This window comes from Stegostoma tigrinum, chromosome 9 (genome assembly GCF_030684315.1).
Source record: "Stegostoma tigrinum isolate sSteTig4 chromosome 9, sSteTig4.hap1, whole genome shotgun sequence".
In the NCBI taxonomy this organism is placed as follows: domain Eukaryota; kingdom Metazoa; phylum Chordata; class Chondrichthyes; order Orectolobiformes; family Stegostomatidae; genus Stegostoma; species Stegostoma tigrinum.
The window spans coordinates 84,563,439-84,773,828 of NC_081362.1; the positions used below are offsets into that span (position 1 = coordinate 84,563,439).

General features: G+C 43.3%; 2 protein-coding genes across 5 annotated transcripts; one reads left to right on the top strand and one right to left on the bottom strand.

The window, feature by feature from the left end:
- Window positions 1–56,246: 56,246 nt before the first annotated feature.
- On the bottom strand, window positions 56,247–128,562 carry adss2 (adenylosuccinate synthase 2). 2 transcript variants are annotated; one of them, XM_048536610.2, is made up of 13 exons: window positions 127,817–128,562; window positions 93,642–93,744; window positions 90,909–90,977; window positions 83,747–83,797; window positions 82,132–82,198; window positions 79,810–79,917; window positions 71,382–71,463; window positions 68,939–69,065; window positions 66,484–66,638; window positions 64,636–64,760; window positions 64,368–64,465; window positions 60,770–60,919; window positions 56,247–59,070 (listed from the first exon to the last, which is right to left on the bottom strand). In XM_048536610.2, exons 1-13 carry the CDS (start codon window positions 128,033–128,035, stop codon window positions 59,018–59,020), a joined length of 1,407 nt encoding a protein of 468 aa, XP_048392567.1. In that variant the 5' UTR covers window positions 128,036–128,562; the 3' UTR covers window positions 56,247–59,017. The 2 variants fall into 2 exon arrangements, with proteins under 2 accessions (XP_048392567.1, XP_048392568.1); XM_048536611.2 differs by lacking the exon at window positions 127,817–128,562 and adding an exon at window positions 106,376–106,437.
- On the top strand, window positions 128,151–191,684 carry srd5a2a (steroid-5-alpha-reductase, alpha polypeptide 2a). Of its 3 annotated transcripts, none has more exons than XM_059648722.1 (5): window positions 128,151–128,580; window positions 177,967–178,130; window positions 179,351–179,452; window positions 184,509–184,659; window positions 190,510–191,684. In XM_059648722.1, the coding sequence occupies exons 1-5, from the start codon at window positions 128,561–128,563 to the stop codon at window positions 190,574–190,576; spliced, it is 504 nt and encodes a 167-aa protein (XP_059504705.1). In that variant the 5' UTR covers window positions 128,151–128,560; the 3' UTR covers window positions 190,577–191,684. The 3 variants fall into 3 exon arrangements, with proteins under 3 accessions (XP_059504705.1, XP_048392570.1, XP_048392569.1); XM_048536613.2 differs by lacking the exon at window positions 128,151–128,580 and adding an exon at window positions 171,948–172,188; XM_048536612.2 differs by lacking the exon at window positions 128,151–128,580 and adding an exon at window positions 171,950–172,356 and having other exon boundaries at window positions 190,510–191,683.
- The last annotated feature ends 18,706 nt before the right edge of the window (window positions 191,685–210,390 follow it).

Consider the following 210,390-nt stretch of genomic DNA (forward strand, 5'->3'; position numbering starts at 1 on the left):
CAACTTTTTTAAAGCTACAAAGAGAGACAGGTCCTGAAAGGGTTAATTGGTTTATAACAAAAGCTGTTTGTGAATAGTTCTCACTTGCTGAAATACTGTAGGGATTACATTATCCTAGGCTGGAGGGGGATGAACCACCACCTCTGGTTTATAATTTTGCTAGAAGAATCCTGGATAGAGTTCTGAATGCCCAATGCCTCCGGCCCCCAAATCAGAGAGAACGGGGAAGAGTAAACAAAATAATTGAGTATTCACCTACCAGATTGCTAGTGGTGGTGCTTTTTAATGCATGCATTAGTTTTTTGGTTTAACGAAAGGATGACGATGTGGACATAGTTAAAAAACATCTTTATCATTTTGTTTTATTCAATATAATCAGGGTTGCTTTATATTCAAAGTAAAATTGTTTAAACATCTGTTCTGTTCATGCATTTTGCCCTGAAACCATGGCACATTTTCTTTCCCTCCTCTGTAAATTTAGGTCAGTAATTTGTATCTGTCCTTTGTTGGGAAAAGAGGAAAAAAAAACAGGCCAAAAGGGCAGCTGGTTAAACATTTGGCTGTGCCGAAGGGTAGTGGGCACAACATGTTGGAGCTCTGCACTTGACCAGTTTGAATTTGTATCTGCAGTTCCAACACAAACTTTTCCTTTTTCCCTTGGTGTTTTTTTTAATGAAAAATAGAGTTCACACAAAGCTTGTCGCTGGATTTTTATTTTTTTGCTGCTTTCAACAGCAAATTTTCTGCTTTCCTTGCCTAGTACATTAACAGACATGCAACAAAAATAAGCTACTGGAAAACATTATTCTTCAAGGAGGAATCAAGTTGTAATTTCGAGCAATGTTGCATCCTGTTGCACTATGGTATTGAGAAGTAAACCGAAACCTTTTGAAATAAAATATGTGACATTACCAAACGATTATAAAGTCAGTCCCATATATTTTTAACTGCCGTAAGTGTTCTAAATGTTAGAAATCAGTTTTTTATGATGAAACTTTGGAAGGACGAGTCTCTTACTATTACCATATTTTAATTCATTCTAAGATTCAGTAGCCGCTGCATTGTAATTTGGCACTTTGAAAAGAACTTTTCAATTTTGTTATGGTTATATTGAAATCTGATATTTTCTGAATATACATTTGTTTGCAAAAGAAATGACAACGAATTATTAAAAAGAAAATTATATTTTGTTTTCATTTTCCTCCCCTGATTCTTCTATTAGGCACTTGTGATTTGGAACAATTGAAACAGTGCGGGGCATTATATAAATGCTGTATATTACTCTGAATTGCAGCTCCCCACAAGAATCCCAAATCATAAAAGTTAAACATTATGAATGGTATGATATTATGCAAAGACTTTTTGTATTTTCTTCAGAGACAATCATACTAAATAAATTTGTATGTATTACTAATTTGGGAAATGAAAGCAAAAGTATCCAGGCCAGTGCATCTTTGAGTTGCTGGGAAGTGTATTTAAGGGGTGGATCTCCTTTCCGGTATTGCAATCATTGTAGAACTGTCCCCAAGTACCTCTCCTGGGAGGGACAGACAAACTAGGGTCACTGTAAAAACTTTGTACAATTTGTCATTATGAATATCTTTGAGCAAAGTTTCTTTGGCCGAGAGAATTTCTTACTCATCAATTTGAGTGGGAGTAATAATTCATAGAGTTCTGTATTAGAGATACACTTTAAGGTTTATTTATAGATAACTCTCCATTCAGTAAATGTGAGCATTTTGGGATTTCACAAGTTGGATTTCAGTGAAACCTTAGCAATGATGCAAATTGGTCAAGAAATGAAAAGTAAGGCATTGTAACAAGGAGAAGATGAAAGGATCAAATCTCTGCAGGTGGGCTATTGGAAAGAAAAATTCAAATTAAATACGCCAATTTTTTTTCCCGACTGCTGCTAATTGAGCTAAAGAAACAGCTAAAATGTGAAATTTGGTTTGGGGTATTCTTAGAGGTGGATGTTTCTCCCCTTTTCAGAATAGTGGAGTTGGTCTAATGTGGCAGGATATATAGTTCATGTAGAAGTAGCGGAAAACTTTCCGTGCTATTATGGAAGATAAATAGAAGAATTTACATTTCATGTCAGGATTTCTCTGAAAAGAAAGTGAAGACATAATGGCTCCAGTCTGCCAATGTTGCAGCTACAGTAATTTTTAACCACTTCACAGTGTTAGAATGGTTGAGTTAAAATATTCTATGCAAGACTGCTTTCCATCACCTTTCAACAATGACTCAAAGGGTCACCTAACTCCAGAAACCCATAGCATTTACCTTTTGATTTAGTGATAAATATTAATATATAAACATCTTTCTTATAACAATGCAGTATTTTCATCTAACCTCTTTAGCAGCTAATGTTTTGTGTATTCTTCTTGTGAGTTCCTTTCCAATAAAGAAAAAACATCTTGTCAAACATTAATTCATCATTCAGTACAATTGAGTGAATTATCTTTGTTTGCTAACCAATTTGTAGACACTTGCCCTAAAATTAAAGTTGTTTTTTTTAATGTTAGCTTTGTTATTGAATAACGCAATTCTTTAATTTTCTACTCTTATTGAGTTGTATTTCATTCATTAAGGAATAATTGTAAAGCAACCAATATTTTGTAAAGTTTATTTTGGAGAAAATGATGTGGACTTTATTTTAAAAATAAAGCGCTTCCCTAATTTCTGAACAGTGATCAGTGGCACTGAGAAATCTATTCCAACTAGTGGGGGGGAAGAAATCACTTGCACTTACACAGTTTGTATGATGAACTCAAGAAGTTCTGAAATACTTTAGAGCCAATGCATTGGTTTCAAATTGTGGTTAATGTTGTAATGAAAGGAACATCCAGGTACAACATTTATTTAATTAAAATTTATTATTACTTGTATTTATGAAAATACAATAAAGTGTATAAGTTGCCGTAATCCAGTGCCATCTTAATTATATAAACTATAAAAAGAAATAATTCACACAAAGTTAAGACAATTTTTATGTTGTTCCATCCATGGCTTCTTGATTTCAGTCCGCAGCCATCAAAGCTGTCCTTGAAGCTGCAACAGTAAGGAGGAAGTGCTCTAAAGCAGCTTCCACTGCCATGGACTGGACCCAGAACACCATTTCTGCCAAAGCTGCCTCATCACCATGGATACTCCAACCACTGCCACAGCCAGGTGATTGCCCCAACTTCCAAGGACTGGGGTCCATCTCAACTGCTGAGGACAGAGGGACTATTCACTCCACCACCAAAATACCAGAAGAAAAGAACCGACCCCAATTAATCGACACAGGAGCTGTTGCTCAAGACTCAATCACCATGGCTATGAGGAACGGACCAGATCCACCATTCAACAGCTTCCCTCCAACCTCTCTATACCACATTCCCCAACCAGGCCTTGATTGACATCATCGCTGTCCAACAGAAATGCACACTTGCAGAAATATTTGCCCATTTAACATCACCACCAGGTCTGCTGAACATGGCTGATGTGTAACCTATCTCCAGCTATCATCTTTGCCCAATTTCCTCTAGTACCCTTTCTAACAACAATTGACCAATCAAAATTTTAAACACAATAATTGATCTAGAATTGAATTCTAAAGTTCTATTATCCTTTGAGTGTAGAAATGTTTATCGTTGTGTGTACAATGTACACCCATTGTAACCAGACCAGACTAAAAATGGCAGCTTCTCGGCTTTAAGCAGTTGGTTTAGTATTGGCACTAAATCCTCTACAGGAATGGGGAACAATTTGTCAGAGTTATTCAGCTGTAAACCATAAACATTCTGACCAAACTGCCTGTCACTCAATCTAATTTGATTCCATTTCTTGAGCATTCTTTTGATTCTCCCAGGCAGTGTGCCAGATGGATTGCTGACATCTTTTGGTCTGTTGTGCTTGACTTTCACCTTCTGCCAGCCAATCACTGTATGGTTGCCTGGGTTGATGTCCGAAGCCTAGATCAGCCTGCTTATCCAGCTGGAAGAGGATGTGTGGGCACTGAAGTACATTATAAATAGAGACTGGAGGAGGAAAGAAGTCCAAATTGTGTTCCTAAAATGTAAAGCTGCGAAAGGAGCTCTTACAAAGAACTAGCATAGCTATGATGGGCCAAACGGCTTCCCTCTGTGCTGTAGCCATTTTATGACTCTGAGAAAAATAAGTGACTCTTTATAGATATCTGTTTATGATGTGATCAACCATGTTGGAATATTTCCAAAAGGAGATTTTATTACAAATTTACTCACCAGATGTTAACTACGGAAACTATGTGATAATGCGCAAGAGTGAAGAAATCATACAATTGGCACAATGCTAAAGTGTGATTTCGACCTGGTAAAATTAAGACTTAAAACTAAACTACATGAAAGATCAATGATATTGCATTGTATATGTGTGAAGAAAGTAATTGATACATTATGTTTTTAACCTGACCTGCTGAAGTAAGATCACTTGCCTATGATTCAGTAGATTCCTGGATTATAGAGTTATACTTCAGTGTGTGGCAAGACAATCACAAAAACTAAGAATTTTCTACTGAAGCAGCAATGTCAATGTGTCATTATTTCTAACCTATTAGCGAATTTACTAATAATTCAAAAAACTTAAAATATTGGATAATTTGAATGTAAATAACATTTGTTTCTATTTTAAGATTGGAAGTTTTAATTTTTTTCAGTTTGGTTAAAAATATAGTCTGCAAATGGATTGCTTCCAAATAGAAGTTCCCAGACTTGATTACTGGCTACTAAGAATTACATCTGAATGCAGCATCTTCAGGTTTGAGAGATCATAAAATCAATGTGTTCCTAATTATAATCTAGAAATTTTACGAGAAATATTGTGTCGCTATTAAATGAAGGTAAGATCAGCATAGATTGTGAATCTCAGCAGAGCTGAATAGCCACTCACTCCAGATTTACCAATGCAAGCACTCATTAAGAATTGCCTTCAAGAGGAGTGGGTAAGTAGTTTTCAGTAAATAATTAACAAACCTTGTCATTGCGCTTTTAAAATCTGGATTAGAACAGTCACAGAAAGTGCCCAAAACCAGACAGATGAGCATTTTAACTTTTGTTAAAATTTGTGAATACAAGACATTAATTGTTCCCAGACACACTGCTGTAGATTTTCTATTCTCTGTTTGGAATGCAAGTTGAAAAACTGAAATACGTGACCTATTCCTCACTTGGAGAAGATTTAAATTATTAGTAGTTCCACCTGGTCCTATTAACCAGTAATGAATCAGTATTGCGATGCCAGTGTGGAAAAGTCCATGCCTCACATATTCCATTCAATTGTATTGAATTGGCATGTAGCAGGGATATGCAAGGCATGATCAAAAATGGCAAGGAAAACGTGTAGCATTGTACAGCTGCAGGCACACAGACATGTATATATTTCATATAGAAATCTGGAACTTTAATCTCAAAATTAAATTTTCTCCCTGCAAGAAGCCCTTTCTAACTGTGTTCCTATGTTAGATGTGCTACTTTGCCAGCTGTGCTGTGTTTATATTGCCTGGTGGAATAATTGTGACACTTTGTCATATGCAGCTTCACTGCTTCATGAGAAAAATTAGTGCTACCATTTAAATCTGTTCTACTGGAATCTTTTGCAGTCAACTCTAAGAGTAACTTAGATAACAAGGTGTAGAGCTGGATGAACACAACAGGCCGAGCAGCATCTTAGGAGCAGGAAAGCTGATGTTTAGGGCCTAGACCCTTCATCAGAAATGGGGAGGGGAACTGAGTTCTCAAATAAATAGGGAGAGAGAGGGAGATGGATCGAAGTTGCAACTCCCTCTGCAACTTTGATCCACCTCCTCCTGTCTCCCTATTTATGATGAAGGGTCTAGGCCCAAAACGTCAGCTTTCCTGCTCCTAAGATGCTGCTTGGCCTGTTGTGTTCATCCAGCTTCACATCTTGTTATCTCAGATTCTCCAGCATCTACAATTCCTATTATCTCTAAGAGTAACTTGCACTTTTAGATCATCTTCAACATAAATAAATATTCCAAGACATTTCACTGGGGTATCATGTTTCTCAATGTCAATGGTTATATCAATGGTTATATTATAAAATTTTAAGGAGTATCTTAAAGATAGAGTGAGAACTCAAAAGCCAGCGATAATTTGGACAAACCAGAGATTAAGAGGAGTTGTGGGAGAGAAAATGGTTATAAAGTAAGGCGTGGCAAGGCATCAGAAATGTTTGAAAATCAGTAAGGAGAATTTTAAAATTAAAGCATTTATGGATCAGTAGCCAATTTTAAGCATCAAGTCCGTAGGTGATAGGTGAGTAGGAGTTGATGTGAGTTAGAATATCATAGAACGTTAGGATGGTAATAACTCAGGACACCATTCATCCTGTCTTGACTGTGCCTGTCCCCACAACAGCATTTCATTTCATGCCACTGCTTTTGCTTGTGTAGCAGGTATTTGGCTTGCCTTAAGTTTAACAGTGAAAGATGTAGCATCTTTATAATTGTACAAGTGTAGTTCTCAGCAAGAAAGACATTGTAAGAAGGTAGATAGTTGGGTTTAAAAATAGAAATTCCTGTTGGTCATAATGGATGTTTTTTTGCAAATTATGCTGTCACTTTGCACCTCAGAGAGAAGAAAGAAACACAAGGCAAGACACAATACTGATTCACCCTTATGTTGCTGTTGTGTTTTATCCTTCCCCAAACAGTATAAAATTCTGGTTTCACCTTGTGTATGCTTTCCTGTTGTGCATTTATATCTGGATGCTTGCTCAGTTCACCATTGCTGTGAGGCGTATTCTATCAATTTCCAATTACAGATGTTACAGAAGTTGAATTATACAATTGAAGAGAATTGCCCAACAGTTTTATTTTAAAAATAATAATCTTCTTTTCAGTGGTGCAAATGTTATATTTGTGGTTATAAATTGATCAATTGCCTTGCTATGTCACCACGTGTTATGTAGGGGATGACGCATGAGAAAAAGGTACCTTTTAGATTATATGTTGTCATCTCACATCTCATTTCCTTGTGCAGTAAACTAGGTGGCCATTCATACTGGGGTCACAAGATAACTATAAATAAGAGAGACCATAAAGGGAGATCCTCGAAATTGTAGCATCTAATTAGTCCTTGAAATTATTCCAAAAAAATGCTCCAACACTCTACCTGGAAATCTGTTTGAAAAAAACTGCACAGAGGCTGGTATCCTGTCACCAAGTAAACTTCTATTCACACATTCACAGTACATGGGCTCAGAACAGCTAGCCCAGGCATAGAGTGAGGAGACTCTCTGAATCTCCTGTTTATGTCAGTCAGCCATGGCTCCCTGGCCGGCCCTGGTTAACAGCCCCAATCAGAGATCTTATAGTCAATGAGCTCTACCTGGCCCTCATTCCAATCACTACATTAACCCCACAGCCCCCATACCCCTCCCCAAAGTCCTGGGATATAGATCTGTTCTTTTTCTTGTAGCTTCTCCTGGGATGTTTTCACCACGGGTTTGGTTCCTCCAATAAAAACTGCAAGATCTGTGGATGCTGTAAATCAGGAGCCAAAGCAAAAGTTGTTGGAAAAGCTCAACAGGTCTAGCAGCATCCGTGAAGAAAAAAGTCAGAGTTAGTGTTTCGGGTCTGGTGACCCTTCCTCGGAACTGACTGTCAGTTCTGAAGAAGGGTCCCCGCACCTGAAACGTTAACTCTGATATTTTCTTCACAGATGCTGCTGGACCTGTTGAGCTTTTCCAGCAACTTTTACTGTTGTTTTGGTTGCTCCGAACCTGACTCGGACATGGCTGGCATGTTCTGGCCTCTAATCCATCTCTTGTACCTAGGGCATCTCGGGAGAGTTTTCTCCTTGTCTTCAAGTGGTAATGGTGTCCAGACTGCATTCATTTTGCACTCAGGTGTATCCAGTGCTTGACAAAGGGGGAGAACTCATAGTTCCTGACAGCCTTCTTGGCTGTTCCAAGAGGCCAGGTACGTTTTGCTCCTGCCCCACTTGTGAGTTTTCATGTGATTGCAGAACCAGTCTTTAACAAGATTCATTATGAATCTTCTGTTTATATCTGTCAGCCAGGACTCCCTGATTGGCCCAGGTTGGCAACCCCAATCAAGGATCTCATAGCCAATGAGATCCATCTAGCCCTTGTTCTAATCACTATAGTATTCCACATGATAATCATTCACCATGTACAGAAGAATTGCCTGACATTAATTCTAAAGTTGTGGTCTAATAGTTTGAACGAGGCCCCTTGCTCTACTCCCAAGATTCTTTTGTAGTAACAGTCCAAAGCAGCCTTTAGGCCTGTGGTAGCACTCCGGTCACTCATTAACAAAATCCTCAGTTCAGGTCCTAGCTTATCATATGAATTGACAACACTGACAGGATGCTGTAGTGTCAGAAGTATTTTCTCTTAGATGAGAAATTAAACTGAGACCCCCACCACCTGTTTAATTGAAAGTAAAAGATGCTAGAACAGTATTTGAAGAGAAGTCCAGGCAGGTGTCCTGGTCTTGACTGACTTTAAGAACCAACAGATTTGCCAGCTTCTGTGAAGAGAAAAACTGAATTAACATTTCAGATCTGTGACCTATTGTGGGGTGGCGCAGTGGCTCAGTGGTTAGCATTGCAGCCTCACAGCACAGAGACCTGGATTCAATTCGAACCTCAGGCGACTGTCTGAGTGGAGTTTGCACATTCTCCCCGTGTCTGCATAGGTTTCCTCCGGGTGCTGCGGTTTCCTCCCACAGTCCAAAGATGTGCAGTCTAGGTGGATTGGCCATGCTAAATTGCCCGTAGTGTTCAGGGATGTGTAGATTAGGTGAGTTATGCAGAATGGGTCTGGGTGGGATACTCTGAAGGTCAGCGTGGACTTGTTAGGCCGAAAGACCTGTTTCCACATTGTGCGGGTCCTATGATGATGATCATAACAAGATAAAGACTCTGATGAAAGGTCAGAGACCTGAAATGTAAACATTGTTTCTATCTTTGCAGATGTTAAGTATATCTAGAATTTCCTGTTCTTATTTTGATTTCCAAACATACATATTTACTTTTAGATGAAAGCTGTTCAATTTATTGCAGTTTTTGGGAGATTACTAGGGATAAATTGGCTGATGGAAGTTCATAATGATTAAAATATTTGCCTGGGAATGTCTGAGGTAGTGAAAGGCTCTACACAAATGCAATTTTCCTCAGACCTTAGACACTAGGGTTCAGCTTCATTGTTCTTATCTCCAGTCTATGAATGCCTCTTGATTCAAGGTGCAGTCTATCTGAAGCACATACTTCCACACACTCCATTTTTTCAGCTGCCTATGTAGTTCAACATTATATTAGCTTTGCTGATTGGTTGGTTGGTTATGCTATTTCAAATCTTACACTTCTAGACTCTTCCAGCCTCAACACCATGCTCAAGATATTTTTCCTTCGTTTGTGCTGCATTTTGCATCTTTTTGACTTAGATTTAATCTACATTTATTTTGCCTGCTTACATTTTTGATCTAATTTACCCTTGTAATTCTTGAGTTGCGTTTTCCATTTCAACTAGATTGCTCCTAGTTTCTGAAACCAGGTCATTTCTATAACTTATGAAACAACTGTGGCTTTAATGAGACACCTATTCGACATCCCTATGCTGACATAACACCTCTAATGAGTATTCATTTCCTATGCTTCAGTCAGTTTCTCATTTATTCTCAGTGTTCACCCCGAATCCCACTATTTTTATGTTTAATCGGCTTTGTACGTCATCCCAGGAACAACAAAGTCAGCTTCACATTTGGTGTGACAAATGGGAGTTCAAGCATTTCTTGTCCATTCAGAGGTGCTCTGAATGAAAGTGTAGCAATGAGTGAGCATTACACTGGATAGGGAAAGATCAAATGAACATATCAACACAAGTGATTGGCATCATCCAGAGAAAGGCCTGAGGGGTCTTCTTTGTTCAAAAATAAACTCTATATGTATTGAAATTAATCCAATCTTTTTAACCCTGCCATGAACAAATGTATTTTTCTCAACATTTCCATTCCCTTCAATCTAGTTAATTCTGTCCAATGGAAACATTTTATTGTATGAAAATATTTTTGATATAAACATCATTTGAATGCAAAGTACTGGTTGTTTAAAAAATATATTTTGTATGTTTTCTTATTTAAAATTTTAAACTTTTTTTCTGCTTATTGTTGCCTTCCCCAGGTTTCCCAGGATCCAACTGTTGCAGGGATACAGATTCACAGGCATGCGAAGCACTCTAGCTTCTTATACAATTGACTATTATTTTAGTATGATGTTGGCAGGTCTCCTGGGTCTGATCTCAAATCTTTGTAAGAATTAACTCACATTTCTAGAGTACTTCTTATGTTGTCAGAACATATCAAGCTGCTTCATGGCCAATGAAATATTTTTGAAGAGTAGTCTCTGTTGTAGTCTAGGAAACACAATTTTCACACAACATTCCACGCACAACAAAATGATAAAGATCAACCTAGTTTGCGTGATGTTAGCTGAAGAATAAATATTGACCTGGACCTCAGGAGAATTCTGCAGTGTTTCTTTGAAAGAACATCATAAGATCTTTAACAGCATTCTGAGACAAACAGGACTTTGGCTTAACTGGATTTACCTTGAAAACAGCACCTCCTACCATGCAGCATTCTCTCATTATTGTACTGCAGAGGAAGCATATGTTATATACTCAAATGTCTTGAATGGGGTTTGAACCCATAACCTTCTGGCTTAGAGGCACAGTAAAACAGCTCTATTCTTTCAGATAAACGAAGATATATGAGTAGATTTTTAGAAAATCGAGATAGAATGCAATTCTCATGTATATTCTAATAATCCCACAACTCTTTCTTCCACAAAGTACATTCATGTTTAATACAATGAAAAACCTATTCATATCACTTATTTTCTATAATGTGTGCTTTGCTGCCACCTAGAGAAAATGCTTGGCTTAAATCATGGGTATAGAAACCTGCAAGGAAATCAGTAGATAGTGATAATGGGAACTGCAGATGCTGTAGAATCCAAGATAACAAAGTGTGGAGCTGGATGAACACAGCAGGCCAAGCAGCATCTCAGGAGCACAAAAGCTGACGTTTCGGGCCTAGAGCCTTCATCAGAGAGGGGAATGGGGAGAGGGAACTGTCTGCCTTCCGGAGAGACCACTCTCTCCGCGACTCCCTTGTCTGCTCCACACTCCCCTCCAACCCCACCACACCCGGCACCTTCCTCTGCAGCTGCAGGAAATGCTACACTTGCCCCCACACCTCCTCCCTCACACCTATCCCAGGCCCCAAGATGATTTTCCATATCAAGCAGAGGTTCACCTGCACATCTGCCAATGTGGTATATTGTATCCGTTGTACCCGGTGTGGCCGGGTACATTGGGGAAACCAAGCGGAGGCTTGGGGACCGCTTTGCAGAACACCTCCGCTCGGTTCGCAATAAACAACTGCACCTCCCAGTCGCGAACCATTTTAACTCCCCCTCCCATTCCTCAGACGACACGTCCATCAAGGGCCTCGTGCAGTGCCACAATGATGCCACCCGAAGGTTGCAAGAACAGCAACTCATATTCCGCTTGGGAACCCTGCAGCCCAATGGTATCAATGTGGACTTCACAAGCTTCAAAATCTCCCCTTCTCCTACAGCATCCCAAAACCAGCCCAGTTCTTCCCCTCCCCCCACTGCATCCCAAAACCAGCCCAGCCTGTCTCTGCCTCCCTAACCTGTTCTTCCTTTCACCCATCCCTTCCTCCCACCTCAAGCCGCACCTCCATTTCCTACCTCCCACCTCATCCCGTCTCCTTGACCTGTCTGTCTTCCCTGGACTGGCCTATCCCCTCCCTACCTCCCCACCTATACTCTCCTCTCCACCTATCTTCTTTTCTCTCCATCTTCAGTCCGCCTCCCCCTCTCCCCCTATTTATTCCAGTTCCCTCTCCCCATCCCCCTCTCTGATGAAGGGTCTAGGCCCGAAACGTCAGCTTTTGTGCTCCTGAGATGCTGCTTGGCCTGCTGTGTTCATCTAGCTCCACACTTTGTTATCTCAGAAAATCATAGAGTTTTAATTGAGATGATTATCCTACACGCAGACTGACAGGCAGTATTAGGTTGATAGCTCCTTATGTTTAGGTGTGAAATCAAGATTATTTTTCATGTCTTTGTCAAAGTTGATGTTTATTTTCGTTAAACTTGTCATCATGTTAGATTTCCACAATAGTAGCAATAATTTAAAAGTTCACTTTATTACATTGAAAAGACTCAACCGTTAATGGCACCAATTGTACTGCTGGAAGTCAATATTATCACCCTGATGCACAATGATTGGTCCATTTTGCAATGGTCACATTCCTGTGTGTGGAGACTGGACATAGCTTTTAGAAATATTCCTCCATGTTCAATTATTCTGGAACATATTGCCTTGCCAGCAATGTCCACATCCAATGAATGAGCTCATTGATGTTAATAGATAACCCTCAACTCTGCTTTCCTGCTTTTTCCCATAACCCTCGATTCCCTTACTGCTTAAAAACCTGTCTGTCTTAGCCTTGAATACACACATCACCCAGCCATGACAGCTCTCTGTGGTGAAGAATTCCATAGTTTCTTCACACTCTGAAAGATGAAGTTCCTCCACATCTCTGCTTTAAGAGTCTGATCCTGAGATTATTCCCTTTGGTCTTAGATACTGCCACATCTACTTTGATAATTCCCCTAAGAATCTTACACATTTCAATGAGATTGCCTTTCATTCTTTTAAAATCCAGTACGTACAGACCAAACCTACTCAACATTAAGAAAAATCCCTTCATATCCAGGATCAGCCAAATGAACCTTCTCTGGAACCTTCTCAGTTTTTAATCAGGAAGGGAAACAAGGGTTATGGAGAAAGGCAGGAAAGTGGAGTTGAGGGTTGTCTGTTGCCATCCGTAAGCTCATTGAAAGGTAGAGGAAATCTGATAGGCTGATGACCTACTTCTGCTTTCACATCTTGCATTCTTATGGTTATAAATTGCAGTTCACATAGCATTGCTTGTGAAAAATTCTAATCTGTATGAGCATTAGTTTAACAGTGCTGGGAAAATGTTCAAAGTGTAACAATTACCCACCATAAAATTATTAGGAAAATGTGTCATTCTACACAAGAACATAAGAACTAGGAGCTGGAGTAGGCCATTCAGCCCCTCAAGCCCATTCCACTACTTAATACAATCATGGCTGATTTCATCTCAGTCTCACCTCCAACTTCTGCCCATTCTCAATAACCCTTCAACCCATTACTAATTTAAAAAATCACCCACCTTCTCCTTAAACTTACTCAATGTCACAGCATTCGTCACACTGTGGGCCAGTGAATCCCACAGATTGACGACTCTTTGAGGGAATTAATTTCTCTTCATCTCTGTTTTAAATCTGTTATCCTTATCCTAAAACTATAATTTCTCATTCTAGAGTGTCCCACAATGAGGAAACATCCTGCATATGTCTAGAGACATCTTTTTGGTACAGTGGCCTTTTAAGACTTGTAGTTGCGCAATCTCTTATCGTGGCCCTCAGAAATATCTCAAAATGGTTGTCATTCTATGAATAATGTTGAAGTATGATGATTATAAGGTAAACAACATAACAGCTATATTACACACAGCAAGACCAGGAAGGTGGCTGTTCAATGTATCTGTTATTGATGATGTTAATTGAGGAGATTGACTTAAGCCAAAATCCTGGGTGAAACTCCTTTCCATTTGAATGGTAATATATACATGTAACTTAACCCTAAGGTGTACAGGGGACTATTGTTTCGCATCTTGGCTGCAGAAGAGCACTTCAAACCATAAAACACATCACTGCTGCATTGGCATTTGACTCTCACAACCTGTTGATTCTGAATTAACTATATTACCAACTGTATCAAGCTAACAGGAAAAATACATGGACCTCTAGGTTTTATTATCAGATAGAGGTGTAGTGGTAACATCACTGGATTAGTAATCCAGAACTCTCAGCTAATGATGGAGGGGCAGGGGTTCAAGTCACACCAGAACAGATGGTGAACTCAATAAAAATCTGGAACAAATAATGACCAAGTACAGCCAAACAGTCCAGTAGCAATTGTGTACTCACTGTTGATTATTGTAAAAAACGAATCTGGCTCACTTGTGCCCAGCAGGGAACAAAATCTGACATCCTCACCTTGCGAGTCTGCGTGTCACTGCAAACCCTCATCAAAGGTGGTTGACTCTTGGCTGCCCTCTGGCTGCCTAACCTGGGATAGTCTCATCCTATAAATCAATTTTTAAAATTTCAATACTCCCCTGGATGGTCTCCCATTCTCTACCACTCGGTAAATTTGATACCATCCAAAACCCTCCTGCCTATGTCTTTACTCACTCAAGCCCTGTTCATCTATGAATGCCTGAGCTCACAAACCTACCTTGCTCCTTTCCCTGAAGGCAAAAAATTACACTTACAAATGACTGACATTGGTTTGACTCATCAAAATGGAACTCCAGCATTAATTCCTAATTCCTAAGAATTGTTTATTTTACCCTTTGAGTAAAATCCCAATTCCCTTCACAAACTCTCTATTCTGTCCCTCTGTAAACTCAAAATCCACAAACCTCTCTCTTCCTCTGTTTCTGGCCTCTTGACCATCCCAGTTTTATTTGCTTTCCCATTGGTGAAGATGCCTTCAGCGACCTAGGATCTGACTTCTGGAATATGCCCTCCAATCTCTCCACCTCTCTACTTCCCTCTGGAATTTAACACCTACTACCCCTTTATGCTACCCAAATATTACAATATTTAGCTCAGTGTTTAATTTTGGTTCATAACACTTCTGTAAGTTACCATTGCTCTTCTCCTTATGCAAAAGATTTTTATAAATACAAATTGTTGATGTACTTTGGAACTTAAATTCACACAAAATACATACTATCAAGTCAATGAAAGTTTTCACAGAATCTCTGCAGTGTGAAAACAGGCCATTCAGCCCAACAGGTCCAAGTCACCCCTCTGAAGACCATCCCACCCGACCCATTCCCCTACATTTCCCATGTCCATCCTAACCTAAACATCCTGGCCACTATGGGTATTTAGCACAGCCAATCCACCTACCCTGCACATCTTTGGACTGTGGGAGGAAAGTGGAGCACCCAGTGGAAATAACTCCTTCGGGGTTATAACCAAATGCAGGGAGAGGATGCAAACTCGATGCAAACAGTTGCCTGTGGGTGGAATCAAACCCAGGTCCCTTGTGCTGTGAGGCAGCAGTGCTAACCACTGAGCCACCGTGCCGCCAAGTTTTCTTGAGCACAGCACACCATTTTGTTATCTAGAACATTCTATCTGAAGGGGTGGTCGAAGATTCCATAAATAATTATGAAAAGGAGTTGAACAGATAATTGATAATGAGAAATTTGCAGATAAAAAGCAGGAATGTTTGAAGAATTAACAGAGGTGTGATGGGTCAGACAGCTTCCTCCTCATTGTTAACTCTATTATTCACAGAAATAATATCTGTCATTCTCAGGGGCCATGGTGGCTCACAGCACCAAGGACCCAGGTTTGATTCCATTCTGTGTGGAGTTTGCATATTCGCCCTGTGTCTGCATCGGTTTCCACCGGGTGCTCCAGTTTCCCCCCACAGTCCAAAGATTTGCAGATTGGGTGGATTGGCCATGCTAAATTGCCCCTAGTGTTCAGGGATGTGCAGTGTAGATGAATTAACTGTGGGAAACACAGGGTTACAGAGATAGGGTGGGGGAGTCAGTCTGGATGTGATGTTCTTCAAAGGGTCAGCGTGGACTTGAATGGCTGAATGGCCTGCTTCCACGCTGTGGAGATTCTATGATAAATTACTCTATGTCATCAGACAGGTGACCATATAAAATGTGTTTAGGCAACTTTTAACTTAGGTGTAGGTCTGAGGCACAAAATTGGTACTTTAATTAAAGCAAATCTCAGTGAAACTGTGTGGATCATTTGTGAGGCAAGTGTCAATGTTGTTATTGACTCAACCTGAATGCATCTTTAAGTGTGAAGTTAACAGTATCATATTGACGCTCAATGCCTGGCTTACACTGTACTTGATTGAATGCCGAAAGAGCACAACATTGTTCCATCCCAATTCAACACAGTCATTGGGGCCACTGTACCACTCCCATTCCTCCCCACGTGATAACTTGTGTCACAAAGGCAGGTGATGCTAGTTGAGCTCAATGACAGGATTCAGCATAACGAAGTGTTAGACAAAGATGAAAATGTTTCTCTGCTTCCAGACCAAGGTAAATACACATCTACAACGATAGTCCACCTTAATGTAACCAGAAACAGAGCAAAGGTAGAAATCCAGCACAGTTAATCACAACAGTGTATCAGTTGATTTCAGCAAATCTTTGAAGTAGCTTTGAGGTAGCTCAGTTCTTATACAGAAATGAAAAGCAATAAAGAAAGGTGATGAGAAGGATGAGGAAATTACAGAAGTATTTCTTCTGAAGATCAAGTACCCAACACCATTTGATAGCCTGACTCTACCTGCCTTGCTCTGGTCAGCCAATGAACTAGTTGAAGCACAGCTGTGATGTAAGACGTGTGATTTATATATATTTCAATCCAATTTATTTTGGATTTTACATTTTGATTGGCATGTGGGTTGTTTGCATTTGAAAGATTTTAATTATCAACTTGTAGGTATTTCTGTGACCATGGTGATTTCTTTTTAAGACAGTCTGTGACAGAAAGTTCAGGAAACTAATAAGAATTTCTTTACATTAGGAAATCTTTTAAAGTGACCAAAGTAAACAGTTGTGTATTTGGTTTTCAGTTTGGAAGATCAGATATTGATTTTTTTTTTCTTTTGGTTAGGGGAAACACCAGTAGCTTGAAAAAAAAGCATTTGGGTTTCAGTTTAGCAGTTTTTCAGAAATCTTGGCTGAAGCTAGTTGCGTAAAACAGTTGCTTTTGACAAAAGGACATTGTTGAGAAGCATTTAAGAAACAACTTACCTCTGTATAAGCAGTTTAATCTGTAAGTTCCAGAACAAAAATGTTTAGTTATAACCCTGGAGTTATTTAAAGCTGAGAATGTCCATAAGGCTCCAGACAAAGGCTAATGGATTGTCAAAATGGGGAATTGATGTCACAGTTATGTTAAACCTTATGGATATCAAAAGATAAAGGAAATCTTTCTGGCATGACTTACAGCAAAGTAGAGTTTTGAAACTAATAGGATTGTATTTTGCAGTTCTTTATAAATCTTTAAAATGGTGTTACATGTAAACAGTTTGGTTTATGCTATTTTAGCTTCATTTACTTTGCATGATAAACTTCAGTTTCATTGTTAAACCAAATTCGCAGCTTTGCATGTCAGTGTTTCAGTGAAAGACCACCTCATTAAAACAAAAAAAAGTTTATTGAGCCATGTTTCAGTCTGGAATCTGACTTGTCCCATATTAACATTGTCATAGAATCATAGAGTCCCAACAGTGTGCAAATGGGCCCTTCAGCCCAACAAGTCCATACCGACCCTCCAAACAGCATCCCACCCAGACACATTCCCATCCCCCTACCCTATCCCTGTAGTCCTGTATCTTCCATGGCTAACCCACCTTAACTTAAACATCCCTGGACACTGTAGACAACTTAGCATGGCCAATCCACCACCCTGCACATCTTTGGACTGTGGGAGGAAACCGGAGCACCCGAAGGAAGCCCACGCAGACACGGGGAGAATGAGCAAACTCCACACAGACAGTTACCCGAGGCTGGAATTGAACTGGGTCCCTGGTGCCGTGAGGCAGCAGTGCTAACCACTGAGCCTGTAAAAAAAATTAAAATACTAAAAAGAAGATGCATCATACATTTTACTGAAAGAAATGCCTGTCATTTTAAACAACCAAATAGTACTAGTATATATTTCAGTGGCATGTGTACAATGGTTGTGCTGATTTCTGCGTTGTAAACATTCAGAATTCATTGTGGTTGGATAAATGTGTCACATTATTTGTCAGTGGCGCTATCCTAATGCACAATCTTCTCGGCTCTGTTGGGCGCCTAATGTACAGGTTAGAACCTGTTATGATAATATCTCAGAATTTCTAGCAGAGAGTGCACTGAATTCTGATAGTTTTGAAGGATTTAAAATGTCTACATTCAAGAATTCCTTTTTACATTCATCATCTCTTTGAAGTCAGGGTATACAGAATGCTGATGCCATGTTGCAATTCTCAAGGATCAAACCGTTAACTGCAACATTTTAAAAATGGGCACCATGGTCTTTATTATTTCTGACAGTAAATGTATTTGTTTTATGTGTAAAAGTAACAGTTTCACCAACTTAATCATTTTATCCACCAGCAAACCAAATTCGTAAAAATACAGATCGTTGTTCAATTTCATGCATGTTCATGGATGCTTGTTCATCCATGCATTGAGGATGGAAAACAATGTAACAAAACAATGTCTACAATAATTACAGAAGAAAATATAAGACTAGAATATTCTAGAAGTGCCTCACAGATTGGTCAACAGCTAAGGGAAAAATCGCGCTGAATGAGATTTCTTACGACAACTTCACTAGCTTTTCTCTTGAGTCATCTATAGGCACAAACAATGGAATGAAATGCACAAATCCACCTTTAAGAGGATATGAAGTTTAGGAGCTTTCAAGATCATCTCTGACATGTTCATTTAAGCCACATCTGTAGTTTGTGATGTCTGCTGTGTATTCCCTCTTTTAATTACTGCTTCTCTAACTTTTCCGTCCTGTGAAATATCATTATCATCAACAGCATTTATACTGACAACTCAACTTGATTTCAATTCAATTCTTGATCTAAAACAAGGCATTTGCCAGTAAGCTAAATATGTTAAAATATATCAGAAAACCAGGCGGGGCCAGAAAACTGTCATAGAAATGACTCGATTTGTGGCCTCTTGCTCCACCAAATGGTGAAAATTCACATTTCTCTGTACAATAGGATGACAAAGATAAATACTGTACTGATGAGGGAGTCCTGGCTCATTTCCTCTATAGGAATTGAAAGTTATCCCTTTGGGCATTTTTGACTGGTCCCAGAATTTCCGATATTCTACCCAGAAAACCATTTCATGTTTTGTTCAGTCTTTGTAAAGAAGTTATTTCTAACATCAAGTTGAGGTTATTTTAAATCATATATGCAGAACGAGGACGTTCCAGTTAATGTTTCAATGCCAAAACTGTGAAAGTATTATCCGAAGATTTCCCACTCTCCTTACTTGTTTCCATCTGCCCTGCTAAGTTCTTTTCTTTTCAAATATATGTCCAATTTTTTTTCGTCATTACCATTGTTTGCTTCCACCACACATTCCAACTTATTCCAACTGATCATGTAGAAAGTTCTCCTCATGTCGCTTGTTATTCTTTTGCCGATATTTTAAATAAATATAGAGATCTGCACCATCCTGGAACAGGATAGACTTGCTGAATATAATGAATACAGACATAAATCATTTTAAATTGACTTTGAAAAAAGGTATTATCATGCTTTGCATAAAATGATGAAATCCTCAAGCTGATGCTGGAATAAATTTTACCCACTGTTTTTGTCCACCAATCTGCAAGTGTTGACATTAAAAAAAAACTCCTCATTACTTTTCCAATCTAGGTTATTAGCATTAGCAGGTGTGATGGAGGCTACTGAATAAATATTTAAATTTGAACTTTTAAAGGAATAAATACCGAGCATTGTTTACAGGTAAATGTATATGAACTAAACCAGATTAATAGACAAACGTTTAAAAGTTTACTCGCAACAAATATATATACACACATAGGGAATAGGAGAAGGAGTTAGCCATTCAGCCCCTTCAGCCAGCTCCAACATTTAACTAGATCACAACCTCCTACCTCAACATCATTTTTCCACATTATCTTTCTCTCCCTTGAACATACTCAGTGACTGAGCTTCCATTACCCTTTGGGGTAGAGAATTCCAAACATTCACCACACACTTGAGTGTGGAACTTCCTCCTCATCTCAGTTCCAAATGGCTTGTCCCTTTTTCTAAGACTGTGTCCCCTCAGACCCCATAGCCAGGAAGGCCTTTGTTTTCTGCATCTGCTCTATTTATTCCTTTAAGAATTTGGTAAGTTTCAAAATATTACTTCTCATTCTTGTAAATTCTAGAGTATGCAGACCCATCCTCCTCAATCACTCCACATATGACCATCCTGTTGTCTCAGGAATCAATGTGATGAACATTTGTGTCCTATGTCAAATTTTGTTTTGAAAACTGTTCTGTGATGAACTTTGGGACCATGTTACAGGACCAGCGTAAATGCAAGTTGTTTTTAGTCATTGTTCATCTCCTTTGAATCTGATCTGTGACTCAGCAATATGCAACCATCATTTTTTTTAAATGAAAGAAGACATCATCCATATGTAGATGTGGAAAGTTTATGTCCCTCAGATACAGGCCTTGTAATTATGACCGAACATTAAGCTGCTGAATTGGAAAAACTTAATGTATTATCAATGTTGAAGGAATCATCGCCCATTACTTCTGGGTAATAGACTAGAGGGATGGGATGCAACACATTGTGTCATTGTTTTCTCATAGAATCACAGAATACTTACTGTGCAGAAAGAAGTCATTAGGCCATCAAGTCTGCATTGACCCTTCCCAAGAGCATCCACCCAGATCCAGCCACCCACCCTATCCCCATTTCCCTCTCTCTTTGGTTGAATGTTGTAGATTTTGATTGCATGCCAGGATGAGAAAAACAAGTGCCAAAATTCAGAAAGGCAGCGCAATTTCATTTTGCTTCCTGTAAACTCTATTAGAAATTTAAACAAAAGTAAACTGAATTGGTCATTTGATCCCCAACGTGAATGGTATGAACTCAAGTTCTATTGATTCCCCAGCATTCTAACTAATGGTGTGTACGTGTGGGTGTGTGGCGGCATGTGTGCATGAGATAAAGTATTATCAGAGGAAGGCGTTTGAGTTCAAAGGGTTTTTAAAGAAAGAGAAAGGTTACTTGTGATATTATTTGACTTCCCTAAGGCTCTTTGTAGGCTTGAGAAGTAGATCTCTCCTGGGTTCTGAATGATGCTGGGGGTCAAATTGACATCATTGTCAGGGAGAAGATGAATTAGAAATAAATGCATCAATAAATTTCCAAATAGATTGTGACTGTACTTTTAAATGCATGCATGCATTGTGCTTCATTTTGATAAATCAGACTTTATTCAGGAGCAAAATATTGTTTTCACTAAAAGAAACTTAGAATATCTGCTTTGAAAAGGCACTCATTTCCTTGATCCCAAATCAGGTCTACTAATTCAGGTGTGGAACAAACCAGGACAAAGAATTTACCCAAGGAAAGGGGGATGAAAGGCAATGTTGGCACAGATACATAGGAGCCACCAAGGCCAAGATGAGATTTTGAGCTGAAGCCCTTCTCAGGCCATTTTTGATGCAAGGTACCTTTGTAATTGATAATTTGAATCTTGCTCTAGGAATAACTAGTTGGAGGCTTGTTGAGTTACTAATTCCCATTTAAGTATTCCACTAACATTCATCAAGATGATTTCTGACTGTTCTTATTCTAACACACTTTCCTAAAAGTGATCAATTGTTTAGAAGTAAACATGGCATTGATATGGATGTCAAGTTCTACCTAAAAGAATGTTCACCATTTCATATTCATCTGCGGCTGCAGCTGTCAAGCAGACCTCTGATAAACATTGGGAAACCTTCTGGGAGACTCGAACAACATTTATTCTGCAAGTTCCCTCAGGGCTTCATCTAAGGAGAATGAGCACAGTGCTACTCCAATTTATTGGATACCTTACAGGAATCACCAGGAGAAATGCACCATGTTAGGGACTCCAGTGAATGGGATGTAGAATGGGAGGACTTGAGACAGTACCAACTATTGCAGGAGGGAGGGTATGAGGAACTCCTTTCCCTTGGGAAAACAAGGAATTCCTCTTCCTCTGGACCTCCTCCAGTAGGGTCTCCAACCCCATATCCCAGTATCCATGCACTTTGCCCCTGGGACCCTGAGTCATCTTGCCATGTGTTGCTGTGTGCCACTACCTGACTTCAGTTCAAGCTGGTAAGCAGACACCATTTATAATTTTCCATGGAAATTATATCTAACGGCACGTACAACTATCTAACTATTCACGTCCAGCCAAGTTCAAATTGTGGCGATCAGCAACTAGGACCAAAATTGTATTCTAAAACTAGATATTCAGAAAGGCTTGTCCTTTTGTCGTAGATTTTCTGACATCCTGTTTTCATTCGTTAACTAAAATAAACCCCAGGCAGTTTGCAAAATAGAGGAGACAAATGGCTAATTCTTAGTAGCTGCTTTGAGTAACATTGACAGAGGACAGTAAACATTTTATTTAGCTGTTACTGCAACTATACATGAGGTTATATAAGGCAATACCTAGTAAGGCATACTGGAATCATAAACCAAGATAATGAGCTTACACCTCATTCACACATGTCACTTTACCTAATGCCAAAGTTGTGACTTCTTTAAAATTTATGTTACTATATCCTGTAGTCATGTGTTACTTGATTAAGGGTGGTCAAAACAGATGGGACCAGAATCTGATCAAAGTTACAATGACACTGACTATGATGAATTCTGCTTTCTTGATAGAAGAGGAAAGAGGAAGTGTGGTAGAAATAAAGGTAAATATTCAATAGCATGGGAAAAGGTCGTTAAAGAACAAAACTTCCTCAAAGACACTACCAGAGTAGATAATGAATCTGCAACATTTTAATCCATGTTGACTGGCAACTGATGTCATGTGGAACTGCATTGATTTGTTGGCAAATGATACAAAAGCTGCTTGAAATGGAAGCAGTTACCCAGATCCTCTTCAAATGTTTCACTAGTCTAGTTCAATTAGCAATATGAAATGTTCATTGAACAATCTGAAAAAAACTTCAGGAAAGTTCCCTTGTCTATTGTATAAGTAAAGCAGGTATTTTTAAGAGCTGGACATTTTTAATCGATAATAATCTGAATCCACGGTGGGTTATGAAGTTTTTTAATGAAGATTGTACACTGGATAAAATTGAAGGATATGGTCATTTCTGCATAAAATACTACAATATCAATACTTTAAAGCACAAAGATTATAAAACAAACTAAGAAGCCACATTAAAAAAATACTCTACTTCTGCTAACAGAAGCAAAACTAAAACTTAGCACTTTCATTAATATTTATTCCAAATCATAAATTAAACTCTTCTCCTTCTTTAATCAATTACAGTTTTTAAAAAAGCACTGTGTCAGGCATATGGCTCAGCTGACAGTATGAGGTCATTTATCTCCATAATGCAATCCTTGATCCATTCATGAACCTGCAATAGTCAGGATCTGAGTGAGCCAGCATTCTCTTTCAACACAAATGTGGCACAAACTGTCTTGAAGTTGATCAGTCTTCCAACTCTGGGATGCCAAACTTCTGCCAGCACCATTTGGTATCAAGTGCCTTTGAAGTCCTTTGGAGTCATCCTTAAGGAAATGGAAGGCCTCTTGGGAACAGTTTCTCCTCCATCTGTCGCTAAATCCATGTTTATCTATCTGTCACATATCATCGGTAGAGTTTAGTCATTGACCTCAAGATGTGCCATTATCTTAATAGCAGTGTGATTGGCAAATGAAAACCCACCATAATCATAAAAAATCTTACTTTCCATTCAGTAATGCAACACTCAGATAATTATGTTCCAGGTAGAGATACTGATTTCCCTGACCTAGGATTAATTGACTCTCCTAATCAGTTGAAAGCAAACAACAAAGCAATAGTTGGCATATCTGGCCACTGATCTGCGTACAAGTGATCTTTTGTTGGACTTGGAAAGGAATGCTGAGTACAAAACTTCTCTTTTAGACCCAGCTGACTGGAATGATGTCAAACAGCAAATTCTGAGCGTAATTTGACCTTCAAATTATTTTTCAAGCAATCCATACTCCAGCTATGCTTACATAAAACAGATCGACTTAAATGCACACGTTGTAATTTTCCATTCAAGAGCTAATCCAATAAAAAACAATGTCCAAAATGCATAAATCCTTTGGTGTAGAAAATATCATGAAGGCAAAAGTAAAGTGCATAAAGATAATTTGGTTGAGAAAGGGTACTATTGTCAGTTATTGGGTTGTCCAACTCAAAACCTAACTCAAAATGCACGCTTCTCAAATAGTCTTAAAAATTGGTGGAAATTTGGCTTAATTCCATTATTTTCACTTTAAGGGCAGGTATTTTCACTCCTCTGTTCAGATGTTAAAGCTGCTGCAAGTCAACAATCTTCTAAGATCAGCACCAAAAATAGAATTAGGTGAATGAAGAATCATGCACAATGAAGTTAAACTTCAATAAGAGTTTGATGCCACATGTACTAGTGCTCCCAAAATATGAATGGTCTGTGTACAAACACATAATGTTTGTTTTTGTCAGCTGATTTTCCTTCCACTGTTTGGAAATTATTAACCACAGACCATTACCGTAACTAGTAAATTGCATCAAAACTCACTGAAACAACCCTGGATGAGAAATTAATTCCACATCTCGGTGACAGTTAGATAGGTTTGTCTCCCATTTTGGTGTCAGTGTAACTTGGTCCTAGGATGATCAGAATAGTACAAAGTTACCACTAAAGCAGCAGCAGAAGCTCTATTAAAAATTAAGTTGGTTTGCATCAGAAATGAAGGAGTTGATGCAGCTGTGCCTTGATCTTCAGATTGATTAACAATGATTTTACTAAATATCAGGTGTTACACTTTTTAGAATTGTAGACATTCATGGCACAGAAGGAGATTATCAGTCCACGTTATTGGAGTTATCTGACTAAAAGGGCCATTCTTTTGTTTCAAAACTCAGCTCGTCCCACTCTTCTTAATTTTTTAATAATATTTAATTCACTTCCCATTTAAAAACTGCAATGGGTTTTGCTTTCTCTGCAGTTTCTGGTAAGGAATGCCAATTCCCAATCATGACCATCTCAAAATGAAATTCCCCAACCTCTCACTTTGTTATTTTGTCAGTGGTCCTAAATTGAAGTAATTCTAATTACTGCTCATTTTTCTTTTCCTTCATGCTCCATTTAAATATGATTTATTGAAGTTATTTTTGTCCACTTTCATCTACAAAGGTGGTTCTGTATTTGGTACTCAATATAAAGTTGATCCTTTTTCTCAATGTTATCCCAATTAAAAATCTTCATCAAAAGTTTCATAGCTATCCTGGAATAGAATTGGCAGAAATAGTTTCACCCCAATTTATCAAAGATCCTTGTGATTTCGAATGTTCCCAGCAGGACTCCTTGATCATTATTTTAATGAACAGAGCTTCAGTTTCTCATCAAAATTGTTCTCTGTATTATTTTAATGAATCTCTTAAGTACCATGTCATACCTTTGACATTCTCCTCACAGTAGAGCACAAAATATTAACTAATTAATGATTTATATTAGGTTTAGCATTGCCTGTTTGTTTTTGTACATTATATCTATATTTATAAACTTTTGGTTCTTATTTTCTTAACAGCTGCATTGATCGATTCTCCTACTTTCAACTACAAAATTGTTTTTATTATTTAAAGTACCTTTCCTTGCATTCCTCTTCCTAAAGTATATAGATAATGTCAAAATTCTGTCACAGCTTACATCTACTGTCCTGACAGGGTAAGACAGTGAGGCAGGTTAGTATAGAATATGTTGGAACTTTGTGTACTTCATAGATAGGAAAAGAAAATTTCATGTATTCAGATTCTGGTCATGCTAAACATATTAAAACATGGGCTCCTATGTTCTTCTCCTAGACCCCCGTCTGCTAGTACATGTGGATGATAACCTTAAACGGACAAAGTAGACAATACAATTTTCAATTTACGACAGCTTATATCTGTCATTCTTCTTCATCTGTCTCTTGTTCTGAAATAATTGAATTTAAACCATTTTATGACCTGTTGCCTAGGTAAAAATGACTAGAGATGGTGCAGCTTCAAAATAAGTTATCTTGATAATGAAATAAACCACACAATATGTATAAATGTATATATAACACAATGTTGGAAGTAAGGGAATTCCAGATTTTTCATGATAAAGGAATAGCAATATAAGTCCATCTGATGATGTGTGACTTAGGATGGACAGTGTTTATTTTTAATTCACTTGTGGGATGTATGCATCACTGGCTCAGTAAGTACTTATGGCCCATTTGTCGTTCCCCTTGAGAAGATGGTGAGTTGCCTTCTTGAACCACAACAGTGCATGTGTTGTAGGTAGACTCACAATGCTATTAGTGAGGGAATTCCAGGATTTTGACCCAGCAACACTGAAAGAACAGTGATATCTTTTCAAGTCAGGGTGGTGAGTAGATTGGAGAGGAACTTGCAGACGGCGATGTTCCTATATATTTGCTGCCCTTGTCCTTCTAGGTGGACACGGTTGTGGATTTGGAAGGTGCTATCTCAGTATCTTTGGTGAATTTCTGCAATGCATCTTGTAGATGGTACACACTGCTATTACTAAGCATCGATGGTGGAGTGACTGAATATTTATGAATGTAGTGTCAATCAAACAGGTTGCTTTGTCTTGGATGGCATCAAGCTTCTTGAGTGTTGTTGGAGCGGCACACATCGAAGCAAGTATTGTATCACCTTCTTGACTTGTGCCTTGCAGATAGGGTGCAGGCTTTGGGGAATTACACAGGAAGTGACTTCTGTGCTGCAGGATTCCCAGCCTCTGACCTGCTCTCATAGCCATTGTTTTTAAATGGTGAGTCCAGTTGAGTTTCTGATCAATGGTAACTCCCAGGATGTTGAGAGTAGGGGATTCAGTGATGGTAACACTGTCAAGGTGCAAAGGTTAGATTATTGCAGAGTGAATGCTATCTACCACTTGTTAGCTCAAGCCTAGATATTGTCCTAGTCTTGCTACATTTGGACATGGAACAGCTACAGTATTTGGGGAGGCGTAAATGCTACTGAAAATTCTACCATCATCAATAAGCATCCCAGACCTTATGACTTTATGATGGAGGGAAGCTGACGCCAAGTAGGTTTTTCCATCTTGTTGGTTCCTTTGCCACCTGCTGAGTCCCAGTCTAGCAGCAATGTTTATTAGCACCTGACCTACTAAATGAGTGGTGCTGCTGTTCCCAAGCCACATTTGGTGGTGGATGCTAATATCCCGCACCTGGAGTGCATTCTGCACCTTTACTATCGTCAGTGCTTCTGCTGAGTGTTGTTCAACATGGAGGAGCACGCTGTCATCAGCCAAAGGAGGTTTCCATGCCATGTTTGACTCGATGCTATGAGGCTTCATGGTGTTTGGAATTAATATTAAGGACTCCCGGGGCAAGTCCCTCTGTACCTATTAACATTGTCCTTCTAGATTATTGAGATGGTAGGCTTGTAATACACTGTGAAGAAACCTTGGTAAGTGTGCAACATTAAGAATTATTGTTAGTGATACTAGTGGAGATAACACAATCCCCTCCCCACCCCTGCTCCCTCAGTACAGGTATTAATCAATCAAAATAAATAGCTTCCTCTGTTAAAATTGCTGCCGGAGGAACGTCAGCGCATTAACTCAACTGTAATATCTGTTCTTTAACCTTCTAACAAGGAAGTCTGTTATTGATGATTGTGACAGATGTGGATCAAATAATCATAGCATCAAATATCCATCCCAACACAACAAAGGAAACGGTTGAAGCAGTCGGTGTCCAGTTACTCAGTAAAGGAAGAATAGAAACAAAAGGGATCATCACTGGGAGGTTCTGCTGCAAGCTCCTGAATGTCACAGCTTTTTGTGCAGGTGCAGGCTGAGATCCTGGGCATGATCTTCTCTCCATATTTTCACTGGAGAAAGATGCCAGAGCCAGACACGAGAAGCAAGTTACAAAGAAACAAAGAACTGTGGGATGCTGGAAATCTGAAACCAAAATAGATTTTGATAGGGAAAACCGAGAGGTCCGGCAGCATCTGTGGACAGAAAGCAGAGTTAACATTTCAGGTCCAGTGACCTTTCTTCAGAAATTTAGTGACAGGCACGGTAAATGAATTTGAAGGTTGAGCATACTATTCTGCAAGCAACATATCCATTAGGTACAAAGAGATACTTTGCTCCACAAATGATAGTTTGTAACCAAAAGCTTGTAGGAGTAATGTGGATCAGTCTGATAACTTACTGCAATAGCCAGTATTGACCATGGGTGTCTCCTGTCTTATTGGCTGTATTTTAAATAATGGTCTTCTTAAAGATGATTGGCTCTTCTTGCTGGTTTAGATAAGAGATTTTATTGGCAGACAGGACTTATCAAGTCGTTGAAGTCTGGGCAATTTTGGGGTTAGTCTGCTGACTATTAAAGTCACATTTTATGACTTAGTTACCTGGAAATAAAGTGCAAGTGAAAAATGTTCTGTGATTTTAGAGAAAAAATGAGGAATTCTGAATATTTACAGATTCCAAGAATGATGCAGCATTTGGTTGCACTGTGTGAGGCAGGGGGAACAAGTTCACAAGGGCTGCAGGGTGCCCGGAGCTGTGGCACTCAATTTGCATTCAGCATCAAATTTTCTCTGTGAGTTTTGAGTGCGACAAATACCTGTCATTTCATGGTAACTGTGCAATAAATTTCATGTCACACACAAGAATGTGACAGATTCAATGAGATAAAAAAGGCTATAAAGGCCTCCTTTATAATATTAATTTATACTCTCTTGTAGTGATAGGGAAGCAGTTTGCTTAAGATTACTGTACTGTACTACATATTTAACTAAGGCTCTGCAACATGCAATAAATTTCATGTCACATACATGAATGTGACAGATTCAATGAGATAAAAAAGGCTATAAAGGAGTCCTTCATAATATTAATTTGTACTCTCCTATAGTGATTGGGGAGCAGTTTGCTTAAGATTACTGTACTACATATTCAACTAAGGTTCTGCAGCACACAGTCTGCAGGCCACATGTTACTTTCTGCAGCTTCATAACTTATATGTGTATATCAACAAGTGTTTTGTTTTCTCACCACCTCTAGATTTTTCCCACTCGGAGTTTATTTCCTGGCTAGTAGACAAGCAAACAGCTTCAAAGTCTCCAACTATAGGAGGCTTTTGATCACATTCAGGCTAACATACATGACACATTTTCCTTCTCGCCTCACAGGAAAAAAAAACATCTGGGACTCAAAATTTCCGACGGTGAATTTTAACAGGAAATTAATGCAAATAAGTAGAGGCAGAAAGTGCGAATTGATTCATCGCCTATGCGTAGTGTTGCTCTGAAGGATTCAAGGATATTGATGGAAAATTAGTCAAATGCATTTTTGCTTACCATGGATACGAGTTTTTAATTACTTTGGATCAAAGCTGACAATGGATGGGTTGTATCGCCACAGTAACCAATCTAGTATGGCAGGGAATTTTGGTTGTAACTCATTTATTCTGGAAGTGGCCGTGTGCGTACATTTGAAATGTGACTGAACATTTACTAATGGTGAGAAAAATGATTTTGTTTAAAAAACAGCAAAGGAAGTAAACTATGGAGTATCTTTGTTCAAAGTATTCTCCTATTTAAAGAAAGTATAAATAAATCATTTGAGCAGATATTTTTTCTCCTGGACAAATATGTTTTAGTGACATGACTGACGGGCAATACTCACATGTATCTTGAATCCATTGAGAGGAGCTGAATGCTACGAGTAGCAATGCAGGTTGGTAAGGCCATTCAAAAAATCAAAACTCAGGCGTTCATTTAGAAAGATATAATGTGAAAAGGAGATATAATGTTGAAAGACAGATAAGCCATGTTAAACATACACAGGATCTTTGTTCGAACATGCTTGGAGGATTGTGAACAGTTCCAGTGCATCACTTATTAAAAGGATAAAACATCACTAGGAAAAGTAAAACAGAAGTTTTTTTAGAATCATACAGGAACTGAAAGGTAATACCTTCCAGGGAAAAAATGAGCAGGCTGAGACTCCAGTTCTTTCTACAAAAAATAAAAAGAGGGATGAATTAATAGAGGTCTTTAAGATTATGAAAGAATGTGATAGAGTAGACATAGGGAAAGTGTTTCCATTTGCAGACAAGATCAGACCTAGAGCCTATTAATGTAAGAAAATCGCTTAAATCAAACATGTAATTCAGGAGAGATATCACTATCCAGAGAGTGATTAGAATATGTACCTCATTACCACAAGGAATGTGCTGAATGGCACAGATTAATTTAAAGGTAAATACAGGATGGTGAAGAATTAGAAGGAAAGATTAGTTAGGCTGGATGAGGTAGGGTGGGAGGAGAATAGGGTGCAGGTGAAGAGGTTTGCACAGAAAGCGGTCAGGATGCAGGCAATAGGGAAGTCATAGCGTTGTACAGCACGGAATGACCAACTTGTCCAACTCGTACATGTTGACGAGATATCCAAAACTGATCTAGTCCCATTTTTCAGCATTTGGCCCATATGTCTCTAAACCCTTCCTATTCATGTACCCATCCAAATGCCTTTTAAATGTTGTAATTGTACCAGCCTCCACTACTTCAACTGGCAGCTCGTTCCATACACGCAACACCCTCTGTACATAAAAATCGGCCCTCAGGTCTCTTTCAAATTTTCCCCCTCTCACCTTAAACCTATGTGCTCTAGCTTTGGACTCTCTCATCCTGGGAAAATGACTTTGGCTATTCGCCTAATCTATGCTCATGATTTTATAAACATCTAAAGTCACCCTTCAGCCTGAGATGCACCAGCGGGGAAAAAAATTCCAGTTTATTCAGCCTCTGCCTATAGCTCAAACTCTCCAACCTGGTAATGTCCTTGTAAATCTTTTCTAAACCTTAACAATATGTTTCCCACAGCAGAGAGACCAGAATTGTGCGCAGTATTCTAGAAGTGCCCTCACCAATGTAGGTAGTACAGCTATTACATGATATCCCGACTCCTGTACTCAATGTACTGACCAATGAAAGCAAGCATACCAAGTGCTTTCTTCACTATCTTGTCTACTTGCAACTCTACTTTCAATGTTTTATGCACCTACACTGCTAGGTCACTTTGTTTGGCAACAGTCCACAGAGCTCTACCATTAACTGTGTAAGTCCTGCCCTGATTTGCCCTACCAAGGTGCAGCACCTCACGTTCATCTAAATTAAACTCCACCTGCCACCCCTCAGCCCATTGACCCAGTTGATCAAAGTCCCATTGTACTCTGAGATAACTTTCTTCACTTGTCTACATTGGGGTCAGGATTCAAGTTGTGGGGCTCCAAAGTGTTGAAGTTTATGTATGTGAGTTTGCTCGCTGAGCTGGAAGGTTAGTTTTCAGACATTTCATCACCATTCTAGGTAACATCATCAGTGAGCCTCCGAAGCGCTGGTGTTATGTCCTGCTTTCTATTCATCTGTTTAGGTTTCCTTGGGTTGGTGATGTCATTTCCTGCGTTGGTGATGTCATTTCCTGTTCTTTTTCAAGAGAAAAATAACAGGAAATGACATCACCAACATAGGAAATGACATCACCAACCCAAGGAAACCGAAAAGATAAATAGAAAGCGGGACATAACACCAGCACTTTGACAGAGGCTCGCTGATGATGTTACCTAGAATGGTGACGAAACATCTGGGGACAAACCTTACAGCTCAGTGAACCAGCTTACATCTCAAACACAATAAAGACCCACTCTCTTGTGGACTGAGAGGACGAGAGTGCTGTCTTGGAGGTGAAAGGAGGACGTCGGGTTGGCTGTGCACCCTTGCGACCAGTGGATCTTAATGCTGGCTTTGGCCTAACGCTGGTTCAGGGGAGCAGCCAACCTGCAACGATGGCTGCGGCAAGTGCTCGTGCCCCAGGTCAGGGGGTCCGGAACACCATCCGTGTTTCTGTAAAGAGGGTGGATGAAGGTGCACCTGTGGACCGCACCTTCTTTGTGAAGAGGGTCCTGTTGGACTGTTGCGGGTTCGCTGCTGCGGACATTTACTGCCTGCAGGATTTCCCCGGAGGGGGTTTTTACGATGTGACCTTCCGGAATGCCAAGCTTTGCGAGCGCTTCCTGGAGGTTTTCAAGGAGAAAGGAGGTGAGGGCCCCCTCTCTGTATTGACCGCTGTCCCGCTGTTTGTGATGCCAGCGCAGAGGAGCCGTATGGTGACTGTACACATGTACAACCCACATGTGCCAGCAGTTGATGTCCTGACCTTCCTCGGAAGGTATGTGAAGGTGGAAGGGGACCTAACTGACATCATGGACCCCTTTGGCATCTGGACGAGTAAGAGGCAGGTCAGGGTGACGCTGAGGATGGGCGCGGACGGCAATGTCGTACACCCACCGTCCAGCTTCGCGATTGGCGGGAGCAGGGGCTACCTGACCTATGCAGGGCAACCTAAAGTCTGCCATGCCTGTGGTAGGTCAGGTCACATGGCGGCCGACTGCAAAGTCACCATCTGCAGGAACTGCAGGGAGGAGGGACACCTTGCAAAGGATTGCCCACAAGAGAGAAGCTGCAACCTTTGCGGGGAAGCGGGCCACTTCTATAGGGCATGCCCGCGGCGGGGTACCACCTACGCCCAGGTCGCCGGCAGGGGAAATGCGGGGCCAGCCCCCCCGGAGGAGAGGAAGGCACCAGGGCCCAGCAAGGACCCCACTAATGTGCAGGAGGGCCAGGCCGTGCAGGAGGGCCCAGCCCTGCAGGATGGGCCCGAGGCCAGCAAAGCACCCCTGCAGGCTCCGATCCCCCCCCGACAACCCGGAGCCAATGGAGGCAGTGGCAGGCAACCCAGGGGAGTGGACTACAGTCCGGAAAGCGAGGAGGAAGGTGCGTCGACGGGCCCAGGAACCGCAACAATCAGGAGGGAAGAGGCAGCTACAGGGGGGCGATAAGAGTTCCTCTGACGAGGAGGATTCGGAGAGGGCCCACCCGAAGCAGAAGTTAAAGGTCTCGAGGGGGAAGGAAAGCAGCACCCCGCTTCCAGGTGACGGGAGGTGTCCTGAGGCTCACTCCGACACCCAGTCAAGTGCCGCTGGAGCACTGGAGGGCCCCCCGGAACTTCCAGGCGGGAAGGAGGAAACAGCACGTCCCCAGCCTGATCCGGAGCCGGACCCTCCTGCCTCCGCACCCCTGGCAGGGGGATGCCACCCGGAAGGCAGCACAGACGGTTACCTGAGCCCAGAGAGCGTCCAGCAGTTAGCCCGGGCAATGGGCATGAAGGGACAGATGGAGGGGCTGGACCTTGGACCTGGGGAGGGTACTGCGGTCACTGCCCACAATGGGGGTACGAGTTGCAAGCATTAATGTGCGCAGCGTCAAGTCAACCGCGAGATGTGTGTCCACGTTGGCCTACCTGACCACCATCAAGGCGGACCTCCTGTTTCTGCAGGAGTGCGGGATACCGCACCTCGGCAGGTACGGGAAATGGTCCGGCGCCTGGACCTGTGGGCCTTCGATCTGGTCGGGGGGTAACGACCGTCGCTCCTCGGGCCTGGCTATTCTGCTGCGGGAGCACAACTTCACCATCTCTCAAGTTCAGGAGGTGGTGGGGGGGCGCCTCCTAGTGGCTGACATCACCTACAGGAATGCTCCCCTGAGGCTGATCAACGTGTACGCCCCAGTGGTACGGAGTGAGCGGTTGGACGTCCTGCAGCGGCTTCCACCCCTGCTGGCTACGTCCAGGCCGGTCATCCTAGGCGGAGACTTCAACTGCATCATTGATGCAGATGGAAGATCCAGCGTGGGGACAGCGGGTGGGGGGATTCAACTGGGCGTCACGTCCAGATTCCTGATGGGCACGGTGAAGGACGCCAAGCTGCTCGACGTCTTCAGCACCCCTGCAGACGGAGCGCAGCAGAGGTACACCTGGTCGCGGCCAGACGGGTCTATCCGCTCAAGGATAGACTTCCTGTTTGTGTCACGGACGTTCTCGGTCAGATCCACTGGTGTCGAGCCGGTGTTCTTCTCTGACCACTGCCTCCTGTTGGCCGACTGTCACTTACAGGACGACCAGCCGGCCGGCAAGGGGACGTGGAAGCTCAACACGACTCTGTTGACCCCAGAGAACGTCGAGGAGCTTAAGAGGGAGTACACCGGTTGGAGAACCGTGAAACCCCTCTTTGAGTCTCCAGGCGACTGGTGGGAGACGGTGAAGGAGAACATCAAGAGGTTCTTTGTCCTCAAGGGTGTTCAGAAGGCAAGAGAGAGGCGAGGAAAGCTGTCGCGACTCCAGAAAAGGGTGCAGAACCTGCTCCTTCTGCAGTTGATGGGGGTCGATGTCACGGAGGACCTCCGTGAGGTGAGGGGCCAGCAATCCTCGCTCTTCGCCGCGGAGGCCTCCAGGATAATCTTCCGGTCCAGGGTCCGCTCCGTGGAGCAGGACGAGACGTGCTCGCGTTTCTTCTTTCAGAAGGTGCACAAAGAGAGCTCTGTGCTTAGCCGGCTGAAGGAGGACGACGGCTCGGTGACGTCGTCTCGGCCCGACGTTTTGAGGATCAGCAGATCCTTCTATGCCGGACTGTACGACACGAAGCCCACGGACAGCACGGCCTCCGAGTCGTTCCTGTCGTCTATCACGGAGGTCTTAGACAACGGCACGAGGGAGTGGCTGGACCGGCCGATATCCCTGGACGAGCTGGCCAGAGCCCTCAAGTCCTTGCAGAGGAATAGGACTCCCGGAAGTGATGGCTTACCGGTCGAGCTGTATTCTGCTTTGTGGGGCCTGGTCGGCCAGGACCTGCTGGAGGTGTACGATAGTGCGCTTCGGGCAGGGGAAATGTGCAAGTCCATGAGGAAGGGCATCATCACCCTCTTTTACAAGAGGAAGGGGGAGAGGGAAGAAATTAAGAATTGGCGTCCCATTTCACTTTTGAACGTGGACTACAAAATCCTGGCCAAGGTCATTGCCAACCGGGTCAGGTCTGTCCTGGAGTCAGTGATTCACCCTGACCAAACCTGTGCTGTGCCGGGCAGGAAGATCGCTGAGAGCCTCGCGCTCATCAGGGATACGATCGCCTACGTACAGGACAGGCGGGTGGACACCTGCCTCGTCAGCCTGGACCAGGAGAAGGCCTTCGACAGGGTCTCTCATGCTTACATGAGGGACGTCCTCTCCAAATTGGGGTTCGGGGAGGGCATCCGCAATTGGATCCGGCTGCTCTACGCCAACATCGTTAGCGCAGTCTCGATCAACGGGTGGGAACCAGACAGTTTTCCTGTTAGATCTGGAGTCAGGCAGGGCTGCCCGCTCTCTCCTGCCTTGTTCGTGTGCTGTGTGGAGCCCTTCGCCGCCTCCATCAGGAAGGACGTGAGCCTGAGGGGCGTGACTATCCCAGGCAGCGGAGGCCTTCAGGTCAAGACCTCCCTGTACATGGATGATGTCGCCGTCTTCTGCACCGATCGTCGGTCGGTGAGTAGGCTGTTGGACATCTGCGGCCAGTTTGAACTGGCCTCGGGTGCCAAAGTCAATAGGGGTAAGAGCGAGGTCATGTTCTTCGGGAACTGGGACGACCGCTCCTTCATCCCCTTCACCGTCAGGACAGACTACCTGAAGGTGCTAGGTGTTTGGTTTGGTGGAGCTGGGGCATGCACTAAGACTTGGGAGGAGCGTATCTCCAAATTTAAGCAGAAGCTGGGCAGGTGGACGCTCCGGTCCCTCTCCATCGCGGGTAAGAACCTGGTTGTCAGGTGCGAGGGGCTTTCGGTACTGTTGTATGTGGCGCAGGCCTGGCCTATTACCTGGACCTGCGCCGCTGCGGTCACCCGGGCCATCTTACACTTCATTTGGGGGTCGAGGATGGACCGGGTCCGCAGAGATACCATGTACAAAGACCTGGGAAATGGGGGAAAGGGCGTACCGAACGCCACCCTCGCCCTGACGGCTACCTTTGTGTGTGGCTGCATCAAGCTGTGCGTAGATCCTCAGTACGCAAACACCAAGTGTCACTACTTACTGAGGTTCTACCTGTCCCCGGTGTTGCGAAGGATGGGCCTGGCCTCGTTGCCGCGGAACGCTCCGAGTAGTTGGACCGTTCCGTACCACCTGTCCTTCGTGGAGAAATTTTTGAAAGGAAACACCTTTGACCACAAGGCCGTCAGGCAGTGGTCAGCACGTAGTATCCTCGAGACCCTTCGGGAAAAGGAGAGGGTGGATCCTGTCGTGTGGTTCCCCACGCAGACTGCCAAAGTCGTTTGGCAGAATGCCTCATCGCCAGAACTTTCAAACATGCACAAGGACATTGCTTGGCTGGCGGTGAGAGGGGCTCTGCCAGTGAGATCCTTTATGCATGCCCGGAATCTCTGCACCACCGCACGCTGCCCTCGAGGTGGCTGCGGGGGGGACGAGACTGTTGATCACCTCCTTCTGGAGTGTGCCTGTGCGCAGGAGGTCTGGAGGGGGATGCAGTGGTATTTGTCGAGGTTTGTCCCGAGCAGCTCCGTGACGCGGGACTCCGTGCTCTACGGGCTGTTTCCGGGGACGCACACCGAGACCAACATCAACTGCGCCTGGAGGACCATCAATGCGGTGAAAGACGCTCTTTGGTCTGCCCGCGACTTGCTGGTCTGCCAGCTGAAAGAACTGACCCCGACCGAGTGTTGCAGACTGGCGCACTCCAAGGTCCAGGGCTACGTGCTGAGGGACGCGCTAAAGCTTGGGACAGCCGCCGCCAAGGCGCGGTGGGGAAAGACCACCGTACGAGCCCCCTCGTCCAGAAAAGGGAAAAGAATCCTATCTGGTAACTGGGCCCAGCTGGCGCCTTCCCCAACTGGTCAGGGGGCCAACTGGGACTGTGCGGGGTGACGACTGCCGGGGCGGCTTCTTTGCTTTGTTTTTTTTTCTCTTTTTTTTTCCCTTTAGTTGGTGTACGTACCCCTGGGTAACCTGGAGTGGCTTGCATGACTGGGTAGGTGTATAAATGTTTTTTTTTTGTACATTCTATGAATAAAGTATATTTTTTCAAATAAAAAAAAGGTGACAAAACATCTGGGAACGCACCTTCAAGCTCAGTGAACCAGCTTACATCCGGAACAAAATAAAGACCCACACTCTTGTGGACCGAGAGGGGGAGAGCGCTGTGTTGGAGGTGGAAGGAAGACGTCGGGTTGGCTGTGCACCCTTGCGACCAGTGGATCTTAATGCTGGCTTCGGCCTAACGCTGGCTCAGGGGAGCAGCCAACCTGCGACGATGGCTGCGGCACGTGATCGTGCCCTGGGTCAGGGGGTCCGGAACACCATCCGTGTTTCTGTAAAGAAGGTGGATGAAGGTGCACCTGTGGACTGCACCTTCTTTGTGAAGAGGCTCCTGTTGGACTGTTGTGGGTTTGCTGCTGCGGACATTTACTGCCTGCAGGGTTTCCCCGGAGGAGGTTTTTACGGTGACCTTCAGGAGTGCCAAGCTTTGCAAGCGCTTCCTGGAGGTTTTCAAGGACAAAGGAGGTGAGGGCCCCCTCTCTGTATTGACCGCTGTCCCGCTGTTCGTGATGCCGGCGCAGAGGAGCCGTATGGTGACTGTACACATGTACAACCCGCATGTGCCAGCAGTTGATGTCCTGACCTTCCTTGGAAGGTACGTGAAGGTGGAAGGGGACCTAACCGACATCATGGACCCCTTTGGCATCTGGACGAGTAAGAGGCAGGTCAAGGTGACGCTGAGGATGGGCGCGGACGGGAACGTTGTACACCCACCATCCAGCTACGCGATCGGTGGGAGCAAGGGCGACCTGACCTACGCAGGGCAACCTAAAGTCTGCCATGCCAGTGGTAGGTCAGGTCATGTGGCGGCCGACTGCAAAGCCACCATCTGCAGGAACTGCAGGGACGAGGGACACCTTGCAAAGGATTGCCCACAAGAGAAAAGCTGCAACCTTTGTGGGGAAGCGGGCCACCTCTATAGGGCATGCCCGCAGCGGGGGACCACCTACGTCCAGGTCGCCGGCAGGGGCAATGCGGGGCCAGCCCCCCCGGAGGAGAGGAAGGCACCAGGGCCCTGCAAGGACCCCATTAATGTGCAGGAGGGCCAGGTCGTGCAGGAGGGCCCAGCAAAGCGCCCCTGCAGGCTCTGCTCCCCGCCGAAAACCTGGAGTCGATAGAGGTGGTGACAGGCAACCCAGGGGAGTGGACGACGGTCCGGAAAGCGGAGGAAGGTGCGTCGGCGGGCCCAGGAACCGCAACCATCAGGCGGGAAGAGGCAGCTACAGGGGGGCTATAAGAGCTCCTCTGACAAGGGGGGATTCGGAGAGGGCCCGCCCGAAACAGAAGTTAAAGATCTCAAGGGAGAAGGAAAGCAGCACCATGCTTCCAGGTGACGGGAGGTGTCCTGAGGCTCCCTCCGACACCCAGTCACGTGCCGCTGGGGCACTGGAGGGCCCCCCAGAACTTCCAGGTGGGAAGGAGGAAACAGCGCGTACCCAGCCTGACCCAGAGCCAGACTCTCCTGCCTCCCTACCCCTGATGGGGGGATGCCACCCGGAAGGCAGCACGGACGGTTTCCTGAGCCCGGAGAGCGTCCAGCAGTTAGCCCGAGCAATGGGCATGAAGGGACAGATAGAGGGGCTGGACCTTGGAATTGGGCAGTGACCGCAGTACCCTCCCCACAATGGGAGTACGAGTTGCGAGCATTAATGTGCGCAGTGTCAAGTCCACCGCAAGATGTGTGTCCACGTTGGCCTACCTGACCACCATCAGGGCCGGCCTCCTGTTTCTCCAGGAGTGCGGGATACCGCACCTCAGCAGGTACGGGAAATGGTCCGGCGCCTGGACCTGTGGGCCTTCAATCTGGTCGGGGGGTAACGACTGTCAGTCCTCGGGCCTGGCTATTCTGCTGCAGGGGCGCAACTTCACCATCTCTCAAGTTCAGGAGGTGGTGGGGGGGGCGCCTCCTAGTGGCTGACGTCACCTACAGGAACGCTCCCCTGAAGCTGATCAACGTGTACGCCCCAGCGGTATGGAGTGAGCAGTTGGCCGTCCTGCAGCAGATTCCACCGCTGCTGGCTACGTCCAGGCTGGTCATCCTAGGCGGAGACTTCAACTGCATCATCGATGCAGATGGAAGATCCGGCGTGGGGACAGCGGGTGGGGGGAGTCAACTGGACGTCACGTCCAGATTCTTGATGGATACGGTGAAGGACGCCAAGCTGCTCGACGTCTTCAGCGCCCCTGCAGACGGAGTGCAGCGGAGGTACACCTGGTCACGGCCAGACAGGTCTATTTGCTCAAGGATAGACTTCCTGTTTGTGTCATGGGTGTTCTCGGTCAGGTCCACTGGCGTCGAGCCGGTATTCTTCTCTGACCACTGCCTCCTGCTGGCCGACTGTCACTTACAGGACGACCAGCAGGCCGGCAAGGGGACGTGGAAGCACAACACGACTCTGTTGACCCCAGAGAACGTCGAGGAGCTTAAGAGGGAGTACGCCGGTTGGAGAACTGTGAAACCCCTCTTTGAGTCTCCGGGCGACTGGTGGGAGACGGTGAAGGAGAACATCAAGAGTTTCTTTGTCCTCAAGGGTGTTCGGAAGGCGAGAGAGAGGCGGAGAAAGCTGTCGCGACTCCAGAAAAGAGTGCAGAACCTGCCCCTTCTGCAGTTGATGGCAGTTGATGTTATGGACAACCTCCGTGAGGTGAGGGGCCAGCAAGCCTCGCTTTTCGCCACGGAGGTCTCCAGGATAATCTTCCGGTCTAGGGTCCGCTCCGTGGAGCAGGATGAGACGTGCTCGTGTTTCTTCTTTCAGAAGGTGCACAAAGAGAGCTCTGTGCTTAGCCGGCTGAAGGAGGACGACGGCTCATTGACGTCGTCTCGGCCCGACATTTTGAGGATCAGCAGATCCTTCTATGCCGGACTGTACGACACGAAGCCCACGGACAGCACGGCCTCTGAATCGTTCCAGTCGTCTATCACGGAGGTCTTAGTCGACAGCAGGAGGGAGTGGCTGGACCGGCCGATATCCCTGGACGAGCTGACCAGAGCCCTCAAGTCCTTGGAGAGGAATAGGACTCCCGGGAGCAACGGCTTACTGGTTGAGCTGTATTCCGCTCTGTGGGACCTGGTCGGCCAGGACCTGCTGGAGGTGTACGATTGTGCGCTTTGGGCAGGGGAAATGTGCAAGTCGATGAGGAAGGGCATCATCACCCTCATTTACAAGAGGAAGGGGGAGAGGGAAGAAATTAAGAATTGGCGCCCCGTTTCACTATTGAACGTGGACTACAAAATCCTAGCCAAGTTCATAGCCAACCAGGTCAGGTCTGTCCTGGAGTCGGTGATTCACCCTGACCAAACCTGTGCTGTGCCAGGCAGGAAGATCGCTGAGAGCCTCGCGCTCATCAGGGATACGATCGCCTATGTACAGGACAGGCAGGTGGACACCTGCCACATCAGCCTGGGCCAGGAGAAGGCCTTCGACAGGGTCTCTCATGCTTACATGAGGGACGTCCTCTCCAAATTGGGGTTCAGGGAGGGCATCCGCAATTGGATCCGGCTGCTCTACACCAACATCGTTAGTGCAGTCTCAATCAACGGGTGGGAATCGGACAGTTTTCCCGTCAGATCTGGAGTCAGGCAGGGCTGCCCACTCTCTCCCACCTTGTTCGTGTGCTGTGTGGAGCCCTTCGCCGCATCCATCAGGAAGGACGTGAGCCTGAAGGGCGTGACAATCCCAGGCAGCAGAGGCCTTCAGGTCAAGACCTCCCTGTACATGGACGACGTCGCCGTCTTCTGCACCGATTGTCGGTCAGTGAGTAGACTGTTGGACATCTGCGGCCAGTTTGAACTGGCCTCGGGTGCCAAAGTCAATAGGGGTAAGAGCGAGGTCATGTTCTTCTGGAACTGGGATGACTGCTCCTTCATCCCCTTCACCGCCAGCACTGACTACCTGAAGGTGCTGGGTGTTTGGTTTGCTGGAGCTGGGGCGTGCAGTAAGACTTGGGAGGAGCGTATCACCAAATTGAAGCAGAAGCTGGGCAGGTGGACGCTCCGCTCCCTCTCCATCATGGGTAAGAACCCGGTTGTCAGTTGCGAGGGGCTTTCGGTACTGTTGTATGTGGTGCAGGCCTGGCCTATTCCCTGGACCTGCACCGCTGCGGTCACCCGGGCCATCTTCCACTTCATTTGGGGGTCGAGGATGGACCGGGTCCGCAGGGACACCATGTACAAAGACCTGGAAAATGGGGGAAAGGGCGTACTGAACGCCACCCTCGCCCTGATGGCTACCTTTGTGTGCGGCTGCATCAAGCTGTGCGTAGATCCTCAGTATGCAAACACCAAGTGTCACTACTTACTGAGGTTCTACCTGTCCCCGGTGTTGCAAAGGATGGGCCTGGCTTCGTTGTTGCAGAACGCTCCGAGTAGTTGGACCGTCCCGTACCACCTGTCCTTTGTGGAGAAAGTTTTGAAAGGAAACACCTTTGACCACAAGGCCATCAGGCAGTATCCTCGAGAACCTTCGAGAAAAGGAGAGAGTGGATCCCATCGTGTGGTTCCCCACGCAGACTGCCAAAGTCATTTGGCAGAATGCCTCATCGCCAGAACTTTCAAACAAGCACAAGGACATTGCTTGGCTGGCGGCGAGAGCGGCTCTGCCAGTGAGATCCTTTATGCATGCCGGGAATCTCTGCGCCACCGCACGCTACCCTCGAGGCGGCTGCGGGGGGGACGAGACTGTTGATCACCTCGTTCTGGAGTGTGCCTATGTGCAGGAGGTCTGGAGGGGGATGCAGTGGTATTTGTCGAGGTTCGTCCCAAGCAGCTCCGTGACGCGGGACTCCGTGCTCTACGGGCTGTTTCCCGGGACGCACACCGAGACCAATATCAACTGCGCCTGGAGGACCATCAATGCGGTGAAAGATGCTCTTTGGTCTGCCCGCAACTTGCTGGTCTGCCAGCTGAAAGAACTGACCACAACCGAGTGTTGCAGACTGGCGCACTCCAAGGTCCAGGACTACGTGCTGAGGGACGCGCTAAAGCTTGGGGCAGCCGCCGCCAAGGCGCGGTGGGGAAAGACCACGGTATGAAACCCCTCGTCCTGAATAGAAAAAAGGGCCCTATCTGGTAACTGGGCCCAGCTGGCGCCTTCCCCAACTGGTCAGGGGGCCAACGGGGACTGTGCGGGGAGACGACTGCTGGGGTATTTTCTTTGCTTTGTTTTTTTTTCTTCTTTTTTTTCCTTTAGTTGGTGTACGTACCCCCTGGGTAACCCAGAGTGGCTTGCATGACTGGGTAGGTGTATAAATGTTTTTTTGTGTACATCATATGAATAAAGTATATTTTTTCAAATAAAAAATAGTGATGAAATGTCTGAAAACTAACCTCCCAGCTCATGGAGCAAACTCACATCCAGAACCTCAACCTGAGCTACAAATCTTCTCAAAACTCGTTGAAGTTTATATTGCATGAACGTTGGGAGCTGATAAAGGGGTCTTGGAGAAAACAAACTTGCAGTTGGTAAATCTTTCAGAAACAAAGTGGGAATGCTACTAATATAACACATGACCTCCATGAGAAAGTATGATGCTGGTTCTTGTGGGAAACTGCTACTGACAGCAGTAAAAATAATACACTGTCACTGGACCGCAATTCATAGAGTTGTTCAATCACTGAAGAGTTATGGCTGGAAATGATAATATAATTTATCTTGGTTATTTCCTGGGCGCATATATTTCTTCCCTTTCCCTTGAGTATTTATGAGGAAATTCAACTAAATAAATAAATGTACTGATATGTGATAAAGCCACAGGCTAGACAGTGAGGCGATATCTAGTTATTTTTCACTTAATTATTTTATGGAGCTACTGTAAAGGTAGTCAGTAACAAATATGAACGTCCTCTCAACATCATATATTTTGAAGCTTGGATTGTCTTAACTGTTTACAATAAAATTGAATATTGTTGTTTAAAAAGTGGAAGAATCAATAATCTTGCATTCCTTATTCTCAAATCTCAACAGTGTGAGCTGGCATGAGTGACATATTTGGGTCTTGTATCCTGGTCAGATAAGGTGTGTACATATTGCTTATTCATAGGAGAATAGGTAAGACAACCAATACTTGTACATATAGTCTTGAGAAACTACAGAATTGTTTCTTTTAAGAATATGCAATTTAAATGTCTCCTGCTTATTCAAAATTGTTATTGCAATGTAATGTGTGTTTATCCAATTGCTGAAAAATTAAACAACAGTATGACACAGCAAACTGGCATAAAAAGGATGAGATTACCTACATTTAACAACTTTCAATTAAGAATACATTGTAAAGGCTGAACAGGGAATTGCATTGTCTATAACATTGATTTTCCTGAGACCTGCTTTTGAATTCAGTAAAATTATGAAAGTTAAGAACATGTAAAACAAGTTTCAAAACCACCCACAGCACAATCTACCTATAATTCGGCACTAATGGAGCAATTACCTCAATACCAGAAAAGAATGGAATCTAAAATTTATGCAATAGTGCTCCTGTCCCCCACTTTTTCAATGCAATTCAAGAAAAACGCAATATTTGCCCATTTATGCCCTCCCTTTCGCTGTCCAGTGTCCTACAAATTCCATGTGGTTGAGATGTATTTCTTGCCTACTTGTAATCGTTGCTTACAATGGGGTCTCCTTTACATTGGTGAGGCCAAGCAAAGTAACCACTTTGCAAAACTTTGGATCTTTGTGGATTTTTAAAAATTTGACTAATAGCCTGTGGTTACTAGTAAACCAAACAGAAGGCAAAGAAATCCAATAGGGAAGATACAAAATAAAGAAATGGAGTTGAAATATATGCTGGCACATTCACAACAATTAGAGCAGCATCGTGCCTGCTAGTATCCAGCTACCCCTTCTGCTCATTACTGGGAAATTTGCAGGGATCTAAGAGGCACCTATGCCATTAAGAGTTCACCTTTCCCATGCTGCCAATCTCTATCCTTAGTAATTGAAACCAAATGTTGTAAATTTTAGAGACCTGAAATACAAACAAAGTGTTGGAGAAATGCAGCAAGTCTGAATTAGAAATAGAATCCCTACAGTACAGAAACAGGCCCTTCAGCCCAACAAGCCCACACCGACCATTGGAACATCCCACCCAGACCCATCCCCCAATAACCCTGAACACTATGGGCAATTTAGCATTGCCAATCCACCTGGCCTGCACATCTTTGGACTGTGGGAGGAAACCAGAGCACCTGGAGGAAACCCACGCAGACACGGGGAGAATGTGCAAACTCCACACACAGGCTGGAATTGAAACTGGGTCCCTGGTGCTGTGAGGCTGCAGTGCTAACCACTGAGCCACCGTGCTGCCCTAATTGTGCAGCAATTGTGGAGACAGACAATGAAAATGGGCTTCAGAAGGACTCTCCTTTGGAATAGTTCCTAAGAAGACATATAGTCTAAAATTGTTAACTCTAATTTGCCTTTGTACCATATTTAAAAGACATTTGGACAAGTACATAAATAGGAAAGGTTTAGATGGGCCAAATGCAGGCATGTGGGGCTAGTTTAACTTGGGAAACTTGGTCAGCATGGACATGTTGGGCTGAAGGGTCTGTTTCCATGCTGTATAACTCTATGATTCCCCCATGGAAACTGTACTCCTTCATGTACCCTGTGAAAGTATAATGTAAAAAATTATTCCCATCGTTTTAAGGTTAAAGTAATGGTTACCATCAAACATGTCTTGGGTAGATTCATTGCCATCGATTCTTCTTGTTGGAACCCACTTGCATCCTTCAAGAAACTAGTGGGCCTTATCTGACATTGTGTACCAGCCTCCTGTTTTAGCTCAGGTTCCTATAGAGGAGGGATAGTAAAAACTCCCAGCATTCAGAGTATCGGTTCCAGCCCATTCTCCTCTGATTTGAGCCTTGCAAGATATTGGTGGGGGCACTGCGGCTTACAAGTTCAGCCAAGGTTTCTCAACAAATGTCAGAACTTTTTCTCCAAGATAGTTTGCAGGATTTCCATTGGACCTTTTGCAGCAAGAATTGAAGCTTTTGATATTTCAGAGTGAGTTCTTTATACTAGAAAAACCTGAATTCTCCAATGACCTGAAATAAGTAAGGTAACCCATAGTAAAATGTGGGTTCAGCACTGACAAGGTCAAATATTTAGAATCAGGCAAGTTTGAATTAAGTATCAACATAACTCATTAGTTAGTCTCTGTAATATTGAAGTTAGCTCGTACCATTAAATATTCCATTATTTATAAACAATAAGAAGAATTCAAAATTTTCAAAACTGTACCGTGCTTAAAAATGATCAGAATTTGCCTAAGTCAGATTTATGAAAGAGCGAATTAAATTCCAACACCAGTTGGGATTGCACCAATTTAAAACAGATTGTTCAGTAAACAAAGTAAATCAATTCATGAGGATTACTGTGAATCCATCTGGAGTGTACTGCAAATAGTAGCAAACAGCCAGTCAGCTCAAATATGAATACAGTTGGGACCTTTAACAAACTAATAGCTGTTCTATAATGATTCATTATGATAACAATTGTTTTGAAAGAATTTTGGGATTTTTTTGTTATAATTTCATTCCACTGTTTTCAAGGACTAAACCACCAAGTTCTGACATGCAGTTGAAGTTGACCAATGTAGTGAACACCCTTATAGCTTTGACCTTCAAAAGTTATACAATGTTCAAGTTTAGAAAGATACTTAAAGAACAAGCAGTAAGCCATGGTTTAAAACAATGTATGAAGAAGTTTTCAACTCCTATCTCAATGTTAGCAAATATGGTAAGAGAACATCACTTACCTTGTTAAGTCATTGTTAATTTTCAAATAAAGACTTCTTCATGGACTACAATAGTAAGCTTGAGTTGGCAACAAGGAAAAAGATTGCAGGATGGGTGTACCTACGCCATATGGCCAGTAGTTGTTCAAGAAGGCAACTCAACACGAGCGTATCAAGGGCGATTTGGGACAAGTAACATTTGCTGACCGTGTCAATGGTGATCACATCCCACAAGGGAACCAAGAAAGACATTATCCCCTTTGGGGAATGTTGATATGTCAATTTGGGCATGGTGCCTATAGAAATCTTAGCAATTGTGCGGCATAACAAATTTCTATTAGATTGCCTTCCACAAAAAAAAATTTGTTTCGCAATAAGCACAGAAACAATGCTGGAATAATTTACACAACAAAGAATAGAAGCACTCGTTGTGATGATCTTGGAAAACATACCAGTAGATGAACAGTTTTAAATAAGGGCAAAAGAAAGCTGAAAAAATCTCAGCAAGTCAGGCAACACCTGTCAGCACAACAGCTTAATGTTTGAGGTTGATGATCTTTCATCACAACTGAACAGTTAAAGAAATGCAAGGATTTTTTTTAAGCCAATAGAAACAGTGAGGGAAAAGGAGGACAAAAGGAGAAAGTATGATAGGGTAGAGCCCAGGGAGATCAAAGAACAGAAATATTTAATGACACTATAGCCAAAATTAGAACATAGAACATAGAACATAGAACAGTACAGCACAGAACAGGCCCTTCAGCCCACAATGTTGTGCTGACCATTGATCCTCATGTATGCACCCTCAAATTTCTGTGACCATATACATGTCCAGCAGTCTCTTAAATGACCCCAATGACCTTGCTTCCACAACTGCTGCTGGCAACGCATTCCATGCTCTCACAACTCTCTGCGTAAAGAACCTGCCTCTGACATCCCCTCTATACTTTCCACCAACCAGCTTAAAACTATGACCCCTTGTGCTAGCCATTTCTGCCCTGGGAAATAGTCTCTGGCTATCAACTCTATCTATGCCTCTCATTATCTTGTATACCTCAATTAGGTCCCCTCTCCTCCTCCTTTTCTCCAATGAAAAGAGACCGAGCTCAGTCAACCTCTCTTCATAAGATAAGCCCTCCAGTCCAGGCAGCATCCTGGTAAACCTCCTCTGAACCCTCTCCAAAGCATCCACATCTTTCCTATAATAGGGCGCCCAGAACTGGACGCAGTATTCCAAGTGCGGTCTAACCAAAGTTTTATAGAGCTGCAACAAGATCTCATGACTCTTAAACTCAATCCCCCTGTTAATGAAAGCCAAAACACCATATGCTTTCTTAACAACCCTGTCCACTTGGGTGGCCATTTTAAGGGATCTATGTATCTGCACACCAAGATCCCTCTGTTCCTCCACGCTGCCAAGAATCCTATCCTTAATCCTGTACTCAGCTTTCAAATTCGACCTTCCAAAATGCATCACCTCGCATTTATCCAGGTTGAACTCCATCTGCCACCTCTCAGCCCATCTCTGCATCCTGTCAATGTCCCGCTGCAGCCTACAACAGCCCTCTACACTGTCAACGACACCTCCGACCTTTGTGTCGTCTGCAAACTTGCTGACCCATCCTTCAATTCCCTCGTCCAAGTCATTAATAAAAATTACAAACAGTAGAGGCCCAAGGACAGAGCCCTGTGGAACTCCACTCACCACTGACTTCCAGGCAGAATATTTTCCTTCTACTACCACTCGCTGTCTTCTGTTGGCCAGCCAATCCTGTATCCAAGCAGCTAAGTTCCCCTGTATCCCATTCCTCCTGACCTTCTGAATGAGCCTACCATGGGGAACCTTATCAAATGCCTTACTGAAGTCCATGGATTAGTGGATATAATGAAAGAAACAAAGGTCATATCCAAACGAGAAATGGATTGCTATCTGCATGTACAAACCATCTGAATTCAGCATGAAGGGATCAAAAAGAACCCAGACAGCAACCCAGCAAAACAAAATACCTTGAAGCTGGCAGCAGAAGTTGCCAATCTAGAATTCCTACAGAGTGGAAGTAGGTCATTCAGTCCATTGAGTCAATACTGATCCTCGGAAGAACATACCACCCATACCACCTGCCCCTGATCCCACCCTATCCCTGCATTTCCCATGGCTTATCATCTTGCCGGGATACTATGGACAATTTAGCATGGTAAATCCTATCCTTGCTGAGATATTTTTTCAGCTTTCTTTTGCTCTTATTTAAAACTGTTCACCTCCTGGTATGTTTTCCAAAATCATCACAACCAGTGCTTCTATTCTTTGTTGGTTAAATTATTCCAGCATTGTTACTGTGTTAAGCTGCACATCTTTGGACTGTGGGAGGAAACCCACACAGACATGGAGAATGTGCAAACTGTACACAGGCAGTTGCCTGAGGCTGGGATGAACCTGCGTACATGGCACTGTGAGGCAACACTGTTAACCACCGAGACACCACACCACAATATACATTTGTTGAACTCAATGTTCGGTGCTGAAAGCTGTAGAATGCAAGAAGAAAGGTAATGCGTCATTCCTTGACTTGCATTGAGTTTCTCTGGAATATTGTAGCTGACTATGGACAAAAGGACAGCATGGGAGCAAGGTGGCGAATTAATGAGACAAGCTGCTGGAAGCTTGGGGCAGCTTGGATGGAGGTGTTCTGCAAAATGGTCATCTAGACTGTTTTGTATCCTCAACGTACAGGAGACCGCATTAGGTCAGTAAATGCTGTACAATAAACTGAAAATAGAAATAAGCTGTTGTTTTACTTGGAAGGAATGTTTAGAGCATTGGACAGCGAGAAGGGAGGTGGTAAAAGGTCAGGTATTACAACTCCTAAGCTTGCAGATGTAAAGCTTTTTCTGCTCAGTTTCTGAACTGAAATACCACCACCACAGCAATCCTATCAAATTGTAGGTCAATTTTGTCTGCTAAACCCAAATAATATTGAAGTGTCATGGAGAGAACTTCAAGTCTTAGCCTGAAAGAAAGCATTATACATGATTAATAGAATGTTAAGTCTTTTAATGGCCTATGCCCCCAATTATGGACAAATAGTGATGTATAATATACTCAGCTATCTATTTTGTCAATTATGGAATCAAATGGAAAAGGCAGACGCCAACGTTTCAATAAAACAGGCAATAATTTCATAGATAATGCAGTGTGAACCTGGATGAACACAGCGGGCCAAGCTGCATCAGAGGTGCAGGAAAGCTTGACGTTTTGGGTCGGGACCTTTCTTCAGAAATTTCTGAAGAAGGGTCCCGACCCGAAACGTCAAGCTTTCCTGCACCTCTGATGCTGCTTGGCCCGCTGTGTTCATCCAGCTTCATACCGTGTTATCTCAGATTCTCCAGCATCAGCAGTTCCTACTATCTCTGTGACAATAATTTCATAGTTTTGTTCCATCTGCTCTATTTTCCTACACATTTGTATAACACATGAACATACAAATTAGGAGCAGAACTCGTCCATTTAGCAACTTGAACCTGCTTTGCAATTCAATAAGATTGTGACTTATCTGACTGCAGTCTCAACTCCATGTTTTTGCCATCCTACAATAAGCTTGGATTCCCTTGTTAGTCAAGAATCTATCTACCACTGCAATTAAAATATTCAATGATTCAGCCTCCACTGTTTTCTGGGGAAGAGAGTTCCAAAGATACAACCATCTAAAGTAAACATTCCTCATATCTTAAATGGGAGACCTCTTATTTTTAGTGTGCCCTCTCGGTCTAGTGACAGTTTTGCATTAATCCAGTTTGCATAGACGGATGTTAAATGACAGCACACTAAATTCCTGTTGTAAAGTAAATTCATTGCACAAGTTTAATGTACAGCAAGAACTGACCCCAACTGACAACAGTAAATTTTTACTTACTGATAATGTAAGAAGCTGCAGTTATGTAAATATTATCAAAATAAAAAAAATTAAGTAAAATGATTTGAAGGAATTAGGCTACTTGGTCACATTATCATCGAGGTTAGTACAGTACATTCAAGAATCACTAATTTTATATCAAATTTCTTCAGTTAAAATTAAAATTAATCTTTCTTCTTTTGCTTTCCAGAACAAAGGACACTCCAACATGTTGACTTACTCCAGTTCTTAAAATCTGCAAAACTTCTACTAGCCATCAGCTATGCAAGGAAAATGTAATAGCTTTACAACTCAGAGTTAGAAAATTTTGTTTTACAGCTTAGCTCACCATTGCTGGTGCATCCATTTTTTTAAATGATTGCATTGAAAGCAGTTATCTTCTGGGCAATAATTTTCGGGATATGCTCAGGAATCCTACATTTTGCAAATTTGAAAATCATGGCCCAACATGAAGAACTTTTTGATGTCAAAATTCCCACAGTGCATCTTTCAATAGTGAAAGTGATGTAATATCATCTAGTTTCTGGGTGAAAGTTTTTTTCATTAATAATCAACAAAACATCTATTTACTCAGGAAAGACTGGTGTAAATTGTATAGTGCATTCTGGATTGAGAATCCTGATTTCATTTTTGCTAGGCAGACCACCTAAGCTGATATTTTCATCCAGCATCAGTAAATGCAACAGGCTTCATGATGCACAACATCTGCACGGATGTATTCTTGACAATTATTTTTTCAATCTGAGTGGATTGATCCAATTTATTGTTCCTTAAATTATCACATAACATTTGCAAAGGAGGGAAGAATATTTTAACCACATTAGTATTCCAGCAACCTTGAACATGTGAAAATATATTTTGAAACTAACACTTGAATGATTTCAACAACGCTTTTTAAGATTTTTAGTTCTTCATATTGGAGTATTTGTATCTTTTTGCTTTAGCTGATTTTTGTTACATTTCTTGGGATGATCCTGATACATTGTCATAACATATACTGGGGAAGGTTTCATGCATGGTTGTTTCTAGATACAGAATTGAAGTTAGGATTCCTTAGTATACATCCAGGGAAATAATTTGGGAAATAAGAAAGGGATGATCACTTTATTGGGATTGTACTGTAGACCCCACCCATAACCAGCAGAAAATTGAGACAAATTTGTTAGGAGACTCAGTTATCTGTAGGAAGAAAACATGGTAATGATAGGGGATTTTAACTTTCCAAACATAGGCCGAGACTGCCATGGTGTTAAGGGCTTGGATGGAGAGGTATTTGTTAAATGTGCACAAGAAGATTTTCCAAATCGGTATGTGGATGTATCTACTAAAGAAGGTGCAAAACTTGACCTACTCTTGGGAAAGATGGCAGGGTAGGTGACGGAGGTGTTAGTGGGGGAACACTCTGGGACTAGTGACCATAACTCCATTAGTTTTAAAATAGTGATGGAAAAGGACAGTCCGAATCTAAAAGTTAAAGTTCCAAACTGGAGGAAGGCCAATTTTGATAGTATTAGGCAAAAACTTTCAAAAGTTTAATGGGAGAAGATGTTTGTAGGTGAAGAGACAGCTGGAAAATGGGAAGCCTTAAAAAAATGAGAGAACAAGAATCCAGAGACAATATGTTCCCATTTGGGTGAAGGGAAAGACAAGTAGATGCAGGGAATGCTGGGAAGAATAGGGCTCCATCTATGTGTGGAACTGCAGGAGATGGGGCAAGATACTAAACAAGTATCTTGCATCAGTGTTTACTGTGGAGGAGATATGGAAAGTATAGAACATGGGCAAATAAATAGTGACGTCTTAAAAAAAGTCCATATTACTGAGGTGGTGGTGCTGGACGTCTTCAAGTGCATAAAGGTGGATAAATCCCTGGGACCTGATCAGGTGTACCCTAGAACTCTGTGGGAAGCTAGGGAAGTGATTGTTGGGCCCCTTGCTGAGATATTTGTAGTATTGATAGCCACGGGTGAGATAGTGGAAAAGTGAAGGTTGGCTAACGTGGTGCCACTATGTAAGAAAGGTGGTAAGGAAAAGCTAGGGAACCATAGACCAGCGAGCCTGACATCGGTGGTGAGCAAGTTGTTGAAGGGGATCCTGAGGGACAGGATATACATGTATTTGGAAAGGAAAGGACTGATAAGTGATAGTCAACATGGATTTGTGTTGGGAAATCATGTCTCATTAACTTGATCGATTTTTTTTTGAAGAAGTAACAAAGAAGATTGATGAGGACAGAGCAGCGAATGTGATTTTATATGGGCTTCAGAAAGACGTTCGACAGGTTTCCTCATGGTTGACCGGTTAGCAAGTTTAGAGCGCATGAGATACAGGGAGAGCTGGCCATTTGGATACAGAACTATCTGGACGGTGGAAGACAGAGGGTCATGGTGGAGGGTTACTTTTCAGACTGGAGGCCTGTGACTAGCGGTGTGCCATCAGGATTGGTGCTGGGTCCACTGCTTTTCATCATTTATATCAATGACTTGGAGGTGAACATAGGAGGTATGGTTGGTAAGTTGGCACATAACACTAAAATTGGAGTTGTAGGCAGCAAAGGTTTCCTCAGAGTACAACAGGACCGTGATCGGATGGGCCAATGGGCTGAGGAGTAGCAGATGGGATTTAATTTAGATTAAGTGTGAAGTGCTGCATTTTGAAAAGGCAAATCAGGGCAGGACTTATACACTTAATGGTAAGGGCCTGGAGAGTGTTGACGAACAAAGAGAACTTGAAGTGCAGATAGAAAGGATACTGAAGGTGGTGTTTGGTATGCTTGCCTTTATTGGTCAGTGCTTGGAGCATAGGAGTTGGGAGACTACATTGCAGTTGTACAGGACATTGGTTTGGCCATTTTTGGAATACTGCATGCAGTTCTGGTCTCCCTGTTACAGGAAGGTTGTTCCAAAGTTGGAAGGGTTCAGAAAAGATTTACGACAATGTTGCCTGGGTTGGAGGGTTTGAGCTATATGGAAGCAGAATAGAATGGGGCTATTTTCCTGGAGCATCAGAATGGAGGTGTGATCTTATAGATGTTTATAAAATCATGAAGAGCATGGATAGGGTAAGTAGACAAGGTCTTTCCCCACTGTGGGAGAGTTCAAAACTAGAGGGAATAGGTTTAAGGTGGGAAGGGAAAGATATAAAACAGATCTAAGGGGCAAGAGATAACAGGAACTGCAAAAGCTGGAGAATCCAAGAAAACAAAGTGTGCAGCTGGATGAACACAGCACGCCAAGCAGCCTCTCTGAATAAGGATCTAGGCCCGAAACGTCAGCTTTTGTGCTCCTGAGATGCTGCTTGGCCTGCTGTGTTCATCCAGCTACACACCTTGTTATCTAAGGGGCAACCTTTTCACACAGAGGGTGGTGTGTGTATGGAATGAGCTGCCACAGGAAGTGGTAGAGGCTAATACAATTACAACATTTAAAAGGCAGCTGAATGGGTATATGAATAGGATGGTTTAGAAGGACATGGGCTAAATGGGACTGGATTTGTATACGATATCTGGTCGGCATGGACGAGTTGGACCAAAGGGTGTGTTTCCCTGCTGGAGAACTCCATCATTCCCTTACTTGATTCTCCTGGAATGGTTCCTAAATCCCTGGATATATTTTGATCTTTACATTTTATGCTGCAGCACCACCACATGCTCTTCTTCCCACATTGTCTCTGTTTCTAATTGATCTGCCCCTCAACAAACAGCCTGGATCGGTGATGGTAGTAGGGAGGGCAGGAAGCAAGACTAAGAAATGACAAGCACAGAACTAGGATAGCAAGGGTTTGAGGGGATTGGTGGAAAACTGTGTGCCAGGGTAAATGAGGGAAATTATTATTTCTTGCTTATTACACCTTGCAGATTTATAAGTCCAAAGATTTTTGTTTTACAGGCATTAGGCATCCACTGTGTACAGTCAGGTGGATTGCTGAGGATCCTGCAACAAATCTTCAAATGCAAGTGTTATCTACAATATTATGAACCACATGATCCAGGTGACCAATTGCTTCCTGGGATCACTTTGACATTCCATTTGTGGTTACGGTGTGATGTGTGAATCCTATCGAGTGCAGCTACTGATTTTGCTGCGGGCAGGGGGTGGGAAAGAGAGATTTGAGCAATTCATTCCAAAAGGGAACTTCAAACAATTCTGTAATTTGTTACTTTAAGCATTAGATTATTCTTCCAGGTTACTCTAGCTGCCTAATAGTGCAGTTAGACTCTATCTGGATTCTGGAGTTTGAATTTTTTGACGAGCACATTTGGGGGGGAGATTTAGCAATGGTGCAAAGTGGATTTAAATCATCACTTCCAGCATCAAAAATCCCCTTCTGTCGGTGTGAAAAGTTTGAACCACTGTGGAATAAAGTTACATTGAGTGAAGTGGAATTAATATCAGCTGAAATTCACAAACTACTTCTCAAAATTAGTGGCTCAGTGGTTAGCACTGCAGCCTCACAGCACCAGGGACCCAGGTTTGATTCCAGCCTCTGTGTGGAGTTTGCACATTCTCCCCATGTCTGCGTGGGTTTCCTCCGGGTGCTCCAGTTTCCTCCCACAGTCCAAAGATGTGCAGGCTGGGTGGATTGGCCATGCTAAGATTGCCCGTAGTGTTCAGGGGTGTGGGTTATAGGGGGATGGGTCTGGGTGGAATGCTTCAAGGGGTGGTGTGGACTTGTTGGGCCAAAGGGCCTGTTTCCACACTGTATGGAATATAATCAGCTGAAATTCACAAACTACTTCTCAAAATTATTCAAAAATTCAACTATTCACTTCAAAATTGTTGCTCCTGCAGGGGGGGTGGGGGGGGGGGGGGAATTGCTGGAGTCTTAAACAGACAAACTTTTTCCAGACATTGCACAACAGGCAGACAATGTATGAAAAGCAATTGCACAGATTCCACTAAACACACTTGATAATAATTTGAAACTACCATGTGTATCAAGACAAAGAACATTTTAAATGTTTTATTCTTCCTAGATTACATTTGGTTCTGCATATCCACAGATGCAAAGTCCCTAAGCCACTGGTCATCATTGTGACTGAAACAAACTGATACAGTAACCTTTCAGTTGCTGCAAACTGATTTCAACGTGGTGAACCTCCGCACGTACCAGGGTAAATGGGATGATTCAAAATAATTATGAATATTGTTTTGCTCAGCCTACAAATGTTTAAAATATTTGTGCTGATAGCTTTCATTCAAAATGGTCCCCACCAATATAGCTTTGCTCAGCATGAGAAAGCAGCCAGGACTATGGGACTTTTGTACACCAGTTAATGTTCCTGTTTTCAGTCAGCAGGACATTTACATCTCTGTCCCTTTGGAGAATGGTTACAAGAAAGAGTTCCTGTCATCTTTTAAAAAAAAACCTCACTCATTTTTTTACCAAGACCACAAAGATCCGAAATATTTCTATGATCACTCTACTTTAAAGCCTAAGTTGACCTATCCAATTGCCCAGTTTGTCACTTTCCACCATTGATAACAGTCCTCAATCCTTCTCACTGGTTTCTCAATAAAGAATAGCAAACAAGCAGAGCTGCCAATCAACATCTGTTGAGCTGATATGGCAGTGATGGCTGCATTTTGAATCACAAGCTTCACCCAATGGTCATCCTGTGACTTGGTGCCAGAGGCAGAAGGTCACCAACATTATCTCACTTCATTCCAACAACAGCAGGATAGAATATTTTTGTAGAAACAGAACATGTCTTTCTTTTAAAAGCTGGAAACAGAACTTAAAATTGCTTATTAGCAGCAGTGGAATGTTTCATTAATTCCAGATTAGACTTTTAGAAAACAAACATTCTCCCATTTAATAAATTTGACCAAACTCTTAACTCCCTTTAAATGTAAAGCCAGATAGGTATCCTGACAAGTGAGTTTGATACTTCTGGACTGCCTTTTGTTTTAAAAGGTCAAAGACAAGAATTAGTAACAGTCAGTAACTCAATAATTTTTAGAAGACTCTGACCTTTCACGTTTCTAGCAAGTTGGTCTGATTATAGGTGCATTTGTATTAATTATTATCTTGTAAAGCATGTCTTAGATAATATATAAATAGGGTAGAATGTTTAAATGCCCTTTCTTTCTCAAACAGACAGTAAACTTCTGTGGGACTTTGCCTACTTAAGTGCTGTAACTCTGGCAGAAGAGCTGCTAAAACCTCAAAACATTACAGAAAACATCCCCTCCATCTACACTTACTTAAAATTTATTATATTTCTAACTTTTCTAAATTCTAATGACAAGTCACACATGTGAAGCATTAACAGTTTTGTCTGTCAGACATTTCTCTCCACAGATGCTGCCTACTTTTGAGTGTTTCCAGCACTTTTTCTTTTTTAATTCGGATTCTGAGCATCAACAGCATTTGCATCAGAAAGCAAAAACTGCAGATGAGTATTTCTGCATGAGATCCTTCATCAGACCTTAGCCACAAACCTAATCTGAAATGATCAGCTTTACTATGATTAAATCCAGCAAGCATTGTGTCATTTCAACAAAGTGACTGCAAGTTATAAAAGGAATTTCAATATTTAAATCTGTTTATATAGTACAATGATTACATCTTTGCCTTCAAGGACCACTAGTTAAAATAATCAGAGACAAAAAAAAGGGTGTTACATTGTAGAATTTATTTTCTGAAGATAAGTTTACCAGCCCACCTGGAACTTGAATAGTTACGTGTTTAAAAAGTCAAGAGTTGCATAATTTACAAAGTAAAACACTTACAGCCTGTACACAAACAAGTTAATCATCCATGCATAATATACATGAATCCTCTCTGTAACTGTGTCCTCTCCAACTCCATGAAAATATTTTGCACACCAGCCACATTACGAATTTACAGTACAAAGTGACTGACATTCTTTTAAAGAACAATTCAATAGGCAGAAACATAGGAAAACAAAATCTTTAGAGAGTAGTTGAAGAAGCGATGAAACTGTGCAAATCTGCATTGATCTCTGGTGTAAAAAATGTGATGAGAACAAACTTGCTGGACAAGTCAAATTGGAAGTCTCCAGATCATCGTCTCTGAAGAACACCAACAAGTGCTCGGTTTCAGTGGATAAAGTTTAAATTATTAAAAATGCTACAAAGGCTGGAGAAGTCAATGAACCATCACTTGCAGGTCCAATACTCTGACACTGAAGAATACCAGTTTGTTGAATGCTGCAAGATAAGGATGGTGGTATGTACTTAGTCTATTTTATGAACAAGTACTGAAGTGTTCTCCTGTGTGACTGCCAGTGCTTGGAGAGGTTAAAATTTTATGTAATTTTAAAAACTATACAAAACAAGCCTATTAAGACATGAAATATTCTACTTGATTTTGAACCTCAAATAACTTTTAAAAAAGGATGGGAAAAATATTTAATAAAAATATAAAAAGCTATGGGGAAAAGGCAGGAGAATTAGACTAAGGGGCCAACTCCTTCAAAGAGCTGGCACAGATACAATAGTTGTGAAATTCTACCAATTTTAACAATTCTAAGCCATTGTAGGGCAACAGTAAACCAGGAGCCAAAAGAGCTAATGATCCAAATTGGACAACCGCACAAGGCTGGAAAGCAAATCAGTTATAGACTGCAGGGGCAAAAAAAGGTCCACTTTAGTTTGGGGCTCTCCTGAAACATTCAAATATTCAACATTTATGAGGGATTTGTTCATTAAAAAAGGATCATACTTCAGAAATGGTAAATGATAAAACATTAAAAAGTGACCAACAACATTGAATTGTCAACTTTTTTTTTGTCTAGCTCTTGATTAAACTCTACATTGAATTTCAAATCATGCTTCCACCCTCCTCTTACTTCATTTTTCCATGTGAGTTTAAAAATGCTAAAATTTACAGCTCAGAAATTGGTCACTATGTCTGTGTATGGAGTTTCTCATCACCACCTAACAGGACTTAGACATCAGTGAAACTTCAACCAATATAGGGTGAAAGAAGCATGTGATTACTGTACAGGACACAGTAGATAGACCATCATTTGAGGTGATATCTCTCCATAAGACCATAAGACATAGGAATGGAAGTAAGGCCATTTGGCCCATCAAGTCTACTCCGCCATTTAAATCATGGCTGATGGGCATTTCAACACCACTTCCCTGCACTCTCCCCGTAACCCTTGATTTCTTCTGAGATCAGGAATTTGTCGATCTCTGCCTTGAAGGCATCCAACGTCCCGGCCTCCACTGCACACTGCGGCAATGAATTCCACAAGCCCACCACTCTCTGGCTGAAGGAATGTCGTCTCATTTCAGTTTTAAATTTACCCCCTCTAATTTTAAGGCTGTGCCCAGATACATCGCTATTGTATCTTTAGAAATTGCCCCACCACCCCGACCCTTTCTAAATCTTGGAGCTTCTCGTACATTGTTACTTAAAATTTTAATAATAAAAATTGTATTGTTCCTGGTAGTGAACTGTTAAAATAGTTTATGCTGCATCTATTAATCCCTTTTACATAAAATCATTCTTCACACTGTTTGAATCTGTCATAGCTGCTGGTGCCAGCAACACACAATAAACAAAATTCACTTGAACCTCCCATGCATGACACACCGGAGATTCCCAATTTAATATCTACCATGTAATTCCTTCTTGGTTAGTACTGTACAGTGGTGATGAAGAGGCTTAGTTACCCTCGTAGAGAAGCAAAATTTGGTGCAATAGATTTCATTTCTAAAAACTACTAGAATATGATCATCAGGAAGAATCAACTAAATAAACACCTGTGACAAACAAATGATCAACCCTCTGGTCACATGCATTGATGTTCTAATTCCCAATTACACGGGCTGCTTAGAATTCTAAAACTATTGCAATTTGTGTCATCTGTACCAAAATATTTGCACCATTACCCGCTGCAAAAAGTCAAAGCTCTGCCCTAACAATAGGGCAACTATAGCAGTTGGGATGGTAAAAGTCAGTCAGACTCACTGAGAAACCAGAATCGCATTCTTCCAAAGTATAAGGAATAATCTTTCATTTTGTTTTATTCACCTCTTATCAGTAAAATATAAATCAGCAATTTTGGCTAGATTTAAAAAACCAATGTACATCTAAAAATCAAAGAAGTGTCAGTAGGTTATATTGAAGCTCAACAATGTCAGAGCAATGAAATCTTAATACTTGTTGACAGCAGCATACTAAACCATCCCTGAACAAAATAAAGAGTGTACATTTTGTGAACGGAGTTTCAACACATCATTTTTTGAAATAACTCCTACATTCTTCCCCCACCCAAAAACAGAGCTTTTGCATCCCTACATTTCTGTCAGATAAAAAGAATACTAATTTTGGTATGTGGAGATGTAACATTTCCAAAGATCAACTTGCTGAAGTTAACTCTGGGGCTCTTCTTGGCAACACCAATTCTAAAAAAGCTGAATCATTGATTCTCTTGACTTGCCAATTCCAATCCATTTAACTGCAAACACAAAAACATTAGAGGTCTCATTAGCTCTGCTCAAATAACATGTTTTAACATGAATGAATCTGAAAGAAAAGAGGGGAAAAATGTTATTAGAACAGCATCTTTCACAAACTCATGACTTTATGATCAATGGAACACTTTGGAGGTGCATACGCTTTTGCAACGTAGCAAATACTACAACCAATCTGCACAAAGCAAGATTCCATAAACAGCTAACATAGACCAGAACATTGATGATATTCAATGCAGACGGAGAGACATACTGGCAAGGACTTAGGAGAAACAGCTCTTTGAAAGCTTCCAAGTACCTTTGATGATCATTTGAAGGTACATAGGTTTAACACCTTATTTGAAAGATGGCACTTTCTGATGTACTTCCTCCATACTTCACTGAACTACTAGTCCAGATTAAACACTCAAAATCTAGGAATTCAACCTCAAACTCATGACCTATCGACCCTGAAAAATGTGAATGTTATATCAGAGCCAAGGCTGACATGACCAGGAGATACATGAACAGATTTAGTAATGTCAGATCTGAAGCTGAGAGAAGGGAGGACAAATTAACGATGGGGATATATTGGTGTGATCAAGGGAAGTAGAAACAGTCAATTTCACAGCAGCAGTTCTCAGTGAACAGTATATATTCAAACATTCTGGAGGAGGAATGGAATGAAAAGAAACCTAAAATATTCAAATTTGTACAAGAACAAGAAAAGGAAAAGGGAATAACGGCACAACACTAGCAAGATTTAAGAAAGCCAATCATCCAAAATATATCATTACCAAATAACAAAAGGAAAAAAATAAGAATGGGCTAGAAGTGGCCCTTGTGCCTCCAGTAAATGTTGGTTTGTCACAGATCACTGTGAAGTATGTCAGTTACATAACTAATATAATGTCTCTAATGATTGAAATCTGCTTAGGATCGCACTAGGGAGAACTTCCAATAGTGCACATTAGTGTAGAGCCTGTAGGAGGGCATGGGACAGATATAAGGTCAGAGTGGTGGTCTAACCTCTCAGCAAGTCCACTCACTCAGTGTAGAACTGATGGCTGCAATGCTGAGTCCCCTTCCAGACTCAGAAACAGATAGTCCCTACTTAAGGCTCTTTTTCCCGTTGTCGTTTTTGTTGTGAACAGCTTACAAGGCAAAGAAGTTGTTCCTGAACAGACTGACCCAACCCAACTGGTGGTGTCTTGCTGGTCTCCTGCTGGAATTAACGTAGGAGATTGGAATAACACCCTCCCCACATTTCAGCCCAATATTAGATAAGCTCAAAACAGCTCAATATAATGGATGAATGCACACCAGCTATTACTATTGCTGAAAACCTCAATAAATGTTTAAATACATCTCGGGGCTCTTGTGGTGCAGCAGAGTGTTCCTACCTGTGGGCCAGAAGACCTGGGTTCAAGGCTCACCTGTTCCGGACATGTGTCAAAACATGCCAGAACAGATTTGTTAAAAATATCATCATTAAATACATCTCAACAGCCAGATATTAAATTGGCCAGAGGTCAAGGCTCAAGATCCATCTCAGATATGACAACCATGAGGTGTGCCAAAACATGCTCAAATAGTGTCATTAGAAGAAAAGGCATCGAGTTATAATTCTTGGAAGTAACTTGTGGTTACCTTGTGTTTTTCAGTAACTTGAGAGATGTGACACTTGGTGACTGTAATACTTACCTGGCACACCAAGATGTCCTTCGATGAACCGCACATAGTTCTGTGCATTTGCTGGCAGATCTTCAAACGTTCTTGATTTTGCTGTGCTGGTGTTCCAGCCAGGTAAAGACACATATTGAACTTCTACCTTGTTCAGAACCTCTTGGTTAGCTGCGAAACAATTGATACATTGCTATTTTAATGAAAACGAAACAAACTTGGAACTTATTATGATTTAAAAAGCCCTCTTAACATTTCAGTGATTTATGGTATATTCCAGCCTGCAAATTTGGACCTTGGTGATACTGAAAACTGCAGAGTCATTTTGATACTATGGTCAGTGCAATGCAGTCAAATTACTTCATGCTCCAGTATCCTTTAGGAAGATTCTTGCATTCACACAACATCCTGCAGGTGACTTGCTGGAGCTGGAGCCAATTATCAATTATGTTTTACGTTAATGCAGCAGAATTCCAAATCAGATTTAATGTCTCAGGCAATCCAGTGCTGAAAACCTTATCCATACTTTCGACTTCTCTAGGCATCACTGTTTCAACATACTCCTCACTGGCTAACAGTGAGCAAATCACTACTGCTTCACCCCTAAATAAGTGACCAAATCCTGGTCACCTATCATCTTGGATAATTAAGTTCGACACCCATTTTTTGGGGGTGGGGGAGGGGATACCACAATATTGCAGCACTCACTCAGTACTACAACAGTGTACCAATCTAAAATCTGCAGGAGTGTTATGATCACTGCCTGAAAGGACAGCGGAAGCAGATTTAATAGCAACTTGCAAATGGAGAGTGAATAACTACTTGGGAAGGGATAAAATGTTTGCAGAGCTAAAGTGAAAGAGAAAAGTGGGGCTAATTGTAGAGTTCAATCATAGCACAAAACAATCAGCCAAACGCCCACTGCTCCATTCCAGGAACTGGTGAGTCATAGCGTTTTGAGGGTAAATTTTGATCTAAAGTCTATTTATTTTCTTCAATAAAGAAACTAATCAACAATTATTCTAAGGGAAGTTTTCTCTTATTCTAGCCTTAAAACAGGGCTATACAAGTTGCCTGAGAGCAGCTGCAGCCAGCTTACGAGGGGAGTGGTTTAAACATGTTTTCAGAAGCTTGAATTAGTTTCTTTTCACACGAAGCTCAAAGGGAGGCGTTCTTCACTGCTGTCATGGTGTTTACAAGGTGCTGCTTTAAGTACATGATGTAAAATGAGCGCTTGAAAAGTTAGTTTGGCGAAAGGGGTGAGGGGTCACTCCTTTCTTTTTCAACCCTTTTCAGTTTCCCGTAATTAGCTCCTAATTTGGTACCAGGTGAAGAAGCAGATTATTGGGGAGTAACTGAAAAAATTTTCTACTTGTTCTGTATGTAATAAATAGGCTACAAGTTACAGTGACGGGTCAACTTGGCTAAGAGAAATGCATATTCTGCAGAACGTGTGCATCCACAGCTTTCCAATGTGTCTTGGATGAACAGGTTTGTATGAAGTAACACCAGCTACAGAAGCTTGAGTTCCAAGTTCCAGAACTCGTGTGTGACAAGAGTCACTGTGGGCATCCACAAGACAGAGAAACTCATGGATAGCATGTTTAGAGATGAGCTCACAGCACAGGTTTGGAACTTACAGGAGGGTGGGGGGGGTTGGTGGTTGGGAATGGATGACCCATGAGGCAATCCAGGAGAACTAGGCATGCAATGCAGGAGTCTGCACTGTCAATCATATTTGATCATTGATTTTCTATTTTGTACACTGGTGACATCAACTGTTCCTCCAAGCAGCACAGTCAGAGTCAAGTCTATGGCACTTCATAGAGGTTTACAAAATCATAAGGGGTATGAATAGGGTGAATAGCAAGGTCTTTTTCCTAGAGTGGGAAATCCAAAACTAGAGGGCATAGGTTTAAAGTGAGAGGGGAAAGATTTAAAAAGGACCTGAGAGGTAGCTTTCTCCAGAGGGTGGGGCGTGTGTGCAACGAGCTGCCAGAGGAAGAGGTGGAGGCTGGTACAATTACAATATTGAAAAAGCATCTGGATGGGCATATGAATAGGAAGGGTTTAGAGGGATATGGGCCAAGTGCTGGCAAATTGGGCTGGGTCAGATTGGGTTGTCTGGTTGGCACAGGTAAGTTGGACCAAACGGCCTGTTACCATGCTGTACAACTATGATACCATAAATGATTTATCTGTACTTAAGTGGAGGAAGAAATGTATAAGTGCCACAGTGATCAATAGTCAAGAGATGAGACAAGCGTTTCTGCAGCAGTAAATAGGACTCCAGGATGTTGTGTTGCCACCAGAGTAACGAGTTCAAGGATTTCCTGGAGCAGCTGCAGGAAATCATTTTGTGGGAGGTGAATAGTTAAAGATCATGGTCAACGTTGGCACCAATGTAATAGGTAGGAAGAGGAAAAAGGTCCTCTTAACAGATTTTGGAAATTAGCAAGAAATTAAACAGCAGGACCTCAACAGCATTAACCTCAGGATTATTCCTAATGCTATGTGTTAATGAGCATAGTAATAGAAATATTGATCAATTCAACATGTGACTGGAGAATTGGTGTGGGTGGGAAGTGATTTAGATTTCTGAATCATTGGGAGCATTTCATTATCATTCTTTGAAGCCTTGATATGTGGCAAGAGTGTGTTGGTAACTGAAATTTTGGGACATACACACGCACATTTGTATATAAACTAGTATCGCTCCAAACTGCTATAAGAATCAATGAAGCTACAGTAATGTAAAATACACGGCACAGACAGAATTTGCATAACGTTCAGCATCACTTGAAACTTGTCAGGTCCTGAAGCAGTTCATAGTGTACTTTAGCAAGACCCGAATGACATCCAGGCTTGGGCTGATAAGTGGCAAGTAATATTCATGCCATGTAGCTGCCAGGCAATAATACGCACCCAACATTCAATGGCATTACTAGTGCTGAATTCCTCACTATCGACATCGTGGGATTACCATTGTCCAGAAATCGAACTAGACTAACCATACAAGTACTATGCTTACAAGGACAAGTCAGAGACTGGGAATCCTGCAGCAAGCAGCTCAACTCTTGACTCGCCAAAGCTTGTAAATATCTACGAGGCACAAGTCAGGAGTGAGACAGAATACTCTCCACTTGCTTGGATGAGTGCAGATCCAACAATACAAGAAGCTTGATAACACTGAGAACAAAGTAGCCCACTTCATTGGCATAATATCCACAAACATTCAGTCCCTCTACCACCGGTGCTCAGTAACTGCAGTGTGTACCAAACATGAGATGCACTGCTGAAATTCATCACTACTCCCCAGATAGCACCATCCAAACCCCATGGCCACTTCCATGTAGAACAGTAAGGGAAGCTGATAGTTCGGAAGACCACCACCTGAAAGTTTCTCTCCAAGCACTCATCACCTGGACTTGGAAAGACATTACCATTCTTTCAGAGTTTCTGGGTCAAACTCCCGGTACTCATCCACTAGCAATACTGCTTGGCTACTTACACTCCATGAGCTACAATGGTTCAAGATGGCAGCTCACCACCATCTTCTCAAAGGCAGTGGCCCAGCCAGCAAAACCCACTTTCCCTGAATTTAACAAAATTCACTTACCCGGAAAATGAGGTATTATTTTATCATCGACCTTGTAGGCCACTCCGATTTTAATCTCTGCGAATACATCCAGGATGTCCAATTTGGTTAGTGCTAAACTACTCGGAGTAAATCAGAAAGCAGCGTTAAAATCTTACTTCAAATACATTTCAACTTTAAATTGTTCACAATCTTGATTACAAATATATTTCAACTTTAAATTGTTCACAATATTGATTATTAAAGCTTGTGTTTCCAAAGAAGGAAATCAATCTTTGAAATTACTTACGCAGTAAATCCATTGATCATGTGAGCATATTTCAGCAAGACTAGATCCAGCCAGCCACATCTCCTCTGTCGACCTGTGGTGACCCCTACTTCTGATCCTCGAGACTGTAGTAATTCACCGATATCCTATAAAATTACAACAAAGCACTTCTCAATCCCAGATCAGTTATTAGTGAGGCACGATGAATTTTTGAGTCAGCAACAATGAAACACAATCCTGACGCTTGCAGCTACTCCTCACTGATTCCAACCAAGCACTTCAATACAGCATCAAAAAAGAACAGGAAACAGAAAGCTCAATCTGATATTTTATAATATTATGGAGGCCATACAAAACATTGAATGAAGCATCACAGTGCGTTTACCTACCAGCAGAATCATCATAAAGACAGGCAAGTGAGTTGTGGACAACTTGCCTTCGTAGTGAAGACATTATCCTTGACACTAATATTAACGAGTCGATGGTGTGTGCGCGTGTGTCCGCGACGGTGTTAGAGTCTATGACCGTATATGCCAGTATTGCCGGAATTGAAGGAGATCTCATCTGTGACCACCGACTCCCACCAACCCTCAATCTGTTCTCCCTTATTGTCTACGCTTAAACACATTATGCCACTTCCAGAAATTGTATGGAATACAGAAAATGTAAAGTTTACTTTGATTATTTCACGGTTTTTTTTAAAGAAACACTAATGTATCAGGTTCATCTTGAATTTGAATTTTAAAAACTAGACTTTAAACAATGGTTCATTGTTAATTTGGTTATAATGTCAAAAAAATCTGCTTTGCAAAACCTGAAGAAAGCCAAGACGCCACTTAATGAATTGATGGGACATAAATTCCATAAATAAGTAACTAAGATGGTGGCAGGGTAGCAGCGCAGCATGCAGACTCCTGCCCAGAGCTCATCTGCTCTATCTACATTTATTATTTTTTTCTCTCAACTCATTTTCTTTTCCCCTTAAATCTACTTACTTTCTGTGGAGATTTTGGTGGCTCAGAAGTTGCCCAGCGTGTCTGATGCAAGCTTTCCACCTGGCAACGATGGTGTGAGCTGACTTTGAAACAGTGCAGGAGGGAGCAAGTCCAGCACAGGGGACAGCAAGCCCAACACGGCAGCGATAAAGGTAGCCCGGAATCTGTGGTGACGTTGAGTGTGGGGGATATCGATCGATTGAGAGGATTGAGAGCCTAGAATGGCTAAGCACTTTAGAAGGACTGCAATGTTGAATTTCTTAGATTATTTCGTTTTGTTTTAAACTTTGTACCTAGGTACTTTTATGCCTAAGATGGCACTGGGAATGGTGGTGTGGTACACTTTGCACTGTACTCCAGTATTGGAGTACACATGACAATAAAATCTAATTCAAAAATTTCTGAGTAATTCTTCTGATTTCTGTGGGTGGCAGGGTGAGGATGAGATCTCTTACGGTTCAGATTGGGGGACATGACGGTGGTACGAATGTTGAGTGAGGTTTGCACTCTTAACTCACTGCTGGCAACATACACGTGTAGATGTTCGGCAAAGACCAGAGCAAACTAGCCAGTCTCAGATCCTCACAACACTGCTCCAAGAATGGTAATTTGGCTGAGGTACTTTGGAATCGTCACCACCTTTCAAACTATTCCTCAGTGAGGAGAAGGTGAACAAAATTCAAGAATAGGGAGATAAAGTCAAAGAGGAAAGGAGTTAACTGCCCGCTTTCTTATGTTTTGCAAAAAGGTGCCAAATTCATAAGAGTGAGCTGTGGGATTGTCTACTCGAGGGAATCTGAACGAAGAGACAGTAAAATTACAAGAGTCTTGGGGAGAAGAGAGTTAGAGCACCCCAAATGACTTAAAGGCTTACGTTATCTTGCTCCGTTGGAAAGGCACCAATTCCAACCCTTGTTGTATAGGCTTTCACCACTCCGTATACTTCTCCTACATTCTGAGGAGGGATTCCCAGACCTGTGCACACACCACCCACTGTGCAATTTGATGAAGTCACAAAAGGATATGTACCTTTAAAAGGATTAAAAAAAAAGTACATTGCTGTATCTAGTATTCAATTCAAGTCTGCATACAAGCTTGGATATGACTTTTAAATATAATAGGGACACATACCTTCTTCACACCTCAATATAATTCATAGGCTGTGAAAAGCTCTGGGAGAGCGTGAAGATGTGAAAGACACTTATACAAACAAGTACTTTCTCGTAAATGGTCTTTTATAATTACAGCTGTTTTCCATAGCCCTCTGATGGAGAATTTGGATAACTATATTTGTTCATGCATTTGAGTTATAGGTCACCATTTGTTTCCCATTCCTAATTTCCCTTTAACTGTGTTGCTTGCTACTATTTCAAAGACCAGTTAAGCGTCAACCACATTGCTGTCGTCAGAAATCATACGTGGGCCAGATCAGGAAAAGACTGGAGACTTTGGGCGCTGCACGGTGGCTCAGTGATTAGCACTGCTGCTTCAAAGCGCCAGGGATTCGGGTTCAATTCCAGCCTTGGGTGGCAGTCTGTGTGTAGTTTGCACGCTTTCCCCTTGTCTGCGTAGGTTTCTTGCGGGTGCTCCGGATTCCTCCCAAAGTCCAAAAATGTGCAGGGTAGGTCGACTGGCCATGTTAAGTTGCCCATAGTGTTCAGCGAAATTAGGGGAATGGGTCTGGGTGGGATGAACTTGTTGCACCAAATGGCCTGTTTCCACAATGTGGGGATTCTATGAACATACTTGAATTCTACTTCCTTCCCAAAAGACTTTGGTCAAGCAAATGTGCTTTTATAATATTTGTTCATAGTTTATGAGACTAACTTTCAATTCCAGATTCCATTAATTCATGGAATTTTGATCTCAACAGTTGCTGTGGTTGGATTTGGACCAGAGTCCACAGCTGTAAATTACTAGTTCAGCAACATTACCACGATACCACTGTTACCCTGACCTAGGAGATACCTTCAGTGACTACTTTTTTGATCAATTATGTTGTGGAAGTGGAAGAATGTTAATGCTAATGGATGGAATTGTTTTCACTTCAGGAATCCAATACCAGTATCAAGTTCTGCAGTCAAACATTCCAATTAACAGTCCCTTCCCCTCTGCCTCCACCCAATGTTCCTTATCCCTCTGCTGTCTTTTTCTTCCATTTTGTGAAATCAGCAATCCCATAGCATTCAAACAAGATCACCAATTTAAAGGCAGCTTCCTGGTGTGGGATTATCTGCACTCAAATGGTTAGAACCTTTCCAAAACCTTCACTCAGGAGCCTTTACAACCCATGATCAGAGGAATACTTCAGCCTCTGCTGAACCGTAGGGTAAAGTTCACGAATAAAACACTTTGCATATATGCATTCCTTCTACTATTCTCCCAAGTTGTTAGATGACTGTCTGCCAATTAAAAATCAAAATACACAGGTGCCAAGCATAATGCTATTTCAAGTATAAAAGACCTATGCCAGAAAAATGTTAGCTAAAATACAGCTAGCATATTTCTAGGATAACAAATTTCATTGGCTGTTAACTACAAGAGGAAGAGTTTAATTTTAAAGCAATGCAAGTTTATCCTAAACTAAATTGAAGTACCTGAAGCATAGTTCTGCAGGTACTGGGATGAATTCAGAATAAACTGACAGATACTGAATCATAGAATCCCTACAGTGTGGAAACAGGGCCTTTGGCCCAACAAGTCCACACCGACCCTCGGAGCATGCCACCCAAACCAATCTGCATATAACGCACATAGTCTACACATCCCTGAACACTATGGGCAATTTACCTTGGCCAATCCACAGAGCCTGCACATTTTTGGATTGTGGGACGAAAGCGGATTCCCAGAGGAAATCCATGTAGACAGTCACTTGAGGCTGGAATTGAACCTGGGTCCCTGGTGCTGTAAGGCTGCAGTGCTAATCACTGTGCTGGCCATAGACGGGAACCAGTGTCATATTAGAGGATGGAAATAATCAGAAAATAAGCTTGAGAGGAGCAGAGAATAAACCAAGATGTATTTAACAAAACTACCTAAAGATCATAATGGTCTAAAAACTACCAAATATACTCGTACATTGCTGTACCCATATCTGGGTCTTTAAAACTTTTTAAACAAAATTTCCTACAATGCTGTGCCTTGTGATATCACTGAAGTGCAATTTTTTATCTTTCTAAGGTAGATGGAGGTATCTGTTCCAGTAATGATGTAGAGATACTTCACACAACGCCAGAGCTTAGAAACGAAATCCTGTACCAAAGGTAGTACTTGCAGTTATGCAGCTCTTAACTGCTCAGAATATTTTCCAGGGATTTGAGGCATCTTACCAAAATCAATATCCAACAATGCTGCATTGGCTCCTTCGACTAGGATCTTCTTTTCTGGGCCATGTAAAGCTTCATACATGAAGTAGACTCCATCTCTTACCATAGGCTTGATTCTCTCCACATATCCCTGAAAATGACATCAAATTCCAGTGAATGCTGAGAAATGAACCACTACTGGTGTCCAACACTCTTATTTGTGTATTACTGAGGCCAGAGAGAGAAGGCACAAAGCTTATAATTCTAAGCCTATCTGTTTTACTCAACTCGGAATGACTCATTCTTCTCAAAAGCAACTCTAGTGCGCAGTTGTCTTTTGTCTGGGATCTGCTAAATGATTTGAGCATCTCAGCGCTTCCTTCCAGTTAGCATCAGAGCATGAAAGCTATTGGTCTTTCCGTACTCATGTTTCTATACTACCACACCCAAGTGCCGCACATCCTCACCCCATTTCAAATACTTTTACCTTTTCCCACCACTGTCCACTCCAACGGACCCAGAAACATTATACTACTATTGTCACTTCTGTGACCCTTGGAACTGGATCTGAATTCTTCTAAGTGTCTACAAGGCTTTGAAGCGGTGAGAACATAGTAGGTTCTTTAAGGAACTAGAAGCTCGTTTCCAGATTGCAGCAAGACATGCACATAACTGCAACCCATCCCAGAATGAGACTGCAGAACACTCAGAAATGGCACTGAGATCAGATGAGAATGAGATGTGATATTTCTGAAACAAAAGATCTTGATATGACTAAAGAGAGTATATTTTCACTTGTGTGGGAGAACAACCATGAGGGGACTTTTTTTTTAAAAACCAAGGTCTCCCTTCTACGACAGAGATGAAGAGTGTTTTTCCCCCTCACTAGGACATTAACAGAGTGAAATTCTCTTCTCCAGAAGATACTGCATGCTGGGTCTTTGAATTTAAGACTGAATGAGGTGAATTTTTAATAGACAAGACAGCCAAAGATTATGGCCGCACAGCGTTAACTTGAGACCACAACCAGATCAATCACGTTCTTATTGAGTGGTGGGGCACACTCAAAGGATCAAATAACCTACTCCTGTTCCTGAGGTCTTGTGTTAGGAGCAGCAATACCAATTATTTAACACACATCTAAGTTAATTGCTGACTGTTCAGTTCACCAAGCATTAAGCTTGATTTCTTCACATGTGAAACTGCAATATGTTTGAAACTAAAATACAGAAACTTTCTTTTGTCTCCATAAGCAGGGTAAGCCTTTGAATATATTTTTGGATTGGGCCTGAAATCTAATTTTAGAAGTTATCTTTATTCATTCAGATTTTTGCTGTCCTACGTTTAGGTTTTTGTTGGTTGAGGTCTGACCTTGGGTGCAACAGATAAGGAGGAACAATTAAAACCACATAGCAGGGCAACAGCCAGTCCATATTAGTCCCCTATCCTGAGGGAAAGTCACACCAGACTTGAAACTTTAACCCTGTTTCTCTCTCCATAGATGCTAGCAGACCTCCTGTGTTTGCTATGCTTGTTCCATACATGTTCTGAGGAAGCTTAGACTTTGTGGGATCAATGGTTTTTTTACTCATTGCACATTTGAGCCTCGAGTCCCCACCTCAACAGGAAAAAAGCTTCCCTGCTGGTTCAAGTATTACAGGGAAACCAGAAAAGACTTTTAGGTCATTTTCAATGAAGACACTGATAAATAAAACATTCAATTCAGAGTTCAATAACAACTGGATTCTATCAACTTGAACGTGAAATCTGAAATCATCAGTACTAGACGAAAGTAATGAAAAATTGATGGGGTATCAGTGTGGATAGTTGAGTGGCAGTCTCCTTTCAGTTAATCCCTTATCATTATTCATTGTTATGGCAAACATCAAGTACCACGTAATTGTACTGACAATAATTTAAAATGTCAAGAAAATAATCTGCTTATCTCTTCTGATTTGAACTCCATTGTTTCGTTTGCAGAATTCTTTGAAAGACACTTTCAACCTAAACCACGTTCTAAAAATTATTAATTGGCATCTCCCTGCAGTAAGGGGAAACCAGTGAGACTAAGTCTTACGCCAATCCAATTTGAGTGTTTCCCAGTGTCTTCAAACAACTCAGCACAAGTGCGTTATCTAAGTCAAGAGGGAGTTTTTACACAACGCCACTTGACCACACAAAGCTGCCATTTATTAACTGAGGACAGAGTAACACACACAACCCAACAACCATGCGGATGAAGATCTGTTCAGAGTGTTTTGGGCATGGATCTGGAATGACAACTCGGCAACTTTATAATTACTCTTCAGCTGTACTGAACTTTTAGAGCAGATCTAGATAAGCATTTGGTCTCTTTCATTTGTTCTAAAAATCTTCTTTGACTACAATCAATAATTAGCCATTGCAATTGGTTACTGATATAATCATAAGTACAATGTACAGTAAAACTAAGTTCTGATCAGCTTACCCGAAGCTTTTCCAGTTCTCCTTCCACATCAACTTCCAGATTAGGATACATTGACATATGCTGATTTGCCAAGACTTTAAACCTGAGGAAAAAAATTGAAACTCAATTAATGAAATGCAGAAACCTTCTGAATGCAAATTTGCAAAAAGAGAATTTTAGGGCCATTCTTACTTTCAATTGAGATAGGAATTAAATGCAAAGAGGACCAATTTCCATGAAAATTACATTCATTCTGGAGAAACATATATGTTTTGCAACTGTTAATCTGCATTGGTCAAGTGAGCTGATGATTTTTTTTGACACAATATATGGGCATCTACATTACCACCTCACTTGGACATAGATGGATTTGAAGGGATGCCAGAGAAGCACATGATGGTGAGGACCAAAAAAGATGAACAAGGATGGAGCACAAATACTGGTAAGGATTGGTGAGGCCAAATGGCTTGTTCACGTGCTGTAAGTTCTAAATGTGTCTGTTATGCAATCAAAGAGTTGGCAAGCTTCTTCACAGTATGATCTAAACTTGTGGGTAATTGTTTAAACTGACAGAAGCAATTCACAAGAATGGACTGTTACATGGCAACAGCACTGCTGCCTCACAGCATCAGGGGCCCAGGTCCGACTTCACCCTCGGCTAACCGTCTGTGTGACATTTACATGTTCTCCAAGTGTCTGCATGGGTTTCCTCTGGATGCTCAGGTTTCCTCCCACAATCCAAAAATGAGCAAGTTAAGTGGACTAGCCATGGTAAATTGCCCATAGTGTCAAGGGATGTGTCAGTTAGGTGGATTAGCCATTGAAATGCAGGGTTACAGGGATGGTGGAGTTTGGGTGGATGGGTGGATGGGTGGGTGGGGGTGGTGGTGGTGTGAATCTGGGTGACATGGTCTTCAGGAGTCCATGTGGGCTGGTTGGGCTGAATGGCCTATTTCCATACTGTAGGGATTCCAAAAGGCAATAAATAAAGCTCTGATCAGAAATAATGGGAACTGCAGATGCTGGAGAATCCAAGATAACAAAGTGTGAAGCTGGATGAACACAGCAGGCCAAGCAGCATCTCAGGAGCACAAATTTCTGAGTTTTTTTTTTAAAAACCACTTTAATTTTATACTGAAATCACTGGAAATAAAATTCATCATCATGAATAGGGCCTCACTTGTCAAAAGCACTGATTTGAGACCAGCACAAATCATCTTCAGTATTCCATTTTAAGAACCAATGCCAAATAGTAAAAGACAAAACACCACTAGTTTTCCAGCAACTTCTCTACGCAGTTTAAAATTGCATGAATTTTTGATTCAGCCTTTACACTTATTTCATGGCTCATTTCCCTGAGAATTAGGAAAGAAATGTAAATAGTACATCAGCTGACTAGTTAATAAAATGACTCTCAACAAACTGTGAAATGAGAAGTCAACTAAATACTGTAAACAGTCGATTTCCACACACATACAGAAAAACGCAATTTGTATAATTGTGCAAATCAGTACTTCAAGTTCCAATTTACACCTCCTGATATCAGATATTTAGCTGTAACACAAACAAATGAATGCTGAAATTAGTAAACTAATAACTTCAAATGCATCTACTTTAAGTACTATGCACAGTTACAATGATAAGAAATGCAATTTGTCTGGACAAACAGGGTTAAAAAAGAAAATGTGACCATTTGGTTCATGTACACAAAGATTTTCCACATTTCCATACAAGCAGATGTGGAGCTAACAAAATAGTGAGAAAATTATATGGGCAAGTGTTCAGTTAGCCAAGTACCAGAGACAGTTTTTAAAGCAGAATTCCCCCATTGACTCTTAAGCTCTGAAGCATACATCTTAGCAACAACTTGTGCAGTAGTATCGGACAGAAAATCAAGTCCTTTCGAACAAAAATGCAATTTACGGTGTGAACATGGTTAAACAGACAGGGGAAGTATCCAGTTTGATCACTGGGCTGTACCAAAGTAACAAAGTAAAGATCAATGAAGACATTATTAGCCCAATGTGTTTCAATATCTACAAAGACACCACACTTTTCCCCTCTACTGCAGCACCTATTATCTTCCTAAGTGATGTCAGACTGACCTTTCTGCTACTGTATCAATATGTGTATTGTCTTTTCGTTAACTCTCATAAGGAGGTTTTCTGGAGAGTGGCCCTTAACCTCATGATCAAAATCAGAAGTTGCTGGAAAAGCGCAGCAGGCCTGGCAGCATCTGTGGAAAGATATCAGAGCTAAGCTTTCGGGTCCAGTGGCCCTTCCTCAGAACTGGTGCTCACCGGACCCGACAAGTTAACTCTGATATTTTCTTTATAGATGCTGCCAAACCAGCTGAGCTTTTCTAGTAATTTTTGTTTTTGTTTCTGATTTACAGCATCCACAGTTCTTTCGGCCCTAACCTCAGCTTGGATCAGTTTGAACTAGTGTCTCGCTTTCCTGCCATTTAATTTAATGTAATATTACAGATTTGCCTTTTCCAGAGAAGTTACTACCTTGCTCACCTTCAACATTTCTGCAATAAGTACTCTAAATTTTTTGCTCAAAATTCAGACTATGTCCAAAAGCTTTTGCGCCACATCTTTGAGTGTCTCCCTTGTCATGGTTACCAGAATTGGTGTGATCTGACCAGTTTCCTTTTGAAAGCTAATCATTAGCATGATCTGAATAAATTATCAGCTGAATCTGCTTTGTCTGTCCAACCACCACACCCACGACCATCTAATTTTCATTGTTATCCTTTCTAGATTTTTCATATTACTGTTATGATTATTTAGAAACGTTGTTTGTACCCTCCTTTGTGAATACTGTCCGTTTCAGCCACATTCCTCATCTCCAAGTGCTACGTAATTGCATGGCAATTTAATTGGAATAGTCCATTGATAACCCTCTAGAACCACATGTTCAGAGTGGGCATACGGATGGATGGCTGCCAGCCACCAATTGGATCAAATACCAGATTCTGTCACTGTCTTCTGTAGGTGGGGAATAACTGGGAACAAAACAATTGGGCCTATACCTGAAAACACAGCTAATTAAATGCAAAAGCAGCCAGCATACGTATTTCAAAATACTAGCTGCATACCAAACCATTTGGCAGTCATCAAGCTGGAGTTTTTTGCTGGCTATTATGTAAATGACGTTGTTAGGACAGAAAAAAAACTAAAAATATTATCAATAACTTGTGTTTATTGAAACTGTAGGTAGACAGGACCAACTGTGGGACTGAGTGATTTCTGTGGAGATGCTTTACAAGCTCCTTAAAATACTTAGATTTTTAGGAAAATATATGCATGGGATGAGGGCATTGCTGGTTAGACCAGCATTTATCATTATCCCTAGTTGCCTTTGAGAAGTTTTTATGAACCATGCAGTCCACTAGGAAGGGAATTCCAGAATTTTAACCCAGTCACTCTGAAAGAACAGGTGATACATTTCCAAGACCGAACGATGAGTGGCTTTCAGGGGAACCTACAGGCAGTGGCATTCCCATGCACCTCCTATTCCTGTCCTTCTACTTGGAAGAGGTCGGATGTGTGAAAGATGTTGTCCAAGAGCCTTGGTGAATTTCTGCAGTGCATTTTATAAACAGTATACGCTGCTGCTATGGAGCATCGATGGTGCTGGGTGTGGATGTTTGTGAATGTGGTGCCAACTAACAGGGCTGCTTCATCCTGGGTCGTGTCAAGTTTCAGTGTTTTTGGGTTCACACCTATCCAAACATGTAGAGTATTCCATCACACTCCTGACATGTGGACTGCATATGGTGAATAAGCTTTGGGGAGTCAGGAGGCAAATTGCTCGCTGAACAATTCCTAGCCTCTGGCCTGTGCTTGTTGTCACAGTGTCTTTACGGTGAGTAGAGTTCAGTTTCTGAGCAATGGTAACTCAAGGATATTGACAGTGAAAGATTCAGTGATGGTGATACCATTGAATGTCACAGGGTGATGGTCAGATTCTCTTTCATCGGGGATAGTCATTGTCTGACATTCGTGTTATCTGTCACTGTTCAGCCCAAGCCTGGATGTTGACGAGATTTTGCTGCATTTGAACATGGACTGTTTCCATGTATGAGGAGTTGTAAATGATATCGAACAGGTTATTGCTAAGTAAGAGCTGCTTGGTATCATTGATGATGACACCTTTCATCATTTTACTCATGATCAGGAGTAGATTGATGGAGTGGTACTTAGCTTTTTACGTACTGGATTTATCTGGGCAATTTATTGTATTATTAGGGAGATGCCAGTGTTGTAGCTGTACTGGGAGCAGCTTGGCTCAGGTCACATTAAGTTCTGGAGCACAGTCTTAACTATTATTATAGGAATGTTGTCAGGGCCCCACAGTCATTGCAGTAACCTGTGCAACCAAATGATAACATGCTGAACAAATTGAAATGGCTGCAGACAGGCATTTGTGGTGATGGAAACCTCTGGAGAAGGCAGGGATGGATAATCCAGTTGGCACTTTTAGCTGAAGATTGTTGTGAATGCTTCAGCCTCCTCAGTTTGCATTTACACACATGAACATAAACAGCAAACTGCTGAAAGAGGAAAAGGACCGAATTCAATGTTCTGACATAGAATTCAAAGTTGGTTTGTTCAGAACTGGACCTGAAATGGATGGAAGCACAAAGAGATCGTACCTATGAACAAACACAGATCATACATATGAACTCGGAACAGGAGGTGACCAATCAGCTCCTTGAGCCTGCTCCACCATTCAATAAGATCATGACCGATCTGAGTGTGGCTTTAGCACCATAATTCTGCTGAGTCCCAATACTGTATGAGCCCCTTGTTTAAAAAATATAAATTTACCTAAAATAAAATTAACTGGCCCTGCCTTCATCACACTCTGGGGAACAGAGTTCTATAGACTCATGGCCCTCAGAAATAAATTCTCACTTCCAAATTAAATGGGATACCTATTAAACTGTTTAGTTCTAGTCTCTCCCACAATGGATAACAGCCTTTCAGCAACCAACCTATCAAGCCTCCTCAGAATCCTGTGCAAGCCAATGAGATTGCCTGTTATAATTCTAAACTTCAAAAGGACAAAGCTCTGCCTACCCAACGTTCCCCAAGATAACTGTATCCACATCCCAAGTTATCAGTAAAGCAAACTTTCTCTGAACTACACCAGATACATTTATGTTGTTTCTCAAATGAAGAGACCAAAACTGTGCATAATACTTATGTAGTCTCACCAATACCCCATACAACCATATTTCACTTCACTTGTAATTAAAAACATAAAAAACGAGTCCAAGTGAAAGAGGATAATCCTGCCTAATGACCTTGCAAATGTAACCAATTACTAAAAACAGAAAAAAATACTAGAAACAGCATTCTCAGAAAAGGGGAAGACAAGATTAAGATTTCAAGTCAATGATCTTCCATCAGAAAATACGTTCACTACACTTCCCCCTGAACATAGTGCTATCCGGCCCGTTGAATATTACCAGTGTTTTCTGTTTTTCTTATTTCAGCTTTCCAGCATCACTGATGGTACAGCATACCAATAGAGTACTACGGTCCACTCAAAACCTTTGTCACCCCTACCCTAATCTTTATTGTGTGGAGTCTGTCCATTTCAGTGCACAGTAACTTTGTTTCCTTTCGTTGTACATGGTATCTAAAGTAGTCTACTTGTGAGCAGCCTCAGAGTGCTTGCTGGGCTACTGCATGCACTGCAATTTATTGGAACATGGGGAAGGATGGGTGTACAAGATTTAAATCATGATGTTACCAACATATACCATGAAGGTAAGGAAAGGGATGTGACTGAGATGGAACCAGGTGGCACTTCATAAGTGGCAGTGCAAGAGTGGGAAAAGAAGATATCACTGGAGATGATCTGGCTACAAATATAGGGGTAATGCAGACTCAAATAATTAAAAACAATAATTACTCTTTTTAAATGAATGTCAGAATTCTATCATGTCAGAAATTCATTCCCAAGTGAAGCTTGATTGGATATCTTTGACATCTGATGTTTCCAGATATTTCAATATATTAATTTAACAGCAGGAATACCAGTAACGCACACTCTATTTAATCACTTACATCGCCTGTCAAATATAGAAACAATATTTGTGTTTTTTATGTACTTGTATAAAAATGTGGGGGGGAAATGGAGAGGAAAAAAACTGAAATGTTTAAGCTTGTGTGGTACCTTATCACATTAAAATGTCTCACAGCATCTCACATACATGGATTGTTGAAGGTTATGCAGAGAAACGTGGCAACTACACAATGCTGACATCGTTGCACCACTGAGATGAATAACTAATCTGATTTGTGATTTGATGTTTCAGACACATGGCAGTTTCAGATACAGTCACACGTGTGCGCAGTGGAATGGGTGACACTTCAAAATACATAACACCACATTCCATGAGTCAATTTTGTTTATACACTAGTTTCTCCAGAAACAAAACATCTAGTTCAACATACACTATTCAAATACCAAAAAACCTAAAATTTGGTTACAGGAAAACTGAAGCTTGACTACTGGGCACTTTGTTATGATCAATTTGTGCTGTTAAATGACCAAAGTACGTGTGTTGGCAGAAAGCCACATTTAAAGATCAAATGAACATTTTTAACTTTGTTGTCATTCGCACACAGAGAAAGTGATCAGTGCCCAACAGAGGGAGCTCTTACAAAATAAACAAGACCATAAGTCGTAGAACGGGGCAGGCTGTTTGGCCCTTGAGCCTGCTCCATCATTCAAGAGTATTATGGCTGACCGGACACTCCTCAAGGTCCACTTTCCTACCCTTTCCCCAAAACCCCTGCTTTGTTGAGTGATCAAGAATCTATTTGTCAAGACTTTACAACATCAGGTAAATATAGAAGTGGCAGATTATCATAAACAGTGTATAAAAAGGATAGTTTTTAGAACAAATGTTTAGACAATTTAAGCCTACTTTATCTGAAAAGCATAATTAGTTTTGGGAATTGGTGTTTATTCCTGTGACCTAAACGTACCTTCAGCCCTGACTGTATTTTTCAGAATGTCCTTATCATAATGATACACCTATATGCTAATTTGTTTTGATTGATAAGCAAAATTTCATGCATGTTTAGGTTAGCTCGGTTGTCAGCAGGGCTAATGTTATGCTTAGTGATCAGTAATTATTTAAATCCCTTCATAGCTTTGTTGACAGGTTTCTTCTGCATGGTTCAGGTTCACTGTTTGTGTGTGTAAAATTCACATTGAAATCTGCCATCTCCTTACTTATCAGCTAATTTTGACACTATGTTGTGGTTGATGCCATCAGTCTCGCTTACAATCGTCACCTTGAAAACAGAACTGTAAAACCAATTTTGACTCTAATCTTATGGGTCATCATCTTTGCAAAAAGGCTTACTTACTTTCCTTACTGGCAACAGCTACAGCACTGCTGCCCACTGAGTTAACCATTAGCCACAAGGCAACAGGAAGTCTTATTTGGTTAATTGCATTTCTGATTAGTAACTGAAAAAATGAGTAGCATACAATGCCATTTATATTGTGATCTCAGTAGTTATATTCACATGTTATATTAGTTTCTAATCAACCTCTTCTGGGATATTATCATACATCTTTGGAACAGATGGGTTACGAACCCAGACTTACTGGCTCAGAGGCAAAGATACTACCACTGTACCACAACAGCCCGTTATTCACATGGTATAAGCATATGCACTTTAACTTACTTGCGTAGGTGTTTGTAAAGTGGCAAACGGCAAAATCAGAATGTACAAGTTTTTTTGGCTATTGTATGTTTTAAACTCTTGGTTAATATTTAGTAATTATCTATTGAAACAGCATGCAAAATGGGCTGAAATATCGGACATCAGCGCATAGAAAATATCAGTAATAATGAATGAGAAGTGGAATTTGAGAGCTTGAGTAACAGAAATAACCATACCAGGCCAGAAGAAAGTAAGTTCAACCAGTAATCAATAATTTAAAAGTGGATGAAACAAACAGATATCTAGCTGAGATAACAAAGTGTGGAGCTGGATGAACACAGCAGGCCAAGCAGCATCTCAGGAGCACAAAAGCTGATATTTCGGGCCTCGGCCCTTCATCAGATATCTAGCTGGTTAGGTGAACAAGAACATGGAACATTAGCACATTCAGGATATAAGTTTGCTCGCTGAGCTGGAAGGTTCGTTTTCAGACATTTCGACAGCATTCTAGGTAACATCATCAGTGAGCCTCCAGCGAAGTGCTGGTGTTGTGTTCCGCTTTCTATTTATGTGCTTAGGTTTCCTTAGGTTGGTGATGTCATTTCCTGTGTTGATGTCATTTCCCATTCTTTTTCTTAGAGGGTGATAATGTTACCTCAAATGGTGACAAAATGTCTAAAAACTTACATCCAGAACGTCAACCTGAGCCACAAATCTTCTCAAAACTCATTAGCACATTCAAATACCTTTCTGAAAAGGAATCAAAATCAGTCAGAAGATCACATATCCTAAGCCCACTTCGAGATGCTTTTGAAGAATACACTGGTCCGATCCCCTTCTTTGTGGTGCCTAAGCTATAAAAATAAATAATAAATTAATAAATTTAAAACATACATTTTATTTGATTAAGTAGTCAATAATTGTTTAATCTACATATCTAATTAAGTAGATAACCACTGGAAACAAAATGGTTTCTGTACGTAAACGTACATATGGGCGGCACGGTGGCTCAGTGGTTAGCACTGCAGCCTCACAGCACCAGGGACCCAGGTTCGATTCCAGCTTTGGGTGACTGTCTGTGTGGAGTCTGCACGTTCTCCCCGTGTCTGCAGGAGTTTCCTCCGGGTGCTCTGGTTTCCTCCCACAGTCCAAAAATAAACGTGCAGGCTAGGTGGATTGGTCATACTAAATTGGCCATAGTATTCAGGGGTGTGTTGGTTATAGGGGGATAGGTCTGGGTGGGATATATCAAGGGGCGGTGTGGACTTGTTGGGCCGAAGGGCCTGTTTCCACACTGTAAGGAATCTAAATCTAATCTAAACCCATTTACCACTTTAACATGCATTGAAATGCTTAAAATTAAAACAAAATGATTAAAATTTTTTAAAAAGTAAAAATAGCCAAGTGCTAGTCAAAAATCAAATCAGCCAAAGTGTGTTGTTAATATGTAGAAAAAGTCATATTTTAAACACCGTGGAAAACATAATGGCATTTTACGTTTAGATGGGGCCCTCTTGTGGTGCAGTGACAGCTTCCCTATCCCTGGACCAGGGTGACCGGGTTCAAGTCCCACGTGTTCCAGAGATGTGTAATAATATCTCTGATTAGGAAAAAAAATAGTTTAAAGAAAGGCACAAGAGCCAACAATAGTTTCTAGCTTAATGCCATGAACCTTATTGTTAGGTCAATCTAAAAAAAGAAACAAAATTTCAATTCGGCTAAACACAAGTGGGGGTCATTATAAATAAATCCTTATATAACTTCAGTTCTAAAGCAACAAAGTAATGCCTCTGTTTCAAACGTCTACAAAGACAGAAGTCACACGACACCAGGTTATTGTCCAACAGAACTCTCAAATAAATCTATTGGGCTATAACCTGCTGTCATGTGACTTCTGACGTTGTCCACCCCAGTCCAACTCTGGCATCTCCAAATCGAATGTCGACATATCTGTGTAATCAGAAACAATGACTTGCCACTGAAAGCTGCAATGAGGTCAAACTATGCAGATTTGAAGGCTCTAATATACTATTTTTCAAAAAAAGGTCAGCATTACTTAAAGCACAAAAGGGTGCAAAAGATTTTGCATAAATTTCTTCTCAATTTTTGTTGATTCCTTTTCTGAGTTATACAAAAATAATATGATGTAACTTTAATATGGAAATTAGTTTACATTTGAGCTAATTGTTTTCTGACTCTAGAACCCAAAGACTAAATGAGACCTCAACTCACCTCTTCAATACCACAGCGCACCTGCTGCTCTAATTAGTTCTTGCATCTGTCCCCACACCCAATTATGCATAATCTTTTAATTTAAGGCTATTTTTATTTAACCCAAAAAAGGAGTCACTGACTTGGAGTCTGATATTTCCATGTATTTTCTAATCTAAAAAGTCCCTGAACAAAAACAATTAAATTCTCAGTTACCAGAGACTGTATTTACTCAACGCTAACCTTGGGATCACACAAGAACACAGTTATACAGTAACAACCAAATAGTATATCATGAGTGCATGGTACATCATACAATTTGAATTACCAGTATCAGCAGATTCTTTAATGTATTAAAAACATAATGTAGCTCACTATGTGTACGTGGCACCATGAAGTGCTTAAATATAATTTAATATTTTAAGAAACATAATAAAACAAGCTCCCAATCTATGTGGTAAGTAGGCATGGTGGCGGGGAAAGTAGGAATTTGAAGTTACAGGTTTTATCTGCTGTGTAGAAAGATGGTCAAAACAGTCTCCTTGTGTGCTGTAAGGTTTTACAACACATCAATGATGAGGTTCAGGGGAGTCACTTTGTATTCAAAATAGCTTAAGCTTTGGCAATTCAAAAAGCTAGAATTATTATTGGAAGAGTAAAAAAAAATCATGTCACTAATCACTAGGTTTAACGCTAATACACAAGTAATGCTATTGCAAAGACCCAGCTTTGGATGGAAGAGACCAAATGGTTCCTTTTAGTGTGAAATATACCATTTATTATGAAAGCAATGAGTTATCAAATTCTACTTTAGAGAAATGCTGAAAACATTTCCCTGGAAACATGTAAATCCTTACTTTTTTCCTGCTTGTTGTTGCCTCTGTTGCTCCTGAGCACCATCAGCAGCTTGGTGGAAATCAAACACTTAAAAAAGAAACAGATAAGGGCTTGATCTTGCTGCACTCGTTAACTGATGTACAATAATACACAAATTGTTCCAAGTATTCTTGTCTTGACTATTCTCAAAAATAAAATCAACCTGTTAGTATCTGTACTGTGTCCAAACACAATGATCTAGGAGCTTACAATCTTCATTTGCAAACATCCTTCCAGTATACCCTTCAATCTATTACACATTTAAAGAGATAGAAATACTTACAATTAACCTCTCACCAATATTACCTGCATATTAATATTACCAATAATTTATGTCCATGGTTTCAACAACAAACAATACGTTTGTGGCTGTTTCTTTGGCATTTAGATTCGTATACAGTAACTCACTTCAACCAATACTGTCTCTTGCATAAAAGCAGAGCACTGCAGGTACTTGACAAATAAGATATAATTAAAAAGTGTTGGAGAAACTCAGCACATCTGGCAGCATTTGTACCGACAGAAACTAAGTTAATGTTTCAAATCCACTTTCACACAACTCTTCGGTGCTTGATGCTGCCAAGACCATCTGGGTTTCCCCACCACTTTTAATACTATCTCTTGTAGTTCTGTCAAAATAAACCTCTAAGATTTTTTTGGGCAAGGTACTAATTCTGATCAAAGTATGGGAGGTCCTGAATCCTGAACAATCCAGGCTCTAGGCAGACTTTATGCAACTAACCAGACTGTGATATGTATTTAACATGCAGCGGCATGAAAATCCTGTAATAATATAGCTGATAAACCTTACATCAAGTAAATAACATTGTACTTTCCAGGGGAAATCTTGATGACTTCATTTTCTCAATGTGTCTGCTGAGCTACTCTGCTCCCTGTTCTAATCAAAGTTCACAAACTTGAAGTTTCAACTTCTTTAAAAAAAATTTCTCCATACATGTTGCCAGACTTCCTGAGTGGATATTTGCAGCATTCTTGTCCTCCTTCAGACTTCCAACATACTGTAACCTCCAACTTTAAGTACATTTAAGTTGTCATTGGACAAGCATATGGATGTACATGAAATAGTGTAGGTTAGATGGGCTTCAAATTGGTATGACAGGTCGGCACAACATCGAGGGTCGAAGGGCCTGTACTGTGCTGTAATGTTCTATGTTCTATACGTAACATTTTGTTTTTGCTGATTTAGTTTGCACTGTGAGCCCGTTACATTGTGAAAACAATTAAACAGCTTCAGTTCACAGCCAAATTTGCTACTGACACAAGGGGAAGGGATTTTCTTTAGGTTCAAATGCAGGTGCTATTATACAGCATCCAATCACAATCTTTTACTGGAGGTTACAAAAACAGATGAGTGGTGTTTTGTAATAAGCTGTGGAAATAAATAAGATTTGAGCAAATTCGGGAAAGAGACAACAATATCACCATCACAGTTGGAAATTAAATGTTTTCACTGGGCATAGAAAGTATCGTGTAAGCTCATAAACTGTGGAAGGCGTAGCAAGGTAATGCAGCCTACGGAAAAGGAAGAGGAGTTCGGTTTTCAGTGAACATTTTAATAGTTATAATTCAACTTACCAATATGAGCTCTGTCTGAAATGATCAGTCTATTCTCCCAATCTTGAAGACCTGAAGATAAACAAAAAGTTATTACACTTCATAACAATGGCAAAGAAGGAAAATCTTTATTGATGTGGCACAATACCCAAAAGTGCTGCACATGGTAAGTTCCTTTGGGAAACAGTGACTATTAATCAAACAAAAACAGAAGTTGCTGGAAAAGCTCAGCAGATCTGGCAGCATTTGTTAAGGAAAAAAATCAGTTAACATTTTGGGGTTCTGAGGAAGGGCCACCGGACTTAAATCATTAAGTCTGATTTCTTTTCTTCACAGATGCTGCCAGACCACCTGAGGTTTTCCAGCAACATCTGTTTTTGTTCCTGATTTACAGCACCTGCAGCTCTTCTGGTTTTTTTTTATTAACTATTAATCCAACCTGGTGAAAATCTTGGTTAACTGAAGTCCACAAACATCAGTGAGATTCTGGGTGACGATGAAATATTAAAGAAGAAATAGAGACTCTTTACTTTGATTGTCATCTCAATGCACAGGTAATAGATAGTTTTTAAAGAAAACTAATTTGAAGTCAGCACTTCAGAATGCGCTCCCTCAGTACTACATGAGAACATTGACATCTCAGACTGGCTTCGAGTCTTCAACTTTCAGACCTAAACAAGGTGGTGTTATCTACTCAGCCAATTTGACACCTAACCTCAAAATTCTACAGCAAAGGCGGCCCATTAAGTCCACATTGTCTATGCCCTGAAAGAGCAATTCATTTAGCCCCATCCTCTCCTAAATCATTAGCTTTCAAATAATTATCCGCTTCCCTTTTGAAAATGTGTGGATTCTGCCATTGTTACTGAATATAAAGTTCTTAGCCTCTTCCTTCATTTACGTCATCTTAAATTTACATGCTCTAGTTACCAATTTATCCATGGCGAGTCTTAAATGCTTTGCCCCCCAGCTAAATATTTTAGATAAATAGTTGAGGGGGGAAAAAATACAGGGTGATGAGGAAAGAGCGCTGATCGGAAAGCTATATCAAAACGCGTGATGGGTTGGATAGCCAAGACCATATCATTTTATTTTCTGCATTTTTATTTGTGGAAAAATGGACTGTTTAAAACCTAAGTCTGAGGAGGAATTGCTGCACTTCTAAGAAATATTTACTGAAACTGCACGCAAGTTACTTGCAGTGCTTTATTCAAGCAGTACGGGAAACTGTTTGCATGTGGCATTGGGCAAATAGCTGATTGGTTTGTTGAATGTGACCAGTCATAGTAGCTAAATAACATCAGCCTGACAACAACTGATTGATACCTGGGCAGCCGAACAGCTTGTAGTATGAACAAAAGTGAGAAGCCTTCAGATTGCTGGAACTGCAGATGGTGTATCTCTCTTGGCAGTAAAATACATGAAACCTAAGAAAGCTATATTTTACCCCCATTATTTGCTGTAATCTGCTGTCTTTAACGAACAGCTAGTGTACCGATCATTCAATGCCTCCTGCAAAAAGTGAAAGGAAACTGAAGAACAAAGTCCAACCCAGCTGGTTCACTAATGCCCTTTAGGGGAACAAAATTGCCATCCTTACCTGGTCTGCCCTACATGTGACTTCAGACCCACAGCAATGTGGTTGACTCTCAAGAGCCCTCTGGGCAATTAGGAATGGGCAATAAATGCTGCCTTAGCCAGCGATAACAAAATCCAGTGAAGGAATAAAGAAGAAAAGCAAAACAATCATCCCAATAAACCATGTGAGCTAGTGCTATTGAACTGTCGCTCCGAGGTTTTAATTTCAAACCACCCAGCAACCAATTTGTTTTTTGCTTGAATTATACTTTTCTGTGAACCTAAGGGGGGGGGCCTTAGCGTTTTAACTAGTACAGCTTTATGTTGACAGTTCATAGCTGTTTACTTGTCATTAGAATTTACTTACTTTTAAGAAAAAGTATAGGAACCTAGTAGTTTCTGTTCATTTGATTCCAACTGACAGGTAAGTTGGAACTTTGCATGCTTTGTTTAATTACTGTGGGTGACTCTGGGAGTAGTAGAGCTCGAGAATCAGGACTTTCCAAAGTGAGTTGTAATGAGAGACTGTGGCTGATCCAGGATCATTTTGAAACAGAGTGGGTTGGGTGTTTTGTGTGCGGTATTAGTAAGAAATAGCAATGTATGTTGCAAATGATTTCCTGCAGATGGCAGAGTTGTCCTTGACAATATTAAGTGAATGTCCAAAAACAGGTTACTTGAATCTCCCCTTCCCCTACTGCATCCCTAAACCAGCCCAGTTCATCCCCTCCCCCCACTGCACCACACAACCAGCCCAGCTCTTCCCCCCCACCCACTGCATCCCAAAACCAGTCCAACCTGTCTCTGCCTCCCTAACCGGTTCTTCCTCTCACCCATCCCTTCCTCCCACCCCAAGCCGCACCCCCAGCTACCTACTAACCTCATCCCACCTCCTTGACCTGTCCGTCTTCCCTGGACTGACCTATCCCCTCCCTACCTCCCCACCTATACTCACTCCACCTATCTTCTTTACTCTCCATCTTCGGTCCGCCTCCCCCTCTCTCCCTATTTATTCCAGAACCCTCACCCCATCCCCCTCTCTGATGAAGGGTCTAGGCCCGAAACGTCAGCTTTTGTGCTCCTGAGATGCTGCTTGGCCTGCTGTGTTCGTCCAGCCTCACATTTTATTATCTTGGAATCTCCAGCATCTGCAGTTGCCATTATCTCTGATACTTGGATTGGCATGCAAGCTGGCGGTGGCTTTGCCTGATAAAGCTAATAGAGCATATATAATTGAAGTTCTAACACAGCATTTAAGTTCAGTAGAAATACAGAATAGACCAGATAACTCCAAGCAGTGAAACACCAGGATCAAGTGATATTCAGTTATGGTTACAGCTTCAAAGTTAAATTGCCATAGTCCTACCAGGACATAGAGAAACAACTGGTGGTGGTTTAACCTGAGGATCACCATCTCTCAGTGAGGGGCGAGGTGGAGAAGGGCAGTCCTTCATAGTAACGTCAGTCAGTGCTGGAATTGATGCTAGTGGTGGCATCACTCTGCATGGCAAGCCAACTGAGCTGACTGACGAGCGTGAGCGTAAAGAAAAGCAGCTGGAGGCTGAATTTCAAAAAGGGAGGAAATGATAAAGAAAGAGACAGAATTTTAAAAAGACAGGGAATGGAATAAAACTAGAATCGCAAAACAAACGGAAGATGAGAGACTGAGAACATGAATTATTCCTCATAAAATATTTTGCATAGACAAAAAGACGACAACAAATGTTGAAGAAGACTTGGATGAGGTGAATCAGAGTTACAACCTGATGTCCAGAAACAAAATCTTTGAATTTGTATAGGTCCTGTCAAAATGTGAAGAAAAGGATGGGGGAGCATTTTTTTTACGCTGACTGAGAAAATAAATGAGTTTACCAAATGGAGCCTGGACTTTGTTCATACAGAGTACATTAACAGAAAGCAAAGGAGATTTACACTTCATTGTCAGAGGTAGTTTTAAGGACTATGACACCATAAAAAAAGCTACATTGATTGCATAGGAGTTAGTTCCTGAGTCGAAAACAGAAATTGCTGGAGAAACCCAGCAGATTTAAGTTGAAACACTAACTCTGCTTTCTTCCCACAGGTGCTGCCAGACCTGCTGAGGTTCTCCAACAATTTCTGTTTTTGCTTCAGATCTCAGAATTCACAGTTGTTTGCTTTAGTTTAGTTCCTGAGGTTTATAGGCAACAGTTCTGAAATTTTCAAACCTAAACTGAATTTGAAAGAGTTAAGCAAAGTAATTTTGATTGGTGGATAGACACTTTACAAGCTGAAATGTGTAAAGTTCTTAAAGAGATTACTCTCTGAGGAATTTAAAGACTCACTACCTTCTACAAAGAGGAAAAAAGAAGCACACATAAGGTCCAGGTGACTGAAAACAGATGAAACTTTGGAAGAATATCAGGAAAGTAGGACCAATCTGAAACAAGGAATTAAGAGGGTTAAAAGGGGTCATGAAATATCTTTAGCAAACAGTGTTAAGGAAAATCCCAAAGTCTTTTATTCGTACATAAGGAGCAAGAGGGTAACCAGAGGAAGGATTGGCCCACTCAAGGGCAAAAGAGGGAAGTTATGTGAGGAGTCAGAGAAAATGAGTGAGATTCTTAATGAGTACTTTGCGTCAGTATTCACCGAGGAGAGGGACATGACAGACGGTGAGGTTAGGGGTAGATGTTTGATTACTCTAGGTCAAGTCAGCATAAGGAGGGGAGACGTGTTGGGCATTCGAAAAGGCATTAGGTTGGACAAATCCCCAGTTCCGGATGGGATCTAACGCAGGTTACTGAGGGAATCGAGACAGGAAATAGAGGGACCTTAACAGATATCTTTGCAGCATCCTTGAGCACGGGTTAGGTCCCGGAGGACTAGAGGATTGCAAATGTTATCCCCTTGTTTAAGATGGGTAGCAAGGATAATCCAGGTAATTAGAGAGCAGTCAGCCTGACATCAGTGGTGGGGAAGGTGCTGGAGAAGATACTGAGGGATAGGATCTATTTACATTTGGAAGAAAATGGGCTTATTAGTGATTGGCAGCATGATTTTGTGCAGGGAAGGCCATGTCTTACTAACCTGATAGAATTCTTTGAGGAAGTGACAAAGTTACAGATGAGGGAAGGGCTGTAGATGTCATATACATGGACTTCAGTAAGGCATTTGATAAGGTTCCCCATGGCAGGGTCATGGAGAAGGTGAGGTCGCATAGGATCCAGGGTGTACTAGCTCGATGGATAGAGAACTGACTGGGCAACAGGACAGAATTGTAGTGGAAGGGAGTTTCTCAAAATGGAGAACTGTGACCAGTGGTATTCCACAGGGATCCGTGTAGGGGCCACTGTTGTGACATACATAAACGATCTGGAGCAAGGCAAAGATGGTCTGATTAGTAAGTTTGCAGATAACACTAAGATTGGTGGAGTCGCAGATAGTGAAGGGGCCTGTCGGAGAATGCAGCAGAACATAGGTAGATTGGAGAGTTGGGCGGAGAAATGGCAGATGGAGTTCAATCCAGGCAAATGCGAGGTGATGCATTTTGGAAGATTCAATTCAAGAATGAACTCTATGGTAAATGGAAAAGCCCTGGGGAAAATTGATGCACAGAGAGATCTGGGTGTTCAGGTCCATTGTACCCTGAAGGAGGCAATGCAGGTCAATAGAGTGGTCAAGGCATACTGCATGCTTTCATTCATCGGATGAGATATTGAGTACAAGAGTTGGCAGGTCATGTTACAATTGTATAGGACTTTGGTTCGACCATATTTGGAGTACTGCATACAGTTCTGGTTGCCACATTACCAAAAGGATGTGGATGCTTTGGAGAGGGTGCAGAGGAAGTTCACGAGGATGTTGCCTGGCATAGAGGGTGCTAGCTATGAAGAGAAGTTGAGTGGATTTGGATTATTTACATTAGAAAGACAGAGGTTGAGGGGTGGACCTGATTGAGGTCTACAAAATCATGAGGGGTATAGACAGGATGGACAGCAAAAAGCTTTTTCCCCCTGAGTGGGGGAGTCAATTACTAGGGATCACGATTTCAAGGTGACAGGGAAAAGTTTAAGGGAGATATGCGTGGGAAGTTCTTTACGTAGAGGGTGGTGGGTGCCTGGAAATTGTTGCCAGCAGAGGTGGGCATGATAGCGTCATTTAAGATGTATCTAGACAGATACATGAACAGGCAGGGAGCAGAAGGATACAGATCCTTGGAAAATAGGCGACAGGTTTAGATAGAGGATCTGGATCAGCGCAGGCTTAGAGGGCTGAAGGGCCTGTTCCTGTGCTGTAATTTTCTTTGTTCTTTGTAACAACCCATATTGGGGTTCATAATTATGAGCTGATCCATAAAACTAAATGATTTCTGCATCACCCTCAAAAATTTGAAAGGGATTGAAAGTGGTAAGGTGAAAGGAAGGAGTAAAGAATTCCTCCACAGGTCAGAAGAAAAAGTAGAGTGGAGGTGAAAATCAAAGATTGAAGTGTTTCTGTGGTAGCAAAATGGGAAACACTCATTCAGAATGCTTGGATTTGTGTGGAAAACAATGGGACTTATTGGCGTACCTAAGAATTAGTTAGAAAAGAGAACTCAAAGAAAATACCATAGATTAAATTGTAGCTGTATCTACAAGTATGCGATTGGAAATAAATACTGCCACGAGTGTAGGAGGGGTACATAGGGTACCTAAAAGAGACAAAGGGCTTTGCTCTGAACAGTGATGCAGGATAGACTGGAAGAAACTTTTCCCATTGTTGGAGAGATCAATGACCAGGGGGCATATATTTGAGGGAAGGGACTGAAGGTTTAGAGGAGGTATGAGGAAAACCATTTTTCCCCAACAGGTGATGGTGGAAATTTGGAATTCACTGCCTGAAAGGGTCGCAGAGGCAGAAACCCTCAAGATTTAAATTGTTCTTAGATATGCATTTGCAATGCCAAAGCATATGAGGCTACAGGCCAAATGCTAGAAAACGGGGTTGGAACAGTTAGGTGATTTTTTTTTGACTAACATACACATGATATGCTAAAGTTTTGTGCTGAAGATCTCTGTGACTCTAAGCAATATAACTATACTAAGGAATACAAGTGATGCTCAAACACTCTTCCTGGAGAAGGATTTGGTTTTCTCTCCATAAAGTTCAATGAAAGTTAAACTGTCAGTAAACGGGATAGGTAGAGGATATTATATCAAAGTTACATTCCAATTGGACTTTGTGTATTATGGAAATCATGGCACTAGGAAGACAAAAACAAATCAATTGGGTAACTAAAAAGGAGACTAATGCTGTTAAGGGGATATAGGGTAAAAAGGTCACAGTATCATGATTAATGTAATAAACAGCCACAGCGTGAACAAAATATCACAGAACATTGATATACTACATAGTCATAGCAGGTAGACAGTTTAACTGAAGATGACAGAAAAATCAAAGAAAAACTGCAAACAATCTCAAATTTCAAAAGATGAGGATCTTGCAAAAATATGGAAAGGTATTGTTTAAGAGATGAACAGCTTCTGTAAACACCGAACTGACAGTAACCACATTGCTATTTTCTCATAACCAGCAGTACAATACACTTCAACTCCCAGAGCAGGCTGAACCCCACTGTACTAACCATTTCCCTTCTTCTCATTTTTTGCGGCTTCTTCAAACAGACCTGGTAGATGAATGACCACTCCATTACCTACAGAACACAAAACAGTTAGCTAATAAAGAAAATAACAGCCTTCCTAGAAATGAAACTACACATGATAAAATAAACAGATAAAACAAAAATAAAGGAAGAAAAGTAGACTTGGTGTAAATAATGCTGCTGAATGCAGAAACCCATGTTCAATTCGAATGGCAATGATGGCTGGACATCCTTTGAAGTTATTAGCGAAGCAGAAAATGTTTATCATATACTCGGAGGATGCACATCACCACAATCTCCTAGAATAACCCACTAGTCAGATTTCTCCATTGGGCTTCATAGAACCAGCAAGTGGTTGACAATGAAATTTGGTACAATTTCTCTCCCTTTATTTTGATTCTGTTTGCCTCTGATCAAGCGGAATTGTTCGATTTACGGTAAATTAATGAAGTATCTGGAACTCAAAGTTGAATTTTCAAGTAGCAGTCAATAAATGAAACTCAAATGGCTCTTCACTACCAAGCTCATACTAAGAGTGGCTTGTATGGCTTGCTTTTCTGGTGCTGGCTTTTAAATAGTGTAAAAATGCAGTAATAAAATACAAACATACACAAACCACAGTACGGAGCTATGCTATTTATTGTCTTCATGAACACTGGGTCAAAAACCTGGAACTAACAGCACCAGGGATGTCCCTACACTCCAAGAATTGCAGTGGTTCAAGGCAGCAGCTCACCGCCACCTTCTTCAGGGCAATGAGGGCATTAAATGCTGACCTAGCCATTGACAACTACAAACCATGAACAAACAAAAAGTTATTTTCCCACTACCCATCATTTTGCTATGCAGGTTTAGTTTCAGGTGTTGAGATTGCAACCGAAACACTGCAATTCCGAATAAATGCAATTAGAATTCCAAACTGATTAACTGAAAAGAAACTGAGATACAGGTGGCCACGGGTCACCAAATCACACTGTCATAATCAAATCAAGTAACAAATTAATTATTTACCCCCAACATTCATCACATGTAATGCATCGGTGTCTGTGACATACTTGGTTATCACATTCAGCCGTTAATTGTCTATGGTAGTTCAAGACCATCCACAGACAAAGACCCTTTTTTGTTAAGCACTTATGGTACAGTGTCACTACTTCTTGGCCGGAAGGCCAGAGTTCAAATTCTAGCTGCACCAGATTGCTTGAAAAGATCTACATCTGCTGAAATTGGGAACCATGCTAACCATGTAAACAGCCTTTCTTTGCAAAGAAACATGGACTGAAATTCTTAAAGAAAGAGACTGCATACCCACAGTACCACAGGACCGTTCACTAAACTCAAATAGCTGTAGCTCACCCACCATCAGCTTAATAAGACTATCAACATACATAATACAGATTACAGACCCGATTGTGTACAGCTTCAATATATATGCCTTTAACGTAAAGGGTAGTGAGCATTTTCACTTGGATGTGTGAAAGATTTTGTTGAACAGCATCGCATTCAACTGATTTTGATAACAATAATCTGTAGTACAATTAAGTGCTTCATCTTTCCAACCTATAGTGAATTTAGAGCAAAGCACTGTCAGTTTGAGATTTGTCATTGAAGAAGGAGCATGTCGGAATCATTTAAAATGATCAATTATTGAGTGTGATGTATGTACATTGGCCCAAATACCATCATAAAGTGCATACTTATAACCCAGCGGCAACATAAAAGTTTGTTTACAAACCTTAGAAAATGCTGGGCAAAGGATCTGATCTGTCCGCAGATATTTATTTCAGTTGAAAGAAACAGCCATATAATCTAATTTTATGAATATTAACTTCAACAGTTTTAAGAATATCATTTTCTTAAAAATAGTTAAGAAAGGAATCATGTGGGCTTTATAGAATTCTACAGGACAGGAGGTAGCCATTTAGTTCATTGTGTCACTGGAAAACCAACCAACTCTAATTAGACTTGTTGGTTGTTCTGATCATTGATGTTGAAGACTTTTTAAAAAAAAATACATAGGCCTTAAACTGTTGCCAGGTTTGCTGACTCCACTTCTCCCCACCGTCCAATGGAGAATATAACCAGCTAGAAATTTTATTTATGATGCAAGTAGGTCTGTGCAGCTCCATACTCTACACACCAGCTTTGCACCATCCATGCCCAATGTTCCCTGCTTGCCTCAGGGGATTAGTTCACCATAAATACAGTGTTGACATTCCCTCATACTACTTTACAAATATAAGCAGCAGAGCAACTCCAGATAAGAAATCAGAGGTCCCATCTACACAGTAGTTTTGCATTCATGGAGCACACACCCAATTTAAAAAGAACATTATACTGATGTTTCACACTTAAGGGGTGAGAGTAAAAGAGAGGAAGTGTGACTCAGCTAGATTTCTGGTAGACTATTACAGAGCTACACAGAAACAAGTACGGGGGATGGGAGGGGTGAGAAGTTTCAACTGCTGACGAAAGAAGCAGCAAGGTTTATATTGCAAAAGCACTGGAAATATAACCAACAGAACTAAGACTTTAAGTGAAAGTGCAATTCTGTAGCAGGTCTAACAAAGTTTGATCTATATTTAACACTAGTATTTGCACACCCAACCTTCAAATGGTGCCTGTAAGCTATAGTAGATCCTTATTAACTGATCCTTATTAATAATTGAGCAATTCACATTTATAGCTGTGGACAAAATATATCTGACAACTTACCAATGAAGGCAATTACATTGGGGTTGATGATTCCACTGGGTAAAAGGTGAAAGTCATATTCAACTGAATCGACTACGACAGTGTGGCCAGCATTGTTTCCTCCCTATATGTGACAAAAAAGATTAAATGGAACATGTATATTTGCCTGCCCTGCTCACCTGTATTTCCAGCAACTTGCCTGGATACTCCCTGGAACCTTTTGAGAGCTGGATGTTCAAATGTTTGTATTTTTCTGGGTAAAGAGGCACAGTTCAAAAATTTAGCAAGTCTCGATTCTCCTCTTGAATCTCAAAGTTTACTTCATGAAATAGAGCAGCCTAGCTCACTTTTACATCGAGTTATTTAATTCAGTTAATGATATTCTATGCTGGGCAACCATAGGATACCATGGTGACTGTAACGAGGTCAGCCATGTGGAGCTCTTTGAATGAGTTCCCTGCTTGGGTCAGATTAACAGCTCTCATCAGGAAGCCAGATATATACAGGAGTGCCAAAGCTTCTGTTCACCGGGAGTTGGCTCAATAGCTCAGACTTCAAGTGTAAACAAAGGGTGATGTAGTGAAAAGGATACTGGCTTCTGTGAAGTTATTTCAGTGGCAGTTAGAAAAAAAGCACATTCCTGAATAAATTCACATGTAACAATTGGCATTTCTGGCAACACGTTCTTATTTGGGAAGCTTGACTAGTTTAATCTTGTTGTCAAAGACAGTATGGGAAAGAATGTGTTTATTTTTGTCTGTCCAACTGACCTCAGGGCAGATGAAAATCAATGAATAGTTCTCCTGATTGCTTATGGACCCGTGGCCTTCTTGGTTATTTGGAGCCTCCTTTCCCTGAGGGCCCAGATATGAAAACCTTTCAAGAATTGATAGATTTAGTTAAAGAATATTACAACTCTAAGCCTCCTCTAATTCTGAGACACTAATTGGTCTTATTTGGCCATTTGAGAACCAGAGGAATCTGTATTGGTTTTTTTTAAAAACTAGGTTAAGGCAACCAGCATGTGACTTTGAATTAACCATTAACGAGATGCTGAGATATCGTTTGGTATGTGAGGTTAATGATGCAACCATGCAAAAGTGACAATTAGCTGAAGATGACCAGACTTCAAACAAGCACAACACAGGCTTTATCATTAGAAAATGTGGTAAGTGGAGCATATGAGTTGCAGGGTATTCCGATGGAAGTGGATGCTCTTGCTAGTCCAACTGACCTTAGGGAATACCACTTGAGTAAGCCATTGTAGTTGCTGCTGGTGTGAGGGCTTGAACAAGAGTGTGCCATTAGACATAAATGGAGCAGGGGAGCTCATACTCTGGTATCCAGGAGAGTGGATACTCTGCAAAGTCTATCCGTATCTGGTCTGGAACAATTAAGTTGCTTAGCAACAATGAACCAATCAAAATAAACGTCTGATTAAATGGTCACTCAGTTCTAATGAAGGTTGAGAGCAGTGCTGCAGTTTCAGTGAGCACAGGACCAGGTTTTTAAAATAATATTCACCCTGGAATCTAACCTCTTAAGTTCAAGTAAGACCTTGGCCAGACTGAGAACGCATATTGGGAACATTTTACAGATTAAGGGTACAACTTTGGTTCTGGTCTCTTATGAGAAGCAACTGATTCAGTTGCCACTGATTGCAGTAAAATGCTCAGGCCCAAAGTCGATGGGGTGAAATTGATTGATTGAGAAGGATTCACCTAGATTGGCTCAACATCTTGAGATTAGAAAATGGACGCCTGAGTGAAGTCCCAATAAAATACCCAAAAGGTTTTTTTAAGATGATCTCAGGAATATCGAAGGAGCTGAGGCCACAATACAAGGTGACATGTAAGCAATTTCATGATTCTGCAAGCTCCACTCAATGGCTTTTTGCAGCAAAAAATAGAGGTAGAAATCAAGGCTGGAAAGCAAAGGAATGACAAACCAGTCGAGATTGTAGAATGGGTAACACCAGTCGCACTGCTTTGTGAAGCCCTAGTGGGTCAGTTTGCCTCAGTTCTGCAGGATGTAAACACAAAGCTGGGAGAGGGGTTTAGCTGTCCTTCACAAAGTCAGACAGGAGCCATGCAAACTTGCAATTACAGTTAACTCAGGATTCCCAGAAGTATGCCACAATTAATACCCCTTAGGGTTTGTATCAATATGAGACTGACAATAACCCCAAATGGCAGCTTGTGCTAATTTTCAGTGGATGATTGAGAACATTTTGAAGGTCTACCCCAGGGTGCCATTAATCTAGATGACATGCTAATAACAGGGCAGAACAATAAGGAGCACGTGGAGAACTCAAATATAGTCCTTTGACAATTCCCCCAGGTGGACATATGCCTTATAAAGGAAAAATGGTGTGTTCCAGGCACCCCACTTGACCTACTTCGGCTACAGAGTCGACGAGACTCGGTTACATCCATTGGAAAATAAAGTGAGGGTTGATTGCTGGGGGTGGAGGGGTGTGGTGGTGGTGGGAAAAAGGAAGGAAGGCAGGAAATACCAGAGCCATACACAAGTCTCCTAAACGCGAGGATTGATGCAACATCAAGTCCAGTTATATACAATCTGAGTCTGAGACAGACAGGGCAGATGTCATAAACTCAGCTGTCTGAAGTGGAAAATGAATTTCTTCCAAGATGCTCCAGGTGTAAGAGGTAAGCTACTGTGCATCACATGCTGCCCATATCAGAGGCAGAATTGGAGGAACATGACCTGGTGCTAAAATGCTGCAGGAGCAGCTATAATTTTAATAAAAAGAACTGACCAATGTACTTGGACTCGGAGGGAAAGAAATGTAGCGACTGGGCTCTTAATCTAGTCCAATCTGTGAGCCAGGACTCCTTGATATAAACACAAGTGCCAGGTTCTGATCACCCTGACAGTTGACTGAGGAAGCTGAATCAGTGTTAAGGGCTCCATGTGTAAATAAAGGATGACTTGATAGGATTCCAGCCTCTGGAGTTGTTTCACGTATGAACTCAAACTCACTGAGGCTTCCTTCATACCTCCAATTGGTAAGAGAAAGATGTAGCTCAATCATGCCGAACAAGGCTTAGTTACACGATTCAAAACAATATGTATTGATTTACCATCTCTATTTAATATAACGTCTCAAGATGCCTCTTAAGAGCATGACAAAATAAAACTGAGCACCATAGTTTGCAGGCATTTAGGTAAATGACCAAAGGTTTCAAATACACTGGTTTTAAGCAGTATCTTAAAATGGAGAGTGATAATGGGAACTGCAGATGCTGGAGAATCCAAGCTAATAAAATGTGAGGCTGGATGAACACAGCAGGCCAAGCAGCATCCCAGGAGCACAAAAGCTAACGTTTCGGGCCTAGACCCTTCATCAGAGAGGGAGACGGGGTGAGGGTTCTGGAACAAATAGGGAGAGAGGGGGAGGCGGACTGAAGATGGAGATAAAAGAAGATAGGTGGAGAGGAGAGCATAGGTGGGGAGGTAGGGAGTTGTTGAGGGGGAGGACAAGTTCGGCTAGGCGGATGAGGGCGTCAGTGGAGCTGGACTGGTCGGGCCTGCGGGACAGGAAGAAGCGGAGGGTCTTGAGGCCATCTGCATGCGGAATACAAGTGTATAGGGACTGGACGTCCATGGTGAAAATGAGGTGTCGGGGCCAGGGAATTGGAAGTCCTGGAGGTGGTGGAGGGCACCCTCCTGCAAAAATTCCATCCCCTATTCCCAATTCCTCCGCCTCCGCCGCATCTGCTCCCACAATGAGGCATTCCACTCCCGCACATCCCAGATGTCCAAGTTCTTCAAGGGCCGCAACTTTCCCCCCAGAGTGGTCGAGAACGCCCTTGACCGCGTCTCCCGCAACACATCCCTCACACCCCGCCCCCGCCACAACCGCCCAAAGAGGATCCCCCTCATTCTCACACACCACCCCACCAACCTCCGGATACAACGCATCATCCTCCGACACTTCTGCCATCTACAATCCAACCCCACCATCCAAGACATTTTTCCATCCCCATCCTTGTCTGCTTTCTGGAGAGACCACTCTCTCCGTGACTCCCTTGTTCGCTCCACACTGCCCTCCAACCCCACCACACCCGGCACCTTCCCCTGCAACCGCAGGAAATGCTACACTTGCCCCCACACCACCTCCCTCACCCCTATCCCAGGCCCCAAGATGACTTTCCATATTAAGCAGAGGTCCACCTGCACATCTGCCAATGTGGTATACTATATCCACTGCACCCGGTGTGGCTTCCTCTACATTGGGGAAACCAAGCGGAGGCTTGGGGACCGCTTTGCAGGACACCTCCACTCGGTTCGCAATAAACAACTGCAACTCCCAGTCGCAAACCATTTCCACTCCCCCTCCCATTCTTCAGATGACATGTCCATCACGGGCCTCTTGCAGTGCCACAATGATGCCACCAAAGGTTGCAGGAACAGCGACTCATATTCCACTTGGGAACCCTGCAGCCCAATGGCATCAATGTGGACTTCACCAGCTTCAAAATCTCCCCTCCCCCCACCGCATCCCAAAACCAGACCAGTTCGTCCTCTCCCCCCACTGCACCACACAACCAGCCCAGCTCTTCCCCTCCACCCACTGCAACCCAAAACCAGCCCAGCCTGTCTCTGCCTCCCTAATCTGTTCTTCCTCTCACCCATCCCTTCCTCCCACCCCAAGCTGCACCTCCATCTCCTACCTACTAACCTCATCCCACCTCCTTGACCTGTCCGTCTTCCCTGGACTGACCTATCCCCTCCCTACCTATACTCTCCTCTCCACCTATCTTCTTTTCCCTCCATCTTCAGTCCGCCTCCCCCTCTCTCCCTATTTATTCCAGAACCCTCTCCCCATCCCCCTCTCTGATGAAGGGTCTAGGCCTGAAACGTCAGCTTTTGTGCTCCTGAGATGCTGCTGGGCCTGCTGTGTTCATCCAGCCTCACATTTTATTATCTTAAAATGGAGAGATGGTTAGAGATCCTTAAGCAAGGCTGTTCAGAGTTCAACTCGCTAGACAGCTAAATTAATTAAAATAGGCAAGGTACAAGATGTCAGAATTGCAAGGGTACAGTGAACTCTGGTCCCTACCTTTTGGAAAGCCCATGTTCAAGTCCCATCTGCTCCAGAGGCACGTCTGGACAAACTGATTAAAAATATCTAGTGAGCTCGAAGGCTATACGCTGTAGGGACAGGTTGAGGCATTGGGGAAATTTGAAAACAAGGCTGTCAGCCTTAAAATTGAGACGCTGTTGGACCAGAACTAACTTAAGTCACAGAACACAGTGTGGCGCGGGAGGGCAAAACAGGTGAAAGGGACTTGGTGCTAAACACCACCACAAATAATCTCAGCATTCTGAAGTGACTGGGCAGTATTCTCTAGGATTAAGTAAATAAACAGGGTTGCTTCAGCTAAATATCCCTGACAATGATTAGAAAACAGATGCATTAGGTGAGGGGTTCGCCAGCTAAGCGTTGGGCTCATAACCACTGTCAAAGTCTGCAATGTAAACGCTAATGTTTAAGCTCTCTCACAAAGTAGTTCGGCAACTGTGGGTCCACCCTCAGTAGTCAACAACCAAAAAAAAAATGGATGCTGAAGATGTGAAATGAAAACAAATTGCTGAAGAAACTCAAGAGGTCTGTCTGTGGAGAAAAAGCAATGTTAACATTTCGGGTGCAGTGACCCTTCCTCAGATTGGGTTCTGAAGAAAGGTCACTGGATCAAAACATTAAAACTGCTTTCTCTCCACAGATGCTGCCAGACCAGCTGAGTTTCTCCAGCAATTTTTTTTTGCATCCTCTGTACTAATTAGCATCCCCAGAAAAGGAGACAAAACCTGGAGGAAAGGTTTAAGAAAACAGAACTGGTTGAAAGTCAAGTTCTGATTCCAGCATTTCAGTTGACAAAGTTTAAAAAAAAATCCATATGTTATATTACTAATGACTTTTAACAGACAATAGGACATTACTGAACAGCCTTAATAGTGTGCTGGCATTGTCAAAGACTAACAATCCGCCAGCCCAGGTTCATCCACAGTTCTGAGGAAGGGTCACTGGACCTGAAATGCTAAATGATTTATTGTTTCCAGACGCTGCTGAGCTTTCCAGCGACTGTGTTTGTTCATGCCCTGGGGATTTGGGCTCAAATCCTACCACTGTACATAGTGGAATTTAAATTCAATTAATATTTGAATTAATAGAGTTAAACTGAGATCTCAATTGGTTCATTACTGTACTAAATCCACCACTCTTAACAGGTTTGGTCCCACGTGACACCTGACTTAATCGGACTGAAAGTTAGAAATGGAAAATAAATGCTGGCCTTGCCATTGATGCCCAAGTGCCATGAAAGAATAAAGAAATACTGGTGTATAACGTACATACTGTAGTGTATGTTACTAGACCTCTCCAGTACTTTGTATCAGTGAAAAGTAGATTCTATAAAGTGGAAAATATCCATCAGTACAGTTATAGATAGTGTCCTTCAAAACTTCTTGTGCCCACCAGAGAACACTTTGAACTATAACTATTTTAGAGTGGAGGCAATGCTGACATTTACAGTATGTTAACAGTGCTGGGATCAGTTTGAGGTGATGAATTCAAAGCATGAAATGTATTGCGCACAGCATTGGTTGCCGAGGTTCTCGCCCTCTCTCCTCCCCCAATGTACTGGATGAAGCTAGTCACAACACCAGTGAACATTTTCACCGCAGCTCTGCTCCAAGTCATAATTATCTGGCACTGAAAAACAGGGACTACTCCAGCACGGTAGTGATACAGATAAGAATAAGTCAGCCACAGATTAACACTCATTCAGTAATGCACAAAAGAGATAAGCAACAAATCCACTGGTCAACACTTTGTACAGACAAGGGCAGCTATATATCAACTGAGCTTCTAATGCTTCTCTAAACTGCTAAACTGCCAGCAGTACCCAATTCCCTTTCTCTAGTTAAATTAAAAAGGATATTTCAGGATGTCAGCAAAGCATATAACAATAACACTCCATTAAAAAGACACAAAATATCTGGCAATTCTGGATCACGTGAACCAGGACCAACTGCACCTCATCATTTGGGGAGGGGACTTAAATGTTGAAAACAATTGTTGCAATATTTTATGGAAATATGCCAGCTCTGGTTTCACAAAACTAACTCTTGCACAGTGATTAGGCTCTTAAACTGCAAAGTGCAGAGGTTGGATAACAGATTCAGCCCATGCAATTTTTGGACCCAGTCTGCAATGAGGACAATGTACTCATCCGCCAATCAATATGTCAGAAAGACGAATTATTTAATTTATATCTTAAGATTTTCCTTTGGTGCAAACTGACTCCTGGGAGCACAGTGTGCATAAGGCATGAGAAGTCAGAGTAAAATAACTATAGAAGAGGCATAAAATACAACCATAAGACCATATGCAGAAATAGGCCATGTGGCCCATCCAGTCTGCTCTGCCATTCTATCATGGCTGATAGATTTCTCAACAGTAAGCATGGCAGCTCAAGCTAGATTTGTATTGTGGCAGATTGGTGTCAATACATTAAGGACGTCCAACGGCAACAGTGAAACCGCAAAATATTCCTCAGGGGAATGTTTACCTTTACTGACTCCATCCCCAGCTCTTTGACCCACTGACTCCTCTCCACCTATCTTCTCCCTGCCTCCCCCTCTCTCCTTATGTATTTCAGAACCCTCTTCCCCCCGCCATTTCTGAAGGAGGGTCTAGGCCCGAAACATCAGCTTTCCTGCTCCTAAGATGCTGCTTGGCCTGCTGTGTTCATCCAGCTTCACACCTTGTTATCTCAGATTCTCCAGCATCTGCAGTTCCTACTCTCTCTGAAACAAATAGTCAACACAGTTGCTTTTATCAAAGTCAGCAAAAGGTGAGCAGCAACACACCAAGGCACGTGTTGATCAGTTGCTAAAATATTATGAATATATTCACAGGCTTTAAAAAAAAAACATACACTACCACAGAGAGGTATCAGAATGACTGAGGGCTAGCTGATGGTACAAAGATTCAACCCAGATGGGAGGGCAAACTGATGTGTTTTAATAGTAAAGGAGATGTCTAGGATATTTTGGGTTATGTGCAGAAGCATTAATGGAAAGAAAAAACTCTTTCATCCTATGGCAGATAGCCATTTTATTTTGTTGAAGGTTAACACATTTCTGAATAAATTGGTTAATGGCAGTGATGTACACTCATTACTACTACACTCAGCTAATGAGAAGTCATGGACAAACTGTAGTATAACTCCATTATATATAAAGAGAGTCATTCTGCCATTGGTAAAGTTTCTCTTTTGCGGAGTACAGAAGTTTTAAGGGAACAGTTATGTGTCATGGTAGTCTGCAGAAATATCTTCAAACCAAGGCACAGTTTGGTGTTGAGGCTATTAAACACTAACTTGTACAGTGTGTAAGAGTCAACTTTAGCAATAGCAGGTCTTTTAAACAATATGTCACAAATGTAATCTTACACATGCTGTGGATCCTCTCACGTTGTTGCTAAGTTTAGATAGTATGAACATCTCTCCATTTTTGTTACTAGGCCAATATTAAACTTACAGGAAAATTCACATCGGATCCATATTTAAAGCATACAAGCGCAAACTCGATCTCTTTCTATACATGTATTAAGACCACAAGGAACAGTAGCAGGCTATTCGGCCCTTCAAAGGGGATCAGGGCTCATCCAACATTCCTCAAATCCACTTTCTTGCATTTTCTGCTCGATCCTGCTGCTGATCAAGAATCTAACTCGGCCTTAAATATAAACAAGAACTCTGCCACAGAAAGCTACAGAGGCCATGAGTTTCAAATATTCAACCCTTAGCAGAAACTCCTCATCTCATGCTTAAATTAGCGACCCTTCAATTTGAGATTATGCCCTCTGGTCCTCGACTCTCCCATAAAGTGAAACATACTGTCAGCATTTACCCTGTCAAGCCTCTTAAGAATCCTATAATTTCAATCTGATCACCATTCATTCCTCCACACTCCAGTGAGTAAAGTCTCAATCTGTTTAGCCTTTGCTCAAAACACAGTCCCTGCCATACCAGGGATCATCCTAGTGAACCTTCTCTGAGCTGCCTCCAAAGAAATGGCCTTTCTTTAAGAAAAAAGGAACCAAAACCGCTCTCAGTACTCCAGAAGTGGTCTCGCATTATGAAGCCTAAGGTTAGAACCAGAACCTCAGAACTTGAAATTACCACTGTGTAGGAAGCCATTCAGCCCATCATGTCTGAACCAATCCCATTATCTAGCCAGCTGTTATCCAGTACAAATTTCCTGCCTTTTCTCCATATCCATGCTCATTGTTACTATCCAAGTAATCATCCCATGCTCTCTTGAATGCCACAGTTAAACCACCCTCCACCACATTTCCAAAGGGTGCATTCAACACCATAGCCCCAGAAGAGAAGACGCCTCAGAAACACAACGGGTGGTGGTTTAACCCAAGGGTCACCCTGCCTCAGCCAAGGGGAGAGGGTGAAAAGCAGGGTCCTTTGTGACAACCTCAGCGGGTGTAGGAATTGAAGCCATGCTGTTGGTGTCACTGCACATTGCAAAACAGCCATCCAGCCAACTGAGCTAACTGACCCCACTCTAACTGTGAAAACATTTTCTTTCAGCATCCCTGCTTCGCCTGAACATCACCTGAAATCTATGCCTTCTCATTACTGTTTCTTTTTACAAATGCAAACAGCTTCACCCTATCTACTTTGTCAAACACGCACATGATTTTGAAAAGTTCAGACAGATCCCTTCTCAGCCTTCCCTCCAAGGAGAACAGTCCTATCGTCTTCAATCTATCCTCAAAAGGAAATCTCTCACACATGGAACCTTTCTTCTAAATTGCAGAACTATGTTCTGAGGAAGGGTCACTGGAACTGAAACGTTAACTCTGTTTTTTCCTTCACAGATAGGGGGCGGCACGGTGGCTCAGTGGTTAGCATTGCAGCCTCACAGCACCAGGGATCCAGGTTCAATTCCAGCTTTGGGCAACTGTCTGTGTGGAGTTTGTACATTCTCCCTGTGTCTGCGTGGGTTTCCTCCGGGTGCTCCGGTTTCCTCCCACAGTCCAAAGATGTGCAGGCTAGGTAGATTGGTCATGCAACATTTCCTGTAGTGTTCAGGGGTGTATCGGTTATAGGGGGATAGGTCTGGGTGGGATGCTTCAAGGGGCGGGGTGGACCTGCTGGGCTGAAGGGCCTATTTCCACACTGCAGGGAATCTAATCTTTAGATGCTGCCAGACCTGCTGAACTTTTCCAGCAACTGTGTTTTTGTTCCTAATTCACAGTATCCACAGTTCTTTCGGTTTTTATTTAGTTCTTTTGTAGAAACATTTGGGTGATTTTTGTACAGCACAAATCAAACAAAAAATGGAGAAGGGAAAACTTAAGACTTGTGCAATGGCATAGACAACTTTTGAGACAACCAACAGCTACTGTCGAAAAATAAGAAACATTAGAGCAGTCACGTTACTGCAGTTTGGTGATAAATGTTTTGTGCTTCTGTGCAAAAGTTTACTAAAGACTCCTCCACCTTGTCTGATGAACTTCAGCTATTTAGAGGATCAGCACATACGTATACAGTACCATCAGCGTAGAATGATTTAACAATTTTCATCTTTGAAGAGAAGTGAAACAAAGCATTGTTATGATGGCACAATTTTAACGCATCAAGGAACAGGAATTCATAAGATTTCAACATAATCAGGCCACATTTTAAGATAAAAACCAAAAGAACTGCGGATGCTGTAAATCAGAAACAAAAGCAGAAGTTGCTGGCAAAGCTCAGCAGGGCTGGCAAAGCTCAGCAGGTCTGGCAGCATTTGTGAAGAATAAAATCAGTTAATGTTTTGGGATTCTGAGGGTGGGTCACCAGACTTGAAATGTTAACTCCAATTTTTCTTTCTTCACAGATGCTGCCAGACCTGCTGAGCTTTGCCAGCAACTTCTGCTTTTGTCCACATTTTAAGATTTTCAGTTTTGCTAGCTCATTGTGTCTGTCATCAGGCCAACTCCCTAACTTCTTCCTTTGTAGCTGTTTCAGAGAGCGATCACAAGCAAGATAGGTCATGTTGTAGGAACTGTATGGGTGTCAAATTGAACAGAGGAAATGGAGGGAGGGGAAAATCCAAAAAATCTCACCCTGACCAAATAGAAGCTCAGCCCGTGACGACAGAAATATGAGAAAGAATGCACAAGCACAATGGCTAATATCTGATTCAAAGTAGGCACTGCCAAATCAATGAATAGACACAGAAGTGAATTGAACAACAGCACAGGCAGTATGAATAGCTTACATGGGCAGAAACAAAAGCAAATTCAGAGCTTGTACTTCCTAATTTAGTTGAAGTGCTCAACAAGACAGTGACTATTTTTATATTTTCTCTTGTTGAAAAGCTCTTTTCACCTACTGTCATAAAGATGGATGAATGTGCTTAAAGCAAATCAAATCATTTAAGAGAACAGGAGAGCACAGCAGAAGCTATAAAGATAGCACCAATGTCCTTTTCTCATTGGCCTGTGACAATTTTCCTTCAAGTACTTGTCCAGTCAGTGTCCATCACGATTTCAAGAAGAGCATTCCATATAACTTGCTGCCCAAAAAGATTACTTCAGTGATACTGCCCTGCAGCATTCTTCATCTAAGGACACAATTCCAATCTCCCTGTCTATCAGGCTTGGTCACATCTGTCTGGTGATGCAACCTTCCACACCAGAGCTGTTTGAGAGAAATCCATCCTCCCCCACCAACTCCCACAAGGCTGACAAGGCTCCCCGCTACATGCTCCATTTCACAATCATTTTCTCTATTTCCTCTAACCATGACAGGGCTCCTCTTGTACACACCTTGCAACTCATCAGCCTCCATATTCAACAAGTTCATCTTCCTCCATTTTCACATGCTGCCATCAACACACACACCGTCCCCTCCCTTGTCACCATTCACCTGGTCCACTTCTGAGTTAACTCTGGATCTCCCTCTTCTCTCTCGGCACCTTTCAAGTACAAGATAGAAGACATACCCTCTTAGCTCCTCTGTATACAGGTCTCAAACATTCCTGCCAGTTATAATTTATTTGTAATTTATTTATACTTCTTCCAGTTGAATATACTGTGCTCGTGAATTGACCTACTTTATGTTGAGGAGATCAAAACGTAAACTAAGTGACTTCTCAACAGTCCTTAAACATGGCCCTGAGATTCTGATCAGCTGTCAGTTTAATTCTTCATCTCCCTTCCACTCTGATTTTTCTTAGTGTTCAATGTTCTAATGAAGCTCAATGCAAACTCAGGAAACAGCACCTTGTCTTTCAACTGGAACTTTACAGTTATTGAGTCCAGAAGACAAATTCATGAATTTTAGATCATAGCATCTGCTGCACTTTGTTTCCTTTTTCTTTGCTTTCAGATGGCAGGCATTGTTGTTCAACATCTTCGACACACATCTTTGGCTTTTGTACTATTCTTAGTCTTGCACCAGGAATTCATGGTTTAATATTTCCAGCCATCCACCACATGACATTTCTTACATTTTTGTTCTTTTTCCCTCATCCTACCCTAACTTATTAACTCAAAATCTAGTAAATTTCTAATGTTACCAGGTCTGATGTGAAATCACCAACCTGAAACATTAACTGTTTCTCTCTTTGACCTGCTGAGTATTTCTGGCATTTTCTGCTTGACATGTTTCCTGCATCCACAGTACTGTGCTTTTGTATGCCTGGGAATGACTTACAATTTTAAGCCAATCTGGTGTCATATTAAGCATCTTTCTGGGTAAACATACTGGTGCAAAGAATGGTGACAGTGGTGGGTCTGCAAAAGAGAAAATAGAAGAATAATGGCATTTACTCTTGGAAGTCATAGGAAGCATCACATTATATACGCAGAAGTATTGGAATATAAATGATTCCTAAAATAACACAAACTGTCATAGCAGTAAATCAGATCCTGTTTGCTAATCCACAAATATTCAGGGCATTTGAAGCAGCAAACCAACTAAACAAACACAGCTGAATGGAGGTGGACAAATACAGGTCAGACAGCAGGAAAGTCAACATTTGGACCAAAACCCTTTGTCAGGGCTGAGGAGAGGGAGCCCAAAAATAATTGGGGGGGTGGTGGGGTTGGGGAAAGGTAGGTGGAATGCTGACAGGTGGATTCAGATAAGGGATTATGGTGATTGGTCAGTGGGAAAAGGTGGAGTGGAAAGGTGACGAGGAAGATGGACAGGTTAGGACAGGTCAGGGAGGCAGAGATGGGATAAAGCTGGGGGTGAAGGGATTTTGAAGCTGGTGAAGTCAATATTCAGGCCCTTGGGCTGTAAGATCCCAAGGCAAAATATCAGGTGTTGTTCCTCTAGTTGACATTTGGCCTCACTGTAACAATGGAGGTATTCAGAGTTCCTAGCTAGCCTCAATACCTCTTCAAATGGCTATTATCCTACTTCCCTGTCATATACCCTGAAGTCCAAATAAAAGCTGATATTCACCCATGGGGAAGCATGTTTAGTATGCTTACTGAAAACAGCTTTCTCAACTGGCCCACTTGATAGACGCCTGAAGTTACAATAATTTACAGTCCTGCAGCGTCTTTTATTAATCACAGAGGTAATCTGTTCCTAGGATGGATGGTCTTTTCAAGTGCATCAGAGATAATGGGAACTGCAGATGCTGGAGAATTCCAAGATAATAACATGTGAGGCTGGATGAACACAGCAGGCCAAGCAGCATCTCAGGAGCACAAAAGCTGACGTTTCGGGCCTAGACCCTTCATCAGAGAGGGGGATGGGGAGAGGGAACTGGAATAAATAGGGAGAGAGGGGGAGGCGGACCGAAGATGGAGAGTAAAGAAGATAGGTGGAGAGAGTATAGGTGGGGAGGTAGGGAGGGGATAGGTCAGTCCAGGGAAGACGGACAGGTCAAGGAGGTGGGATGAGGTTAGTAGGCAGATGGGGGTGCGGCTTGGGGTGGGAGGAAGGGATGGGTGAGAGGAAGAACCGGTTAGGGAGGCAGAGACAGGTTGGGCTGGTTTTGGGATGCAGTGGGTGGGGGGGGCGGGGGGGGGGGGGGGGGGGAGAGCTGGGCTGGTTTAGGGATGCAGTAGGGGAAGGGGATATTTTGAAACTGGTGAAGTCCACATTGATACCATATGGCTGCAGGGTTCCCAGGCGGAATATGAGTTGCTGTTCCTGCAACCTTCGGGTGGCATCATTGTGGCAGTGCAGGAGGCCCATGATGGACATGTCATCTAGAGAATGGGAGGGGGAGTGGAAATGGTTTGCGACTGGGAGGTGCAGTTGTTTGTTGCGAACTGAGCGGAGGTGTTCTGCAAAGCGGTCCCCAAGCCTCCGCTTGGTTTCCCCAATGTAGAGGAAGCCGCACCGGGTACAGTGGATGCAGTATACCACATTGGCAAATTCACCTGCACATCTGCCAATGTGGTATACTGCATCCACTGTACCCGGTGCGGCTTCCTCTACATTGGGGAAACCAAGCGGAGGCTTGGGGACCGCTTTGCAGAACACCTCCGCTCAGTTCGCAACAAACAACTGCACCTCCCAGTCGCAAACCATTTCCACTCCCCCTCCCATTCTCTAGATGACATGTCCATCATGGGCCTCCTGCACTGCCACAATGATGCCACCCGAAGGTTGCAGGAACAGCAACTCATATTCCGCCTGGGAACCCTGCAGCCATATGGTATCAATGTGGACTTCACCAGTTTCAAAATATCCCCTTCCCCTACTGCATCCCTAAACCAGCCCAGTTCGTCCCCTCCCCCCACTGCGCCACACAACCAGCCCAGCTCTTCCCCCCCACCCACTGCATCCCAAAACCAGTCCAACCTGTCTCTGCCTCCCTAACCGGTTCTTCCTCTCACCCACCCCTTCCTTCCACCCCAAGCCGCACCCCCATCTACCTACTAACCTCATCCCACCTCCTTGACCTGTCCGTCTTCCCTGGACTGACCTATCCCCTCCCTACCTATCTTCTTTACTCTCCATCTTCGGTCCACCTCCCCCTCTCTCCCTATTTATTCCAGTTCCCTCTCCGATGAAGGGTCTAGGCCCGAAACGTCAGCTTTTGTCCTCCTGAGATGCTGCTTGGCCTGCTGTGTTCATCCAGCCTCACATTTTATTATCTCATAACAAAGTGTGTAGCTGGATGAACACAGCAGACCAAGCATCATCTCAGGAGCACAAAAGCTGACGTTTCGGGCCTAGACCCTTCATCAGAGAGGGGGATGGGGAGAGAGTTCTGAAATAAAATAGGGAGAGAGGGGGAGGCGGACCGAAGATGGATAGAGGAGAAGATAGGTGGAGAGTGGATAGGTCAGTCCAGGGAGGACAGACAGGTCAAGGAAGTGGGATGAGGTTGGTAGGTGGGAAATGGAGGTGTGACTTGAGGTGGGAGGAGGGGATAGGTGAGAGGAAGAACAGGTTAGGGAGGCAGGGGCGAGCTGGGCTGGTTTTGTGATGCAGTTGGTGGGGGGGGGGGGGGGGGGGGAGAAGAGAAAACGAGCTGGGGTGCATCTCAGGTTTCTTCAGAAGTGGCAACAGAACCAATTATTATTCGCTTATGCAATGAAGTTTTCACTGAGTGGAAACCCTGGATTTTAGAGAAACATATCACTGTACCACCTAATTTCCCGAAACGTAACTCAAAGATGTGTCAAGAACAGCACAGACGAAACGCCAGACTGTTCAGTGGGATACTCAAACTGTGTGTTTGGTCAATGTCAATCCAACTCAAAGACAGCATGTCCACAGGCTCAAAAGTGAAAACAACTGCCTGAGCTTTGAAAAAAAAGAAATAAATATGAAAGCTATTAATTTCAATGTGACAATTGCTTCCTTGCCAAAACAAATTCAAATAAGAATGCATCTTTTACATTGCTAAAATTTGATAATTGTCCAAAATCAGTTCATTCAAATTACTAGATAACTGAAAAAAAATTTCTAGTGCGCAAGATGAACTGAATCTGCTTCAATCATGCTATTAAGCAGCTGCACATTTCCAAGCTTAATTATTTACTGTGTAAAAAAGTTTTTTGTTTCCCCCCTCCCAACACTTTTTCAACTTTCTCTCAATCACCTTAAATTATACATTTTCTTTTCTAATTAAGGGCATGATCCTCAAAAAGGGAGCCAGGAAACAAGAACCAGGAGGCTTGTACTCAATAATCTAGCCTAGACTGATATAGATCCAAGTTTTACAAGTTAGCAGTTTTTCACCTTGTGTTCACTCCAAGAGGCAGCATTTGCATGCAGGGTTGTGGCTAATGAAAACTTAATTCTATCCTTTATATGTAATAAGTAGATTACCATGCTTCAGAGTCAACAACTTTACTTCAGAGTTTGGTGGATTTAGCAGAGAACAGACAGACTGCATTTAGAGCCTAACCCATGAATCTTCAATTTGGATGCAAATCAAATTTGATTTGTCCCTTTCTTTTTAGGAATACAGTACTTTCACAGGTAGACTGAACTGTCCAATGTGACAAGTCATTTATCTTTTAGTCACACTGCAGTGTCTCTTCAAAAACTAGGCCATTTGACATGATCTTTGAAACAGTGTAATCCTCACAGACGTCAGTCTCGATCCAGCTCTACAGTAGATCTGTTAGAATTTAAAGAAGCAGTCACTGATGGCTTCAGAGATAACGGGAACTACAGATGCTGGTCTCGGTCCGAAACGTCAGCTTTTGTGCTCCTAAGATGCTGCTTAGCCTGCTGTGTTCATCCAGCTCCACACTTTGTTATCTCGGTCACTGATGGCTTCATTGGCTCTGATAAATACAAGATCTTTGACTTTCAAACACATAAATTAACTCACTCCTTGCACACCTTATTAATACATTGATATGGCATAATTTTAATATGCAATACTACACAGAACAGGCCCTTTGGCCCACCAAGCCTGTGCCAATTTCAAGTCCTTACTTGGACCCACTACCTATTGCTTATGCAAGACAGCTACTCCTTGTCCATCTCATGTTCATTTATCTATCAAGATAGACCTTTAAATGTTGCTGACATGCTTGCTTCTGCCAACTTCAATGACAATGTGTTCCAGGCCACTACCACCTTGAAAGATTTTGCCCTCACTTCTCTCCCAAACTTTACCCCTCTCACCTTGAGCCTGTGCTCATTTGTAGTTAACCTTTCCACCCTGGGAGAAAGCCTTGACTATCCACCCTAACTATGCTTCTTGTAACTTTGTAGATTTCATTCAGGTCACCCTTTAGCCTCCACCTTTCCAGCAAAAGCAATCCGTTTATCCAACCTCCCCTCATAACTAAAACCCTCCAGATAAGGCAACATCCTAAGAAAACCTCTCTGCACCCTCTCCAAAGCATACATGACCTTCCAGTCGTAAGGCAATCAGAACTGCACACAATATTCCAAATGCGGCCGAACTAAAGTTTTGTATAACTGCAACAAAACTTGCCAACTTTCTGGCACTTCCACAATTTTCAGATCAAAGAACCTTAAGTGGAACCTATAAAACAACCACCATCTCCATAGGACCCATGGTTTGAAGGGCCTGGTCATTTCTTTGACACAGAGGTGGTCAAATCTCCAATAATTCTATGTAGCCAAGTGGCAATTAGTATTGTTGCTATCACCTGAAGTAAAAGGGATTTTAATAAACATCTCTTCCAGTTCCCTACAAGCATTTGTTCACTTTATGTGGATTTATGTTATTTAGCAGAGGTTCACCTGCACATCCGCCAATATGGTATACTGTATCCGTTGTACCCGGTGTGGCTTCCTCTACATTGGGGAAACCAAGTGGAGGTTTGGGGACCGCTTTGCAGAACACCTCCACTCGGTTCGCAATAAACAACTGCACCTCCCAGTCGCGAACCATTTTAACTCCCCCTCCCATTCTTCAGATGACATGTCCATCATGAGCCTCCTGCAGTGCCACAAGGATGCCAAAGGTTGCAGGAACAGCAACTCATATTCTGCTTGGGAACCCTGCAGCCCAATGGTATCAATGTGGACTTCACCAGCTTCAAAATCTCCCCTTCCCCTACTGCATCCCAAAACCAGCCCAGTTCGCCCCCTCCCCCCACTGCATCACACAACCAGCCCAGCTCATCCCCTCCCCCCACTGCATCCCAAAACCAGCCCAGCCTGTCTCTGCCTCCCTAACCTGTTCTTCCTCTCACCCATCCCTTCCTCCCATCTCAAGCCGCACCTCCATTTCCTACCTACTAACCTCATCCCACCTCCTTGACCTGTCCGTCTTCCCTGGACTGACCTATCCCCTCCCCACCTATCTTCTTTTCTCTCCATCTTCAGTCCGCCTCCCCCTCTCTTCCTATTTATTCCAGAACCCTCTCCCCATCACCCTCTCTGATGAAGGGTCTAGGCCCGAAACGTCAGCTTTTGTGCTCCTGAGATGCTGCTGGGCCTGCTGTGTTCATCCAGCTCCACACTTTGTTATCTTGGATTCTCCAGCATCTGCAGTTCCCATTACCTCTCCATCGTACCCTTTACAGGAGACTAATTTATCTCTGAATTGCATGCTTGACCTGATATGGTCAACTTTGTTTCATTAATGACCTGTGTGGCCAATACAGACTTGAGTGTTGCGTTCCTAAGCTGGATCCAAACTCCATGCCTGGAGGTAAAGATGCAGCGCTCCAGTTTACTGTTAAGCAAAGTCTCTTTAGTTATTCCTCACTAAACATTCGAGATGAAGGCTGTCAACCAGTGAAGTACTAACGAGATCATTTCACGGTAATGCAAGAAGGATTTGCATTTGTGACATCTTGACATCTCAGGATATTCAAAACCATTTCACGATTTGAAAAATCAGTCAAGTTGGTGGCAGCCATTTTGCACATAGCAATAACAGCAACAGGGTCAATGACTAGTTATGCTGATTTTTATCAGTTTAGGTTGAGGGAGGAATGCTAGCCAGAACATAGTGTTCTTCTTTGATCTTCAATGGTCATCTAAACAGACTGATATCAAGCTCCCTTGGTGCTGCCCTGAAGCATGCTCAAAAACTTGAAGCCAGGCTTGAATGCTTTGGACAAGTAATGAGAAAACTCAAAATTAGTGAATACAAACATCAGCCTAACTAAGTATACTCTGTAACCTGTATTTTTTTTAAAAACTTAGATAGACAATCAATCAAAAGGTGTTGTATAGATGGTGTTTTTATTGCTTAAAAACAATAAATAATCTCAAGCTTCCAACAAATGCAATGGAAATATTTTCAAGTCATCCAGAGACAAGTCTGATTTTTGGTTGAAATATTTTTCACACTTGGATTATCACTTATGTCAAAACAGACTACAAAGGTTCATTTAATTCATACAGGTTGATTGTAGCGTACAACACACCAGTTTCTTGAAAAGTCTGAGGGAGTGGTCACTGGTGGGCTTGCATTTGTCCTGCATTTTGTGAGCTAAATATACTTAGTACATTTTCAAGAATTGGTTTGAACAAGTAGGTTTTCAAATATTTTCCTTCAACTCCTCCTCATCCTGTCTTTTGTTGGACACGAGATCTAGTCACAACAGTCAGAAAACAAATCTACAAACTCTTGTGGCATTAGTTAATTTTGCCTCTACTAGTTTTTATAATTTTTGAACCAGCTAGGTCATTTCCCAAGAAAAAAAACACCATTTCCTTCTGTAAGGATTTGTTTCACTACTCCAGCTAGAAGTCCTCCATTTATAAGACAATCTTTAATCCAACTCCCTACAAGGGACTGGTTTGTAACCTCCAGGTATATCTCCAATTCACTTTTTTTTCCCCATTAGGCCATCTGAAAGACAAAAAGTATGATCAGCCAGCATCAGTGACTGACCTACTCCAGTCTCTCAATGTCTTTATTGGCTTTCCTCCTTGATTAGAAAGATAAGGGAATCTCTCTCCATTGCAATATAATATTCAGAATTTACAGTGGTCTGATTCTATTTAGCAATTACTGAAGAAGAATTTCCTTGGCGCTTCAAAGTCATCTCCCACTTCTTAGTGGATTCTGAAGAAAACTGTTCTCTTTGTGCTAGACAGTTTAAATACCTATCTTCTTTTCTGAAGCACACTTTCCTGAGGATTCTTTCAGCAGTTGTACAACTACAATCAGTCTCCCATTTAACTTACAACAATTAGCTTTGGAATAGCCAGTACTGTTTAATAGAAGCATGTTATTTTCCGTGCATCACCATTACGTTTGAGCTTTCCTCCACTAATAATGTAGTGCCCCTCTGTTTGTTCCCTAAAGCTGGTACTTTTTCTACTTGCAGATTTTCTATTCCTCCAATCGCCTTGTGGGTTCCCACATGACCATCTCCCAACCTGCATCTGTCTGTTCGTGAAGGCAGCAGAGTGGGGTTGCGAAACATATCAGCCACGACTGAATAGCAGAGAAGACTCAGTGGGCCGAATATCCTAATTTGGCTCCTGTATCTTATGATCCAACACTTGCTTCTGAATTCAAAACTGGTGTTTTCTGAAATCAATTACTGACTCTTCTGATGGCCTTGATGTGTTTATACTACCTTTTACACACACATAACTATAAACATTTTTTCCAATAATGCCACTGAGGCCTGCAGTCACACGCTTATTCAGCAATGCTGGATATTAGATTTGAATTCTACAAAACCTGTTGACTTAAAAAATTGCTCACAGCACAACAACACATTCATCTGCCTCTCCTTTTAAAAACGGTCTACTTTCCAAAAAAACAATGATACATTACATATCTTTGATCACGATACACATATCAGTAAATACTCTACAGTCTTACTACCACTTAATCTTCAAAAATAATTGCATTTATTGCAATAGGATAAAAATGGCAAGTGAACACAGGTGGTTTAAAACCACACCACCCCTAATACACTGCATTTGGGCCCTTTTATGGTGCAGTGGTAGTGTCTTACCTCTGGACTGAGGGGCCTGGGTTAAAGTCCCACCAGCTCCAGGGGTGAGCAATGACATTGCTGAACAGGTTGATTAGAAAAACAGGTTAATTTTAAAAAAAGGAAAAAAAATTACTACGTTATGGCTATTCTAGTGTTAGTGTCGCTACCTCTGAGATAAGAGGCACGGATTAAAATCACACTAGTGAGAAAACAAGACATTACTACTTTTTTTGCGAATCAATCAGCTGTAGTAACAATAAAACTAAACTTTCATAATTCAATGTTAAGTTAAGAAAAAGGGGAAAAACAAGTCATAGATTGTGTTATGGCTCTTACAGTACAGTGAAAGTATCCCTGTCTCTGAGCCAAGAGGTCAGGTTCAAGACCCACCTGTTCCAGGGATGTACATTAACATATCTAAACAGGTTGATGAAAAAAAATTAAAAAAAAACATTATTCTAGTGCTACTTTCAAAAAAAAATAAAGGCAATAACAGCAAGCAATGATAAAATATTATGCATAACCAGCACTGAAGTGTTTACAAATAAAAAATTGGTCTGACAAATAGCAAGTCTCAAAAATTATACAGTCATGGAGTTTTAAAGTACAGAAATGGGTCATTTAGCCTACATGTCTGCTCCGATCATCAAGTGCCTATCTCCTGTAATCCCATTTTCCAGCACTTAGCTATAGCCTTTTACGCTTCGGGGTTTCAAGTGTTAAGTAAAATTATTTATATGCAATAACATTAAAAAGACAGATTCATAGTTTATGGAACAGAGTTTGCCCATTAGTCAAATATCATGCCATGGATCCTTTGCTGTGCATGGCAATTAATATTTCAGTTTGCAAATTAACCTTCAACTTTTGGGTGTTGATTCTGTGCAGCCAAAAAGATAGTTCAGTTTTACCAAAAATAGTGCAGCGAACAGCAGTTCACTTGTGGATTACACTGAAGGTCAAGTCATACAGTGACACGCTTAACACCACAGTTACTACAGAAAAACTTGGCAATGATACTAAGTAACCCGCTGATGGACTTGTCCAAGTTCAGTTTATCAAAGATCCCAAGAAAACCTGTTTATGATATGTCCCAGAGTGAAACCTTTTCTTAAAAATCCAATCATAGGATATGTAAGTCGGTAGCTTTGCCAGGTTTTACTGCCTAGAGGGTCAACATGATGGGTCTGGGTCATGATGACCAGACCAGGAAGGACTCGAATGAACCATATGTGTTTTTCATACAATGGTATATGGTCGCCACTAGATTACCTTTGCATATCAGACTTTTTTTTATAAAATTGAATTCAAACTTCCACCATCTGCCATGGTGGGATTCAATTTCATGTTCTCAGAACATTAACTTGGGGTTCTGGATTTCTATGGCAGTGGCCTCACCACTACACCATTTTCTTCCCTAGTTTTGTTGCTCACTTGGTTTCGGAGACCAGTCATTGGTTTAATGGTCTACATCAAAGCAAATGAAGTAACCAACATAATTTTGTTGGACAACAGGTAAGAGAAAAAGGCAATGAACTTAAACACTTCAATGTGACAGCAATAACAAAAACGTGTTTTAAACTATGAGCATATATCAACAAAACAAGATATGGACTGGTTAGTTGAGTTCTTCTGTTTTTCTAGTAGTTATATTCATTGTTAGGGAAATGTTTATTATCAACACTGAATTTTTTCAAGATACGGCCTAAGGCCAAATTTAAAGAATTTGAATTCTAAGCTTATCAGCATTCATATAAGAACACTTAAGTGGAGTAAACAGATGCCTATAATGGTTAACAATTCACATGTGAATGATGTAGTATTTTGTGGCATTGACAATGCTCTCCATCATGCGATTCCAAATTGTCAATATCTCTCTACTGGGTGGGAAACAAGCAGAGAACAAGTGCTTTAAAAAAGGAGGGAAGAATAAATCCCAGCTGTTCCAGAATTTACAACTTGCAAACAGTGGATGAATACTGGCAGGACTCTAAACTTAAATAAAAGCTGACACTCCAGTTCAGCATCAAAGGAGTGTAGCACTGTTGGGGACACCACCTTTCAGATGAGATGTCGAACCAAGATGCTCTTCTTAGGTAAATGTAAAAAAGATCCCATACCATGATTTTAAGAAGAACAGGCTAAGTCTTAGCCACTATTTATGTATCCCACATCACAAAAGCAAATTATCTGGCCATTACTGCATCGGCCTTTGTGAGAGCTTGCCGTGCACAAATTAGTTGCCCTGTTTCTTAAAACTATGACTATACTCAGAAATACCTTATTAGCCATATACCACCTTGGAATGACCCGTGATTGGGAAAAGGGTTATATGAAAGGAAGGCATGTTTTGTTTCCCAATTAATACTTTCATCCCCAGTACTATTCCACTTAGTCAATGTATCAAACCTCAAATGATAACTAAATGCAAACTTAGAACATTTGGTCTCCCCATCATAAGAATAGCAGTTACTCTGCAGCAATCATTGATATTTCAGAGGGGAGTACCTCACACAACATGGGCAAAAAATATTTCCTGAAACAGAAACACCTATTCCAAAGTGGGTTAGAGTGTAACATATACACGGATTAAATCCAAGCTGGAGCAATAACAAAAATGCTTTCATGTCAATCTGTTTGGTTCCATAACAAAGCAACTGACAGAACAAAATTTAGGTAATTTCATGGATGCTGTTAACAAGTGTACGCTCTTGCTTTGAACAGCTACGAAGTAAAGCCAAAGATTACAGGGCGAAGCAGATTAGACATCTGTGGTGTAGGTGATCTGCACCTCATCTCCCTCTAATTATCCATCTTTGAATCCCTTCTTGACATCCTTACCTAATCAATTTTGGTTTACATCCATAAATGTATTTATCTATCTAGTCAGAATGCTCTTCAAAAGAGTTCATTACATGAGCCCAATAACCTTATAATTCCATGGTGATTCTCTGATCAGCTCAATTTTGCACAGTCACCTTAAGGTGGCATGATATATTGAGAAAGTGGTTTTAAAAATAACATGTGACATTGAATAATCAGATGTTCAGTTTTAGATATTCTCATTTCTGCAAAATGCACTGTGGAGATTATAGTTAGAAAAACTAACACAAAATCCTTCCATTCCAGAATTGCCAAAACTGAGGGGGTTACGGGTGAATGGCAGGCTGGCTCATTCTGTATGGAGGCGTTCACAGTGAGGTACAACACAGATCTAATACAATTTGAATATTAGGTACTAATATAGCAATTTAACCATAATGTAAAATTTATCTCACTCATACTTGTGTCCACAATCACCAACTATGTCCAACAGGTTAATGAATCGAAGTTCTCATTTGCACATTTTAAACAAATGTGCAGATGTTGTTGCCAATTCATTGAGTCTGAGCAATGTAACTGGGGTTTATTCGGCACCAGCAGCTACGACTATTACAAAACTGCTTCATGTAGCGTTCTAGTAATATAAATGAAGCACCGTAAGTCAAAACGTACTGACAAGTGACTTGGTCTGCCATCTGTTCCCTCAGCCAAAGAATATTTCATGACCAAGGTTACCTTGTAAAGGCAGATGAAGATTGTCAGCCCTGCTTTTAGTTACTACTTCTGAGTCGGTGAGGGACGATCAAGTGTACCACTATTCCAATGTTAATTATGTTGTCTGAAATGGAAAGGTTTAGACAAGGTTGGAAGTGGCTCTATTTTACACCAGAAAGTGCACAGAAGGAAACTGTATTAATTACTATTCTAGGGTTGCTAAGTGACCGCAAGGGAATTTAAACTTCAGAAGAGGAGTTGCTCGTTTTGTTGACAGTTTTGCCTAAGTAATATCTGTAAGTGAAGAAGTAAAGTAATAGCTGCTTATGTTCCTACTTCTTTCACAAACTCCCTATTAAAGTTACATGTGTGTGTGTGTGTGTGTGTGTGTGTGTGTGTGTGTGTGTGTGTGTGTGTGTGTGTGTGTGGTTTGTATATTTTGTGATTTGACATACCATCAAAGGAATAGAACATAAAACATCGTTTAGTGTCTCTCTTTCGTTACCATATTAACCCAGTCAAGAAAATAAGCACTTTATTTTGAAGTGTAATTTGCTTACTGTTTGACAGCGTCTTTCCAAACAATAAAATTCACTTCTTGATCCCTTCCAATAGGTATCAGAAACCAATCATAACATAGCATCACATTTCATAATGTTCAGCAGGCTTGCCAAACACAGCCATGGTGCTGTGCATCAACAGAAAAGACACTATGAACTGCAGTGGCAAAGCCAGAAATGTTTATGGACATAGAATTGACCCAATAGGAACTGCTGGACCATAGCATTGTTATTTCTGATAATGGAAGATCTGAAGCTGTTCCAAAGTAAGAACTGGTCATTTCTTTTAAGTTATTTTCCTGGTTAACTGTGGAAATTATAGTAAGTTTTCATTAGGGCCAAGGAACTCATGCATCCTTTCAGGGTGATACAGGGACACTACAAATACTTTAGCAACACACATTTCTAAATTCTGAAAAAGCATCACACACACGCAAGCGACAAGAACGGCAACAACTCAAGAAGGTAGTGCAACACCACCTTATCAAAGTCAAATAGGGAGAAGCAACCATGAACAAGAAAGAAGCCATATGCAGCTAAGTCTTTCATTTATGCAGCACCTAATCATGTCCCTGGGAAGTATCCCAAAGCACTTCAAATTTTATTAATTACAATTACGCACATAATAATCAAATTCTTTTGTAGAACTAAATCTCAAATATGAAGGTGAATGGCTAATGTACTTTTACTGACACTGGTGGAATGACAAACTTTGGCCAAGACACCACAGGATTCACTTCTCTACTGTAAACTGTACCATGGGTTTTGTTTCATCTGATATGCACTTGATATTTCATACGACAAAAAGGACACTTTTAAGCATTGTGCTCAAGTACATGTTAAATGCACTATACAAGTGCAAAATTATGCTCTTCTAGTGTGGACTAGACGCAAGTGTTTAGAACGGCAGAATCGACTGAGTCCTGAAAGAAACTCCAGCAACTTTTAATGCAAAACATTAGTGGCAATGTGACATTTCCATGATGGTTGCTCAGAATGAAGTATCTCACTGCGTCACTGAAATATATTCAGGAAGGCAAAGTTCTGTGCTCAAGTTATTATTTAAACATGTGTCATTAAAATGATGTCCTTGAATACAATACCCTCATAATTATGTTTTGCTTTTAAAACAGCAAACTTTGTCTTAGTATAGTCTCAATATAAGCAAAGCAATCTGAAGGGGGATATGCCCTTGGCAATTTTAATGCTTATCCAAATAAAAGTGATCAAATATGAAATTGTTTGCACATCTGTATCCTTGATAGTGAATGACCTTTATTTAATTTTAAATGGAAGATTATGATTGTTGGCGATTTCATTGTCAAATACTTTACTTACTGCATGTATGGGGTGTTAAAGACAAGACAAACTGGTCCCGTTACTGTGTCATACTAACAGTGAGACAAGGACATGCGGCTAACTTGGAAATATTTGTCCCACCAAGGACACTAGAAACCATGCTTTAATCCAAAGAATATAACAAAGCAAGAATTCCCTCAGTTAAGACAGGAAGCAGTGTGCTGGGTGTTGAGATACAAACATCACAGTTAAGGCAGAATCCCCAAAAATACAGAAATAAATGATGGGGTAGAGAGAGAAATTGGGGGGGGGCCAGGGGCATGCGGGGGGGGGGGGGGAGAGGAAGAGGTGGGGGGGGGGAGAGAGAGAAGAGGGAGACGATGGGTGGGGGTGGGGACAGGGATAAGGTGCAAGACTGTTAATGGGCATTGGGCATCAAGCAGATGGGGGCGGGGGGAAGAGGGGGAGAGAGAGACGTGGGGGGGGGGGAGGAGAGAGAGACGTGGGGGGGGGAGAGACGTCGGGGGGGGGAGAGGAGAGACGTCGGGGGGGGGGGGGAGAGAGACGTCGGGGGGGGGGGAGAGAGACGTCGGGGGGGGGGGAGAGAGACGTCGGGGGGGGGGGGAGAGAGACGTCGGGGGGGGGGGGAGAGACGTCGGGGGGGGGGAGAGACGTCGGGGGGGGGGGGAGAGACGTCGGGGGGGGGAGAGAGAGACGTCGGGGGGGGGAGAGAGAGACGTCGGGGGGGGGAGAGAGAGACGTCGGGGGGGGGAGAGAGAGACCGTCGGGGGGGGGAGAGAGACACGTCGGGGGGGGGAGAGAGACACGTCGGGGGGGGGAGAGAGAGACGTCGGGGGGGGAGAGAGAGACGTCGGGGGGGGGAGAGAGAGACGTCGGGGGGGGGGGAGAGAGAGACGTCGGGGGGGGAGAGAGAGACGTCGGGGGGGGGAGAGAGAGACGTCGGGGGGGGGGAGAGAGAGACGTCGGGGGGGGGGAGAGAGAGACGTCGGGGGGGGGAGAGAGAGACGTCGGGGGGGGGAGAGAGAGACGTCGGGGGGGGGAGAGAGACGTCGGGGGGGGGGAGAGAGACGTCGGGGGGGGGAGAGAGAGACGTCGGGGGGGGGGGAGAGAGACGTCGGGGGGGGGGAGAGAGAGACGTCGGGGGGGGGGGAGAGAGAGACGTCGGGGGGGGGGGAGAGAGACGTCGGGGGGGGGAGAGAGAGACGTGGGGGGGGGGAGAGAGACGTGGGGGGGGAGAGAGACGTGGGGGGGGGAGAGAGACGTGGGGGGGGGGAGAGAGACGTGGGGGGGGGAGAGAGACGTGGGGGGGGGGAGAGAGACGTGGGGGGGGGAGAGAGACGTGGGGGGGGGAGAGAGACGTGGGGGGGGGAGAGAGACGTGGGGGGGGGGGGAGAGAGACGTGGGGGGGGGGGAGAGAGACGTGGGGGGGGGGAGAGAGACGTGGGGGGGGGGAGAGAGACGTGGGGGGGGGGGAGAGAGACGTGGGGGGGGGGAGAGAGACGTGGGGGGGGGGGAGAGAGACGTGGGGGGGGGGGAGAGAGACGTGGGGGGGGGGGAGAGAGACGTGGGGGGGGGGAGAGAGACGTGGGGGGGGGGGGAGAGAGACGTGGGGGGGGGGAGAGAGACGTGGGGGGGGGGGAGAGAGACGTGGGGGGGGGGGAGAGAGACGTGGGGGGGGGGGAGAGAGACGTGGGGGGGGGGGAGAGAGACGTGGGGGGGGGGGGAGAGACGTGGGGGGGGGGGGAGAGAGACGTGGGGGGGGGGAGAGAGACGTGGGGGGGGAGAGAGACGTGGGGGGGGGGAGAGAGACGTGGGGGGGGGGGAGAGAGACGTGGGGGGGGGGGAGAGAGACGTGGGGGGGGGGAGAGAGACGTGGGGGGGGGGGAGAGAGACGTGGGGGGGGGGGAGAGAGACGTGGGGGGGGGGGAGAGAGACGTGGGGGGGGGGGAGAGAGACGTGGGGGGGGGGGGGAGAGAGACGTGGGGGGGGGGGGAGAGAGACGTGGGGGGGGGGGGGAGAGAGACGTGGGGGGGGGGGGAGAGAGACGTGGGGGGGGGGAGAGAGACGTGGGGGGGGGGGGAGAGAGACGTGGGGGGGGGGGGAGAGAGACGTGGGGGGGGGGGGGAGAGAGACGTGGGGGGGGGGGAGAGAGACGTGGGGGGGGGGGGGGAGAGAGACGTGGGGGGGGGGGAGAGAGACGTGGGGGGGGGGAGAGAGACGTGGGGGGGGGGGAGGAGAGAGACGTGGGGGGGGGGAGAGAGACGTGGGGGGGGGGGAGAGAGACGTGGGGGGGGGAGAGAGACGTGGGGGGGGGAGAGAGACGTGGGGGGGGGGAGAGAGACGTGGGGGGGGGGAGAGAGACGTGGGGGGGGGGAGAGAGACGTGGGGGGGGGAGAGAGACGTGGGGGGGGGGGGAGAGACGTGGGGGGGGGGGAGAGACGTGGGGGGGGGGGAGAGACGTGGGGGGGGGGGAGAGACGTGGGGGGGGGGAGAGACGTGGGGGGGGGGAGAGACGGGAGAGACGTGGGGGGGGGAGAGAGAGGGGGGGGAGAGAGACGTGGGGGGGGAGAGAGACGTGGGGGGGGGAGAGAGACGTGGGGGGGGGAGAGAGACGTGGGGGGGGGGGGAGAGACGTGGGGGGGGGGAGAGACGTGGGGGGGGGGGAGAGACGTGGGGGGGGGGGAGAGACGTGGGGGGGGGGAGAGACGTGGGGGGGGAGAGACGTGGGGGGGGGAGAGAGACGTGGGGGGGGGGGAGAGAGACGTGGGGGGGGGGAGAGAGACGTGGGGGGGGGGGGAGAGGGGGGGGGAGACGTGGGGGGGGGAGAGAGACGTGGGGGGGGGGAGAGAGACGTGGGGGGGGGGAGAGACGTGGGGGGGGGGGGAGAGACGTGGGGGGGGGGGAGAGACGTGGGGGGGGGGGAGAGACGTGGGGGGGGGGGAGAGACGTGGGGGGGGGGAGAGAACGGGAGAGACGTGGGGGGGGGAGAGAGACGTGGGGGGGGGAGAGAGACGTGGGGGGGGGAGAGAGACGTGGGGGGGGGGAGAGAGACGTGGGGGGGGGGAGAGAGACGTGGGGGGGGGGAGAGACGTGGGGGGGGGGGGAGAGACGTGGGGGGGGGGGAGAGACGTGGGGGGGGGGGGGGAGAGACGTGGGGGGGGGGGAGAGACGTGGGGGGGGGGGAGAGACGTGGGGGGGGGGAGAGAACGGGAGAGACGTGGGGGGGGGAGAGAGACGTGGGGGGGGGGAGAGAGACGTGGGGGGGGGAGAGAGACGTGGGGGGGGAGAGAGACGTGGGGGGGGGAGAGAGACGTGGGGGGGGGGGAGAGACGTGGGGGGGGGGGAGAGACGTGGGGGGGGGGGAGAGACGTGGGGGGGGGGGAGAGACGTGGGGGGGGGGGAGAGACGTGGGGGGGGGGGAGAGACGTGGGGGGGGGGGAGAGACGTGGGGGGGGGGGAGAGACGTGGGGGGGGGGAGAGACGTGGGGGGGGGGGGAGAGACGTGGGGGGGGGGGAGAGACGTGGGGGGGGGGAGAGACGTGGGGGGGGGGGGAGAGACGTGGGGGGGGGGGAGAGACGTGGGGGGGGGGAGAGAACGGGAGAGACGTGGGGGGGGGAAGAGACGTGGGGGGGGGGAGAGAGACGTGGGGGGGGGGAGAGAGACGTGGGGGGGGGGAGAGAGACGTGGGGGGGGGAGAGAGACGTGGGGGGGGAGAGAGACGTGGGGGGGGAGAGAGACGTGGGGGGGGAGAGAGACGTGGGGGGGGAGAGAGAGACGTGGGGGGGGAGAGAGAGACGTGGGGGGGGAGAGAGAGACGTGGGGGGGGAGAGAGAGACGTGGGGGGGGAGAGAGAGACGTGGGGGGGGAGAGAGAGACGTGGGGGGGGAGAGAGAGACGTGGGGGGGGAGAGACGTGGGGGGGGGGAGAGAGACGTGGGGGGGGGGAGAGAGACGTGGGGGGGGGGAGAGAGACGTGGGGGGGGGGAGAGAGACGTGGGGGGGGGGAGAGAGACGTGGGGGGGGGGAGAGAGACGTGGGGGGGGGGAGAGAGACGTGGGGGGGGGGAGAGAGACGTGGGGGGGGGGGAGAGAGACGTGGGGGGGGGGAGAGAGACGTGGTGGGGGGGAGAGAGACGTGGTGGGGGGGGAGAGAGACGTGGGGGGGGGGAGAGAGACGTGGGGGGGGGGGAGAGAGACGTGGGGGGGGGGGGAGAGACGTGGGGGGGGGGGAGAGACGTGGGGGGGGGGAGAGACGTGGGGGGGGGAGAGAACGGGAGAGACGTGGGGGGGGGAGAGAGACGTGGGGGGGGGGAGAGAGACGTGGGGGGGGGAGAGAGACGTGGGGGGGGGAGAGAGACGTGGGGGGGGGAGAGAGACGTGGGGGGGGGAGAGAGACGTGGGGGGGGGGAGAGAGACGTGGGGGGGGGGAGAGAGACGTGGGGGGGGGGAAGAGAGACGTGGGGGGGGGAGAGAGACGTGGGGGGGGGAGAGAGACGTGGGGGGGGGGGAGAGACGTGGGGGGGGGGGGAGAGACGTGGGGGGGGGGGAGAGACGTGGGGGGGGGGGAGAGACGTGGGGGGGGGGGAGAGACGTGGGGGGGGGGGAGAGACGTGGGGGGGGGGGAGAGACGTGGGGGGGGGGGGAGAGACGTGGGGGGGGGGGAGAGACGTGGGGGGGGGGGAGAGACGTGGGGGGGGGGAGAGACGTGGGGGGGGGGAGAGACGTGGGGGGGGGGAGAGACGTGGGGGGGGGGGGAGAGACGTGGGGGGGGGGGGAGAGACGTGGGGGGGGGGAGAGAACGGGAGAGACGTGGGGGGGGGAAGAGACGTGGGGGGGGGGGAGAGAGACGTGGGGGGGGGAGAGAGACGTGGGGGGGGGAGAGAGACGTGGGGGGGGGAGAGAGACGTGGGGGGGGAGAGAGACGTGGGGGGGGAGAGAGAGACGTGGGGGGGGAGAGAGAGACGTGGGGGGGGAGAGAGAGACGTGGGGGGGGAGAGAGAGACGTGGGGGGGGAGAGAGAGACGTGGGGGGGGGAGAGAGAGACGTGGGGGGGGGAGAGAGAGACGTGGGGGGGGAGAGAGAGACGTGGGGGGGGAGAGAGAGACGTGGGGGGGGAGAGAGAGACGTGGGGGGGGAGAGAGAGACGTGGGGGGGGAGAGAGACACGTGGGGGGGGGGGAGAGAGACGTGGGGGGGGGGAGAGAGACGTGGGGGGGGGGAGAGAGACGTGGGGGGGGGGAGAGAGACGTGGGGGGGGGGAGAGAGACGTGGGGGGGGGGAGAGAGACGTGGGGGGGGGGGAGAGAGACGTGGGGGGGGGGGGAGAGAGACGTGGGGGGGGGGAGAGAGACGTGGGGGGGGGAGAGAGACGTGGGGGGGGGAGAGAGACGTGGGGGGGGGAGAGAGACGTGGGGGGGGGGAGAGAGACGTGGGGGGGGGAGAGAACGGGAGAGACGTGGGGGGTGGGAAGAGACGTGGGGGGGGGGAGAGAGACGTGGGGGGGGGAGAGAGACGTGGGGGGGGGAGAGAGACGTGGGGGGGGGAGAGAGACGTGGGGGGGGGAAGAGAGACGTGGGGGGGGGAAGAGAGACGTGGGGGGGGGAAGAGAGACGTGGGGGGGGGAGAGAGAGACGTGGGGGGGGGAGAGAGAGACGTGGGGGGGGGGGAGAGAGACGTGGGGGGGGGGAGAGAGACGTGGGGGGGGGGAGAGAGACGTGGGGGGGGGAGAGAGACGTGGGGGGGGGAGAGAGACGTGGGGGGGGGGGAGAGAGACGTGGGGGGGGGGGGAGAGAGACGTGGGGGGGGGGGAGAGAGACGTGGGGGGGGGGGAGAGACGTGGGGGGGGGGAGAGACGTGGGGGGGGGGAGAGACGTGGGGGGGGGGGAGAGAACGGGAGAGACGTGGGGGGTGGGAAGAGACGTGGGGGGGGGAGAGAGACGTGGGGGGGGAGAGAGACGTGGGGGGGGAGAAGGAGACGGGGGGGAGGAGAAGGAGACGGGGGGGGAGGAGAAGGAGACGGGGGGGGAGGAGAAGGAGACGGGGGGGGAGGAGAAGGAGACGGGGGGGGAGGAGAAGGAGACGGGGGGGGGAGGAGAAGGAGACGGGGGGGGGGAGGAGAAGGAGACGGGGGGGGGGAGGAGAAGGAGACGGGGGGGGGGAGGAGAAGGAGACGGGGGGGGGAGGAGAAGGAGACGGGGGGGGAGGAGAAGGAGACGGGGGGGAGAAGGAGACGGGGGGGAGAAGGAGACGGGGGGGGGGAGAGAAGGAGACGGGGGGGGGGAGAAGGAGACGGGGGGGGGGAGAAGGAGACGGGGGGGGGGGGGAGAAGGAGACGGGGGGGGGGGGGAGAAGGAGACGGGGGGGGGGGGAGAAGGAGACGGGGGGGGGGGGAGAAGGAGACGGGGGGGGGGGGAGAAGGAGACGGGGGGGGGGGGAGAAGGAGACGGGGGGGGGGAGAAGGAGACGGGGGGGGGGGAGAAGGAGACGGGGGGGGGGGAGAAGGAGACGGGGGGGGGAGAAGGAGACGGGGGGGGGGGAGAAGGAGACGGGGGGGGGGGAGAAGGAGACGGGGGGGGGAGAAGGAGACGGGGGGGGGGAGAAGGAGACGGGGGGGGGGAGAAGGAGACGGGGGGGGGGAGAAGGAGACGGGGGGGGGGAGAAGGAGACGGGGGGGGGGAGAAGGAGACGGGGGGGGGAGAGAAGGAGACGGGGGGGGGGAGAAGGAGACGGGGGGGGGAGAAGGAGACGGGGGGGGGGAGAAGGAGACGGGGGGGGGGAGAAGGAGACGGGGGGGGGGAGAAGGAGACGGGGGGGGGGAGAAGGAGACGGGGGGGGGAGAAGGAGACGGGGGGGGGGGGAGAAGGAGACGGGGGGGGGGGAGAAGGAGACGGGGGGGGAGAAGGAGACGGGGGGGGGAGAAGGGGGGGGGAGGAGGGGGGGGGAGGGGGGGGAGAAGGGGGGGGAGGGGGGGGGAGAAGGGGGGGGAGGGGGGGGAGAAGGGGGGGGAGGGGGGGGGAGAAGGGGGGGGAGGGGGGGGAGAAGGAGACGGGGGGGGGAGAAGGAGACGGGGGGGGGAGAAGGAGACGGGGGGGGGGAGAAGGAGACGGGGGGGGGGAGAAGGGGGGGGAGGGGGGGGAGAAGGGGGGGGAGGGGGGGGAGAAGGGGGGGGAGGGGGGGGAGAAGGGGGGGGAGGGGGGGGGAGAAGGAGACGGGGGGGGAGAAGGAGACGGGGGGGGAGAAGGAGACGGGGGGGGGGAGAAGGAGACGGGGGGGGGGAGAAGGTGACGGGGGGGGGGGAGAGAAGGAGACGGGGGGGGGAGAGAAGGAGACGGGGGGGGGAGAGAAGGAGACGGGGGGGGAGAGAAGGAGACGGGGGGGGGAGAAGGGGGGGGGAGAAGGGGGGGTGGGGGAGAAGGGGGGGTGGGGGAGAAGGGGGGGTGGGGGAGAGACGGGGGGGAGGGGGAGAGGGGGGGGGAGGGGGGGGAGAGAGACGGGGGGGGGGAGAGACGGGGGGGGGGAGAGACGGGGGGGTGGAGAGACGGGGGGGGGAGAGACGGGGGGGGGGAGAGACGGGGGGGGGAGGGGGAGGGGGGGGGGAGGGGGAGAGGGGGGGGAGGGAGTGGGGGGGGGGAGGGGGGAGTGGGGGGGGGGGGGAGGGGGGAGTGGGGGGGGGGGGGGAGGGGGGGAGTGGGGGGGGGGGAGGGGGGAGTGGGGGGGGGAGAGCGAGAGAGTTTACTGAATGTCTCCTGGAAGCACCGAGGCCCGGGCCCAGCCCCGACGCTCTCCTCGGCCCAGCCCGCGGTTTTGAGGCGGGGAATCCCCAGGAGTCTTCATGCCTCCGGCTCCATCCTCCCGTCCCCTCTCACCTGGCAGCGGCACACGATGTCGGCATCCTGTGCCAGCAGGTCCACCACCTTGCCCTTGCCTTCGTCGCCCCACTGCGCGCCCAGCACCACCGTGACTCTGTTGCCTAGCTCGGGCTTCTTGAGCCGGGGCCTCGGCCTCTCGCCTGGCTCCGGGCCGCAGCTCAGCTCCCCGTTACGGCCCAGGCGCAGGCCCCCTCCGCCGGCTCCGTTTTCTGTCATCGTCTCTCCGCTTAGAGTCCCTTCCGGTGCCCGAGTCACTGTCAGTAGGAGGCGGCCTGGCTCCTCCCGCCTTTCCCGCCCTCTTTCTTTCCCCTTTCCTCCCCTCACGCCTTTCTTCACCACAGAACACACTGGTTAGTGATTTCGCCTGTGGGATCTTACTGTGCGAAAAAAACCCAAGATGTTTCCTCTACCAGCACGCCCGTTGCAATCCATTCACTCTCACACTGACACCTCCCTCTATCCGCACAAGTTTATATTTCAACAACTGTTCCTTTTGGTTTCATACACTCCCACTCCGGCTCCCCTGTCCATGCCCTTCACAGGTCGGTGCTCGCACACGAGAAAAATTGTCACGGCTTGCTCGCTCAACGTTCTGCTGCTGTTCCTCAGCAACAACGTTCATTCATTTAGCGCCTTTGAAATCCCATGCTGCTTCACAGGGCCTTTAATGGAATGAGGTTCGTTGGGTGGTCGTGAGCTGCCTCTTCAAAACTCCTGCAATCGGAGATTCCAGGTGATTGTATGGCTGGAGAAGGTTACAGGTAAGAGTGAGACTGTGGAAATGTTCAAAACAAGGATGAGAATTTTCAAGTCACGAAGCTGTCTGGTTGGGAACCAATGTTTGTCAGTCTGCAGAAGGACTTGGATGTGAATTATGTAATTTGTTGATATCATGTGGCCAGCACTTGGCTTGGCCACAATTTATTGCCTGGAGAGGGAGTTAAGAGTCATCCACATTGCTAAAGAAGAAAATTTCCGGCCTTAAAGGGCTTCGGTGAGTCACCTAGGTCTTTATCTCAAAGAACAGTGGTTACATCATCACCTTTAGGCGAGCTGTCTATTTCAGATTTTGTTAAATTCATATTTCACCATCTGCCATGGCTCAAACTGACACCCCCAGAACATTTGCTAATCTCATGGCCTTACAACCAACCTCTCATAAATGCTGTAGTTGTGTGATCCAGATGGGATTGAACCTACGATCCCCAGCTCTTTTACTGGGCCACTGGATTTCCACAGTGGGTGAGTTTAGTTCTGTTCAGAGTGGATGATGGGAAGAGTGTGTTCGAATAGTCAAGTTTGAAGGTAGCAAAAGCATGGACAAGGATTTTATCAACAGGTGACCTGAGGCAGGTAATATAAACAGAAGTAATAGGCAGCCTTGGCAATGCGGTTGATACAAGCTCAGCAGTCCACTTCAGAATCAAATAGGATGCAAAACTTGCAAATCGTCTGATTCAACCTCAGGTGATAAGGTGAGAAATGTTGGAATTTATGGCCAGGAAACTGAACTTGTTGCTGGTCTGAAGGCAATGCCTTCTGTATTTCAGATACTTAGTTGAAGGAAACCTCTTTTCATCCAGTATGAGATATCGGGCAAGCAATCTGACAATTTAGAGACAGTGGAGGGCTTGAGAAAAGCAGTGGTTGATTGGAGCTTGATGTCATCAGTGTGTGAAAACCGATCCCATGTTTGTTTTTTTTTATTTTAGTTTTTTGTCCTTATCCTTTACAGTACGAGGTGGCAAATGATATGGTGTGAAGGTGTAAGGGACCTTTCAAGAACAACGGGCATTTTCTGGTCTTTGAAGAGTCCCATATGGTAAAAGGATCTGAGTGCAATGCAAAAAATCCAAGATAATAAAATGTGAGGCTGGATGAACACAGCAGGCCCAGCAGCATCAATAGATGCTACTGGGCCTGCTGTGTTCATCCAGCCTCACGTTTTATTATCTTGGATTCTTCAGCATCTGCAGTTCCCATTATCACTGACTGCAATGCAACCTATGCTTCAGTTTGAGGATGAATGTTGACATCAGGCTTTGAAGTTAGGGTAGACCTCAGTCTTGAAAATTTCAACACATCCACAGCCTTTGAAGGAACAGATTCCAAAGCATTGCTTCTCTTTGTTTGGGAAAGTTGCTTCCATACCTAGCTTTAAGTGTCTATTTTTTTCTAAATTCCTCCACCAGGGGACAGGATTGCTTTCTTTTAACATTTGCTACATCAGCCCATCAAAGGAATGTAAACCAAGTTTATGCAGTCTCTCCTCACAATTTAACACCTAATATTATAGTGAATCTGGTCAGTATTCCTCAGGATTTGTGAACAGTACTGATGGGATCTGGTCAAAGCTTTGTAGAACTGAAACATTAGTTCTTAACGTGAATTCAAATCTTTTCAGGTCTTTTAAAGGATTTGATTTCTTTTTCTTGGTTATGTTAACTTACATTGCCTTACTAAATTAAAAACTAAAACTCCTTTGCTCATACACTTGCTGGTCTCTCACGAAGAAGAAAACAATCAGTTTTTTTCTTCCATATACACAATATGGAGAACCTCTCTGATCAAGGGTCTAGGCCCGAAACGTCAGCTTTTGTGCTCCTGAGATGCTGCTGGGCCTGCTGTGTTCATCCAGCCTCACATTTTATTGTCATGGAGAACCTCATACATTACTTTGAACTCCATGTGAACATCCACTCTTACTCTGTCTGTGGCCCTTAGTATTCTCCAGTTTCCATCTGTACAGATTACTTTGCCTCCTGATTTGACAAAGCCTCAGTAAACATACCAATGGAACACCATTTGCCACTTTCCATTCATCAGAGAAGTAAAAGGAGACGTTCTGTGTGGAAAATATGCACAGAATGTAATACGCCTTCACACTGTTTTCCATGTATACAGCCTAACCATGTCTTATTTCATTCTCTATCATGCCATCCTTTCTCACCCTCCATTTTTTCTGTCATTGCCTAAACCTCCTGAACATCCTTTCATTCCTGCCCATGATTCCTGCTTTTACCACATGCACGTATGCAGTTGCCAACATTTTAAACTAAATGGGTAACCTGCTTCCTTGCTTTTTGGAAATTTTGAAGAGAATTATACTGTGAATGTGAAACAGTAAAATCTCCAAGGAGAGCAGGTGTGAGTAGCGTAAGGGATGTGAAGCAGCTGAGGAAATCGAGACAAAGTTGCTGGAAAAGCTCAGCTGGTCTGCCAGCATCTCTGAAGGAAAAAAACAGAGTTAATGTTTTGGGTCTGGTGACCCTTCCTTAGAACGTTTGGGTCACCGGACCCAAAATGTTAACTGTTTATTCCTTCGCAGATGCTGCCAGACCTGCTGAGCTTTTCCAGCAACTTCTGTGTTTGTTCCTGATTTACAACATTCACAGTTCTTTCGGTTTTTATCGAGGAAATCAAGAGCTTGTCAGAGCAGCTAGAAAGTGCCACCAAAGATGGGGACAAGAATACTCGGAGAGGCAGATTCAAAGGAAACTACACTGGTCCTGGAGGTCAGTAACCTCAGTCACTGCAGGTTTGGGAGGATCTGTTTGTGTGCTTTGTCTGAGGGAAGATTGGTGCCACAGCACCATGTATTTGGGAGGTTTAGCTAGGACAATTGAAGAAGCAATATTACAGCAAATTGAAAAATTCTACCACTAGCTCCGTTAAGTACAAGTGCAATCTCTATCAGTCAAACTGATTATAAATCTCCCATTATGTTTTCCTAATGTTTCAGTTCTGCAAGCATTTCATTTTTGGCATTATTTACAGCATTCATAGTCTCTTTGTGGGTTATTGCACATTGTGGACAAACAGCCTTTTAGCTTTATTATAATCTACCAAAGGACCTTTTTTGTATTGTGAAGACGGGGCAACTTGTCAACCCCTTATGAGATGGCTGTTGATGCATTACAACAAAGAGATTAGATTCCAGAAACCTGATGATATAAGTCAGTTCTGTGAAGTCAAACTCTCAGTTGAGCTCCTTGATTGGATTGCTACCTTCACTTTGTTAGGATGCATATCAGTTAGTATTTAAAGTATACAATTTGAAAGTTAATGAATTAACGAACAACATGATTGGTGGTGACTTGCTCTTCTGCTAACACATTGTATCAATTGAAATAGTAGCACAGAAACTTGCTGGGAGTCACATTTGTTCTGTGGGAACTCACAGGGCATTAAATATTTCTGAGAATGAATTGTACAGTATACCAGCACCTTTTATTAATGCATATTTTTGTTAGTGTGAGCCTTTATTCTTTAAAACAGTTCCTCATCCTTGTTGCTTTAACCTGCTGTAGTACATCATAGAAACATACAGTGTAGCAGGAGGGCCATTCAGCCCACTGTACTTCCATTGGCTTTTGAAGGTTCCATCTCCCTATCTTTTATTCATCACCCTGTAAGTTCCACACCCTCAAGATTCTGCTTAATCAACCAAAATTTTTTTTGGAATCAGCTGTCCTACCCCCGTTTCAGGTAAACCTACCAGGTCCCGAGAACTTCGGATATGAAAAAAAAAAATCAGCTTCCAGTTAGATGTTTTGCCAATGATTTTGAATCTATGACTGCTTGACCTTCTTTCCGGGGGAATTTTTTTTTCTACTTTATCAAAATGTTCCCTCATCTTGAAAGTGTTTATTAGATTTTCTCTAAACCTTATCCAGGATGTTGCCGAGTATGGAAGTTATGAGTTATAAGGAGAGGCTGGGAGTTTTTACACTTGAATGTAGGAGGTTTAGAGGTGACGTTAGAAAAGATTATTAAATAATGAGAGATATAAATAGAGTTGATGTTAGTTGTCTTTTTCCTAAAATGGGGAATTTAAAGACTAAGGGGCACATTATTAAGGTGAGAAGAGAGAGATTTAAAAAAGACAGAAGAGGCAAATTTTTTACAGTGTGTGGTTCACGTGTGGAATGAACTTCCTGATGAAGTGGTAGATGCAGGTACAATTACAACAAAAATTACAGGTACAAAAGACATGCGAATGGATGTATGAATAGGAAAGGTTTGGAGGAATGTGGGTCAGGAACAAGCAGCTGGGAATAGTTTAGTTTGGAATTATGTTCAGCATTGACTGGCTAGATCAAAGGGTCTGTTTCTGTGCTGTGTGACTCTCTATCTCAAGGAGAACAATCCTAACTCCCTTAAGCTCTTCTCTGAAATGAGGTTCCACATCAATGGTTACGTGATGGTAAACTGCCTGTGTATCTTTTCTAACCTTTAGCGTCATACATAGCTTGGTTGGTGTCTGTCTTGCCTTTGAGTCACAGAATTGGGTGTTCAGAGTCAACATGTCTCACTTTAAATTTAAAGAAAACTTGGCATTTAACTGTTTATAAGAGCATAAAGTATAGGAGCAGAATAAGCCCATTCAGCCCTTAGAGTCTGTTCTGCCATTTAATAAGATTGTGGTTGGTCTGATAATCCTCAACTCCACTTTGCCACCTTTTACACATTACCCTTGTTTAGAAGGATGAGAGGGGATCTGATTGAGGCATATAAGATTAAGGGATTGGACACTCTGGAGGTAGGAAGCATGTTTCTGCTGATGGGTGAGCCCAGAACCAGAGGACACAGTTTAAAACAAGGGGTAGACCATTTAGAACAGAGTTGAGGAAAAACTTCTTCACCCAAAGAGTGGTGGATATATGGAATGCTCTGCTCCAGAAGGCAGTAGAGGCCAACTCTCTGGATACTTTCAAGAAAGAGATGGATAGAGCTCTTTAAAGATAATGGAATCAAGGGTTATGGGGATAAGGCAGGAACAGGATACTGATTGTGGATGATCAGCCATGATCATAATGAATGGTGGTGCTGGCTCGAAGGGCCAAATGGCCTACTCCAGCACCTATTGTCTATTGCCTATTGATTCCCTTCCTGATTTAAAAAATCGTCAATCTATCTGATAGCTGGATTTCAGGAGGTAAGTTTTAAAGGAGAGATTAGGCCTGTCTCTCTAGAATTTAGAAGGTGAAGGGGAGATCTGATCGAAGTCTTCAAGATATTATAAAATCATTAGGAGGAAAAGTGGTGTAGATATAATTATAAACTATTTCTACTGGTTGGGAATTCTAGAAGTGGGGACGCGTAGTCTGAGAATGAGGGCCAGACCATTCGGGAAAGGTGTTAGGAAGCACTTCACATACAAAGGGTTGTGGATGTTTGGAATTTTCTTCCACAAGTGGCAATGAATGCAGGATCAGTTGTTAATTTTAAATCTGAGGTAGACAAATTTTTGTTAAGGAAAAGTAGCAAGAGATTTGGGTCAAAAGCAGGTATATGAGTAAGGCCACAGACCAGCCATGATCGTTCGAATAATCCCAAGAATAGTTGCAAGAGCTCCTTGATGCCCTAGTTAGTCAAATGCTGCCTTCATGTAAAAGAGTCTCAACTGTCTTCCTAAATGGCCAAGCAAGTCAGTCAATTCAAGAGCAATTAAGAAAAAGGTAGCAAATGGTAACTTTGTCAGTAGTGGCCATATCTCAAGTAAACAAATGAAAATGATTGCATGTTTTCAACGAATTTATATTAATTCTTCAATGAACATTACACTGTAAATCAGCCTCTGCTTTTTGGTCAGTTCAGTAATTTTTTTCTATTCATTGTGGGATGTGGGCATCGCTCTTGAAGTATAGCTGTTCAAAACTGTTGTGATTGTAGGAAGCACAGGAGCCAAGTCTAGCACAGAAAGTTCCACAAAGAGCAATGTGAGAGCAGTCAAACAGTTTGTTTTTATCATGTTGACTGGAGGAATAAATGTTAGTCAGGACTTCAGTGATAATAATCCTGCTTTTCTTCCAGGTAGTGACCTGGGATCTTTCAAACCCAGTTGAAACAAGTAGATGAAGCCTTAGTTTAATATCCCATCTGAAAGGCACCATCTCCAGTAAAGCAATGCTACTTCAGCATCGAAGAGTGTTGGAGGCTCCACAAGTAAAAATGAATTCCCTAATGGGCAAGGGAAAACCTTTTTAAAACAACACAGTTTTAGGCTGCAAAAGCCAGAATTACTAATTGTTTACAGAAGTCAGATCGAGTATTAGAACAAAGAACAGCACAGTGCAGGAACAGGCCCTTTGATCCATCAATTCTGTGCTGACACTTCATGCTTTCTAAACTAAAATCGTTTTGATTTTATGCAGTCCATATCCCTTATTCCCTGCCTATTCATATCCGCCAAGGTGCCTTTTTATTTTGCTATTGTCTCCACCTCCACCACCTCCTCTCGCAGTGCATTCCAGGCACTTAGCACACTTTGTGTGTAAAAATAACTTGCCTCTCACCTAATTAAACTTACCGACTTGTACCTTAAACCTACATCCCCTAGTAATTGGCATTTCTACCCTGGGAAAAAGACTCTGACTATCCATTCTGTCCATTCCTGTCATAATATTCTAGAATTCTATCAGGTTATCTCTGATCTTTTGATGTTCAAGTGAAAACAAACACGCTTGTCCAATCTCTCCTCATAGCTAATACCCTCCAAACCAGGCAATATTCTGACAAACTTTTTCTGTACCCTCTGTAAAGCCTCCACATCCTTCTGGTAGTGTAGTAACCAGAGCTGTATACAGTATACCAAATGTGGCAGATCTAAAGTTCTCTACAGCTGCACTGTGAATTGCCAATTTTTATACTCTATGCCCCGACCGATGAAGGCAAGCATCCTGAATGCCTTCTTCCCCACCTTATCCACTTGTGTTTCCACTTTCAAGAAACCATGGAGCTGCATACCTAGATCTCTGTACGTTGATGCTACTAAAGGGTTCTGCCATTCACTGTATAATTCCTTCCTGCATTACCAAAATGTTGCTGTCATAGTGGCTAGATACTGCAAGATATGGCTTTAGTAAGGGAAATCAACTAATGCCACAGAAGCATGTTTGAATAAGATTGCAGACCTGGGAACATCATGAAGCTAAAGTTAAAGTGAAAAAAGGACATATTAGAATAATTAGTAGACAAAATCTAATGGAAGAAGAATGTTATGTAATAAGGCTGCAAAGATGATGAGATCCATTATTTCATGAAATGGAAAATGCGGGAAGTATTTGTCCAAACCACAGACAATTAGACTTATCCAGGAAAAAGCCATGAAGCAACGAGGATTAGTAGCACACAGAGCAGGAATCACCTTGAGAAATCTGTTAAAGGAACAGGATTCATTCAGTAAAACCATTAAGAGAACAGAAATCATCCATTAAAGTTACAAACAACTGGATTAATTTGGTTCGGATGTTGTCTATATGGGCTTCAGCAAGGCCTTTGACAAGGTCTCACATGGCAGGCTAGTCATGAAAGTTGGGTCGTATGGGATCCAGGGTGAGCTAGCTAATTGGATTCAAAATTGGCTCAGTGGTGGGAATCGGGGGTGATGGTTGAAGGTTGTTTCTCAGACTGGAGGTTGTGACTAGTGGTATGCCACATGGGTTGGCGCTGGGACCTTTGTTATTTGTTATTTACATAAATAATCTGGATGTGAATGTACAAGGCATGATTAATAAGTTTGTGGATGATACAAATTAGGAGGCATCATTGATAGTGAGGAAGGTTATCAAAAATTACAGAGGGATCATAATCAGATGGGGAAGTGGGCTGAGGATTGGTAAATGCAATTCAATACAGATAAGGGTGCGTTGTTGCACTTTGGAAAGTCAAACCAAGGTATCCCTTGTACAGTAAATGGTAAGATCCAGAGGAGTGTTGTGAAACAGAGGGACCTAGGAATATAAGTTGTAGTGACATCACAGGTAGACAGAGTGGCAAAGAAGATATTTAGTATGCTGGCCTTCATTGGTCAAGGCACTGAGTATAGGAGTTGGGACGTTATGTTACATTAATATAAATCATTGGTGAGGCCACACTTGGAGTGTTGTGTACTGTTTTGATTACTCTATTATAGGAAAGACATGGTGAAACTGAAAAGTGTGTAAAGCAGATTTAAAAGGATTGTTGCCAGGACTAGTAGGCATTAGTTATAGGGAGAGATTAGTCAGAATAGGACTTTATTTCTTGGAATGTAGGAGAATGAGGGGGGCCTTATTGAGGTGTATAAAATCATGAGGGGCATAGATAGGTTTAAGGTGAGAGGAGAAAGATTTAAGAAGGACCTGAGGGGAACTTTTTCATGCAGAGAGTGGTGCATCCATGGTTTTGGCTGCCAAAGAAAGTGGTTGAGGCAGGTACAATAGCAACATTTTAAAAAACATTTGGATAGGTACATGGATGGGAAGGATTTAGAGGGATATGGACCAAATGCGGGCAATTGGAACTAGCTGAGTGGGCATCATGGTCAGCATGCGCCAGTTTGGGCCGAAGGGCCTGTTTCCATGCTGACTTACTCGATGACTCTATGTTATTAGAACAAGAGTTGTTTATTCAATTAGCAGGCTTTATAAAGGGGAGCCTTGATAAAAGTGGCAATCATTCAATGTACTGCAGATGGCAAGAGTCCTCATTTTACTTGCAGGAAGTATGAATCTTCCATTTTTATAATGAAGGTAAAGTCAGTACAGTCTTACCAAACATTGGGCTGCTGTCTCATTAGATGGAGACGACTGATGTTGTTTTAACCAGAGGGTCACCACACCTCATGTGAGGGGGAGAGATTGAGAAGGAGGGTCTTTAACGGTAATCTCAACTGGTGCTGGAATGAACCCATGCTGTTGGCATCACTGTGCATCACAAACTGGCCATCCAGCCAACTGAGCTAACAGACCCCTTTTTTTTGCCAAATGACAGGGGAAAAGCTTCCAGTTCAGCAGTACAGAGCAGCAGCACTGCTGTGCTATATACTTTTGAAACCTTTGGAGCAAGGAACATAATGAATCACATTGGGGAGATGTAGCAGCAGAAATAATAATGCCAGCATGACTTAATTTCAGATATAGACCAACTAAAACAGAGTTAGACATCGAGGAAAAATACAATTCTTAAAATACAAATTTGCTTCCAAACAAGATACTTAATCAGAAGATAATCAAGTAAACATATGGGGTATTAATTTGGTACTTTATCAGATTACTCAATACCTCACTGAAGGACAAATCTTTTTAGAGAAATTCTGCAAGCTTTTGATAATACCTTAACCTCAGAACAAGTAAAATTCTTGAAACAGCGAGGATTAACAGAAGAATTCACAGCATGCAGGAGAATCCAAAATGATCTCAAAAATGATCTCATTCATGATCTCAACAGGTTAGTGGAGCTTTAATGTCAGAATTCATATGCGACAGAATTGTTATTGGAATTGCTGACGCATCCTTGTCAAATGTATTGAAGTGAAAGGAAGATTTGTATATACAGTAAGTAGTTCAGATGGTGAGTTAAGCAAAAGTCCAAAAGCAACAGAGATTAATCCTGTTAGACAGATAGTAGGAACTGCCGATGCTGGAGAATCTGAGATAACAATGTGAAGCTGGATGAACACAGCAGACCAAGCAGCTTCAGAGGAGCAGGAAAGTTTGACATTTCGTGTCAGATCAGCAAACTCTATTCACTTTCTAAGGTACTAAAACCCTAAAGACATACGAGAAGCCATTAGAAAGCATAAATCAGACCACAGAACCAGTGATAACACTGTGGTGCCTGAAAACTTCAAAGGTGTAAGCAGTGCTAAGCTATTATAAAGTAATGCTTTATCTTTAGAACAGTAGGTTACTTTCAGATGATGTGCTGAAGTAGGGCATAATCGTAGATCAACAAGAATTAAATTAACTACTCAAAGAGTTTCATGAGACTGCAATAGAAGAAAAGCCAAAGGGGGAAATAGGTGACCTTCAACATGCCTTTTGGCAAGAAGATATATATGCCTATGATATCTCACTAATCTTAAGCTTGCTACAAGGTCAGATGTCACGATATTGTCAGATAATGTATCATGGTTGATAAAGCACTGTTTACAGAATACAAAATTCCCACAACTAGATCCAGAGGGCATACTACTTGAGTTTAAAGGTATGCTATGAGCAACTCTTCAACACAAGAGGTATCAGATTATGTACTTCATAATTCAAGAATTGGTATTTTTGAACATGAAAGTATATTTTGACCTCAATCTGCTTAGTCAAGAAACAACTGATCAAGAACAGTTAATCATGTCACAGTCATTTAAAGGATAGCCAGTCATGGATCACCAGGTCAAAGAATTTCTGTTAATGAAGAAGTATTATTGTAGAAGTTTCATAAGACTTCCTAGCATCATGATGAAACCTAAAGAGGAGACAGATTTCATTAAAATTAGCCATTTTGGCATAAGAGAATTGTATCACATTGATAACAGAAAGGAAAACTGACAGAAATGTTTTCCAATCCAGTCAACACAGAGGTTAGATCAGACTGCAAGAATCAGCAAGATTTGTGACTAACACTAATATTAAGAGAGCTAACGAGTAGATTACCCCACTTTAGATTCTTTAGCAATCTTCAACTGAAATACTTAAGTCTTCTTGGGGCCTGGGATGGAGGTGAGAGAGGAGGTGTAGGGGCAGGTGTAGCCTTCCTTGCAGGGAAAAGTGCCAGGTGTGGTGGGGCTGGAGGGGAGTGTGGAGCCTCCGGAAAGCAGATAAGAGTGGGGCGGGAAAAATGTCTTTGGTGGTGGGGTCGGATTGCAGATGGCGGAAGTGTCAGAGGATGATGCGTTGGATCCGGAGGTTGGTGGGGTGGTACATGAAGATGAGGGGGATTCTGTTTTGCTTGTTATTGTGGGGACAGGGTGTGAGCGATGAGTTGCAGGAAATGCGGGAGACATGGTCGAGGGCATTCTCGACCACGGGATGGGGGCGGTAGGGGGTGGATGTTGTGGTTCTTGAAAAATGAGGACACCTGAGATGTACAGGAGTGGAATGCCTCATCCTGGGAGCAGATGCGGTGGAGGTGAAGGTTGGGAATGGGGGATGGCATTTTTGCAGGAAGGTGGGTGGAGGAGGTGTATTCCTGGTAGCTGTGGGAGTCAGTGGGCTTGAAATGGATATCAGTTTCTAGGTGGTTGCCAGAGATGGAGATAGAGAGGTCCAAAAAGGAGAGAGAGGTATTAGAGATGGTCCAGGTGAACTTAAGGTTTGGGTGGAGGGTGTTGGTGAAGTGGATGAACAGTTTGATCTCCTTGTGGGAGCGTGAGGCGGCGCCAATACAGTCATCAATGTAATGGAGGAAGAGGTGGGGTTTAGGGCCTGTGTAGGTATGGAAGAGGGATTGTTCCACGTAACCCACAAAGAGGCAGCCATAGCTTCGGCCCATGCGGGTACCCATTGCCGCCCCTTTTGTCTGTAGGAAGTGGGAGGAATTGAAAGAGTTCCTTTTGAGATGGTAATGAAGAAATTACCTGTTTCATCAGGAAAGAAGACTTTATCGAAGGAAATCCAAGACATGAAAGTGCTCCAGTTTAAGAGGACTTAGACCTCACACCGTCAAGACAGAATCAATGTCAACAGTCTTCAACCTAGAAACCCACCAATCTCTGCATCCTCCCTCATACAATGCTGTCAAATGGACATGGGCACGGGAACATTTCAGACCCTTGAAGGCATAAGATTTAGCATCCGGTCTCACTCATAGTTCTAGTAACAGTGTCTATCATACCAAGTAGGGCCTGTAGATCTCTAGCAGGAAAGAGGATGGTGGCAGACATTCTACCAAATATACTTTTCATTAAGATGAGCTGTCTGTGCATCTGTCATGCAATACATTGCATTCAGCGTCAAGTTCATGGCTTCACAGTTCAGCTACACAACAGTGGAGGAAGAAGAGTGGAAGACCATTAGTGATCGGGATTATGGGAACTGACAGGCATAGTTTCTGCAACTATAGACTGTTGCCTCCCTAATGTCAGGGTTGGGTGGCACGGAATGGCTGCAGGATATTCATCTGGGGTAATGTGAACAGCAGAAGATAGTGACCTATATTGGTACTAATGACAGGCACGACTGGGGATGAGGTCCTGAAAGCATATTTTACTGAGAAAGGAGATTAAAAATCAGGACCTCCATGCAGTGGTCCAATATTAATCCACGAGTTATTAAGCATTGGATTCGGAGATTTCAGTGCTAGAACACATGGATGGAGAACTGGTGTAAGATGAAGGGCAGTAGATTTCTGAGGAATTGGGACCAGCTCTGGGATAGAAGGAAGCCAGAGCTGTTGGTTTGTTCGCTGAGCTGGATGATTATTGTGGAGACGTTTCATCACCATGCTAGGTAACATCATCAACTGAGGCATTCGTGGAGAACGTGAAGTTGTTCTGAGGTAACACTCAGTCGTTTGGCGGAGGTTTCCCATTGTCAGGTTACTTTGAGCATGTTGCGCCCATTGGCATTTAAGTTCCTGCAAAGATTTGTAGCTCAGGTTTTGGAAGAGGTTGTTGGCTTGCTCACTGAGCTGCCTGGTATGATGATGTTACCTAGCATGTTGAGGAAACATCTGTACAATCATCAGCCAGCTTGGCGAGCAAGCCAACAACCTTATCCACAACCCGAGCTACAAATCTTTGCAAGAATCTTAAACAAGGGAGATGGGCTGTATCTCTGGACCAGAATATGGACGGGAGACTAACTACTGCTGTAGGAGAGTGTTTAAATAAGATTGGCAGGAGGGCGGGACCAGGAGAGGAAGCTCAGATTTGAGAAAACAAACTATTAACAAGATGTGGAAAAGTAATTTTAAAAAATTAGAGGTCAGACAAAGGAAAACGAGGCTTTAAGTGAAATCATAATGTAAAATAATGTTAAAAAGGGAAAACTAAAGGCACTCTATCTGAATTAACACAGCATCTGCAACAAGGTTGATGATTTAAAATCACAAATTAGGAAATAAGCATGTTTCCTTTTTGTATTAATATTTATAATGCAAGCATCGCTATATATTTGGCACAAATTAATGATTTATTAATGATATTTAATAAAAATAATGAATGCACATAAACCTGTTACCTTTAGTAGCAAAAACACAATAAAATATTCATAGTTTCCACAAGTTTCAGTCGTCCTGATCTGTTTCTTTAAGGTGAGGTCGGACTGGTAGCTACTCCCTAGGATCTTTTGCAACCCTGGCCCTATATTGGTAAATGAATGAATAGCTTCCAGAACCACTGTGTTAATATACATAGATGAGAAAATTATGAAAGATGCCAGTAGAGGGTGCCCAGCACCTCCTTTCATATCCCCATGCTGCATATCAGGGGATGAGTCAGCAATCCAAGCCAGTTTAAATAAGATTGAAAAATTGCATTGAATATATAGAAGGAAACATATTTCCCAACATGTAAGCTTTAAAAACTATCTTAAACTAGTCTAATGTTTAGACATACCTCGTCAATTCGGTTCAATTTAGCTGTGGTCCTGAAGCAACATCAAATTTTGTTACTGAAATCAGAAAGACTACAAGCAATGGAAACTTGGAATAAAAAAATACTCTTGATGCAGAAAATGTATTTGATGGTTGACTGTTTTTGTAAAATAAACAACAGATTAAAAGGATTGTCTTCCCCCAGCGTAACTCTTAGAATAAAAATCAAAATACCATATTTAAAATCCAAAACAAACGTAGAAAATCATGGTAACACACAATGTTGGGTCAGGAGAAGGCCAATCAATCCCTTCAGCCTGTTCCTGATTCGATTCAATTGTAGAAGATACATTTCTACCTTTTGTTAATGTAATAAGTAATTGGGTTATAGGGAGCAGATTGGTTGTTAATTGATTAATTGATGTCAACATATGCATTGAAGGGGACAGCTGAAAGTATAGGTGAAAGCTATTAGACTGCTATATCAATAAACTCTCTGCACTAAGAAAATTTGTGTCTCTTGGTTCCTATTTGACCAGTGAGTGAAATGATATTGTTTTCTATATGTTAGTCCACATAATATATGGCACAGATATTCAGTTTCTCATTGAGACAGATATCTGGAAGTTTATTAACAACCATCTGCATACACTAATATGAGATCTCAGGTTTATATATACACAATCTGGGTTCTTTGCTTGCTTATATTACTATTACATTATATACATAGTTAACTGGCTGACTAGATGGATAACTGGTTGTTTAACTATTCACTGACAAACAGACTGGCTAACAGATAGTAACTCTTGGTCTATCTTAGACACCTCTGACCCCTTTCTTGACCTCTCCATTTCCATTTCTGGCAACAGTTTACAGACCAACATTTACTATAAACCCACAGATTCTCATAGCTACCTGGACTGCACCTTTTCCCACCTTGTATCTTGCAAAAACTCCATCCCATTTTCCCAATTCCTCTGTCTCCATTGCATCTGCTCTGACAAGGAGACGTTCCACTACCAAGCATCCTGGATGTCCGCCTTTTTCAAACAAATGTTCTTTTCCCCCCACTCTGTCATCCAGACAGTCCTCTAACCACCTCCTCCATTCCCCACTCCACAGCTCTTAACCACCCCCTCCAAACATAATAAAGATAGGGTCCCCCTTGTCCTCACTTTCCACCCCACCAGCTTCCACATCCAACGTATCATCCTCAAACATTTCTGCCAACTCAAATGAGACCCCACCACTCAGAGCATCTTCCACTCCCCACCCCCTTTGCCTTCCTTGAGGAAATTCCCTTTGCCACTTCTTAGTTTGCACCACACTCCCCACCAACCACTCCAACGTCCCTCCCCTCCGTCCCCCCCGCCCCCAGCACCTTCCCCTGTAACTGTAAAAGATGCAACAACTGTCCACACACCATCTCTCTCACCTCCATTCAGGGCCCTAAACAGCCCTTCTAAGTGAGACGGAGCTTCAACTGCATCTCCTCCAACCTAGTCTTCTCTACATCGGTGAGACCAAACATAGACACAGGTGACCTTTCACCTGGCTTATATTGGCCAACCTAACCTCCCAGTCACCACCCATTTCAACTCACCCCCCTCACCACTCCTCCTCCTCCTCCGACATGTCCGTCCTTGGCCTCCTCCAGTTGCAGTGACTCAGAACGCAAATTTGAAGAACACCACCTTCTGCCTGGACACTGTAGCCCGAAGGATTCAACATTGAGTTCCCCAAATTCAAATAACCATCCCAGCCATCCCCTGGCTCCTTTTCCAGCCCCACCTCCTCCTACCCATTCCACCTTCTGACCCTCCCTTCCAGCTACCAACTGGATTCATCCCTCCCAAAAACCAACCAGTGTCTTCCTCTCACCACCATTCCATTTCCACTCCTTCACGATTTTCTTTATCTACAGCTCCCCTTACCCTCATATCCAGTCCTGAAGAAGGGTATTACCCAAAACATTGACTGCTCCTTTTCTGCAGATGCTGCCTGGCTTGCTGTGTTCTTCCAGCCTCCTGGTTGCCTACTTGAATTCCCGCATCTGCATTTTTGTCTCTAACAAAGAACAAGATGGAGTGCTGTTGTGCCAGACTATCACATGTAGTGATATAATCTAGCTCTCTCAACTATATAGTACCTTTCTGAAATCTGTACAATAATACAACATCTCCCTTTATTTCTTTGAAGAATAGGAAATCTGCTATGATAAATAAATACATGGATACACATTAATATAAACATTTGGGCGTACAACACAAGCAGATCTAATCGTTTCAGAGATAGTAGGAACTGCAGATGCTGGAGAATCCAAAATGATTCAGAAGGGTCATTTCTGAAGAAGGGTCTAGACCTGAAATGTCAACCTTCCTGCTCCTATGATGCTGCTTAGCCTGCTGTGTTCATCCATCACTACACCTTGTTATCTTAGATGTAATCGTTGTTCAGCAATAATGACTTGGCTTGCATCCTCACTCTGTCATAGTGGATGAATATATATTAATCATCATGGATGTATGGTTGTTGTCTGGTATGATACTTCTCGTATCAGTGTCATCATCTTGTATGACAGACAGTTGAGCCTATCCAACTTGGATGTGTTGTCTGTTTCTTCCGTAGGATTTGACCAATTTTGCATTAAATTGTATAATTTGAACTGGACACAATAGCATCATGTTTTTTGCTTAATCCATGTATTTGGATGAAGATCTGGAGCTCTGAAGCTTTGTCCTTTGTTCAGTTTGGGTTAAATGTCTGCATACTAGTTGATCATTCTCTTGTACTATTTTCCTCCTCCTTTGCGCTCTTGCATTGTTTACATGTGATTGGGTGCTAAGTCTGTTTGAGAGAAGAACTGTATGAAACAGTTTTCCAAGCATGACAGCTGACAGTGAGGGTAGACCTTGAGAAGTAGCATGTAGTGCTACGACATGGAGACAGATAGCCAAGACAAAACAAAACAGCCTCCCTATCTCTGCATTCACCGCACAAAATTAAAATACACAATGACTCTCAAAATTTGTTCCTAACCACAGTTTTTAAATAACCAGTACCAAACTTGGTATGTGCTATCAGTTATTCACAAAGTTTACAGATTAAACAAAAGCATTAACAATTTATGAATAGAACTTTGACAAAGCAAAGTTAAAAAAAAAGGTAATCTAATTAATGTCTAATTTAAACCCAATTTTTGATTCTAGTCACAACTCACACAAAGACAAAGTTAAGGGATAAATTAAAAGAAAAACAAATGAGCTGTAACTGGCCAGTTCACCTAGCAGTCTTGATAATCCATATGGGATTGTATCTTGCTTCTTTTCTAAAGACACCAGTCGATGCAAACAGCTCCCAGTAGGCTCTGAGGAATGTTCATTTATTTCATATAACTGTGATTCTATTCAAACTTTCAATTAGTTCACAATAGATGGATAACCAGACAGCAACCAAGTCTCCATCCTGTATCTTTAGCAGTCATGATTCTTCTGTCAAAAACACACAAAATGACAGCAAACTTTGGTTTCTGCTTCTGCTTTTGCCAACATTTTATTTGTCAAACTTCATGGTGGCAGCCTCCCTGTGTTGAACCCTGTTAGCAGCTGGCGTGGCTTGAACAGAATGCATCGCTGGGACTGAAATGTCCACAGTCTTGTAACGAGAATCAACCTGCAATTAACTTGCAGGCCTGGCCTCATAAACAAATATAAGCTTGTTTCATCTCTGTTTTGTTTAAACCAGCTGTAGCTCATAGTCCAAAGGTCCAAAAGTCTCAGCTCACAGTTCATAGATCCAAACCAAAAATGACAAAAATAAAGAAAATAAATAAGGGTCCTAACAGTAAATTCAACATAGCTATCTGAAAATCTTGGCAAATAGTTTTGCATTGACCATGGACTTGATTGTACAAAATCTGTGAAGGTTTGTACAGACGTAGTTACTTCTACTGCTTTGAGCAAGGATCAGCTCTCTCCCTCTGTCTGGAAGGAATGTCAGTGGAGTTTCAGGTGAATTCTTTGACGTGGCTCTCTAGTTTGGGTTTCATCTTCATTTGAGCACAGATAACCAGAAGGCGGGTGTTGTGGAGGCATGGACTAGTTGGACTGAAGGGTCTGTTTCCATGTTTCATGGCTCGATGACTCTAAAGCACATCATGCAGTGAAACCACCCACCAGCATCACCAACCCCGCAACGATCTTCGTCAAGGAAGAAACAGCTGAAAGATTCAGTAGTAGCCCAGGATGAGGAGGAGGCCATTCAAGCTGCAAACCTATTCCATCCACTATGCAATGAGATCATGACTGATCAGTGTCTTAAACCCATTTACCCATCTCCTTGTCACCTTGTCACTCTTAAGACTAACAAGGCAGGACTTATATGGTTAATGGTAGGGTCCTGGGTAGTGTTGTTGAGCAGAGAGACCAAGGGGTTCGGGTACATAGTTCTTTGAAAGTTGCATCAGAAGTAGACAGGGTAGTGAAGAAGTTATTTGGCACACTTGCCCTCATTGCTCAGACCATTGAGTACAGGAGTTAGGATATCATGTTGGAGTTGTACAGAACATTGGTGAGGCCACCTTTGGAGTACTGTGTCCAATTCTGGTTGCTCTGCTACAGGAAGGATATTATTAAATTGGAAAGGGTACAGAAAAGATTTATAAGGATTCTACCAGGACTGGAGGGTTTGATTTCTAAGGAGAGGCTGGATAGGCTGGGACTTTTTTCACTGGAACCTAAAGGCTTATAAAATCATGAGGTGCATAGATAAGGTGAATAACAAAGGTGTTTTCCCTAGGGTTTAGGAATTCAAAACTAGAGGATAGAATACAGAAAAGACAACAGCAGAAACAGCTCAGTCAACCCTGTAAAGTCATCCTCACTAACATCTGGGGTCTAGTATCAAAATTGGGAGAGCTGTCTCACAGACTAGTCAAGCAACAGTCTGAGTTAGTCATAGTCACAAAATCATACCTTACAGACACCACCATCACCATTCCTGGATACATCCTGTCTCACCGGCAGGACAGGCCCAGCAGAAGGGGCGGCACAGTAGTATATGGTCAGGAGGGAATTGCTGTGGGAGTCCTCAATATTGACTCTGAACCCCATGAAGTCTCATGGCTTCAGGTTAAAAAATGGCAAGGAAACATCTTGCTGATTACTGCATACTGTCTTCCCTCAGCTGATGAATTGGTACTTCTCCATGTTGAACAAAACTTGGAGGAGCACTGAGGATGGCAACGGCACAAAACATATTCTGGGTGAGGGATTTCAATGTCCACTACCAAGAGTAGCTCAGCAGCAGTACTACTGATCGAGCTGGTTGGGTCCTAAAGGACATCGCTGCTAGACTGGATCTGTGGCAAGTGGTGAGGGAACCAAAAAGAGGGAAAAACATACCCGATCTCATCTTACTAATGAGCCAGCAGCAGATGCACCTGTTCATGTCAGCATCGGTAAAAGCGACCATCGCACAGTCCTTGTGGAGACAAAGTCCTACCTTCACGCTGAAAATAATCTCCATCATGTCGTGTGACACTTTCACCGTGCTAAATGGGACAGACTTCGCACAGGTCTAACAACTCAAAACTGGACATCCATGAGGCACTGTGGGCCATCAACAGCAACAGAATTGTACTCCAGCACAATCTGTAACCTCATGGCCCGGCATATCTCCACTCAACCATTACCATCAGGCCAGGGAATCAACCCTGGTTCAATGAGGAGTGCAGGAGGCCATGCCAGGAGCAGTGCAAGATATACCTGAAAATGAGGTGTAAACCTGGTGAAGTCACCAAACAGGACTACTTGCACACCAAACAGCATAAAGCAGCAAGTGATAGAGCTAAGTGATCCCACAACCAATGGATCAAATCTAAGCTCTATAGTCTGGCCACATCTAGTCATGAATGGTGGTGGACAATTAAACAACTCAATGGAGGAGGAGGCTTTACAAATATCTGAGAGTGACATTCCTTGACATCAAGGCTACATTCGACCGAGTGTGGCATCGCAGAGGCCCAGCAAAACTGGAATCAATGGGTATCGGGGGCACACGCTCCAATGGTAAAGTCATACCTGACAAATAGGAAGATGGTCGTGGTTGTTGGACGTCAGTCATCTCTGCAAGACATCTCTGCAGGAGTTCGTCAGGGTAATGTCCTCAGCCCAACATCCTCAGCTGCTTCATCAATGACCTTCCCTTCATCATTGGGTCAGAAGTGAGGACATTCACCGATGATTACACAGTGTTCAGGACCATTTGCAGCACTTCAGACACCGAAGCAGTCTGTAACCAAATGCAAGAAGATCTGGACAATATCCAGGCTTGGGCTGACAAGTGGCATGTAACACTCGCACCACACAAATGACTATGACTATCACCAACAAGAGACAACCTAACCATCACCCCTTGACATTCAATGGTCTTACTATCACTGAATCCCATGCTATCAACATCTTGGGAGTTATCATTGATCAGAAACTCAACAGGACTCACCACATAAGTGCAGTGGCGACAAGAGCAGGATCAAAGTCTAGGAATACTGCAGCAAGTAACTCACCTCCTGACTCTCCAAAGCCTGTCCACCACCTACAAGGCACAAATCATGAGTGTGATGGAACACTCGCCAATAGTCTGTATGAGTGCAGTCCCAGCAACACTCAAGAAGCTTGACACCGTGCAGGACAAAGCAGCCCACTTGACTGGCACCACATCCACAAGCATCCACTCCCTCCATCACCGATGCTTAGTAGCAGCAGTGTGTACTATCTACAAGAAGCTCTGCAGAAATTCACCAAAGATCCTCGGACAGCACCTTCCAAACCCAAGACCATTTCCATCCAGAAGGACAAGGGCAGCAGATATATCAGAGTACCACTACCTTCAAGTTTCCTTTGGAGCCACTCATTGCCCTGACTTGGAAAAGTATTGCCATTCTTTCACTGTTGCTGGGTCAAAATCCTGGAATTCCCTTCCTAATGGCATTGTGGGTCAAGCCACAGCAGGCAGACTGCAGTGGTTCAAGAAGGCAGCTCACCATCACCTTCTCAAGGGCAACTCTGGATGGGCAATAAATGCAGGCCAGCCAGCAATGCACACATCACACAAAAATGAATATATAAGAAAAAGACTAATGATAAAAGATTCTGCTGTCTCATTGCTTCAAGCTTCAGGAGTCCATCCCAAGGAGCTGTATTGATATTTTGAATGGATAATGCCAATGCATGGGATGATGTGGAGATGCTGGTGTTGGACTGGGGTGAACAAGGTCAGAAGTCACACAACTTCAGGCTATAATCCAAGATAACAAGGTGTAGAGCTGGATGAACACAGCAGGCCAAGCAGAATCAGAGGAGCAGGAAGGCTGAAATTTCGGGCCTAGATCCTTTTTCAGAAAGGATGTTTCTGAAGGCCCAAGCTATGCCTGCTTCTTTGTAGATTACTTGGAACAATCCCTCTTCTGTACCTACACAGGCCCTAAACCCCACCTCTTCCTCCATTACATTGATGACTGTATCGGCGCCACCTCATGCTCCCACGTGGAGCTTGAACAGTTCATCCAATTCACCAACACCTTCCACCCCAACCTTAAGTTCACCTGGACCATCTCTAATACCTCTCTTCTTCCTGGACCTCTCTGTCTCCATCTCTGGCAACCACCTAGAAACAGATATCCATTTCAAGCCCATTGACTCCCACAGCTACCTAGAACAACACCTCCTCCCACCCACCTTCCTGCAAAAATGCCAAGCCCTATTTCCAATTCATTCGCCTTTACCACATCTGCTCCCAGAATGAGGCATTCCACTCCTGTACATCTTAGATGTCCTCGTTTTACAAGGACCTCAACATCACCCCTCAGTGGTCGAGAACACCCTCGACTGTGTCTCCCACATTTCTTGCAACTTATCCCTTACACCCCATTCCCGCAATAACAACTAAAACAGAATCCCCCTTGTCCTGCAGAGTTTGTCATGGAGGGGGTGCTGTTGCCTATTTTCACTGATTGAGGTCAGTGGGTCAGGAAGTCTAGGATCCAGTTGCAGAGGACGGAGCAGAGACCTAGGTCCCAGAGTTCAGATATTAATTTGGTTGGGATTATAGTGTTGAAGGCAGAGCTGTAATCAATAAGTAGAAGGCGGACGTAGGTATCCTTGTTATCCAGATGTACCAGGAATGAGTAGGATTAGAAAAATGGTATCTGCTGTGGACCTATTGTGCCAGTATCCAAATTGCAAGGGATTGAAGCAGGCTGGGAGGTCAGAGTTGATGTGAGCCATGACAAACCTCGTGAAGCACTTCACGTATTAACTTGACATTTTATCTTATTCAGCCAAAGTGTTCACTCACACTGACCAAAATAACTCCATAGAGGCTGGTATCCCAACACCAACTCATCCTTTACTTGTACGTGGAGAGTCCTTGATACTGATCTAGCTTCCTCGGAGCCAGATGTCAGAGTGAACAAAACTTCTAGCACCTCTGTTTATATCTGTTCGTCAGGGCTTCCTGGTTGGACCAGATTAACAGCCCCAATCAGGGAACTCATATTCTGTGAGGTCCACCTGGCTGACCTTGTTACAGTCAGTGCATCCCCCCCCCCCAACTCTGAGTCCGAGGGCATAGACCTATTCATTTTTTTGTAGCTTCCCTGGAGTGTTTTAGCACTGGGTCAGGTTCCTCCAACTCTGTCTCTGATACAGGCTGTGTGTAATGTAACTCACTTCTTATGCCTGGACTGTATCAGAAGAAATTAATTCTCCTCTTCAGGTGGCAAAGGCAGCGAAGAGGCAACATCCACCATGTCCATCTCAGATTCCAAGATATCTTCAACACATAACAGAGAGGGAGAACCCATAGGTTCCAAACAATTGGTGAGACAGTCAAGGAAATGTGCAAGTTTGTTCCTGCCCCGTTTGCAAGTTTGTGGCTTTAATATGATCCACATGTTTGTTCAAGGCTGTTGCACGACCCAAAGTTTATACGTCACTGGACTTAACCTCATGTTGACTGTCCTTCTTACCCAAGCAGGTTCATTCCCATGGTCTCTACACCAAACTTCATCCCCAGAAGTAAACTGCCTCTCTCACTAAAGGAATCTTGTGTTTGCCCCCCCAAGTCCAGGAAGGTCAGATTTAACTTGGTGCGGAGTCTTCTCCCCATTAGCAACTCTGAGGGAGCTATCCCTGGAGTTGCATGAGGGATGGTCCTATAATCAAATAGGAACTGGGATAATTTGATATCTAGTGAAGCTGTAGGCTGTATCTTTAAGCTTCCCTTCAAAGCTTGGACTGTTCTTACTGCTGGGCCATGGGATGGTGGATGGAATGGAGCTGTCCTTACGTGACGAATACCCTTTCACTTCAGGAACTACTCAGATTCCTGGCTGGTAAATGATGGCCCATTATCTGTGACCAACACTTTTGGAAGTCCATGTATTGCAAAACATGCACACAGTTTTTCTGTCCTCCCCATGTTTGACGAATCAACTCTATGCAAGTCCACTGACCCTGATTGGGCATCCACAATGACAAAGAACATTAAGCCCATGCAAGGATAGTTTCAAATCCAGTTGGACTTTAGGCATTAGGTGCTTTTCCATGGTCACACCATTAGTCCAACATACCAAATAGCTTCTCACTGTGTCATTAAGGTTTAAATAAAAGTCACATGCCTCTGCCAATCCTCTTAACTCAGTCAAAAATTCTGATAAGGATTCCCCTGGTACTTGAATTTTCAAGTAAAACCAGAAGCCGTCTTAGAATTAGAGAAAGTTTAGTGTTGAAGTATTCTTTAACTAAATATGTCAACTCTTGAAATGTTTTAGTATCTGATGGTTCAGGGAAAGTTAGCCTCCTAATAACCAAAAGAGCTGTGGTCCACAAGCTGTCAAGAGAATTCTTCATTACTTTTCATCTGCCCCAATGTCAATTGCCTGGAAAAAATAATGCATTCTTTCCATATACTGGGCCTGGTCTTTGACAGCAAGATCAAACTTCCAAATAATGGATTGATGCCAGAAATGCTTACCCCAATTCCAAGACAACTGTTGCCAGTGAATTTCTTCAGGAGTGTGCCACCCATCACCAAGTCCCCTTTTAATTACATGTGGAGACACCATGACATTGACCCAGCTTCCTCAAAGTGAACAGACCCTCTGACATTCATGTTTATGTTAGCCAGGGCTCCCTGATTGGACAGATTAACAGCCCCAATCAGGGAACTCATTCCATGAGGGCCACCTGGCTGACCTTATTACAATCACTGTATTCACAGTGCTCCTTACCCCAGTAGTAACCCAGTCTGTGGGAGTACCACATACAGGCTCCTCAGAAGCCTGACTTATGACTAAGGATTCCACCTCCAACCTGCCAGCCTGTCTCAACCATATGGGAGTTCCAGCCAAGGTGGGTGAACCTGAAGTTGGGAATGGCATACTCAGTGTGTATGGGCCGTCTACCCATAAGCATCCCGGGATCAACTGACCAAAAGCCCAAAACTAATAGGAGCACTTTAGGGCAAGCTTCCTCTACCCCAGTTGTGGAACCCAGAATGCACCTAGTCAGAGCAGGAGGGAAGTAAAAAAGAGGATCCTCTTGAGCGCCTGAAGCTGGCACAGGTCACACTTCATTGTCAATATTGTATCCCGTTTACAAATACATGTTCACTTTTCATCATCAGCTGTGTGAATGACTGTCATTTTAGCTGCAACTCCACAAATGAAGGTACAGAGTCTATTTGTCCTGAGCATGACACAATGTCTTATGGTCCAAGGAGTAAAGTAAGCATCTCCTGCTCCATGTTAAGGCTATCAGAATTTGAAAAGTGGTTTGTACTTTGTCAACGACAATAAATCTTTCTAGGTTGCAAATTATTGCTTGTGCCTCACATATGTTATTAGAATTGGTTTGTAATATTGTTTGATGCTGGTTTATTCTTTTTTAAATAGGGTGCCTCCAACTGCACCCTGACCAACATCTGGTAAAGTTGTAACAAGACTTCCCTATTTTTAACTGCAACTCCCAAGCAATAAAGGCCACAATTTCATTTACCTTCTTAGTTACTTGCTGCAGTTGCAAGTCAACATTTTATGTGTCATGCACAAGAACACTCAGATCCCTCTGTGCTGTACTTTTTTGGAGTCTCTCACCATTTAAATAGCAGTCTGCCCTTTGATTCTTCTAACTAAAGTGCATGAATTCACACTTCTCTGCATTAATCATCATCTGCCAAGTTTTTTCTCATTCACCCAACCTTTATATATGTATCCCTTTGCAGATTCCTCTTGTCCTCATCTCAACATGCCTTCCCAATGGTTTTTGTATTGTCAACAAATAGATATCTACACCTCCTCAAAGCTATTGACATAGATAGTAAAGAATTGAGATCCTAGGGCTGATCATTCCAGCACTCCACTCGTTATGTTTTTTCACTTTAGAAAGGCCTGTTAATCCCAACTCTCTGTCGTCTGTATGTTAACCAATCCTCAAATCATGCTAATGCAATGCCTTCAATACCATGAGTTATATCTTTACTGCAAATATGCAACCAATGCAATTATAAATAAGTAAATAGTCTGCAATAGAATTCATATCACTGGCGTATTAATATGTCTAAAGTCACAATTCCTAGCTATGCTCATTTTCTCAATAAATTTATCAAACCAAGAATAATGTGGCTGTCTGATCTGTGAAAATCAGTAACATGATTTCACGAAAAGGGATTTTCCTTTGGATGTGACCTGACCTCCAGACCATATCTGGAATAGTGCACACAGTTTTGGTTACCTTAGTTGAGGGAGAATGTAATTGCATTAGAGGCAGTTCAGAGAAGGTCCGCTAGATTAATTCCAGAAATAAAAAGCTTGTCTTATGAGGAGAGACTTATGAGCAATTTAAACTTACACTTGCTAGAGGATAGGAGAATGAGAGAAGATCTAATTGAGATGCTCAAAGATTGACAAAGTAGATATAGAGAACATGTTTTCCTTGTAGGGCAATTTAGAACAAGAGGTCATAGTTTTAGCCTAAAGAATGATGGATTTAAAACAGAGATGAGGAAGAACTACTTTTCTTAATGGGTTGTGAATCTGTTGAATTCACTGCCCGTGGACACTGGATACTGAATAAATTTAAGGAGGAGATAGATTTTTAATTAGTTATTTAGGTTAAAGAATTATGGGGAGTATGCAGGAAAGTGAAGTTGAGGCTGAAATGAGATCAGCCATGATTGTATTAAATGATGGAGCAGGCTCAAGAGGCAGAATTACCCACTGCTAACCCTAGCACTTATGTTCTTACATGCACATGTTTACTCATCTCTTTGGGTGATCTCGTAGTTGACTAGTTCACGCCAACTTTGAGTTGGGTTTTAAATTCCAGCTTTGAAATGAGATATAAAGTGTAAAGATCTACCAGATGAGTGTATGAGACAGAAACACAACCTTTTACCGGTTTGATACTGATCACAGAACAGGCAAATAATACTGAATAACTAGACTAACATATTGAAGTTTATTCCCTTGCAGGGGTGGACCACAGAAATTGTCGCTTTACGAAAACTGTCGATGTCAGCTATGTCAAAGTGTAATCCATATGTTATGTACCCACTAACTTCTTATTTGCTGACAGCTATGATTTTAAATATCCAGGACAGAAAGTCTGTACGTTTGTATGGTAGATATCTAACTCAAGATCATTTTATAATATATGTCCCAGCTAAGATTGAATGGTTTGTAATGGAGCTGCCCTCATTTTTAGTGCCCATGATCTCACTTTATCAATCAGGCAGCCTGGACAGTATGAGGAGCAAATTGTTATTTGTTCATGTTCTGTGGGCATTACTTTCACAGGTTAAGTGCAATTTAAAAGAATCTTACTTCTGAAATTTTGTTTGCTTCTTTTGGCAAATATAGTGCAAGTCAGGCTAAGCCTGAACATTACTTAGATTTTCTCCTTCTGTGGTGTGCTGTTAGGCATCCCTTTGTCGGCCTAACTGTCTTTTCTCTTAATGGGTCTCGTCTCCACCTATCTGCTCAATCCGCTCCCCCCCCCTCCTCTGTCATCAGCATAAATACCACCTCTTTATAGCTACTATCAGTTCTGAAGAAGGGTCACTGGGCCAAAACATTAATTCTGCTAACAGATCTGCTGGGTTTCTCCAGCAATTTCTGCTTTTGTTTCGGATTTCCAGCATTCACAGTTCTTTGTTTTACCTGTGCGGGTATTATGTGCAGTTCTGGAATCCACGTTGGAGGAAGATATGGTAGCACTTTAAAGGATGCTGGGGAGATTTGTTAGGATTTTGTCTGGGCTGGAGAGCTTCAGTTTTGAAGAGAGATTGGACAGCCTGGTCAGAGATGATGGGAACTGCAGATGCTGGAGAATCCAAGATAACAAAATGTGGAGCTGGATGAACACAGCAGGCCAAGCAGCATCTCAGGAGCACAAAAGCTGACGTTTCGGACCTGGACCCTTCATCAGAGGTGATGATGGGTCTCGGCCTGAAACGTCAGCTTTTGTGCTCCTGAGATGCTGCTTGGCCTGCTGAGTTCATCCAGCTCCACACTTTGTTATCTTGGATTCTCCAGCATCTGCAGTTCCCTTTATCACTAACAGCTGGGCTGGCTGTGTGGTGCAGTGGGGAGAGGGGACGAACTGGGCTGGTTTTGGGATGACCTATCCCCTCCCTACCTCCTCACCTGTACTCTTCTCTCCACCTATCTTCTTTTCTCTCCATCTTCAGTCCGCCTCCCCCTCTCTCCCTATTTATTCGAGTTCCCTCTCCCCATCCCCCTCTCTGATGAAGGGTCTAGGCCCGAAACGTCAACTTTTGTGCTCCTGAGATGCTGCTTGGCCTGCTGAGTTCATCCAGCTCCACACTTTGTTATCTTGGACAGCCTGGTGTTGTTTTCCTCAGAGCAAAGTAGATTGAGGGGGAAATGATTGAGATGTATAATATGATGATAGACCCGAAGAAGCTTTTCTCCTTGATGGAGGGATCAAGGACTGGCAATAGATTTAAGGTCGGGGACAGAAGATTTACAGGAAATGTGAGGAAAAACATTTTCATCCAGAGCAGTTCTGATGAAGGGTCACTCGACCTGAAACATTAACTCTGATTTCTTTCTGCAGACCTGCTGAGCTTTTCCAGCAATTTCTGTTTTTGTTTCATCCAGAGAGTGATGGGGAATCCAGACTCACTGCCTGTATGGGTGGTAGAGCAGATTCTCTTATCCCATTTAAGAAGTACTTAGATATACACTTGTGTTGGACTAAGAGAAAAGTGCTGGAAAATGGGATTAGAATGAAAATTTTTAGTCTGCACCTTCTAAAATAAACTTCAATTATTTTTTTCAATAAATTATTTAGTATCTTATTCTAGGTAATCCTAAATAAATTTACTTTTGTGTGTATGTTAAATCTAAGTCGCATCTACTCCCTCAGGTGGATGTAAAAGTTCCCATGGAACATTCTGAAGAATTTGGCTGTTCTCTGTGGTGTCCTGATCATTATTTAATGCTTTGGCTGATGTAATTATAAACAGATAACCAGAAGTTGTTGGAAGATTGAGAACAAATGCCGTTTGCTAGCCAGTCCTGCCATTGCAAGTTTATGCCAAAATACTTGTGGGAAATTCATTTGAATAGATCATTGAGAGCACAGATAGATGTGAAGTGGCACATTTTCATATATAAAAGAGAGGAAATTGCTTATTTCTTAGAAAATGTAAATCTAGATGGGGAGGAACAGCTGTGGAGTTTTCAGAATACGGTATACCCAGCTATTTAAAGTTGGGTCATGGGTCAGAAAGGCACTATAGAAAACAATGGCTAGAGTTTATTCCTAGAGAGATAAAACTGAAAAGTATGGATGTTATTGCTAAATCTGTATCAAATCATGGTGAGAGGGTATTTTGAGTTCTGATCTCTAAAGCACAAAAATATACGGAGGTACTGGAGAATGTGCGGGGAAAATTCGCAAAGGTAATAGCGGAAATACATTGGCATACAGGAAAGATTGATGTCCTGGTTCTCTTTCGTCTTCGGAAAATGGGGAAGCTGGACAGCCAGACAAGGGAGAAGAAAATGGAGTAAATGAGGGTCAGGACCTCAAGTGAGGTTGTGATCTGAAATTTTGAAGCTGTGAGTTCTGAGGCAGTAAAGGTCCCTGTGGAGATCTGATTGAGTTGAAGCAATTGTGTATTAACAAACAGGCCCCCACTCTCACAGACCCTCAAAACCTCAGAGTTCTGATGACAATTTTTAAGCTTTAAATTAGGTCATCGTGGGATAATGTTTGGGGAGCACTTGAACAGAGGTTCATCCTTGCAGACTTAGATGATGAGGTGTTAGGTGGATGGCTTAATGAACCATAAACGTTAGTATGGCTGGTTGTGCACACGTCTTATGTAAAGGCTAATCAGAGATGATCAGAAACCAAGTTTACCCAAGCTGTATTTTAGGGTCCCTCGTGGCAGAGTGGTAGTGCCCATACCACTGAACTGGTAGACCAGGGTTCAAGTCCCACAGCCTCAAGAGGTGTGTCAGAGCATCTCTGAACAGGATGATTAGGAAAAATGGATGAACTGAACAAGCAGATCAATCCTGACATGGCCTGGCAGCAACCTGACTTGTGGGAGCTGACAGAATTGCATATGGTCCACAATTTTTAACCTCTATCCAATTCAATGCTGGCAGGCAGGACATAAAATCCAAATCCCATCCAATCCAGTGTGATTCTCACCCAGCAAATTATCTTAAACCTTGCAAAAAGTTGTCTTGATTTATGGTTGCACTTGGTTTGATGCCTCCTGTTTCCAGGAATAGTCCAAGCCTGAGTTTTCTTTTCAACCATTTTGTTTTCAAGAGGGAAAAAACTGTGACTTTCCTCAGTGTTGTTGGTGAGCAGTTTTATGTCAAAAATCTTGCAAGAAATAGATGAGAAAAACTCATAATGATGGTCATATCAAAATTTGCTGAAATGGTGTGAGCTATATTACTTATCAGGTATTTATGCTCTCCATGTAAGTTGCACTACATTGATAACCTAGTGATGTCAGAATTAAACCAGAGACCTCACTGAACACAGACTCAATGAATTAGCCTGAAGACATACCACACGGCATTGCATTACAAAGATAAAACTGGGACTATATACCACGACTTCTATTGAAACTTGGGATAGCAAGCATAAATAAGCTGAAATGTCTGAATTCACCTTAAATCAATATAAAATAATAATTTTTGTTCACAAAAACATTGCAGGATGTAGTAATGAATAATGTCCAGCATCTTCACGAAAATGAAGGATGGCAGAATAACAAAAAACAAAGGCTACAAGGTGCTGGGAGTCTCTTTTCACTGGTTTATGCCAAGGAGTTATGGTCACACGATTGAGACTGAGCTCAGCTTCTTTACTCAGAAGTCGGTGATTCTTTAGAATTCTGTATTCCAGAGAGCTGTGCACGCTCAATCATTGAACATGTTGAAGGCGAGAACTGTTGGCCAATATGGGAAGTGTTGATGAAGCGTCATCAACCTGAAATAATAACCATTCTTCTCTCTGCAGATGCTGTCTGACCTGCTGAGTATTAGCAACAATTTCTGATCTTATTCAGATTTTCAGCATCTGCAGGACTTGAGTTTTCGGTCTACATTAGGAGGAATTTTGTTTGCGTATAGAAGAATTTATTTCTTTCATGTGTTTTCTTCATGCCAAACGTCCTGGGAAAGTATATTCTCTTTCTCTTTAAATTCTGCTTTGTAGGGATGTTTATTTACGCAGTTAGAAACAATGGACATCCTACATCTCTCTCACTCATTCTCTTTGGATGTCTATTCTGTACTATTAATGGATACCTTCAGGGATACACCATGATCTACTGCACGCACTATGATGACAGCTAGATCACTGACTTCAGGTTTATCTCAGGTAAGTCAAATTTCTGTAAACGTTCTACGTTCAGAATATAGGGTAAACTTACTCATTTATATGCCTTATGGCATATCTAGAGAACTTGTGATTTCAGATTACAGCCCTCAAACTAAATACAGCTTTGACCCGCATAATATTCCATCACTGCTCTTAATCTCCCTATCGCTCCTGTGGGAGTGGGAGAGTACAGTGAACGGACACAATGGGAATGAGAAAATTGCTGAGGCCATTTGAGAGATACACTCCATGATTCTTGCCAAAAATGACACTTAGCCAATTTCTAGTAAGATTCAGCGCTGTCATCCTGTTGCAATTTCAGTGTAATTCTTCATTTTCACTCATTGCTGGCTTGTATGGGAGTTGACAGCTTATTGATTTGACAGTTTTATTTTAAAAGATACCATTCAGCTTGTTCTAACCAGCTGTGGTTTTAGATGTTTGCTTTATATGCATCAATTAATCATAATGCAGCTAGGTTCATCAAAGAAAGGGTTACCATTCCATCAAAATATAAGCCATCTGTGATCATCAGTAACACATCTTAGATGTCTGATCAAGGTATCTTGGGAGCTGCCATGATGACAACAACCTGGAGAACTCTCACCTTCCTGCTGTTTCAAGAGCTGGTTGCCTTTCTAGGATGGATACTAGGAGACAGGGTTAGTCTCTGTGACCATGGCAGGTGACTCTGATATGTAACCACCTGACAGGACAAGCGCAGGCACAGTGCAACCCATTCTTTGATCGAGACCACCTTGGAGCAAATGATAGGCCGCTGAAATGATTGGAAGATGAGGATTCAAATGCTTGGATTGGTCATTGTGGGCCTCACAGTGCACTCTGGACAGGGTGTGACACATTAGCATTGCATGCTGCGCTCTGCACAATTGGAGTAGGCAAAGAGGGGATACAACAGACGCTGAAGTTCTGGAATAGTGGTAACAATCTTCCTCGGAGAAAGATGAGGAGATTGATTCAAAGGAACATCATTTTCAGCATGCTGGAGCACAGCAGCATTGGGCGCAACAAGCCAGTCAGGACCCAATTGTCCAAAAAAAATCGAAGAACAGTAGATGCTGAAAAAAGAAACACAAATAGGAATTGCTGGAGAAACCTAGCAGGTCTGGCAACATCTGTGGAGAGAAAGCAGAGCTGAAGAAGAGTCACTGGACCAGAAACATTAACTCTGTTTTCTCTCCATAGATGCTGCCAGACTTACTGAGTTTTTCCGGTAATTTCTGTTTTTTTTTATTTAGGATCCAATCATCGCCCAGTTCCAATAGATCTGAGCTGGGTACAATGATCACACTTTGACTGTATTTGGTGGTGCTAGGAAGGGACTATACCATTTATGTCTGACAGGCAAATACAGCTTCTGTTTGTTTGTTTATTGTTTGCTCCTGCTGTTGCTGAACAAATGTGAATGTTCTGAACCATTGGGGGCTTTCCTGTATGTGATGGCCCCACATTGAACAATGAACAATGATAAGATTCTGGCTACATTGTACTTTGGGAAAAAGGTAGTACTGACTTAGATAGAGTTGTAAGATGCGATGATGCTAAGGACGCATACCCTGTCTGGCTTCGTTTCCAAACGGTGCTAGGTGTGAAACTGTGGACCTGCATGTGTAATAAAGTGTGAACCTTGCCACCAATGTGCTCTGAGAAACTGTTATTTTGTGGTTGCTATCCCTCTTCAAGCACAACGAAGGGAAATTCCAGATTGTCAGTGCTTGACCAGATGCACGGCTAGGCTTCAAACATGGTGCCATTGCCAGAGATCCTGGATGTCCTGCCAGGAGTATTCCTGCCTGCAACCAGTGTGAGAATATGATAGGTAATGTCATGGGTACATAGGTAATGAGATAGGTTTAGGATGATAGCGCCTGGGATGATAGAAGAAAAAGCTCAAGGTCTCATGGAGAGACATCCTCCACAAAATTTGCCAAAAATGATACAGCTGATTTCTGGTAAGCTTCAGCACTATCATCCAGTTTCAATTTCATGTAATTCCTCATGTTCACTCATTGCTGGTTTATTTGTAAGTTGACAGCGTATTTGAGCTCTGACAATTTTTTTAAAGGGGCTGTTCGGCTTTTTCTAACCTAGTGTGGATGTAGATATTTGCTTTGTTTTTACATATCTACCGAAGTCATCTTTTCCCTATCTTTGCTATCACAAAACAATGGTTTAATAAAACCGGGTTTTTTTGGCTTCATGAAGCATTCCTAAAGTCACACGCTGAAATGATTAAACATAGAAACATAGATGACGGGAGAAGGAGGAGGCCATTTGGCCCTTTGAGCCTGCTCCACCATTCATCATGACCATGGCCGATCATCCAATACAATAGCCTGATCCTGCTTTCTCCTCGTAACCTTTGCTCCCATTCGCCCCAAGTGCTATATCCAGCTGCATCTTGAATACATTAAATGTTTTTGCATCAACTGCTTCCTGTGGTAATGAATTCCACAGGCTCACCACAACTGATAAATTTCACCTCATGTAATGTTCCTGCATGACAGCACAGGAAATGAATTTCTTTTGGTCTCATATGTTAATAAATAATTTATTCTTTGGTATGTTATTGAGAACAAAATGCAAGTGTCCAGATTCAACTTTGGAGAATGTTAAATGGACCATTTTTGTTCTGTTACATTTTAGGTATTGTGCTATATGTTGTGGGACTATCCATTACCATTTACAGTGACAACATACTACCGAGCCTAAGGAAACCTAATGGCATGGAATATTATATTCCTCAAGGTAACATCTTCTTCAAAAGTTTTCACAAATAAAAATCTTGAGGGATCAGCACCCAATAATATAATTCCCGTAAAACGGGAAATTTAGATGTAAAATACATCAGATGTTCTATTTAAACAATTAGAACAAATATATAATTAACTAAAGTATTATAATAATTGTTTCAAATATACATTATGTAAACACAAATATATTAAATAATTAGTTATGTAGGAGGTATCCACACTTATTGAAAATCATTCTGTTTTGTCAGACATGGATTGGGAATGATGGCTATGTCACACATGAATATTCCAGCAATCTTTTTCATCACCTGTCCAAGCTACAATTCTTTAAATTTATATTCTTAGAATAACAAAGTCCATATCTGCATTGCTGTAATTTTTATTGTTTCCATTTTTGTTCAAATCTGTAAAACATTTTGAGTCTTGTCTGAAACTTTGACTTGATAGTGTTAAATAATACATCGATGAATACCTGGAGACCAGATAATAGTGAGAACACTTACTGACATTATCCTCCCAGTGTAGGGTCGCCAGCACTCCAGGAATTCAAGGTGAACTCCCAAACGAATGTGAAGAGATAGGGGACTGTGGGCACAGGAAGTATCTTGTTCGCCAGTTATTAAAATTTTCACTTTAGTGGGAAAAAGAGACCATGAATCAATAATCAGTGACTAACTTAGTAATGAATCTGCTGGTATCTGACTGGTGTGTCTTGGCAGCAAACCATGAGGAATAGATGGTCAGAGGACAAAAGATGTATTGCGTGTGTTGGGTTGAGTGGAAAGAGGCAGAAGGTTGTTTATGCTCAAGGTCCTTCCTCCTCTGGAACATAACAGCTGTTATGACCCACGATGATGGTATGTGCAGAAAAGATACCATTTCTGCCTGCCTAGCCTAGCTAATCAGGGAAATAGCTTTATGACTTTTAGTACTATTTTCAAGTCTTCTGAATATTTTTGTTTTCATTCATTCCTCATTTGTGAGTGCTGCTGGCAAGGTCAGCATTTGTCACCCATCTTTATTTGCCCTGGAGAAGCTGGTGATGAGCCACGTTCTTGAACCTCTGGAAACCATCTCATAAAGGTGCAGTGTCACTGCTTTAAGAAGGGAGTTCTGGGAATTTGACACAGGGATAGTGATAGCATGGTGATATAATTCCAAAACAGGTCATTATACAGTTTGAAGGGATTTGCAGGTAGTCATGTTTCCATGTTTTGCTGCCCACTTCCTTCCAGGCTGTAGAAATCATGGGTTTAGGAGATCTCTTAAAAATACCTTGATGAGTTGGAAATCATATTCCTTCATATATTATCCTGGAAATCCCTCCCTAAGGACATTGTGGGTCTATGTACAGCACATAGACTTCAATGGTTCAAGAAGGCAGCTCACCACTGACTTCCTAAGGGCAATTAGGGAATAGTTAGCAATAAATGCTGCCCAGCCAGCAATGCCCATGTAATACATGTAATTAAAAAACATCATGTCCTGGGCATTCATCTCCTAATGGGGATACAAATCAGGCTTAGGATCACTGAGCTGAATCTTTTTTCATTGGCAAAACAAGTTTCTTTTGCCTTTCAGACCCAACCCATTGAGACCCATGTGGTCTTCTTGTTCTTTAGGATGACTTTGGATTGAAAATGCACATTACCTTTTCCAAGGTCGGGTTTCTCATTTGTGAGAATCACATAAAAGTTCTGTTTTCTCCTAAACCCTATACTGGTTTGCTGGTACAGATTTTGTAAGCCTTAAAAATGTACTTCCTTGGAAAATTCATGACTGCAGTGGTGGGGAGATTCTTGCAATAGGGGGAAACAGTAACATTCTGAAAGATAAGTGTTTCATTCCTCTAGATTTCCCCATTAAATGTTGTATTTTAAACCAATAATTCATCAGAGGGGTCTGCCATTACATTGACAACCATCATTTAAGTACTGACATGTATTTACAGCACTTCTCACAGTGGAGAAAGTGATGTTTCAGTTTCAGCATATTGTACTGTTCATATTTCTTAGGGTTTGTTCTGAGTAGATATTATGGATATTTGACTGGATTTTTATAAACCCAGAGCCACTTATCTCAGGAATAGAGCTGAGGTTCATATTTTGATTCACAATTTTTACAGAATATTAAGAGATGAACTGTTGTTGATATACAAGTCTATAAGTGTAAGTTTTTTTTTATAAGAGATTAACCACTTAAGTGGATTTACATGTTTGAATGGGTTTTGTAGAGGACAGCTTTTTTTTTCCTGTAGGATATGTCTTTGAATATGGTATACATATTAGATTGGTAGAGTTTTATTATAATTTCAATGTTTGTTTCAAAGATATTGTGAGATCTGCCTATACTGGATACTGGATGGCTGATATGGAGGTAAAGGGGAGGGACTGGGGATATGAGGATGTGTAGGTTGTTACTGGGTTGATGGAGGTGTGAGTTTAAGAGAGGTATGGAGGGGGCATTGAGTGAGCTAGGGATATAAGGAATATGGACTAATTTATGGGATATGAGGAGAGATGGAATTAGAATACGGTGACATGGGAATATGAAGTGGTGTGGAGTAACGTGTTGATCTGAGGGGCGGGGGGTGGATAGAGGGTGAGGGAGGCATCAACCCCACAATGTGTTTGTAAGTATTTTCTAATCAATCAAGTCTAGAATGAGATCTAAATGGTCCTGCTGGAACTCAAACTGAACTGAGCAATTTATTGGTAAAAAGTATTTGATAGGATTAGTGGCAAGTTTCTAATTTGTGAAGCTCAGTTTGTCATTTAGGAATTAGCAGATGGCTTGTTTTGGCCATCCAGCAGATGGAATGTACCTTTATTTAATACTGGCCTCAAAGTTTGCACGCTAATAACAACGTATGGTTTTGGTTTGAATGATTTACCAGGTAGATGCAGTGCCAAGAAAAGAATCAATGTCTCTTTCTGCTGAACCTTGAAACACTAATGCAGCTCCAAGCCACAAAAAATTTGTCTAAAAATTAGGGTCTTTATTGATAATTAAGCTTCCCAATTTCCAGTTAAGTACAAAATCATAATATCATATTCTAGATGTTAAAGAAGAAAAAGGTGAATATTTGATGTTAGAAAAGGAATAAACCATTTGACGATTCCAGCCAGTTCCACTAGACTGTTTTTCTCGGTGAGCTCATGTGATGACGGTGAGCCACCTTGAATCAATGCAGTTCATATGGTGTAGCTGCATCAACAGTGCTGTTGGGAAGTGAAGGACCAGTGAAATACTTCTAAGTAATGAAGATGTATGATATGTTGGGGATCTCACAGCTGGTTTTGGTCCCATGTATCATATGCCCTTGCTCTTCTTGTCAGCAGATGTCACAGGTTTGCAAGATGCTGTCAGAGAAGCCTCAGTGTGTTGCTGCAGTCTTGCAGATGTAAACGTACAGCTGTGGTGTATTGGCAGTGGTTGAGTGATTGTTAGTTATGGTGAATAGGGTACCAAAGCAATAGTCTGCTTTTTCCTCAGTTGAGCTTTCTGAGAATTGTTGAAACTGGACCCTCCTCGGAAAATAGGTTGTGACTTAACTGTATATGAATTTCATTTCAATATAGTGTGGCACTGGAGGAACACAGCAGGTCAGGCAGCATCAGAGGAGCAGGAAAGTAGATATTTTGGGTTTGCACCCTTCATCAGAACTGGGGAGGGGGAAGAGAGCTTCAAAATAAATGGGGGATGGGGCTGGAGGTAGGTAGGGTGTGATGGTGATAGGTGGATGCAGGTAGGGGGTAGTAGAGATTGGTCAGTAGTCCCGGCAGATCAGAAATTCCTGAATGCTGATCCTCACTGGGATAATAATAGAACAAACGATAGAGAATCAATGCGGGATCTGAGGGAAATGGTAATATTGGGAATTAAAGAGGCAGCACCCAGATCGCAAAACTTTGCTAAAGTCTTTGAAGTACGACAGGAGAAGGATGAAACTCCTTCTACATTTCTTCAAAGGCTCAAGGAGGCCACAAGGAAGTATTCGGGGATGGATCCCGATGATCCGGTAGCTCAGGGACTTTTAAAAGTCCAGTTTGTAACTAAATCGTGGCCGGACATACAAAAGAAATTACAGAAAATAGAGGGATAGAGTGAGAGACAGATGGAGGAATTACTACGAGAGGCGCAGAAGGTATATGTAAAAAGGGAGGATGAGAAGCAGAAACAAAAAGCAAAAATGATGATCGCCGCCATTAATGAAGTAACAAAGAAAGAAAAAATTGAACAGGGAATACGAAGGCGAAGAGAGACAAAGAGAAGAGGCAGATACCTGACGCGGGAGACGACAGGCAGGATGTTACCGTTGTGGAAGAGTGGGACATTTTAAGCGGGAATGCCCAGAGTTAACACGGGAAAGGGAAACGGTCTCCCTAATGGCCCTCGATGAGGATAAGGGGAGTCAGGGGTTCCTTCCTCCTAAGGCCCACTGGGAACCCTTGATAAACTTAAAGGTGGGACATGAAGGGGAGGAGGCAGTATTCTTGGTGGACACCAGTGCAGCACGGTCATCCCTAAGTTTTATACCTAGTCGTGTTAAATTGACTAACGAGTATCTCTGGGCTTCCGGAGTAAAAGGCGAAGGATTCCCAGTGCCTGTTTTTGAGCCAACCCTAATTAGAAACAATGATAAGGAAGTGACAGGACAATTACTATACATTCCCGACATTGGGAGTAATTTACTGGGTAGGGATTTGATTATATTGCTGGGCTTAAAAAAATTGGGGTAGAGAATAGTGCGGTAGCTGTAACAATGGCTATGTTAACAACTAGGGAAGAACAACAAATCAGTCCCAATGTGTGGGCGAGGGCTGATAACGCAGGGCACCTATTACCCCGTTGGTAATCACACTGACTCGAAAAGGTGAGATGGCTCGGGTTAGACAATACCCTATATCCTCTCTCCTTATGTAATGATGTTTGGATTACCTTTCTTGGGTGGAAAAGGGGAATTACCAACTGTAGAGTTCAATGATAAGTTTTTAAAGAACTATACTGTGGCGCTCGGTTCTTCTTTGTCTGTCCTTAGGAAGAAGGGTCTGTTGACCCAGACACCTCCACTAGAGTTCGCAGTACATCAGATACGACCGGGTGATTGGGTCCTGATCAAAGCCTGGAAAGATATCAAACTGCACCCAAGCTGGGAGGGACCGTTCCTAACCCTCCTGACTACTGAAACAGCTGTCCGAACTGCTGAAAAAGGGTGGAGTCATCACACTCGTGTTAAGGGTCCGGTGGACGCTCCTTCCCCTCTGGCCGAGTGGCAAGCTCATCCTACAGACAACCCTTTGAAAGTCAAACTGAGCAGAAAGAATGAACTGAACTGATATGAGAGACTATTAAGTATTGGTTAAAATTTTTTTTGAATTGTAAGTGTTGCGCGAACCCACACCTCCCAGGTACTTGAGATAATGGGAACTGCAGATGCTGGAGAATTCCAAGATAATAAAATGTGAGGCTGGATGAACACAGCAGGCCAAGCAGCATCTCAGGAGCACAAAAGCTGACGTTTCGGGCCTAGACCCTTCATCAGAGAGGGGGATGGGGAGAGGGAACTGGAATAAATAGGGAGAGAGGGGGAGGCGGACCAAAGATGGAGAGTAAAGAAGATAGGCGGAGAGAGTATGGGTGGGGAGGTAGGGAGGGGATAGGTCAGTCCAGGGAAGACGGACAGGTCAAGGGGGTGGGATGAGGTTAGTAGGTAGATGGGGGTGCGGCTTGGTGTGGGAGGAAGGGATGGGTGAGGGGAAGAACCGGTTAGGGAGGCAGAGACAGGTTGGACTGGTTTTGGGATGCAGTGGGTGGAGGAGAAGAGCTGGGCTGGTTGTGTGGTGCAGTGGGGGGAGGGGATGGACTGGGCTGGTTTAGGGATGCATTAGGAGAAGGGGAGATTTTGAAACTGGTGAAGTCCACATTGATACCATATGGCTGCAGGGTTCCCAGGCGGAATATGAGTTGCTGTTCCTGCAACCTTCGGGTGGCATCATTGTGGCAGTGCAGGAGGCCCATGATGGACATGTCATCTAGAGAATGGGAGGGGAAGTGGAAATGGTTTGCGACTGGGAGGTGCAGTTGTTTGTTGCGAACTGAGCGGACGTGTTCTGCAAAGCGGTCTCCAAGCCTCCGCTTGGTTTCCCCAATGTAGAGGAAGCCGCACCGGGTACAGTGGATACAGTATACCACATTGGCAGATGTGCAGGTGAACCTCTGCTTAATGTGGAATGTCATCTTGGGGCCTGCGATAGGGGTGAGGGAGGAGGTGTGAGGACAAGTGTAGCATTTCCTGCGGTTGCAGGGGAAGGTGCCGGGTGTGGTGGGGTTGGAGGGCAGTGTGGAGCGAACAAGGGAGTCACGGAGAGAGTGGTCTCTCCGGAAAGCAGACAGGGGAGGGGATGGAAAAATGTCTTGGGTGGTGGGGTCGGATTGTAAATGGCGGAAGTGTCGGAGGATGATGCGTTGTATCCGGAGGTTGGTAGGGTGGTGTGTGAGAACGAGGGGGATCCTCTTAGGGCGGTTGTAGCGGGGGGCGGGGTGTGAGGGATGTGTTGCGGGAAATACGGGAGACGCGGTCAAGGGCGTTCTCGATCACTGTGGGGGGAAAGTTGCAGTCCTTAAAGAACTTGGACATCTGGGATGTGCGGGAGTGGAATGTCTTATCGTGGGAGCAGATGCGGCGGAGGCGGAGGAATTGGGAATAGGGGATGGAATTTTTGCAGGAGGGTGGGTGGGAGGAGGTGTATTCTAGGTAGCTGTGGGAGTCGGTGGGCTTGAAATGGACATCAGTTACAAGCTGGTTGCCTGAGATGGAGACCGAGAGGTCCAGGAAGGTGAGGAATGTGCTGGAGATGGCCCAGGTGAACTGAAGGTTGGGGTGGAAGGTGTTGGTGAAGTGGATGAACTGTTCGAGCTCCTCTGGGGAGCAAGAGGTGGCGCCGATACAGTCATCAATGTACCGGAGGAAGAGGTGGGGTTTGGGGCCTGTGTAGGTGCGGAAGAGGGACTGTTCCACGTAACCTACAAAGAGGCAGGCATAGCTGGGGCCCATGCGAGTGCCCATGGCCACCCCCTTAGTCTGTAGGAAGTGGGAGGAGTCAAAAGAGAAGTTGTTGAGTGTGAGGACGAGTTCAGCTAGGCGGATGAGCGTGTCGGTGGAGGGGGACTGGTCGGGCCTGCGGGACAGGAAGAAGCGGAGGGCCTTGAGGCCATCTCCATGCGGAATGCAGGTGTACAGGGACTGGACGTCCATGGTGAATATGAGGTGTTGGGGGCCAGGGAATTGGAAGTCCTGGAGGAGGTGGAGGGCGTGGGTGGTGTCACGGACGTAGGTGGGGAGTTCCTGGACCAAAGGGGAGAAAATGGAGTCCAGATAGGTGGAGATGAGTTCGGTGGGGCAGGAGCAGGCTGAGACGATGGGTCGACCAGGGCAGGCAGGTTTGTAGATTTTGGGAAGGAGATAGAAACGGGCCGTGCGGGGTTGGGGAACAATGAGATTGGAGGCTGTGGGTGGGAGGTCCCCTGAGGTGATGAGGTCGTGAATGGTGTTGGAGATGATGGTTTGGTGCTCGGCTGTGGGGTCATGATCGAGGAGGCGGTAGGAGGTGGTGTCGGAGAGTTGGCGTCTGGCCTCGGCGATGTAGAGGTCAGTGCGCCATACTACCACTGCGCCACCCTTGTCTGCGGGTTTGATGGTGAGGTTGGGGTTGGAGCGGAGGGCTGCCCGTTCTGCGGGGGAGAGGTTGGAGTGGGTGAGAGGGGTGGAGAGGTTGAGGCGGTTAATGTCTCGACGGCAGTTGGAGATGAAGAGGTCGAGGGAGGGTAGGAGGCCTGTGGGTGGTGTCCAGGAGGAGGACTTGTGTTGGAAGCGGGTGAAGGGGTCAGTGGAGGGAGGGTTAGGCTCCCGGTTGACGAAGTAGGCATGGAGGCGAAGACGGCAGAAAAACTGCTCTATGTCCAACCGTGACTGGTATTCGTTGATGTGTGGTTGTAGGGGGACAAAGGTGAGCCCCTTGCTAAGGACTGACCGTTCGTCCTCAGTCAGTGGGAGGTCTGGGGGGATGGTGAAGATGCGGCAGGGCTGAGTGTGGCTGTCTCCGCTGGGGTTGCTGGCTGTGGAGGTTGTGGGCGGAGCGATGAGGTCGTCGGCCGTGGGCGGGGTTCCGTCGACCGTGGGCGGGGTTCTGCCGGCGTCGCCCGTGGGCGGGGTTCCGCCGGCGTCGGCCGTGGACGGGGTTCCGTCGGCGGTTGGAGGATCGGGGTGCGCGGCAGCAGCTGCGGTGAGGGTAGTGTGTGGGGTGTTGTACCTGGACGTGGACGTGGTGACTGCTGCAGCGGTTCCGGAAGTTCTGTGGCCGGCGGAGGCGGATGTGACGTCATCGATGTGGTCTCCGGCCGTGTCCTCATGGTCAATGGCGGCGGGTGCATGGTGGGGGAGGGGCAGGGACAGAGTCGGGATTTGGGAGGCGCAGGAATCCTCTTGTGGGTGGCAGGGGCCCGTGAGTAGGTACTTAAAGGGTTAGGGAATAGACAGGTGTGGGGGGGGGAGTTGGGAAGCTGAAATGAGCAGGCAGCTTTATGTTGTTACGATAATATTGGCGCTAGTTGCCCAGGGGTTTGGGAAGAATCATTTTACCACGTTATGTCAGAATTATGCTAGAGTAACGGGGCGTACTGACTGTTGGGTATGCGCTGCGATCCCACACCATGGAGAATCTGGAATCCCTCTCACGGTAGTACCATTTACCAATAGAGAGGTGTACGATGTACAACAATTTGACTTGGGCTCAAATGATACAAAATGGAGATCTGAAAGGGGTGATTATAAATTCGCGGGATGGTTCCCACGACCGGCTCACATTTTATCATCTTAGGTTGACGTTTTGAGCCTGGATCCTTCTTCAGAAGTTAATTGTCTATCCGTTTGTTTTGTCTGTGGGCATCTTAATCAAAGTGAATGAACCCGCGGAGCAGCTCCGAGTTGTGTCACCCTTTTTCCCTTGTTACTGCATTTAAAATTAAATATTATTAATTCACATTAGAAACAAAAGTGGATTTTTAAAATTATAAACATTAAACAGAATGCATTTGTTGTAGTGTCATCAAATCAGCAGCAACATAAATCTTGCTCAAAATCCTTTTCTGTTGTTTGCCATTTATAACCCCTGGAGTTGGAGAATGTGATAAATTAGTCAAAAAGCCGGCTGGGACACAATGACCCTAACGGCCGCACCTTCTGAGAAGGTGACTCGAAAGGTTAACAGATGCTGCAGTTTTAAAGTGCAAATCATTAACTGTGAGAAACAGTACCCGCTCACAAACTCAGCCTGAGACAAAGCCTTGGAAACAAGACAATTTTTATTCTGTACGATCTTGCAAGAAAGGGTGTCTGCTAGACAGGCACACACTACAAAGCATGTTAAACATTCTTATACAGTTTGCAAGTTGCAGAATCATGCCTCCCTGCTCCCATTGGTCTTCTCTTATCCTACCATTCCCCATCCTATCGGACCGCCCTTGTTTATTATTCCCTTTTCTGCTGGCTGAAGGCCCCATTCCCTTGTTTACTGCAATCCTTATTTGGCTATCCTAAAGATCGCTAGACATGCTGTACGTGCGAATCGTCAGGTGTGCAGAAATAAGCCTCTGCTACAACACCCTTATCTCTACCACGTCTGCAGAAACAGCATTTCTGGGCGTGCTAGTTGCTGCCTTTGCAGAACCTAATGTCTGGTTAATGATAAACTTCTGCTACAAAATCTTGTGACTATAATGTTCTTCTTTTGCAAGACCCCTCAATTCATCCTTATCTGCAGAAACAACATTTCTAATCTCTCACATTAACTATTAATATAAACAATTATTAACAATAGTATCAGAGGCACCTTGGTGGATGCAACTACTGAAAGTGTAGGAAATTTAACAAACGTGAGGATTTGATTATACTCAATATCTCCATAATGTCGATTTCAGCAAACAGTCCTCGATTGGCCGAATTGGCATACGCACTCAAGTGCTACAGTGCACGATTAAAAAGCGTCTTTTGGTGCGTTTATAAATGTACAAACAAAATTGAATGGGCGGGATTTTGGTCTCTGCCAAAAAAAGCCATGTGGTGTCAAGATATTAGGAGAGAGGGTTGTTCTCTTTCTCAAATTCATTTCCCGAGTCTGTCCGAAGGTTAATCGCGAACTGGTGCTTTGAAGGTGGAATTGCAATTTTAATGATAGTATCCAAACGATATGGTGTCACAGTGTAATGGAAACGTCATGCTCTTCCTGTCCAGCGCCTTAATCTTACTAGGATTTTGTAATTGGAAGAGACATAAGAAGGACGCTATTCCTTACGGAAGATACAGGTTAAAATCATCCACGACCAAAATCCTAATCCCGGCTAAAGTGGCTTGGTTTGTTCAGGAGTTGCCTTCGTTTGCTGTACCGGTACTGTTAATATATCAGTCAGGTGGCCTGGATAACTTGGGGAGTAAACTACTGCTATTCACGTTCTGTGGGCACTACTTTCACAGGTGAATTTACAGTGTTAAGTCTTGATTTGACTTATTGAATATCAGGAGCAGGTCGTCTTGTCTTTTGGGACTATTCAGTTACACAAAAGAAAAGAAGACCTGCTTTTTTTTCTAAAGTAAGGTCTTGTGACATTGTGGTAGTGTTGCTCCCTCCAGGGCAGATGGACCAGGTTCAGTTCTTACCTACCCCCGATGTGTGGCATAATCTGCCTGAATAGTTAAGAAGAGATTACAGTACCAGAACGGAAGATGCCCCAATGAAGTGCAGCCACAGTTATAATGTAGGAAAGACATCGGCCAGTTTATATCCAGCAAGATCCCACAAATAGTGATGTGATCATCACAAGAATAAGAATGTGCTATTGTTGTTGTTGAGTTTAAAGTTGGGTGAGCAGACCAACAAGCACTCTCCTGCTCTTCTTGAAACAGTGCCTTGGGGTATTTTTGCAACCATCTGAGAAGGCAGGCAAAGTGCATTCCTGTGGAGGTCCCAAATTCCTTTGGATTTTAATTACACAGAGTACTATCAGTGTCTCCTTTTGTAAATTTCAATCGACTACCCCACCTCAGCTATGCTACTTGCAGAGAAGGAAAGAAAATAAACTAAACACTATTCTCTGGACCCCACTACCTGATTGGATGGCCTATCCCAAGTGCTCTAACTAAGATCTCTGGCTTGAGAATTGGCAACTTCAGTCACATGAAAACCCAGGGCAGAAACTGAAGAGGAATCAAGGAACAGCAGTTAAAAAGATATCGTGACTGTTACTTAGGTCCGTAAGATTATGTCTGCTTGTTTTGAACTTCACACAAGAAAATTACTTTCTGTAAACTCTGATATTCATTAAGTCAACACTGAACTGTGTTAAACTTCTTTAAATTCAACGAAGCCCTATACTCTGCAGTATCTGGGCAGTAGTTTTCAAGATATAATTAAGTTACATTACTCTAATTTGTGCCTGGGGTTGAGCTATTAGTGACAAATAATTGCACCATCTGGCCCAATTCCTGTCTTGTGCTCAGTGTCTCAAGGTCCAATCCTTCGATGTGAAAGATATCTGCACCTCCTGACCATCTGATGTCACTTAAGCAAGGATTAACTGCTAACTGGGGTTACTTGTTTTTAGATATGAAGGGGGAAATAGGTATGGTATGAGCTAAGTGGCTGCTTAATCGATAAGCTACAACCCAGGGAAAAGGTGTCTTGAATTCTAAGTCACTACTAGGCTGAGGAATCTTGTGATGCCATAGTAGTGTACCTACTTCTGAGACAAATCAAGCTGATCTGCTCCAGAGGTGTCATAACATCCTCCAACAGGTTGATTAGGAAAATAAAGTAGGCTGAGGTCTGTGGGGTTCTTGTGGCCCATTTGTACTGTACCTACCTCTGAGCCAAAAGATCTGGGTTTGAATCCCACACACTTCCGAAATGTGTTATATAACATTTTCACAGCTTAATTCAGAAATACCTATGTTGAGGTTTGACCTCACAATTATTGCGCAGGTTTCCTACAGTTGAAGATTGGAAATTTGAGTTCTTTTTCAGGTGAAATGTTAAGTTTGAGGAGAATGAAATGAAGTGCAAAGTATTGGGTTACATATTTCACTGTTTGATCACATGTTTCTGCGTCATAAATGAAAAATTGAAGTAGAGATATGGACATGGGTTACTTCCTAACCACAAAATAAACTTGACTTTACTGCTGAGGATGGTAAGAACTGCTGATACTGGAGTCAGATAATGCAGTATGAAGCTGGAAGAACACAACAGGCCAGGCAGCCTCAGAGAAGCAGGAAAGTTGATGTTTCGGTCAGGGACCCTTCAGAAATGGGAGAAGGAAGGCAGCACTGACCACTCACCTGTCACCATCCCACCTACCTGCCCCAGCCTCACCCCTCCTCTCTCTCTTTATTTCCCAGCTGTCCTTCCCCCTCCCCATTTCTGAAGGGTCCTGACCCGAAACGTCCACTTTGCTGCTCCCCTGCTGTCAGCTTGCTGTGTTCCTCCAGCTCCATACTGACTTTGCCAGTGTCCCTTGCTGCTAGAATTCGAGTCAGTAGTAAAGTATTCATGAATCCAAGTCTTAAGAATTGGAAAGCTGGGAAAGGCATAAACAATCTATCAATGTTCATAGATAAATTTGATTTTTTTTAAATCTGTTAAATACATATGAAGTAGGGGTCAGAATTTGTTAAAAGCAGAAAACCAGATAGTTATGCCATATAAGAATATATAACATTTTAACAGACTATATGCAAGAATAGTCTCCTCTAAGACAATGTGGTCATTGTCAAGTTGATGGCACAACTAATTTCACGGAGTTGGGTAAGAGATCAAAAGTTGGGGCCTCTTAAAAAGGTACTCTCAGGGTTACTCCCAGTGTGGAAAATTGAGAGCTCAGAAACAGCTGAACTGAACAATTCACACGTGGGTGGAAAGCTAGCGTAGGATGGTGGAATTAGATTTCTGGATTGCTCAGACCAATTCTAGGGAAGGTAGGACCTGCACAAGCCAGAGAATCTACACCAGAAACCAAGGGAGACTTCTCATACTGGTGAGAAGGGTTTAAATTAGATTAACAAAGGTTAGTAACCTGAGGAAAATTTTTGAGAAGGGAATGAGAGGCAGAAACTTAACAAGTGACTCAGGAAGCAGAAATATTTTTAAAAAGTACAGTATGAAAGGTTAGTAGTATTGGAATGTTTGTTTGTAAATGAAAGGAGTTTAGCAAATAAAGCCTACAATCTAGTTATAATATAGAAAATAGTGTGAAGAGACTTGTGTAGAGGCTTAATTTGGATTTTTGATCTGTTGGACTGAATGAACCATAAATGTTCTTTAAATTCTGATCTTGTACTACAGCAAATAAGATTTTGTGTAAAGCTGAGAAGAGATAGGGTGTCGAAGCTTATTGTCCTGACGACAACAGTACAAAATTGCAAGAACACAATCTGAAAGGTAGCAACAATTTATACAATATGAAAACTTGTTTCTAATTTTTTGGAAAGTAGATGCACAGGTGTTACCGTAGAAATGCACCAAGAAAATATAGAAGCCGTGAGCAGGAATAGGCCATTTGGCCTTTTGTAAGTCAGATACTATTGCTGTCTTTGTAAGTGCAGGTTGTTTGGATAGGGTCAGTACCTTCCTTGTTGCAAACAATCAAAGGGATATGCTGTTGGATATGATCCATAAGTCTTTAGGGTGTACATAACTGACATCACACAAGCACTGAAATTTCTATGCTGCTTTATGTATTTGTCAGTAAAACGTCTCTTTGGCTTCATAGCAACATCCTATTTAGTGTAGAGATAGTAGGAACTGCTGATGCTGGAGAATCTGAGATAACAAGGTGTAGAGCTGGATGAACACAGCAAGCCAAGCAGCATCAGAGGAGCAGGAAAGTTTGACGTTTCAGGTTTGGACCCTTCTTCAGAAATGGGGGACGGGAAGGTGATGCTGAAATAAATAGAGACAGGACGAGGCAGATGCAAGATGGATAAAGGAGCGGTTAGGTGGAGAGGAGATGGACAGGTCAAGGAGGCGGGGATGGAACCAATAAAGATATGTGTAGATGGGGAGTTAGGGTGGGGGTTGGTCAGTCCAGGGAAGAGGGACAGGTCAAGGAGGCGTGGATGAGGCTGGTAGGTGGGGGTGGGAGTTGGAGTGGATAGGTGGGAGAAATGACGGACAGGTTAAGGAGGTGGGATGAGCTGGGCTGGTTTGGGATGTGGTCAGGGGCAGGGAGACTGACCTTTACTGGCTCCATCCCTGCCTTCTTAACCTGTCTGTCTCCTCTCTGCCTATCTGCTCCTTTATCGATCTTCCATCCACCTCCCCAACTCCATCTGTTTATTTCAGAATCCCCTTCCCCTCCCCCATTTCTGAAGAAGGGTCAGCTTTCCTGCTCCTCTGATGCTGCTTGGCCTGCTGTGTTCATCCAGCTCTACACCTTGTTATCGTTTTAGTGCAGTGGTGATAGTCTGGATTGCCTTGATAAAGTGGAGATGTCTATGGCCTCTTTGAGTGGCACATTAATGAATAGTCTAACGATAGTAATGTAGTATCCATGTGCTGTTTTGATATCAACGGACAAGACCTGCATGGCCTTTCAAAGTGTGAAGGAATCTTTCATTGTGTTAGTTTTGAGCAAGTTTTTCCACTAAGTTGTAGCAACTCACCCAACTGTTTGGCCAGTTCATGTGCAGAGCTGCCACAGATAAGATGGAATGTAAAGGGACTTCACTTTTTGTGCGCTTTGGGCAGCTGTAATTTTTAAATTTAGATGTCTCGTCTACAAATTTGCAGTAATGGGTATGGCCAATTCTTCGAAATTTCTCAGGTTCTCCAACCGAGAAGAACCCTGCTATGCTAAATGGTGTCTCTCAAACTTGGGCATCAATTCTGACTTGTGTATGATTCATTCTGTTTTAAATCTCTTTCTCCAAATGTCCCCCTATTAAGGTGGTTTGCCTAACAGGCTATCCCTTGTGCAATGTAACTTTTTATTCAGTATTTTGTTTTTTACATTCTGGGGTCCCTCCTGCTTTTAAAAAAAACCACAAAGCTTTTCCAAAGTTTCACAATGCTGTGGAATTCTTTCTGTCTGTTAATCAATCAGAGATCTTGAATACCTAATGAAATTTGGAGCAAAGAAAACCTCTCCTTTAAAACTTACCTCTGCTTCAAAAATTACTTGATTCTAACGTATTAAATCCTTCTGGAGTTCCCAACATTACCACAGTAACTGCTTCATAAAGTTTTAAATTGGCTACAAAATGGTCTGAGGTCTTGAGGTTGTGAAAGGTACTACGGTAATGCAAGTCTTTCTTTTAAGGTTAAGCCAAAGAAAATGTTACTTACCTTAACAAGTTTTTAAATTCATTTTTGTGTCCTGTAACTATCCTAGACAAATTGCCAAAACCGACTTACTGTTTAGGTGAACGAAGGAACGCTTGTGCAGTGGTAAAAGCTCATTTGCTATTCAAATGAACCATTAACCTGAAGGTCTGTTGGCTCTGTGTGTTTAAAAATAAAATTATCCAGCATCATTTTACGAAGAGCAAGTTCAGTTATCACTAGTGTTCTGGGCAGATGTATTGCTCAATGTACATAATTTATGGTGCTTTTCTGTAAATTAGTTCTGTTTCAGAATTGGGCCATTGATTGATTTGAAAAGTACTCTTAGAGTGTTCTGAAGTTATGGAGCCATAGAGCTGTACAATATAGAAACAGAATCTTCAGCCCAACTTGTCCATGCTGACCAGATATCCAAAATAGATTAATCTCATTTGTCAGCATTTGCACCATGTGTCACTAAACACTTCCAATTCATATACCCATTCAGATGCCTTTTTAAATGTTGTAGTTGTACCAGCCTCCATCACTTCTGGCAGCTCATTCCATACACATACCATCCTCTGCATGAAAAAGTTGCCCCTTAGGTCCCTGTGCCCTCTAGTTTTGGACTCCCCTATACTGGGGAAATGATGTTGGCTACTCGCCCTATCTATGCAAATGAGTATTTCCTTGTTCTAAAATCCAAATGTTTTATAAGTACTGCAAAGGCTCAATAGTGTAACTGATATTTTCAATCTCCTATGTTTTAGGGCATTTATTTATGGATGCTTCACCAGAGGACAAGCAGCTGAAATCTCCTTTGTTTTGAAAAGTTTTATATTTTGTGCTTTGAATGGGTACCTTCAAGGACACAACCTGATCGAATGTACGAAGTATGATAATAGCTGGACCACTGACTTCAGATTTTTGTTTGGTAAGCTGCTGCAAGAATGAATCTGGCATGAAGGTTTTTGAAACAGTCTGTGATTTTATTTCCTACTTCCAGTATTTTTTTTTCTTACTGTACTCCTACACACTTTCCACCCATTTATATTTTACAATTACTTTCATTTATTTAAAGCAAAATAATACACTCTGGAAATCTGAGATAAATACACGAAGTCATGGAAGTACTCAGGAAACAGTATTTGTGAAGAGAAAAAACAAAGTTTAAGGGGCTGGATTTTTCTGCCAGTGGAAGTTTGAATCAAGCAATTGAAATTTAGATTGCGGAATTTAGATTTTTTAAACAAGGAAAAACAATTTTTGTCTCCCTTCCAAATTATCACATTGAGTGTAACCTTATTGCAAATTGGGAAAGGTTTGGGTACAAAATACACATACACCTCTTTGAATATCAGGTTGCCCTCATAACAAGATTGTGTTTTCCTCCTGCATGTTTTTTTCATGTAGTGGTGTGGATCTTTGAACAATATTTTTCTTCTTTTTCTTAAAAAAAACCTTTGTAGAGTTTCTGATCATCAGGCAAGCCTGTGGAGAAGTTGGCAACACTCTAATAGTTTAAATGTAAAACGCTTTTACATCAACATATCAGTATATGCTGATTGTAGTGTAGTTGTGTTTTAAGGTAGTGATTCATCAAATGGTGCTGTCTTGCAAGGGTACATTGTGATGACAAACCTCCTAAAATCAATTACCTAATATATGCAGTCAACAACTTGTAGCAGTAGTTTTCTGATAGTTTTATTGAGTTTTAAGAAGTGACAGTTTAAATATTCTTTAACTGTGCCACATCTGAGATGGCATGCGGCCTTTTGTAGTAGTTTTTTGCAGCAGTTGTTTTTGTTCTTCCCTTCAGCTAATTGTAAGGGAACTCCTGGTCTTTAAGATGATGGTGGTTCTTCCTCCTGCTCTTGCGGAAACTCTTCTGTCCTTGCTATTATTTTGGGGGCTGGCCATCTCTGTTGTATCCACCATCTGTCAACTTACTAAACCAGTGACCAGGGGCAGCTACTTATAATTCCAGCAAAAGAGCAGAAGAGAAAATGGAATAAATATAAGATGCCATATTGCAATATCAGACATTTTGTAGACCTTCAATCTGTATCAACCTTAATATGTAAAGTGGAGTACAGTACACTGTGTTTGTTTTCTTGCTATTGTATTCAAATAAATGTGTTTTTGGTCTTGTAGGACTGCTGCTGTTCTTACTGGGCATGGCCTTCAATATCCATAGTGATCATTTGTTACGGAAGTTGAGAAAACCTGGAGACACAAGTTATAAAATTCCTACAGGTAAGATTCTTCTCTTCCCTAAACCCTCACCCATCTTCTATCTTGCATTAGATCAGGGCCTGAGTCTTGCATTTAGCATCCAGCAAGTGCATACAATCAAGTGGATAAATCCCCAGCACCTGATCACTGTGGGAAGCTCGGGAAGTGATTGTTGGGCCCCTTGCTGAGATATTTGTATCATCAATAGCGACAGGTGAGGTACTGGAAGACTGGAAGTTGATTAATGTGGTGCAATTGCTTAAGAAAGGTGGTAAGGGAAAGCCAGGGAACAAAAGACCAGTGAGCCTGACATCAGCGGTGGGCAGGTTGTTGGAGGAAATCCTGAGGTACAAGATTTACATGCATTTGGAAAGGCAAGACTGATTGAGGATAGTCAACATAGCTTTGTGTGTGTGAAATTGTGTCTCACTAACTTGATTGAGGAGGACTTTTTTGAGGAAGAAGAATGATGACAGCAGAATGGTGGACATTGCCTATATGAACTTGAGTAAGATTCCTCATGTTAGACAGCAAGGCTGGATTACGTGGAATACAGAACAAGCTTGAAGGTAGAAGACAGAGGTTGATGGTGGAGGGTTGCTTTTCAGAGGGAGGCCTGCGACCAGCGGTGTGCCACAAGGATCAGTGCTACGTCCACTGGTTTTCGTCATTTATATCAATGATTTGGATGTAAACAAATGAGGTATGGTTCGTAAGTTTGTAGAGGACACCAAAATTGGAGGTGTAGTGGACGCTAAAGAAGGTTACCTCTGAGTACAATGGGACCTTGATCAGATAGGTTAATAGACCCAGGACAGGCAGATGGAGTTTAATTTAGATAAATGTGAGTTGCTGCATTTTGGAAAGGCAAATTGGGGCAGGACTTGCACCCTTAATGGTAAGGTCCTGGGGAGTGTTGCTAAACAAAGACCTTGGTGTGCAGGTTCATAGTTCCTTGTGGGTGGAGTCACAAGTAGACAGGATAATGAAGAAGGCGTTCGGTATGCTTGCCTTTATCAATCAGTGCATTGAGTACAGGAGATGGGAGGTCATGTTGCAGCTGTACAGGATGTTGGTTAGGCCAACAATTCTGGTCTCCCTGCTATAGGATGGATGTTATGAAACTTGAAAGGATATAGAAAAGATTTGTTTAGATTTTGCCAGGGTTGGAGAGTTTAAGCTATAGGGAGAGGCTGAAAAAGGTAGGGCTGTTATCCTTGGAGCATCAGAGGCTGAGGGGTGACTTTGCAGAGATTTATAAAATCTTGAGGGGCATGGATAGGGTGAACATCCAAGGTGTTTTCCCTGGCTTAGGGGAGCCCAAAACTAAGGTTTAAGGTGAGAAGTGAAACAGCCTTCTGACTGCTAAAACGTAGATTGCCAACTTGGCCAAAACAGAAATGGGTGCAGGGTACATTGGCCAAATGAAACTCTGAAATCACAAAACCCGCACTGTAGCCAGGCGCAAATGGTATTAGCATAATGTAAAAGGCAACATTTATTCTGCACAGACACCCTCAACAGCTTATCCACTAAACAAAGGACAGCCCAGACAGAAAGGTATCGGGGTCCTGCAACACGAACTGACAGTTGCATGCCGTCTGAATGATACACTTAATAGTTTAAAACAAGATCCAGTGAATCTCCCTGATTGGCCAGAACTGCAGAAAGTTCCAGAAAATGATCAACAAGTATAAAAACAGTTCACCTGCAGAGCCCTCTCTTGAAACTGCTCTTGGAATTGTCAGAGGCCTTCCAAGGAGGCCAGCATAGCAAAAAGTTGAGACCAGCTGACCATCCAGAGAGAGAGAGAGAAAGAAAGCAGTTTTGCAGACTCCGAGACCAAGCCACTGAGAGAGCGACTGTGTACATTTACAAGAGACTTGGGACGTATTGTAACCTCAAGGAACTTTCCTGCTTCTCTGATGCTGCCTGGCCTGCTATGTTCCTCCAGCTCCACACTGTTATCTCTGACTCCAGATTCTCCAGTTCTTACTTCTCCTAGGGATAGTATGTATAGTGTTAAAGAGTATTGTAATTTTGTTACTAATAAAGTGGGAATGTTTTGCTTTGGTACTGGCTTGTGTTCATATTGCTTTGACCACCTTGGTATGTGGGACACTTGAGCACATTCATAATATTCTGGTTGGAGCTGTCTAACTTGTTTAGAGGAACTAGACTGCAGAGGCATGAATGAGTTGGAATAAGCATCTGTTTCCGTGCTGTATAACTCTATGACGTGGTTTCTTTTCTGTAAAAGAAACTCATGATCAGGAACACATGTCGTTTCATTGTGAATTCATTATTATTTTGGCGGTTGAATGATATATTTGATCATACTGGTGTTCATGGGTAAGTCTTTGGTTTTTAAAAGCTGTAGTTAGTTTCTCTTAACAATTTCAGTCACCTAACTTGATCAATGACTAATGAAGTTTTACCAACATAGAATTGCTCAATCTGTAATGAAACTGCATATCCAGATCCAAATAAACTGTAGCACTACTGCCTGCTGACTCAAAAAGTTGATATTTAAACAATGTGAAGCTATAATTTGCAAGTTTCCATCCTTGTATCAGGAGGGGAAATAAAAAAGCTTTTAGTAATTTAAACAATGTCCAATCAAATGTAGGAAGTTGACAAATAAAACCGAAGGTTTTACACTCTATGCTGCGTTATTGCTTATGATCTACCATCTTTTTTGCTTTTATTAAGCATCTTGGTTTTCAAAATACCTTTTTTGACCTATTGTAGATTGGTCTGTAAGCAACCTACGGGAAATCAATTTGAGCAGCCTTAATTAATCTAATTCCTAATTGCAAAATCCCTTTATAATTTGGCACTAAAATTAACAACATTTTCGAGGGTGGCTGCCACATGAAGTGTGCAACAGAAGGAACCCTCCTAAATTGATTTAAATTACACTGATCAACCCATTTATACAAAATTCCTTTGTTATTTCAATCTCAATATTTCAATATTTCAATACTCCATCTGTTTTATGTTAATGCAGTGGCCTAGAGAAATTTATTCAACATATTCAAGGTAAGGGTTGATTTCACCACAATTTCATCTGCCACAAATAAGAACAGTTGCCTGTGATTAATTTGGTCCAGGAACACCTTATGACAGTTTTAAACCTGATCTGGTTTAATAAAGGATACAAGGGAAGAGAGAAAAAGAGAAACATTGCTGGAGAAACTCATCAGGTCTGATGAGACTGAAAGAGGGTCACTGGACTCAACGTTAACTTTGCTTTCTGTTCACAGATGCTGCCAGACCTGAGTTTTTCCAACAATTTATGTTTACGTTTCAGGCCTTTACAGTTTTTTTTTGTTTTATCTTAAAGGAAAGGAGAAATCTACCATAGTACTCACCTTGTTTTTTTTCTCTTTCAAGTCACAGACTGAAAATTTTAGTCTAATTAGCCTATAGCTGTGACTTGGGCCTACTGATCAGTAGTTAATGAATTGATGATCAATGCCTTAGTGTAGTGTCAACTTACTTGCTTTCACCTATCCTGGTGGCTAGCTTTTCTGCCTGTTTACAGGATACATGAACATCAACTAGCCACAAAACAACATGACCCACTGTCACTAGTATCCTTACATACAGATGAGGAAGGACACCACTTTGATTGGGACAACACATCCATCCTAGGACAAGCCAAACAGAGACACGCACGAGAATTCCTAGAAGCATGGCATTCCAACCGGAACTCCATCAACAAACACATTGATTTGGAGCCAATCTACCATCCCCTGAGAAAAAGAACAGGAAATGACATCACCAGTGCAGGAAATTACATCACCAACCCAAGGAAACCTAAACAGATAAATAGAAAGCGGGACATAACACTAGTGCTTCATTGGAGGTTCACTGGTGTTACATAGAATGGTGATGAAAAGTCTGAAAAATAACTTTCCTGCTCAGTGAGCATACTCACATCCAGAATCTCAACCTGAGCTCCAAATCTTCTCAAAACTTGCTAGCAGTATAATTTGGATAAATGAGGTTATTCACTTCAGAAGCAAAAGCAAGAAGGCTGACTTTACTACCTGAATGACTGTAAATCGGGAGAGGGGAGTGTGTAGCAGAACCTGGGTGTCCTTGTGCACCAGTCACTAAAGGTAAGCATGCAGGTACAACAGGTGGTAAAGAGGCAAATGGTATGTTGGCCTTCATTGTGATAGGTTGAGTACAAGAGCAGGGAAGAGTTGCAGTTACACAGGGCCTTAGTGAGGCCACACCTGAAATATTGTGTGCAGTTTTGGACTCCTACTCTGAATGCCCCTGCTCTCAAGGGAGTGCAGTGAAGCTTTACCAGGCTGATTCTGGGGATGATAGGTCTGGTGTATGAGGAGAGGTTGACTGACTAAGTTGGGATTGTTTGCACTTAAAATTCTAACCAGACTGGACAGGATTGATGCAGGGAGGATGTTCCTGATGGTGGGTGCACCCAGAACCAGGGGTCACTGAATGAAGATTTGGAGTAGACAATTTAGGACTGAGATGAGGATACATTTCTTTACCCAAAGAGTGGTGAACCTGTGGAATTCATTACCACAGGAAGTAGCTGATGCCAGAACATTGATCCCATTCACCCCCAAGTGCAATATCTAGTCACCTTTTGAATACATTCAAAGGTTATGGGGAGAATGCAGGATTAGGCTATTGAGTTGGACAATCCGCTGTGATTGTCAAGAATGGTGGAGCAGGCTTTGAAGGGTTGAATGGTCTCTTCCTGTGCCCATCTTCTCTGGTTCCAAGTAATTGTCTTAAAAGTATACTACAGCGCCAGGACCCGGGTTCGATTCCAGCCTCTGCTGACTGTGTGTGGAGTTTGCACGTTTGCCCCATGTCTGTGTGGGTTTGCTCTGGTTTCCTCCCACAGTCCAAAGATATGCAGGCTAGGTGAATTGGCTGTGCTAAATTGCCCCTAGTGTTCAGGGATGTGTAGATTAGATGGGTTATAAGGGGAATGGGTTGGTGTGGACTTGTTAGGTCAATGAGCCTGCTTCCATGTTAGAGGGATTCTATGATTATTGAATACTACAATAACTATTCTGTTTTGTTTTAGGAGGATTATTTGAATATGCTTCTGCAGCAAACTACTTCAGTGAAATTGTGGAGTGGTTTGGTTATTCCATTGCCACTTGGACCTTCCCAGCCTTTGCTTTTGCCGCTTTCACAGCCGTATCCTTAGGATCTCGTGCTGTGTGTCATCACAGGTACAGTTGATAAGTTAATTTGCAACCTGTCCTGTTAGCACTGATTTTAATTTTCTGTAAATCAAGTTTAAGTTACTTCGTCATTTTTTTTGAACATACACCACAGATTCAATAAAATTAAGCAGAATTTGTGCTGTTGTGCATGAGTGGCAAGTGAACATAAAGCTGGAGAGGATGGCTTGAAGATTAATATATCTATTTAAAGTGATGGATAATAGAAATCATTGTCTATCTTGGGGATAATTTATTGCATCCAGCCTAATTTATCTTGCAATACCAAGTGATGTAATAGTCCTTGATTCAAGAACAGAACACCTATCCTGTCAAATCTTTCTTTGTGTATGGTTTTTTTATTAAAATTACTGCATTCTATAATTTTGAAATATTTCATGTAAAGTAATAAGTAGCAATGATTTTAACAAAACACTTCTATGCACTTGCAGCTTTTAAAAAGTTTCCAGCCTAGAACAAATTAAGTTTGGATCTAAAATTAACATCCATCTTTTCTTGCCTTTAACTAATTTGCAGAGTATGATGTTTCGAGGCATGTTTGAACATTGATAAGATGTAACTGAAAAAATCTGGGCAGTATTTTTTCATCATTGAGTTACTCTAGTTTGAATATGGTATCAGTGTTTGCCTCTTCACTTTTTTTAATGATTTGCACAGTCTGTAAATATGATCTCTGCATTCATAGGCACTTTGATTTTGCCAATGTTGCCTGCATTTAATGTCTCTTACTGATCGGGCTGTTTGCTATTTCCTTTTTTATGGATTAGGAGTGACTGACAAGCGATCTTTTGTAGAGGTCTTTTGGAATTATGAAGATGTTCAATAGATGGAAAGCTTTGATTTTTTTTTTCACTTTTCTAGGGGGAGAAAATTAGATTCTATGAATATAGGATCTTCATTTAATGTATGAAGATGAAAAATCTTTATAGAGAGTGGTCAGAATGTTAAACTTGCAACCAGACACAATTAATAGTGCAGGTACACTTGAGGTGCTAGTCAAAATGAAGGGGGTAAAAAGGAATCGAAGGTACAACAGCAGGACAGATGATGGTGATAAAAGGTTGTTTTGAGGACTGAAGGCCTGTTACCAGTGTCCCACAGGGATGAGTAGAACATAGAACATAGAACAGTACAGCACAGAACAGGCCCTTCAGCCCACAATGTTGTGCCGACCATTGATCCTCATGTATGCACCCTCAAATTTCTGTGACCATATACATGTCCAGCAGTCTCTTAAATGACCCCAATGACCTTGCTTCCACAACTGCTGCTGGCAACGCATTCCATGCTCTCACAACTCTCTGCGTAAAGAACCTGCCTCTGACATCCCCTCTATACTTTCCACCAACCAGCTTAAAACTATGACCCCTTGTGCTAGCCATTTCTGCCCTGGGAAATAGTCTCTGGCTATCAACTCTATCTATGCCTCTCATTATCTTGTATACCTCAATTAGGTCCCCTCTCCTCCTCCTTTTCTCCAATGAAAAGAGACCGAGCTCAGTCAACCTCTCTTCATAAGATAAGCCCTCCAGTCCAGGCAGCATCCTGGTAAACCTCCTCTGAACCCTCTCCAAAGCATCCACATCTTTCCTATAATAGGGCGCCCAGAACTGGACGCAGTATTCCAAGTGCGGTCTAACCAAAGTTTTATAGAGCTGCAACAAGATCTCACAACTCTTAAACTCAATCCCCCTGTTAATGAAAGCCAAAACACCATATGCTTTCTTAACAACCCTGTCCACTTGGGTGGCCATTTTAAGGGATCTATGTATCTGCACACCAAGATCCCTCTGTTCCTCCACGCTGCCAAGAATCCTATCCTTAATCCTGTACTCAGCTTTCAAATTCGACCTTCCAAAATGCATCACCTCGCATTTATCCAGGTTGAACTCCATCTGCCACCTCTCAGCCCATCTCTGCATCCTGTCAATGTCCCGCTGCAGCCTACAACAGCCCTCTACACTGTCAACGACACCTCCGACCTTTGTGTCGTCTGCAAACTTGCTGACCCATCCTTCAATTCCCTCGTCCAAGTCATTAATAAAAATTACAAACAGTAGAGGCCCAAGGACAGAGCCCTGTGGAACTCCACTCACCACTGACTTCCAGGCAGAATATTTTCCTTCTACTACCACTCGCTGTCTTCTGTTGGCCAGCCAATTCTGTATCCAAGCAGCTAAGTTCCCCTGTATCCCATTCCTCCTGACCTTCTGAATGAGCCTACCATGGGGAACCTTATCAAATGCCTTACTGAAGTCCATATACACCACATCCACAGCTCGACCCTCATCAACCTTTCTAGTCACATCCTCAAAAAACTCGATAAGGTTTGTAAGGCATGACCTACCCCTCACAAAGCCATGTTGACTGTTGACCCGAGTACTGGGTCTTCTTTTGTCATTTTAGGTAAAATGACTTTGAGAATATAAAAGGCATGGTTAGTTAGTTTGCAAATGACACCAAAATTGGTGCAGTGGACTGTGAAGAAGGCTATCGAAGGGCTGAGGAGTGGCAGATGGAGTTTAATTTGGATAAATGTGAAGCATTGCATTTTGGTAAAACAAACAAGGGCAGGACTTGTACAATTCAAGTAGGGCCTTGGCCTTAGACCTAGGGGTTCAGGTGCATAATTCTTTTGTCTACATGCAACACAAACTTCAATGTGTGTAAGAAGGTGTTTAGCAAGCTAGCCTTCATTGCTCAGTCGTTTTGAGTACAGGAGTTGGGATGTCATGTTGAAGTTGTACAGAATGTTGATGAGGCCTCTTCTGGTGTACTGTGTGCAGTCCTAGTTGCCCTGCTATAGGAAGGATATTATCAAGCTGGAAAGGAGTCAGAAAAGACTTACCAGGAAGTTGTAGGGAATGGAAGGTTTGAATTAAAGCAGCGGCTGGATAGGCTGAAACTTTTTTCACTGGAGCATAGGAGGTTGAGGGCTGACCTTTTCAGAGGTTTATGAAATAATGGGGGGAGTACACAAGGTGAATGGCAAGTGTCTTTTCCTGGTGGGGGGAGTTTCAAGACTAGGGGACTTATTTTTAAGGTAAGAGGAGAAACATTTTAAAAATACCCTTCATGTCTTGTTTTTTTAAAGTGGTTTGTGTGTGCAATGAACTGCCAGAAGAAGTGGTGGATACGGTTACAACTTTAAAAGATATTAGGATGAATACATGAATAAGAACTGTTTGGAGGGATATAAGAACTAGGAGCAGGAGTAGGCCATCTGGCCCCTTGAGCCTACCCTGCCATTTAATAAGATCATGGCTGATCTTTGAGACTCATCTCCACTTACGTGCCCACTTGCCATGACCCTTAATTCCTTTACTGATATGGGCCAAGTGCAGGCAGGTGGGACTGGTTTAGTTTGGAATTGTGGTTGGCATGGACTGGTTGGACCAGAAGGGTTTGTTTTCGTCCTGTGTGACTAAGTGGCAAGTGTGGAGTATGAAAATCAGATCAGTCAGGCAATTTTCCTCCAGTTTAAGATTAATTCTCCAAGTTTTTGTTAACGTTGTAGAAATTTAGCCATGAAGTACCTGTTTCTTGAATGCTAAACTTTCCTGAATCTTTAGTATGGGGTTAGGGGTTATACCATTTGCCATATTCAGAAAACTCAATAGGCTGGTGTGCATTTCCCACACCTAGAGCTGATATTTGGCTGTTTGCAGCTGTTGACTATTCTCTCAAATCTAATCTACCACTGGCCCTTCTTTTTAAAGGGAGCACCAGTTAGGCTGCAGTTACAGGTCAGTTTTTAAAAATTTATTTGACTGAATGTGGTAAATCAATGTTCTGTTTCTTCTATGGAAATTGACATATCTCTAACTTCGATTTATCATGGTTTTCTTAAAATGTTGGGAAATTTGTTCACATATGTTAAGTGACTGTAACTGTATTCAGGATTAATGTTCAGATCATTCCACTCCAGTAATGATTTGCTGTTTTGCTTCTCCGTGCTTTTCAGTCGTATGCTCACTGCAAGAACCTCCTTGGGCCCTTCAGAGAACCTGATCAACCAAAAGTTGACACTAAGCCCAATAGGTGATAATTAATTAAAGATGACCAAAGATTTGGTCAAAGATGCAGGTTTGAACGGCATTTGCAGGAAGAAAGTTCAAATCTTAGGGCCTCCGATGAAGGCACTGCCACAAGCACAAGTGTATAAGACCAGTGATGTTCTAAAAGCTGGAATTGGATGAATAACTATCTCTGAGGATTTCAGGGCTAGAGAAAAGTAGGAATAAAGACATGGAATAATGTCAAAACAAGAATGCGAATTTTGAAATTGCATTACTTAAACTTGAAACTATTGTAGATTAGAGGTAGGGTCTTGGATAACTTGAGTTTAGAATGTAAAACTAGGAGGCTGGCCAGAAGAACATTGGAATAGATGTAGTAAAAGCATGGATACAGATTTCAGCAGCAGAGGAGTGAATGTAGGAGATGAGATAATGCTCATTTAAAAGTAGGTGTCTTGACAGTGTGGATATGGGAATTCTGTCTCAGATCCAATGTGACAGCAGAATTGTGAAGTTTGGGTCATCTCGGATCCTCTCCAGAGAGGTTAATGGAGTTTATAGCTTAGTTAGTATATGGACTGAAGCTAATCGCTTTGGTTTTCCAACATTTAGTTGGAAGAAATTTCTTTTCCCTTTTGAAAGTTGGCTGAGCGGTTAGATAAAAATGAGACACCGGCTGAGAGGTAGTGGTTAGGTAGATCTGGTGAGGTGTCATAGTCATAGACATGTACAACAGGGAAACAGACCCTTCAGTCCAATTTGTCCATGTTGACCAGATATCCTAACTTAATCTAGTCCCATATGCCAGCATTTGGCCCATGTCCCCCTCAACCCTTCCAATTCACACACCCATCCGAATGTCTTTTAAATGTTGTAATTGTACTAGCCTCTGGCAGTTCATTCCATAAATGCACCACCCTATGCATGAAAAAATTGCCCCTTTAGGTCCCTTTTAAATCTAGAATGTCACCCCCCAGCCTCTGATACTCCAGAGAAAATAGCCCGAGCTTGTTCACCCTCTCTCAATAGCTCAAAGCCTCCAACCCTGGCACCATGCTTGTAAATCTCTTTCCAGTTCATTATTTTTCTTTCTTCGCCTGGCCCAGACCCTCTTCCCCTTCACTTTTTTTCCACAGCAATTGCGGGTGGCACGGTGACTCGGTGGTTAGCACTGCTGCCTCACAGCACCAGGAACCCAGGTTTGATTCCATCCTCTGATGACTATCTGTGCAAACTCTGCACATTCTCCCCTTGTCTGTGTGGGTTCCTGCCAGGTGCATTTACTTCAGCACAAAGTTCTGGTATTTTTAACTTTTATGACTAAGCCTCAAAGTATGTATACATGACGAGATCATTGTGTTGTTAACTTGTTTAAAATTGGAATATTGATTACTGTTGCCTAAGCATATTAGTCAGAACAATAACTGGCTAGTACAGACTATTGGCTTACCACACCTTATCTATATTTCATACTGTATTTGTTTAGCTGTATTGTCAATGTGGATTGTTGGTACTTGCAGCAGCACCAGTGGGTTAAGGAAGAGGAAAATAAACTACAATCCCTGATTCCAATGTAGCCTTTTTGTTGCTTCTCAAGTAACAGCACTAAAAGATTGTCTGTCTGGTGACTATCACGTGCTGTTTGTGGGACTTTGTTACACGCAGATTTGATTTTCTTTATACATTTTGACCAGTTGAGCCACACTGCCTCCCTCAATGCGATGTATCATTTCAACATTGCAAAAGTGTGTTCTGTATTTTCTAGAATATTTCACTGTGAAAATTTTACTTGTTAACTTATTCCTTTTTCTTTTCACAGGTTTTATATGGAGAGGTTCCAGGACTATCCAAAATCCAGGAAGATTTTAATTCCCTTTTTATTTTGAAGCAATAATTTAAAGCACTAACACTGTTGCAGATTGCAAAAATTAATCTGCCTAATTTGATGCTATATTTTGATTATCTAAGAGCTATACCTGAAATAAAATATTTTAGCAATGTATCTACTAATGACCTAACTTAACAGTTTTTCCCTTTTGAATGAAAATGTTTTATAGCAAGGCTTTTGATATAATAACGCAACAATCATTCTATATTTTGTATGCAGTTGTCTTTCGCTTCAGAAACAAAAGGCACAATTGTTTTTTGGGATGGAGCATGAGCTTTGGTTTGAGGTGGACACAGCAGGAGTGAATGAGTGAAGCATCAAAGAACATATGGCTGCACTTGAGTGAAGAAGGCATTGACTTTCTCTGGAAGTACTGGGTATCTTTCCAGATGTTGAGGCTATTCCAATCAAGGTTGCAACCTTGGACATGGTCTGGTGTCACAATCTCCACTGGGGAAGAAGTCCCACATTTGCACCACCATGTCTAGCGGGATCTCCAGGTCCCCGTCAGCAAAGCTGGATGCCAATTTTTCCCCCTGCATGCCATGTCCAAGGCAAATTTCAGGAAGAGTGCTGGGCAGCTCAGGATAAAAAGGGCTTGTTCAAGTGCACAACAGGAATTAAAAGATGACACAGACACAAGGAAAACCAATCTGTCAGTGAGTATCTCCTATGTGGCAAGATATTCTGGGAGCAGCAGAGAATTGGATGTGTGGTCATGATATAGGCAGGGTAAGATAATGAGACAAGTTTGGTGAGATCGTGAGATTCTTATTGAGCCCCAGGGAGATTCGTCTTAAAGGTCTCAATTGGCTAAAAAAGTAACATTCTGTCCAAAGCTGCTTTGTTTTTATTGCTGCTGATCTTTGTTTTAAGAGTGATTTTAAAATAGTGTTGAAACATCTTGAATGCAACTAATTAGTGAAATTCTAGCTGTAACCTCAAAAGACTACATGTCCAGGTTCTACATCATGTGATCATAAAATAAACAGTAGCCCTTAGTTCAAGAACATCAGGATTGATTTAAGAAGACCATTAGTCAGAATGTGTTTTTGTTACTGAGCAGTTTAAGTAATGTGCAAATTAAATGATGTCATTTTCTGCAATGATATTGCTTGTGACTTTATTTCTTACAAATAAATTAAACTTGGCTTTACTGCTGATCTTTTTCTGACTCTAGAATAAAGGAGAAAAACATGGAAAACAAAGTAGAAAGGATAAATGTTGACCTCACTTCTCACAATTAAGTTCAGATAATAGTTATGTATTTGCCTACTATCATGCTGCCTTTTCTTTTAAACCATTAGCCCAAGTTTACAGGGTTGACACTGTAAACTTGAGTTACAGTCCACAAATAGATTCTATCACATGGTAGGCACATAATAACCAAGATTAGGGCATGCAAAGTTAACAATCAAATTGCTGAATAGATACTGAAATTGACTAAAATAAGAGTAGGGGTTAAGTGTACTACCATGTATTGGAGAAGGTGGAAAACACCATTTTACAAGAAACATAGACAGTATCAGGAGGAAGCCGTTTAGCCCTTTGTGTCTGCTCAGCCATTCTTCACTATCGAAGCTGATTGTCCAATTCAGTAACCTAATCCTGCTTTCTCCCCATAACTTTTTGATCTCATTTGTCCCAAGTACTATATCTTGCTACCTCTTGCGTACATTCAATGTTTTGGCATCAACTACTTCCTTGGTAATGAATTCCACAGGCTCACCGCTCTGTGGGTGGAGAAATGTCTCCTCATCTGTCCTAAATTGTCTACTCCAAATCCCCATACTGTGACCACTGGTTCTGGGCACACCTACCCTGGGGAACATCCTCCCTGCATTGACCCTGTACAGTCCTGTTGGAATTTTAGGGAACACAATCCCAACCTAATCAATCTCTTCTCATACGTCAAACCCGCCATCCTTGGAATCAGCCTGATAAACCTTTGCTGCGCTCCCCTGAAAGCAAGAGCATCCTTCTTCAGAAAAGGAGACCAAAATTGCACACAATATTTTGGTCTCACTGAAACTTTGAATAACTGCAACAACACATCTATGACAGACTTATGTTCATATTTTGTGAATGATTTTGTCTAAATCATTGTCTAAATGACAATGTAGCTTAATATCAAAATTTATAAGTGATCTAAGATCAACAAGAAAGGAAGAACACACCATAGAGAACTTGCAGACTAAATACTTTAACACTTAAATGTGAAGTTATGTACTTTGCAGAGGGAAATATTGTTTACACCATTTCAGAAATAAAGGGGGGATGTAGGGATTGCAGAACGGAGGGATTCCGATGAACAGATCAAAATAAATAAGCCAGCAAAACAGTTTTAAAATGCTAATAGAGGATATTAAACTCAAAAGAAGTGGTGTTATGACAAACCGTTATAGGTCCATGGTCAGGCCACATGTGGAATACTGTGCATAGTTCGGATTTCCCCCAAGCTATGAAAAAAAACAACACTGGCACTCATGGTGATAGCGAAAATATTTTAAAATTCATGTGCAGGATGTGGGCACCACTGTCTAGGCCAGCATTTCTTAAACCCTCCCAATTGCTTTTGAAGATAGCAATGAGCTGCCTTGAAATGCTGCAGCTCATGGAGGGGTCAGTGTACCCACAACACCACTATAGAAGACAGTTCCACAATTTTTACCCAGCAGCAGTGAAGGAACAGTATAATCCCCAAGTCAGGATGGTGTGCAGGTTAGATCGTAGTAGCCCTTACAATCCCAGATGGCTTACTTCCGGTTTTAATCTGGAATCTGGCCTTTTCCTTCCTGCCTATACTTCCAAAACATGAAATACCCTCAGATATTCAATTCCCAAACCTGGTCTCCCTGCAATAACACTCAGTAATTGTCACCAATTCATACATATTTGTCTTTATTTGCACTATTAACTCATTAATAGTCTTCTGAATGCTTTGTGCATTTAGATACAAGGCCTTTAATTTTGTTCTATTCTCAAATTTTCCTACTCTTGTACGATTCCTTGGTACAATACTAGTCATACATTATAACCCTTTATTTTCTAGTAACAATCAGCCTCATCACTAAACTGCACTCTTGCCTTCTTCTTTAACTTTGATTTTCTAATTCTCCACACAACTCTATCTTTAGCTGTAGTAATTTGCATACTGCTTCTCTATATTAAACTTCACATCCCATGTCTGTTCTCACAGAAGCATGTTCTCTGGATCTTTCTTTCCTACTTCACAACTTTGATTTTACTTACCCGAAATTGTATAGAGCCTTTGTGAAACCACACCTAGACCTTTTTTTTATAGTTTTGGTTCTTCGTACCCAAGAAAGCATATGTTTGCCTTCGGGAGAGTGCAACAAATGTTCATCAGACAATTTCCTCTGAGGAGCGGACTGTCCATAGGAGGAGTGGTTTGTAGACCAGGCCTATAATTCTTAGTGATTAAAAGAATGAGAGATATTCCAAACGAATCATGTAAAATTTTAAGTTAGACAGAAGAACCACAGGAATGGTTTCAATAGCTGGTAGAACTGGAAATCACAATCGTAGAGTAAAATGTCAACCATTTAGGAGTGAGAGAAGAAATGTCTTTACTTGAAGGATTGCGAACTTTAAGATACTTCTACCACAGAGAACTGTGGATGATCAAATATTGAGTACATTCAAATGGCCAACTCCAGTCCTATTTCTTCTTGAATTGATGTGATTTCCAAAAATTAAACATGTTAGACATACTTTCATCTTTAAAAATCACAGCCCAACTCCCACCCTATCTTCTGATTTTTGGGAAAGACCATGTCAAACCTTTCCCCTTATTTGTTAGATAATAAAACGTGAGGCTGGATGAACACAGCAGGCCAAGCATCATCTCAGGAGCACAAAAGCTGACGTTTCGGGCCTCGACCCTTCATCAGAGAGGGGGATGGGGAGAGGGAGCTGGAATAAATAGGGAGAGAGGGGGAGGCGGACCGAAGATGGAGAGAAAAGAAGATAGGTGGAGAGAGTATAGGTGGGGAGGTAGGGAGGGGATAGGTCAGTCCAGGGAAGACGGACAGGTCAAGGAGGTGGGATGAGGTTAGTAGGTAGATGGGGGTGCGGCTTGGGGTGGGAGGAAGGGATGGGTGAGAGGAAGAACTGGTTAAGGAGGCAGAGACAGGTTGGACTGGTTTTGGGATGCAGTGGGTGGGGGGGGAAGAGCTGGGCTGGTTGTGTGGTGCAGTGGGGGGAGGGGACGAACTGGGCTGGTTTAGGGATGCAGTAGGGGAAGGGGAGATTTTGAAACTGGTGAAGTCCACATTGATACCATATGGCTGCATATTCCATATTCCATCCCCTATTCCCAATTCCTCCGCCTCCGCCGCATCTGCTCCCACGATAAGACATTCCACTCCCGCACATCCCAGATGTCCAAGTTCTTTAAGGACCGCAACTTTCCCCCCACAGTGATCGAGAACGCCCTTGACCGTGTCTCCCGTATTTCCCGCAACACATCCCTCACACCCCGCCCCCGCCACAACCGCCCTAAGAGGATCCCCCTCGTTCTCACACACCACCCTACCAACCTCCGGATACAACGCATCATCCTCCGACACTTCCGCCATTTACAATCCGACCCCACCACCCAAGACATTTTTCCATCCCCACCCCTGTCTGCTTTCCGGAGAGACCACTCTCTCCGTGACTCCCTTGTTCGCTCCACACTGCCCTCCAACCCCACCACACCCGGCACCTTCCCCTGCAACCGCAGGAAATGCTACACTTGTCCCCACACCTCCTCCCTCACCCCTATCCCAGGCCCCAAGATGACATTCCACATTGAGCAGAGGTTCACCTGCACATCTGCCAATGTGGTATACTGCATCCACTGTACCCAGTGTGGCTTCCTCTACATTGGGGAAACCAAGCGGAGGCTTGGGGACTGCTTTGCAGAACACCTCCGCTCAGTTCGCAACAAACAACTGCACCTCCCAGTCGCAAACCATTTCCACTCCCCCTCCCATTCTTTAGATGACATGTCCATCATGGGCCTCCTGCACTGCCACAATGGTGCCACCCGAAGGTTGCAGGAACAGCAACTCATATTCCGCCTGGGAACCCTGCAGCCACATGGTATCAATGTGGACTTCACCAGTTTCAAAATCTCCCCTTCCCCTACTGCATCCCTAAACCAGCCCAGTTCGTCCCCTCCCCCCACTGCACCACACAACCAGCCCAGCTCTTCCCCCCACCCACTGCATCCCAAAACCAGTCCAACCTGTCTCTGCCTCCCTAACCGGTTCTTCCTCTCACCCATCCCTTCCTCCCACTCCAAGCCACACCCCCATCTACCTACTAACCTCATCCCACCTCCTTTACCTGTCCGTCTTCCCTGGACTGACCTATCCCCTCCCTACCTCCCCACCTATACTCTCTCCACCTATCTTCTTTACTCTCCATCTTCGGTCCGCCTCCCCCTCTCTCCCTATTTATTCCAGTTCCCTCTCCCCATCCCCCTCTCTGATGAAGGGTCTAGGCCCGAAACGTCAGCTTTTGTGCTCCTGAGATGCTGCTTGGCCTGCTGTGTTCATCCAGCCTCACATTTTATTATCTTGGAATTCTCCAGCATCTGCAGTTCCCATTATCCCTTATTTGTTAACTGTAATTTCACTTTTGCCCTTAAATAATATATGCAATCTTGAACCCTCAATTTCCATGAACATTACACTGTACTGTTGTCTTTCTTGCAACATCTGATGAGGAATTCTCATTCTTGTAGTCATATAATTTCACTTCATTATCTTCATCCCATAGCTCAAGATCCATCATTTTGGCTTTTCCTTTACTGAATTGTGCAATCTGTTCATTAAATAACTATATCTATTCCACATTGAATCTGTGTACACGGTTAATTCACTCACGCTTTCATCAGTGAGTCCATTGGACATTGAAGGATGGGACCGACAAGCTTTGGTTTTCACTTATAAGTGCCTCAGCTCACAAGTAAAGCATATTTTTGGCAGCTGCTGTCACTCTCAAAACCTGATGTTTGAAAACATTTAAATGTATTTTAATCAGAGTATTATCCTCCAGGTGGAATACAAGGTTAATTGCCTACCCAGCTACCTACTTAGGAATTGAGTATTGCTCCAGCTTCCATAATTCAAAGGCTGGATATGTGCAGAAAGGCAATCGTACAATTCTCTTCTTGTCATAGATTGTAGTATCCTGGTTTGCAGAGGCAGGCAAGTGAATGAGCCCGCAGACGTTCAAACAATTCAGTGACCAGAAGAGCAACGGGAGAGGTTAACAGCATGACATTGTTTTTTTCCACCAATACTTGTGGAAGCTGCTGAGTGGTTGCAGCTGGTATTTTGGAGGATCTGCACTTGCAGTTTGTTTTGAATCATTTGAAACAATTTGTCTGTTCTTGCACATCACCCCATTTGAAGCACCAGAGACGTTTACTGAGTAAAGGAGGCAGTACTATCCATTCCATTATCTGGGGACAAGTATTTCCAGTAAGATGCACACCACCCAGTGTGACGCAATTGAAAATAAAATTGCTGGGTGCCCTTCAAAATATTCTGAACAGATCAAAAAAAATGCCCTGGGAGACTTACATCCCCAACCCAACATTCCACAGAAAACTGGAGAGGGGTAAAGGGTTAGGGCTTAAAATCTATTCTCCCTGTACCCCACAAAGTGATGCACTTGCTGGTGGTTGGTGAAAAGGAGTACACATTTGTCATGTGAGGCACTTTACTTTTTCTGCCCCGAAGTGTGTAGTGAGTAAACACCAGACATGTGAGGTTTCTGAAAACTACTGTAGGTAAATTGTAATTTTATATGCTTAATAAAATACTTGTAACAAGGTATGTCACCAATAGTCCTCAGACAGCACTTTCCAAAGCCACCACCCTACCATGTAGAAAGTCAAGGGTGTCAGATACATGGAAACACCACATATATCGTGCTAAATTGGAACTATATCGCTGTTTCTTCACTGTAACTGTGTCTAAACTACACTGGTAAACCACACCAAATAGAATGCAATGATTCAAGAAAGCAGCTTAGCACCATCTTCTCAAGCAGTTAGGGATGGGCAAGAAATTGTGGCCTAGCTGCCAAAGTCCACATCCCATGAATGAATAAAAACAGCTACTATTCATTAGAGTCAATATTCTAAAACCACTAAACAGAATGGTAAGAGACTCTAAAATTCCAAACTTGTTGCCTGAAAGGATACCATAACAAAGGAAGAAAATAATTCTCACAGATACTGATTAGCAGACTATGTACCTGCCATAAGTTAATTTATACCATTTTACATACAAGCTTGAAGGAATTGCCTGTCTTGAATCACTTCCAGGAAAAGACTCATATTGACAACAATTCAAATCATGCAGCAGATAATCAGATTTAGACAAAACTGTGCTGGAACATTCATCATGGCGGGCATAGGTTTAAATTAGAGGTTTCCATGAGGAGGATAATGTTAAAATTCAAGGAACATAGCAGGTTGGTAGAATAGGTGACAACTGGCAGATGAAGTTTATAAGAGGAGTTTTAAGTGGGTTACAGTGGGGGTAGGGTGGGGGCAGAACCAAGAGAGACATTTAAAAAAAGCGTAGAATACTGGAGGGATGCAGGAATAGAGAGCCATGTAGGTACAGCACACGCACTCAAAGCACTGAAGGTGGCAAAGGTATGCTGAGAAAGTAGTTAATAAAACTTACAGGGTCCAGGGCTTTATAAGTAGTAACTCAGAATTGGAGTACAAAAAATAAGGAAGTTAGGATACACCTGTAGAAACTAATGGTTCATCCTCACCTGGTGAACTGTATTAAGCTCTAACTGCCAAGGATATTAAGTCATGAGAAATGTTGCAGAAAACATTCCTGAGCGTGGTTCCAGAGATAAGGAATTTCACTTAGATAGTTGGTTGGCAGAAGTTAAAATTCTAGGAGAAGGAAATGTTGAGAGAAGATTTAATGGTAGTATTCGAAGTCCGAAAGAACGAAGCAGGTTAAATAGAAGAAACAGTTATTATTGGAGGATGGATTGAAAACCAGACTTAAGCTGATTGTCAAAAGTAGTAGAAAAACCTTCGTACACTGCAAATGTTTAGGATCAGAATAAGTTGCCTGAATGTACGGTGGAGCCAGATTTAATCGTATCTTTCAAAATACAATTGGATAATTATCCAAAGAACTATAGCTCACAAGTCAACGGGAAAAGCTGGGGGGTGGAACTCGATCAGTTGCTCTTCTAAAGTCACAGAGGTCTGCAGCATGGAAACAGACACTTTGTCCAACTTTTACATGCTGACCAGATATCCTAAACTGATTTAGTCCCATTTTCCAACATTTGACCCATATCCCTCTTAAACCTTCCTATTCACGTACCTATCCAGATGCCTTTTAAATGTTATAACTCTACCTGCCTCCACTAGTTCCTCTGGCAGTTTATTCCATACACACACCACTCTCTGTGCGAAAAAGTTGCCCCTCAGGACTCTTTAAAAAAAAAATTTCCTCCCACCTTAAACCTTTGCCCTCTAGTTTTGGACTCCCATACCCTAGGAAAAAGAGCTTTGCTATTCACCCTATCCATGCCTCTCATGATTTTATAAATCTCTAAAAGGTCACCCTCAACCTCTGATTCTCCAGGGAGAAAGATCTCAGCCTACTCATCCTCTCCCTATAGCCCAAATCCTCCAATCCAGGCAACACCTTTGCAAATCTTTTCTGAACCCTTACAAGTTTACCACCTTTTCTAAAAGCAGACAGACCAGAGTTGAACACAGTATTCTAAAAGTAGCCTCACCAATGTCCTGTACAGTTACAACATAGAACATAGAACATTACAGCATAGTACAGGCCCTTCGGCCCTCGATGTTTTGCCGAACTGTCATACCAATCTTAAGCCCATCTAACCTACACTATTCCATGTACGTCCATATGCTTGTCCAATGACGACTTAAATGTACCTAAAGTTGGCGAATCTACTACCGTTGCAGGCAAAGCATTCCATTCCCTTACTACTCCGAGTAAAGAAACTACCTCTGACATCTGTCCTATATCTTTCACCCCTCAATTTAAAGCTGTGCCCCCTCGTGCTCGCTGTCACCATCCTAGGAAAAAGGCTCTCCCTATCCACCCTATGATTATCCTATAGGTCTCAATTAAGTCACCTCTCAACTTTCTTCTCTCTAATAAAAACAGCCTCAAGTCCCTCAGCCTTTCCTCCTATATACAAAGCACTGACCAATCAAGGCAAGCTTGCCAAATGCCTTCTTCACCACCATGTCGAACTGCAATTCCACTTCTAAGGAACTATGAACCTATACCCCTAGGTCTCCTTGCTTAGCAACACTCCCCGGGGCCCAACCATTAACTATATAAGTTCTGCCCTGATTTGCCTAACCAAAATGAAACACCTCATTAAACACCTAAATTAAACTCCATCTGCCACTCATTGGCCCATCTGATCAAGACTGTAAAAACTGAAAGAACTGTGGATGGTGTAAATCAGGAACAAAAACAGTAGTTGCTGAAAAAGCTCAGCAGGTCTGGACCATCTGTGGAAAAAAATCAGAGTTAATGTTTTAGGTCCAGTGATCCTTCCCCTGAACTGATGGTAGCTAGGAACATGGATAATAAAATGTGAGGCTGGATGAACACAGCAGGCCCAGCAGCATCTCAGGAGCACAAAAGCTGAAGTTTCGGGCCTAGACCCTTCATCAGAGAGGGGGATGGGATGAGGGTTCTGGAATAAATAGGGAGAGAGGGGGAGGCGGACCAAAGATGGAGAGAAAAGAAGATAGGTGGAGAGGAGAGTATAGCTGGGGAAGTAGGGAGGGATAGGTCAGTCCAGGGAAGACGGACAGGTCAAGGAGGTGGGATGAGGTTAGTAGATAGGAAATGGAGGTGAGGCTTGAGATGGGATGAAGGGATGGGTGAGAAGAAGAACAGGTTAGGGAGGCAGAGACAGGCTGGACTGGTTTTGGGATGCCGTGGGTGGAGGGGAAGAGTTGGGCTGGTTGTGTGGTGCAGTGGGGGGAGGGGACGAACTGGGCTGGATTTGGGATGCGGTGGGGGAAGGGGAGATTTTGAAGCTGGTGAAGTCCACATTGATACCATTGGGCTGCAGGGTTCCCAAGCGGAATATGAGTTGCTGTTCCTGCAACCTTCGGGTGGCATCATTGTGGCACTGCAGGAGGCCCATGATGGACATGTCATCTAAAGAATGGGAGGGGGAGTGGAAATGGTTTGCGACTGGGAGGTGCAGTTGTTTATTGCGAACCGAGCAGAGGTGTTCTGCAAAGCGGTCCCCAAGCCTCCACTTGGTTTCCCCAATGTAGAGGAAGCCACACCGGGTACAATGGATACAGTATACCACATTGGCAGATGTGCAGGTGAACCTCTGCTTAATATGGAAAGTCATCTTGGGGCCTGGGATAGGGGTGAGGGAGGAGGTGCATTTCCTGCGGTGGCCGGGGAAGGTGCCGGGTGTGGTGGGGTTGGAGGGCAGTGTGGAGCGAACAAGGGAGTCACGGAGAGAGTGGTCTCTCCGGAAAGCAGACAAAGGTGGGGATGGAAAAATGTCTTGGGTGGTGGGGTCGGATTGTAGATGGCGGAAGTGTCGGAGAATGATGCGTTGTATCCGGAGGTTGGTGGGGTGGTGTGTGAGAAAGATGGGGATCCTCTTTGGGCGGTTGTGGCGGGGGTGGGGTGTGAGGGATGTGTTGCGGGAAATGCGGGAGACGCGGTCAAGGGCGTTCTCGACCACTGTGGGGGGAAAGTTGCGGAAAGCTAGGAACATGTTGGTTTAGATGCAGAAGACGGGGTGAGGCAAGGGGGTAAGGAGTAAACGATAGGTGGGGATAGAGCCCAAAGAGAAAGAAGAACAGTTAGACAGACGAAAGAGTAGATCGTGATCTGGCTTGGAGGGTGAATAGCTGTAAGTGAACACTGTTAATGGCTAACAATAGGTAATGTGCAATGGTAGTCTATGCGATAAGAAGGCCAGGCGTGTGGGGTAGCGGGCAAGGACACGGGAGAGCTCAGGCCCTGAAATTATTAAACTTGATATTGCATCTGGAGGGCTGCAGGGTCTCCAAGTGGAAAATAAGGTGTTGTTCTTGCAGCTTGCACTGAGTTTTGCTGGAACACGGCAGCAAGCCTGTGACAGAGATGTCAGCCAGGGAGGAGGGTGGTATGTTAAAGCGGGGGACAACTGGAAGCTCAGGGTGTTTTTTGCAAGCAGAATGTAGATGTTCTGCAAAGCGGTCACCCAGTGTAGCGAAGACCACATTGTGAGCAGTGAATGCAGTAGACTAGATTGTGGGAAGTGCAGGTGAAGTGCTGCTTCACCTGGAAGATATGTATGGGCCCGTGGATACAGGGGAGGGTGGAGGTAAATGGGCAGGTGTTACACATTCAGCAGTCGCGGGGAAAGGTGCCATGGGGTTGACAGGGTGGAGCGAGTGAAGGAAGAGTGAACCAAGTTTCCTGGAGAGAACGGTCCCTATGGAAGGCAGTCGAGGGAGGGGAATGGAACGTGTCTGGTGGTGGCAGCTCGCTGGATGTAGCAGAAATGGCAGCCGATGCAGTCCACTGCATTCGCTGCCTTTTTAAGAAAACACAGATAAGCTATTGAAGCAATGTATGACAGTGAACTGTGGAAGAAATGCAGCATGCAACTTTGAATTACTCCAGTAAATTGACACAATGCTCTTAATTATCTCCCTGTCTATGTTAAACTTGTATGGCTTGTAATTGTATTCAACAAGCAAAGACTTTTCTTAACCAATGCGCCAAAACAGATTTTTTTTATTCATTGGATGGTATAGCAGCTCAGTGGTTAGCACTGCTGCCCCACAGCCCCACAGCCCCAAGGACCTGGTGACTATGTGGAATTTCATATTCTCCTGGTGTCTGCATGGGCTTTCACCGAGTTCTCTGGTTTTGTCCCACCATCCAAAGATGTGTAGATTGGCCATGCTAAATTGCCCTGTAGTGTCCATGGTTGTCCAGGCTAGGTGGATTAGCCATGGGAAATGCAGGGTTATGGGATGCTCTTCAGAAGGACTGGTACAGACTCGATGACCCAAATGCCCTCTATCTACACCATAGGGGATTCTACTTTATGTTTCATGGGAAGTGGGCACCCCTAGTTGAGCTAGCATTTATTGCCCATCCTTTGTTGCTCTTAGAATGTGGCAGTGAGCTGCCTCTTAAATAACTGCCGTCAATTTGGTGCAGATAAACCTATAATGCTATTAGAGAGGGAGATCCAGAATTTTGATCCAGCAGCACTGAAAGATTACACTTAAAATTGATGAGATCTGGTCATACATACATTTCCTACCACATTTGATTTTATCACATTTAATGAACCATAATGTGTTATAAGCTCATTACCAAACTTCTGAAAGTGCTACCTAATTACAATTACTACAACAACAACTTATATTTTAACACCTCTAACATAGTAAACTTTCCAAGATGCATCAGACAATGGTACTAAATCTTGATAAGGACAATAATCTTGATAGGGACAAAATGCCTTTGCTTGCTCAAATACTTTACATTCATAAGATATCACAATAAATTTAAACTCAATGACTTAAAACTTGATGACTCAGGTGAATTGTAAAGTCACAAATGCAACCAAATATGGACAACGAAATACCCATAAGAGGGCAAAGCTCTTGAAATCTGCCACTTCAGGCGAACAGAAGACAGCATCTACACATAGCTGTGTTCTAAGCGTGAGTAGCCTCTTTCCATATCTTGTCTATCTCTGCCCTTCTGCCACATTCCTTGGTCACAGAAACATTTGTTTTGCCAGATTTTTTAATGCTTCCCTCCTCTTCTGCTGTCAACTCCATTTCACTTTTCCCAAGTCCTAACTGGTGTAGTGAATGCCTTCAGCATTTACTATTAACAATTTTAATTAGATTGTTTTATAGATGAGATAGAAAAGTTGACCTATTTAAATGCCAGCAAATATTACATCTACATTATGTGATAATATACAATTGAATGTACTGCTTGCTTTATCTAACATTTAACACATGCAATGATCTTACAGCTGATCAAAGAATAAATACAATCAAATCATCCAGGGAGTACTAGAAGAATAGTAAGATTTTTTTCCCCCTTACTAATGAGTGGATCTGTCTTTGAAGTCAGAATCTATAAATTTAAAGAAAAATCTTATTCTCAGTTTTATCTCTTTTGCTCATCTAAGATTCTAAACCTTACGGTCTCTCTAGCTCTCTTCCCTCCTTTAAGATGTTCCGTAAACCTACTTTGTCTTCTGCCTGAATATCCTGTTATCTGATTTGGTGTCAATTTCTATTTTATAAAGATCAGACATTTTATTCCATTTTTTAATTCACATTGTTGTTGCAAATTCAACGTCCATTTCAGCTTGTCATCCCAGCTGTCACTGTTACCCAGATGAGGGTAAAAAGCCTCAGTTGTGTTATTCTGGTCAGCATTCATCCCTTAACCAAAAGCACAGCATCTGATAATTTTGATATTTTGCTGTTTGACAGACCTTGCACACACATGGACTTCATCAGCAAATTTGAGACCATTTTCTGCATCAATCCCATTCCCTAAAACTCCAATTTCTGCAGTCTTTCCCCCATTTAAAAAAATTTCCTTCTTCCCATGTGATTTCGCTTCCCATTCCCTCAATCCCTGTCTATCCTGCCTCCCTTTGTGTCTACAATTCCAGCTGTAATGCAAATATTCCCTCTCTGAAGGAACAATCACTTCTTTCCTTCAAACTGCCAATAATCACATTCTTTGCTGACAAAAACTATATTTCCTCTTTTACTTTCAAAATAAATTAAAGATCACTTATCCCAGTTGTTTGAGGTCTTGTAGTTTACAAAAGCACTAGTGATTTGTGGATTTCATCACCAAGTTTTAAACTACTCTCTATTCTCTGACCCATTATCTCTATAATTTCTTCCCATCCATTTCCCCTGCTACCTATCTAAATGAAGCCAGCATATTTTGTCTCTTCACACCCCAAAACATCACTTCTGAGGTCAGTCAAATACACATTCGTATATGTGGATTCCTAATTTACATATAGTCCCTCTGTGACATCATTGATAAACATAGGATCAAAGTTCACACTGAATCAAAGACACCCAGTTCTACCTTTACTCCTCCTATACTATTAGACATTCATTCTTCAATAGATCTTAAATTCCTCTGGTACAACATTGGGAGGATCAAAAATTGTTATTGATCTGGCTATAAAATTCATTGTTTTCTTACTTATTCTTTTGTCCTTCCCAGTCGCTCAGGTTGAATGTGCTGTAAGCAACCAAGCTTCTTTTCCAGTGTTTTCCTAAACATTCCCTATAATCTGTAGCTGCTTTATGTAGGTTGTGACAAAACTGAAGTAGCTAGAAAAGCTCAGTAGGTCTGGCAGCATCTGTGAAGAAAAAAAATCAGAGTTAACATTTTGGGTCTGGTGACTCTTCCTCAGAACTACTGGTAGCTGGCAAAAACATTCGTTTATATGCAGAAAATAGAGAGGGGAATGGGGTAGAGAGTAAACGATATGATAAAGGATAGAGCCCAAAGAGAGAGAAGAGCAGTTGGTTAGACAAGGGAGTTGATAACGATCTGCTTAGGAGAGTGAATAGCTGTTAATGGGTAAATAAAAACCAAAAGAACTGTGGACGCTGTAAATCAGGAACAAAAACAAAGTTTATAAACTGATGTTTTCCCAGCCACTAACAGTTCTGAGGAAGGGTCACTGACCCCAAAATATTAACTCTGTTTTTTCTTTGACAGATGCTGCCAGACCTGCTGAGCTTTTCCAGCAACTTTGCTTTGCTACCTGTTAATGGGAACTGTTAGTGGCTAACAATAGGTAGTGTGTGGTGGCAGGCTATGTATACTCCACACAGAGACAGGCATAACTGGGGCCCCTGTGGGTACCCATTGCCACCCCTCTGACCTGAAGAAAATGAGAGGAGTCAAAAGAGAAGTTGTTGAGGGTGAGAACGAGTTCGGTCAAGTGGAAGGAGAGTGGTGGTGGGTGGGGATGGTTCAGGTCTTTGATCCAGGAAGAAGTGGAGACCCCTAAAACCCTCCTACTGGGGAGTGTACATGGAAAGGAATTGCATGTTCCTGGTAAAGAGGAGACAACTGGAGCCTGCATGGAGTGCAATCCATTCAGAGGAAGCTGGGTTGGATTTGGTGACGGTGGAAGAGAAATTGAGGTGACCATATCACGTGGACAGTTCTCAATGAACAGATCAAGTGCAGATAAAAGGCCAGAGAGAGGGGTCTAGACGGAGGGAGAGTGTTGGACCTGGGTGAAGGGGTCCATGGGATGGGAAGTGGACTCTCGTCCAAAGCAATGGGCATGGAGGCAAAGACGGCAGAAGAGTTCGATGTCATGTCATATCTGAAATTTGTTCAGGTGGAGATGCAGGGAAATAAAGTCAAGGCGTTTGAGTACAGGACTTTCAGCATTAGAGAACGGAGGTTCAGGAGAGATGGCAAATACCCGAAAGAGATGGTTTTATGAGGTTGTCTTTTGTAAAGTCTTACATGTGCATGACAGCAGTTCTCAACTTACCTACTTTGGTTCTACACCTCAATGTTTCAAATCTTAAATCCTCTTGTTTAAATCCCTCTGTAGCTTCACTCCATCCTACTACTACTACCACCTCCAGGTGTCCACTCACTTTTGGGCAATCTGCTTCCCTTTGTCTAAACCATAAGTAGCAAGACTTTCAGGAATTCAGTGCTGAAACCTATTCACCACCTTCTTTCTTTAGAATTTCTTTTTAAAAAACAAACTGGTCAGAAACTCTAATTTCCATTTCAGCATGTTTTCTGTGAAGCACGTTGGAAAACAGCTTGCTTTAAAAGCTACTGTGACAATTGGAACTTGCATTTTTATTCACCCTTTTTGTTGTGCAATCATGCTGTGTGAAAATTAACTGCTGTGCTTCCCTCACAAACAACTAGGACTTTTCAAAAAGCAATTAATTAGTTGGCAAGCAATGTCATTCTGGCTAATAAAGTCGTATTCCAGAGAAGGTAAGTTCAAAACTCAATTGGAAATTTGAGAATTTGAATTTAGTAAAGACAAATGTCTAGAAATAAGCTGGATGGTAAGCAAAATAACAAAGTGTGAAGCTGGATGAACACAGCAGGCCAAGCAGCATCTCAGGAGCACAAAAGCTGACGTTTCGGGGTGTTGAAGGGTCTAGGCCCGAAACGTCAGCTTTTGTGCTCCTGAGATGCTGCTTGGCCTGCTGTGTTCATCCAGCTTCACACTTTGTTATCTTGGATTCTCCAGCGTCTGCAGTTCCCATTATCTTTGGAAGTTAAGCAATACAACTTAAAAACTAGAAACTGCTGGAAATACTGGGGTCAGGCAACATTGGACAGGAGTTAATGTCCTTACCAATTCATCAGGTCATCAATTGCTTCCCTCATTACAGATGCTGCCTGACATAGCATTTACCATGCTTATTAGTTCATTCTGAAGCTAAAGCATTTTGCTGCTGACTGTGATGCAGTCAGATTATGGTTAAAAATCTAAATAGCTCAATAATTTTCTTCAGGGACAGAAACATTCTGTACCAAGCAACTCTGGGTTATACATGATTCAAAGTCCCATACCAACATGATTAATCGATTAGCATGGAGAAAAGTGGTTGTGTTAAAATGGACAAGTAATCCAGACACCTGATCTCAATAGACACTAGTTCAAATTCCAACATATAAACTGGAGAATTTAATTTCAATTGCTCAGGTAAATCTGGAAATAATAAACTTGTACTTATAATGGTGAATCTATTTGATTGTCCCAAAAGCCTAGCATGTTCCCTAATGCTCCTTGCGGAAGAAAACTTGTCATGCTTACTCTGTCCTATCCATTTCTCTGGCTTCAAAAATGACTTGTTTCCACTTTGATTCCTGCTAAATCAATTTCATGATCTATAGATTCAATCACACATGGGGCAGATAGCGTTTGAAGTGTTGGACAGATGAGATACTTGAAGGTTTATGCACACTCCTGACAATCTTTCAATTTGTTCAACACCTCCCTGAATGAAAATTCCCTATTTTGATCAAAGTGAAGAACTTGCCATGGGGCATATTAAATATTTTATGGGATGCTTTGAAGACATAAATGATGTGTTTCTGGTCTACTGCGGTTCTCCTGCCATGGCTGAGTTCGAATAGAGCAGTTGTTTTCAGAATCTGGTGACATTTCCCCATTCAATAGAGCTGGTCAGGAGTACTCAGTGTCTCAGAATCTGAGGTTTGCCTGGGGAAGAGCTGCTGCTCTGGCATGTCATGATTGCCACATAATCTGGAGGCTCCTGTAAAGCATTGCTGATCTTAGTCCTCCAGTGCTTTGAGCTGTATGTTGTATGTTTTCCAAGTCTCCAGAATATATAAAAGCACAGGGATCATTGCTGCCCAGTAAACTCGGATTTGGTTTTGCACTTCAGATCTAGTCCTCAAATGATCTTAATCCATCCGCTGAAGGTTCAATTACACATTGGAGGCAATGATGAATTGTTATGTTTTTCTTTGCTGAGAGGAGACTCCCAAGATATTTTTAAAAGTTTACTTTTTTTTAAAAAAGGATACCTTCATCCATGGGAGGAGGTGATATGTTGTGAGAACTGCTTAGAAAAAGAAAACCCTTAGTTTTCCAGGGGTTTAGCTCAGTGGTTAGCACTACTACCTCACGGTGCGAGGGGCCCGGTGTCGATTCCACCCCAGGGTGGCTGTCTGCATGAGTTTCCTCCGGATGCTAGATTTCATGCCTGTGAGAGATTAGAAATGTTGTTTCTGCAGGTAGGGATGAATGGTGGGGTCTTGCAAAAGAAGAACATTATAGTCACAAGATTTTGTAGCAGAAGTTTATCATTAACCAGACATTAGGTTCTGCAAAGGCGGCAGTTAGCAGGACCAGAAATGCTGTTTCTGCAGACAAGGACATGGTAGAGATAAGGGTGTTGCAGCAGAGGCTTATTTCTGCAAACCTGACGATTCACACGTCCAGCATGTCTAGCAATCTTTAGAATAGCCAAATAAGGATTGCAGTAAACAAGGGAATGGGGCCTTCAGCCGGCAGAAAAGGGAATAATAAACAAGGGCGGTCCGATAGGATGGGGAATGACATAGTAGTCAATACTACTTGTTTCTGCAATTAGAATGACAGCGCACCCTTCCAGTTCGGAAACTCATCTTGTGTCGCCACCAGCCAAGCTACTGGCACAAATGTACCCCAAATATTGAACGGGACATATTGGATATGTGGCCTAGAGGCCTATCCCTTTATCCCCGGGGAAAGGTACATTCGGGTGACCAAATGCGTAGGAAGCATAGAAATGCATAAATGTTATGGACTTTGATCTAACACTGCCTCAAAGTCAGAAAGGCTGGAGTGGCTGCTGCTACCTCGCCTACGTAATTCCCCATCTGAGGCTGTTAGATAAAACCCCAGAAATAACTCAGAATGGGCAATGAGGGAAGCGGACACCGAGAAGTAACCAAAGGTATCAAAGTCCAGAGGAAGCGATCCCCTACGTATGAGACTGCCCGAGCAGGAAGAGAAATACAAAAGTTGGCGCCTTCCCTGGAGGAGCTGGCCAACGATACTGCCGATGCATTGGCCGAGACCCAATCCCAAGTGGCGGCCATAACGACCGAAATGATTGCCACCAGGCTAACGACTCTTCAGAATAGGATGGCTCTAGATTGTATTCTGGCAGAGAAAGGTGGTACCTGTGCATTAATTGGGGAAGAGAGTTGTACATACATACCTGACGTTTCCCATAACATTACTGATATCTCCCAACAAGTGCGAGACAAAATCGCCAAGCTAAGGGAGGCCGGTAACTGATACCGGAATGAAAAAGGCTGGGAATGGAGGAATTGCGGATGAACTGGTTGGGGAAGATGGTTGGTTAATTTGGCCATCTATGGATTATTGATATTAGTGGGTCTGGTGGTGGGGTTTAATGTCCTCGAATGGACACTGAACCGATTAATGACATCTCTAGGGGAATGAACCCAAGGACATCACCAGACGCTTTTACAATCAGCAGACGGTATGCAACAAAGAGAAAGTCAAAGAATGCTTCTAGAGTTCGAAAAACAAACATCACAAAGAATGATTTAAGGGCTAACCATGTACAAGATTGTGAACCTCAACGCCAGCAAGCGTAAGAGGGCAGAAAATGGGAAAATGAATTAGAAAAGGGGCTTAATTAGTGCAGAAACAACAGTTTGAGAAAAAAAAGGGGGAATTGTGAGAGATTAGAAATGTTGTTTCTGCAGATAAGGATGAATGGTGGAGTCTTGCAAAAGAAGAACATTATAGTCACAAGATTTTGTAGCAGACGTTTATCATTAACCAGAGATTAGGTTCTGCAAAGGCGGCAACTAGCACGACCAGAAACGCTGTTTCTGCAGACAAGGACGTGGTAGAGATAAGGGTGTTGTAGCAGAGGCTTATTTCTGCACACCTGACGATTCGCACGTACAGCATGTCTAGCGATCTTTAGAATAGCCAAATAAGGATTGCAGTAAACAAGGGAATGGGGCCTTCAGCCGCAGAAAAGGGAATAACAAACAAGGGCGGTCCGATAGGATGGGAAATGATAGGATAAGAGAAGACCAATGGGAGCAGGGAGGCATGATTCTGCAACTTGCAAACTGTATAAGAATGTTTAACATGCTTTGTAGTGTGTGCCTGTCTAGCAGACACCCTTTCTTGCAAGTTCGTACAGAATAAAATTGTCTTGTTTCCAAG

Coding starts and splice junctions, on each gene's coding strand:
- adss2 (XM_048536610.2), bottom strand. CDS start 128,035: ATGACAGAAAACGGAGCCGGCGGAGGGGGCCTGCGCCTGGGCCGTAAC. Junction 83,798..90,908: donor AAATGAGAAGAAGGGAAATG/GTTAGTACAGTG, acceptor GTTTATCTTCAG/GTCTTCAAGATTGGGAGAAT. Junction 71,464..79,809: donor TTTGATTCCTTTTCAGAAAG/GTATTTGAATGT, acceptor TTTTTTCCTCAG/GTTTAAAGTCTTGGCAAATC.
- srd5a2a (XM_048536612.2), top strand. CDS start 172,073: ATGGTGTCACAGTGTAATGGAAACGTCATGCTCTTCCTGTCCAGCGCC. Junction 178,131..179,350: donor TGACTTCAGATTTTTGTTTG/GTAAGCTGCTGC, acceptor TTGGTCTTGTAG/GACTGCTGCTGTTCTTACTG. Junction 179,453..184,508: donor AAGTTATAAAATTCCTACAG/GTAAGATTCTTC, acceptor GTTTTGTTTTAG/GAGGATTATTTGAATATGCT.